This window comes from Populus nigra, chromosome 19 (assembly GCF_951802175.1).
Source record: "Populus nigra chromosome 19, ddPopNigr1.1, whole genome shotgun sequence".
Lineage (NCBI taxonomy): Eukaryota > Viridiplantae > Streptophyta > Magnoliopsida > Malpighiales > Salicaceae > Populus > Populus nigra.
This window is the reverse complement of record NC_084870.1, coordinates 12,964,368-13,237,542: the sequence shown is the minus strand read 5'-3', so window position 1 is coordinate 13,237,542 and position 273,175 is coordinate 12,964,368. Positions and strand designations below refer to the sequence as shown.

The window sequence follows — 273,175 nt, the reverse complement described above, 5'->3', positions numbered from 1 at the left end:
CACCGGACCTCCATATTTATTAATTTCGTCAATGGATTAATTCAAAAATCAAACTCAGAACCAAAAAACGCATCCTTGATTTTTCAAATCAAACCGAGTTTTAAATATATAAAATAAATTATGAAATCTGTTTTTTTTTTAAAAAAAAGCCTCAGAAGTTATTTATTACAACAATATTTTCTAAAAAAAATCAGCATCTTAATTTAACTCATTTGAAGAGTTCCAATGCTATCTTTATTGTATCTTGTACATGTTGCTTAAGGAAATTAGCTGTTTATTTAATTAATTAGGTGATAATACTAATTTTTTTTTTTAAGTTACTTCTCTAATAATTCTGACTGCTTTAATTATGTTGCGTAGCAATATATACAAGTAATAATTAACAAGAGTCACATGTAATATATAAATAGTTAGCTAACTTCTGGTAAAGATTCACTGCATAATAATCAACGATCCATCGGCCATATTCCTCTGTTTTCTACTTTGAGGTTTGATTCATGGACGTACATAATCTTGGCAACCATTTAGAAAGTAGAACGAGCTAGAGCTAGCTAGAGGACAATATTTTACACTTTTGAAAATTATTTTCTTTTATTATTATTCAGCCTTAGTTTTTTTTTTTCTTTTATCTATATATCAGCTTATAATACGTCGACTATCATAAACTATTTTTTCCCAAAAGATTTTTAAAAATGGATCTTTTATATTGATTTGATATTTTACAACAAAAAGAAACTTAAATTAGTGAAAAATAAATAATTTATTGTTCTTAAAAGATAAGAATGTTCTTCTATAAGACAATATATTTTTTATTTTGAAATCTACTAAAAAGGCAATAATTCGGTAAGCTTTTCTTTTCTATGTATTATATCTTCTCATCTTCGTACGTAGTAGTAGCAACCGGAAAAGAAGTTCCGGTGAGCTTATTAAAGGAAAGCGGAGACTTTTCCGAAATCCATTTGAGAATGGTTTAAGAACTTCATTTAATAAGAAAAGCAAACAGAGTAATATAAGCATTAATGTTTTAGCTTGAGAGATAAGAACCCTTTACCAAGCATGCAAAAAAGTAGAGAATTCTCGTCAAAAGAAAGGACGACAAGATGGTTCCGTGGAAGCCATTGATGCTTTGATTTCTCAAAAAAACTATTTATTGATTGATGAAAGGGAAGATAGAATTCATGAGTGACACCAAATACAAGGACGGACGACGAGAGAGAAATAAAAGTTAGCTCGACAACAACTAGGTTTGATCAAGTTAGCTTCATTTAATTCAATCAATGCCAGCTTCTCCAAATTTTATTTTGTTTATATATATGTAAAGCTTAATTCAATCTAAAGAATGAAACAAGATATTTAAGAGATAAGGCTAGATGAAACTAAAGAATTTAGAAGAAAAGAAATGGATACCTTCCACCTCTTCTTGATTCAGAAAGTGTCTAAAATTGTGATAATAATTGAATAAATAAAAATATTTTTTAAAAAACTATACTTTTAAAACATGAAAATAAACATTCTTGTGCACCGAATTCCAATGAAATATTGAATTTGTCACCCTTCCCAGCTGCCTTTTCCATTTTCACCGACCAAGTTACTGCTACTAGTCAAATGCCTGCATATAATTCAAATCCCCAGCTACAATGTCACTTCATTCATTTCCCTCCGGCCACCAACCAACTCAGGTTAATAGCTTCACTCCTGATAAACGCTATTCACGATTCGGGGTGAAGATTGATCTTTTAAATAATTTTTTATTTAAAAATTTATTAAAAATTTATTTTTTATTTTTAATATCAGTATATTAAAATTATTAAAAAACAAAAAAACAATCATTAATTTGATGTTTTACAAAATCAATATATTTTTTAAAGACATCTTAACAATAAAAATTAGCCCACTTCCAAACAAAGTTTTAAAAAATTTCACGATTTTAAAGATACACAATTCTATGTAATCGTGCATGAAAGTTTATATACAATGTTGTTGTACATCATTTTCGATTTAAAACTTTAAATTACTGAATTATGAATCCATTTTGTATACAAATATTTCCCCATTAAAATTCCTTCAATTATCCTATTGTATGCCAGCAAAAAGAATTAATAAACAATTTAAACAGGATAACACTATTCTTGAAGGTTAATTTAATTAGTCCGGTTTCTATGTTATAATCCCGGATTGGAAACTTAGAAGAGGCTGAAAATCTTTTTTTTTTTGTTAATGCATTTTTTTTTAGTTTAACGTGAGTATCCGGGCCAGCTTGTGCGCACCTCGACTAATCCCACGGGCCCTAAAGTTAACAACCATGTAAGCCTCCAGTGGTCATCATATGAGCAACCACAGGGCTCGAACCTGAGACCACAAAGGGAGCAAACCTTTTGATCCCAAGCTCTTATCATTGGGCCACCACCTAGATAGTTAACCAACAAGATGTTCAAACTCAATTTTTTTTTTTTTAAAAAGATATTAATGATAATTGTGCTCTAATTTATTGTGTGTATTTGATATTGTGGTATAAGATGTTTTTTAAAAGTGTTTTTCACTTGAAATTATATTAAAATATTTTTTTTCTGATTTTTATTTTATTTTTTATATTAAGAGATTAAAATCATCGAAATATATTAAAAAACTATTAATTCAATGCCTTTTCATATCAAAAATACTTTTAAAATGCACTTAATTACAATTTTAAACTTACAAACAAACCTCCTCTTTTTATATCGACACATTAAAATTATCGAAATACATTAAAAAAACATTAATTCAATGCCTTTTCATATCAAAAATATTTTTAAAAGGCACTCAATTACAGTTTTAAACTTACACACAGATCATTCCTTTTATATCTACACATTAAAATCATAGAAATACATTAAAAAAATATTAATTCAATACTTTTTCATATCAAAAATACTTTTAAAACGCACTAAATTACAATTTTAAACATACAAACAAACCCCTCTTTTTATATTAAGACATTAAAATCATTTAAATACATTAAAAAAAAAGCATTAATTCAATGCTTCTGCACTAAATTACAATTTTAAACATACAAACAAACCCCTCTTTTTATATCAATACATTAAAATCATTGAAATACATTAAAAAAAACATTAATTCAATGCTTCTTCATATAAAAAATACTTTTACAATGCGAGTTCAGAGAAAAATAAACATATGTTCAATAAAACAGCAGTCAACAAAAGCAAGAGACAAAATTGTTGGTTTTCAAGTATGACAGTTTAACTTACGAAGCCTAGGAGCTAGAGAATATTTTATTCCATGCCTTAATCAAATCCAGGCATGCTTCTTTATTATTATGCAACTAAGAATTAATTACATATCTTGTTTTGATGGCTAAGTTCTCCTCTAATCATTTGCTATGTTTAATTACATATAAACATCTTGCCAATCTGACATTTGTACATTTAATGCCAGGAGCTAGGTTCTGTACATGGTGGCATGTATGATCCTTTTGACTTACTTGAAGCCTCCCAACAAGTACACAAACACAACCAGTAAAGTCAGGATAATAAAAACTGTAGAAATATGTCGAAGCTTGCCCGTCTTTGCAGAGAGTAAACTAAGCACACATTTTGGAGGCTCCTTTGAGCATGGCAACTTACCTTCCTCACCTACATTATTAACATGCATCTCTGCTTGAGACATACCAGGCATTTGCCTCCTCAGCTTCATTCTTCGGTTTGCTGTTCCTTGCGAAGAATTTGAGGGTGAAGGAAGTGCCTCCGACATAAATATCTCGGCTGGCTGATTTTCTGTTCCTAGGATTGAGGGTGAAGGAAGTGCCTCCGACATAAACATCTCAACTGGCTGATTTTCAGTTCCTAGGATTGAGGGTGAAGGAAGTGCCCCCGACATAAACATCTCAACTGGCTGATTTTCAGTTCCTAGGATTGAGTGTAAAGGAAGTGCCCCCGACATAAACATCTCAACTGGCTGATTTTCAGTTCCTTGCCAAGAAATTGAGGATAAAGGAAGTGCCTCCGACATAAACATCTCGACTGGCTGATTTTCAGTTCCTTGCAAAGAAATTGAGGATAAACGAAGTGCCTCCGACATAAACATCTCGACAGGCTGATTTTCTGTTCCTTGCGAAGGAACTGAGCGTAAAGGAAGTGCCTCCGACATAAACATCTCGACTGGCTGATTTTCAGTTCCTTGTGAAGAAATTGAGGATAAAGGAAGTGCCCCCGACATAAACATTTCGACTGGTTGTTCAGGTCTTGTTTCAGCCTGAGAGTTGCTTGCAACCAGTGAACGAAGCCCAGGAGAGGCATAAAAAGGAGTTTCATCGAGTTTAATAATATCATCCTTCAGTATATCAGCATAAAAATCCTCATAGTTGTCAGAATCCTGGAATTCAAGAACAGCATGAATCAAAAACACTTACTAATTGTCGCAGAGAAATCAAATTACGTACCACGGGATTGAAAAGGAATAAATAAATAATCAGACCTTCTGGTGGCTGGAAGACTCTGCCAAGGCAACATCATTTGATAATTTCAGTTCAGATTCGGACGCTGAAGAAAGTTGCTCAATAGAGTAAGATTCATAGCTATTCGAGCATTCAGCAGCCTTCTCACTTGCAGGTACCCCCCCCTGATCAATACCACCATCAGAAACGGCATTACTACTATTATGCGTGGTTGACAAATGCCTTTCATTTACATCACCCTGGTTTGAAGTATCACTGAGACGGAACTCGGCATTCTTCCGCAGGCGGCAAACGACTAAAGAATCCTGCAATATACGATTAAATTCAAGTATAAACCTTATCATCTTACAATAAACAGATGCTCGTCCACTGAATGAAGAATATTCTCATCAAAATTACATCTGCAGCATGTAATCACTCAACCAAACAACAGTTTGAAAGCCTACAGCTGATTTTTCAACTGGAAATCAATCAAGAATAAAGAAATATCACAGTCCCCAATATTTATTCCAGAAAATGCAAATGACAGAAATATTTATGTCTCTTATTAGATACCATCGTAATCATATGTATTAAATAATAATAATAATAAGCATATGTCATCCAGAGCTCAAACAAGAAATTCAAATTTCTGCTCTCATAGATGATCCAGTAAAACACCTAACAATCAATTTCATGTCTGGCTGCCTTTCAGGTGGGTTCGAACATGCATCCAAACTAGAACATGAAAAGGTCCTTCAATGTAAAGGGCCATAATTAACAAGCTCACACATAACCCATATTGAACTACTGACAATAAATCAGTGAAGCACCAGCTAACATTCCTTCTGTTCAAGGAAACTATTGAGCTTCTAAAATTGTGAGACTACAATGTGATGATGTTTACCAGCTCGAAAACATTTGCTCCCGAAACCTAATTCAGTAGGGCTCTATAATTGAGGAATGGTCATATATGACACTAATCCTTTCATCTGAAACATGTTTAATGACAATGATTATGACATTAATCACTCCTAAGAAATCCTGAGGTATGCCAGCCCCATAAATTCTCCACTAGCAACCAAATCCTACTTCAGATCAATCAGAAAATATACCTATCACTATCAGAAAAGTTATCTTCTATTTGGAGAGAAAGATGTGTGGCTTCGCATAATATATCCACACACATAGGCACTGCATCAACATATGGTTAATAATGTGGAAGCTAATCAAACATTTCACAACTAGCAGTTGAAGGCATGATTTCATATTATAAGAGTCATCCATGCCAACATTTTTCTCTAATTTAAACCTCAGTTTCAATAAAAGCTAGCAGAACAACTCAGAAATGTCAGCACAAATCATCACCTGGGATTGTCCTTGCATACAATATTCATGCATGATCCACTCTGTTCTTTCCCCTTTCGGCGCACGACCTACGTGGAACACAAGAGTCCTCTTGGTACCAATCACATCAGAACCTGACTTCACGTTACGTTCCTTGCCAGTTGCTTTCCAGTAACCAAGTTCAGTTGCCCTCTTACTTTGTGACCCATTCGGGTATTTTCTTCCACGAGCCGAAAAGAAGAACCACTCATTCTCCGATTGGATGACAGATTTCTCTGGTTTAAAATAATCAGAATTAATCAGCGCCTAAATAATAATAATAATTATTATAATAATATTGGTTACTTTACTATTCTATCTTAACATGATTTATCATGCTTACTATTTGACGAAGGACATGATTACACAGTACGAACATAGACGGATGCAGTTCATGTATCATGTGCAAAATACCAAAAAAGTAAAATAAAATCCTTTCATTCAACGGAACTCAACTTATAACACCATAAGAAATGACATCAAATCTTGGAACGACGTATGAAAATATTTATAAATTTTCCTGAATGCATCAATCAAAACTTAATTTCGATTTTTGAATACTTTTAAAATAAAAATAATGATCAAGGAGGTATAAAATACAAAATTATTAAATACAACTCGTCTATAATCTGGTCAAGTTATGGGTTGGATAAAGTAAAACAGATTAATCTGTTCAATCGAAACTTCATTTTGATTTAAATTAAAAGAAAGAATCTCATTTTGGGAATTTTTTTTAATCTAATAAAGGAATACAGAAAGAACTAACCTTAATTTTCTTTTTTATTTTTTTTAAAGCAAAGAATAGTGGTAAAGTGTGGAAATTAAAAACCTGGCAAATCCCAAGGCTCGTGTTTACAAATTTCAATCTCAGAAATAACTTCAACACATTTCTCAGCTCCCTCAATCTTCCTTTTCAGATAATAAGAAATCAACTCTACATCTGTTGGTGAAAACCTAAAGCCAGGAAACATAGACGTAGCTTCAATGGACATCTGGGTCTCTCGAGACACCTCCCCTGAAGTCATCCTCCTCGTCAACGTACGTACACAACTCTCTGAGAAATTAATAACAATAACAAAGTAGTAGTACGTACTCACTCCTGTACCTATATGTTGTCTTAATTATGGTTTGAGAAAGAAAGATGGCAAACATAAAATAGCTTAGCTGCAGAATCTGGGGATTCTTTGCTTTGCTTTTTTGACTTGTTGATTGGTATTAACCATGAATATGGTGCCTTGCTTTGCTTTCTCTGGGCTTTTTGCGTGTCTAGCGGAGGAATCTTGTCTCTGGCCAGACCAGTGTGGAAGACATGTTGAGGCTTTTGTACGGACCGTACTTGTCACGTGGCACGCCTATGTTTCTCTGACTCGGTTTGCAGAAGCTGAGGCAACACAACATAAATAATTTTTAGTATTTTACTCGGTTGCATGGTCTCTTATGAAAAAAAATAAAAACGAGATATGGTTTTAAGTGTTCAAAAGTTAATTTATTTTTTTTCTTTAAAACAAATTAGTGCGTGTGAAAATATTAATTATCACTTCACTTAATATATTAATTAATTATAATTATTCACATGTTAATTTCTCGAACAATAAAATAAACTTGTTGATATGATACTAAAACATTGTATTGTTATAACAGAAGTAATTTCATATATATATATATATACAATAAATTTTTTTTGAAATAAAGTTATATAATAATTAAAATTAGATTTTAAATAACTTGGCTTACATTAACGAGTCATCATGATATACTGTAGAATCCTGACTCTTCCCTCTAGATTAGAAGATTCGAACACCTTTTCGTACGTACGTGTTCATCAATCCAAACATACTTCATTAATATTCTAAATGTATTCGTGGTGAAGTGCTCTTAATTAAATCTTTGAGAATTAAATTAAATACAAAATTTTGGCAATCGAATCATGTATTCAATTAACGTACGTACATCGACAAAAAAAAATGAAGAAAAGAACCATCCTTGGCCACATTATAATGATTAATTTCAATAAAATATAATTTTATTGGACTGAATAAAATACAATTAATAAACCACTCATGTTGAGATAGTAGAAACTTATTGCGAATAAAGAAAAGAAAAGAAACATTAAATATTTCCCAAAAAAAAACAGAGAGAATTAAATGGCTATTAATCAACCGAAATGACATTATTAACGCATAACAATGCTTGTGATTATATATATAGTACTTTCTGTAGTTCCGAAATTAAAGAAAAAGGAAAGAAAAAAGTTTAATGTGCTAAGGCAATGGGTTCCCTCCACATCAAAGCAATTTTCCTTCTCCTGGCAATAGCCATAACTCCCTCTACTGCCTGGACTGTACGTATTCTAAATCGACTGAGCCACAAGAAGGTGCTGTTTGCGCACTGCAGGTCTGGAGATGACGATCTTGGCCCCCAATATATCAAGCACAGGGATGAATTCAAGTTTAGTTTCGGGGTAAACTTGTTCAGGACCACATTATTCTGGTGCTACATGTCGAAGGGCAGAAAATCTCAAGCTTCCTTCGACGTGTTCTGGCCGAGTGGGGATGCCAAGAAGCATGGCGGCATTGATCATCTGTCCACCTGGACTGTGAACGAAAAAGCCGTCTGGGTAATAAGAGATGATGGGATTTATTTAAAGATAAGAGATCCCGGGGGGGATGCATTTAAAAACGACTACATTGATGAAATTCTGTATCTTAGATGGCAACCAAAGAGGTAACCATGCATGCAGCTCATGGAGATGTTCTTCAGAATAAAGTTTTTCAACTCAAGAATAATTAATATGTGTTAATTTAGCCAATAACTCAAGGATTTAGTAAAGAAAAACAATGAAATTGAATTTGAATTTGCCAAACCAATATCAACCGAGCATTGGATTTGTTTCCCAACACCGGGAAGATCCAATTAAAAAAGAAAAGAAAAGAGTAAGAATATCCGCATGAGAAAAAATCTCACACCGGGAGACACAATCATAAGAAAAGAAGAAGAAGAAGGATGTGAATGGAATTAAAAAAGTTGAGGTGGTTAACTATTCATATTAACAATATTTTCCACCTCATTTTTTTTAATTGTAATGATAATTTTATCATTTGTGAATAAGGGATTCCAAAAACCTATGGTAATGTGAGTTTCAGTATCCAAACTTAATTGATTTTTACAATTGAATGTCTCTTCTTTAATTCTGTTCGAATCAGTTCTTTAGCTTTTAAAAATTGGATAACAAGTACTGTAAAAATGCTTATCCGTTAATTCCATTTAATTTTAAAGAATAAATAAAAATAATAATATTACTTATAAAATAGAAAAATATTCCAATTTTTCCTTTAAATTTAAAGATTCCAGGTGCAATATCAGAGATGGAGTAATTAATAGTATATCACTCTTTACTTTCTAAACACCACAAAACTTTACTTAAAATAATTTAAAAATAAACTATACTTAACATTTTTATATATAAAAATTGATTCCTAGATCTTTAAGTATTAAATTTAAATAATTAGACTTCCATGAAAAATAATAACTACCACAAATAATTATTTTTAAGAATTTTATATAAAAACATGTTATATAACAGTAATTAATTGGAAAAAGAATTATATACAGGAGGGAGTTTCTAAATAACTTGGCTCACATTAATGAGTCATCATAGTTGTAGAATTCTTATTGTGCCCTCTGGATTAGATGAATCGACACATACATATTCATGAATCCAAACATACTTAAATAGTCTAAATGAATTCGTGGTCAAAATCAAATCCTCTTAATTCATGCATTCAATTCAAGTATACGAAGAATCACTGTGACTATATAAAATGATGTCAAAAATATAATATAAATTTCGATAATAAAATCATAAAATGTAAACAAATAAATAATTTCATTAATAAAGATATAATATATTTGTTCTTATATGATAAAATCCTACCATTTAAAATCCAAGAAAAAAAATTAAAAAATAGATGATAAAATTCTGTATCTAAGAAAAAACATTAGAAACTATTATATTTTTATAACAATGCTTTTTTATTAACTAATATCAATTCCAATCCTTCCTCCAAATATATAACTATTTATAATGTTTTAGCTTATCTGTATCTTTCGACTTAATAAATAATATATAACTTTTAAATATTGTTATGATTTCTTTTAATATTGTTATACTTTCATGCTATATTTCAAGAAGGCCACATGATAATAATTTCAATAAAGTACAAACTTGTAGAATAAGTAAGATTTAATTAATACACTAATCATGTTGAGATAAAAAAAAAAACCCGATATTATCTGGAAACTTATTGCCAGTAAAGAAAAGAAAACAATATTAAATATTTCCAAAAAAAAACAAAACAGAAAGAGAATTAATTGGCCATTAATCAAGCAAAACCTCATGGCAGTGTTAACGCATAACAGTGCTTGGTAATTATATACATGCGTGCATTTGCTTGTTTGTAGTAATTTGCTCAAGAAGAGATCAATATATGGTTCTCTAGCTCTCTTCACCGTGCTGAAGGGGATAAATTAATTAAAGAAAAAAGTTTATTGTGCCAAGGCAATGGGTTCCCTCCACGTCAAAGCAATTTTGCTTCTCCTGGCAATAGCCATAACTCCCTCTACTGCCTGGACTGTACGTATTGTCAATCGACTGAGCAACAAGAAGGTGTTGTTTGCGCACTGCAAGTCTGGGGATGACGATCTTGGCCCCCAATATATCAAGACCAGGGATGAATTCAAGTTTAGTTTCAGGGTAAACTTCTTCAGGACCACATTATTCTGGTGCAATATGTCCAAGGACAAGAAATCCCATGCTTCTTTGGATGTGTTCTGGTCGTTCTCGAATGCCGGGAAGCATGGTGGCTTTGATCTGTCCACCTGGGCGGTGAACGAGGAAGCCCTTTGGATAGTAAGAGATGATGGGATTTATTTATGGATGAAAACCCCCGGGTGGCCGGAGGATGAACCCTACGTTATTGAAACTCTGTTTCGTAGATGGGATCCAAAACGGTAACCATGCAACTCGTAATTATGGAGTTGATTTCCAAAATAAAGTATTTTAAATCTTATTTCATAATTATGAGACTCTGTTTCGTAGATGGGGTTCTTTAGCAGTATTTTGGTAGGTTTAAATTAATGGGATAAATTAATAAAAATATTTTGATTTCTTTAATTTTACCATTAATTAAGAACTGCAAAGTTATTTGAAATAAACTACCGTCTTATCTTTTGTTATTATTACTATTAATACGTGATCCAAGTACATTAACAAGAAAAATAAGCACTACCAGGAGGGATTTTTATTACAAAATATCTATACAAAATAAATAAATTAGCGATCATTCACAAATAGTCAGATCATAATATTGAAAAACCAATACATAACATATAAAAAAATAAATAATCAGTGCTTTTCAACAATTTTTTTAATAAAAATTATTGACAAAAATCCAATAAATACATTAGAGGTGAGCAAAAAAACCGATAAACCGATTAAACCGAGAAAACCAAAAAAAAATAACCAAAAAAACCGAACAGAAAAAAAACTAAATTAACCGATTAAAAAATCACAAAAAAATTCCGGTTCAGTTCGGTTCGATTTCTAAAGTCTGAAACCGATTGAACCGAACCGAACCGGTTCAATCAACCAGCATTTTAAAAAAAAAAGTATAAATACAAACATTTCCTAACCTTAGCCGCCGCGTCCCCCCCTCTCTGCATCTCTCTCACTTTACCCTCTGTCTTTGATTTTTCTCCCTTCCCTTCTGGATTTGGTTCCTTTAGGTTTTAATTTTCTTGTTGAGTCTGTGCCACAAATGGAATTGGAATAGTAGATCCATTCCTTTTCTTTTGTTTTTCATATCCGTGGATTTCTACAACCCCCTGCCATTTGATTAATTACAATGAAATGGATGAACTTTCCCTCGAACAATCAACGCTATGTGCAGTTGGACGTTGTTGTGGTCAAGGTTGTAGGAGAAGCAGAGAGGACCATTGGGGTTGTTGCGGTCAAGGTTGTAGGAGAAGCAGAGAGGACCATTGGGTTTGAACCGGTTTGGAAGGGAAAAAAATCGAACCGAACCGAAATTAATCGGTTTGAACCAGTTTTCGGTTCGGTTTGGTTCAAAAAATTAAAAAAAAAAATTGATTTGGTTGCTTATTTTGATTTAAAACCGGACCAAACCGGAAATACTCAGCACTAAAATACATCACCATAATACAACTAAAAAAAATTGCAATTCGTCACTTCAAAGAAAATTTGACAAAACTTTTTGTGATTACAAAACTTTTTAGTTTTTTTTAAAGGTTTTTTATTCAACTAGTATCAATCTATCCAATCTGCGTGTATAATAAAGAAGAATCAAGAAAAAAAAAAGAAAGAAAAGGCAAAGACATTGTGAGACTTGAGTTGACAATTCTCAGACAGTAAGTACGGCAGCAGACCAAACACTCTCCGCTCAGACATAAACATGGCTCTTGTCCCTACTGTCCCACCATCAGAAAGCCCACTTTTTGCAGAGGTAGACATGGATTCCGACCCTTCAGCACGTACCGACTGTCCGTGCCACTGTTGTTCAAGCCACCACCGTCTTCTATGATACTCCTGCCACTCTAGGTACTTGAATTCGTTATGCCCCAGAAGAAAAGGAAACTTTATTTTGTTTGTAATCATGTTCTAGTTTCGGATTCTTGTGTGTAAAGATTAGGCTGAGAGATTGCTGGCTGGGGCAGCCGGTTTTGGGTCTCAATTGGTTGTGTTTCCTGAAGCATTTATTGGTGGTTATCCTAGAGGATCAAGTTTTGGTGCTGCTATTGGTAGTCGTACAGCTAAAGGCAGAGAGGATTTCAGGAAGTATCATGCTTCAGCCATTGCTGTTCCTGATAAGAAAGACTGCGCCTAAGACCTTTTCTTTTTGTGCTCTTTGTTGTTGTCGATTGAATGGCTTGAGGAAGCATCGAAAAGTTATGCCAACGGCGGTGGAGCGTATAGTGTGGGGATTTGGAGATGGATCAACGATTCCGGTTTTTGAGACTCCGGTTGGGAAAATTGGTTCTGCTATTTGTTGGGAAAATAGAATGCCACTCCCAAGGACAGCAATGTTTGGTGAAGGTGAGTTATTTTGGCAAAATTGTATTTCCGAAATCACCATAGCAGTCTTGAAATAGCCATCATAACAGCAACACTTGTTTATGTTCCTTATACTGCTTGGAATGACAATTTAGCTTGACATTAGGGAGTAGGTGTTTGTTTGCGTGTGTTCCCGTGTCATTGAGTTGTGCTCTGTTCCAACTTTTATTTGAGCTATGAGTTTTTCTCAACACGCACTTTGCTAGATCAGCTCAATTAAAGGAGCTAATTCAGAGTTGTAGTTCTTGAATCTCTAAAATTACTCTAAAGTTAGACATCATTAGTAACAGAAGCTAAGCATTTTTAGTTTGTAGTTCTTGAATCTCTAAAATTACTCTAATCTAGCTGGTTTTACCAACTTGAGATTGCAGAATAGTTATTCTCTTCAATAATTCTACTTTGGTTTGAATTCCATCTTATTGTTCATAGGGACCCGTTGTTCATCCTTCTAAAATTCTAACTTTTCCAATATTGATTTGTGATACACCCATATTTAAATGGATTAGAAATAAAAGGAAAGAAAATGATAGAAAAATATATTAACTCTTTTTTTTATTTATTTTACATGGAAACAAAGGAAAGGTTATATCATTAAAAAAAAAAAAGGACATAGTTGTTTCCAGAAATTAAATCCGAGACTTGATGTCTAACTTGGATTTAGTTCTTAGTTATATCAGACAACATATTATATCTTAATCCATATCACCTAGTTTATTCAGTTGAGTTTTAAGAGACCAATTTCAAATCCAGTTATATAAATTTATATCAAGAATTTTTAAATAATTAAAAAATAAAACGATAGCGGTTTAATAAAAACATTGAACCTTTTATCTAAAAAATGATTCGGTGATCTATGTAGTTTTCTGGATCTGACAAGAGTGTAAAACTAAAGAAGATCCAATGTTTCGTGAATCAGGCGCAGCCGAGTTGATAGTTTCATGAGGTTGCCTATTGATGACCGTATTTATTGGTTTGATAATTTGCCAAGCAACTTCTCTTCCCTTTAGTATTCTCACTGCTGGTTGGTAAACAAGTCCCAAGTAGACTTCAATGCATCAGTGTCAGTTCCAATCCAAGAACTCAATTTGGGTCTGTGTGTGTGTGTGTATTGACAATACTTTGTCGCTTGAATAGATGTACATGTGAATTGATAAGTAGGAGAAATCAGACATCAGTACAAAAACAAAGAAACAATTTTACAGTTTCAATAAACTTCTCTTCCCTTTAGTGTTTACTTCTCCTTGATCCCTCTTCGAGGACTTGGTTCAAGTCCTCGTGTAAATCAAAACAAAACAATGCAGCAAACAGAACCTGTAAGGGAGTAGAACTTTCCTGATGATGAGGATGGTAGCGCCTCGCTGCCAACATCTCACCAAGCAAAGAAGGTATAAGCTCGAGCAAATTGGTCAGAATTGTCAGTCCTCTTGACACCGGGTTCAGCCATAATTTAACCATAGACAAGAAGATAAAGTTGAAACCTTGGTAGTGATGGAAATATATTGAAAAATAAATAAGGAGTATGAGTTTTCTTAAATGTAGGAATAGTTTTCTGGGTTGTGGGGATGGGAAACTTGTGAGAGATGAAGTTTAGGCAATGCCCTTTTGTTGTTCGAACCCCACACATTCATCTTGTGGTTCATCTCAAGGATTCAAGTCATGGAAGGGTGATGGAGCATCATGAAACTTGGAATACCCTTCCTGGTTTTTCTTTCTTATTTAGTCAAGTCTTTGTTCAATCCATGAAATGCATGTGGACAGGGGATTTGGAAATTAATCTCATGTAACCGAGTGAATGATATATGGCAAGAGATTAGAAATTTTTTCCAGCCTCATCTTCTTTGCTGCCTATAGACCATATTTCCTGCATCAATACAAGGGCCTAGCTTGAAAGAGTTAACTATGCTGGAAGGGAGCCAGAACAGTGACTTGACGGTGTCAGAAAATTTACCAAACATGTTACAAGTATTTATGGTCCCTGAAACTGACTTCATCTCAAACATCATGAAGATCAATAATAATTATAATCAAAGTTTGGCTGTCTCCATCATGTTAGTATGACGTTCAGGTAGATGTCATTATTCAACCAAAAAGGCAAATGACTTTTAAAGTATCTAAGCATCTCACATGGCTGCATTTTAATAGAAAATTATAGTGGCAGATAAGGAAATACCAACGCATTTCTCTTCCTGAATATATCTGCTATGTCAACTTCTCTTCCCTTGAATTCCCCATCAGACTTCATAGATTAAAAAAAATTGTTCAAAGCATCTGTTTGTTCTATTTTCATGGACTGATCTTCTGAGCAATTGCTGCAATTGCTTTACTTACAAAATATAATTTGATTGTTCCACACTGGCAAAATAAGGATACATACTGCAAAACTTAAGTATTGGTTGACAAGTAATCTCAGATCCATATAGCTTGTAAATGATTTGTATTTACATTTTCGCTTTTAGAAGTTGACTGATGCAAATGAATTTGACAGTGGGAAGGCTTGAATATTTAGGAGAAAGTGCAAGCATTGCTTTTCTGCAGGGAAAAGAAAAAAGAAAACATAATTTAGAACTAGTTTAATGTCTTGAGCTTGTTGAAATTCAACGATCACCTCTCATTCATGCTATCCTGGGCTTCAAATTATCCTCTTGTATCACAGGTGAACTATCATCTGAAACTACACTGCCAGCCTCCTGAAGAGGCAAGGATTTCCACCACACGGGAGTCGGACTGCAAAAGTTCTGTGTCGATGATCTTTTAGAACCAGATAATACATGGTCTTTAAGAGTCTTGACATATTTTATATTTCTTGATTTCATCTTCATGATCTTGTACTGGATAATGGAAGCTAAGATCAGATAACGTTTCCCTATAGAGCGTATTCAGACTTCCCTGATTTTCATTGATTAAGTCACAATCAGGACCATCAATACCATTGGAATTTCTTGTTTGCAAACAGATGTTTCCCCATTGAATATTATCGGAGATCGACTTCCTTCCCTTGAAATCTTTACCTCCTGAAAACCACTTTGGATTGTCTGGAGCATCACCTTCAGAAACATAACACCATTTGTAGCTCCTGCTGTTATTGTCCATGTTTAATTCAATGGAATGAAGATCACTGTCAGCTGAATCATCTCCATCATGAACTTCTCCGTTTCCTATTGCACCCCCTTCATTCTCTTCCCTCTCATCCTGCTGACATGATCCGAATTGGATTTCCTTTAAATAAGCCTCAAGCTCTTTAATCCTTTCATAATTTGGAGAACCATCGCCGTTTTCTGCACCTGCCTTTTCCTTCAAGTAGGTCTCAAGTTCATTTCTTAACCTCTCCACAGCTGCATTTTTCTCCTCAAAATGATACTTAGCCTCACAGAGCTTCATCTGGACTCTTTCTTCACGCAATACATCAGCAAGCTGAAGCATTTCCCTTTCTTTCTCCACCTCCTCCCTCACCTTTGCAGATTCTTTTTTCATTTCTTCCACCGCAGCTCTGTCTTCTCCAATACCTCTAGCCATCTCATCACAAACTTGCTCCAATATTTCTTTCGCCCTCTTCTCACTCTCAAGCTCTTTCACTGCTTTTGACAGAGATACCTTTGTATCTGCCAATTCTTTCCCAAGCTTCTTATTCAATCTCTCTGTTTGCCTTCGTAGTTTCCTCTCAACTTCAAGCTCTTCTGCAATGCATGCTATTGCATTGCGAATCCTATCCCGCTCTTTGCTCTTCCAAGCTGCTTTCTCTTCCTCAAAATGCTTAATAAGGTACTCAATCTCATTGTGGTTTGATCGATGTTCTTTGATCAATTGATTGACCAAAATGCAGGCTCGATTAAGCTCAATCCGAAGGGCGGAGACAAGAGATAAGCCTGATGGGTGCTTCTCGTCAAGGCCGCAAACATGATTCAGAACTTTCAAAAGTTCTTTGGAGGTGGTTATCCCATCACTAACATCCTTCAAACAGGTTTTAAATCCAATTGTGCGAGATTTGCCTTTTGGATGACTTTCAATCTGCATTTTGAGAGATTGGATCAGTTGTTTCTCTCATATAAATTGGAAAATGTTTGGTCCAGGATTTGAAATGCAATTCTGTAAATCCAAAATCTTTTTAAAGATTTTTTTTTTCCTGGATGAATAAATCTCAAAAATTGCATAATTGGTAGACTTCTAAAATAAATATCCTTAATGGTTGTCATTATCATAATTATTATTACTATTCCCCACGAAGATAATAATGCTGAAAGCTACCTTTTTGTTTTCTTTGTAAGAATAATGCTGAAAGCTGCACTGAATTTGGTGTTTGTAGTGTCAATTCAGTGACATTTTTTCAAGTACCACTATATGAAAATATATACCAGGACCATTTATACTGTTCCATTCTAATCATGTTATATGCTTTTGAGACATGGAAAATTATTTGAAAATGACCTCAAACACTAACAAAAGTTTTCACATACCGCCTCCATCAAACTGTCACTGCTAGCAGAATCCAAACCTCCAAGATGATAATCAGTAAGCTGAAGTCTTTTTGTAACAGCTGATGTTCTTGCCCTATGACTATGGCCTCTAGATTTCTCCATCCTCTGCATAACCCCCAAAAAAATCATATTTTTTAGTAAATTTCACATGAAAACATGGAAGTACAAAAAAGAAAAAAGAAAATTATGAATATCTCACCTCCGAAAAAGGAGTATAAGATGGATCTGATAAATGTGGCAACCTAGCAACTTTTTCTCTGCTTCTAAACTCTTTCTTGTCTTCCAGATTCTTCTTAACTCTTGGAGAAGGCATTCCATTGATTTCCCACAAAGTGGCAGCTAATTTTCTTGCAGAAACTGAGACTTCTTTTGCTTTGCTTCCATTTTGAGGTGGTGTGCACTTGGTGGACTCAGCATTCAGCATTGCCAAGGTTGGAGATTTTGAGCTTGTCATCCAGGTTGGGACAGGAGTAGTAGACCCACCTCTTTTTCCAACAAGAATTGCTCTCTTGAATCTGTATTTTTGGACTAAAGAAGATGATGAAGATGATGAATTCCCTCTCTTTCTTACCTTACTGTGCTGCTGCTCTCTGCTTTTTGCCTCCATAAAATTATATCACAATCCCAACAGTTCAGCAAAATGCCTTTAAAAATTATTACTAATAACCCTATAGTAGCATTCTCAAGATTGGAACAAGATAATCACTAGCATAAAAAAATGTTTTCCAGGGATTTTCAAGGATTTGAAAGATTTGGAGTTTCAATGAGAGATTCTAGCATATTTATGAGGCACATACACACGATCATGTTTCTTGGCATTGATGTAACAAGCAAAAAGCAAGAATTATGGTTGCTGCAAGATTTTCAAGATTGTGAAGAAACAAAACAAGAAGAGAAAAATAAAAGGTGTTAAGATCTAGCTAGCTAAGTGGTGGCACAAAACTCAAGAATTATGCTACTACTACTACAAGATTTCAAACTCTCAAAAAGATTTTAGAGATTTGAAGTTTAAAGTTGATACGAGTGACCCATCATCATCTCTTTGTTTACTGTTTTTGGCAAGTCCAAACTTACAACCGCCTTGAATTCCTCAAAGAACACTCAAAAAAAGGAAGAAAAAGTGGGAAATCAAGGATTCAAGAACCCAAAAAGGAAGAAAGGAAAGTGGGGCGTGGACAAACTGTCAAGAAATGGAATGTTATTAGCTGTTAGAAGGAAATTTAGTGGAGGTTTGATTCATGGATCTTGAGAGGGAAACAAAAGGCAAAGACAGGTGTTAAACACTTGAACAATGTATCGTTAGTGTTGCGGTCTTGTCTTGGTGATAAAAGAGGACAAGAAGACGACGTGGAGTACACGTGAGCGTTTTTGTTTAGTGAATCAGGGACGTACATCTGTAAATGAACGGTCAGGATCTTGACTAGGTTCATTCGTATTTGTTTGTGTGCTGGAATGTTTTTTTTTTTTTAGATTGTTCTAAATTTTTTTAATATCCAATCATAAATTTAGATGAACTTAGGGCTCTAATCAAGCTGAATTGAATATCATGTTATATAATTGATTTGACTAAATTAAATGTAGTTTGAAACAATTTGAAATTAAGATGAATTTTATGAAACTTTACTTTTAGATTTCACTTGAAAAATAATGTGTAAATAAGTTATGAGTGTTTTTTCCTAATTAAAAATATATGTATATATAGATTTATTACAATCATAAATTTGGGACTCGAATCAATTCAAACTATATATATCATGATATTAAATTGATTTGACTAAATTAAATTTATGTTGAAACAATTTGAAAGATATTGTGTGAATAAGTTATGAGTTATTTTTTTAATTAAATCAGGTGTATAAATAGATTGATTACAACCCTGAAATATTGTGTGAATTAAATGGAGTCATGAAATAATTTAAAAATTAAATTTTATGATTTGTTTTTTTAAATTTCACCTAAAAAGTATTGTGTGCGTGAATAAAGCAGGGAGTTTGTAAATGTGCGGTTGATATTTTTAAAGATTGATAGCAAAGTAATGTCACTTTGCCACAAATCAAGGGCCTAATAATAACCAAATGAGGTTATTTCATCAAAGCCAAACCACTAATTGTTTAATTAAGTTTTTCTTCATCAGATTATTTAAATCTCAACTCCAATTTTCTTTTTAGAAACTTAAATTTGAATTTGCTTTAGATTTGAAATTACTAACAATTTTAATTATTATTTTTTTTTGAAAGAATTGTGTATATTTCAATTTGAGGTACGTACGTATATAAAGTTTTTTAGTTTCCATACACCAAATATTAAATCTTTCTCTCCAATTAATTATATGGTTAATTTGGGATAGGGTATTATTAAGGACCTGTTTGGGAACGCGGCTGCGGCTGCGTTCCCAAAAAATTTGAATTTTTTTTTTTGTTAAAATTTAATATGGTTTGTACGTTTTAGATCATTTTAATATGCTGATGTTAAAAATGATTTTTAAAAAATAAAAAAACATCGTTGACATGTATTTTAACACGAAAAGTTATTTAAAAAACACCCGCAACCACACTGCTAAACACGCTCTAAGCCTTTCGCTGCTCCATTGTTCTCTTTGTTGTTAAAAGGAAGTTAAAGAACTTCTTCAGGCACGCACCTTTAGAAGGAAAGCTTTAACCACAAGACTACAAAAGAAATTATTTGTTCATTGGCCACTTGTGTTTGTATTTGTTTCAATAATATATGATTTGCATCGAGAAATGTTAGATTTGTGCTTAAGTTAATTGAATGTGGCATGAAACTGATTGATTGCTGCATCTCGTAATGAATTGAAATTGAAGTGCCCGTTTTGATTCAAGTATGCGATAATTTAGTTTGGACTGGGTTTTTTTTTTAAAAAAAAATAAGTAGTAATTAAACTAGTCAAAACTTAATTTAATTTAATAAATAAATTAATTAATTAAAATAATATTATTTTAATTTTTTTTAAAATGATATCGTCCGGTTTAGTCCATGAATCGCGCATAGGAACAAATTAACCACATAGCAAGTAACATTTAATAATTTTGATCGAGATAACAAATTCAATTTCAAGCAACAAAAATATTTCATTAAGGGGCTAAGCACCTGATCTTAAGATCTTAGCATGCAGTTGGCAAAGATTATATAAGATTATCATGCCGAAAATCAATTCATTTTTTCCTTTGCCATTTTCTTTGCAACTCTGGGAAAACACATGATCGGATACAACCTTGTCCTCCAATCCCACAACATAGCCCTAACAGGTCACGTTGTATGGATAGAAATTTTTTTAAAAAAAAAAACAAAACACTAAAACAAGGGCTTCTACACAGATATGACAGATGGGAAAATGTACAAGAGCAATAATTCCAGAGACCGTTTAATCGGCGCCAGTACCTCAATCAATGTAGTCGCTCGTATCCAAGAACAGCAAATTAAGAACTTAATGAAGGAGTACTGAGGTAGCTAGGAGAATATATATATATATATATTGCTCATTCGGACTAAAGTTTTTTGCCCTTAATTTTCCCGTTGTCTATACATATTTGATCAACAACCACATGCATGCATATATGGTTCCATTTCGATGAAAGTACTGAGATGAAATTGTGAAAAAATCTTTAAGATAAAAGACATGATCTTGCAATCAATGGAGGTTTTCTGCTTTTGCCTCCATGAAAGCTGCTACCTGACCACCATTTTTATTAGAAATCCTTTTATATCCTCTCTGCTGAGGTAAATTAAGACAAATACTGATCATAAAAAACGAGTACCATATATATATTGCCATCTGATCATGCGGTCAAGAAAAGCAAAGACTTAACCAGTGCGACGGAGGAAGGGAGGTGAGAGGGCCATGAACGTGATCAGGACCCACTAACGGCACTCAAGGTTTGGGACAAAAAGACACCCAGATCCTGTTGGACGGAGAGAGGGCCACCCCACCATTTGTCCCTTAGTAAAGGTATACCTAGCTAGTTTACTGCCTGCCAGGGGCATTAAAATGACCCTATCTTTTTACCAAAGAAAATAAATCAGGTGGTTCAGGTATCCATTATAGTCACCAACACCAGCAGATGCATCGTTACTTGATCTCTCATTCAATGGTTATGGTGGCCCTCGAGATTCCTAATCACTTGTAAATTTGCAGTGTTATAATTACAGTCGAGCTATTAACCTTATCATTTGGATGAAGTTTTAAGTTAAATTAAATCAAAGTTTACTTAGTTAAATTTTATCAATTCAGTATATTAAAATTCAGTTTTATTTTTAAAAAAATAAAAGAATATCATTTTTACTTCTTACCATGTCAGAATTTGAATTCAACATCTTTTTTCATAAAATATTTCAAATCAAAACTAAAATTTAATTTTATATACCATTAAAGCTTCTTATAAATGAGATAAAATTTGATTTAGGATCAATTAAAATAATTTTCATCGGATATTGTGGAATTAGATGAACCATATAAAGGTTTGAAAAATATTTAACACAAACCCATTTTACAGTAAATTATAAAAAATCTCTCTTGCACTAAGATACCCTTAATTAATGTTCTTACAATATCTAGAAAGGAAATTTAAAATATTAAAGGTGATTGAATTTGGATATATACAAAAGGGGGATTTTTAAAAAAAAATTAATGATCTCTGTTTTTCTGTTTTTTTTAATTTTTGAATTATCTCTATATTCTTGTATATGATGTATCACATAAGGTTATTGTAATTTACCATAAATATTCCGACGAAATATCATAATGGCTTAATTTATTAAATTAATAACACAGTAATTGTTGCATCATTGAGAATTAAAAAAAAAAACAAGCAGAACAACCGCCCTATATATATTATTCAGTTAAAACAAAGAGGAGAATGTTTTGTGTATCAACAATATTCGATCATGGTGTCATTGTTGGAGCAACCATGAAAGAAATATAATATTATTCTTCTTTTTTAAAAATCTACAGAATCTTCTGGGTGGGATAAATATTCTCCTGCTAAATCATTCTAGAAGTAAGCAGATCAAGAGAAGTGTACCTGTAATTAAATATATGAAAACCCATATAGTATTAAAAACTGTCATTAATTGCCAGTTAATTAAACATGATAATTAGTTGTCATATTGTCCGGTCGTGTTCTTGACCTGTTGATTTTACATGGATTAATACGTGGACAAGGATTATTGAACCACGTTAATATACATATTACTTAAATCATTCATGCGTTGGCCAGTACTGATAATCTTGTTTGCCTGTTTTAATATTTCTGACTGAATTAACTGGGGCGAAATTAATTGTATTTTTTTATTATTATTCACAGTAACTGTTATTAAATCCGGTCTAATAAATTAATTTAAAATTCAAATGACTTAAAATTTAATTTTTTTTTTAAACAATGTTTTTGTGATTTAACGGGATGAATTTAGGTTAATCTACGGGTTTGAACTGGGGTTTAATAACTTTGTAATATCGTGTATTGGCTGCTTTCAATTGGTATTTTCCGGCCTAGATAGCATGGTTTCTTGTGTTTTCTTTCGTTACTTTAGATAATGACCCTCTTGTCTTCTTGATTTAATTAATATATTGTAAACATAATCAACTATTGTTAAGAGTAACATTACATGTGACCATGGTATAAATTCATGCACCAGCATATGGAACAATATTTGTATTGAAATTAATTAAAAATAAAATGAGTTTTCTGATTGATGAAGTACCAAAAATTCAAGTAGTTTGAGAAAAAAACTTTCAAGTTGGATAGTCGGTTAATCAATTGGTTCTAACAATTTAATTCATTTTTTCCGGTCAATGAGGTTGATAGTTTGTATTTGATACTCTGTAAGATAAGGTGATTTATGGTTAGTACTTGTAACAAGTTTTTTTTATGGAGATAAGAACTCTCTGATGTTTAAATAAGTATTTTCTTTAGAAGGAGAAAATATAATAATATTATAAAAAAAATGCTCTGAAAATATATATGTAGTAGATAATGAAGATTATGAACATTTATTTTAAATGTCTCGTAATGTATTTATAACCTATGAGTTTTATTCTTTTATGGAGAAAAGAGGCTAGAATGTGATTTTATCTTTGTTATATTTTGAGTTGTATTGTAAGATGTATTCCACTTGTTTTATATAGCTAAAAGATAGAGACATGAGAAGTTATGATAGATTTAAGCTCACTCGAGGCTAGGCTTAGTACAATGTCAAGCTCACCCGGGAATGGATCTAATTAACATCAGACTCAACATGTCTCCACTAAGACGTGTTTGGTGTTAACATGTGATAGTCCAACGCACTCAAAAATATAATAAAAATTATATCCATATATGTGTTTTTGATCCAATATTTATTAATAAAAGTATACTGATAAAGTATTATTTCTTCACTTGTCTATTTATTTTAAATAACTTTGATATGGTCAATTACGTTCTCATAATTTTGTTATTCTCCTACAGAAGGGCCACTAATCATAAATGTGCCCGAATCTCCACATCACATTCTTGGCCCAAATCGTGGCGTCATATGTCGGCTTCTATGAGATCAGGATTTTCGTATTTCAAGATTTATCTTTTTTTTATTATTTATTCTATAAAAGGTATGGCGAGATTGGTAGCATATTCTCAAAGAAAAAGAGCAATCTATTATAGTTAATTAAGTCCATGGAACTTGCACGTCACAATTATGCAAGAGCAGAAAGAGCTGTTACAATTAATTATTTAAACGTTTCCATGACTCGATATGGTCAAAAGAGCATAGCTAATAATTTTCCAATGGAGAAGCGACGGTGATGGCTGTTTATGGATAAAATTTTTATTATATCTATATTTTATTCATTTTATATTTTAGAAAATAAAAAAAAACTGATATTCACATCTTACTTATCGAGTTTTAATTTATTATATATTCAATGTAAAAATAAAATAATGATATATATAATTTATTAGATATTTTACATATATATATATATATAATATACATGTATATCTAGGATTAGGTATGATCAATTGTGTTTGGGTTCGAGTTTAATAATATTTATATTTTATCTGATATTTATAAGTAAGATAATCAATTAAAAAAACCTATTTATTCAGGTCAAGTGATATTCATAAAATTTGGATTAAATTATCGTCATAAACAGAGGCGTTTTCCTCGGCTTAATGCATTTTTTTTCCCTTTTTAGCAATATTTTACCCCAAACAATAATGCATGCAACACAAAAATGGGAACAATTCCTCACCCACTCCTTTTTTTTTACCCTTCAATTGGATCATGGCTAGCTAGATGCATAATACATTAATTATACATACAAATATTGTACGTATGTATAACCAAGGAAGAGAAAAAAGAAAGTGCTTTTGAACAAGTAGAAAAGAGTTATTACTGTTTGACATTGCATTTTAAAAGTGATTTTAAAAAATTTTAAAATTTTTAAAATTTTTAAATTTTATTTGCTTTAAATTAATATATTTTTGATATTTTCATATTATTTTAATGTGTTGATATCAAAAATAATTTTTAAAAATAAAAAATTATTATTTTAATATATTTTAAAATAAAAATTATTTTAAAAAATAACCAAGCCATACTATAAAAAAACACTAAAAGACACAATATAAATATCATGCATAGAGAGATTACAAACAAAAGGCAGGCTAGCTAATACTTAAGTTTAGAAGTACTCATCAGTCCTTCCCTTGAAGCCAATTTGCCCGAATGTAAGGCAAATGAATAGCCCTAGGTGCCAAGTCACCAGCCATAACCTGCTCAATTTTCAAGACTCAAATCAACCCTTTGCACCTTAATTATCTTATAGTCTTTATTAGAACTCCTTGAGTTAGCATTTGACAAAGCAGGATTTTTAATTAATTATATGTGCTTACCAAAACTGGGAAGTGAGAGGAGGAGGTGTAGGGAAGTGAGCAAGCTCAGTACCAATGCTCTCAAAGAAGAGACCACTCAAGCTCTTGCCGCCGATTGCTGGGATGCTTGATGGTGCTGGCCACCCTATCAATCCAAACCCTATCACATTCAGGTCTTTGCGCAGCCAATCCCTCTCAAAGCTAACACGAAGAATTAAGGAAAAACAAATTAAACAACCATTGATTACAGTTGATTCATCAAATTTTCAAAAAATAGCTGCATGATTATTATAACATTCGGCACTTGCCACATGAACTTTCCTCCATGAGTACCTGCTAGCCTCAAGGGGCTTCTAGCTGCAACCGGAGATTTCACAAATATCCTGAAAATATTAAATTAGAAGTAAACTGCTATGCTTCCTTTCAGTGTGATAAACTCACCTTTTCAGCTTCAAGAAATTAGAGGTGAATTGCTAAAGAAACTAAGTACCTGAGCTAAGGCAGATTTTCTTTGGCGAAGAAGCGCGAGAAGGGGATGAAAGTGAGCTACTGCCCAACCCTGTAACAGCTGATGAGCTAGCAAATGTGCCTTAGTAGTTTTGTTGCTGAGGAAGGTTTAACTGTACCGGAAACGAACGGCGGTGGTGGTGATCGACGGGGTCAGAGGACTTTGTTCTGTGTGAGATGAAGATTTTTTGTGGAAGAGAAAGATTGCATGGATGTGCTGTGGATCAATGGCATGTTGCCACGTAGGATTTGCATGGATAAAGTGGGGACAGAAATGGTTTGATTTGATACGGAAGAAAATGCCATCCACAAACTCTCTACTTGTGGAACGTGGAGTAGTGAAGATGGGCTGCTCTTTGTGTTTTGAACTTGGCCCAGATTGAGATCGGGCAAAAGACTGTCAAATTGTGTTGAAGGCTGCTGTGTGGGTGGTGTCGAATTAAGGAGTTCCGCTCTAGCCCAGAAAAGTCCGGGACAGAGTGACCCAGCTAGAGAAATTGTTTCATGAAAGCATTAAAGAGAAACAATTTCATTTATAAGCTTGTATACAGGAAACATAAGAGACGGAAATAAATGATAATGGAGATAAATAGAATATATCTTTCTATATTTTCTTATTTGAAAGAATAAAAATTCATTTTAAAATTATTCCAAGAACATATTTATTTAATTTTATATCGCTCTTATTTTAAACGCACGCATTTATATCCCAAGATATTGTCGAAATGCGTCTCTCGATTCTTTAAGGTGCTGGCAACAGATTCATTGAATTGGGGGGAGAGAAACACAGAGCAGCAAAAGTGGCCAAAAAGGCAAAGATGGCAAGATGCCGGCGCGGCTATAACTTACGTGTCGTAGTGTGGCATAAATAATTCTCAAACCACTCAACTGTTATAACTTACTGGCCGGCTTCTTGCTAGCGCCACATCGCCCTTTCTTCCGCCAATAATTAGCTGTGTGTGTTCATGTGTAGTGCAAGAACACTCTAAGATGAAATGAAAACAAAAATGATAACAGCAGAGCAGCTGTAATATATAACAAAATTAGCACAATGGTCTCCCTGTTTTTTTTTTTTTTTTTTAGCATTCTATGTTTTTGCAATCCCATGGATATGATGTACCAAAAACTTGATTCAAGAGGGACTTCTGTGGATACATTAATGAAGAAACGTATCCACAGAATTCTTCTTCTTCTTCTTCTTTCATATTCTTAATATTAGTCTGGTCTAAGATTTTTAACTCGATAAATGAAGAAATGTTGTTGATGTCATATCAATCTCTTACACGAATTATGATTAATTATCTAGTTATAAGATGGATACATGAATCTGTTATTGTTTCAACTTTCGCGTGCTGCATACACTGCCCGCCACCATATAAGAACACCGGAAATTCACAAGAAGACACAGTGAATAGATAATCAAAGTTTGGAAATAGTACACCAAGTCAATAATCAAACAAAGACAACTTCACTGGTTTGAAATTGTTTAGAGCCAATCCAATTGATAATTCAACAGGTAGCATGCTTGTTCAAACCTGTACAGCACTTGGACCGCTGCTTTATCTTTCTTCCTATTCGTTTCAAATATAATTAATGAATGGATAAATACGACTAAATAGTCAATATTCCCTAATTTCTCTTTACTTCCCTCTAATTTTCTTTGTTATAAACATTAATTACCATCACTATGTATAAAAAACTTTACCTTTCCTCTCTCTTTTTCTTCTTTTTATCTAAACAAAATGAAGGTCCAAAAGGACACAAAAACAGCAATCCCTGTAGCAATGCAGGCCATGTCCAGAGCCTTTTCCAATTTCTTCATCCTTTCTTTCCTCTCCTTCTTCCTCTCAACAAATTCCTCGTACCTTCCTTTCCCTTCTTTGCCACCTCTCCCTTTCCTCCTCTCCCCCCTCTCCATTGCCTCTTGCAAAATTACCAAACCATCCTTCCCAGTCAAGTTCTTCCCTTCCATATCCTCCATTACCATACTTACCTCTCTCACCTCCACCTCCCCTCCTTCCTTCTCCCCACAACAAACCATCACTCCACACTCCACATACTCCTTCTCCCCCCCGTCTCCGGCCATGATGGTGGAAAACTTCACCATCACTTCGCCAGTTAGCCAGTGCCTCTGCACTGACACCGGCCTCTCGCTTGACAAATTCATGGCCCTTCTCCCTTTTGGATCAATCAAAATCCAACTTAACGTTATATTCTCTTCAAGCTGCTCCACGGGCAATTCCTTTTCACTTGGTTGGTTTTGTATCCATGTCTGCACAAACTCTTTGGGCTCGAGTAAGTCAAGCCTGAAGGGAGAGCTCTTGAACCAATCAGACAAGGTCTCAGTCGTTTCAACTTTTGAGAAAATTGGAACATTTTTGTAGTAAATATCAACTGCTGAGACAAAGCATTCAGTGCTTGTAGTCGGAAACGATGAGCTATGGTGGTTGTGGTGGAGGAGAGGATATGAGTCAGAGAAAAATGACCGGTGGCCAGAAGGGAAGGTGGGTATGATGCTTCTAACAATCGGATCATTAATAGATGGCCAAGTAGAAGTGCAGATTTTTTGCCAGAGTTTATCTTCTGTGGAGAGAGCATGCAATTCTGATGATGCACAGGCTGTAGCAGCTAGAGTTGGGCCATCGAGGAGGGTGAGGATATGGGTTTGGAGGATGTCAGGGTGGAGAGTAGAGATGGTTCCACCTTGAATGGTGGTTGGTGGTGGTGGTGTGGGGAGAGCAACCATTGATGCTTACGAAGTTGGGAAGAATTTCAAGAGTGGAGGTTTGAGCCGAGCGAAGAGAGAGGAAAGGATCTTATTGAATGGAGGGTTGGAAGAGTCAAGGGTGGATTTTTATAATCTTATTTAGGAATTTTCTGCTAGACTTCCTTGCGTTAATTTTTTTAATGTGAAAGTCCCGTGACGGTTTTTCTTATAATATAATTATAATAAAATTCCTGATTAAGTTATCATAAAGTTTGGATTATAAAGGAGGTCGTGAAAGTTGGTCTAGAAATATTGTTACTATTAATATTATAAAATAACAAGTTATTAGAGAGGGGGAAAAAAATAAGGCGATTAAAAAACAGAGTAAGATTCTCATTTCTTAATTAAAAAAATAAGAATTATAACTTTAAACCCTAATTATTTTATATCTGATTTATCCTTGCTATCTTCTCAACTTGTTTTAAACAAATTTGATATTAACATGTGCTAATCAGTTACTTGGGGGAATTTCAAATAATTGAAGAATTATATGGTTATTAATTTTAGAATTTATAAGATTAATTGAGATGTAAATAAATTAATCTGGATATCCATCTTAAAAAATAAATAAATAAAAGTTATTAAAATACTTTACTTAAAAGTAACCGAAAAAATAATATTCCCAGAGCACTTTTAGGTGAGCTTTTCACTATTATTTCTAAGAGCGGGCACGCGCAAAAGAATTAAAAAAAAAATAGTAATCTAATTTTGACTGTAAAATTAAACTATTCGGTGGCACAAAAATAGGTAGAAAAAGGATCCCGTAGAGTTCCATCTTGCATTCAATGAACCATAGGAGAGATTTAAAAGTAAACAAAAATGGAGGGCTGGCTACAAATCAGTTCCCCGTCTTTAAACTAAAAACAAAACCAGTTCTTCAAGATCTAAAGCTTTACGATTTGACCCCGATGATCAACCATGACTATCATCCATAGATTTGTGAAGGAAGACCAGCATGAAATGTCAGTGAATGGTAGTGGACTAGACTGCAAGAATTTAAACAGTAGGTATTGATTTGAATGGTAGTCGACTAGACTGTAAGATTTTGAACAGTAGGTATTGAATTGATTGTTTTGAATCAATTAATGGTAATAGACTAGACTGCAAGATTTTGAACAATAGGCATTGATTTGATTTTTTTAAATCAATTAAAGGTTATATCATTTTCAATTGAATTGGCTACAGGATGAAATTAAATTATCACGAGATGAACGAGTAAACATTTCAATTGTTGTAGGTGAATAAAGATTGATATTTGCATAATTAAAACTGTTTTAGTTTGAGACGGTTCTTTTTATAAAGTTAATTTTCTCATGTCTTTTTATAAAATAATCACGATAGATTATTAAATAATTCATATTTGATTATCTTTTTTGTTTTCATCAGTCAATTTATGTTTTGTTGAAAAAGAATTAACACATGCGTGCAAACCTAATTTTAATATAGTGCGGGTTGGTTTTTTCTTTAAAAAAAAACTAATTTTTTGTTTTTAAAAATGACATGTCATTATAAATTTAGACTATCAATATTTTTTTATTAACGTGAGTGTCTAGATCATTTTATATGTACTTTTTTTTTTAGTTTAACGTGGATGTTCGGGTCAGCTTGCGCGTATCTTGACTAATCCCACGGGCCCTGAAGTTAATAATCATGTAAGTCTCCAGTGGCCATCATATGAGCAACCACATAGCTTGAACCTGAGATCACAGAAGGAGCAAACCTCTTGATTCCAAACTCTTATCACTGCCACCACATAGATGGTTAACTATCAATCTTGTTCTATGTATATCTATGTATTATGTAGGGCATGATACATGATCATGATACATGATCATGGGGCTGTGGAATGAATCCAAAAGAGGGGCTGGGGTATCATGATTGCCCGATGGATTCATGAACATATGTTGAATCCTAATAGATCACGTTTGTGTGATTTAGGAAAATGAAAATAATAGATGAACATACAAATAAAAGCTAAACCGGTTTTAATTTTAATATGTAATTTTAAGAGTGTTTACAAGTGTGGTGGTGGTAGCACATTAAAAAAATTTAAAAATATAAAAAGATTTAATTTAAAGTAAAAAATAAAATAATTCAATTTTTAAAAAAATATTTTTGAAATGTAAAAATAAATAAATTGTTTAATAGATAAAATATAAAGTCAGGATACTTTTAGAATATTTTAATAATAAAAATAACCCAATTATTATGGGTGTTTTAATAAAACGATTAGCTTTACAGCATGTCAATACCAGTATCTTAATAACCCGTTAATTTGTCAAGCATCAGCGGAAAATATAGCATTGAAGGTTCTGGTGTGCAGAGCCGGCCGATGGCAACGCCGGTAAATGCAGGGAACAACCAGAGGAACTTGGTTAGATTTCACTTTCTTGGCAGTAAATCAGCCAATTAATTAGCTGCTGTTTGATGTAAACACTAAACAGACAAACAACTTTGTGAATATCTATTGAATGCTACATTATTACGGGACAAGGGCTCTTGCAATCGCTGCCCTTGCCCATCCTAATTTGTAATGAAGACCAAAACTAGCTAATCACTTGGATTTACTTATGTCTTCGTTAATTAAGGTTGTAATGACATGGTTTTAGTTTAACCATGGATCTGCTGCATGGCTCCTGTTTCTTGTTGCAGTGCTGTCGATATTGTATAAACATTCTTCCACACCAAGTTGTTGGTCGTCGCCATCATCATCTTGAAATTAATGCTCATTTGATCTTTGACAATAGCAACTTAAAGCTATTCAACGGGAAAAGATTAAACACATACGTCAGATTACACAAGTGTTTATTAGTATGTCATTAATTATTTTTTAAAATATTTTTTTTTGTTTAAAAATATAACAAAAAAATAATTTTTTAATTATTTTTAATAAATAATTTTAAAATACTAAAAAATTCATTTAAAATAAAAAAATTCATTTATTTTTTAAAACATATAAACAAACTAGCTTTAAAGCTCGTAGCATAATTCAAAAGATGCAAGTTCATTATAAACCATTAGTTTTAGATTTGGCTTATTTTAATTAAAGATTCTATAACAATTTATTTTTCTCCTCATGCTCTCCTCTTAATCTTCAGTCAATCAGAACTTAGTACTTGTATCTTAACAAAATTAGTTAATTCGTTCATGTAATATAAAAAAATAATCAATTAATAGTTTGACCAACATTGACCATAGTTAATTCGTTTAATTATTATTGTATAATAAAAAAAATATACATAAAAAGGACAATGATATATTTGATTTGAAAAACAATAATAAAGATATAAAAATAAATATATATTTAAACAGTTTTGAAATGAATTTTTGTTTTTTTAAAAGAGAAATAATTGAAAAACATGTCATATCTATTCTAAAATTATCTTTTTTTTTTTAATTTTATACCCATACGTACTAAATAATTTTAAAATTGCAGGTGGGGGTCATCAATCAGTCAAGAACGACTGTTCAGCCTCCACCAACCCCTCCATCCCTGCACTAAAATCTAAAGTAGGATTGAATCAATTTCATTACTTTATAGTTGTAGGTTTTGAATCCATTAATTAATTTGAAATCAAGGCCAATTGATTCGTAGAAGACATTAATTTCGTTATCTCACAGTAGTTTTCTGATTATTCACATCAATTTACACACAAAAAGTCAGCCATGGCATGCTTAATGTTTTCCCTTCCATCATAGAATATTGAAAAAAATACAAGCAGCCAGCTCCTTAATTAATAAATGATCAATGAGAATTTAAAGTGGTATATCTTAACTGGTTAGGTTCTAAATTTACTCTTTAGAAGTCACTAATTTAAGCCCCACAAATTTTAAGGTCACTGAAGGCTTATATAATCATTAATTTCAGGGCCTGTAGGATTAATTAAGGTACACGTAAGTTAACCCGAATACTTACGTTAATCTAAAAAAAATCAACGAGCTACACACGCATTCATCATTATTCATGTCCAGAAAGACCAGGATGATTATATAGTTTATTAAGAGTTGAAAATGCTGTATGATTATATTATTAGTTATTCTAATACATATTATATACATATATGCAAAATTATAAAATTAATCAATATCGAGATGCACATTGTCTTTTTTTTGGTTATTTGAGTATTCCTTTCTTTTAATCAACAAACCATTGAATACTTGCCTCTCGTAATCTTAATTTCTCTTCCAACTAAATAAATTTCTTTCTCATAATCAAGTATTATTTAATTTCAATTAGGATCTGGATATTTTTGTTTTGTTTAATATTAGTAAATTTCATTTTATAAAATTAATTACCTGTTCTCCATTCAATAACTGCTGCTTCCTAAAAATCTCAGAAGCAGTGGAAATTAATATATTGGGCATTGTGACCTTTAAGAACTGAAAATAATAAATATCTAAGCAATAAGGCTAGTAATTAAAACTTTTTTTTTTAGATTAGCATGGTGTCCGGATTAGTTTGCTTTCATCTCAATTAATATCATGGGTCTTAAAATTAACAACCATGTAAGACTCTAGTAATCTTAAAATGATTCAAATTCGTGATTATTGAGGAGCAAACCTAATATCTAATGAGTTAAGCTACCCTTCAGGTTAATTAAAATCATTTTAATTCAGTTGGTAAATACAACAACCTATTAAATTAGAGTAATTTAGTGGATAACTTACAATCTAGTCAAAACTCAAATTGATTTTTTTAGGTAAAAAGATACTTTTAAAAAGTAAACATTGCTGCAATATTAAAATGGCTATGATTCATAATTCAAAGTCGCCCATTAAAACGTGTAAAAATTTCTTGAAGTACTGTTAATAGTCTCCTTCTAACTGATAAAGAGAATCTAATGACTTTCCTTTATGTCTTCTTTTCTAGAACTAATCAATCTCATGTAGTAAAATTAAAATTGATAGTTAGTGATAAGAGCTTGGGATCAAGAGATTTGCTTTCTCTGTGGTCTCAGGATCGAGCTCTGTGGTTGCTCATATGATGGCCACTGAAGGTTTACATGGTCATTAACTTCAGGGCCCGTAAGATTAGTTGAGTTGCACGCAAGCTGACCCGGACACCCACATTAAACTAAAAAAAAATTGGCTTGTGACATCATGATCATTCATGTTAACAAGTTTAAAAAGCTAGTTATTTTAAAGTAATTTTGGGAATTTTAAGCACTTTTTTTAACCCAATGAAAACTTTAGTTAATCAGAGTCATGTAATAATTTTTTCTGTAAAACGAGTCTTTTGTTATGGTAAATTTCACAAATAAACCTCTGTAAAAATCTTGTTAATCAAACTTTTTCTAATTTTACTCAACTAAGACTGAATCGATAATTAACGGCAGTTGGTTAGGGCATTAATCTCATCTTACATGATAAAAGGCTCTTTAACCGGATTCCTTATTGACAGTTTTATTGACTAAGGAATAAAATAAAGAATGCCAAAAGGATTTGTTTTGACTATAAATAATATTCGATTTTGAAAAATGAAGGATTTACACGTTTTTCAATTCCAAGCTGACTCAAGCCCATGAATGGTAGGCCGCTCGGTCAAATTCACGTCACATGTGAAGTCAATTAAGTTTGATAGGTTAATGTCCGAAATAATTAGAATAAAAATCCAATCTAAATCTACTTACTCGCGAAATTTACCAGCTAACTATTGGTTCGAAGACTTAGCTTCCAGGCTAGATGCGAATATTGCTAACAATGTCAACAGTACACTGAGTGTAGTTCAGAAGTACTAGATTATCATTAAAAAAGACACGATTCTGCAGAGCTTTTACCTTATGAACAGAGTCCTTGATGGGGCTCCATGAACGTTTGATAATCAATTATTGCTATTGCATCCATTGAGGAGGGTGAAGTCCCGGATTAATAATGTTGAATTTTGGGTCAAAATTCATGATTTACTAGCAGGCTGCATGTCCATGGCTATTGAACAACATTTAGGGAATGTTATTGGCGTGTTTTTGGATTATAACTTAGATAATAATAGTGAAATATGGAGGAATTTTATATGAATACAAGTCCGTGTTGATGCTAGACAGCCTCTTAAAAGATGGAAAAGAATATGTAATGGTGAAGGGTCTTGGTTCATGATACAATTCAAATATGAATGCCTGTCTCATTCTTGTTTCATTTGTGACATGCTAGGGCATACTCTGCGTGAAGTTTGTTTCGTACTCCATATGTTTTAATGGCACAAAACTGTGACCAATAAAACGGGCAAAACAATTATCCTAACTTCAGTTGTCCAAGCACTTCCAACTTGTAATACGGGATTATTTCTTATCCTATTGAAATTATACGAGGAGTTGCAATGAATATGATCTTTCATATAACATGTATGATCAACTTTCAACAATGGTTCTATAATTTGTTTGCTATATTGGATGAGAAGAAGATAGAACAAACTACTACAACTATTTGGTTAGAATCAGAGCAATGAGAAGCTATGGAATCACAAAATGGTGATGGTATGAGGTGCAGTAAAGAGGGGAATTGATTTTTTAAATCAGTGGAAAGTAACTTCTATGTGTCGAAATAGATCCTTTGTCAATCATTTTCTTTTATCATGTTGGGAGAAACCATCACTAGGAAAGTTAAAATGCAATATTAATGTAGTGTTTTTTTAGGACATCTCTACAATGATAGTAAGATATATTGTTAGGGATCATGATCAGACAATTACATGTTGTGAAAGCTTGATACTTGGAGGAGTATTCACTTCGGTAATGGGAGAGGCATGAGTATTGAAAGAGGTGTTGCAAAAGTTGATTTCAATTACCATGAGATACCTGTTTCATTGCCTATAAACCACAAACTACAACTGCGTTGTATAATATAGCAATTAGTTTAACTAATCCCTGAAAACAATGTTGATCCTGGAACAACCATGCAACAAATATTTTGTGCTCACCATGAAATACATATAAGATGCAACAGTAAAAATTATAATAATAAATACATAGTTGCACCAGTACAGGATTTAAAGTCAAAGAACAAATAAACCATTGCATTTCAAAAGTTCATGTTAATCCGCCTCTGGAACTGTTACAATATAACAATTCATTTTCTTTACAACTGCTTTCTCGAAGGACAGACCGAAGCCAATGATTAATCAGAAGGGGAAAACCCTACCACATCTGGAATAAAATATTCCATATGGGGTTGATCGTGAACACAAAACTGCTACTTCAGATTTAAAGTTCTGAGAACGAAGAAAAATCATGAAATGTACTTCTCCTGCTGATCCTGAAGCAACTTGGCCGATGACTTGGCATCGAGATATAATGCACATACTTCCTCGAGGTCGGCCTATATGTTGAGCCGGCCAACAAAAAAAGAAGAAAAAAACACTTGAGTTTAATACTGAAAAACATTCTTAGTGTACATTCAATCACAAACAACAGGCGATGACGTATTGATACAATCGTTACCTTGCGTATCTCTTCTCGACCATTCATTTTCGCCACAATGCTGGCAGGTGATAATAGCTGAACTGCATGCCTAGAGAGAGAGAGAGAGAGAGAGAGAGAGGGAGAGAGAGGGAGAGAGAGTACCAGTTAAAGCATATGCTTGAGAAGGGGGGCTTGCTTATTTGCACCTCACGTAAATTTATGAATTTTATCAAGACCTCAAGGACGAGCGTTGTCCAATCTCTCCAAGGTAGGCTAAACTCTCTTCATCTAAGTGCAGTTCCTCAACCTGCGCGCGAAGTGCTAAAATCTGACCAAAACAACAGAAGTCCATCAGTAGCCATTAAATTAGTGTTTGACAGCAAAATTACGCAACAGTTACCCCACCTGTATCACCTCAGCAGGACCATAATTTTCTGTTCGGATAATCACCAACCGGTCCAACAAGTCAACAGGGATGCCATGAGGACTATTCATATCTGTCCCTCTACACAGCAACTTGTCCATGTCAGTAATTCAGATTTAAGAGCATGTTACAGACAAAGTAGAAGGCATGCACAAGCTATTGGCCGTTTCAAGAAGAGGACAGTTAAAATATAGTTACATTGATGCTCACACAAAACATAATAAAATGAAGCCATCGATACATTTAAAAGAATTTTGATTCTCTTTCTATAATGTCACAAAATTTCATAACCCTAAGATAGTACAGGGAAAAATACATTGCTGAGATGAGAGGATATTAAGATTTCTAGATTCTATAAATACAAAATCTAATGTTATGAAAATCATCATAGGATATTTTTGAAAAGAATACGAGTTTTTCAAAAAAATAAGGTTTGGATGACGATGGTTAGAAGCGATTGTTCCGTACATGACAGAATGCATTTAGTTGCCCACAACAAAACAACAATTGTCGTAGACTGCAATAAGAAGTCTAACCAAGGAGGAAATAAATATTAAAGACAAAAAAATAAAACCAGTTTATAAATATTTTTCATGTCTATTTCCATTTTTATCTTTGAGAAGGGGGCAGAACCCGTGTACACGAGACTTTAAACCAGCAAAACAGCCAAAAATAAATCTAAAAAATAACAGAAAAAAACACGTGGAATCTAAAAAATTATAAAACAGAAAAGATGTAAAAATCTCGGTGAAAGAAGAACGGTACTTGGCCAAGAGAGTACAAATGCATTTCTATTTCCCAGGGTTTTGGATGCAGAATCATTAAATATATCTGGAACTTCAGTATGCTTTTAAAGCAGGCTCCATATGATGGTGTGAAGAACTTAAAAGCAAAAGCCTATTTATGGACACATTACAATTTTGCCTCACAAATGGTGTTAAAATCTGAAATATCTTGCCACTCAATCAACAACCTCTTTAATGAGTAAAAGATACTGTGATTCAATCATCTATCCTAACTGCCTATAAACATAGCCAGCTTAAGGTGAATATAAGCTTGAATAAAATTATAAACGGAACTTTTTAAAATATTTTTTTAAAAAAATATTTTTTATTTTTTATGTATGTCTAACAAATAAAACCTTAAGTAATTTTCATTTTGTATTTTGAGTCTTTTTAAGCAGAGACAATCTTCATTTCATAGAGCATGATTGATAAATATACATATTCTTGGAGTCTTTTTATTAAGTAGGGGCCTTGGATCATTGCTAAAGTTATCCATTTGCTCTGGGGCCGACTCTACCAGAAGATGTCTATATGATGATCCTATTGTCATTTTGAAAAGGAAGTTGAAGAAGATTCTTGCAGCCTTTGCACTTCGAAATTTGAAGGTGGTGAGGTCTCATATCCATGGAGGTGTGATGCCTACAAATCCTAGAAAAAGTGTTTCTGCCACTTGAATACATGATCAACAACAAAGCAAAGACCATCCAAAAGTCTTCTCCTTCCTCAACCAAGACAAAAGAACCGAAGTTCTGGCTCCCCTAAACCACCAAATATGAATAAATTGGCAGACCTTTCAGTGTTTCTAACACGAGGACAAGCAAAGCTTTGTATTGCACATAAAACATCCTTTGTACCTTACGTTACATATTCCTCTATTTGTAGCAAAGATCACTATTGGTGACAGCGAGCTCTCCAAAGCACGATTCAAGTATGAAAAGCACTCCATATCCAGCATATGTACCTGTGAGTGTTGATTTGAGAAAAGAAAGGTAAAAAAATATATATATGGGCATGAAAAAGTTCTGGAAATGTTGTAAGAGAAAAAACGGACCTCATCAATGAATAGAACTCCAGGAACAAGCTCTGCAGTACCCTTGTCAATAAACCCATTAACAACCTGTCATCAAAAATTTTGTTTCAGTCACACTTGGGATAGCCTATCACTGTTAAAAGTTTGACAGCTTGAAAAAATGGGAAGAAAATAAAGCATGCTATCTGTAATGAAAGTGTAATTATGCAAACCAAAAACATAAAGCATTTATTTGTTTGCTAGTGAAAAACAGAAGACATATAAACAGAATGAGTTCAAGACTTTCGATCCTTACAAATTAGCATGTGATCTATTTGCAAGTATTTGCAGATTTGAGAATAATTTGCAAACAAAATAAGGTAATAAGTAATTTCAAATGATATTATTTTATTTTAGTTTTTCAAATAATTAACTCGGGCCTTGGTCCCTAGAAATGAGGTGAAACTAAATACTACCGTGGATTCAGAAGCAGTACCTTATTTATTTCCTGTCGTAGCTTGTCAGTGATTTCGGTTTTTTTGGGCTTCATCATTTGGCCCATTAAAGACAATATATCTTGCCCACCTTGAGGCCTCGCATTGGCAGCATCTAGATCATGCAGTGTTACATCCTGATGAAATGAAAATTAAAACAAAAAATTTCACGGTGACCATTATGAGTACAAAGCAACTGCTTAGAACCTCTTAAGGAAAAGATTCACATGGAGACAGGTTCAGTCGAATTAAAGGGCATCGAATCCCTAGATGCTGAATTAGACTGCTTGCAGCCATTGAGCTGCTACTTCAAAATGCAGATCGAAAAGTGTTGGCTGGGGTCCTTTAAGGACACATTTTCCAAATATTACACACATATGACACCTGAGTCTTATCATTTTGATTCCATGCACTTCAAAGAATGATGTCAGTCCTGTTTAAAAGACAAAGTAACCCCTGTGCTGAAAGATTTTATCAAGAATCAACTTGCAACATATACCAGCGCCATTATGCATAGATTATAGTAAAATAAGATGTCATTGTCTAAAATACAGGAGCAAGAAGACAACCATTTTAGGTTCTAATGGCAAAATACCAAGCCTGGACAAATGCTATAATAAAGATATAAGTTACAACACACCTGATGCTAATAGAGCAGTACCTGAACTATCTCTTTCTTTTTGCTAACTTCTCCCTTAGGAAGCGGGACATACTCCTCTGCTTCAAGGTCGAATTCAGTAGCAAAAGCATCACTTCTACCCACTCTTTTGACAGCCCCACTATTTGCTTCAATGTATATAACATCTCCCACAGCTACCTGCAAATTGTATTGGATGTGTTACAATTTCAATTTCACAAGAGATTAAGTTAAAACTACAAGTGCTAAGAATTTATAACTATTAGCAGGCAAGAACCCAAGAGAATAAACAAGTAATCAAAATGTACAAGTCCCATTCTATTATAGAATGACAATAAGTGATGACATATGCACCAGCTCGCAAAGAGTTCTAAAACACATATAGGTTGGAAGTAGCGATTAAGAATTTTTGAAAACAAAGAATTAAAAGAGCTTACCTTCTCCTTGATCAAGGCATCATAAATACTGGCTTCCAATCTTAGTTGCTTTGTTCCTTTGACAGTTTTTAGCCCAATAATTACACCACCAATGCTTTTACCATAGCCACCTGTTATACTTTCAGTTTCTTCGGGTGTGAGTTCAGTCACCTGAAACGTACTACCACGACATCAGGATCTCGGACCAGCTTGAAGATGCACAAAAGATTATGAGATAATCGTCTGTTGGCAAAGAAATATAGCGGATATAACTTGCCTCTCCCTCATAGACCTCTTTATTCTCCTTGACACGTAGACCAATTGCCCTTCGAAAATTTTCCATCAAAACCTCAGTTTTCTTAACTTCTGACGAGTATACCTCTGATCCAACCATTGGACAAAATGGAACCTGCAAATAACAAGCAAAACCCTTATCATATGAACTCGAAAGACCACCTATTTTTTTTAAAAAAAAAACATAAGATATTGGCCAAGCATTTGAGAATTCAGACAGAAAAAATTGTGAGTGCTACCTTAGTGCCAAGTTCCTGGGAAATTCCAAGAGCCAGAGCTGTCTTCCCAGTTCCAGGAGGACCAGCTAAGAGGAGAGCACGGCCAGCCATCTTCTTCTGCTTTATCATATCAACTACAAGACCAGCTGCTTCTCTAGCCTCCTTCTGACCCACAAAGCCAGCAGCCATATCAATTGCTCTTCCACTGGGCTGCAAAGAAACATAACAAGAAGCAACACGGTGACACCTAGTAAGAAAAATCAGTTCTTGAAAATAGTTTTCAAAATGTTGTATAAATCCAACTAAGAAAAGGCCCCATTTTGGCCTAAAAGAAGTAAAACAATAAAAAAGGAAAGTTTTAAGAAACCCTGAACGCTGAAAGGGAAAGAGGAAGAGTGTTGACATACCTCAAGGCCAAGGCCTTTGATATGAGTGTGAGTAGCAATTCTCTGTTTCTTTGTAGTGGACTGTACTTCTTCTATATTCATCTTCTCCAACTCTCTCTCTCTCTGGCTTCAGTCCTTCCTAAGTTAGGTTTTTTTTTATTTTGCAACGCAGAAGAGGTCCGTTCGTCGGCAAAGTGGAGGGTTTAAGTTCTATGGTTGTAAGCTTAGCCCTTCTCTTTAAAATGTGAAACACGGTTTTTTTTTCACTTACGATCCAATAGTTTAGTTACATTTTGATCCCTATAGTTTACCAGATGATTCAATTTGGATCATGTAGTTCAAACAAGTTTCCCCCTTATTGCAATTTTGAATTCTCTCACAAATTAATTTTATTTTTTGTCACATTGTTAATAATTCTTGTTATCATAAAAAAAGTGCTAACACATTTAAAAAAACAACAAGGACTGATATATTACATTCCTTGAACTACAGTAACTAAAGTTTATAATTAACCTTAGAATATACTCTTGGAATGTTTTTTTTTTTTTGTTTTTTTAAGCCATGTAAAAATTTGGGGATTTAAATATCTTTTATCAAATTGCTTGATAGATATTTGTTTTCATATCCACTCATCAAAAAGAAAAAAGAAAAGGCCACCATCATCATAGCAGAGTAGCTGAAAATTGTCAAATGGATACACTCTCTAGAATTGCTTGCTTCTCCACATCTCCAAAATTGTCTCCAAGACCTCCTCTTTTCAAGAAAACCCCACTTTCAGTCTCGGTGTCAAGAGCTAGTGCTCAGCCTCGTAAGCCTCTCTCTCTCTCTGTTTTCTATGCAAAGTTTCGTTCTTTTTTGGGTTCTCGAGAGTTTAAGCTTCATAAATGATCATATGAACCATCAACACTAATGGAATTTGTTTTATTGATGAATTTTTGCTGTTAATACTAATTTCTCTAGCATAAAAGTGAAGGATGTTCTTCATTTCTTAGACCCATTTTGCTGCTTTTGTTAACTCTGAGAAATGAGACTTTTTGACAGATATTGAAATGAATTTAGGCTTATGTCATTGTGTTCGGTAATGCTTTCAGTGTTAAAGTTAGATTCTTTAGTGAGTTCAAGTGAGTTGTAATGAAGTACTGAAGAATTACGACTGACCTTGATCGTTGATATATAGATTTTCCTCCCCATTTTTCCAGCTCCCGTAAGTTCGAATTACCGGGATTAAGCAGGAAATGTGTATTATTGCTTCAAAAATAGAGGTTTTGGTTTTGTCCCTTTCGATTCATGGGCTGTCGGCATTTTAATGCTGTTAGTCATTGTGCTGTCTTTTTTGTTTCCTTGTTTTATAGTGAGTGAGCTTGCTGAAGATGATGTTTTGCGAGTGTTCTTGAGGGAAAGACAACTAAATGGAGATTTTATATCCAAAGCTTGTGATAAGTTTTGGCAGAGGGGGGTTGCGGAATTTGTTGACGTTGATGATGATAAACTTTCCGACATTCCTCAAGGATCAGAGCAGGTACAATGAACTCTTTTACAATCACAATGAAAAAAAGAAGTTTCAGTTCTTTTTTATTTGTTCCCACATTTTGTTTTTTTCTTCCTTAGGTTTTCTTCTATTTTTGTTTCATATCAAAGGATGATTGATTCTTCCTTTTTTCATGTTGATCGCTGAATCTTTATTATAATACATTCTTATGAATAAGTTTTGATTGATCTAATGTATGTAGGTCATGGAAAGTGATAATAATGGTGGGTTTTTGAAACTGTCTAGAACCCAGGAGTGGGTGCTAGGTGAGAATGCAGCAGCACCAATGAACAGGAAAGCCATTGCTAAGGTAATGCTTAGATGGGTACATTATTGTCAAATTAAATTTTTGTCAGTATTGCTTACCCATGCATGTTATGGCACAGGCATTGCAGGATGATAGTGACAGAAGGAAGAGACTGAACCTTCTCGAATATGAAGCTGTATGATAGTTACCTAAACTCGGCATATCTAGTGATTGATGTTGTCTTTCTCTTAAGTTTCAAGTCAACTTGTTAGGTGGATTTCATTGTCCACATTTTTATCTTAGTTTTGTTCTCCTTCCTCCAGTAAGCATGGGATTTTAGTATATTTACCTTTACATGTTTAGTACTGCATATTGGTTGAGATTGTCCTTTGTATTTTGAAAATGATTATTGATGTTTGTCATTTGTTTTAGGCAAATTTGCTTCATATTGGATGAGTTTTATGTTTAGGAAAGACTGTAATTACTTAACTGAAGATACACAAGAACTTGAGCATGCAAGTGTTATGTTGTTCTTCCAATGAGCAAATTCTGCTGTAGGCATTATCTAGTTCTTGTGTACCCTCCTATGGCCTACTGGTTTTTGGACCATATTTCTTATTTCTTTTCTTTGAAGTTTTAAGTACAATTTCACTATAATATTTCATTGTTGTAATGCTTGAGAACAAACTGATTTTTTTTTCACTCTTGCAGCTCAAAAGGGAACTTATGCTTTTATCAGTTAGCATTGGAGCTGCATGTACTGGTTATTGCTTAGTAGTTCTATCGGTACAGGTAAAATTTTCACAGAAAAAAAGCAGCACGAGTATCAAAAACCTAATATCGTAGATAATCTATCTGTTATAAAGGGCATGGTCTCTGCTATAATTGATCAGTAATTTCTGACATGATTTAACTGGAAAATATATTAAACATCGTCGTAATTGAATCTCATACAGTTGTGAGATACTTAAATTCCCTTGACTTTCTATGGTCGTTAAGCTAAATTTCCTTTGTTATGTACATATATTGGAAGGTCTTATCGATTAAAAATTAATACACATATTGGAGAAATGTCAATATCATTTTCTCACGGAAAACTGATCTATGTATTGATTATACAGGCTGCTGTTAGTTATGCAATTGGAGTGCTTTTCAGGTTAGTTGACACACTTTTACTTATATGTTCAGCCTGTTTTTCCATTGAACTACAGGTAATCTATTTAAATGAGTTAACACCTTCTTGATGTCAGATATCCAATTATTTGACATTTGAATGACCTTAGCTTTATGATATAACTTGCTGTATGTTTTAGTTTCCTTTAGGAAGACTAAAATAGGAACCTTTTTTTTCTTGCGTTCATCCTGGCAATCTAACCATTTTCAATTTCAGTGCAGTTGCTTATACCTTCAACTCTTATATCAACATGCAGACAATCTTTCCAAGGAAATGGTTCCTTCTATTTTCAGGAAAAAGAAGTCTAAGAAGTATAATGAAAAACTCCACTCATTTCTTTGATTAAGTGATCATGTACTCTTCTTTTTTGTTAAGTCAGCAGCTGCTTTTTATCTCAGGATTGGGATAAGAAGTGAGGATCTTGGGGACTCATTTGAGAGATCAATTAAGGGAAGCGGTATTGCTCTTTCATCTCCAAGGATTGTGATACCGGCTGCAATTTATGGATTGTGGGTCCTGTCACATCAATATTTTCCCAATGATTTTTTTGAAATCCAGGTATATGTTCCTTGAAACCATTCCTATTGCAGTTTTTAATTGCAGACTGAAGAAAATTTCCATAATGCTATTGGAGATGAAAAAATTGTGGTTCGGGTCTCTGTTCATAGGGATCAGTTAGCTTAATAAATATCTTAGCATTAAACTAAAGAATCTTATAAAAATCAAATCTACTCACACTAGGTTTGGAGTTTTCAATTTTTTTGGGGTGGGAGGCTGGCTACCCATGTGGTCTAGCGATAGGAATGAAAGAAAAGGAGTGAGTTGATTCTTAATTTCCTATCATTCTGTTGTTCTCCCACAGATTGTGCCTGCCATGTTTGGGATGTTTGTATACAAAGCCGCAGCTCTCGTGCAAGTATACAGAGATAACGACGACCTGAAGCTTGTTTTCCCAGATAGTGGGGAAGGCTCAAGTGACTGAGATCCTTGCTCAAGCTTGTCAAAGGTGTACGACCCCTCCACGCTTAAAGCATTTCATAGTAGAATGAGATGCTTCCCAAAGAGCTTAGTAGGCACTACAGTTTGCAATTCCTGCTCCCTTGATTTGGTCAACCCATGTTGAATTCCTTGAGAAGGTTCCCGCGGAAAAAAACCATCCCGAGGGTTACTCAGAAATGGAACTGCATGGTTTTCTAAAGTGAGTTCAAGCAAAGCTTGCTGGTTTAAGTCAAACCCCCTGCAAAGAACATGACTCGTGCAACTCCAGCATAGGCTTCACTAGTGGAAGTGCTTTGCGACAGTGTTGTAATTAGATCATACAGAATAATCTAATTTCTGTCTCTTCCATGAATTCTTTTAAATGGATTTGCCTAACACTTTCATTTATAAATTCAGGTCCATCTTCTGAAACTAATGTTTCCTAATTGTTGGTAAGCACTCACATCAAAGTAGGATCTACGGATAATTATCATGATGGATCTTATTTTTGTGGGAGTAAGGAAGCAATACACCGAAAGGCATGATGATCATTATCCTAGTTCCCCGCATTTGCATACGAGTGAAACAAGTCTTCTGTCATAAATCGCCTCCAAAATTGTTGTGCTTCTGCCTCTTAACTTCATCTTCCACCTGTGGATGCATTTTTAATGGTTGTCAGTGTGGTTGAGGCTGCATGCAAGTATAAACTAAACAGGAAAAAAGAAAACTGTCACTTGCCACATGGGCCCTGTAGTGTGGTTGAGGCTGCATGCAAGTATAAACTAAACAGGAAAAAAGAAAACTGTCACTTGCCACATGGGCCCTGTAAAGGTAGTATTTGAGATTGTTTTAGTGTTTGGAAATATATCTAAGTGATTTTTATCTGAAAATATATTAAAATAATATATTTTTATTTTTTAAAATTTATTTTTAATATCTACACATCAAAATAATCTAGAATTATAAAAAAATTAATTTAAAATAAAAAGAAAATCAAAACATTTGCAGCAGATGGGCAAAATACCAATAGCTTGATGCCAGCAAGCAGCTCAGAATTGGGCAGCTCCTATGAAGACAGGTTGAATTGTGTTAAAAACTCGTTGCTTGAGTCCAATTCATCTATGAATGGTCCAAATTAATGGAATCCTGAATTAATATATGGATTGCATTGCAATGGAATTGGTGGGATGAAAATTTGAGAATTTTTTCGTTCAAGAAGCTATTTTAATTAAGGCTAAAAACCTGATGTGGTTCTTCTTCGCACATCATTCTTAGTTCTTAAATCAACTTTAAAGATTTGCTAATTGATTGTTTTGCATCAAAGTTCAAATCTCCATATTAATCAGTTATCATACTATAGTTATTGAACTCACCTCATCCTGACAATTTATTGAATTGAAATATATATATATATATTGACTCATAAAACTCGGTTAATAATTATATACTGGACTATTGTTTTTTTGTTATTTTTAATTTGGTTCTTGAATTTTTATTTTGCACAGTTAAGTTATTTTGAGTAAAAAATAGCACCCGGTTGTATATTTTTTTAGAGAAGGGTTGAACTGCAAGACAGAGGACCAGAGTAAAAATCATGGGTAATATAAAATGGTGGCTTTGCAAGTTGTTTGGAAAGTATATTTTTACCACCGTCATTTTCTTCCTATTAAAATAATACTAAACTTTATTTTTTTTTAGTTATTTTTTTATTGAAGAATAGAGGAGTTGCATGATTCCATTAAAGAGATAAAAACCTCTTCATTAATGACAACTTCGACTACCTAACTAGTTAGAATTGATGTCAACAAATTCCATTAAATGAGAGGAGTCTTATTGTGGTTGTTTTAAGCCTTAATATAGTATAAAAAAAAACCATATCTAAATCAAGGATGGAGTAGTTTTTCCAATTACATTTTGTGATTTGGACCCTTTTTGGGTTTATTAGGTTGATATGTTGGTTTATAAGTGTTCTAATAATATTTGTAAGGGTGTTTTTGTGGTTGAAATGGGTTGGAAAAAAAATTCTTTTGGCAAAAAAACCTGTAGGCCTAATTTTTTGAGCTGGTGGGTGGAATCTAAATAGATAGATGACGTATCATTTGTTATAGCAAGTTACGTGTTGTTTGCTTATTTTATTTTTAAAAAAAATAGAGGCTGTCCGTCTTTTTAAAAAAGAAAAAAACATAACAAGCCCAATAGTGCAAGTTTGGGCTTCAAGACCCACATGCACAGGTTTTTCTGGCTTATCCGGTCTAGATACTTTTTTTTTCAATTAATACATTTTTTATGTCTTTTTTAAACTATTTTTAAGTTTGTTTTTTAATTAATACCATTCCTCCTTTTTTAAATATCGATTATTTCATAATTATATTAGTGTTTTTAATTTTTCATGAGGTTAATATGATTTATCAATAATTTATACACACACACAACTTTACATGATTTTTTTTTATTTTTTTCAATAAATTTTATTTGTTTATTAATTTTTATTACATATTGATTTTAATAGACAAATTTATTAAACACGATTGAGTAAATGACTAGTGTTGCATTATTAAATATCTTGGTTTGTATTTGTCTCTCAACCTTTGTAGTTTTATTTTTATTTATAATTAATTTTTTCTATGGAATTATTATGGTCTCATGATCGAGAACGTATGACAAACACGTAATTTTGACATATTTTATGTCCAGGTAACAAATTTCATGTACTAACCCGGCTTTGTCTAGGTCAATTTTTTTTATTGTATTATCAAATTAATCAAAATTTAACTTGATAATTGATTTTTTTTAAAAAAAATTATAATCTTCCTTTAAAAAAAAAATTAAAAAAACGATGCGATGAAATGTAACATGGATAACAACAAAAACTAAAAATTTAATTCATGCTCCATGATTGACTAAACTATTGTGCCTGTTAATAGACTGCCACGACAATTTATTTCCAATTGTTTTGGACATGCATCATGTCATCCCCCAGTTATACATAGTTTCTCGATTGGAACCTCTAGTTACCAATTCTAATTATTTCCTCCACCTATATACAATTTTCTCCCCAATCAAATCCCTGGATTTTTTTTAAATTAAAAATTGCATTAAACAGTTTATATCTTAGTCACATATTCCCCAACCAACCCTAATTTCCCCAGGTCTTATAAGTTAAAATACCCATTTCCCCTCGCACTCAATACTTCCATGAACATATCTAAACTTATAACATAGAATTACTTTGATTGTGCTAAATATATCTCAACTTATCTTAATTAAAAAAACAACAATTAAGTAATTTTAATATCGATGTTAAACCTATTTTAAAAGATGAACTAAATAAAATTTAAATTACTAGGTCAATTATTTTTAATAACACCAGTATATTTATCTTATTTTTCTTGATATTGGTTTAATTGAATTTGGAACATATTTGATTATATCAATTAAATTATAAAAAACTTAACCATATCAAATGAGTTTGGTTTAATTAAAAACATAATCAGGATCAAACTTCGGATCCAAATTTTTCAAGTCATATTGAAATTTAACAACAATAATTTCAAGTTATAAATTTCTTAACATTTAAGGGGGTCATCTCCAATTTTTAATAAAAGGATCACATCCAAGCGATGAAATGTATATAGATGGAGAACCAATTGATGAAACCAAAAGTTGGAGGACTATTCTAAAAAACTATACATAGTCGAGGGACTACTTTGAGTTTTTCCATATCTAATCAAATTTAATTTTAAACAGAACAATGAGCAGTCAACAAGCCCCTCTCTGTCTCTACCAATATCATCACAAACACTAAACTAAACACTACAGATACTTATATTCTTCTTCACAGATCGATCAATCATTGAAACCCTAGATCAGATCCAATGCAATCAAATCCAAAAACTATGTCGTCGAAGAATCCGCGGGAGCGTCAAATGCTAGAATCAATCTACTCAATGATTGCTCTCGTCTTCATCCTTGTCACTTGCGTCGACCTCTGCGACGCCGCCACCGTCGTCGACGTCTACCGCTTAATCCAATACGATATATCCGGCGTTCCTTTCGGATCTCGTTTCGCCACCCTGAATCACCACGCCGGCTCCTTGCATTTCGCAGCAGGCGTCGATCTTTCTCGCACTGTCCTCATCATTCCTGTTCGCGAATTGAACATCACTTTCGTTAAAGGTCAAATTGCTTCTCCAATCGACCTTAGAGCTTAATTAAATTTAGTAAAGTAATTAAATTGGTTGATTTAATGACAGAATATATCTCGCAAAGAAAGCCTCTTGGAGGATTATTGTTTTTGCTGCCGCAAATGTTTAATTTTGAAAATAGAGAAGCCGCGACGGAGAGTAAGTATCAAATACGTGAGAAGGAGCTGATGAAGACTGTTTTGGTGGAGCTTGAACGATTGCTTATTCATGCCAATATACCTGTGAGTGGAAAAAATTATGCTTAAAATCTGCGTGTTCTATAAGAATTGCTTATGCAGGAAACTGTTGGATCCCATTTTACTATTTTTGAGCTTGTTCTTGAGGTTGGTCTAATTTGTTATTTTTAACTAAAATGAGAAGGAAAAAAAAAACGAATTTGGTTAGGAGATATGCTCATGCTTAGCATATTTTATCATTTTATTTGAAATGGTTTGGGTGATTATGTCTTTGTTGTGACATTTTTTGGTGCAGTATCCGGTATATTTTGCTTTTGAGGATGATGACATTGATGCTGTGTTGGCTGATGTCAAGAGGAGTGATGTCTCTGGTCAGCCTGCTACTGCGACGACTGGCGGGTTAGTTCCTAACTTTATTATGGAAAGTGAGAATTCTAGTTAAAAGTTTTATGTCCTCAGCACAGAAAATAATACATCCAGCATGCTAAAACGAGTTTGGATAGGTACCCCATTGTTGTCGTTTCTTGAAAATTTGCATCATTTGAGAATTCTGGGTTTCTAATCCTGGATGTAACCTAAGATGTTTTGTGAATCAGAATATCTGAGCAATAATTATACTCTTCCTGAGAGAATCTATTCTGAACATATAAGAAAGAAACAAAGAAAATGGTAAGTAGGTGAAACAGGATTTGCATGTTCACTGCAGATTTAAGCACTACAAGATGGTAATATGAGTTGAGGGGAAGTTGCTCAAATCCTAAGGTGAACTTTTCATGGAGGGAGGACAGAGGTTCAGTTTAGTTTCTTTTTGTAGGGTAATGATTTTCTCAATTTCTTGAGCCATAAATTGGCGCAAACAAGACCCATTTTGTATGAACTTATTCTTGTCATGTTTTTCTCTCCCATGCTTCATTATTTTGGAGTTTAATTTTTATTTTCCCCTGCTGATTAACTCATGATATTGATGCTCTATATAAATAAAAAACATGCAATGCCTTCCTGTATTGGTTGCTATCTGGTTCGAACATTAAATATATCATATTTCCAACTCATGGTTGGTCATGCCCACGAAATGTGATTTTACATGTGTGTTTGTTTGTTTGTTTATGTTGAGATTGATAATATGTTTGATGGGCTCTTGCATTCATTTTTGCTTGGAAATTTTGCAGCTATAAGCTTGTTGTCTCTGCTCCAGAACCTAAGAGAATTGCATCTCCCAGCATCACAAACATTCAGGTCCACTTTCAACTCTTCTTTCCATTAGAAATGACTAGACATAATGAACTGGAATTTGTTGCATGCCATGTGCATCTCATCATTGATATATTTCACTTGTTAGAAACCCTCAAATGATTTGCAATCAAAATCAATGCTGATGCTGAACAAACCTTTTGTATATGATTTCAGTGCAGTTTTGTAACTTAAGGTGTATTTTGCTTTGATATACACATTGTTTCTCAAGAATTTATTATTCTAGTCTCTGCTCTGTTATCTTTAGCTACATTATTGAATCACAAAAGCCCAGGAACACTTGTCAATACTAATCTAGCCTCTTTCCAAACATTATTTAATTATATTGAACTTAAGACAAGATGAAGATATGTGCTCTGGGTTTAATAGGTGTTCTGGCCTCTGCCGTGTAAGGTTTAATAGATAATTATGAATATTTCAGCACACACCATTACAGTATTTGTTTAAATATCACTGCCATCACCAATTATGTGTTGGAACCTATAAATTAACATACAACCTTTTGTTAATGGCTGTGCAAACTGTGCTCAAGCAAGACTAAAATTTGGGAACTTCAAAAGCAGAATGTAAATTCAGGTGTAAAAGCATGTTACTTGACAAACAAATTCAAATCATATATTGGTTTCAAAGTTTTGTGTTGACAATTAGAAGTATTGTAATTCTGATTAATATAGTTCACTCTATTTTCAGCACAGAGAAATATTAACAGTTGTTAGACACCCTTATTAATGAATTTAGTTGCTGTTTTTATTATTTGTGTTTGTAATCTGGGAAATCTTTCTGAGGTCTCTGAGCTTCTTCTTCATGCTAGTGCTGATGATTTGTAAACTGAATGATGGTTAAATTGTGCAGGGGTGGTTGCCAGGACTGAAAGCAGATGGAGATCCAAATCAACTTCCAACTATTGCTATTGTAGCATCATATGATACTTTTGGAACTGCTCCTGTATGTAAATTATATTCGATATAAACTATTGCAACTTGTATGCACTGTGTAATGATGTGAAAGTAGTTACACGTGTAGGCATTATCTGTTGGGAGTGATAGCAATGGGAGTGGCGTTGTGGCTCTTCTTGAATTAGCTAGGCTATTTTCTCTTCTTTATTCAAACCCAAAGACAAGAGGACGGTATAATTTACTTTTTGGGCTAACATCCGGCGGACCTTATAACTACAATGGAACTCACAAGGTGCATAGATCCTATCATCTTTTCTATGAACTTAATTGTACAATCTACTTCTTTGCTTTGGTTTGCTTATCTTAGTATTTTTGCTTTGGAAGTGGCTTCGGAGCTTTGATCAACGTCTACGAGAGAGCATCGATTATGCTATTTGCTTAAATAGTATTGGCTCATGGGATAATGAATTGTGGATTCATGTGTCCAAGCCTCCTGAGAATGCCTTTATTAAACAAATTTTTGAAGTAAGCTGATGAAACATTAAATAGTACAGGGCTGTTATTCTGTTGTGCCAGGTAGCATTACTATGTTTTGTGGTTTGACCCATTGAGTTCTCTGTAGGGTTTCTCTACTGTAGCAGAAGAACTGGGCTTTGAAGTTGGTCTCAAGCACAAGAAAATTAATATTTCAAATCCTCGAGTAAGTCAGTTTTACCAGAAAATTTGAACCATAACATTTTTCTAGCTTACTGGTTCAAGAAAAAAATATATTTTTCAATCTTAAACGGTAAACATTGGAGAATTGTATTGAACATTGAAATCGATGGTTTTCATCATTTAACGAGATATTGGCATAGCCATAATAGAGCAAACTGTGTGTTAGATGACCAGCTGTTTATTCTTAAAATAATATTTTCATATTGTTATCGTGATGACTGACATCAGTTTACTTTGTGTATGCATCCTTTTTTGTTATTATGGATGGGGTTTTCTTTGTCATTTACTAGAATTTTGGTTTAATTGATTCAAACACACTGTACTTTTGATGCTCTCATTTAGTCTGGGTGATATAGCTGTTGACCTGCTGTAGGTAGCTTGGGAGCACGAACAGTTTTCAAAGCTGAGAGTGACGGCTGCTACCCTTTCTGAACTATCGACAGCACCTGAACTTTTAGAAAGCACTGGAGGTCTGTCTGATAGCAGGTTGTGTTTTTTAACCTGAACCTCTTTTATAAACAAAATATAGCTGATCTTATATTTTTCCGCAATACTGATATCTTGTTTCTCTGGACAGACATTTTATTAATGAAACTGCAATAGTTAGAAGCATCAAGCTAGTTGCTGAGAGTGTTGCGGTAAGGTCACACACCTTAGAATAAGTTTTAATGCATTGTGATGGATCCTGATACTGAAGTTTTGACTTCATATCACTCATTTGTTTGAAGACTAATTTTGTGAAGTAGCACTCACTGGGAGTGAGATCAAGGCACCGGCTGTGTGCTTACATGTGCAAATGCTGCTAACATGCATGGGTTTCAGAATATTAGAATTAACTATGTGATGGGGCACTGTGTCGGGATTTTCATACCAGGAACAAGTTGATTACAAATGGCTAAATTGTTGGATCATGTAACCTCTTTAGTTTTGTGTTCTCTGAGATATTTTATTTTGTCATACAGAGGCATATCTATGGTTGCCAAGGGAAGAACATTCAAATATTTGCGGACAACACTAGTTTGGCTGTCAATGCTCCTTACATAAGATCATGGTTGGATCTTTTGTCAAAAACACCTCGAGTGGTGCCATTTCTAACAAAGAATGACCCGTTTGTCATGGCACTGAAAAAGGTCTATTATTTGCAAATGTTCATGGACAATTATTATTTTCATGGTTTTCTTTATTGTATGGTCAATGGTGCTTTTTGCTCAAATTTGTGCGAGGCCTTGTTAACTGCAGACTACTGTATAGGATATTTATGTTCTTTTATATTTTCCAAAATTGCTAATTTGAGTTGAAATATTCAAATTTCTTTTGTTACAGCCAGCTTCCTTTCTGTTTGGCAACTGTTTAACTTTTATCAATGTAGGTGCAGAAATATTGTTTCTTTCATGTGCTAATGTGAATAAACACTTCATGTATCTCTCTCTCTCTCTCTGTTTTTTCCCCCAATACAGAAAATGAAATAACATTTAATTTTTGTTCTCTATGTTAAGGATGCTCCTTCTATAGATTTCATGTGGATGTCATTATCATTTCAAAGTACTAGTTTTATCAGATTGATTTTTATGCAAGCTGTTCTTGGTCACCTATATTTTTTCCCTGTCTGATGGTCTCTTCAATGCTGACTTCTGGAATCCAATTTATCCAAAACACAGGAAGATGCTGTATAAGTGCTTCAGAGATGTTTGATGATACTACTTAAAAACCTGGAAAAGACCTGTTATTTTTTCCCACTGAGAAATTTGATTTGGTGTCTTGGTTTGGGGTCTGGGGGTTTTATTAGGCTGCAGCGTAACACTGTAAAGAAAACATTAAAGTTCCTTTCTTCCAGTTTTTTCTGTAGTTTACTTTTGAGTTGATTTGTTTCTGTCCTTCTGCAGGAACTAGAAGATCATACTCATGAAGTAAATGTGCATCATGAGGTGCTTGATGGGATGTTCACACTCTATGATTCAACTAAAGCTAAACTAAATATTTATCAGGTTCTTACTTTTTAATTCTCCAGTTGGCAATTATTTTTTTTAACAGGCCTCTCTCTCTCTCTCTCTGTTTGTGTCATTTTCATAGCTGGATATTTCTTTTTGTTGGAAAAGACGTCTTTTTTATGTATCTGAACACAAGTGTCTCGAGAACGTATTTAATGAATGATATGTGGGTGTCACTTTTTAGTTCACTGTCTTCCTCTCGTTGATTTTCCAAACTATAACAATCACAACCTAAATTGCTTTGTTCACGCATTGATTTGGCTGGGTCGATTTTTGGTGCAACATTGGTAAGTCTTAGTGCTGGGATAATCGCATGGATGCAAACTCAAGTGCTGAGACCAGTCACTTGGCAAAAAACTGAAGAATAGAATTGTCTCCAAATTTCTTTCTCTAAGATCCTACGTATTACCAGATCTAGGAAATCCCCTTGTAACATTTATTTATCCATGGTATTTTTGCCCTTTACAGCACAATCTTTGTTGTATTTACTAACCAGAATTTTCTTTTGACCTTTGAGATGCATTTTATTTCCATGTTATTGCACCTGTTGTCTTGTACGAACTAAATTATTAATTTCTCCACTGGCTTGAATGATAATCAGTTCAAATGTGTTGTTACAGGTTGCTAGCGTAACATTCGACTTGCTGTTGCTTCTAGTGCTAGGGTCATATTTGATTATACTTTTCACTTTCCTTGTCATCACAACAAGGGTACCCTCTCATCTCAATTTATCAAGCTTTCGTTGTTTTTTGAATGTACATTTTTTTGGCCACACCGCCTTCACAACCATATGCGAATGAGCTGAACTAAAAAGCTGAATTTCCAATGATGCTGTTTAACAGGGTCTTGACGATCTCATAAGTTTATTCCGACGGCCTCCTTCTCGTAAGGTCAAAACAGCATGACAGCAAATGATGAAATTCTCGTAGGTGAAAACAGCATGATAAATGAAGCCGGGATCAGTGCACCAAAGCTGTTTATCTTTGTTGTTGAGGAGCATCACATGTAGCGTAGAATGTAATCTCTGCCATGGAGGGGTTTGCTGGTTACCACTAGCAGTGTGTTATTGTTTAGTTCAGAATCACGAGGGATCAGTTTAATTTTGGTTCTAGGAGGATTTTTTTTTTAATTTATCACACTGAATGAGTTGAGATTTGTTAACGTAGGATGGAGAAATTTTTTTGGTGAAGGATGTTTCAAACAAGATACAATAGCCAGCAATTTTTGTAGAGGAACCATGATTTGATGATGGCCTTTTTCGTGCAGTTTCCTCTGGAAATTAAATTTCTCCGTTTCACGACCTTAATGTTTGTCTTCGTAAATAAATGCAGCTGCTGGCATTGATCTTTATGCGTGTCCCATCATTGCTATCCATTCAAGGTAACTTTTTTTATAGCACCTAATACCACCATATCAACCTCGCAACACTTGCAATCAGGTATTTTTTGATTGAAGAAAAAAAAAGTTCGGGAATTCAAAAACAATAAAAACCAAGGGCTGGAAACTAAAATTATAATTTTCTTTGATTTTAAGCGAGATCCACCTTTTGTCATCCTTGAAATTGTTAACCGAGAGATTTAATCTCAATTTACAAGCAATCCAGCGTCGAAAAAAAGTATCCGTCTTTGAACCGAGGCTCCTGCGGCGTTGCGCTAGGAAATTCAAAACCTCACATAAATGGCTCGTCCATCTAGCAGCTGCGAGCATTCATTTGTTATTCTTGGTATGGCAGTTTAGAGAATGGAGACATAAGAAGAAATGCAATTACCTTCCCATTCATTCCCTCACAAGCCTTCTCAGCGGCGTCCTTCTTAGCAAAGGTTACAAACCCATAACCTTTAGGTCTCTTTCTGGCTTTGTCCATTACTATTTTAGCTGGGGGGCGGTAGAATGTTAACAATGATCAGGAAAGAAACGAGCCTTTTAAGGTTAAATGCAGGATCAAGTTGTACCTTCAATGACCTCCCCAAATTCTGAAAATGCTTCAGCTATTTTCTTCTCTGTACTGGAGAACGATAAACCTGCAGCAAAGCTGTTAGTTCAAGCAACAGGAATAGCATGCAAAGATGGCATATGGCAACGGCACAGCTTCTATATTTGATTGAAGCCTGGCTATAGGAGGGTTGCTGTAGGCAGGTAGATGGCCAGCATAAAACTAAACACATCCTTCTGCCACTTAAAAGACACGGAATTGAAAGATGACCTCCTGTGACTGATCTCACTGGTTCGAAAACAAGGCTCCATTGAGTTGTGAGAGCACATACTCCGTAACCGCCCCAGCCCAAATCCGAAAGTAGCTAAATTGGCTCATCATGGGTATAGTAGAGTAAACAAACATGCCCAGGCAAGTCAATACTTATGTGGGCAAGCACCAAGGAATACTTGAACATGCTAGCAAAGTAAAGCAAAGCTCATCGCAGAATATCATGAACCTCGTATGTACAATTCAAGGATCTTTTTATCTGAACAGACAAATTTGAAGAAAAGTAATTCAACCTTAAGCAGAAACAAGAACAATTGTTTAGAACAAACGAACTTACTCTTTAAATTTGTTTGGAAACGAGACAAGGATTCTAAATTTGTAAATTTAAGTTTTCACTGAAGTGTAAAACTTAGGGCTTGTAGATTAACTCAACTACAAAGATGATTCCTAGCTAGCCAGGCTAAGCAAGAAGTGGATAAACCAGGCAAATCCTTGAGTCATGTTGGACAAAAATGAGACCTGTAAACTGGGTTGTGCAGCCTCTGCAGATGTGAAGTGAAAGCAAGAAGTTCCAAATCGCGCTTCATCTTTGTTGCTACACTCAACTTGAATTCCTTGGTATACATTGGGAAGCATATATTATTAAAATTTTGAAAGAAAAAAAAATCCCTTCTTTTTCTCCTTTTCCAATTTTCTTCCATAAAACTGAAATCCTAAAAATCCAGCTTCAATTAATCACAAATTTGGATAAAAAATTCTGGGTTTTCTTTAGTAAAGTGATTGAACTTATTGATAACAAGAAATGAATGCTAACTTTCTGTTGGGTGTTATAAAATTTGATTGTTTCCAACAAGCACAGCAAACACTTGAGCTAAAATTTTGAAAGAAGAGAGGGAGGGAGGGAGAATACCTTTGACAAAAACTTTAGCAGAGAATCCTTTGGAAAAGAACAGTAGGGGTTGAGGATAAAGTTGCGGTTGAGAGAAAATTTTGAGAGAGCTTCGGGTAATTCCTGTTAAAGTCGCCATTTTTATTTCATTAGGGAAGAGAAGCAGGGCAACTTAAGAAGGAAGCAGTTTTGCAGTGTAGTGAGTTCAGAGTTAAGCAATGTTGGGAAAACTTCAAATAAGTCCTCTAACTATATAGATACTTGCATTTAAGTTTTGGAATTTGAAAACATCCAAAACTTCTACAAATTTAAGTTTTTAAGAGAAATTTAGAGGTCTTTTAGCTTGATCTATGGACAAAATTATTTTTGATTTTGAGTTATGATCAAAAAATTATTTTTTATAATAATCTATTAAGTTAAGGACCACACTGCAAATTACTAACTAATATTGCATGGGAATTTTAGGACATCTTTATTCTTTTTGGTAGCGTTTTGTTTAGGGTACATGACACTTGAAACATGTATGATAGAGAAATCAAATGTGTTAAGTTTGCAAAGATGGAGACAATTTTATTTGTCTCTATGATAGAAATTGGAGAGAATTTTTGTTCTTTTACATGGATATAGAGAAGAAAATATAAAATATCATAAAATTTTATTCCAAATTTTTTTCTTTTCAATTCCATACCATTCATTCATCTATTATGTAATTTATGTCCATCATCTTGCATGGTTATATTTTTTTTTTACCATATGAATTTGTCATTCTTTTAACTTAAAAGTATAGTGGTAAAATCCAGTTCAGGAAGATTCAAATCATAAATTGAGGGTCAATCCAGGTAATTTAAAAAGAGTAAAAGAAAAGTTATTTTGATTAATTTATTTTTAAAAAATCAATAGGTTAAGAGTCAGGTTTTAACTTTAAACCATGTCAAGGTTATATATGTTGAAGAACATAATGTACTTTGTAAAAGACGATTGAAAGCAATCTACTTGAATTAATTTATTTATAGTTCAAATAAAATATCGGGTTTACAATATTGAATGGGGGCTCAGTTTTTTCAGGAAGAATTTGAACGACAAAAAGGACAAAGTTAAGAGAAGGATGCACAACTCATTTTGTTAGGTTGGTTGCCATTGCATGTGCAGCAAATGGTTGGCACCAACCATTGACTATTGGCAGCCACCTTTGTTGAAGAAGAAGAGGAGTTGGCAGCCACCTTTGTTGAAAAAGAGTAGGAGTTGGCAGCCATCAATGTTGACAACAAAGCAAGAAGGTTGCCATGAAATGCCTATAAATAGAGGCATTATGTGAGAGCAAAATGAGAGAGAGTAGAGAGAGTTGTGAGAACGTGAAGAGAAGAGAAGAAGAGAGAAAGAGGGGCTGCAATGGCAGCAGCCTTGCTGCCATTGCAGCAGCTGCAAGTGCAGCAAGAGAGTTGATGAGTTGAGTAGAGTGGATGTAATCCTCCTCCTCTACATGTATTTATTGTATCCTTTCTCTATCTCTAATAAAATGAACCTCTCCCGTGGATGTAGGCGGTTTTGCCGAACCACGTTAAATATTGTGTCAGTGTGTTTAGCCTCCAATGGGCAAATATCAGTACATCACCCGTCGGAATCCCCAACAATTGGTATCAGAGCACATGGTTTAAAGTGGTGTTTGATTTTTTGCTCAAAAATAAAAGTTGTCAAAATTGTGTTTTGACCATACCACTGTGTAGAGGAGGCCGAGATGAAGCCACTGGTGAAAACGGCGTCAAAATCGGACGTCGGAAAACGGCCGCACGGGCCGGCGAAGAGACTGCCCAGTCAGCATGCCACGTCAGCGCCAGTCAACAGCCACGTCAGCGCCAGTCAACAGACACGTCAGCAAAGTGGGTCTCACGTGCCACGTCACCAGCATCGAGCCGAGCCGAGCCGCATGAGCCGAGCCAAATTGGAACCGAGCCGAGCCGCGAGCCGAGGGACAGGATTCAGTGTAGCTGATCCTATGTGCAACCGGATCTGAGATTGAATCTGAGCCGTTGATCAGGCCAGAATTGTTTTGATCAAATCTTAGCAGTCTGAAGTGTGATTTGGACGATTTCAGACTTGTTTCCAGCTAATTTGATCGTTCCGGATGCAATGGTACGGTCCGATCGTTGAGATTTGAGACCGAAAGTGGTGGTGGTGAATTAACAAAAGAGATTGCCCGATCAGGAGGCATCTGAAGATCATCATGGTGGTCGATGGAGATGAACAAGAAAAATGTTCACATGTTTACCCAATTACATGTGTTGAACTGTTAAATGGCGAGAATTTTAATTGCCTTGAGGGAAGGCAAAATTGGGACACTCTAGACACCCGATCATGTGGATAATTTGAGGTGAAGAGTGGAAATTGACGAAGACCAATCTTGACGAATCTAAGAACTGGTAGTCTCGCCAGATGTTGAGAAATCATGTATTAAACCAGTATATTCCAGATCACTTGTAAAGGAAAGCCGGGACAAAGCTATCAAATAGTTGTATATACGGAAAGACAGTACGATGGATAGATATGGCCTGAGAAGTTCTGTCTAGGAGATTGAGTTTTAAGCGGGACCAGTGTGACCCCTCCAATCTTTCCTGGGAACTTGCTTAGTGGAAGGATTATCCATACGGTACTATTTTCGTATATATAGCAGTTTGTAATGAAACGGTTGAAGACTAGCAGGATAACGGCACAAGGGAACAGTTGGGTTCCGAAGGTTCAAGGATCTGATGAAGTGGTGATTTCTCCAAAGAAGTTAGATTCGGTGACTGTGATTTCTCGAGGGGAGACTTGATGAAGACCCTGATAATGGAAGAGAAATACAGCAAGGGGATAAAGATTGGCACCCTATTTTGATTTCGACAGGTGTTGTGACAGTATGAGCTGCTGTCAAACATAAGCAAGGAATAGGGGAAAATCTGGAGAACAGAAATTGCACGAGGGCACACGGAGATTGTGCAGGAGTACCCGTAGGATCCAACGGGGTACTGTAATGAGACAACAGGTGCAAGGAGAAGAAGAGTTCCCAGATGAAGCTTAGAGCAGAGACTGTTAAAGTTTGTACAACAGGAAGTCTCTTATGCTCTTGATGAAGACAACAGGCGAAGACCTTTCCAATGCATGCAAGGATGGAAAGAGAGCTGTTGCAGAGGCACCTAATTGAGGGGGTGCAAACGCCTGTGATAAAAGGCGACCGCCTATGACGAAAGGCGAAGACACCAGAGAGAGTTGGTGTAGGTGGAGCTGTCAAGCAGAAAGGCATAGAAGCTCCAAACATAGAAATCGAGGTGGAGGATTGCGAGGAGTATACCGCAAGTTTCTCTTTCTATGTGATTAGTGGCAGCTATCTCTCCCATAGTGCACATGGTGGTAGAGAATTCTGGAGCCACTTTGAAGCATCTCAGCTGAAGGAGGATGCGACCACCTATGAAAGGTGAAGACACCTAGATGGAAGGTGTGTGAGGGCCGTGATAGAAGCCCCATTTCAGACCGCCGCATGACGACGAGCGGAGACACCTAAGGAGAAGGTGTGTGGGCCACGATGTAGGCCCAGTTCAGAACACCCCAAAGCCAATGTGATGGCTAGATATGAGTGGACAGGTGTATAGCCAATGAAGTGGCTATGATGAGTATGGAGACAAATGCAGGATTGACTTTCATGGATATTGCCCCCATGCTAAAGATCAATGAGCTAGAAGACATTTGCCTTGGACAATAAGTGTGTGACTTGTGGAGCACTAAGACGGGCTGCTATGAAGAAGCAGAAGGGCATGTGCAGGTTCCGGGAACGAGTTGACTCTTGTCAAGGTGGTGAGCTCGGTAATGGCATTGTAATACTCAGAGTATGAAGACAGATATGGATCAACCTTTAATGGGCTGCCCCCATAGGTGAAGGTGGAGAGCTACCTGGACTCTTACGACTAAGAGCGAGAGACTCATGGAGAAGTAAGGCGTGGTTCCTAGGGTGGAACAGAGGGTAGGCGCAACTCCTGGATGAGTAGACTCTTGGAAGAGTGGTGAGCTCGTGATCATATTGAGATACTCAGATAATGACTGTCGCACTTGGAAAAAGAAATTTCTGTTTGAGGGGGTGTTGTAAGCCTTGGTGTAAGGCTTGATGAATCATTCCGGACCGAGTATGGTTGATACGCTCGAAGGGGAATGTTGTGTTCCAGAGACAAGCGTTAACACTCTTCAGATGTGAAGTGGCAGACCATCTGGTTGTAGTGATCCTTTTGTGTGAGAAAAGGTGTGCTTTGGTAACTCTGATGATTGAAAGGTTTTGCGAGTACCTGTAAACTCGGCCACAGACGCTCTCAGAATGGTAAGCTTGGAAGAGCTGCAAGATGCAAGCTTGTGCTGAAGAAGCAAGAGGACAGTTGCCCCACATGAATGGCAAAGGGGGTGATTGTTAGGTTGGTTGCCATTGCATGTGCAGCAAATGGTTGGCACCAACCATTGACTATTGGCAGCCACCTTTGTTGAAGAAGAAGAGGAGTTGGCAGCCACCTTTGTTGAAAAAGAGTAGGAGTTGGCAGCCATCAATGTTGACAACAAAGCAAGAAGGTTGCCATGAAATGCCTATAAATAGAGGCATTATGTGAGAGCAAAATGAGAGAGAGTAGAGAGAGTTGTGAGAACGTGAAGAGAAGAGAAGAAGAGAGAAAGAGGGGCTGCAATGGCAGCAGCCTTGCTGCCATTGCAGCAGCTGCAAGTGCAGCAAGAGAGTTGATGAGTTGAGTAGAGTGGATGTAATCCTCCTCCTCTATATGTATTTATTGTATCCTTTCTCTATCTCTAATAAAATGAACCTCTCCCGTGGATGTAGGCGGTTTTGCCGAACCACGTTAAATATTGTGTCAGTGTGCTTAGCCTCCAATGGGCAAATATCAGTACATCACCCGTCGGAATCCCCAACACATTTTACCTATTTTTTTTTATATCCAAAAACATTGTTTGATTACATTTCAGAATAAAACTAGTTTGATCTTGAATTAAACTCCTAGCTGCCTCCTCATGAGGTTTATTCGGCACTTGGAGCACCACTCGAGGGATGTGGCTCTACCTCCACATTGAGCGATGGCCATCACTTGGCATGAGCTGCTCTGAAAGAAGCTTGTACAGTTTGGAAAGATATTTTGATTAATCAATATAAAAAGAATCACTTCAACTGATATGCTCTTAGACACGACCATACATAATATAGAAATCACACTCGAAAGGGATAGATAATTAGCTTAAGTTGCAGCGAAACTGATTACAAAAAAAAATAATCAATCTTATTAAGATTACTTTCTGGGAAGGTTAGTTTAATATCAAAAAACTATTCAGCAATAGTCAAACAAGTAGGAAATGCTGAGGTAAATTAGAAAAGTTCGGGTAAAGCTGAATCTAAATGTTAGCTAGGTAAACGTCATGTAATAAAAATAGTAGTTATAAATCCTGTAAACTATCCTCGTAGGGGTTGTGAGGGGAGGGCCCCAATTGGAAGAAAAAAACCCCGCAACCCCCTGGAGTTATCTGCACTTGAAAAAAAAAAAATAAAATAAATATAATGATAATTTGATTCTTCATCGCTGCAGTAAATAGAAGAGGAAATAGAATTTGTTTCTTTATCTAAGAAAACAAGAGAAATTAACTATCAAACATTCTAAAAAAAAACCTTTTATAGCAAATCATTTATTAACAAAAATAAATAAACTTAACACAAAAAAAAAATAAAAAAACATTAATAGTAATGTGGCCTCTAACATCTACTATTATACTCACAATGATCAACCATGTTATTGTTATTCATAATAGAAAAGAGAATTTATCTATTTATATAACATATTCGTATGGTGGGTCATAAATTAGAAGAATTTACACCTATTCTTAATTTTCTAGGACATGCAAAAAACAATAATAAATTTCATCGTTAATTTCTTAATAATTAATAAATATTAGAATTTGAAAAGAAAAATATAGATGCTTATTGATAATTATTAGTTAATTATTTATATATATTTTTATATTTTATTCAATTTTAAAATTAAAAATTAAAATTAAGAGTAAAAGGTAAAGTAAATTGCATTATAAAGAAGAGAAAAAAATCCCATATGAAGCATCCGCTTCAAGGTTATGAGCAAATGACATGAATTATGACATGAATTAAACCCGTGCATGGTGGATTCATAATCCACTTGGCTACATCTTCTACTAATACTTTATTTATAAATTATCAAGATTTGAATTTCTAACACCATGTAATTTCACCTTTTTATTTTTATTTTTTATAAGTCTTACAAGAAAGAAATATAAAAGTAATACACACACACACACACACACACACACACACACACACACACACACACACACACACACACCCACCCCTTGATAGAATGGCGATCGCTTCTTCCTTTTTATTATTATTATTATTATTATTTTTAAAAAGAGCTCATCCACACTAAAAACAAAAGCGTTATACATTTACAAAAGTTTTAGTTAAAGACGTGCCGACTTTTCCTACTCGTTCTTAAGCGCTGGTTCTGCTTTCACTAGATTCTGTTCCTTTTTTTTCACACATCTGTTTTTAGGCCTAAAAAAACAAAGAATTTCATCCCGAGATGACTTCGCTGCACTTGCTTCTAGTCTGGTAGGAAATCCAACTCCCAGTCGTAAGAACTGACGGGGCAAGGCCTGACGACCGCTTATTCCTTCTCGAAAGCTGCCCGCGAATGTCCTTCTTCTCCGGCTGACAGCAGGGAGGTCGAATCCTTTATGCCAAAGGAAATCCCAATATCAAATCGGAAAAAGGCCCGGGAGAGAATGAGGAAAAGGTGGGGTCTTCAACTGGGGTGAAGTTAGGCGGACATGCATCTAAGGGGAAAGTCCGGTATACAATAGGAAGCCTAACCATGATTAGCCTTCTGGGTCCCCGTGGCTCATCGAGAATAGCCCTAGAGTAACCATTCTCTCGAAGCCTTGGTAGCATCAACAAACCAAAATTTTCTTCATAAAAACAGATGTTCACATTAGTAACTTTAACATCCACAAGATCTGCATCAAATAAAATTGACACCTTCCTTTTATTGGCAATTATAGTCTTCATGTTTTCTTAATTAAAAAAAGAAAAGAAAAAATCCTTTACCATTGATCAATTCCAACTCCCAGGAAGCCACGAGAGGCATTGATGACTTTCCAACTTAGCAACTTATATTTGATACTATCAAGGATATTCATACGGGATCATATTTAATTTGAAAAATTATATTTGATGAGCCATAGAAAAACAAATAAACAGAATATCTATCATAGAAAAGTACTCGTAGAAGCCGAAGACGTAGAGAGCAAAATGCTATACAGATGGGATCCTTCAGTTCAGATTTTTAGAAGGGGGAAAGAACTACACAACATATAGAACAAAAAACTCCGATGAGTAGATCGTCATGTCCCATTCCAATCGGTCAAGAATGGTGTGCATTCAGAAGGGTACGACAAACCATGTCAATGAATTGATCATCCTAGTGCACAAGGGGAGAACTTGTTAGACATGTAGAGCAAAATGCAGCAGTAAGAAAACAATAATGAATTGAGGGGGTGAGGGAGAATTGAAACTATCAGAACTAATTAATACATAAGAAACTATTAACCCACAAAAGATTGTGATGATGAACTTCATTTTTTTTTCCTATGTGATTATGTTGCATACTAAAACCAATCACATGTAAACATTAGATCATAGGGGCAGGCATTTGTTCCAATAAGCATCAATCTTGGAAGACAGGAAGAGGTAAATCGATAATTAACATGAAAAAGAAGCGTTGACAATGGACTTGCAAATAGATGAATGTGAAACAAAAAATGATCTCCAAAACCAAACAGGTATTCAAGGCTATCACTTTGATTTCGTTTACTATGAATACGACTAGCTCAGAAGAAAAGATCTGACAATTTTAGTACATGGGACATCTAACAATTGCATGATGGAGAAAATTCCTTCCAATAACATCGGGATTACTGTAATTTGCAAGAAAATGAACTTGTTAGGAGTTAGGCTGGATTTCTTTTGTTTTTTTCCTTGTTTTGGACTTAGATATTAGGAGTCCTGTCTTTTAGGTTAAGATTAGAAGTTCTCTTTACATTTCCTTACAGGATTTGGACTTCACTTTAAGAATATGATTTCTCAAGTCTCTAAATCCAAGTACTTTAATGGCTAGCTAGATAGATTACATAGGAAATATCCAAGTTAATTTTCTTTAGTGGTGAGAACTCCATTAAAATTTATTCTACAGGTGGATCCATTGAAGGACCACCAAGATTCAAGTCTGTCCCATACCCCAATAGCCCCATTCTATCCTAAATAAGCCCCTTTAAATCCCAATTTAAACTCTAGTCTTTCTTGGTGCAAATCCATAGACTCCTCAACTATTAGTCCATCCATATAGATATGCTAGGGGCACTAACACTTTAACTTAATTTTTAGTAAAATCACACTTATTATAGAATGGATTCCAAGAGCCAACAGGTTTCCATTATCAAATTAATTAGACAAATCTTACCATAAAATGGCACATCGGTTGAATAAAATAAAATTCGGGAACCCCTAACAGTAACTTTTTTTTATTTACAAATAGTCCCAGCAGTATTCATCATAGAACGACTCCATAACCCTTAATTCTCAAATTCAAGGCTATCCTACATCATTGCAGTCACATCTATAGCTTCTCAAATATATGATCAACATGCTTTTAATGGGCTGTTATCATATTCAAGCGATCTTATACAAGAAATTCCAATTTTGACACTGGTTGCCAAAAAATTAACCTCATCCAATATACGCATTTTATATTTTTTAACTTCAGCTTCATACATTCTGCCATCATCATACAAGAGAAACTAACCTGAACAAGTGCCAGTAGTGCATCTCGGACTTTGTCTTTGCTGATAACTGGCCCATGATTTGGACTGGGAACAGAAGCAGGAGTGAGAGATGGTGGAGGAGTGGGTGGTGGAAAGGGTTGAAGCAATGGAGCACCATATGGGCGGTGTAGACTTGTAGGAGGATTAAGTGGAGGAGCAGTAGGAATAGAAGAAGAGACAGGTGGCATCATCCGAGTAGAAGAAGATGGAGGAACAAAAAAAGAAGGCTTTACAAGGTTAGCTGTCCGGTTGTTGCTGCTGCTGACATCAGAGACATCAAGCAGTGGCATTAAAGGAATTGACGCTGATAAAGGAGGAGATGGTATTTGCAAGGTGGGCATGGTGCTGGAGGCAACACTAGTCAGTTGGGAGTGTAAGGGAATTGGAATTGAGGATTGGTAAGACTGTCCAGCAACTGCAGCAGCTGATGCATTCCCAATTGTCATAGCTGTCTGCAAACATTCAAGCAGAACACTAGTGCTGGTCACGCACAATGAGTTTACAAAAAGTGAACTATAAAAGTAAAAAGCGCTCACAAGTTTGTTGTTGATAAATTTTATGAGAATCCAAATAACAATTTGTCTATTCTTGGAGAAGGGAAAAATCGAGGATAAGACTAGTTCATAGACATGAACAACTGCAGTACTTACACTAAAGAAGTTCACAAAGGCAGGATCATCAGGCACATCGGAGACAACCGAAGCACTTGCAGATGATGGCTCCAGAGGACCATCCATAACTGCCATAGTTGGTACAGCTTCTAATTCCTCAAACTCACTGCAATTAAACAGATCATATGAATTAAAATACGTAACGAATCCATGCAAAACATGGTAGTTTCTAATCCATAATAAATCGCATAATTGATTATCAAGTCTCTTAATCAAGTGCTAAGATCTTTCAAAAAGAAAAGCGAGAATATCACATGAGCAGTTCCCAAGGTTTTAGTGAAACCATTATCAAATCTTTGAGCCCTGAGGTTTCAAGTAAGGTGGCATCTGAACAGGGGTTAAAAAATGATGATTAAATAATAAGGGGTTAGGTGCTAAGATTCTAAAGAAGTGGTTGAAGGGTGAAGTGTTAAATACTTTAGCTGGATGTTACAGTCAAATAAAACATGAAATTAAATTTGAATAAAAATAAGCTATTACCTTTTTGTTGATGATAGTGATACCTTTGGCTTCTGAGGCACCTTGGAGTATGCATTAAGTATCCTGGTCAAGGAAAAAAACACATAAGATGGGATAATTGTTCTTTTAAGGTTAATATTAAATAATTCTAAATGGACATACATAGAGCATCTCATATAGGAATCAAGCTAGAACATTTAACAACCACACCTAAAGGCATTTGACGAGCTTTTCCTCCATATCTGACTTATATAACAAAAAAAGTTACAAGCTCAGTAATAATGACTAGGATATGAAAGAACCATATCACGCAAGAGCAATTTCTCATACTGAAAACATATTTACTTGAAAGGGTTATACAATATATTATGTAAGATCTGGTTATTCCTCTCAGTTATAATATTGCAGGCAGCTTGATTTCCTGTTGTCTGAGGCTTACATCTTTCCAAATCCACATAACACACTTTAGAAAACAAATGCAATATGCTAACAAGACTGATTAGATGTTTACAGATACATCAGAAAAATTGCAGTCATTTTAAAACGGATTAGAGTTTCAGGGTCCAGATAAATGCTGCACCTTCATACCAGAGGAAAAATGCACTGAATGACCGACAATCTAGTAGCAGTACCCCTTCATATACCCATTTCCCAACAAAATGGCAAGCCAAGATATCAAGGGATAACAGCTACTGCACATCCTTCATGTCAAAATGCAGCTAAGCTAACCATCAAAATGGAACTATTCCAACCAGGGGGATCGTTTGATGCATAACTTTTGACAATACAGACCTACGAGTCATGTAAAGTCACTTTGCTATTCTTGGTATGCACCAAATGACAATTATCCCAGGTTCTATTCTACTTGGATACAACAAGAGATGACTCCAGACCTCAAGAGCTTTACCGTTCTTGATCATAATAATAAAAAAAGGCCTCCATACTTCTAAAGTACCGCACTCAAAAACCCCAAATCAAACTACCAAGAAAGGAAGAACTTCCTATCTGTCTTAAAATCAGATTCCCTAAAAAGAGATCTTTCCAACACTAAAAACTATTACAAACAATAACAAAACAGCAACTCATAAATTCCTTAACAAACTAAACAAACACTAAAAATACAACAACATTTACCTGCTAAAAAGATTAGCAACCTCTTCACACTCGCGTGCATTATAAAACCAAATACCATTCACTTCTTGGGCTGCATTTCGATACAGAAGATACGGAACCTGAACCTCGTACTCAAAATCTCCCAAAAGATTTTCCACCAAATTATCTGATTCATTACACCATCATAATTAACAACCCTTCCTTCATTACACCAGCATAATTAAAAACCTTTCCTTGATAAAACCATTAGCTAAACAACAACTCATAACCCTAACCTGTATTCCGGCGATTCATCACAATAAACTGAAACCTAGGTTGCATATTCCTGCTTCAATCATTACCACATAAAAAAAAGGCTTAATTTTCTCTCTTAAAACACACAAAAAAAAACATTAAACAAACAAATACTAAAAAAAAAAAACCTTTTAACTACAAAGAGAGATCCTTCGACATCTTTCCGACTCTGTGAAAATAAAAAAAGAACAGAAAATTAGAAAAAAAGAGAAAAAAAATTTAAGAAGAAGAAGGAAGAGGCTGGTTGTTAACTCACCCATTGGGTAAGGTCGATATTGAACTGGTAGAGAGTGACATGAGCAGCAGTGATGAGAATTTCTTCAACTAAAGGATCGATTCGTTGAAGAACTGTTAAATTAAGGAGCTTTGTGCTCTGTTGATCAATGTTCGGCATCAATTTCCCATTCTGTGGCATTCTCGTCGTCGTTTTTGTCGAATTGGAGTAATTCACAAACCCTAGAATTTGGATTATAGATAAATAATGAAAAAAGGGAAATAATGATGGGAGGTAAGAAGAGGGTTTGGTGGTGACTGTTTTCTGTTAAGAGTTCGATTTTTGTGTACGTGGAACATTAACCACTTGTTGCTTGCCTACCAAGGATTTTGTTAAATGACGGGATTAGCCCTACTTCTACCCCTTCCATTTCATCACTTCCCCAAATTAATCTTGATATTTTCGGAATTTTATGATGACTTTTTTAATGTTTTCAACAAAATCAATTTAGTTTGTAACAATGATTTGGTACTAATTAAGGGGAGGGTGTACTTTTATGATCATTTAAAAATAATATAAAAATATATTTTTTAAAAAATTAGGTTCGATTGACTTGTAAATTAATTAATTAATTAATTAATTATATATATAATTATATAATTTTGATTGATTTATAAACCGGTTTAGAAATACTCTTTTATCATATATTCGTTTGACAGTATCAAAATTTGTTTCAATTTTTATTTATTAAGTTCAAATATTTGGGTGAAATATCTAAATAAAATCTATTTTTTTTAAATAAAGAAAGTAGAATTGATTTTATACAATTTTATCTTGACAAATAATATTTAGCTAAAAATATTTTCTAGAATAGTTCCATATTGACTCAAACCTATTTGAATGGATAATAAATTTTTAAACCCAATTAGGATAAGATTTAAATGTAAAAAATGAAGTTTTTTGGATATGAATATCAACCCAAAACCAATCCAAAATAAATAAATAGTTATGTACTAAATAATTCTAAATTATAGCAATCAAATTTGAAATAGATTCAAGTTTAAGTTTCAAGTTTTAATTATGGATACCTTCATAGATACCTCAAATCCAATAAGATGAAGTTCAAGTATAAAAAATCAATAACTATTCAAATTCAGGTTGGGTTTAAAATAATTATTTTAAATTTAAATTAGAGTGTAAATAATACAAAACCCGATTCATTGATAATCTTCCATTGCCACCACCATCAACATCAACACTAGTTTTAAGCATGCCATCTACTTCCCCTGTTTAAACAGATCACGCCGGAATTAGTGAATTCCGACCAACATTTAGCTCCCTAAATCCAATCTTAAACAGAGGATTACAGGAATTAGTGAATTCACTTTACATGGCTACATTTTGACAGCCATACCAGCTAATAGTTCATGCATGCAACAACATTATAACATTTCAATGCCTGGTCTGAATGATAGCATGCTACACATCATAGTTTGAAAAGGACATCGTAGGGTTTACCACTATATCCATTTTATCATTGATCAAACTTCAAAAACAGATTCTAGAGTTCTGGAAGTTTGTGTTTCAACTGGACCAGTTTTTTTTCCCCCTTAATCTAAATACAATGCCAGCATTGAGAGGCCAAAGTCTATCTTGACGGGAAAATTCCAAATCTTATTTACATTTTATTCGGTTGCCTTGCCTTTCCGTCTGCTGCTGCTGCCAGTTTCCAAGAGGTAACAAACCATTGAATCCACATCATCACCAAATATGCTGTAGGCCTCGATCACTTGCAGGTAACTGAATCCCATTGACAGCACCATCTGCATACTACTGCTAAGAACAGTATCCTGTGAGCCATGTTCTCTTACACCATCCGCCTTAGACATCTCACTAGCTGATGATCCTGCTTATCCAAGCTCATATCATTGTCAGCAACACAGCAGTACAAGGATAGTTCACCCTTAAAGAAGGTAAGAAAAAAAAGTGAAAGTCTCTACACTTCTTGTGGATCAACGAGCATAGCAACGAGGAGAATATAATGATGACAATAACAACCAGATGTGCACCCTATGTTGGTCCCCGCAGTTTCATAAGTTCACAAATCATTCACATGTTTTAACCGAGTCCCATACCCTGTGTAAGATCTGACTACTTACTAGCACTAGAAGATGATGGTTCAGCACCAGCAGTAGAAGATTCTTTACGGCCAAGTTGTGGTTTGAACTTGTTGTCAGCAAGATACTCAGCTCTAGAAGCTTCCATCACCATGCGCTCGATCTCCTTCTCAGTAAGTTCAAGATCAGAGTAAAACCGCCCCTCAGCAAGAAGTGCCTGTGTAGAGTTTAGTTAATAACCTATTAAGCCAAATATTAACATAGAATATACTGCAGAACTATGTTAAAGATACTTGCATTATCAATCTGCTGGTCTTGTTGAGCTTTAATAGCAGCTTTGATCTGATCTCTGTCCACACTTGCCTGCAAGCACAATTGTTGCCAGTGTCAGCAAATTCAACCCCTTAGGCTACACTAGCCTGTTATCAAATAAAAAGATGAAGAGCAATCCTACAACTAATAAGTCCAGTTACACTTTTAACTTATCCGGTAAAAGGCATGTTCATATTGCAGCTTTAAAAGCAAGTTCATAGTTAATAATCATCAACCCATTACCTCCACAACCAGAAAATTGACGCTAAAAGTAGCGTATAGAGAAAGTTCCCATAAACTAGCTACCTAGCTGCCCCTATTTTTTCATCCGCATGGACCTTGCTAACACTTTACCATCCTTTACCTTAATTTCACATATCTTGAACATTTGATTTGCAGGCAGGATAATGGCATATTCAACAAATCATGAATTGGTGAGGAAAGGCTGGTATGGTTATTTGAGTCATTACACAAATCCACTGAAGAGGAATTAGCATTGAACAAAGACAAAAGGGTACAAAAGTCACAGAAACGCACCCCTTGAAGACAGCTGAAACCAAGTCCAGCACCAATTGTTGAACGACGAGGGTTGACAAGAGAGTTGTAATGATTACCATGATGATAACTTAGACGTATGGGCGGTGTGTCAGTATTGTAGCTCCCATGAAATATGTTGATAGGTTCTACATCAATGATTTAGGTCAGGAAGAAGTAAATAGTGAATGGCTCTGCATAATTTAAACCATTACTTCATCTCAAGTAGATACCTGTGCTATAAGAGTAAATGTGGATTGGTCGATTGTACATTTCTGATAAAGCTTGAATCTCTACATTGTTTCCATAAACCTGACAATTGAGAAGAAGTGAATATTCACATCCATTCATTTACATTAGAAAATCCAGGGCATGAGCGGTCCTTAAACATGCTGGACCAAATGTTTACTTCCTACCTACCATAACCCAAAAAAATTAACACAAACAAAGGGGTGGCAGCAAACAATAGAAGCAGGGGTTGAAAGAAGTGATTGGATTAGGTATTTGTTCATGTTCACTCAATCAAGGACAGGAGAAAAGCCTCCATGTCAAAAAATTTGCAGGCAGATCCTCATATTCAGGAGATGATATATGATATGAAAGTATGCCAGGTGCCATACGCTTTTTGTCTTACAGGATATTGAAGACGTGAAAAGCGAACTTTGATATAGTATTCATACCTTGTCTCTTCTCTTCCTCTTACAGTAAGATGTAAAACCTTCAGTTATGAATTGAGAAAAGTGATCCCTTTCCCTTTCCTGAGTGAACCAAAGACAAAAATACAGCGTTGTCATGGGTGCTATCCACAATGTCTTTACTTTCCTATGAAACTCGACACCATTCTATCAAACTGTCCAGATATTTATCTCAGTGAAATATATTGCAGACATAAAATAAACATTATATTGTCTTCCTCAATTTCTGTTTTTTTTTTATTCCCTATTCTCTCAAATTGTCTGGGAATTCATCCCGGTGAAACTATTTATCACAAAAAATGAAATGGCATAGCAACAATCACGAATCAAACTCTATTTCATCACCATCAATTAAATACACCTCATAAAACTAAAATATAAAATGATTAATAAACAAGACTAGTGGCTAGTAAGATGGAGTGTATTTTTACAAGAGAACTCATGACACTGCTTAACCGGATGCGCAATTTATTCGAGTAGATGTCAAGCCACAACAAAATGACCATGAACTTGAACAACGCACAATCAGAAAAATTAAAATAAATAATAAAATTACCATATAGTCTATGCACATTTGTCGGGCCAAATCATACATTTCAGAATCCCCGTAAACCTGATCAGCCACAGCACGAAAGAGACAATTCCCATCCTCCAACATTTTTTTGACTTCTAATCCTTTGGACCTTCTGATGTCAATCTCAAACTGCCGTTCTCTTTCCTGCAATAGATACAAAAGGCCAATTTTAGAGAAATAAATGCAATTGAATCATTGAGATGCTAAATCATATCATTGGGTCAGGATTGCAATATCAGGAAAATGAATGAAAAGGCAACACTACAAGATCTATAGTGCTAAGCATTAAAAAATAAGAGAACCACAGATTTGTGACAACAAATGCTTTCCTAAATACAGAGAAGTCCATCAGCCCAAGGGAAACAAAAGGCAAATCAAACTAAGCCAGTGAACGTTAATCAAGTAGAGATCATACCACAACTACAAGTCTAACTACACCAAACAAATTTAAAATGGCAGCATAGCATGTGAAGTAACTTGATACAACCGCACACAGCTGCATCGAGTGTTACATGCTTGTGGACTTAATTTTAGGCTAGACAAGACTCATTACATAAATTGCAATGGTCAAGCCATATCCCACCACATATATTTAGCACTGGAAACTTACAAAATCATCATAGGTGGAAACAAAGCATGGATTCTGCTCATCACCACTATTGTACCCCTCATTTTTACCATGAGACCTAGGAGAGGATGGCCGTGATCCAGTTGGTGAAGACCTTGTTGAAACAACAGGCCAAGCAACTGCTCTCCTAGATGATCCAATTCGCACAGAATTTGAAGCTCCTGACATAAATCTTCTTGAATTCGAGTTTGTTTGGGCAGGTTTGGGAGGTGGCACAGGAGGAGGTGGTGGTTGTGGGCTTCCACTACCAACCTCAGGATAACCAGCACTTGAACCTTCACTCTCCACCAGAGATCTCTCCAAAATCAATCCACTCAATCCTTTAACCAAATCCCCTGAGCCCACCCCTTCATCATTACCTACTTTCTCGTTATCAACAATGTCGTCATTCAAACTCTCAATTCGGTCATCATTTATACTGACTGTCAAAAGTTCATCACTTTTTACCACTTTATTATCATTACTACCACTGTTCTCCAATACTTCATCAACCACTACCTGCTCTTGCACCTCCTCGCCAATTTCTTCATCTCTCACAGTTGACGCAGACTGGGGGATGCTAGTACCCTGTGTATCTGGCCGAGCAGCCGAAGAAGAAGACCCTGCTCGGCTCTGGTTTGAAGAAGAACCACTGCCTCGCTGAACTAGAATCCGAGTCATCTTGCTTCAATATTTATTGTCCTCAAGTATATAACGCCGAGAACCAATTCTTCTTCCCAGACTTAAAGACTCATAGGTTTGTCACGCGTTCTTGCCTTAGGCGCAGTAATGCCAATTCCGTGGCTGAAGGAATTCTTCCAGCCCAGTGCGTTCAGCTCCTTGTTGTCGCAGCGAAAAGATTTCTGCATTCCCCTAACAATTCTCATGAGACCAAGACCTCCAACTTTTAAACAATAATAACCTTCTCTAAGTTGTCGAATTTTACCCGGAAAATGAAATCCAAAGATTTACCTTCAAAAGCCCAAGCTGCAATTACCACACAAAAATCAAACAAATAAAAATCACAGCTTTCTTTAAAACATAACACTTCCAAGTTTCTGAGGTTTTTTAAGTCTAAACCCTTTAGCCCTTTTGCAATTTCCAAGAAAAGGTGGTAAATTTTAAGTGAATTGTGCATCAAATCCTAACTTAAAAATCTAAGCACGTTATCATTATCATCCTTCTCAAAGATTGCTTCTTTACAAGATATCAATAGCAAACCCTTCAGACACTAGGTCAAATGCTACAAAAAGAAGACCAATCCGAGCAGAATTACAAAATCCAAAGCTAAAATCCTTCTTATGAACCAAAAGACACTTCCTTTAATTCACCTTAACTACACTAATTGACTTAAATTATGCAATCAGAACCAAAGACCACATATTTCCCTTTCTTTACTTTCATTGCTCAGAAACCAGGCAAAGAACGCATAATCAAATAAAATAAACACCATCAAAGATCAAGAAAATCAATAAGAGAAAACCCTAGAGTTGACTCGGGAAGAAGACTCACCTGACAGAGAGAAAGAGAAGGAGAAAGAAGACTAACAGATTGACAAAGAGAAAATTGTTGATCTGTAAAAGAAAAGGGGAGAGAGAGGGAGAGAGATTTATTATTAGGGTTTTATTTATATTTATTTTGAAGAACAAAGCTATGATAAAGCAAATATCTTGGTGGAGAAGGAAGAGAAGATGGTGATGTCGGCTAAGGGCGATGATTATTACACGTGGCGTTGTTTTACACGTTCGTTTCGCACGTGCGAACGGTGAAAGTGAAATTACAAGGAGCACATTTCTAATAAATTTCTAGAAATCTGCATCTGCCAACCCTTTCCAAGATTTAGGTTACGAGTTCGCCAGATTGATTTTTATGAATTTTTTTTTTATCTTAGCTTGGATTTTTTATTATTTCAAAGTTTTTATTTGTGTTTTTTTTTATTAAGCGGGATAAAAAAATTGATAAGTTTCCAACAAAATGACTGTTTTTATAGAATAATATATAATAAAAATGGAATTCATGAACGAGCATAGATGGAAAATCTTTGTGAAGAATTTCTATAACTTGAATTAGGGTTTTAACCAATGTTATAAACTTGGATTGGACTAATAATTAAGTTGGCTCAAGAGCTTGTTTGAGTCAGATTTAAAGAAGTAAAAATTAATTTAAAATAATTTAATTGACCTAACATGTTGTCTTGTTAATTAGTTAATTAATTTAGTAAAATTCTGATTTGATTTTAAAAAAATAATCAAAATAATATTATTTTATCTTTTAATTTTATTTTTTTTGAAATGACATAGTTTTAATTAATATTGATTAACCTAAATTAATTTGACTAACCAATAACCTAGGCATAAACCTAGTCAAGTTTAATAACTTTAATTTGCTTTAACTATATATTAATTTAGGAGTAAGGTTAAACAATTTTGAAGAGATAGAGCAGGATAATATTGAAAATTTAAAAATGTTTATTAAGCGAAATCGTATTATTATTGAAGGGATTGAAAGAAAGAAAAAGGTCCATCAACTAAACATAAAAAAAGAAAAATCATTTTTCAGAAAATGATCATATCATATATCCACAACAAATCATACACACAACTGCCTGCCTGCATATTAGAGATGCAAGGCATTTATAGATGCCAACCCCCACGGACAGGAGAAATGAAATTACATTACATTCTTCCTTTTGTCTTCTTTCTTTTTGAAGCACTGTAAAAACAGAAAATTAAGACCCTTGATATATACAACAATGGCAATCAAGTCCCTTATGATCAATGATTACTTCGTTTTTCGAAGAGCAAAAGCAGACAACACAACCAGAGAAAGGAGCAAGGCTGATGCTACGAAGGAAGCCACCACAGCACTGCTAACCTGCTGGCAGAAATTATTAAACTGTTGACAAAAAGCATTCCAATTCGAGCTTGAATTCCCATTATGAGCTAAGTACACAATGGCAGCAGAAGCAGAAGCAGCTGATGTTGTTAGTCCCATCATCACCTGCACATGCATGCATTATTTCAAACAATATCAATTGTTCTTAGCACATAGAATATTAAAGCTTGCAAGAGGTTCTGATATTAATTAGTAATAGTGGCTTAATGAACTCACGGAATCGAGGATGATAAGGAGGAGCCTTGGTCCTGCTGCACGAGGCCGAACGATGCAGACTATTGAGAAGGGCAAGGAAAGAACAAGGTATCCACTGGTTATGGCATTAGCAATCACGAAAAACCTGCAAATGGACATATTCCAGTCTAATTATTTATGCTTATTATTGCAAATTAAAGTTAGCTTGTTCATTATTAATTAGCTCTTGATCGAAAACTCTAAAGCAAGCACTTAGCTTTAGTTAGAAGTAAGAATATATAGTATGCATACAAGAAAGTTGGTAGATCATTATACTGAGCATGGAATTGAAAGAACTGAGTGAAAAAGGGAAGGATCTGATCCGTTGTCGCCATAAGGCTAGTGGCAGCAAAACCAGCGACAATGGCAGACAGCCTGAGAACCAAGTCGAAAATGGCTAATCCTTTTTTCCATCCTTTTCGTGGGCGCCGGGCAGCTTTTGCTGCGACTATTACAGGAGCAAGAGCACCTGCAGCAATGCCTTTTCCTTTAGTGTCTGCTTCTGGTTCTTGAATAGTGATTTTTGTTGCTTCGCCACTCTTGTCCGAGACGTCCATTGCGAAAAGATAGTGATCAGGAGAGGAGAGCTAATTAGTAATGGAATGCCACGGAAGGATGTGATTTATATATATAGGGTTCATGGAGGAGAATAAAGTTAATGGGTTAGCTCTGTATTGGCAAATTAGGTGTTTGTCCAACGTTAGCGATCGATCGAGGAGTGGTTGCCACGATCTAGCTTGCTCCACTAAATATTAAAAAAAAAAAAAAACACGAATTGGACGAATTGAGGGCAATTAGGGATATAAAGATGGAGTCATCAATGTTTCTAACTTACGATTTTCCATGAAATATGCACTTGCTAGTTATTTTATCGATTATTAAGGGTGAATGTTGTCAGCACTCCTCTTTGGATTAGGGCTTTCGACAGGATTAATCTAACATGGGAATATTAATCGTTAGTTGTAAGATCTGATTTAGGGATTGCTTTGAAAAAAAGATTTGAATCACTGGATAATCAAATTAGCTTAGGATCATCGGGTATTCATTTTTAATAAAACAACTTTTTTTTTATTGATTTGATTAGGTCTGATATATTTATATCAGATTTAACTAGGTTAATCGACTTATTAAAAACCTAGTTGGATCAAGTAAGATTTATCAAGTTAATATTTTATCTATTTTAAATAAAAAATTTAATCTAAATTAAACTTTAAACTATATATATATCTTGAATTTTCCAGGTAAACTAAACATGCTGGCAAAATTTAAGAACTATAATTTTATTATCTCATAGGGATAATTAGATAGTCCAATGAAAAAAAATATATCCCTATGACTCAAAACCAATGGAACTTCCCATGCAAAAAAGAAAAGAAAAATCATAGTTTCATTCCAAAGCCGAAAGATTTTCCTGTCTTCTCCTGTCCTTTTGGCTCTCCCGTCCACTACTCTTATCCCCTCCGAAAAATAGAAGAAGACCCGAGGCATCTTCAAACAAAACTGGTTCTGGCAGTTCATGGTGGATTAACCTATTTTCCCGGTCAACCAAGTTGTCAGGGCGCTGAAAATTGTTTTTCCGACCAACATTTGTTTCCCTTGAGTTAAGTCTTAAGAGGTTAGGTCCGAACCAGATGCCTTTGAACCCTAACAAAATTAAACATGCACAAACAATCATCATGGTTGCAATCCAACGAGGGGGGTTGTTAAGGTAAATTGAAACAAACCGATGAACAGGACTGAATTAAAAAACATCTGGGCATCTCATCTTGATGCAATTTCATTCTTGCTTTTCCCCGCGCAAACCAATCACTATTCAAGATACATGTCACAGAAAAACAAAAATTTGCTCAATACAGCTGAGAATTTATTCTCACAACATGAAACGAGTGCCAAATTGAAATCAATAGTCCTGCACAAAAGAAGAAAAGGACGCCTTGCACTCTACCTATATTACAAGCCGCAATAGTTGAGTTCACCTTTATTTTTTACATGTATCATATCTCAAAACCCCCATGGGGGAAAAAAGAATTAATTTTAACATCTATCAATGCTTTGCAGTTGGATTCCTATACGTGCTATCAAACAAACCTAATTTCCTGACTTCCCTATCCAAACCGAAATATGTTTCAAGAATTAGTTAACAACTACAAACAAGGTTTATGGCCGCACCCTCAATCCTCTTTCCGCAAGCACGTCATGGACTCGACAAGCAACTTCAGCGGTGTCGTTTAGAGGTGGGTAGCTCCAGCTTTCTGAAATCTGAAAGAGACAGACGAACAGATTATTCACATAATCAAGTGGAGAAATTGATGCGAACTCAGTGCACTAACTCTTCATTGCACGAAGAGAATGATGATAATTTCCAGAAAGAAGAACGGAAAACTATTAACCAGAACAAGTTCCCAGGACAGCCATTACAAAACCTATCAACTAAAGTGGATGAGAAACGAGCACTTTAATATAACCATTCAAATTTAGCTTTAGTTATTTTGATTAATAACACAACCGTTATCAAGTAGATAAATTATCTATTTCTCCATAAAGTATAATTTTGAAAACTTACTTTGGAGAGCAAGTAATAAATGAAGTTGCTTTTAAATAATTGAAAAACCAAAGTTTTCAGCTAATATGGGACCGGGAGAGTACTTAAAGTACACCATACCAGGAAATTGTCCTTGTAATCAATCAAATGGGAGAAGACACTTGTCAAAAAGGTAAAAAGGGCTCATTGTATTTAGAGGTGTCAAACACGTGCAAATACTTTGGTAAAACATGGTCAAGGTACAGGACTCTACAAATAGTGGCATGAAAAGAATATAAATAAAAATTCTAGTATTTACTTACATCCTCAGATCCTGTAAATGGTCGAACCACTCCTCTCTCTCTCAAAGATTTATGGAAGTCAGCCAACTTCCATGTGCAACGCTCAGATCCCATCACGTAAACAGGTTTCCTGCAAGAACGGTATGGAAATTTGAAACAAGCATTTACAGAATAAAATAGGGCATCTCAGAGCTTTAATATGTTCTAAATCTTTCAAAGATGATAGAAATAATTGTTCATACATACCCAGTACTGCAAGCCTCGCTTATCATACTGACTGAATCTGCCGTGACAACAAATGCATCTGCCCAAGCTAAATGTCCCATATATAGATTTGGCTCTGAATGTTATAACATACAAAACTTATAAGATTGTGACCTCTAGTATTTTAACTAGTATGAAGTTTCCAAATCAATCAACAATACCTTCACCATCCCAGATGTAAACTTTTGGATTGTTTGCAAGTTCTTTGATTATTATGTTTGAAACCTGAAGGTAGAATTAAAAAAAAAACACGTATTGAGTAATGGGTGGCAAGTATTGAAAGAATAAACTATGAGGAACAAGAGGCTATACCTTCTTAGGCGTCCTATTGGAGAAAGATATCCTGACACTCCCACAGCTCACAAGCACGTTAGTCAAAAAGGCAGATAACTGCTGAGCAAGCTCCGTTCCATAACGACAGCGACCTAAAGAATTTTGGACACCATATTATATAATCACATTTTAAATACCAGGTCCATGAAAAACATCAGGAACCAAGTGAACAGAAAACTTCTGAATTAAAAAAAATCATAAACCGAAACAAGGCAAACAAAAGATAAACAAACCTATTTTAAACTGAAACAGAGCAGAAAGAAAAAATAACCAAACCTATTTTTTCAACTTTTAATTCTTTATTTGGGATACAAATCCTTTCAAGCATGACATTGTTCTATTATAAATTTTCAGTTATTGCAATGCTAAAATGAAAGAGAATAAGAAAATTGCATTTTCTTCAAGAAATTAAATATAACTGGTGTTAATATGATATATAATAGAATCATACAATGAATTGCATATCTTCATTTTTAGTGCATAGTAAAGCCAAGTTTAGTTTTGGTACTTGAGTTATTTTGAAGAGTCTGTGCAAAGTAAAAACAACAACAATAGTCAGCTTCGACTCTCATAACAATTTCATCATTTAATTTCCACGATCAACTTATGATTTAGTGCAAAAGGGTTCCTCTTTCCAGCAAACAATCAAGGTTGGAACCTCACAACCTCCCTCGCCCAGGACCATCCAACATGCAAGAAAAACCAACACACGCAGTAGGTACTCCTACGAGTTTAAAATAACACAAAATAATGCACAGACCACTATATGAAGAAATGACATTGGAAGTGAGACTGACAATTTGCAGCAAGACTTCAAATCACAGAAAAGAACAATGGATTATAAGTATAATGGCTAATTACATGTAGGCCCTCCAATGTTAACAACCAGCAAAGGCTTTGGCAAAGGTGCGAACTCATCATGCCATGTACTAGCTGCACTGTGCAATGCAGCAAAATCAATTTGATGCAAGGCTCCCACGGTAAGAACCTGGAGTTCAATGGTCATGTTATAAACTGCCAATTACCATCTTCAACAAGAGATAGTTTTCAACAAGAAAAAATAAATAAATTCATTTCAATGTTCTGATACATACCACATGCTGATCAGGAGTTTCATGTGGAGTTATCCACTTCCGAATAATCCAAGGAATTTGTTCCTGTGCTTGAGGAGTCAAAGCATAATAATCGTGACGAGGTGTGACCACCAAGTCAAACCTACTCAAGTCTGACCTTGGATGTTGTATCTGCATGAGAAAAATAAAGGGAATATCAGAAGCTTGAAGGCAGTAACAGAAAGCGGATTGAGTTGAAGTGCCAAGGCAGTTTGGAAGCTGTAGCTGCCACTATATAATAGGCTAACATAAGGATATGCTAGCCCTTACATATACAATGGTGTCTCCATCCATCTGAAACTAATAGCGACAGGTTACAAACTTGATCCTAATCGATATATTCTTTAGATAGCCATCACAGAACCATGTTATTTATAGAATGTAGCAAATAGCTTTATCAGGTGCAATTTAAATGAAGGGAAGGCCTCAAACCTGGACAAGGAAAACTTTTTCTGATGCTAAACGTTTTATAGAGCTTGCAATTGAAATAGTATCTCTGCCAGATGCAACTACCAATAAAGGGCCATCCCTGAAAAAAATGTATCAAAACAAATAAATTTAAGGAAAAAATGGAGGAAATCTATCATCAGTTTAGTTAGAGGAACTAAGAAGTGAAAAATGGAAAAACAGATCCATACACTTGCAAATACCAACTAGTTTGGAACCAAGACATACTCGAGTTGAGTAACAGGTATCAAATCTAAACAGATCCACAGGGAAACAATGACACAGAAAACTAAATGCAGACAAGATTTGAAGATTATAAAAAAATGAAAGGCAATAATGGATCGAGATATAGGTCAATCTATTATTTTCAAAAGAATTAAGTGAAAGCCAATCAGGAGTCTACGATTGTAATATTAAACCACCATCAATCGTTCATAACACAACCTTTTCATTTCCATTCGAGCACATGATACAATCCATCAATCACCAATATCATTTTCTTTCCATTTCATGAGGGTTGGTAGCAAGCAAGGTGTTGTCTATAGACCTCTACAACTCCTCATTTCAAGTAATAACTTACAAGAACCGTACTTTCTACTTTGCATCTTTGTTCGAATAAAACAGTAAAATTCGCTCAAAAATATATACTCTCAACACCTGTAGCAAGTTAACGAACTCAAATCAAGCAAAAGTCCGAAAGAAACTTACTTCTCATAACTTTCGCGAGCCATATTCACAATCTGCTTCGAATCAGCTTCTAAGATTGAAGACAAGCCCACACTGCCACCATTTTCCGAAGGCAGAGGCGCAAGTTTCTTCCCTCTTGAAACTATAAACCGCGAATAACAACATATCCGCATTATGATGTGGTACAAGATTTTGTGAAGAGAAACCGGAAGCCAACGGAGCCACTCATTTATCCCTCCACTTGGTCTCGTCACTCTCTGCATCAAACTTCTATCAGGAACAAATACTCGAAACATTAATCTAAAAATAAAAAATAAAACCCTGATTTCGCGGAGATTATGAAAATTTCAGCAAAATCAATCAAGTTGAACTAATAAGAACAGAAAAGCATAGATTTTTTTGGTGATTAAGGAGTTGAGAGAGAGAGATGAACTGACATATAACACGTGATTATCGGCGAGGCCGAGAGCGTGAATTAAGCCGAGGCTCTGGTTCTCTGAACCGGGAAATCCGTTGCCGATAACGACGGCGCGGCGAATGACGCTGTACGCGCCGTTTTCGAAGATCTCAGGTACTCCCAAGGTGGGACTAGGTGGTTCCGGTAGCCTTATCGGCCTCATGGATTGATTCAAAGCCCTAACTGATTATCAAGAACTGGAAAATTCGAAAGCATGGAAATATTTTTTAGTTTGATGGAATTGAGGAGGAAGAGAGAGAAGCAAGTAGGTAAAACAAGTTATGGACAGGCAGAGGAAGGTAGTTTCTTTCTCTACTGAGCTTGACCTTCTGCTGAAATGCCAAGTTTTTTTTTTCTTTCTTTTTTTTCAGGCCGAAAGGGGAAAAGCCCATGCTTATAAAAAAAGCCCAGTAGTGTGGATTTAATTAAATGAATATTATTCACAAAGCCCAATATTAAGATATAAATATTGTGGGATTCAGCCCAGAACTTGATTATACATTAATATATTATGCATATACACATACATATTTTATTTTTTAAAATCCAATATATATGTGTGTGTGTGTGTGTGTGTGTGTGTATTCATTGCCATCCTTTTACTATTACTATAGGGTCCCTGGAGGAGCTGTCAGGTGGTAGATACATTTGTATTGATATGGTGATGTAACGGTTAGAACATGTTAATTAACTTATCAATAAAAACTTGTTTGCTAATTATACTTTGTTGATCCGGATGGTGTTTAGCTCGCAAAATCGGAGAGAAAATAAAAGGAAATTTCAAGCATTTTTTGTATTTGGTCAAGAAAAATTACAAGCTTTTGAAGGAATTCTTAAGACCCACGCATGAAAAAAATTGACTCCAGGGTGCAAAGATGTAGGGATGAGCGTTCGTGAGACGGTGGGTGATCCACTTGAGTAATGGCTAAGCAATTTCAAGTGGTTTTTGGGAGCCACTGGGTGTACCAAATTCAAACAATGAATACAGGTCACCTTGATTTTGGCTTTCTTTGTTTGTAATCCACTAAGTGCCCGGTTTTGAGGCTTGGTTTCCCAGTGAAAAGCATCAGAATGACTGGGAAACGCAGGTTGTCCAAACAGAGCCCACCCTTTCAAATGCTTAAACAAGAGAAAAAAGAAGGAATATTTCTTCAAGATTCATTACACAGTTGGAGAAATTTAGCAAGGCAAATTAAAGCAGGTTAATTCACATATGCCTTAATCAACTTCATTTCCAATCTCAACAATCTTGTTTCTTTGACTATGGACAAACATACGAGGGAGCTAACTCATAAGTTGCTCAAGCTGTGGTAATTTGAAAAGGCTGGCTTGATGATCATTTTATTCAGTAATGTGATCACTTGATCGATGTGTTGCAACTCTCTATCCTTAGATGGTTTCAAGTGCCAAATTCCCCATCATTTTGACAAGGGGAACGGGACACTTTGTAACAATATCAAACCTGGATGGATTTGAGGCATTACTAAATAATGATAAGCTTAAGAAAAGAAGCTCTCTGAGAGATAACCTTGAGGAGAGGAACCCTTGCCAGTAATAAGGATCCAAATCAAAGAAAGCGTCAAAGAACCTCCTAGTTCCATTCAGATCAAGCTTCAGCAAAGTCTCCATCCCAAAAGAATAAAATTCCCTTGTACATCTTCTCTCTAATGGCCACAACCCATTCCACACTCTATGATGAAGTGGCCTTCCTCTAATCATTCTGGTTGAGCCAAGGCACTCCACGATTGCATCAGCTACAATTGGGGCTAAGGCCATTGTTCTAGCCACCGTATACCCAGTTGAGGGGTGGACTACCCCTGAAGTCCCGCCAATAGCCATCACACTTTGAGGGATTTTTGGGAGAGGTCCTCCCATTGGGATCACACATTTCTCATTTTCTATTACATTCTTCACCCTGATTCCTAAATGTCTTAATCTTGCTACCATCCTATTCTTAACCTCCATGTAAGATAACAAAGGCCTACTAACAAGAGAAGTCTCTTCCAAAAATACCAAGTTTGAATCAAATGGCATGGCATAGAGGAAGGTCGGAATTTTTGAGTTATTAGCACGCAAGTAAGGTTCATTTCCCATATGGGAATGTCTCCAATCCATAAGAACCATTTTATCCAAGTCAAATGGATGGCAATCCACTTCAGCTAAAATGCCATGAGCAATCTGATATCCATGGTTTCTTGGCTTATCATACTCAGTAAACGTACTAGCAAAACCACTTGCATCAACAACTAAGCTAGCTTTTAGTTCAATCCCATCATCACAAACAATTGAAGACTCAAACTCCTTATGTTCCAAATTCAAAACCTTAGCTTTATGAAACCTAACCCCATTAGAGGCACAATTCTCCAACAATTTTGTCTTCAATTCCTTTCTACCAACACGACCATAAGGACGGTCTAAATACTTGGTCTTGTCATCATCAATATGGACACAAGTCATAGGCCATGTTTTGTCCAAACAATCATCTAACCCCAAGCTCTCAAACTCATCAACCCAAACACCATAGTTGTTAGGCCACATAGAAAGTGGTGAGGGATCAACACAACATACCTTAATTCCATAACCTGACACTTGCTCGGCAAGACGCAAACCAGCCGGGCCAGCCCCAATAATGATCACATCAAAGCAGCGAGGCCTGTCAGCAGGATCAAACCATGAGAGATCAAAATCCAAGAACTCGGGTTTTGATTCGGGTTTCAAGTCAAGAAAGCTTCCAAACTTGCTGCTTTGGATTCCATAGCGGGACTTTCTTGAAGGTGTGATGTGGGGTTTTGGAGAGGAGAACAGAGGAGGAGATTTATGGTTTGGCTGAAAAGTTTTTCCTGCAGGAGATGGAGGAAATAGCCCGAGACAAGTAGCCATATGCAGCAGACAGGGAGCAGAGGTAAATTAAAGAGTTCGGGGAGAAATAGTTATAAATGGGAATTGAAGTAGAAGACAAATACTCTCACGACCATTGTTATAAAACCTAAGTCGGGATTAATGTGAAGCAAGGCCTAAATTAAAAATATAAAAATTAATTATATTATTTTAATAAAAAATCTTTTTAAAAAATAAAAATTAACATGTTGACGTTCGAATCTTAATTAGTTCGGGTTTAGATTAACCTGATCAATCTAAATTTTTGATTAAATTATTAAAATGTTTTTTTTAATCCAAACCTTATTAGTTTTTTCACTTTTGCTCAGTTTAGTATAGCAAATTCATCTTCTATTTTTTATCACAATGAAATTAAATTTATATAAACCGTAATTTTTTTGTTACCATGAAATAAATCACATCTAATTAATGTTTTTTTCATTTTAATATTTTGTTTTAATTAATTATATTTATTGAATATATTACATTGAAAAGTTATGATTGACTAATTTGAATATATTTTTTCATATTTCCCCATCGAGCAAAGCTTGATTAATGAAAATATTTTACAATTAAAAGATAAATAAGTTTAAAACAATGGGAGATAGCTTACTGACGATTCTTGAACATGTTATGAGATTCTATTTGTTATTAAATCATGGGTTCATCTACTAATTAATCATTTTCCTCTTCTTTTAAATATTTATTTTTCATACATATCAAATACCAAATAATCATCTGCGAGTAGTTTTTATTGACATAATAAGACAAAAATGTATTTTTTTATATCTAAATTTTTATTAATTTTTTTATTCAAGTGTCTCATCTTTAATTTTATATATTTGATTACTATTCTTTAATTTTTTTTAAAAAAAACGCAGTAGTTGTTAATTATTAAGTAAATTTATCAGGTGTCGACTAGACCTAAAACCCAGGCTTAGGCTTAGGCAAGCCCAATTCCCCATTCCCCAGCCTACTTTTGAAGCCCGTGACATTGTCGTTTCCAGTAGTTTTTATGCCTCGCAGCCCAACTAGGAGAAAGCCCCCAACTGAGGCAGCTAGGCCAGCCCATTAAAGCCCATTACATCCATGGGCCAGGCCAGGTTCTGAATAAAGTTCATATTATAACACCCGAAGACTAAAAGAAGGTCAGAACATTCTATGAAAACACAAAATTCACGAACAAAGAACAATTAATTTGAGACTCGGCTTAGGCGAGGTTAAAACAAAAAAAAAATAGTGAACATTGACTGTTCAACGTAGGAAAACTGAGTCAAAAATTGGTATGATTTTTAAAAAAAAAATATGTTTTTTTTTAAACAAATAGATCAAAATTAAGTTGAGTTTAATATTTTAAATCATTACCTGAACAGTTAATAATATTTTTTTAACACGATATCAGAATATTGATAATAAAATGGTGATGAACTCAAAACTTATCATTTTTATTTATTTAATAAAAATTAAAAATAAAATAATATGAATATGTATAAATTTTAAATTTAAAAGACTTTTATTCTTGAGAAGGTTGTGTTAAAAAATATAAACCTCCATGAATAATAGAAGTATCTCTAATTAAAATTTTCACAATTATTCAAATGATTGCATGTGAATGCTAGATTCGCACATTTAATTTGGACCAATTAACTCGTAAGCAATAAAAAAACAACTCTTATTTATTTCTTGCTGGACGGTATATATATTAATAATAAGAAGAGGAAGAAACCAGAAACGTTTGTACATTGTGGAGAATATTCACATTGACATGATTAGGAATAACTATACTAGATAATCGGGAAAAAAAACCAGGAGGAAAAAAGATATATATATATATTCGCATTCACATGCAATCGATCATTTGAATAATTGTGAAACAGTTAATTAGAGACACTTCTATTATTGATGGAGATTTTATGTAAGGATATAAGTTAAAAGGCCTTTTTATTTGCTTTATTCCATTGCTGCTTCTCTATTGAGAATTACAAAATATATATAGTTTTTTTTTTGTCATAATTTTTTTTAATATTATATAACTCGGGGTATTCGGACCAGCTTACACGCACCATAACTAATCTCCAGGTCCACTAAATATTCTGCAAGCCTAATAAACATATAAAATATCACGGGGATGATATATATGTATAAAAAAAATCAAACCGAACAAGTCGTTATCTCGACGAAGCCACCATCTCAAGTGCTGTCATAATTTTCATTGATAAACAACGATGGAGTGTTTTTTACCAGTATTTCTGATACTTTTTACAATTTTTCCTTTAACTTAGTAGTGTACTGTGATGTAGTCAAGCAATGCCTCTTGATTATAAAAAATTAAAACCAGCATTATGAGTTTCTTAAAATGATAACCTTTACCGTGCGCGCGTTTGATCTTATATATATATATATATAAACATGTTCTTTGTTATGAAGGGTATAAATATATTCTTGTCCTTTTCCTTTAACTTCCCTCTAATTAGCTCCTTCAATATATTGATTTAATTTTTTTTTTTAAAAGTTGATATATATAAAGGATCAAGTCCGTAATTCATGATTTGAAAACCTTAATTCAAGCACCCAAGTTTCATTTAAAATTGTTTTGGATATTAGTTAGGTCAAACTTGGATAACCCAATAAGTTTACAAGTTAGGTGAACTTAAATTATTATTATTTTTTAAATTCGAAACGCATTATCTTAATTTTTTTATTTAAATAATACTGTTTGGAATTAATCGAAAGCCTCATGGGTTAATTTAATGATTGAACAATCTGAATCCAACACCAGATTAGATCTGAGAAAACTTCACAATGACGATATCAGTGCCTGAAGGCTAAAGTATAGCGTGCGAATTTGAAGGCTAAAGGGAATGGTGGCCCCGTCTCAGAGAAGCATTACAGCTAGCACAACAAGTCCGGGAAGACAGCACGATCGATGATCAACAGTCGACGACAATCAATCTTGGCTGGCTTGAACTCTTTTCAGAAAGGGTTGGTTTCAAATTAAGACAATAATATTCTCTTTTTCAAGGGAGCAAATAAACAGGATTAATTAATTAACCCTCTAATATTCAATTGACCCAAATTCAGATGAAGCTGGCCGACGATCGATGAACACAACAATAAATAAATTATAAGTGAAAGAAGATTAATAAACACAAGGAAATCATGCCTTCCATAGTTTAATAAATTCTAGCGCAACTATTAATTAATTAATTAATTAAAACATTCTCTTTTTTCCCTTTTGAGTTGGCACCATTAAAAAAGCCTGACTAGCTTACCTAATTAATACATTTTATAATTAAATTGATCCATTAATTTGATTGAACTTGAGAACTGTTGGAGGAGTATGTTTCTCTTTCTATATAGGACTCCACTAGTATTCCACTTTGCACTCATTTCGATCGGACCTGACACTTTGTTGTTTATGGAAAATTTCAGAGTGCTCGACCAAGAAATAATCATCAATATTTTCTCTGTGAATCCATTCTGAGCAGAGATATATAGATGATGAAAAAGAATAACATAAGAATACTTTTATTTATTCTTTAAAAAAAATTTACTTTTTTTTTTTTTACTTTTTCTCTTGTTTTTGTATTTATATTTCTCTTATAAAATAAATATTGATAGTTAAGTATTCTTTTAACACTCTAAAATTTATGGATCGAATATAGAACATTACCATCAATAATTAGCCACTTCGTTTTTAGTTCTGCTTGGCAAATTGATTTTGCGGGGATCGATGAGTCGAATTATATATGTTATTTCAAAAGAAAAAAAAATATAGAAATTGGGGTAGCTAGTAAAGCTAATTAAAGCACAAATAATTAATATATACTTATCTGGACATGATTATGAGATAAAACATGATTAATTTTTATTAAATCTTCAACTTGTTGGAAAATATATTCTTGCGCGTTTCTTTCTCTTTAGTTTTTTTTTTGTTTGGTAGCCAGGTAATATGCCATTTTTCAATTCATTCTTTAGAATCTCCTTTTTTTATTCCTTTTTTTTTATATACTGTCGAATCTCCTTTTCTTTTTTACTGCCAGCCTGTACCTGATGATCAGCTCAGTTTATATTTATTTTTATTTTTGCAAGTTTCTTTTAAAAATTTTGTGATCTATTCATATATTTTTTTTCATTTCTCTAATTTCATCATTTTCTTCTTTGTTTTTTTCTAAATCATTTCAGAAAAGAAGCTAGGTTAATTAATTATTCCTAGATATTGTAAGAAAATAGAAGATACTGGTGTTTAGAATTTATTAATTAGCAAAAATTAATATTTTTCTATTATAATAAAATCTCTATGTATCATTCCATTAGTTATTACTTTCTAATTTCCAAATCGTACAATAACAGAGAAAAAAAAACTTAAATCAAGGAGTTATAATCCAATTGATATTAATATTTTTCCTTTTTCTTAAGAAATCTTGAATTGTAACCTCTCCTTTGTAATAATATTAAAAAATCTGGCCAGCCACTTTCTATATATATATATCACCCCAACGTGCATATCCACTAATTAAGCCAGAGCTGAAAGAGCTCTTTCCTTCTTCCACAGGAAATATCCCTTTTCACCTAAACCACTACAAACTTGATCATCTTCTTGGCATCCAATAGAAGAAGATGGGGGCACCTTGCAACTCCTTGGGCGAACCATTCTCCAGAAGTTTCAAGGGTCTCATTGTTTGGAGCATTTTGCTTTCATTGACCCAATGTTCGTTGGCTACTGCTACTTCTAATAAGACTAGATCACTCCATTTCTACAAATGGGAAGTGGAGTACATGTACTGGTCTCCAGATGGGTTAGAAAATGTTGTTATGGGCATCAATGGCAAGTTTCCTGGACCAACGATCCGGGCTAGAGCTGGCGATACAGTTCATGTGCATCTCACAAACAAACTCCACACCGAGGGAGTTGTCATTCACTGGCATGGAATCAGACAGGTTTCTATTCATTGATCCCACTCTCTCTCTTTATTTCTGTCTTTACTCTTAATAAAGTACATGCAATTAATTTTGTTGAAGCATCTTTGCATGTGACAATGCAAGCAGCATCCACTAAGCCATGCCTTGTCTATTCTGTATTCTCTGCTGTTTTCCTTTGCAGAAAGGAACGCCATGGGCAGATGGGACTGCTTCCATTTCGCAGTGTGCTATTAACCCCGGAGAATCCTTCGATTACAGGTTCACAGTCGACAGGGTAAAATCTAGCTTCCTTAATTTCTCGTTAAATTTCTAATAATTAAGAAAAACTTGTTTAAGGATACGACGATATTGATCGGTCAATATCTCTGCCACCGTGGGATGTGTCACTAGGTAAACTACGTACATAGTAGTCGGTCGGTCAATATATCAAGTTAACATATCAATTAGCATCAGAAACAATACATTTAACTTACTGATCATCATCATGTCGGTAGAGTTAACAACGTGCAACCCTTCATCCATGTTGCCCTGAAAAAATAATGGCTTTTCAAGGAAGGAGTAGCTAACTTGAAGAGCTTGTATATTAATGAAATTTTGATGTGGAGCAGGCAGGAACATATTTCTACCATGGACATTATGGAATGCAAAGGTCAGCAGGGTTATATGGGTCCCTAATAGTGGATGTTGCAGAAGGAGAGAAAGAGCCTTTCCACTATGATGGCGAGTTTGACTTGTTGCTAAGTGATTGGTGGCATGAAAGTGCTCATGACCAAGAAGTTGGCCTTTCTTCCAGACCAATGCGCTGGATTGGTGAACCCCAGGTAGTTTCGCAGTATTCCTACGCAATAATCGTATTTTTCGGAGTCAATATTGATATCCCAAATTAAAGGAAAAATTTTGATAATTTATTCAGTTTTAGACCATTGTCTTAATCTTGAGTTCATCGTCATGCTTGATATCTGGTCTTCCATTAATTACGAGTTAATTTTTTAATCAACATCCTACATAGTAATACTACATATGCTTGCTAGCTAGATGGTCAGTCTTTACTTATTGTCGTAAGGGATACACAAAGCTACTTCCCAAGGGGGCATCGATCAATGCATTAAAAATTGGGTTTTTTTTGGGAGCATAAGTTTTTAATTTCTAATTAAAAACTTATTGGTACAATATTGAATGCAACAAGATTTAGAAAAACAAGAAGGAATTAATAAATTACCCCTCCTGATCCTGGCCCTATTGAATATTCATATATACTGTATTATATAGTCCTATATATAGTACTTATCTATTATAAGACTGGTAATTTTTTATTATTTTATTTAATTTATTTGAGAAGAGGGTAGGTTTATTTTCAAATGTAAGAAAACTGGCAAGTTAATAAACAAGGGCCCTCATGTCTCAATTATCTCAATAAAAATCAATCTAATTAATTTTTTTTTTATCCATGGTGGTTGGCTTGTCGTGTTATCTTATTTTACCCCAATATTCAACACGAGGTAAAAGGAAAAGGAGGACAAATTCCTTTTTCCAATGCGTTTTCCTTTCCTTATTGACCATGTTCAATTTGTGTACAGACCCTGCTCGTAAATGGAAGAGGTCAGTATGGATGTTCCCTAGCGGCCCACTATAGCAACAACTCCTCTCTCAGTCAGTGCAATGTAACAGGACATGAGCAATGGGCACCCTATATCCTGCATGTGGATCCAAACAAGACCTATAGAATAAGACTTTCTAGCACTACTGCTCTGGCTTCTCTCAACTTGGCCATTGGGGTGAGTATATGTACACATGCACGGCAGTTCAAATTGATATATATACGTACAGCAAGATTTTGATTCTCTTTGATATATATAGTATATATCCCTTTCTGATATATAAGAATGATTCGTTAGAGAGTTGAGATGATTGCTTGACGATGCTAGCTGATCAAGTTGTTGCCAGCTGTGAGAGCAAAATATGCGTGATAATATATGGACGTGATGCATAACAAAATGTTTGTCTTCTTTAAGCTAATTCCCTTCTTGAGGATGCAGTAGCTTTGTTCATACGTAGTAAGAATCTCTTTATATTTAGCTAATATATCACCCTTTGCCTTTGTTTGTTTCAAATTTGCGTCATCGCTTACCTTATTTTACATTTGACATGCTATCTTCAACATATATGACTGCAACATTTCTGCTGCTTTTATTTTCTCATCTTCGGAAATGATTGCTGCTTTCACCTTTTTAAACCGATCACCTTTTAATTACATGAATGTTTTTTTTTTTCCTTCTAAGGCTTGTCACATGACTGATGTTGTACGGTTGATTGTTCCTCTCCATGATATTTTAAAAACAAATATCCTTTTCCCATTGTCATTTTTTTTCCCTGTATCATTGAATATATATTAATTGCCATATAGGCATGCATGCCTGCAAATTTGAACGGTGCAGCTTTGCAAAATGCAAATGTGATGGGTAAAATTATTTACATACGCTCATCTTTTTATTGTTTTTTGTTTTCAGAATCACAAAATGCTGGTGGTGGAAGCAGATGGAAATTATCTCCAGCCATTTGAGACTGATGACCTAGACATTTATTCCGGTGAGAGCTACTCAGTGTTATTAAAAACAAGTCAAGACCCCTCACAAAACTACTGGATCTCTTTTGGTGTAAGAGGAAGAAAGCCTCAAACCCCACAAGCCCTAACTATACTAAACTATAAAACCAACTCTGCATCAAAATTCCCTCTTTCTCCACCTCCTGTAACTCCTAGATGGGATGATTATGCTCACAGCAAGGCATTCACTAACAAAGTCAAGGCCTTGGATCACAAAACAATCCCAAAACCTCCATCAACTTACCACCGCAGGATCATCCTACTAAACACTCAAAACAAGATGAATGGCTATACGAAGTGGTCTATCAATAACGTTTCCCTCTCATTACCTGCCACTCCTTACTTGGGGTCCATAAGATTTGGACTACAAAATGGTTTTGATCAAACAAAGCCACCTGAGAGTTTCCCAGTACAGTACGATGTTATGAAGCCACCGGGTAACCCCAACACCACTACTGGGAATGGGGTTTACATGCTTAGTTACTATAGCACAGTGGACGTGATACTTCAAAATGCTAATGCATTAGCTGAGAATGTTAGTGAAATCCACCCGTGGCATTTGCATGGACATGATTTCTGGGTGTTAGGGTATGGAGAAGGGAAGTTTACAAAAGATGATGAGAAGAAATTTAACATGAAGAATCCACCTTATAGAAATTCTGCAGTGATATTTCCCTATGGATGGACTGCACTAAGGTTTGTGGCGGATAATCCAGGAGTATGGGCTTTCCACTGCCATATTGAGCCACATTTGCATATGGGCATGGGTGTGGTTTTAGCTGAGGGTGTCCAACGTCTTCCTAAGATTCCTAAGGAGGCTCTTTCTTGTGGTTTGACTGGGAAGAAGTTCATGACTGGAAACAATTTGGGCTAAGTTAATGCCATCTTTTAGCTATGGCTTTATTATATGATTTTCTGTATGCTATTAATTGTAATATGCAACTTGGAGTTCATCAATATCGTATGACTAGCCAGAGAGGGTGAGGGAATGTGCTTGTCTTTTCTTTTTGGTTAAATGTGCTTGTCAAAGGGAGAGAATATGTATCTTAGCTACCGTATTTATAAGGTATTCGGAATCTGATGATGTTTTTATTATCAATGTTATTATTATTTTAAGGTATTCTACTTCTTCTTTTTTCGTCTCTCTTCGAAAGCTTAAAGCATAATCACAATTTTGACCATTTGGTGAAATATGACGTAAAAAGTTCAAGCTAAATTACAATGTGTGTATATATGGCGTAGTGCTGGGATTTCTCAAACCTCAAAATTATAGCTATAAACTATAAAGAAAACTCTGAATTATATAAAAGGTTATGAATACATCTCTGTATACAAATCAAAGCTAATTTGATATTAATATTTTAGAAAACTAAGAAAACTCTAAATCATTTCAGAAAAGAAGGTTAATTAGCTATATTCTACTAATGTCAGCGAAAATTAATATTTTTATATTATATTAAAATCTCTAAATATCGTTGTAATTTAATGTAAAATATAAAAAAAAATCGAGGCGTCAAGTAGAAACGAACAGGGTCTTACGGCACGGTCACCTTTAATAATTACATTCTAATTTCCAAATCAAATAATAACAGAAAAAAGCTTCACACTGAGGGAGTTGTCATTCACCGGCATGGAATCAGACAGGTTTATCATGCAATCTCACCTTCTTAATTAACCTCAAGGGCTAATCCTAGCTAGTGATCGAAGAGATTAATTCGCTTGCTTTTAACTTTCTGGGTTTAAATCTTGAGATCATCATCGATACACTAAGCTAATTTGAGGGTGTGTCCATGAAATTGTCCAGATAGCTAATTATTATTAAATTGATAGGAAAATACTTACCGATTTCTTATTTTTTGTTCGCCATTAATTGTCGCAACTAAACTTTTAGTCTACGTAGTTGAATGTTGAAAATTCATAGCTAGCGTGCTATTAACCCTGGAGAAACCTTCGATTTCTTATTTATTCCTGTACGTTGAAATTTTTTAATGGTGCATGCTGTAAGTGGATCCAAACATGACCTACAGAATAAGGAATGCTAGTACTTCTGGTCTGGGTTCTCTCAACTTGGCCATTGAGGTAAGGACATATAATTACTGATGATAAAATTTCATGCGTATATATATTATTCTTTCATTACGAACAACTTGAGCCCCATGTTCTTCGTATCATATGTAGTTGTCAGATCCGGTTCAAAACCTGACTTGTTTTAGGGTTCATGTCATTGAGTTGCCGGGTCAATTATTTTGTCCCCACGAGCCCTAACCATGGTAAACTATAAAAATAACTATGAATGACAACGGCCACTCTCTCCACCTCCTGCTGAAACAAGATCAGAAAGGAATGAACCATCTAGGTGGTGATCCAGTGGTAAAAGCTTGGGATCAAGAGATTTGCTCTCTTTGTGGTCTCAGGTTCGAGCCATGTGGTTGCTCATATGATGGCCACTGGAGGCTTACATGGTCGTTAACTTCAGGACCCGTGGGATTAGTCAAGGTACGCGCAAGCTGGTCCGGACACCCACATGAAACTAAAAAAAAAAAAAAAAAGATCAGAAAGGAATGATTGTGCTCACGGCAAAGCATCCTCTAGCAAAATCAAGGCCATGGATGATAAAAAGAATCCCCAAATATATCCCCCACCAACTTACCACCGTAGGATTGACATACTAAACACTCAAAACAAGATCAATGTCAGTGGTCAGTTAATAATATTTCCCTCACATTACCTGCCAGTCGGGCCGGCTCCATTAACCGATTATATTTTAACATAGAGCTTTGGAGCAACGGCTAGATCTGCTAGAAGATTAAAAGAAAATCGTTGTTCTCTGCTCTTGTTTTTTCGTGTCAGATGGGTTTTGACTTTTTTCCAATACATGTAGGAATGACGTTTTTTAGGAGAAATGACAAAAAAAAAAATTTCATTTCATGTAGCTTTTCCGTTGAAGGGTGTAAAACTTGAATAAAAAGCCAAAAAAATCTCATTTTTTCGGTTTGGCTTCTCATTTAGCATCAGCGTTGGATATTAGTATAGAACATGCGTTTGATGACAAGACAAAGCCGCCCGAGGATTTCCCAGGAGATTATGATATCATGAAGCCACCTGCTAATCCCAACTGCATAATTACAGGAAATGGGGTCTGCATGTTTGATTATGAGAGCACAGTGGATGTGATACTTCAAAATGCTAATACATTAAAAGATATTTTTAATATATAGCATATCGTCGGCGAGCACCTCCAATATTTTACAGGTTCGGCGCCTTTTAGGCCCTTTTCCTTTGAAACTAATTAATGCCAAGTTAGCCATTGTTGCAATCCAAGAATCATTAACTGATAATCAAATTGCATGATAACAATAACAACACATGCAGTAATGAAAAAAAAAACTTCCTACCACTCAAGTAACTTCGTCGCAAACTTCTCAAATACATTAATGCATGCATCAGCATCCATTGAGAAACATAAACCAGACCGGGAAAAAAAAGCAGTAACATATCAGCCTGGCACGCTCACCCTTTTCCTCGGTAGCTTCATCTTTAAAAATTTTCTCGACCTGCAATATTTTCCAAGTAAGTCAACTTCAAAAACAAAATTCAAAAAGTAAAAAAAGAAGTGGGAAGCGCTAGTTAGCAACCAGCATACCACCATTGCAAAGTTTAAACCTAAAAGTCAGCCGGACTATCCACGCCATTAATCAAATCCGTGCATTACATTGAAAATTGAAATGGTTAAGAACGAGAAAGATGGGAACAATCAATAATGTTGGATAAGGAAATGGAAGATTTCTTAGGAAATCCAAAAAAAACTTGATTTTCTTTCCCTTTTTATCAAAAAGAGCATTAAAACCTCAATGCTGGCCTAGCCTAGCCTTCTCCTTCGCCTTCTTTGGTGTTTGACAGACTGGACAAGAATCTAGAAAGATAAAAAAATTCCTCACCATGATACTCACGGGTAGTGAATCGTGGTGGCCTGCTGCTGCTGCTGATGCTACTGGAGCTGCTGCTACTGTTTAATTAAGTAGCGGAGGCAGAAGGTGGCTGCTGCGAAGGAGGATGGCAGACGGCGGTGGTGGAAAAGACTGGGGAGGAGGCGGCTGGAACTGGCTGAATAGCGAGCGAGGAAGAATGTCTAGAGTTTTTCTTTTCTTGCTTGGTAAATGAGAGTATCGTCTGATCAATTTGGCCTTTGGGTTGGGTGATGCTGGCGCCTTTCCTTAGGGTTTCTTAAAAAAAAAAAAAAACCTTTACAGAGTTGAATTATTTTTAAGTCATTTTTCATTGGCAAAATTAAAAAATAAAACTATTTAACAATAGTTTTTCCCTGTTACAAGTTGCTTAAACTTGTTTATATTTCAAATTAAAGATTGCAATGAAACTAAGTTTTTTTAACTTATTTATATTCTTAAAATGGTATCAAATTAATTATTTTTTTCCTAATCAAATTTTAAAATCAATAATAACATATTGAAATTTACTCAATAAAGGTTTCAAGGTATATATTATTACAACCACTTTTAGATGATTGATATATTAGTGTGTTTGGTATTGTGGTGTTGTGTATTTTTTGAAAGTGTTTTTTATTTAAAAATATATTAATTTTTTTTTATTTTTTTGACAGTAGCATATCAAAACTATTAAAAAAAACATTTAAAAACATCAATTAGAGAGTTTTTAGAATAAAATATAATTTTAAAACCCACCGGAAAACAGAAGTTACCGCATTTCTAAACATTAGTGATTGCTCCCAAACACTAGTAATTGATTTCTTCATCTTTTTTCGTTGTTGAGAAATATTTCACTGAAGTAATGATCATTATGTGTGTTTAGCATAGTGATAGTTTTTACACTTGTGATTTAAAAAAGTAGGTTTAAGAAAAAAAAATATTTTAAAAAAAATAGTTAGTTAAAAATATTGTGAGATGAATTTGTGCACACATAAAAAATAAAAAATATATTTTCAAGGATGAAAATGAAACTATTTCAGCTTCTACAAAATCAAGATTTAAAATGCAATTATATGTGAGATCTAGTATAGAATGTGAGGCCTGATTTAAAAAACATAAGCTATTTAATTAATGAAATGATTTTTTCTCTATGATTAGATAAAAATCAACAAAAAAACCCCAACTTTCCTATTATACCAAATTAATATATTTTCACATATTACAATTATGAAGAGAAAAACACATCTAATTCTGATAATTAAGAGTCATCACCATGTTAACTGTTAGTAAATTATTATGTGATTGATGATTAATCAAACCCAAGCTGAATTTAGTTTAATTATTAACTTGAACCTCGCAGAAATAAAATTACAAACTTAGTTTTGTTTTTTTTTTTAAAAAAAAAACAAAACTATGGACACTCTACATGTTGCTGAGCATCGAAACTGTCGGGCCACGAGGACATCCCTACACGGGCCATATGATAATCCATGTAACCTTGCATGGACACTCTCTAATGCAAGCCACGCATATATGTCCATTTAAAAAGCCATTCTTTCTTTGGTTGCAGCCAAAATATTCAACACAAAAAGCCCTGCAGGGAACGTATTCTGCCTGCTGTCCAACTGTTGCAGGTCCAGTTCCTGGGCCAGATCTTGGGCGCAGCCTCAGCTCGTAAGCCCTGGAAACCAGCAACCATCTGGGATCGTCTTCAGGTGCGGAGGCGCGCCTCTCTGCCGTTCAAAGAAAAGAGGGAAAAGAGTTAAGTAGCTACAAAGCGATTGTATACAATTAAAGCATGTACAAACCAGGTCTTAATTAGAACCAACAGGGTGTTGCAAAACCACAGGATGAACGTTCCTAAATTTTACTTTAAAAGAACAACACATTTCATTTTGCAATTTCACTAGCCAGACTCCAACTTTCGAAGCTTGATTATGAAAGGACACTGGAATCTGCTTACGGGGATGCTAGGACCATATGTGCAGCCTGTGTTCAACAGGGCACATGGTGAGATCATGACCACCAAACATTTCCATTCTCTGAAAATGACCCAAAGGGGTCGTGTGAAAAAAATGTTTGATAGTTCCAGGGAAAAAAAATCTCCACAGATGAGAAAACCAGAAATTTAAGCTGCTACACAAACCGGTTGGATCTTAAAAAAAATCTGGTTGAGGTTATGATTTTTATTTTTAGATTTTATTCTTCTTTCATTTATAATTTTGGACTTCTATTTTGTTTTCTAGACCGTCTATTTAAAACTTTATAAATCTCGAATAGATTTCATAATTATTATTTTAGAAGAATAAATTTATAGATTTAAGGTTTATATTTACAGCAGTCTGTTTCGCTCATAAAAAATTATGTATTTTTTATTCATTGTTATCTTTAACTTCCGCTTGCATTACCGAGCTTTACTTAATTCAATCAGGTTATTAGTTAACTTGAGTTTTTAAAATAGTCAAATCCGATCAATTCTTTCATTTATTTTTTTAACTTAAATCAATTCAGACTTCAAATTAATTGAGTCTCGGGTTGTATATGATTTTACTACAAGTCCTATAGCTGACATAGGAAGCAGGAAGGAGGAAGGAAGAAGAGAATTGGAAGTTATGGTAAGGTTTTTTTTTTTTTCAAATTTTGTCTCTATCCGTATTTTTTTTTTAGTTTAACGTGGGTGTCCGGGCCAGCTTGCGCGCACCTCGACTAATCCTATGGGCCCTGAAGTTAACGACCATATAAGCCTCCAGTGGCTATCATATGAGCAACCACATGGCTCGAACCTGAGATCACAGAGGGAGCAAACCTCTTGGTCCCAAGCTCTTATCACTAGGCCACTACGTAAATAGTTATTTATTTTTTTCCCATTTATTATGTGTTTATTGAATTTTTTTTTGTCACTTTGTTTCCTAAATTAGTATTGGTGTATTAAAACATCACTTGATCAAAAAACAAATATTGTGCAATTAAATTAAGTTTAAAAATTTGCCTTTCTTAAGGAATTTAATTGATACTTAGTAATTTGTATTACTATATTTTTTGAGAATGATTATTATATAATTATTAAACGATAACTACAAGTAAAAAGATGAGAGATTAATTAAGGATTAAGAAAAGGGTGGCGACGATACGTAAACAAAAGCAAAAACACACGTGTCGGTGATTCACACATAATAAAGCGACACTCTCTCTTTTGTTTTCTTACCCATTATTATTACTTAATTAATCAATTTAGGTTACTTGAGACTCTGTGTTTCAATTCTGAAATAAAACTCTTTTTTCTAGACAGAAGATCGAGACGACAATGTCTTACGATTACCTCTTCAAGTACATAATCATCGGTGATACAGGTTGGTCCCTCTTCCTCCTCTACTTGCCTTTTCTTTGTTTTTTTTCTATTTTTAATTTTAATTGGGATGTGAATTATAGGCGTAGGGAAGTCATGCCTGCTCTTGCAATTCACTGACAAAAGATTCCAGCCTGTTCATGATCTCACCATCGGTGTTGAATTCGGAGCTCGCATGGTCACCATCGATACCCGCCCTATTAAGCTTCAAATTTGGGACACCGTACGTTTTTTTTCCTTTTATTTACTTGATAAATTTGTTTAGATAACAAGAGTTTCAAGTTCGCTTGATTATGGCGGCCTTTTGTTGATTTTCCTGAATTAGTTATTTATTTTCTGATTAACTTTTTTTTTTAACAAAAGAATATTAATTCTGCTTAAAAATATTGATGGGTTTTTATTACTTTTGGATATATTTTTGGCTTTTGCAATTTATTTATTATTGTCTGATATTTTGCTCATACTTAGTTGCTGAAATTGTTCCTTCTGCTACTTGCGAACTCCTACATTTGATACACTTAATAAAATAAAAATCAGTTGTCTGTGTTCCTGAGCAAGGACCGTGTTTGGTTCATGTTTTAGGCCGGGCAAGAGTCCTTCAGATCGATCACTAGATCTTACTACAGAGGAGCAGCCGGAGCACTTCTGGTTTATGACATTACCAGGTCAGTGTGTGCATATAACAGCAGCAATTTTGTCTCTTACCAACCTGTATTTGTGTGTGCATGGTTCATTTTGGTGACTTTCTTTTCTACTAGAACAAAGAACTGGGATTTGAGATCCATAAGTTTATGATTTTTGTGGGTGATCACTTTCTTCTTTGAGCATAGCGTTTTGTGTGTGTTTGTGGTTAAATTATCTTGTATAGTCTTGAAACTTGTTTTCAGTAAGTGAAGACTGAAGCTATAGGGATGATAATCGAAGAGTGTTTGATTATGCTTGGTAAAGTATGTGTTCGAAGAGGTCAAGCTGTACCATGTTGTTTACCTATTCTTGTGGAGTTTTTACTGTTTTGAGTTAAGTATCTACCCTAGTGTATCACATCCTACACGTTTCTGTACTCCAAAGAATCAATTTCTTGTTATTCTAACATTAGGGTCTGGGATGCTTGATTAGTTGCCCTCCAAATTTGTCCCTATTTTTGCAAAACTGAATGTATTTATACTAGCAGTTAGAGGGATACTCTGTATTTTAACTTTTGAGACTGCCTGTTCGTTCCTATATTTTATTTTTTACTCTTCAAATCTATTTTCTAGTATATCATTTATAACTTTAGCTCAACTGAACATTGGAACTTTTGCAGGAGAGAGACATTTAATCACCTAGCAAGCTGGCTGGAGGATGCTCGGCAGCATGCAAATCCCAACATGTCAATTATGCTTATTGGGAACAAGTGTGATCTTGCTCATCGTAGGGCTGTTAGCAAAGAGGAAGGGGAACAGTTTGCAAAAGAAAATGGACTTCTGTTCTTGGAGGCATCTGCAAGAACAGCTCAAAATGTTGAGGAGGTTATGTATCCTAATCCGGGCCTCAGTTTTGTTAGGTCTTTAGTTCCTCACATCCCCCACCTCCAACTTAAAAGCATACCAACTAATATTATTATAATAATTTATCACAGGCCTTCATAGGGACTGCTGGAAAAATCCTTCAGAATATCCAGGAAGGCGTGTTCGATGTATCCAATGAGGTAATCATTTAATAGGCAGTGTTTGGAATAGGTGATACTTTCTGGAATCATCCATTTATCGTTTCAGTACAAGTTGATGTTTGTTTTGTTGATACCATTGTTGTTACAAATGCAGTCTTCAGGGATCAAGGTTGGATACGGGCGCCCCCAAGGTGCATCAGGTGCAAGGGATGGAACTGTTGCTCAAAGAGGGGGTTGCTGCAGCTAATTGAAACACAAATAGAACCTGTTTATTTGTTCTTGTTGTGCAATGTCCGGATCACTCTGATGAACATATGTTTAAAACTTTCATTTGACTGCAGACGACCATTTAATGTATAGATCCAACATCAGTTACCTGAAGTTAGTTGATTTTAATGATAGGGATTGAAGTTCGTTTGCTGTAAAGTTGCTTGATCAACACTGAAGTGTGAATTTGCACGTCGTTAATTTGGTATTTAGGACGTGTTCATTATTGTTTCCACAATGCATGACTCCACCTAAAACTGAAGGCCAGCCCCATGTATGACGCTCTTTTTTATCTTATGGATGCGGAAGGGGAAGCGTTAATTCGGTTCTCATCTGTTAATCTGCCACAAAAGGATGTGCCTGGGATCAATTCACTCTCTTTGGTTTTTGGTACAATCCACTAAATTGTTTCGGTTATTCATTTAAAGCTTGCCACCGGTGATACTGTGCTAAAAAAAACCGGCACAAACCCGCTCGATTTGCTCGATACATGCATGAAAGCCCGCATGTTTCTTCATAGCTTGTCTGAAACGTAATTTTTATTTATTTATTGGAGATTCATGACTCCAGCTTGTACAGTATTGAAAGTTCATCTGGAATCATCTACCAATGTGCATTGTGAAAACAACTGCTCCATGTGTTAAATGACGAGGCACATGCGGGTAGTTCCCTTTTAGTTAAGGTCAGGATGGTGTCAGATACGGTATTTCCATTTTAGACACAGCCTCGATGTGTTCCATCACCAGAGGGTCTGCAACTATCCCGACAGCGTTTCCAAATACTGTCCAGCCACATCTGGTCTCATTGTCCGAGCTTCAAGGAAATGAGATCCCTTTTTATTTATTTATTTATTTAAACCTAGCCCCAGCGAAGTGCTGCGAAGATATGAGCCCCGGCAAACGTTCATGAGCTGCCTTTTATCATCTCTTGGAAAATCGGCCAATTACGGAAGTGAATCGTTGCTTCAACTGCTATTGATCTCCTAAAAAAATAGTTCGGGAATGTAAAGGGTAAATTTCTTTTAATACAAAAGCAGCTGGCACGCCTCGGTGCATTTGAGGTCAAAGGTATTTGAATCCAATTATGGGTACAAACATAGACCGGAGTGACTCTTCTCCTTTAGATTTACAAAGATGCCGTGAGACATGGGGCTTCCTCCATACAGTCAGCATACGCTAGAGAGAGATCCTTGACCTCAAATAGATTCTGCACCAAGCAACTGATGCAATTGAACGTGTAGATGATTGCAGCCTGGTTCGGGGGAATCATCTATTCACTGACGGCACGCTGCCTTATTACCAATATCTTGCATCCAAATTTACAAAAGCCTGGGTGCCCTGTAAAGGCTGAAAGAGCACACCACCGGCAGGCACTCCATGAGCAAAATAATGATCTTAAAACAGATAGATGGTTGTAAAATACACAGGTTGCCCATATGATCTTACAAGACTATTGTTGATGAGTTACTTCATTTTGATCAAATCATCAAATGTTAAAAACAGTATCAAAATTGTGAGCTTTGCACGCATCAAAATGCATCGCATGCATATGGGAGAGCAAAGCAATAAATGTTACCACATAAGCTCCTCGTCTTGAGCATAAAGTGACATGCTCGCAACCCATCACTATGAACCACCAAATACCCGCATGCAGCAGCAAAACTTAGATCCAAGGAATAGATTAGGTGATGAAAGTTGTTACCTACAAATAACGACTCATTCCTGCCAGGACATCTTTAGAGAGTTGAGGTTTGCTTCTCTCTCTTTCAGCAATTGGTTTTTTTTGTGAGAATTGTTGGAAAACCGTTGGTTTCTTGTTGGGCCTTTTGCTTCTATAAATAGAAAAGGAAACCGATCATGTGAAGGAGGTTGAAGAATAAATGATGCCATGCCATAAAAAAAGAAAGAGAGAAAGTCCCAAGATGAACATGGTGGTGAATCCATTAATTTACATTACAAGAAAGACCTCCTAAACAAAACAGAATGGCATGAAATTCACGGGACTTGCTAATTAGTTAAAGGTATCAAAGCATCAGCATGTACAAAAAAAATTCCAATAAAAAACAAAACCATTCAAAACTAAGAGAATTTTTTTTATATATATATATATATATTTGACACAAGGAGTGTTATATATCCAAGTCGATCAAAATAGGAAATAACTATTATCTGGCAAAATTTGAGAAAACATGTTTCATGTTCACACAGACGCATATATATATACAAGTGCTACATCTTTATCAGTTGCAAATTGACAGCATGCTGCCCTCAAACCCAATCAAGTACATGCCTCTAAAGCACCTACATTTTCAAGTTCCCTCAAAATCTTATGGTTCCTGGCTTACCCATCAGAGCTTGCCATGCCCACTGAAATGAAAAGATAACTGGTTTTGACATTTACTGACATAAGGAACTATGACAAAGTATCTTTGTTAAGTATTCATTGAGGATTTAATAATAATTATCGCATAAGCAGCATATTAAGGATTACAATAACAGAGAGTATCTGATTGAGGAATTCATAATAGATGATCACGTAAGCAGCATATTCCAATGCATGTTCAACACCTATGGATGTGAAATACAGATTTGAAAACATCACGTAAATAAAACACAAAGATATGTATGATCACCACCCTCTGACAACAGTACCCACTCAATCCTCCTATTCCTCTTATTTCCTCCATCTAATTGAAGAGAATTACCTTCTTTTAATCAAATTTCAATGACATAATTAATTTCAACCATATAGAAGGAGTTGACGCATGGCATTGCGTCTCAGCTGTGTCCATACCATAACTCATCATGAAAGTGTCATGCTACTGAGGCAAGGAGGCTAACTCTTACAAAACAAAAGGAGCCTGTTCGATCAGACATCAAAATGATTTACTTGCCTCTCTAAATGAGCAAAAAAAATCATTTAATTGTGAGTTTCAATTACCTACAAACAAATTTCAGATTCACAATGAAAATATCTGGCTTCAACTGATTCTAAGCTAGCCATACTGCCCAACTATTGTGCCAAACATACTTAAACTGGCCTATAAGGAACTTGAGTATTGTAGTCCTGACACAGAGAACGAAAAGCCAAGTTTAATTCCTTAAACAGGTGCATCAAATTGATGACTTTAACAATGCCAAAATATCTTAAAACAGCACCATAGATGGTAGTTCCAGGAAAACAAAGTCTGTAACAGTGAGAAGTTATAGATGCTGTTTACCTTCTTCATTCGTTCTTCAATAGAGCTTAAAGCACAAGACTGGTCAACTTTTTTGAGATAGAAATCCCGCTCCCTCTTTGCAGCAGAAATTTCTAACGCTAATTTTTGTTCTCGAATAACTTTCTCGTAAGCTGCATTTAAAGCACTATAATTTAGACATTGATAAACCGTAAAACATGATAAGATAGAGCACAACAGAAATGAGTGATATACCAATTTTGTCCGTAAGATTATCCCATTTGAATTTACTTAGATACTTGATATTCCAATGATCATAATAGAATTGTGACCGCTTCTTCTCACCTAAAAAAAGGAGAAGACAACGAAGAAATTAAAGAACAGTTGGAGGAAAAAATAAGTAATTTATTTACAAAGCAATCCCAGCACACATAAGCTAACTTTTTTATATATAAAAAAAAAGATATGACAAAGAATAGGTAAAATCAACAAAAAAAAAATCTATACAAAGAACAAGAACTCGACATATTTCCTTGATGGTTTCTCTACCCAACAAACTAAAAATTCTCATTCAACTCAAGAAAACAAAAGCTACATAAAAAAATTGAATTATAAATTATCTATTTGTTCACCATTTTAACAAATTAGCAACCCTTTTAGCATTACTTTTACTAGCAAACTCAACCCACCTGAAAAACACAAAAAACAAAGCACTTACATAATAAACAACACGATTCAAATATATGTTCATGTTATTAACACCAAAAAAAATGTATGAAAAATACCCTTCAGAGTACCCTTTAACTTTAGCTCCATCACCTCTTTTTCTACCTCTTATTATTATCATTCACTTGATCAATAGAAGAACTATATGTAAACACACAACAAAAATTTCTCAATAAAATTGAAAACCCATTTCCCCTCTTATTTTTAAATATAAACACGAAAGAAGGAAGTATGAGATATTGTATATTGAGGAGCAAGGTAAATTCATTGAATTTCACCATCCTGATTGAGAAGTTGAAAAAGCTTAACATGGTCCATACCAGGAGGAACTCTACTTATGTAACGAACACCATGCTTTTGAGCCTTTTCTGCTTCATTCTTTAACTTTTTCTTCTTTCCCTCCTCTAAAAACAACACTTGTTCTTGGTCTTCGTGTTCCTCACTCATTTTTTTGCACAAAACAAAACCCTAAAATCAAAAGGAAAGAAATGGACAAAATCACAAAGAGGCTAGGTTTGCTTCAGGTTAACTAAAATACAAAATCCATAACAAATATCCCATCCTTAAAATTTTAGAAATTGAACATGAAGACAACATTAATAAACATTCTAAAAGCCTAAGAGGCATTGAGGCGCTCGCTTGAGCACTCTAGGCAAGGCGAAGCGAGGCCACAACTCCTTTATTAGCCTCGGGTGATGAATCTCAATGAAACACTACCTAGGCGAGTGCCTCATGAGTGGGTACCAAGCATTAAAGCGAATGCCTCACTGAAATACTTCTTTTTTTGTTGGATTTTTTTTTAAAAAAATGATTTATATTTTAACCTATTTGTCCATTTTTTTTTTAATTTACCAAAAGAAACAACTCAGGGGTATTTTATAAAAAACAAAGATTAGGATAAAAGAATAATAAAAAAATCATTAAAATGGGAGGCATACAGTCAAGGAAGGACACTTGAAGAGAAACATGAGCCACACTTTGTGTTGAACAAAGTTAGAGAACAACAACACAAGTATAGAACAAGCATGGATGATGATGTTTTTGAAGATTAATGAATAATGATGATGATTTTAAGTTCGTTTTTTAATCGATTTGGCTACTTACTACAATACTGCTTTAAATTATCTTATTTTGTTTTAAGGGTGAAGGATATAACTTTATACGACTATGTTATGGTATTTTATATTTTTATTTTATTTTCTAATGATCTAATCTTAATTAGGAAGATATATAGTTTAGATTTATATAATATAATATAATATAATACCATACATACATATTTTTTAATCTATAGAATATCGTCTTGGTTCATTCGGGCGAGCACCTAGGCATGTGCATTTTACGGGCTTGGCGCCTTTTAGCAACTTTTGGCTTTGACAACACTGATAAATCATCCCAATTATTTTGACTCATGGGAGCACAAAGATTTTTGCTAACAATTTTTCAACCACCTCAAAGTTATAGAACTAGTAATACTCTCCAGGAATGTACAACATAACAACACTTGTATCTTGCAACTATAAATATGCAAATAGCAAATGACAGGGAGGACGCACTATCCAGCAGCGCTATTCTTTGCCTCAATCAACAGTGACATGCAAAATAGACAGTAATAAGTGCCATCCATGTTAAACAGGACAGAATCCAATTCTGACTTTTAAAGATAGCAATGGATTTAAAAGCATCAAAGATACAATTATAAACCATATTTCTCTAGTCCATAAGATGCTGCAATCGAGCAGTGAGTAATTTCCATCATTACTTAAACTTAAGATCCAACAGGAAGTCTAAAAGCATTCAAAAATAAACTGTCACGAACCTTCCCGGAAATGGAATTCGAGTTTTGACAATTCTTTTTCTTCTGGACTGAAAGTGGATTTAGAACCTGGAAAGTATGACAAAAAGTTCATCAAGCGAGCAAAGACATTCCTCCTGAAAGTACTTGGAATGTGAACAACAGCATTCTATCACTTACTTTTCTTGTCAATCAAATTAATGTTTAAATGATTCAGTTTAATATACTATGATGTTCAAAAACAAGTTTGCCGTGCTGCTGCTTAACGCATAAAAAACCATATTGGCAGAAGCATCCACCTTAAAGTTATAAATCAAATAAATACTATCAAACATCATATAAGAAAAAAAACAGAAAATCTCGGTCCCTTAGCACCCCAACAACAACCCCCCCTCCCCATAGGAAAAGGAAAAAAGTTAGCCCCAGCTTCACGTAAACATAATGTCATCCTAGTTATGGACTTTTAAGTTCATAGAAACACTCATGGTAGCAAGGTAAGATGCCAAGATTTTTAGAGGATGTCCATCCATTTTGTGTTGTTATTACATAAGGCTTGAGCATAACTAACACAGATTTTTCTCATTGGAAGTCATGGTAGCAAGCAGGGACATAGACTGTGCTTGGGAATGCATATTGATAGGGAGATGCTTTAATGATTCCATTCATGCTTTAACCAGCAAAGTAGACATTGAAAACAAAAAATTAGAAAAGAAGAGCCAGATATCCCCCAGTGATCATGGTGGAGAATAACACAAACAACATAATAGATCCCTTCAAGATGTTGTTCCTTACTGGTTATAGATGTGCATATACCCTAATAAAATAGCGAACATAATACCTATAGACTCCTTCAAGCAGTTCTTCTTATGGATTAGAAATGTTGATAATAAACAAGCTTGAAGCGGGCAACATAACTTAGCTCTCTTTCACTTGATTTGAGGTCTATCCTTGACATTCATTCCCTTTCTTGCAGTATATCTCTTAGGCTCTATTTCCAAATTTTCATTTTTGGATCTCTTTTCATCAGAATAACCACCAGTTTCCTGAATTTCCAACAAGTTCTTAGTCCTCTTTTTTAAGAACATAGCTTCAAATTCGGACATATGTGACTGTTCTTCAGAATTTTTGGCAAGCTGCTGCTGAAATGCAGATGGTGGCTCAAGAAAGAGGGCATTTCTCAGACCAAATATGAGAGGGACACCTGGGACCTGCAGAACAGTTAATTTATCGGTGTTGTTAATAGGCAGATACTTATTTCTAGTCAACTATTCCGAGTAGGAGTAGTGCTGCATCACTGCATATTTACCAATTATTTTCACCAGCTAACCTGGCTACTGCGCGGGCCTGTTCCAATATGATAGCTGGTCAATTGAAAACAGCAGAAGCTAAGCTGCCAATCTATTAGAACAATTACAGGGATCAGTCGCAATTTTACCAGAGCAATCTTATAATCTTTCCAAAATGGATTTTCATCTAGGTGGCAATCAAAACCATGCTACAGGTTAAGATCTGATGACAGGTAATGTTTCAGATATCCCAACTTCAAACATGTAAAGTGGAACATTGAACCATGATATGACTAACTGACTGAAATTCTAATTCTTCAGAAAATATGTCCTCGGTTTGAAACAATTCTGCTGTGAGTAGTATTTAGCAATTTATCAAATTTTCAATGCAACATATAAGAAAACATAGCTTCAGACTACACAATTCATAAACTATTGACAAATAAGCATATCACATTGTTAGCAACTATCCAGTCCCACCACAATTAAAGGGATACACAATTCATTAACCATCAAAATAGAGTAAAAGAATTTAAATGAAATGAAATGAAAAAAAAAAACTAACCTCCTGGAACTTCTTCCGCATGTCAGTGTCCTGGGTACCAACAAGGAAGTGGTCAGGGTTATATTCTCCAATAATCTCCACAATGCAACCCTCTGCACTCTTCATTTGTTCATGATCACACCTGCCATTGATAATTATATCAAACCCGGAGAAAAAAAGATTAAGATTTCAGAAATCTACAAATCCACCAAGTTCAACAACAAAAACCCACAAAGATAAAACCTTTAACAGGCACAAAAAAAAAAAAAAAAGAACCCACCTTGCAATCATAAGCCTGTTAGCTGCCTGAAGAGATTCAGTATAAGATTTCCCGAGTCTTTTCAGCTCTGCTAAAACACACCTACAACCCCGAAAACAACAACAAAAAAAAATAAAAATCCAATCTTTTTTCCTGTCTTTGAATATAAACTCAAAGAAAAGCAAAGGAGAGGAAACCTGGTAGTGAAGAGCTTGACAGGGCCACAAGGAATATTAGAGATAGCTGTATCAGCAGGAGCAATGTTAGTAGCTATTAAGTGGTGAATAAATGTGCCGTCTCATAAGACCTTGTACGGCTGCCGGAACGCGAAACATACGGTGTAAAATCTCACTGCCCGGCAGTGGCGTTTTCGATTTTCGAGGATCAGATTAGTTAGGCCGGGCCGGACCGGGTTTAGTCATTATTTTCCTTTTCCTTGTTTTCCAGAAATTTGTTTTTTTAAAGAAATATTGTTAAATTTATTATTAAATTATGGTTATTAAAATATATTAATTTGTTAACTCACTAATCTAAAATTTTAATTGGGTTAGGTGTTTTAATAAACTATTTTGAACATTTATCTAATTAATCTATAACTGGATTAATTCAATTAAATCTGAGTGAGACTCCATTGAGATTGCATTAACTTTAAGTGTTTTTTCATCCAAAATATATTCATTTTAAAATAAATCAAGGTTAATTTGTTGTTTCAAAAATTAATCTCATAAACCAGCAACCATGTTTTAAATCATATCTGAATTCGAGTCGAATCTGATACTTATAAATTACACTTTCAATAACCATGACGATAAGTACAGTGATAGACTGATAGTGGAAATAAATCAAATAGTTTAGAGACCCAAAAGGAGTACACGAATTCAATGTGAAATATTTAAAATAAAAGGATCATTTAATCATTTCACTACAAATACAGGGACCACAATAGCAATATTTCACTTCTTAAACTTGGGTTTTGCCAAAGTAGCGGTACTTGTCTCATCGCACTCACTGCGGCCACCACCACCAACATCCCGTCGGCCCCTTTTCTCTGTCTCTCAGCACGCTAAAATGGAGGAGGAGAAGAGAGAGACTCAAAACCAACCAGCAGAAGAAGAGGACCAAATAGTCAACCCATGGGAAGTCGCCGCCAAAGACGGCGGCAAGATTGATTACGACAAACTTATCGACAAATTCGGCTGTCAAAGACTCGACCAAACACTAATTGACCGTGTCCACCGCCTCACCGGTCGCCCTCCCCACGTCTTCCTCCGCCGTGGCGTCTTCTTCGCCCACCGTGACTTCAACGAAATCCTCGACGCCTATGAAAAGGGTAAAAAATTCTACCTTTACACCGGCCGCGGTCCTTCCTCTGAAGCATTGCATCTAGGGCATCTCGTTCCGTTTATGTTCACTAAGTAAGTGATGAATTAGTTGATTAATTAGTTAGTTGTTCTTTGGTTTGCTTTAAACTTGATAAAGTTTGTGTCTTTGTTGGTTTTAGGTATTTGCAAGATGTGTTTAGGGTTCCGCTTGTGATACAGTTGACTGATGATGAGAAATGTATGTGGAAGAATTTAACCGTGGAGGAAAGTCAGAGGCTTGCACGTGAGAATGCTAAGGATATTATTGCTTGTGGGTTTGATATCACGCGGACTTTTATTTTCTCGGATTTCGATTATGTTGGTGGGTAAGTCACAAGCTTATTAACTTCAATTTGAAGAATAAATCTGAAAAATTGATGTAGGGAAGTGCTTAGGCGACAATGCGAATGCTCCGTCATGGAGATATGTACATGAGTGGTCTATTATAGTATGGTTAGCATTTGTGATTGAATGTGGCAATGCTGATATAATATTTTCTGCTCGTTGGATGGTTTTTTTGATGTACTGTGCAGTATTTGGTTTGTCATTGATATCAATTGAAGCATGTCCTTTGTTAATTTTTGTTGTGCTGACTGTCTGTTTTTACTTGAAGTGCATTCTACAAGAACATGGTGAAGGTTGCAAAGTGTGTCACATTGAATAAGGTGGATATCCCCCCCCCCTTTTGTATATATTTTATTTATTCATGTGTAATGTGTCCTATTGAGGTACTTGTGTTGTTTTTGAATTCCTCTGTTTTCAGACGATTGCACTAGTTTTAAATTTCTGTTGCTGTGCAGGTCCAGGGTATTTTTGGTTTCTCGGGTGAAGATCATATTGGGAAAATCAGTTTTCCGCCCGTGCAGGTTAGTTTTGTGCTGCTTTCCACTGATGTTATATGACAAGTATGCACATGTCTGTGGTGATGGGAATTTATGTTGCTTGACCTCCACAAAACTCCATATTTTGATAATTGCTTTTTATCAGTTTTCTGAAATGAATGCGGTATCCAAGGAAGTGATCCAATATATTTCATTTTGTGTTGGTGTAGGCAGTTCCATCATTTCCCAGTTCATTCCCACACCTTTTCTCGGGAAAAGATGACCTCCGTTGCCTAATACCTTGTGCAATTGATCAGGTCAAACTCTCTCAATGTTCAAGGTTTCTGTTCAATTTGAATATACTTTTCAATCTAATCAATGCGTATGGACTGCTTCGTAGATCTTGTACTTGTAACTCTTTGAATGTGAAATTACATGCTGCTTGCTGTTTTTGGGTTGTTCCATATAGATGGTATATTGGCATTGGTAGAAAGCTGCCATGTAGAAGTGTTGATATTCTCATAATCTGGTGCTATTTTTCATTCTTCAGGAAGTTTTTTGAATCTTAGTTTGATAATCAGACCATTTGGATGATTATTGTGCCTGTTGTGAGAATATCTGCAAGTGCGTGTTATGCACTTACTTCTGTTCTCACCATTGTCTTCCTTTTGTCATTTGTTCAGGATCCATATTTCAGAATGACGCGGGATGCTGCTCCTCGGATAGGATATCACAAACCTTCATTGATTGAGTCAACATTCTTCCCTGCGCTGCAGGTATTTTATCTTTGAAAATGACATTACTTGTGTTCTAATAAAAACTAACATGCGATTGTAAAATGCATTTATGAAGTTCTTATTTGTTGTGCTGCTGCTATTTTTGTTGTCTCTATTACTACTACGACTACTACGACTACTACTATTAGCACTTTCTCTAAGTTTAACTTAAGATATGACAACTGAAAAATGAACAGGAAGTAGGTTGATAGCCTTGCAAGGACATGCTTTGCTGACGTGTATAGAGGAATTACCTATGAAAATGTGTATTGGATTTAATTAAATGGCTCATTAGAAATGTCAAATATAAAAAAACCAAGAAAATGATGCATAGCACATTGAAGGGTGCGTCATCCCATTAGATGAAAGGAAACTTTGTTATCATACTTGGATCTTGCTCTTCTCAAATACTGTTTCAGGAAGGATTTAGTATTTCTGATGCTTGAGAGGAATATTTAGCACATGCCTTGATGCAAATCAAGAAACTAAACGAGAATATGCAGGAAATGCACAAAATATAGATGCCTATACCTATCGATAAAATTCTTTTTTCAATCCTCTGGGAGCCTGAATAACATGGACTGTTTGTTTTGAATAACTATGTGCAGAATAGTATTAATATTTTCCGTTATAGTAACGTGATGGTTATGATTTGCAGTGAGGGATTTTCATGCTATATTTTTTCCAAGGTTTTGTCTAGAAGGCTTTTATAATGGAAAAAAAAAAGATTTTCTCAAGTGCTTTGTGCTTTAGCGTATTTTAAGATATTAATGTGCTTTTCTTGAAAGATTAGAAGAAATAAGCTTTAGTAGTGGAATGATTACTGAAACCTCTATGTTCCGATCCTAGCATTGATAGTACACTTATGAAGTTATCTGCCTTTGTATTTTCTGAGAATTACATAGGCACATAGCTTATGATTGCCGCTGGCAATATCATGACTGATCATCTTTTCCTGAATGTCATGCAGGGGGAGACAGGAAAAATGTCTGCTAGTGATCCAAATTCTGCCATCTATGTGACTGATTCAGCTAAAGTCATTAAGAGTAAGGTATGGCCTTGGAAAGGACATATTGCTCCTTGCATGCTTGTGTGTGCACATGGTGTCCTGTTAACATACCAAGTGGATTAGACTGTTGATCTGCCAACTTTTCTAGTGCACAAAAAAATCCACTTGATTTGCTGTATGATTTGAAGGTATTTAATTATGTAGTTATGCACATCCTCCTTCTCATTTTGACATTTGAAATCTGAACCAGTGCCAAGACTCTTGTAGCTAATCACTATTGAAAGGTACTTAATTTTAAAATTAAGACTGAACTTGGACCTTAGAGGTCTGCATTACTTAGAATTTAGAAATATGAAGATTAGGTCAATGTGATGAATAGCATGGTGTGTTTAGTGCTGTGCTCGAACATAATCTTTTTACTAATGGTAAGTTTGCTTAATGGAAACAGATCAACAAGTATGCGTTCTCTGGTGGGCAAGATTCTGTAGAGAAACACAGACAACTTGGAGCAAATCTTGAGGTAGCGAACACTTTCAGAGACAATTTATTTTGTGCCAAAACTTGGAAGAACTGTTCTTAGATAATTTTCATAAATATAGAATTCATGCTTGCTTTGCCAATGATAGAATTTCATATTGTTATTCTTGTTTATTTTTGAATGCTTGATTTCCCGTGGCATGGAAAGTGATGACAAACACATTTTCCGTTTTGAAATTATTCAGGTAGATATTTCAGTCAAATACCTGAACTTTTTCCTTGATGATGATGCTGAGCTTGAACACATTAAGAAGGTGAGATTTCTTATTTTTGGTTGATTTGACTGATCCTCTGTTAAGATATTTGGTATTTATTCAAAATCTGGCACATTCCACAATGTTAGTAAGCAAACAAAAAATAATACTTGATCAGCTTCTTTTTTCTAATGCACAAGTATCCTTGTTTAGGAGTATGCTGCAGGACGTATGCTAACAGGAGAAGTGAAGGGCCGCCTTGGCTCGGTTTTGTCTGAGATAGTAGAAAGACATCGTGCAGCTCGAGCCAGTGTGACTGACGAAGTAAGCCTTTGGCATCCCTCTATAAATTTATGCAATGCAGATTACTACGGTTACTGTATTCCATCTTAATTGCACTTGGATGTGGTGGATCTATGATCGTAATAGTTGCTGAAAATCTCAAGAAATTGGAGTAAAAGAGATCCTGATATCCATCTTTCTGGTTGTTTCTTTATTTCAGGTTGTGGATGCTTTTATGGCTGCACGGCCCCTTCCCAATATGTTTGACTGAATGCCAAACAATGCTGGTTTTCATCAAGCTTCAGTCGAAGAATCCACCGTTGCTTTTATTTTTCAGGCAAGGCTGCAGAGTGGTCACGACAAAAATGGCCTCCTGAATATACTAGACGATGTGCAAACATCGGTTGCCTTTGTTAGACAATTTCATTTTTTCGACCCAACTCTAAAAATGAAAACAGGTGTTTAGTTTTATTTCTTATATTTAACTACACGGGAAAGTTTCCTTTGTATGAAAAACATTTTTGTTTGAAAGGATAGATGCAAAGAACTGGTCTTCTTTTCCTGAGGGGAGGATAGCGAAGACTTTCTGATGATCAAAAGAGAATCTACATTGTCTTACAATCAGCAGCAATAAGTCAGCTATGCAATTAATGGATTCCCCCCGGGCTTCAAAATGGCTGCTTCTATGCCATCCATCTATTCAGATCAATCAGGAAATGATTTATCATAGAGATAGTGAAGAGAGATGCAGGGAATATGTTTTTTGTATTTCCACAAACGTTTTGCAAAAAATTTAATTTTTTTATGTTTTTTATTGTTTTTGATGTATTGGTTATATATATATTTTCAAGTAAAAAAAAGAGTTTTTTTATATTAAATTGCAAACTAAGAAGACAAGGCTTGCATGAACTTAAGGTGTTAGGTTAAAATTATATTAAAAAACATGGCTGTGCATTTCTTTCAATGGCAGCCATCATAACTGCTGGTGGCAGCGAACATGGTGGTTGTGGTAGTGGTTGCCGCGTATAGTATAGTCGTAGAATATATGATATTTTGAAATTAAATTCATTCCCCCTTCTCTCTAATACCGTAAGAATGAAATCCCATCAATTTTTCATCTAAATTCCCATCTTTCATCCTTGACCCTAACTTTCATTCCATTTCCATCCTTTTGCATGGGTCAGGTGGTGAGTAATTTTCGTTCTCCTTACCATTTTTTAATTCAAACCCAAGGGGCTGCATGGATTTTTTATTTTTTATTTTTAAATACGTAATTATGACTTGACTAGACCTAATAAAAAATGGATTTAATCTCAATATGCCAAAAAATAAATAAAATCATGCCAGTTTAGAAACACCACACCTCCACATTTCCTGGGATCTATTAGCAAATTTCACTAATAATTAATGCCAAGAAGAGATTACGATTAGTAAAATCATTGATTAATTTGTGCCCCGAAATCTATGAAACCAGAATCGGATTCCTAGAGGACATAATTGAATCTCTATAGAACTCAACGCCGAACCTTTTTACAGTGCTATTAAATAAGGACACCAAGTTGTATTTGGGAGTGTAATGGAACGTCTTTTTGAAAAGCTTTTATATTTATTTATTTATTATTTGTACTTCTAGTTAAAATAATAATATTAAAAATAATTTATTTAAAAAAAATATTATTTTAATATATTTTCAAGTAAAAATCACTTTAAAAAATAATATTCATTAAAATCATGAAATAATCACTTTCTTTTCTTAATGATACGTAGCATTGGATTTTGTTTAATTCATCATTATTCCCATATATATAACACATCAAAACTTTACATAGATACTGACAAAATTAATATCGAATAAAGAGGATTGAAATAGTCTTAATTTCTAAAATTACAGGAAATATTATTGTACAGGAATGTTAAAAAAAACCTGAAAAATAGAACTACATTGATTCGCCTTTGTTCAAAGTTGCATAAAAACATTCAAATTAGTTTTCTCAAACCAGAGTATCTCACTTACTTTCTATACTAAAATAACTAAAAACATTTTAATGTAAACAGTGAAGCTATTTCTTCTTTTTTTCTCATTTCTTGTTTTTTTTTTAATTTCACGTTTAAACTCTCTTTTTCTATAACCTAATTACATGAGATAGAGTCGTAAATCATGGTAGGAGGAAACAATATACATTTCTCTCTCTCTCTCTCTTTTTTTTAAGTAAAACCGCGTTTTGAAATTGTCTTTAAACTTGTTAAATTAAGCTAGATAATTTTCATGTTATTTAATTTTAAAATATAATAATTTTAAAATATAATAAAAAATGAGTCAGAAAAAATTATAAAATTTTAAGATTACTTACTGGACTCAGTTTAATAATGATGTGTAGTACTCAAAAAAACTCATCAAATCTCACCGCACCTTGATAAAATTTACTGGTAGAACATTTTTGGGAAATGAGTTGAAAATAGAACAAATGTAAAGTTAGCAGATACATGAATCATGTTACCGGAAAACAAAAACCTTCTATGGTAGGATTAAAACGCTTTGTCAAGCACTTGAGGGCCTAGCTGCTGTGGTCAATCGTGTGACTTGTTCCGTCCTCGTCCCGGGTTCGACCCTCTATGTGCACGCCTGTCACCCCCGTGGTGCCTAACCTGCCCTTGGGCTTGCAGGATGTCCAGTGAACCGTGGGGAATAGTCGTAGTGCGCGCAAGCTGGCCCGGACACCCCATATAAATCAAAAAAAAAAAAAAAACGCTTTGTCAACTCTAGAATCAATGGCAAGGTGTAAAAACACAGGATTCACAAAATCTATTAGCCATGAATGCATCCCCACATACAAGGACAAGGGTGTGTTTGGGGATCAGATTGTCTTTCTGAAAAAATTTTGTTTTTAATTTTTTAATATGTTTAAATTAAAAAAATTAAAAAATTATTTTTAATATTTTTTTTTAAAAAAAAGAATAAGCTGTAAGCCTTCGTTGGTGAAGAAAGTCAGTTTGCTTTAAAGAGATACATGGTACATGGGGATCATCAAATCAAGACAAGACTTGCCTCCACACGTATCTCCGGTCTTGTATTATTACAAACTCGCCCCCCTCGCTCTCCCTCTTGTCTCTTACATAAACCAGCACTTTCAATGTTTTGGATTGGATTGGCTTAACCTCCTCAGCTTGAAAACTTGACCCTTCACCATCCTTTCCTCCCATTTCCCTTCTCCTTCCCCTTCCTTTCAAGGGTTCTTGTTAAAGTTCTTTGCTTTCACTTTCTTTAACCCCACCATCATCACCCCACTAGTTTCACAGTCATCAAGACTCCTCTTTTATCACATAGTTTATTCTGGAGGACAATAATATATACCCCTAGTTGGAATATTATATGCCCTTCTTTTCTCTCTCTCAAAAACTAAGGAAAAGATAGTCCTTGTTGCAGGATTGACCTGTAACTTACTCTCTCTTTAACCAGTGCCAAAGACTTCTACTTCGGTGTTTCCTGGTAAACTTTCTTCACATTTTTTCCCCTTTTTTCCACCCTGAGCTGTGTTTTTGGTTTTGCTGATATGGGTCCGTGTTCTTGTGTGCTGTGTATTCTGTTTCTAGCTGGTGGATCTCTAAAGCTTGAATATTGGATGTGGGCTCTTCAATTTTTATGGGTCTAGTTTTAGTTTTGCGATATGGGTTTTTGATTGTGTTAGATCTAAGGTGTTTGATATTATTCGAGGGCTTTTTCCATATTATTTGGAAGGAGGATTGGAATTTCTATGACTGATCAGTTTTTTTTTTTCTTTCCTGGAAAGTCTGACTCAAACTTTATAGAAGGTGAGATCCGGACAGTCAAGTTAAATATGGGCTAGATGATAAGATCAATTGATTTAAAGTTTACTTTTTTCCTTCAATATTAAATCAAGTAACTCTGATTTGATCCTGATTCATCTCTTTTTTCCTTCAATATTAAATCAAGTAAATCTTTCATGCTTATTGATCCGCTTACTTCTTTCAATATGAAGTAGTTTATGGTTCTATAGACTTTGTATTTTTTTTAATAAGATATTGTGAACAATAAAGAACGAGTGATTGATGTGTGGGATCTTGATTGCATCAGTAAATGGAAAGGTGGATTATTGAATCGTGTTTGATGGTTATGCACGCCTTATCTATTTGGAAATTATAGGTTGAGCAGTGTTTCGAATATTGTAATTTTTACTAATATTTTACAGGTTTCATCAGGACTCGAAGTTTGGTGAAGAGTAGTTTGAGGAATTAAAGTTTGGTGATTTGAATCAATTTGAGCTGCTTACAAATTCTGGTCAACTGGGGGGGTTTTGATCTGTGAAAGATGTCGATGTTTGATGAGATGGGGTTTTGTGGTGACATAGATTTTTTTTGTGCTCCACTTGTGGAAGGAGATGTGGCTGCTCCGCAAGCTGAACCAGAGGCTACTGTGGATGATGACTATAGTGATGAGGAGATTGATGTTGACGAGCTTGAGCGAAGGATGTGGAGGGACAAAATGCGTCTCAAAAGGCTAAAAGAACAGACCAAAAGTAAGGAGGGGATTGATATTGCTAAGCAGCGTCAGTCCCAGGAGCAGGCCAGGAGGAAGAAGATGTCGAGGGCACAAGATGGGATCTTGAAGTACATGTTGAAGATGATGGAGGTTTGTAAAGCTCAAGGTTTTGTTTATGGGATTATAACGGAGAAGGGAAAGCCAGTGACTGGGGCATCGGATAATCTTCGAGAATGGTGGAAGGACAAAGTCAGGTTTGATCGAAATGGTCCAGCTGCCATAACAAAGTACCAAGCGGATAATTCAATCCCAGGGAAGAACGAGGGTAGTAATCCAATTGGTCCAACTCCACACACCTTGCAGGAGCTTCAAGATACCACCCTGGGTTCACTCTTGTCCGCGCTGATGCAGCATTGTGACCCTCCCCAGAGGCGGTTTCCACTAGAGAAAGGTGTTTCTCCCCCATGGTGGCCTTCTGGAAACGAAAAATGGTGGCCTCAATTGGGGTTGCCTGAGGACCAAGGCCCCCCACCTTACAAGAAGCCTCATGATTTGAAGAAGGCATGGAAGGTGGGTGTTCTCACAGCAGTGATTAAGCATATGTCTCCTGATATTGCCAAGATCCGCAAGCTTGTGAGACAGTCCAAGTGCTTGCAGGACAAGATGACAGCCAAGGAAAGTGCTACTTGGCTTGCAATTATCAACCAAGAGGAGTCATTGGCTCGTGAGCTCTACCCTGATTCCTGCCCACCATTGTCATCATCTGCAGGGAGTGGATCTTTAGTCATTAATGATTGCAGTGAGTATGATGTTGAAGGAGCTGAAGATGAGCCAGACTTTGACGGGCAAGAGTGCAAACCTGAGACTCTCACCTATTCTAATTTAGGGATGGAAAGAATGAGAGAACGGCTGCCTCTTCGACAACAGCCATATCCAATTAAGGGAGAAGTTATCTCCAGCATGGATTTTATTCAAAAGAGAAAGTCATCCAGTGATATAAACATGATGGTGGATCAGAGAATCTACACATGTGAGGCAGTTCAATGTCCTTACAGCCAAATTCGACTGGGTTTCCCCGACAGGGTTTCTAGGGACAATCATCAACTGAACTGCCCCTTCAGAAGCACTTCATTAGAATTTGGACGATCAAATTTTCACATTAATGAAGTCAAGCCTGTCATCTTTCCTCAGCCATCTGTACAATCCAAGCCAGCCGCTCCCTTGGTGAACCCTGCCCCCCCTTCCTTTGATTTATCAGGAGTTCCAGAAGATGGTCAAAAGATGATCAGCGAGCTCATGTCAATCTACGACACTAATATCCAAGGCAACAAGAACACAAATCCTGTTAACAATCTGGTTACAGGAGGTCACCATGTTTTCCAGCCGAAAATCCAACATCAACAGGACAATCACAATGTCTTGCGGCCAAAAATCCAACACCAACAGGGCAATCACTTCCGAAGTCAAGGCAATGTGATCGATGGAAATGTCTTCAAAGAGTCCAACATCAACTCTAACCATCAATTGTTTTCGCAGGAAGGTGGTCAGTTTGACAGGTTTAAACCTTTGAATTCTCCATTTGAGACCAGCCAAAACAACAGCAGCTTCAACTTGATGTTCAGCTCCCCCTTCGATTTGTCCCCTTTCGAGTACAAAGAGGATCTACAAGGACTGGATTCTCTGCCAAAGCATCAGCAGGATGTTTCAATCTGGTTCTAATAACAATACCAGAACTCTCCTCGGAGTTGAAGAGCTTTTCTGATCTTGCATTACAAATCCAGTGTAAACTCTCACTGGCAAGAAGCTAGTGTGTGTACTTCATTGTATTATTTTCGCAGTTGTTAGTTGTAGAATCCTAGGTAGCTTGGCAGGTATCATATGGGCTATAATAAAATTTGTGTAAAATTCCCATAAATTAACCTGCTCTTGATTACATATGAGGTTATGAGATATGACTGCCAAACAAATAAGTTAGATGTATTTGCTTCTTTTTTTTTCTTTTTTTCTTTTTGCTGTTTATGGTTAATCACTCAACCATAATTCTAGGGTTAGGAATTTGATGTTGTGGCTTGTAATTTTTATTATCATGCTCATGTATCCGTTAATGTGTCATCTAGTCAAATCTAAGTTAATTACTTTTATTAAAATAATAGAGTTGTCTATATATATATATATATAGACACACACACACACACATATAAGATATATTTTTGGATGAGATAACTGAAACATTAAAAACATGGTCTGGTGTGATGAAACGAGTTGCATGGATCGATGGTTTGAATCTTGAATTTTTCAAGTTAATTTGTTGTATTAACATGTGCTGAGAAACCCTCAGCTCGCGCAAAAAGATAACAGAGAAGCTGATCTCCCTGTTAAGTCAGGTCTAATAATGTTGCAAGTCCGATTAGTAATTTTTAGCACAAGAAATTAAAAAAATAATATATTTCAGCAGTATAATTTTTTTTTTTTTACTAAAACACAGCAAGAACAATATTTCTAAGCGTTACAATATCATTAACGGTGTAAATACTTTATTTTCAGTGTTATACACAGTATAATAAATCTATATCTACCATAAATAGTGTTTTTTCCATATATTTTAAAGTATAGTGTATTAATGTAATCCGTGAGAGCTGAGTAGTTTTTCTTTTACAAATGTTTTGAAAACGTGTTTCATTTTGAAAATGTTAAATTTATTTTTTTAATAATTTTAATAAATTAATATTAAAAATAAAAAATATTAAAAAAACCATCCTCCACCATGACTAGAGGTGATCAAAAGATCTGAAAAACCAATTAAATCGAGAAAATCAGAAAAAAATAACTATAAAAATTGAACTATAAAGAAAAACCGATTAAAATGTTTTAAAAACCAACCAGTTTTGTTTGGTTTTGGTTTTATAAACTTGAAACTGAAAGAAAAAAAAATTGGATCCAAATCAAAAAAAAATCAATCTAAATAAAAACTAAATCAAACTGAAAAAATTCTAATTTAATTATTAATATTTTATAAAAATTAAATCAAACTGAAAATATCAATCCCTGCTCAGCCGCTCTAAACAAACAGTAAAGAAGAACATGGTGGCTGCATCTTGATGAGGGGGAGGGTTGTCTTTTCGTGAATCATTAAAGGCCATCCCCATGTGATTCTTGGACCCTACGAAAAAAATAAAACCAAGTTAATGTCCACGAAGGTGGCGGCGATATGATTTCTTTTTGTGGGGCCGGTTCCTCTTGGAAGTTCCCGGGCGACCTGGCTGTAAAAAAGTCAACATTCATGCGTGTCAAGAATTGAGAGACGTATCATCTCAATCCTCTCTACTCGCGTGGGCCCCTTATGACAAGACAGCATACGCTAGAAAACAAAAACTGAATCCTTTTCAGTGGTTGAGCTGAGTTTTGCCTCACGTTTTTGTAGCTTCATGAGACTTCTTGTAATAATCCGTATGTTGCGTTTGAAGGGCGTTTAAGAATAATTTTCACGAGTTCGGTGCATCGAAGAGACATCCACTCTTTTTCTTAATTTTTTATTTATTATTATTAATTTAGCTATACAGGTGTAGGTGTATATTGAGTGTTGAAATTAATGATTTTTAATGTTAGACTTGAAATATTAATTTTTAAAAAGAAAATATAAAATCTAACTTCTTAATTAAAATTATATTTATTTTATTTTTTATTGCATGTATTGTTTACCTATCAAATATATTCGTCCTGGAGGAATATTACATTAATATTTAAAGAAATTACTTCGAAAAACACTTTTAAACATGGTTAATTGATAAGTATTTTTATTTTTTTATATATTTATCTCTCCGATTATCAAATACACATTTAATTGTCAAGCATGTAGGGATTAGGAAATACGTAATTACTCTGCCTTCACTGTCTGTCCTCCTCGTGCTTTCAGCTTTTAGCTTAATGATTCATCCATCACCAAGCCCTCCTTTTTAGACAACCACTATGATTTATTTATTGGAAAACACCATCTAATTAGCTCTCATTTACGTCACTCTTCAATCTTCATGTCTTCATATATTTATCTAATTAATAAATAATACACTGTAAGCTCAAAATAATAATTTTCACGTGTTTTTTTTATGGAATATTCGGTAAAATTAATATTAATCCTTACAGTTCAGTAAACAATTATTAAAAGCGATCCGAACCTAGTTTGTCGATACATTAAGCAAAAGGGTGAGGATAATCATGATATATAATACATTATAAAATTATTTAATTTAATTCAGATAATTAAATCAAAATCGATGATCAAGTTAGTAATACGACAGTTTATATTCATGCGAGGAAGTAAGAGAATCTAAATTATTATTTTTTTAAAAAAATCATGATGTGGATCGAGCAACCATAGCAAAGAAAACAGGCGTTGACTGCTGGTAAATATTTAATTAGCTGAAACGGAAAGAGTTAAGATGACAAGAAATAAATGCAGAACTGAGCTAGAGAAAACTCGAGTGTCAGTTGTCATGCATGAACCAAACGATTGAAGAATTAATACAGGTCACAAAGCTCATCAAAATCTTCAAGAAAATGTAATTAATTATCAGAAGGTCACTGCAACGAGGCAGCAAGCCAAAGCCATTGACCTTAGCTGGCGATGCAAGTCACAGTAAAATACAGGGAAAATGCTCTTCGTGTCCAGGTCCTCCACTCTCCCCCCATCCTACGTCGAACAGCAAGCATTTCAAGGAAGATAGGCACGTTTAAGCACGGTTAACATGCATAACAACAAGGAAATAATAGAATAAAATAAGGAAGATGAAGTTTTCAAAGCATCCACGATATCACCATTTTCCATTATAATGATCATAACAATCAAATCTGCTTTGAGGCGTTGATTTGAAAAATTTAGAATCTAAGTCAGGTCTAAAGTTGAACTAATTTATAATAGACTTCATCGGGATGACCCATGACTTATTTTGATCATAAATTCAATTTATACCTACCCTGATCAACACCAATATATTTTTTTTTATTTTAAATATAAAATTGCATTAACTTGGATAAAAAAAATAATTTTAAGTTGATATGATTCAAGTTTTTTTTTTTGTTATTCCCGGGCCGGAATGGAGAATTGTAATTATGATACGTGCAAGCTGTGTTGTAGACCATACATTATATATTAAAAAAAGAAAAAAGAAAATCCCTTTCCACCTTTCCAATTTTTCCTCCTTCACATAATGGCTTTACCCATTGGGTGTGGATGTGATGCGAGCCCGTGTTTTGAGTTCTTTGTATTTTTTATTTATTCTGAGAATCATGATACAGGTTTTTAATTTGGATAGAGCACCGGCCGACCCACAGCTTTATACCTTTTGGTTTAATACCATCCTAGTCAACTCTTACCATGATTATCATATTCGAGTAGGGTACTCGAGTAGGATGATGAGTTTTGCTCGTATAAAAAAAAATATAATCAGAAAAAAATGCAGGAAAATATAGGCTATAGTACTTCATTTGTATATTTAATTGAGAATTAGCAAAGTATATTTTTTAAAATTCAGATTCTCTTACATTTTGTTATCTCTAGTAAGCATAAACCATTAAATTCAAGGACATTTCTACAAACATGATTTTAGAGAATTTAAAAAATGATAACAACACTGCTGATTATTCTTTTTTTAAAAGAAGAAGAAGAAGAAGAAGAAGAAGAAGAAGAAGAAGAAGATCGTCAGTTTTGCTAATGATGAGGTTGAAACACGTCCAATCCATACCTGAATGTTTTCTGAATTTCAAGCAATGGCTCGAGTTTTTGTTCGGGTCTGAATTCCTAGGCCTCCTGGATCTGGACTTGAATCTTTATGTAACACTTGAGGCTCGAGGGAGGCTAGATGAGATGGTCTCTTTTACAGGCCTTCGTGGGCTTTTGTGCCATCAGATCCAAGGCTTTCGAGAGAAATACACGCATCGTATCTCTCTCAATTTACATGCAACTCCAATCCCCTTGTACATAATCTTTCAATTACCTCACTGAAAATAACTTTTCGCGTGATACATTTATATTTATATATATAAAAACTTATTTTCAAAGCGAATTCTCTGCAAAGGTGAAAACCATGAAAATATAACTAATATAAACTTTAATCAATAAAAAAAGTAAAAGAAAAAAGCCCTTTCAAGCAGCCTGCGATACCCGACAGAGGACATGAATGCCTTGCCATTAATTTGGATCCCTCTGTGCCAGAGGACAGTCCAGAGGGCTGCTCTCAATCTAGCAAATATACTCCTCGACCTGAAGAAATGAAGGGCCGTTGAACAGATGGCCCTCTTGGAAAGATAATTGACCTGTTTTCCTCATTAAGATAGACAACTGCCCGTAGTCTTTCTGTAAAATCAAGAAAGGAGAAGTTGTACCCATGACTTTTAATCTAAAACAGAGCTGTAGGTTCATAAATCAGGTCGATTTAATTGGAAAAAAGGGTTCATATCTTGTTTTTGATCTTGCAGAAAACTTTGACAACGATTGAAAGTCTTAAAAGATCTATTTATGTATAAACTTTTTTCAATAAGGTGTTTGTTGTATGTTGACCTCAATATCTCAAGAACCTACACTTTCAGCAACTCCTTTTTCTGACCTCAAGGAGTTTCTTGGTATTTATTTGCATGTCTTTACATTTTTTTAATTCGGTTTAAAATGAAACTCAGTTCAAATCATCAAGCTGGGTTTTGTAACCAAGTTCATGTGCACATATAATCTAACAATTGACTAATCTTGTATGAGCCAGAAAAAATTCAAATAAATACTTCAAATCTTGACACAAACGAAAGAATGTAGAGGGATTTGTTGAAACTTTGTTAGCAACTGCAAAACCAGTTAGTTTACAAGTCAAAAACACCAGCTGATCTTAAGCCAACTCAACCTTAATATCTTACCTTAACCTTAACATGTAAGGATGTAATGTCACCAGTCATTACCTAAAGTAAATCTGTCCTTTTCTTGATAGTTATTGCTTACTTCCAATTTGACAAATAATATAGTAACATTACACCACTCACCTACTCCTTCCTTTTCTTTGTCTGATCTGCTATGCTCTCACTCCCTCCAAGCTTCACTCACCAGCTTTAGACTTGAATTAACTTGAATTACATTTGTTAGGCCCAAAGGCTGGGCGAATGCTTTGTATGTCTCATTCATACTGAATACAAAATTAACTTGAATAACATTTATAACTTTGCATGCCTGATCCATACCGAGTACACATTTAATTTGAATTACATGCATATATATGCATTGCAGAGTCTGATTAGCTATGAAACCCCCTTTTATACAAAATTATCCAAGGATGGGGTAGATGGGCTGCTGAAATAGCAATTCTACTCTGTTTCTTTTCTGACTTTTCCCACTGTTGTGCAAGAAACGTTCCTTTTAAAGGATTTACAAATTAACTTTGTGTCTTGTGCAGAATCAGAGCCAATGAAACTTCGGTCTTTATCCCTTGATGATCGGCTAAGGATTGCTGTTAATGTCGCCTGGTGTCTAAACTACCTCCACAATGAAAGAACAATTCCCCATGGAAATCTCAAACCCACAAACATTTTATTAGAGCCTCCAAACATGAATCCACTGCTCACTGACTACAGTCTCCATCGAATATTGACATCGGCTGGCACAGCAGAACAAGTTCTGAATGCAGGTGCTCTTGGCTATCGGCCACCTGAATTTGCTAGTTCAACTAAACCCTGCCCGTCATTGAGCAGTGATGTTTATGCATTCGGGGTTATCTTGTTAGAGCTCCTAACTGGAAAAAGTTCACCGGAGACAGTTTCTGCAGACCCAGGAGTTGTTGATCTGACCAACTGGGAGAGGCTATTGTCTGAAGAGAACCGTTCTGGTGAGTGCTTCGATAAGCTGTTTATGGATACCCCTAATGTGAAGGCACCCAGAGTTCTTGATGAAATGCTCCAGGTGGCTCTTAGATGTTTCCTACCAGCATCTGAAAGGCCTGACATGAAAACAGTATTTGAAGATCTTTCAACAGTAGCATTATGAAAGACACCTCAAAGCAAACAGAAGTTCTAACCATTGTTCTTGCGACTAACCCAGTTTATTAGTTCCACTGTTCTTTCTTTTTATGAAGGGATACTACTTCTAATTGTTTTTGCTCGTATTTAATGTTCGTAAGCTGCTGTTGATCCTGTGAATAATCGCTTTTGATAGGTGGTTTACAAGTATTTTTTTAGACTCAGGAAATTAGGGAAATAAATTTTTCTCAGATAAGTGGATTAAGCCATTCTTTGTTAACCCTAGCTTGTAATGTATACTCTTAACAATGTTCATTTCTAGATGCAAAAACATTCTTTTGCTGCAAGTTGTTTAATTATTGAACCTTTTACTTCTTTTTTCACATTGTAAGAGTGGAAGAGCTAACTATCCCCCTAGCAAAATGAAAATTGTTGAATGATGCCATGGCATTCTCCTAATTCCACTTCTAACATTTTCTTTAAGCATCTCTTATAATTATCATAAGCAGAAGCCTTCCTTCCATAGCATGTGGAAGCTCAGGTTCAAGATTCTTACAATCCACGAGGACTTGATACCTGGACAACTGAAGGTCTCAGATTTTCAATTATAGAGCAAGTTGACGTGAGACTGCTTTACTCATAACCAATCCATTAAGCAACATATGAAAAAAACTTGCTCACCTGAATTCTCAGAGGAAACACAGCAGGCATGCCATAAAATAATATTCAATACTACGCCACCAAACTGAATGAAGTACTTGGAATATAGAGCAAGCACTAAGATCAGCTTCCTTGAAGGGTTGGGAAATTATTGAGAAAGTAAAGATCCTCGTATCCAGAATCCCAGATAGATTGCTACCCTGGATTTGAGCTGTGATGTTTCATCTGTTCCAGCCCACAAGAGTTTCTGAAGCCCTGGTATGCACTTCTCAAATGGGGCCGCTAGCATATGGAACCCAATTAGGGGAAGCATACTAAATGTCCTGGTAACGCAAAAATGAATTAAGATGACAAAATCAAGAAAAAAATAAATGTAAAGGATTAAAAAATAGAAATTAAAAAAATAAGAAGATATAAAAATTAAATCAAATTAAGTGCAAATGGATGATATTGAAAAAACAAAAACTTCAAGAAGTGTTAAAATCAAAATAAATAGAAATCAAAAGAATGGAACCAAACCCAAAACAAATACAAAGTGTAAGACATAATTTAAATTTTAAAGGCCTAACATGGATACCAAGGTCCAAGAGAGAGAAAAGAGAGGTAGGATAAAAAAAATTCATCACTGCTGAATTGCCGCTTGCCTTACCAAATGCGCCCCCCAAATAACCATGCCACAGCCTTGTGCTTTGGATAAGATGGTGATAGGGTTTTTATTGGCCATCAGAAGTGTCCTTATGCATCTTAATAAATAGCACGGGAGACTCTGACGTGCTAACGCGTGGCACATGTCAGCATGATTTATTAATATTTTAATAAATATTATAAAAAATGGTCCAATGGCATATCATTAATACAAAAAAAGTGTGATAAAGGCAAAAATATCATCGGAAGTCATTTTTAAATTTTGAAAAGTCAAAGGTTAAATATATATTTTTACAGTGTAAAAAAATATAAAAACAAATAAACTCCTCTTTGCAATGTCATTTTTTTGTATAGCAGCTAAGGGGTATAAACATTATTTCACTGTGTAAATAAAAAGAAAACGATGAAAAAATCCCTTAACAAAAGACCACTTATTTAGATTTCAAAGGTAAAAAGATATTTTTAATTTGCATTTTTAAAATTAAATGATGAAATTGTTCCTGTTCAATCTATAATGATATTTGTATCTCATGAAAAATATGATTTTACCCTCAATGTTAAGGCAATTGTTAATAACAAAGAAGAGTAAAATAATCATTCCACTGTTTAAATTCACAATAATTCTACTTGTATGATAAAAAAAAGTTATATTCATTTTAATTTTTTTTTTTATAAAGTTAGGAAATTTGGCAAGTAACCTCTCGGGGTGGGGTGTGGTTATGAAATCTAGCTTGAACAATAGTCATCTTTGATGACCCATGAATTTAAAATTTAATTAGCATATGATTTCATTTGCAATCAGATATTTTTATGTTAAAATAGTATTAATTTATTAAAGAATATCTGAAAAGACTTCAGAATTAAAGAAAAAGATGGATTAAAAAAACACTCGAAGCCAATCCATGAGCTGCCGGAAGTGGTTTTTATAACGATTAAAAAAAGGAATGACAAGGAACGTATGGATGCAAGAAGGAAGCACAAGTGGGTGACTGGTCGGCACCTCTTTTCATCGTTCCATGTGTTCAGTCATCAGCATCCCATGTGTAAACGACTCTTTTTAGATAGATTCCTCGGCACTGACCCACAAGTCTAAAAGCATCCAAATAGCCCAACGACTTCCCCGGCTGGCACACCTCGGGCGTGCTTCGCAGCTTAGCCTGCTTTTTGTTAAACCTCCATTTATTTTTTTTAAAAAAAATTTCTAGTTATTTTAATATATTAATGTACAGAATAATATTTTAAAAAATAATTATAGTCGCTCTCAAAACGAGAAAGAGTGAAGGAAGAGAAGCTCAAGACGACACCATGGGAAATTGTAAGAAGTTCGTGTTGTTCTTCTTCTTTCTTTCTATGCTCTTAATTAAACAAGTCCCTGTCTAATTATTTATTTAATTATAATCGAAATCACAACGTTAGATAGAACGTACGAATGCTTTCAGGATCGCATCAAATTGGATGGCAATCTCACGTTCTCTGTCCTGTTTTTTTTTTTTTTACTATTTTTCCTGGGAATTGATATTGGATGGACATGTAAAAATCTCAATTGATTGTGTCTAATCTCTCTCTCTCCCCCCCTCAAAGATAAGGACAAAATATTCCACTAAAAAAAAAGGTCCTGATTGACGTGGGCCGGCTTAAATTGTCGACGACAGCATCCGTCAGTTTATTACATCATGATGTCAATTCTTTCTCTTTTTTTTTCAAAATGATTTGATTTTTTGTATTTACTGTGCTAATTACAAATATAAAAAAACCCGACAGTTGGATGGCTTGCATGCCAGGATGCAGAAAAGCACAAAAATGGGCAAATCGATTCACGAAAGAGCAATAGCAAAAGTTCATTTCAGATTTCTAATTTATAGATCAAGTGTTTTGAATTATGACTTCTACCTATAAGTTATTATCCAAGATTTCTTTTTATAAATAATTAAAATAAAAATAAGTTAAACTAAATTTAAATCGAAAGCATGTTTTATAAAAATGAGTCAAAGTAACTTCTTTTTTTTTAAAAAATAAATACAATGTAAATTACAATCTATAATATAAATTAAAAGTTAAAAAAATTCATTTTTTATTGAATCGAGATTTTGACTTGATTTTATACAGATTTTTAATTTAAGTTAAAAAAACAATTAAATTAATTTACAAGAGTCACATGAAACATAATCTAAATCTACGAATCACGAAGAACTATGATTTCAAATATAAAGCGAGCTGGGAGCATAGAAAACCCTAACTGGGAATTAATTAAGAAAGCAAAATTGACAACTTATTCAGTTTTTTACCCGAAAAATATTACGTGGCTAGATCAAATTGGTTAACAAGATGAACCCTACAATAATCTCGACCGACCTGTATATCTACATGTGCATTACAATTCTTTATTCCTTGCTTGAAAAGAAGAAAGAAAAGGAGATCGATCGAGATGTTCTTCATCTAATTCGATCAATATTTAATAAAACCTATTAAATTGAAAAATTGAGTCAGGCAGTACTTTTCTGATCTGATCGAACTCCACGTAAAAGATTCTACATCAGTAAATAGAAAACTGGGTTCATCAAGTAAAGAGGAAGAAGAAGAAGAAGAAGAAGAAATGAATTTAAAAGATCTTTGGATCCTAATCACATGCGAGGAGGCTAATTCAATAGTAATTAAAGAGTTTAGAATATTAAACTAAACTCATGATCACAGGTCCCTTCTTTTCTCTTCCTTTTCAGCTTGACGACTTACGTTCCCCTTTCCAGCTTCTTTCCCCTTTCTTGTCCTCTAGTTTCTTTAGTCGATTTGTAATTTAAAGCTTCGGTAATTAAAAGTCAAAGGCATGTTTGCATGTGCGGTCAGGATTGTTTTTTAATGTGTTTTTAAATAAAAATATATTAAAATTATAATTTTTAAAAAGTTATTTTTTATATTAGTACATCAAAACACTAAAAATATTAAAAAAATATTAATTTAAAATTAAATCGAGACAACCCATTCGAATCTAACTAGATTTACCAAAACAATCATGCATGTGAGTTTATCTAGATCAATTCAACAAATAACCCAGCTCGAGTTAGAACTCGAATCAGCTGGTTTTCAAATAAATTCACCGGCCGAGTTTGATAGCTGTCAAAGAAGACTGCTAGGAGAGGAACTCTTTGACTCGAGACCATATGGAACTGAAACTAGCTCATCAATCCGTACATGGACTACAGGCACACAAATTGAGCACATTATTGAAGGCGAAGTTCCATGTCCATCACTGTTATAACATGGAGCTGAATTAATCAGCTAATGCCTGAGTGGTCCGTCCGGCCATAAGCATAGCGGCTGAGCCCACAGAAAGCGATGCTTTTCCATGTCAACCTCCCTTTGGTTTTATTCGTCTGGTCTCCATTTTATACCGAAATTCTCTTTCTAAAAAGAGAATTTTTTTCATCACTTTTTGGCAGTGATAAAAGAGAGAGAAAAGGCACAGATGATGAAGTGTCATTATAATTCTTGAAAAAGTTATGATTAGGGGCTTGCATTCGAGTAAAAATCAAGCTATTCCAGAGAATCTTTTGAATTATCTAATTCTCCCACTCAAACATTATATATATATATATATATATATATATATATATATATATATAAAAGTTAGCAGATAAGCTTGTGTGTATTTTTATTAATTTCACGAGTTCTGAAGTTGACGACTATACAAGTTTCAATGATCATGAAGAGACTCAAACTCATGATCATTAAAAAATAAATCCAAGATCTGACCAGTTGAATTTTTTTAAAAATTATTTAATTATATTTTTTATTTTTAAAATTATATTTTATTTAAATCTACTATCCACATTATTAAGCCATGCAAGCTTTGTGGGTGGAGGAGATGAAGAGTGATAAGAATTAAAGGGCAAGTGAAGCAGAATAATTCAAAATCATAACTACTGTTAACTTATACATTGAGAACAGAAATTATTTGTTTTTTTTTTTGGTAGAAACCGTGTTTTGAGATTAATTTTTTTGAATTTTTTTAAATTATTTTAATGTGCTATTATAAAAAATAAACTTTAAAAAATAAAAATATTTTATTTTTATATATTTTTAAATAAAAAATATTCGATATTTTTTGCTTTATGCATTGCTAAAATAATTTGCCTATAATAGTCACTTGAATTGGACAACCCAGAGCTTCATTAATTAAATAAATAAATCATTTGTCACAAAACTGAAAACAGCATTCATACCACATGGCTAGAAAGGGAAACTTTATAATAAAATTGTACAGTCACAATTTATAAAGAAGTAATAACTGGGCAGCCACCAGAAAAAAAAAAGAATAATAAAAAGATTATTCAGTATTAATGGCTTATAAAACCTACATAATCACGCTCAGATGTTGCAAAAAAATAATAATTTATTCTTGGTATTTTTTTTCAACCTGAATTAAATTTTATATTTTAACAATTTCAAGAGTGGAAATCCCATGCATTTAAAAAATAAATTCCAACCATCTACGTGGTGGTTCAGTGATAAAAACTTAAGATTAAAAGGTTTATTTTCTTTGTGGTCTCATATTCGAGCCATGTGGTTATTCATATGATGACCGCTGGAGGTTTACATAGTCGTTAACTTCAGGGTCCGTGAGATTAGTTGAGATGCGCACAAGCTGGCCCGAACATCCACGTTAAACTAAAAAAAAACTAAAAAAGAAGAAGATGAATTCCAAATAAATCTTATAAAATATACAAGCAATCTCAATAATTTTACCATCAAACTTTTACAAGTTCTTGATCAAAGACTTTATCTAATCTTAAGGCTACTCATTTATATTTTTCATCTAAATTATAGTATTTAAAAAAAAATAAAAAACAACATCATTTTTCTATAGAATTAATAATAAAATTGATATATATATATTTAAAATATAATATCCCAATAGTTTAATGATATATCATTTTAATTTTAAAGCTAAAAAAAATATTGAATCTATACCTTTCACTATTAATAAATATTTACATAATATAAATTTATTTTTCAGAAATCATTAGTTTAATTATCAAAAATATATATAAGGTCATCCGGATATCCACAATTATAAAAATAAATAAATATATTTACATAATACAGAGAAGTCTGGGAATGTTTGGCAAAAAAACGAGTCTTAAAGTGCAGATAACAATACGTAGAAGATGGATGGATTATTAAATATAAAAGAAGAACTTACACTTCATGCTCTCATAAACGTTAAAACATAAAACATAAAACATATTATAAAAACAATTCATAAATCTCATAAATATTTTTTTTTATAAAAAAGCAAAATACAGAATAATTCCTTACACGAGTGGGTTAAGTCATGTTTAGCTTGTCTTTCCAGGTTGCGTTTTTGCATGGAACCTCCCTTCCCTCTTTATCTTCCCTTAGACTCTCTGTCTCTCTCGCATTTCAGGCTCTCAAGTGGACTGTACAATCTCTCGCTCTGTCTCTGAAACCGAGATTCTTTATTATTTCTCTCTCTATATCTGAACAATACTTAAAGAAGAAATGATGATTCTGTTTCTCATCTGAGTCAGAGTCTTCTCTGAATTCCATGCTCCCTCCCTCCCTCCCGCTCTCTCTCTTTTTTTTCTCTCTATCAATCAATCGATCATGCTATAAAACCAGTAACTTCTTCTGATTGGATTACATCACTTCATTTCTTTTCTCAGGTGACCCACCAACTCCCTTGGTTTCATTTCTTTCCTTTTCTTTTAGACTTTTCTTTTATTCGGTGTTTGATTAATTTCTAATTGTTCTAGCATGGATACTGAGTTTTTGATTGATTGTTTGGTGTTTTCAATTTATCAAGATTGGTTTTTCTTTTTTTTTGGTTCATGTGAGTTTTGCTTTAATTGGTTGAGCAGGAAAGTATTGTGCTTTTTAATTTTTTTTCCAGCTCTGCTAAGTTGTGTCTGTTTGCCTTGAATTTGATCTCTGTAGATGCAAAATTTGATTCAGTCAACTGGGTTTGCTTTCTTTTTTGAGGTGCTTGTTTCTTCCTCTCTATGTCTCCCTTGGTGGGTTTCTTTTTGTTTTTTTTTTTTCTAAATTATACTATTTCTTTTTGTTAGAACGGGATTTGAGTACCTGGAGAATTTTTTTAATTCGATGTTTGTTGTTGATACAATGATTAGTGCTTTTTTTTTTTTTTAGCTTTGGAGCTTGCACACATGAATATTCATGGAGATTCCCACTCTTCTTTTTGGTACTCTTCTTTTTAGGCATTAGTCTTGAATTCAACAGCTCTCGAGTTCTTAGTTTCTGTAGCTTTTTGTTTCAAATTAAAGTTTTAAGCTTTCTGGACATTTGTTAGTGATTTTTCTTTCTTCGGCTTGGTGCACGAGTCTAGGTTAATGGTTTTTGATATTAGGCATGCTCTTGGATCCAAGGATTAAGTCACTGGTCAAAGTCATGAATTTGTTACCAGTTCAATTTATTATGCACCTTCATTTTTAGGATCATATTGCCTTTCCAATGACTGAATTGAGTGTTTAACTTAATTCAGTATGTTTATATGCTGTCTGGGTTTGCTTTATCTCACTTCATCAGCTTATGAATTGGAAGGACCTTATATTTCTTCTTCTTTTAGGTGGCTGGGGCAAATTTTGCTGAAACTTTCCTCTTATCCAAGTAATTTGAGATGTTTGTGTACTGTCAAATCTCTTTAATGAGAATTCAAAGTGTAGTTCCCTCTTTCTTGAATTGAAATCTTGAATTTGTTGAAGTTTTCTCCTTTTCTAAGATTTGATTACTTTGAATTTGCTATAGCTGTTATGTATAGTTTAGAGTTTCTCAGGTGCGTACAGATAATTGCTGCATTCTGGTAGAAGTTTCTCTTATTTTATTTGTAATCCATTGAGTTTCAGGAAGAAGCCTATGCCTTGAAATTTTAATTAATTGGGCATTGAAACATTTGGATCTGGGAAATGGGGGCTTCAAACTCTAAAACAGAAGAAGATAAGGTTTTGCAGCTTTGTCGTGAAAGAAAGAGATTTGTTAGGCGAGCACTTGATGGCAGGTGCTCACTAGCAGCTGCTCATATTATGTATATTCAGTCACTGAGAAGTACAGGAACTGCTATTAGGAAGTTCGTTGAACCTGAAGTTCTGTTTGAATCTTCTTTGTACACCTCCACTAATGCAACGCCAGAGCCACTTGCTTTGACTGAGAAGTCTATTTCCCATTTCTCAGTCTCCTCTCCATCTTTATCTCACCCTGTTGATGCAGCTGAAAACCTTTCTCCATCACCATCTCCTCCCAGCTCAAGTCGGATTCAGGCACATCATATGAAATTTAGGGGCTTTTCTTCTAAAAAAGTTGAAGAGAAATCTCCTGTAGTTGTTACAGGGACAGTAACCTCATCCAGTACCCCTCAAAATACCACACCTCGTTCCACTGAAAAACATGGAACATCACAGTTTGAAGATTCATCAGTCCCACCAGGGATTCAACAATGGGATTACTTTGAACTTTTTCACCCGATTGACCAGCAATTTTCTTTCCAAGATGCAAGGCAAATGAACCATGGGTTGGACAGTGCTGATGATTTAAGAAGGCTCAGGGAAGAGGAAGGAATTCCTGAGCTGGAAGATGAAGAAGAGAAAGCTTCGATTCATGAAAGTGCCGAGACAGAGGGTTCAGAAGATGAATTTGATGACCCTCCTGCAGAGACTTTGGTTCGAAGTTTTGAAAATCTTAATAGGGTAAATGATCGTGTTGCACCTAGTGCCTCACCAACCATGCCTTCTGCAGGGAGTGCAGCTTCAGAAACAGAGTTATTGAATGGGGAGAAAGGTAACTCTCCTGGTTTGTCACCATTAAGAACTCCATTGTCAGTAGTTACTATTTCAGCTGACAAAAAGAAAACACCAATGAAGGAAGATCGATCAGCAAATAACGTTTCCCCTAAGGACTTCTTTTCAAGCATGAAAGATATTGAATATCTCTTTATAAAAGCTTCTGAATCTGGGAAAGAAGTTCCAAGGATGCTTGAAGCCAATAAATTGCATTTCCGTCCATTAGCCCCTGGAAAAGAAAGTATGGCCTCTCTCTCTCTCTGAACCTATTATTTTCGGGAAATAATATTTTTCAAGTTTTTTTTATTCTCTTATCATTTCTTAGCAGCTGTGATGTAATTAGAAGACGTGTATGTTTACGAGGTCTTGGAGAATATTATCAAACATTTTTCCAATGTCATCGTTTATTTAGTATTTAAAGGACAGAGTGACTGACCCAGATTGGTTTTCTAGGATGGGGCTTATTGGTTTATAATTAATTTGAAGACTTCATTGTAGAAAGTTGATTAGGACTTTTGGCTTTTTGTTGAAGGTCAATAACTACGTATCCATTTCATTTTAAAAACACCTTGAAATTACTCTATTTTCTACTCTTGCAGATGGATCTCTGGCATCTACATTCTTCAAGGCCTGTTTTGCTTGTGGGGAAGACCCTAGTCAACTGCAAGAAGGTAGCTCCCTTTAGTTTAATACTAATTATTTTTCCCCCTTCCGTTTAGTAATGGTCTCATGTTGTGGTCGGATTGATGTGGGCATTGCTTTTGGAATGTCCATCATGAATGCATATTGTGTAAAGTTTGGGTGATTGAGTGATTCATCTTAATTTATCCTCAAGTTCTGATTTACTGAAGCAAATTCTACTTAATATATCACTATGTTGCTGGACTTTTCTTTTACGAAATACAAGTCCTTTCAGCCACTACATTCTCTTGTTGAAAAAGGAAAGCAAAGAAAAGAAGAAACACATTGAAGTTTTTCAATAGAATATTTTTTTGAGGATTGGTTTATTGTTTTTACCGTTTTATTCAGGATTTTGTGGTGAGCTGTGATGTAAAATTTATATTTGTTGTTAAAAAAACCTTATAGAGAACAGTATCATAAGACAATTAACAAAAGGTTCCTTTATTACTTGCTAATTCTTTCTGCTTTTTACTTAGAGCCTGCCCAAAAGGATGTGAAGTACTTAATTTGGCATAGGACGACATCGTCACGGTCATCTTCATCCAGGAATCCTCTTGGATTAAATGCCAAGGATGATTCAGATGATCAGGCTGGCAATCTTTTTGATAATTTTTGTATGATCTCCGGCAGTCATGCTTCTACCTTAGACAGGCTATATGCGTGGGAGAGGAAACTTTATGATGAAGTGAAGGTATTGTGGTTTCTTAAAATAAATATAGTATTGATATTACTTCCGTTCATGTGTTTTGCCTTATTTTCATATGATAGTAAATGCGGTTTACTTGTTTTGCCAACTTCACATGAGACAGAAAATTGCACGAAGATCTGTTGTAAATGATCGCATTCCAGCAGTTTATCCCTTTTTACTATTAGGGGTCTGTTTTTGAAGATATTATCTAACTGTGTCTCGGTCACTCGCATGGTGTAAGAAATCAAAATGGATGTTTTGATGCACATGGTGTAGGAATCAAAAGTAAATATCTAAATAATTAGTTTCAAAGGGAAACATTCCTTCATCACATTCATTCTTGCTATGTCATCTGTTACAGATTTTGTTACTCCCTTTCGTATGGAAGCCTCCACCTTTCTTTTCACTCTATCCTCTGATTGTCTATCCAATATTGATTAATTTAGTGATTATAATTGTCGAACGGTCCCGATATAAATTACTGGTGATAAAGAAAAAATATCAACTGACTTAATTTTTTGTTCAAATAGGATATAACTTAGGAAAAGGAACATTTTAGTGGTGATGTGTCACTGCATTATTTGTTGTTCATAAGCCTTTTTTTCTGTCAAGCTTAGCAAACACTCTTATGGAATCTATGTACATTACCTCAGTTGTCTATGTTGATTTTGAAATTAACGAGAGACATTAAAATCTGACATTGCAACAAAGAAAATTTAGAAAGTTCTTCACAGGTTAATAGTATTTCCTCCAAATTTCAGGCTAGTGAGATGCTCAGAAGGGAGTATGACATGTGCTGTAGAACTTTAAGACAACTGGAATCCAGTGGAAAAAGTCTCCATAATATCAAAATTGATAAAACTCGTGCTGTTGTTAAAGATCTGCATTCGAGAATCAGAGTTGCCCTTCACAGAATTGATTCCATATCAAAGAGGATTGAGGAATTACGGGACAAAGAGCTCCAGCCACAACTTGAGGAATTAATTGAAGGGTATGTATTTTTATGTTCCATTACTTAAAATCAAGAGGTGACTGGAAGTTGACTGAATCAGTTGAACTGTAATTTGATTTTGGCATATTCAACATCACCTCACTTTCTTCCTGTGCAACTTATTGTTGTAAGAGGCTCCACATGACTATATATTGCTAAACTCCGTCACATGTCATTGCTGCATTAAAAACCAAGCATGATATCATTATGACATTAAGAATTAAGCATGATATTGAAAGGTTGGCTCAAGTTTAATATTCGATTTAGCAGACCCATAGAGAACTTTCAACCTATGCATTGCCTCAAGTAATATTTACTGGAAATGAATAAACTAAAAAGTAATCGCAATAGAATGGTAATGGTTGGGTTCTTTTTTGGCAAATTCAATAATGCGTCTGATCAGATGACATTCATGCAAAAATCATATCTGTTTCCCTGATTATGGAAGAGGACTAGTCCTTGCCATGGGAATAATTAAGCTGGTTGTCCGAGAGAGAATTATACATATAGTTTCAGTGAATAATTTACTCTGGTTTTCACTCTCTCCACTGACCGCAGGCTGAGTCGGATGTGGGAAGTGATGTTTGAATGCCACAAGCTTCAGCTCAACATCATTACAGTAGCATTCAACAATGGTAACGCCAAATTCTCTATACAGTCAGAGTCACATCGGCAGGTTACTGTCCATCTCGAAAAAGAACTAAGCTCTCTATCTTCAAGCTTTACAAAGTGGATTGAGGCTCAGATGTCTTACCTGGAGGTTATAAACAGTTGGCTTTTTAAATGTGTCTTTTTTACACAAAAACCTACCAAGAGAAAAAGTAGGAGGCAAACGCCCCCTTCGTTGGCCTTAAGATCAAATGGCCCTCCTGTATATGCCACCTGTGGTGCCTGGTTGGACGGTCTTAATGACTTGCCTGTAAAGGAAGTTGCAGAATCTGTAAGGCTTTTAGCAGCTGAAACTGCTCACTTTTTGCCACGCCAAGAGAAGAACCAAGGGAAGAAATCTAAATTCTCATCATGGAAGGCTGATAACGGAAGTGAATCAGCAGTTAACATGTTGAGAGATGAGGCCTCAGAGGATTTTATTTTAGGTTTTGAGCATTTTCGATCAAGCTTGGAGGGATTTCTTGGCCAGTTGAACAACTTTGCTGAGAAATCTGTCGAGATGTATGCAGAACTTGAAAAGAAAATCCATGGTGTCAAGAGTAATTATGAAAGAGTGATGTCCCAACAGCAAGTTGCTTGATTGGAAAAGAGAGCTTGGTTACAGAGAAGAGGGAGCAATTTTGTTGTGTTGTATGACCATGACAGTGAGAAACTCTGGGAGGCAAGGCATATCAGATAGAGCTCTCAATTGGATACCGTATTTGTACATGAGGAAAGGAATAAAAGGGTGCTTAGTGGTTGTTTGTGGTTAAATCAAAGCAGAAAATAAAGAGGCTGGTAAAAATTTATAGTGAAATTAAAGATGTTTTAAAGGAGTGGTTTTGTATTTCAAAAGGAAGAAAATGTTGTTCTTCAATGTAAGAGGATCTGTATAGTCTCTTCTCTTCTCCTTTTTTTGTTTTTCTTTAGTAATTAATAATTATTATCAGAATTCAGATAAAATCCGTCCCCATTTTTCTCACCGTCTTGATTATATGCTATATAATGCATTCAATGCAGTGATCATTTGGATTTATATTTTCCTGTTTCTCTACGTCACTGTGTGTATGGTTTCAGTTCTTGTATTGAACCCATCACTAAAAACTGGTAGGATATGGCACTGAACTGGATTCTGACTTGTGTTCCATGCATTTGGATTCGGTTATCTGCAGGAGCTCCTGGGGTTTTCTTGGTAGTTTTGTGTTTTCTTCATGTCAGTGACAGGTGGTATTTTTAGGTTTTATCCGAAGTTAGTAAAACTCATCCCCAGTTATTAGTAAGATAAATTAACTCGGGTTAATTTGAATTGTATATTCAAGATTTTAAAAAAAATAACATGATATTGTTTTTTTTAATAATTTTTTATATCAACATCAAGGTTTCAGAACATATCAGCAAACAAATCTCTAAATCATTCGAGCCCAACAAGCAACCTGGTAGATGAAGTTGGTAATAATAACAACAGAAAGAAAACCCTATCTAGCAAGGAAAAAGAAGAGAGTGAACATAAAAAAAGAAGAAAAAAATCATCATAATTCATAAGAACAAGTCATCAAAAAACAAAGAAAAAGGAGGCACCCCTCCAACCTAACACTAAGATCATTTCAAGCTTCAACGCAAGCTGACATTCATAGGCGTGACTGATCACATAAAAGACTTAAAATCCAGGCAGAAGGTGTCTTTGCCTTTACATCGCTAATTATTTTCTTCGACGAAAAAATCCCACATTAATTTATCACACAAATTTAATTTTTTTTCCTTCGTAAATAAAAGCCAGATCCCACACACACCCTTCATCAATATTTCAAACCTTGATTAATGGCTAGTTGGCTAGGTGTCTACATCAGAGAAATAGAATTGAAATGAGAAAAAAAAAAAAGCCAAAATTAATATGAGAAAGAGTTCAAGCAGACGAGGTCGCCATCTTGCTTGTATTCCTGATCCTTGTTTCTTGCTTGGAAGAACATTCATGTCACTACAAGTTGACAGGGCATTATGCCTTGCTTCAATATATAAATACAAACACGCTCTTCCAAACTCTGAACTGGTCCAAATTGTGGCACGCATGAATTACAGAAACTTGGATTGTTCAACGAAGAACTTGTCCAAATTGAATCCAGCCTATTCAATTTGGACCCACCTGTTTTGGACATTTTCTTTATTATCAGATTTATTTTGCTTGAAACACTGAACAGTCTTTCACACCTCAAGTTGTTCTTGATTACCACAAAAAAAAATTACTGATAAATGCATCTCTCTTGGCTATTCTTGGATGTTGGATGGTGTTGATAGTGTGCTTAAAAATGTAGTAACAATTATTTTTAAAATGTATTTTATTAGAAAATATATTAAAATAATATTTTTATTATTATATTTTACAAATTATTTTTTACATTAACACATCAAAACAATTTAAAAACATCAAAAAAAAATTAATTTAAAATCAACCTCTGGCCAATAAGATTCTCTCCGGCATAATTAGTTCTTGCACAAGTGATCTTAAATAAGTTAAGAGTACAGGGCTGAGGTTAATGAATTATAGCTTAATTGGTGTTAATATGTTTTATTTAAATTGTAAAGGAGATTAAGAAGATAAACTCAATGAACACAGCATTATTAATATAGATAGTTTACTTAAAATCCATTAAAAATAAACTTAATCTCGAGAGAACATGCTCATTCATATACACCAAGGTCCAAGGCAACGAGATCAGAATCTCCTGATCAAACGATTAACAAAATAGAAGAAGAGAAAAGATTACTGTTGACAGCCATTTTTTAGAATAATTTAAGCTCATTTACCTCAATAAATCAGCTAGAATCATCCTTATAGGACTTTATTTTTTTAATGTCAAGGGGATTGAGCCAAAATAAATATAATATTATGCCACAAAATAGACTCCATCAATCCGTTACGTGCATGCCACTAGCTTGAATCACCAATAAAATAATTTACAAGAGAATAAATTCATGGTATATATATTTTTAATTCTGAAATATTTGTTCCATTAATTTGTAATATGTATACCACTACTAGACTCGCAATCTTAAAAAAAAAAATTAATTAATATATAAAAAAGGAAAAAAAATGGTCCCGGATGTACTAACTCTACACTACCACAAATCCACACCATAATCACAACTTTTAGACCCCATCTTCGCAGAAGCCGTTAACTTGTCCACCGTCAAATCACAGTCAACTTTGACAGTAATCTTCCATGTCTTCACAGACCCAACCTTAAACTTGACCGGAGCCCTCAAAGCCAGATTAAACGGCACAGTTCCTTTACTAACCCCGTTGACTAAAGCCGTACGAACACCACTCGTTAACTCAATAGCAGATCCCTTTAACGACGTTACAAACACCGTCACATTGTTTTTATCTTGGTAGAAAACAGGTAACGATCCCGCAGCCATTTTAACGCCGTCGTTATAAACATTAACGGAACTTCCTTTTTCGTAATAAATTCCAATTTTATTGTTAGGGTTATTAGCTCTCACAGTAACGTTAAATTCCGGAGAGATCGGTCCTGATGACGTCAGATTTAACCCCGAAATGGAGACACGCTCGATTGAATAATCCGGCGACTCGGGTCGGAAAACGAGGTAGAGGATAGCTGCAGCGAGGCCGACGAGGAAGAGGAAGGCAGCGAGGAATGAGAGGAACCAGCAGAGACAACAGCAGCAATGGCTGCGGCGGGGCTTACGGCGGGAGAGACGTTCGAAGCGTTGAGCATTTTCCGGTGGCGGAACACGGTAGACTTGGTCTTTAGGGATCTGGATGACGTAAGTTCCTGGTGGTGGCTGGACCGGTTTCTCTGATTGAGGCCCGGCAAGTTTCTTCGGTGACTCTGGGTGATGTGCTTGATCCTCCTCTTCCTGCGGCGGCGGCGGCTGCTTGAGCTCGGTAGTCTGTGGTGGTGAGTCATCACGAGGATAAACTCGGTCGGCCATTGTTGCTGTCGACGATGACAGAGTCAGTGTGTTGAGACTACCACTGCTGCGTGCCTGTAACCGATAAAGAATGAAACAGAGATTCGAGTTAGGGACTTGGCTATGTCATGTTTGGTGTCTTAAATAGGAGTGTCTGACACACGAGACCGCGTGAGAGATTATCTATAGGGGTAAATGCGGTATTTTACAATATAAAGGCCAAAACAAAAGAGCGTGTAACGTTACCGCGTGAGAGATTTGAGAGTAAAGCTGGAAATTTGTATTTTTGCCAAGTGTTTTCTTCTTAATTCGAGACAGAGAATAATATATAATTTTCGAACAGAACAGTGACAGCCTTCATTGTGTGGAAAAAAAAAATCAAACCTCAAATTTAACGCCAGCTATTAAGGTAGTTTTAATGCTATATTGAAAAAAAAAACTTGTATCAGCTGTACCGTAAGAGAATTTTTATTTTTCATTTGAATTATTTTCTTAAATACAGTTAATGATATATTAAATATCCGTGTGTTCCTCGTATGATCCTTGCCAGAGGTGGAAATTGAAAGAGAGTTTTCATCAAATTTTTTACAAGTATTTAAAACAAAATTATTTTTTTTTATTTTAAATTTCTTCCAAATATTAGCTCTAATTAGTGTTCACTTGTGTATCTTTCTTTTGCATTGTGTTAAAATAAAACAAAACTGCTTTTAATTTTATCCCCTAATAAAAATTAACGCAAATGCATTTGAATGCTTCAATTGAGAAATAAATTTTTTTAATCGTTTAATTGATAAAGAAAATATTTGAATGTGTAATTGAGATTGTCTCAATAATTAGATGATAAATTTGAAGTTAGCCTTGAAAGAAATCATGTAATGTTGATACGAGTCATAGGGCATTTTTTTCCTTCATTTTTTGGTAAATAATATTAATGGAAGTTTTGGTGATGCCCTCAGAACTCGCATGACAATAAAATCATTTTTGCAAAGAGAGTTTAATTTACTGTAGAAATAATAAAAAAACAAGAAGAAAGGCACCCAAAAACAAATGACAAGAAATTATTGCATATGCATCAACACATAATTTAATGTTATTTTTATATAAATTAATTAAATACACGTGTGAAAAAAAAAAGACATTAGTTTGATTTCACATGTCCAAACATTAAATCAAGCCAATCATGTCAATATCAATAATAAGAAAAAAACAAAATTAATACTATCATTTTAATTAAAACAGTTGGTCTCGCGCGTGATCAATGAATTGAACCGATAATTTAGTAATTTAAATCCCATTCAGGTTTGTGTTCTAATAACAGTGTAAAATGATGAGGTAATTTCATTCTCCAAAAATACATAAAAATCCACTCTCTCTTGCTTGCTTGCTTGCTTGCTCTCTCTCTAGATGGTGCGGGACAGTTCATTCTCTGATGTCAAGAAGATCGGAAAGCGGCTGATCAGAAGTCGAAAGAGTCAAGGTTCAGGAAGGGAATCATGCACTATCCTTCCTCCCAAGGTGCATGTGATAATTTTATTCAGTTCGTAAATAAATCGTGAATATCACTTCTCCATTTCAATTAATTTTTGCTGTAGAATTAATTTGCTTGCTAGTTGGCACACGCAGTATTTGAAAGGGACACACTGTTTAATTTGGAGGGGAAGACCAGACTAGCCTCTCTCCTTTTTTAATTATTTAATATCGTTGGGAAAATATGGAGGTAAGAGGAAAGGGTCTTTGTGTCATCGTCAATTAATGGTTTCGAGGGTCTAGCAAGGTAGCTTGGAAAATAAGATATCTGCCTGCTCTAGCCAGGAAAACGCAATGGGGCAGGTAGCTTAAGACTGCGTTCAAGAACAAGCAGCCATGTAAAATCCCTTTCCTTGACTAATTAATGCAAACCAAAAGCCACCCTTAATTCAACGATTCTTTCCACGCCAACCTAAACATAAATCGCTTTGTGCAGAAGAAACATGAGAAAATTGTTGCATGGTTTCTTTATTTATTTATCTCCAAAGCTCATGATGATACACACACACACACACGCACTAGGTTGCAATAAATCAGGGTATCTTCTTGCATGTCGTCCATCGAGTGTTATCTTTGAACCCTTTTAACCAAGCCAGTAACCCTCCCATGCTTGGATTGATGCAACAAGGGACATTATTTTTTTTATGATAATGTATCATGATCCACACTACCGTCTGGATATTGTGGTTTTCGAGCTTTTTCTTTTTGGGGTATATATTGAGAGTTTTTTTAAGCTGCTGCTGCTGCTAGCGATAACATCTTTTCCTTTTCCTTTGATAATATTCTTTTAATAATCTCAGATTAAGACTTGAGGCCTCTAGACTTGACGTTTTTTGTTCAATAACATCTGGTTCATCTGGTTTTCTTACCTTTCTGGGTTTTTTTTAACAATTTATGATTATTTTTTTAATACTCTTATGGAATATTCATTTCATAAATGTAGATAGATTGCAACGATTTGATGAACAAAGTTGTTTAATAAGAGAAAGGAATGCCTCTGATGCAGTGGAACTACGTACCAGTTATCGATCGCTATGTATAAGATTAGTTTAATTATGGCTCTTTTTTCTTATACTACTAGTTATCTTTGAAGAGAAACCATCTAGATGATTATTTTTTAATGGCCGATAATTCACCATTAGAGATACAAGCCGTTTGGTGGGAATCATATATATATTTTTTAATACCAACTTGAAGCGGTTGATGAATTTTGTGAGATTAGGTGTTTACTAAATAATTAAATTGTTAGAATGGTTCATGGTGATGATGATAACCAAGTGAAAATGATGGTTTTTGAGCGTGTCAAAGGCAGCTGCGGTCTCCTTCACCTGTGTTTTTCCCTTTTTTCCTGTCATCTTCCTGCTTGCTTGTTTTTACTTCATCATTTCTATACTTTGGAAAGTGAACTCTCGTTTTCGCCGGCTTGCAACAAGCTTCTTGGAAATTAATTAGATATTCACTTGTGCAGATAAATTTCAGATGCCTAGCTAGCTATTTTGTTGCCATAGATTGGCGTCTTTATAATAGTTAAGAGTAAATGTTTTTTGTTTCCGTTTTTGAATATTGAAATTAGGTTTTTAATTTCTTGTTAGATTTTAAGCATGTCATTCACCATCAAATTGGGATAAATATAGAGTTGGATTGATGCATTAGAAACTTTTACTTATTTATTTGTTCAAATACATGGTAGAATTAAATTTAAAAAAAAATTAGATTATTGATCAACTCATGAATTACTAGATCAATTCAAATTAATTTTTTTATTGAAAAAAAATTGTTTTAATATTTTAAAAAAATTATTATTATTAATATGATCATATTTAAACCAAGTTTAACTGGGTGAATTAAATTACTAAAATCCTTGTAAAATTAATTAAATTTAACTAGGTTAATATTATTTTTATTTTAACTTGAAAGCTAGCCCACAAGCCCATATCATGCTATGGATTATGAATTTTTCAAGTCATCCTACCACGTAGATTTGGATTTAATACCTATGATAGAATTAACAGATTCACAAAGGAACGAGATTAGCTCTCCAAATGTTTCATGAATGATTTGAATATGAATGCCATAATAACTTCGACAAAAACACAAGGGCAGCTCACTTGTTTTGTGCCGACTGACCTCTACGCTCAAGCCAAAATTTCTCAACTCTCCTCGAGTCTTTGGATAAAATGAAGATAACATCTCTTGAATTAAATAAGTTGAATTGGTGGAACCTGTCACATCTGTATTTGATTTAAAATATTTACTATGATATTACTTTTTTAATGTATTTTGGCAGGGTTAGTGACATGATATAATTTTAATGTATTTTATCAGATTGATCTGATAACACAATGACCAGGCCCTCTTCCGGGTCAATTCTCGAGCTAAGCTCATGAGATGGGAAGCCTGCACAGCAATCTTAGCTATTGCAATAGGATTTTTAGCACTAAAATGGAAGCCTGTAGTGAGATCCAAAATAATGTCCATAATCTGTTCGAAGGCTAAACGTTGAGATAAAAAAGTTACGAAAAACTGGAGTTGATATTCCCAAAAAGAAAATGTGTTTCATGACAAAATAATTTCATTACTGTACAGTTCGAGTTCCATTGGCTCTGAGAAACGTAACATGATAGACACCTAATGGCTAAAACTCGAATGCAATAAAGATACATATGTTGTAAGATTATAACAACACCCAAAGCATGATACCAGAAAAGGATAGCTCAAAGGCCGATGAGTTTCCTATTCAAATGCTCCCCTGAGAAATCTCCATGTCCTTGGTGATCATGATCATGATCATGAAAAATAAGTGTCAAGATTCCCACCAAACATAGAACTGAACCAACAAGAAGTTTGTCGTATCGCTCAACCCAGTGAAACTTCAGCTGGCTGGCACCGTAGAATGATAGAGCCACAAGAGATGTCATCACAGTTATTGTGCTGCCAACAAAAAATGATCCAGTGTCAATCAATCTTTATATCACAGCAAATAAACCTACATGGTTTTGACTATTGCACAACTTAACATTCAGACCGGCAACCAAGGAAAGATAAGAGAACGGTTTATCCAACTGTTTATTATCAAATATAAGAATTCCCACACAAATTAAACAAATAAACGTAGAGTGAATGTAATTTTCATATTCTGGACTTCTTTTTCCTCAAGCAAATTCCATGCAATTAATTTATGTTTCTAGTAAAGATGGAGAGCCCAATAAGGTGGTCTGTTAAACAGGAAATCCACCAATCCAAACACTTAAGTTTAGCTACCTGCTTCTAATTAATGGAAGAAACAACGACCCAACTCAACTAAATCTTTACTACCTAGATCTGGTTTAAGAAAAGACACAATCTCAGTAAGCCATTTGAATATGATTTCAAATAGTCTGGTTTAATTTTGGGACTCTTCATATAACCATAAAAGGAATGCAGGAACAGTAAATAAACACAAAGAGAGAAATCATTCTGCACCTGATGGTGGATGATTAGACATCTATACCAGTAAAATGCACAAAAAGTAATCCAAGCACCGATAAAAACTTCTGCATATTCATGTTAATAGTTTTGGACATGATTATTACACCAGAAAGCATCAAAAGGAGAGACTCCAATAAGAAATAAGAAATAAGAAATAAATAAAACTGGCAACCAGCAAATATGCAGACATGGGTTCATTGATCATATTTTTATCCCTACCAAGATGAGCAGAGGCATATTTAAGTATAAAACTCCACAATAAGCAAAATAACTACCCAAAATGCAGAATGGACATAACATTGATACCTGAATAGCAGCACAACAATGGCAAGCACCATCATGGAGGATGAATTCCCAACAGCAAGAAAAACAGGGAGAGTTGTTGCACAAGGAGATAATGCAGGAACAAGGACAAGCCCTGCTACGGCCATTTTCTCCATAGGCTGGTTATGAGAATGACTATGCCCTCCTTTCCCAGACAGAAACAGTATCATATAACAACCACCAAGAATTATAAGCAAAAGCGAAGCAAGTTTGTGAACTGTTTCTTCACCAGCAATAGTATTCGCCATAGTAATTGCTGTTATACCAAGAAGTGAAGTAGATAGCACATGCAAAACTGCCCCAAATGCAGCTGCATAAGAAAACATGAGCAATAATGATAACTACCACAGGCATGGCAACACCAATATTGTAACATAATACATCATAAGCCTATGAATCAGGAAATTTTTTAATTTCCAATACAAATCTGAATCTAGAATAGAACCAATGAAGTTGATCTCAAAACATCAGCATGACCAAGTACAGTGCCAAGTTTTGAAACATTGTCGAGTTAAGAGTATGCCTCTGGATGTGCTATTACAAAGAGATTTTCCGCTGAAAAAGCATCCATTTTTTGGGTGTTTTTCAATGATTTGACATAGGGATGCCAAAACCATCGAAAGGCACGTAGAGAGCGCTTTCGAGCACTCGCTAACGCACTGCTAAACACACTCTTTGCCAACCCGATCAGACATAAAGACACAAAATTTAAAACCATCCAGCTTAAAATCACATCAGAAAACTCCAATAAAATTAAACATTAAGAAATCAAGCTAATCAACTTGGCAGATTCACATAACATTTTCATGAAAAAATAAATCATGTCAAGCACTAAACATGCAGTGCTATAGCAAATTGCTAAAGACGCAACCTTTTTCTTCATATGTTCTTAATAATCAAAACCCACCAATAATTTTCTATTTTCTTACAAGTACATAAAGAAAGAGACCCAGATCTAAACGGAAAAACAAAGCAAGACAGCGGGAAGAGAGTACATACTGACAAGGAGAGTTCTGGAGAGAGTCCATTTCTGGGCACGCCCGACAATAGAGAAAGGAAGCCAATGTGTTGGAATGAAAGAATGGAGAAGAGAAACAGTGGCTATTCCTCCGATTGTTGACAGATCTTCTGCGGTGAAACTCTCCATTGTTTACTTCTGTAGTTAATTGCGCAAATGGTTTTTTTTAATAAATCAATGATCTTACATTTACTTAACAGTAAGTTTTGATCGATGATTGTGGTGGCGGTGTGCTGGAAATGGATTTTGCGTTCCTCGAAGATATGGTAAGATCCAAAAGTATGGGAAATAAAAAGGACATTTTATGATGGATAGAAATATTTGTGAATCATATTGTGATGGATAGAACTTAGAAGAATTATGTTTTACTTTTTTTGGGATTTTTTTTGTTTAAAAATATATTAAAATAATATATAAAAATTAAAAAAAATTAATTTTTTTAAAAAATACTTTTTGAACATAGTAACAATCAAACTACTGGATTGTTTCAGCCTAACTTTAAATAAGGTTAGTAGGGCCTAACTTTAATAAATATAAACAGGGAATTACTTCAACTTTAATAAATATAAATAGGGAAAAGTTACGTGATAACTGTAAATAAGGTTACTAGGGCCTAACTTTAATAAATATAAACAGGGAATTAATTCAACTGTAATGAATATACATAGGGAATTGATTACGTGATAACTTGATTAGCTAAAGGAAAAACCTATTAAGACTTTTTTTTAAAAAAATTTAATAATGTAATATTTTTTTTTATAAATACTGACTTATAACTTGCCTGAGTTGGCATCCAAGAAAAAACATATTAAACCAATTAGAGGAAATATATAATTTAAAATCTGAATTTTTACACGTTTCTTTAAGAAAAGAAAAAAGATAGAAAAGGTATATAAACTAAGATTTTTTAAAACTAGAAAAACTTGATTTTCTTTTTTCAATGGTATTTTTCTTTGATTTAGGATGCGTTTGTTTTTTATAAAACATTAGCTGACATTTTTTTTCCTTGTTTGTACTTTATAGAATGCAGAAATTAGTCTGGTAATAAAAATAAAAGTCCTGTTTTTCACTTTTACTATTATATTTGTGCTTACAGGGGCCAACAAAACCAGCTACGGGAGCAGGAAGATTGAAAACCTATGGCACATTATGGAGGTGTACACTCACTCAGAATTGAAAACCTTAAAATTTTTTCTTCATCACTAGCTGTTCCCGATGAAAAGTGTTACAAGACTAGAAACATCAGACCATGGCCATAGATTTGATTGGTGTAACTGGCAAACTATAAGGTGACCGCAAAGCACCCGACGCTGGTTATCATCCTTAAAAGCAGGTTCGGATGAATTTGATACACGACGTCGATGGCAATGAGCATCAACGAGACTGAAAGTCTAATCAGAGACTGTAGCTTCTGATACAAGCCACAAAACATCGACTAGGAGAAGAAAATAGAGATAAAAATTAACACAGGAAATAAAGTACTCTGATAGATTCACTCAGACATCTGGTAGATTGAAAATGGCTATCAAGGAAGCATAGAGGTTCAGAAAAATTGTGCTTGTTAACAAAATATCACAGTGCTCTCAATTGAAACCCGCATTCCAAATGGAAAAGGAACAAAAACTAAGTAGACATGCTATTGCTTGGAAACTGGGTCAATGATCACCAGGTACGCTCTTAATGATATCGGAATCACCTGAACAAAACACATGAGATTGCCACGATCAGAAAACAAAAATCACATAATGTACGTAAATATCAAAATGACGGCCACTTCTATTTACCTGGATCAATAATGCTGAGGCAGCATACTCTGAAATATTTTCCACAGGCAGTGCCCAAGTCAACATTATCTGACACAATATTAAACACAAATTTTAATGAAAATAACCCAACTTGACAAAACTTGATAGCACATAAACTGTTTAGAATTCAAGAAAGACTATTTGCAGTTTGTTACAGAAAGTGAAAAAGATCAAATTATTGATGAGCAGCTATTCTTTCATGAAAAAGACACAGGCGCAACAGCTGATGTCATAACACAGTGCCGAGAAAGACCCACCAAAACCTCTAATCTTTATGGCATTATTCAATGGACTAACCTTCAGATTTCAAATACATATTGCATGCTTTTCAGATGAGCTATGATCTTAAAATAGCTAACATCATCAAATATCAATTTGAGTGCTATACTACACTTTCTAGACTACCTAGCCATTAATTATATCAAATAAGAAAAGAAACAATGAGCCATGCAAACATCAACCTTCATGATTTTGGTAAAGCCAGCCCTAAAAGAAAACCAATAGATTCCAGAATGAAAAAAAGAAATCAAATTCCTAATTTTAAAACACAAATTGACCCTGGATACAAAACGCAAGCTTCTAAAGCTAAATTCATAACTTAACATGAAAATGCAAGGAATGACACGAGAGAGATGTTAGAGCAAATTCAAGAAACTCACTTCCATTGTAGTGATGAACTCCAACCTTGGCCAACATAGCATAATATTCAATCTCAGACTTTCTCAGAGGAGGACAATTGTTGGAGATGATGATAAGCTTCCCTGCAAACACAAACACACGTTTATTTAAGAGATCTCTTGACACATAAAACAAACAGACCCCACAAGAACCAAACCAAAAAATCAACCACAGCACTATTAAAAATCAGAAGGAGAAAAAAGCGCACAGCTTTCTCCACTAAACAACCTTCACAACCTCACAGATCAAGGTAAAGTAACTCTTCAATCAGAACCCCTTTTAGAAAATTAAGTAAAACGCAAACCCCATTAATCAGATCAACAAAAAAACCAACTGAAATCACAAAAAAAAAACTAAGCTGTAAAGGAGACAGAAAATAGGAGCTTGCCCTTTGAGTTTCTGAGAGATTTCAGCACAGTCTTGTACCCCAGGGTGTATTTTCCACTCTTCATGACCAGGGCCAGTCTGTTATTGATAGACTCATGAGTCTTCTTCTGCAATAATCAAAGAAAACACAAAAAACAACAGAAAAGTTTAATCGTTTTTTAAATTAAAAGAAGAGTTGGAAAGTAAAGATGTTGATGAGAGAGAGAAGCTTACTGTCTTCTTGGCGGCCACCATGGTAGTGATGCGAGAGGTTTCTGCAGACAAAATGAAGGCTCGCCACAGCAAGAAACCCTAGCCAGATTTAATCTCTCTATTTATATAGGGAGGAGGCTAGGGTTTTGTAGAATGTATTTGTTTGGGAGTGTAGTATTTTACGAGTGGGCCGGGCTTGGGATACTCTCAACCTAGTTTTGCTTGTCCTGAGGTGAAGATTGGTAAAGTAGTTTTTTTTATTTTATTTCGACAAAAATATTTTAAATCAATGCCAGGTACATCGGGTTTAATGATAACGGTGCATGTTTGTTTTTGGTAAACACGTATTTTCAAATTAAAATGAATATCAAGTAATAGGAAACTGGCATGCAAAGAGTTAACGAGTCTGAGATATAAACTCAGCTATATATATATATATATATATATATGCTAGGGTTTTGTAGAACGTATTTGTTAGATTTTTAATTATTCAGCCAACCTATATATATATATTAACACTAGAAAGAGTTAAGACAAAAAAAAAAAAAAATCAGTTATATTAACTCCATTTTTTTCTCACAAAAACAAAACCACACAATTTTAATAAAAATAATTAAATCAGTTAATTTTTCCAGTCAGTCCCAAAACAAGTCGCAACTGCCTATTACTCGGCAATTTTTTTTGACACCCTTTCACATTTTTAGATACACGGAGAAACCCATAGTATTGTGGGTTGACCCGGGACCTATCAATTGACCCGGGACCTATCAAACCAGGGCCGGAACAATATCGGGTTCAAGAAAAAATAAAGTAAAAACATGAGTGAGCCGGTAAAAAACCCTTGATAATTTCACAAGAACTGATAAAAAAAATAGTTGCAATCTGTTGACACTATTTATTTCTTTTAACAAAATAATGTTGTTTTGCTTTATAAAAAATCTGGGGTCTACCCGGGATTACTTGATTAAAATCCATGACCCGTGACACCGGGTCGATTTTAAAAACTATTGGAGAAACCCATTCCCCAAGCACGCGCGCACGCCTTCTCATTTCTTCTCTGCTTTTTTCCCCCAAAATTTTAAGCCCTCAAAATTTCCTCTAGGGTTTTCACTTTTCACTACCTAAAAAAAATCCCCAAACCCAAACCCTGATGGCCGAAGTCATTAACATGCCGGTCGATTCCCTCGACCATCGCGGCGGGAACGGCGGCGGAGGAGGACGGGACAGGAAGGATAAGCCACCCACTGACGATCCACAATCTTCGCCTCCACCACCTCCTCCTACTCAACGACGCCGTGAGAGAGACTCAAGAGAGAGACGTGAAGATTTCGATAGACCACCTAATCGACGTGGAGGCGATTATTATGATAGGAATCGGTCCCCGCCACCTCCGCAACGAGAGAGGGAGAGAGAGTATAAGAGGAGGAGTAGTGTGAGTCCTCCACCTCCGGTGCCTTACAGAGACAGGAGACACTCGCCGCCGCAGAGGAGGTCGCCTCCGTATAAACGATCGAGGAGGGAGGATGGTGGATATGATGCCAGGAGAGGAAGTCCTAGAGGTGGATTTGGAGGTGGTGATCGAAGGTGAGTTAGGGTTTTATTGATTGATTCTGACTGGGCCTTTTCTTATAGAGATTTTCTTGTGTCGTGCTTCGGTTGGTTAGGTTTTGTCGAGGAATCTTGAGAATCACGTAGAGAATTTTCGCAGTTGTTTAGTTAATTGAGGGGTTTTATATTTATCAGCCAAAAAGAAAATAAAATAGAAGAAATATAGTATAATATAAAATTTCGGTAGTTATTTAGTGAATTGTGTTGTCTATGGATTGTGAGGGCTGTGGGTTTTATCTTTCTTTCTATGTAATGCAGTAATCTGATTTAATTTCAGTATGGTCGTCTCCTGATTCAAGTTCACGCGGGTTTGATTAGAATTGAACTTGAGATTGAATCTGAGTTGAAATTTATATTATTAAATCGTTAGTGATGAATTGACTGTTATTAGACTTATTAAACCTCATAGTGTGGGCAAGGTGAAACTTGAAGTTTTATCAGGATGGTTGAATCTGCCTTCCCATTCTTTTTTTTGTACCTTTTTCTTTATTGTCGCAGTTCACAGTTCAAGATTCACCTTGTTAATCAAGGCCGCGCCTTGTATATGTGCATAGGAAATTATTGCAATATTTGCTTGCAATTCTTAATTTTTTGGCTTGGCATATTCCTTTATGCAATATTTGCTCAACATATTGGAAACTTGATGTCTGGTGTAGGTTTGGATATGATTATGGTGGTGGATATGACCGTGAGATGGGAGGTAGGCCAGGTTATGGTGAAGAAAGGCCTCATGGCCGATACATGGGTCGTGGAGGCGGATATCAAGGTGGTCCTCCAGGTACGTACTCAACTGCTCCCAATGGCTTTGTTTTAAAATTCTAAATGTGACTTCATGTGCTCTGCATAATTTTTGTGGTGGATAGATATAATGGAAGATACAAGGCACTTATTTGCAAGCCACCTTGCCAATAGTTAGCGACCTAAGTTAAAGATTTGACTTGATTAGAGCCTCCTGTATCCATATTTATATCTGTATTTTATTGCATTTTTAGTGACTTTGGTTTTGTTGCAAGGTGTTTCCTACTGAAAATCAATGATCAAACTAGATCCCTTAGGAAGCTTACTGAGGATTTTTTCCCGCTCGAGAAAATCCAACCATAGAACAAAGGGCAGAGACACATATATGGAGTGATTGCCTTTACTTTTTCTACTATTAAGGCATCTATAAGGAAATCAACCTTGTTGTTTTGCTCTTACTATTTGTTGAAGTGGAGCTGACTGATTCAATTATTCTTACAGATTGGGAATTGGGACGTGGTGGTTATGGCAATACTTCCAATGTAGTGCCTGCTCAAAGGTTAGTATTTTGTCGTGTTATAGAGACTAGGAGTTGAATCTATCCTTCATTATCAAAATTTGATGTTTGCATTGCTCATAATATTTATGCTTATCCCGATTTGAGACTGAGTTATATGGAAAAATAAATTGTATTTGCCTTATCGTTCACAAAGTAATTGGAGTGAATGCTCATGGGTAAATTTCCCTCAACTTCAGCGCCTCTTCTTATAGGCGGCTCTGCACTAGATCAAAATTATTTTCTGATTTTGAGAGAACTTCAATATCTGTGGTTTGAGCAGGGATCTGTGAAAATTAAATGCAGTCTGGTTTAGTTAGTGTATTTCTGACTTTGTATTTGCTTAGTCGAGCAACATGTTTCCTAAGGTTGTATTGTTTGAAATCTGAATGTGAACCTTATTGGTACATGACAGACAAAGTATTGTAGAAGTTATATGAACATGAATGTTTCTGTAACATGGAAATATCCTAGTAGCACCTTTTGATATGTGATTGAGTTGGTTAGACATAATCTTTTAGCATTCTCTCTCTCATTGTTTTCAATCATATAGATAAGGAAATTTATGGAAGTTGAGTGGAGACTTCATTATGCTTGTTGTTCTCACAAGGTAACTTTATGTTTTTCAGAGAAGGCTTAATGTCATACAAGCAATTCATTCAAGAGCTTGAAGATGATATATTGCCATCTGAAGCTGAGCGCAGGTACAATGTGGATTTATTTTTGGACTCCTTATAGTTGAATCATGAGTAAAAAATGTGAATGTGATCATGGCCTTTGATTATGCAGATATCAAGAATACAAGTCAGAGTATATTTCGACTCAGAAACGGGTTTTCTTTGAGGCCCATAAAGATGAAGAATGGTACTTCTCTTCCCTCGGTTAGTATCTGCCACTCTGTTGGCTTCAATGAGCTAATGTCAGTTGTCTATATGCAGGTTGAAGGATAAGTATCATCCAACGAATTTGGTTGCAGTCATTGAAAGGTATGTTCTACCCTACATATTTTATTAGAAAAAATTGTCATGATATGATATTAGGTTTGAGTGTGGGGCCTGTGGGCGTTCAATGGAAGCCACTGCGCAAACTTTTGGTGTTTGTTTGATTGTTCTTTGAAAATGCTTTGTAGGAGGAATGAACTTGCACGAAAGGTTGCGAAAGACTTTTTGCTTGATTTGCAGAGTGGAACATTGGACCTGTAAGATTGGAATTTCTATCCTTAAATTTACATAATTGCACCTTGCCTGCCCTTACTTTTATCTTGTCCAACTTAAAGTTTTCATTCATACTGTAGAGGTCCTGGTGCCAACGCGATATCATCAAATAAATCAGGGCAGGCAAGTGATCAAAATTCTGATGATGATGCAGAGACTGGTGGTAAACGAAGAAGGCATGGTCGGCCACCTGCAAAAGACACTGATCTTTCAGCTGCTCCAAAGGCTCATCCAGTGAGTTCAGAACCCAAGAGAATCCAAGTTGATGTTGAACAAGCACAGACCCTTGTACGGAAACTTGATTCTGAAAAAGGTGTCGAAGAAAATATTTTAAGTGGGTCTGATAATGACAAAATGAGTAGAGAGAAATCCCATGGAAGCTCCACTGGCCCTGTTATCATCATACGAGGCTTAACCTCAGTCAAGGGCCTCGAAGGTGTGGAGCTACTGGATACACTTATAACATATCTCTGGCGAGTCCATGGATTGGATTACTATGGAATGATTGAAACTAATGAAGCTAAGGGTCTTAGGCATGTGAGAGCTGAGGGAAAGAGTTCTGATACAAGCAACAGTGGAACTGAGTGGGAAAAGAAACTTGACTCACACTGGCAAGAGAGATTGAGGGGTCAAGATCCTCTAGAAAAAATGACTGCTAAGGAGAAGATAGATGCTACTGCAGTTGAAGGTTTGGATCCATATGTGCGGAAGATTAGAGATGAAAAGTATGGGTGGAAGTATGGTTGTGGAGCCAAGGGTTGCACAAAGCTCTTCCATGCTGCTGAGTTTGTGCACAAGCATCTCAAGCTGAAACACCCTGAACTTGTTATGGAGCTGACTGCCAAAGTGCGGGAAGAGCTGTATTATCAAAACTATATGAAGTAAGCAACATCTTTCAACATAATTTTCTTCTGCTGATGTCATTGATCATGTGACAAGAACCTTATTCTCATTTGCAGTGATTCAGATGCACCTGGTGGCACACCTGTCATGCAGCAGTCCATGCCGGTATGATTCATCCAATCAATAGTAGTCAGTGATCTACATGCCTGTTTATATTGTCTATATGGTTTTCTCACATAAAATCCAGACTTGCATAATGTCAAATAATAGGGGTATATCTGTGTAAAATAAATGTTCACTGCGTAAGCCTTTGTTGCTTTTCCTCTTCCAGCTTCCTCTCTGAGTATGAGCTAACAGGATTTTAGCTTATCCAAATTTCTCCTATATCTAGTTCGAAATCTTTCATATTTTTTATGATGGAGCTGCTAGCTATACTGATTTCCATTTTTTAATGCATTCTGTTCGATTGGGGTGCGGGTGGTAAACTTGTTTTTGTTTCAACGCGTAAACAGCATAAATGTGCTTGCTTCAAAGCCAAATATGGGAGTTGAAATGTGAAAATAAATAAAGCAAGAAGGAGCAGTCTATAACAATTAGAAGAGTGTCCTTATATTTTCATTCATGGATGTGAGAGGGTTGATACTGTATACTATTTAAAAATGTAACGTTAGGTACCTTTCTTATAGAGGATGAATGGTAAAGCAAGGCCCGATAATAATTTTAAGATAGAAACTTCAAGATCCCAAAAGTAATAATGATGATTATGGGTGTGCCAGAGATGCCCCCCTTTATCATATTGAGTTCCAGTTCTTTAATTCCCTCCATAGTTTGATGTCTATCATCTGTCTGTTCTGTATGCTCACTCTCTTGTTTCAGCAATATAAGCGTACACTGTACTCATATGCACGTTGAGATGTTTCTATAAACTTGTACTTCTTTACAGCCTGTCTTCTTTGAATATTGCCTTTCGACCTTGATTTTATACTGCAAATAAAGCAAGTGAATGAAGGAAATTTTATTTTCATTTGTTATAGACTCTACTGAACAAAATGAGGTCTAATAATTTCAAACTATTATCTCTCTTAACTAATGCCCTCTCTTTGGGAATCTGTGTTTTTATTCATCTCTGACCATTAGAGCATCGTAGTCAAGTGCATGGGCTTCTTTTTGCCATAACTCCCATTCTCAGTTGGGAAAACAAGTCATATACCAAATAACACACTGATGGAAGCGAAAGCATACCCATGATTCTTTTTTGTCTTTCACAGACACGTGTATAATCCACAGTGCCATTTAGGTTGAGTTTCAATGCTCATACAGTCACCAATAAAACATTATTTAAGCTGTGTGTCCAAAACATTCTGATGATCTGTTCACAAAAAAATTAACTATATTGATAGGTGACTCTCCCTACTTCTACATGAGTAGGAAATTATGCATGGTAGCCACTGCAGCTATCATATATATGTTCCCTCAATCTGCAGTCTCGTTTTATGTCAATACTTGTGATCCTCTCTACTTCTACATTTGTAGGAAATGATGCAAGGTAGCCACTGCAGCTACCATGCATGTTCCCTCAATCTGCAGTCTTGTTTTTGTCAATACTTGTTTTGCTAACTATGTTTTTCACAATAGTATTATGATTTCTCCCTATCATTCTTGTTTATGAATAACCACATGTTTTCATTGCAGAAGGATAAGCCACAAAGGCGCAGGCTTGGTCCGTTGAAGGATGAACGTGGCAACCGTAGAGAACGTGACAATAGAGCAAATGGCAATGAAAGATTTGATAGGTCTGAAAACCCACAATCAGGTGACTTCCAATCTAATGATGGTCCTGATGGAGGAAATCACGATGAAGCAATGTTTGATACTTTCGGAGGACAAGGCATCCATGTACCTTCCCCTTTCCCCTCGGATATAGCTCCTCCACCAGTTTTGATGCCTGTTCCTGGAGCTGGGTAGGTTGAGAGTTTGAGCAATGATTTTGTTGCTGTCTTAGTGGAGATATTTCTGTACTATTTTTTTATTAAGAGCTTGCTCTGATGACTTGCAGTCCACTGGGGCCTTTTGTTCCTGCCCCACCTGAAGTTGCAATGCGCATGTTTAGAGATCAGGGTGGTCCCCCTGCATTTGAAGGTGGTGGCAGAAATGCAAGGCCTGGACCCCAACTAGGTGGGCCAGCCCCAATTCTTCTATCACCAGCCTTCCGACAGGATCCTCGACGTATACGCAGGTAACTTTTGTTGCAACCTCTTCCAACAAAGTTTTTGTTTCTTGTGTATGTTGCTTTCTGTGTTGCCTTTTCCCCTTCAGACTTACTTTTTGTGCAAATAATTTTTTATATATATATTAAATTAACTGGAATTCATGTCATTTATCAGTGAAAATTTTTGATCCATTAACATGTTTGGAACGGGCATCACTTAGCATAAGCTGGATTAAGATCAATGCCAATAAAATCAATGTGACACTTGCCATGGATTTCCTGACAAATAAATGCTATGGTGTATATACTGTATATTGTTTCAAACAACAGTTGTAGGGTGATGGGCTGAATCTTGATTATAAAACATAAAGATCTGCATTTTTTTTAAAATTCCCCTGAGATTCACAGTTGCATTTAGTTACAAGTTTAAACCTGCCAGCATTGGGAAGTTACTGTTTAAAAAGATCTTGTGCTTGATATGGTTCTGACAGACAATCTAGTAAGAGCTTTTTCAGTTTAATATCTCGTCCTCAATCATGATGTGATTCCCCTGGAACTTTGAAATTTTTGTAGCTATCAAGACCTAGATGCCCCGGAGGATGAAGTCACTGTTATAGATTACAGGAGTTTGTAGGTGTCACTGGTGGTTCACAGAAAGACTTTCAGCTATGGATTCTTATTTTTGGGCGAAGGTAGTTTATGTGCTAGGTGGACTTCAGTTACATAAAGCAATCCAACTGTAGAAGCGTCACCTTCTACTTAATGCGATTAAGGGCAGCTCTTCTTTGCGTTAATTGGTAAGGCTGCAACACCTTGATACGAATTCTGATTATGCCAGTGATGAAAGGTGGCCCTGATATATTTTTTTCATCTCTGCCCACGTTTATTGTCTTGAGAAGCTGCGCTGTGTATTTAGGGGTGGGAGAACATACAATATTTGACGAAATTGTATCTGTAGAATGGACTTTGTGCAAAGCAGATTTGTCAATTTGTTTTCGATTTCATAGTTATCGGTTAGCTTGAGAATACCTTTTTTATTTTTTAAATAAAACGGAGGCCCTAAAGAAGTGCCAGATGAACGGTTGAGTAACGTTTTAAAATCCTCTTTCTTGTAGCCTGTCCTAGACAGTGATTGTTTCAGTAAGAATTGGGCATTTTGGCAGTTGAGTAGAAGCCATTTCGTTATTCTCTCGCATTCTCGAGGAATACACGGATGAACTGGTAATGATTCCACTTTCTATAGGCAGAAAGAATTGATCCTCATCCTATGAAAAAATTCAAGGAAAAAAGATGGCTATTTTTTTTTTTTTTTAAATAACCGAACAGATAATTTGGAAAAAGCATCCATCTTGAAGTTCATACCAGTCTTGCCTGGACTTCCCAACGATTGTTGGTATGAAGATTAGAGCAACACGGTGCAAGTATCTGGCGTAACACGAATTATCTTTTGATCAATTCTAACTAAACTTGGGGAAGGATTTCGAACAGATGAGGCATCTGGGTCAGGTAAAAACCCAAAAAGGTAACTATTTGATGCCTCACTTTTTTTATAATTCTGACACGCTACATGTACAAATATGTTACAAAACAAACAAGGGAGCTGGGACGGGGGGGAGGGAAATAAAGGGGCAATAGGGGGGCATGCCCTAATCAAAGGGAACACCGATAGACAATATGATGAACACACTTCCTCTGTCGTTCAAAACAGTTTTGGCTACCTGGAATTTAGTTGACTATAAACATAAGCTTTCACTTCCGATGCTTCTTTGACGGAGGCTCTGCTTGGGGCTCAACCTGCTCATCATACAAAAAGCTTTACATAAGTACATCGAAACTTTGAAATCTGGAGCTTTGATTTTTATTTTTATTTTTTTATCTTGGGGGAATTACTTAATAAAATAATGTTGATAGCTGAAATTTGTTTGGCTGTATTATTCTAACTCAGATCAAATAAATTTTTTTAAAAGGGGGAAAAAAGAGCCGCAAGATGCTTCACAACACAGATCTCATACTGTTCACATAAATTCTAGCTACTCTGATTATATGCAGATGAACCACCGTCAAGATCAACACAACCCATGGCCAACCAACCAGCTATTGAAATCTGCCAATTTAACGGCTAAACAAGCTAAAAAAATGTATCTTGTAAAAAATGTAGGACGAGGTTCTTTATTGGAATCACCTCTGTTCTCATACTATGATAGTTGAATTTGTGCAGGCAGAATGTTCATGTAAACGACCAGCATTTAGTTGTAATCATGAAGCATTTACTTTACCTCTAAACCTAAACATAAGTTTCTTTTCTTCTATGATAAAGAGAACAATTAGTAATGAAAATAGCAGATGTACAATCACAAAGCAGAGAATATGACAGCCTCTAAACTAAGGTGCAGTAAACTAGCAAACCCAAAAAATTAAAAAGCTAAAGCAGCCCAATCATGTCAAATATTGGCTAACAAAACACCCCCTAAAGGCATTAGAAGCATGAGACCATGCCGATAAAACATCCTTGTAAATTATGTGAATTAATTAAGGCTACGGTACATCCCTGTAAATAAAGTGAATTGATAATATGTTCAAAATGATTCCTTCGAGACGTTTAATATAAGCACTTGGTGCAATAGTCCTAGCTCCTTGGCATATAAAGTTTCTTAAAAAGTAGCGATAACAACGATGCTCTATATTGGATAATGCAAACCTGTCAGTACCACTATTATGATGTGTTATAAAAGGTATCTACCATGTTTGTCCATTTTTGATAAGTGGGGAGGACATTCAATTGCCTATAAATGTTATGTTCTGAGAAACAAGGAAATCAAGCAACAATATTAGACAGATAGTGGGCACGAAAACAGATCAGAACAGAAGAAAAGAAAATAGATGATGAGCTGTGATTTTGATTCTGGAGTCCTAGCTCTGTCAGGTCTGGAGCTTGACTCTCACTTTAAGGGAACAGAGAGCTTCTCATCACTTGAGAGATCTCCTCTAATGATCAGATGATCATCACAGGTTAGCATATTCTCAACCTTACAAATTTCATCTGAATCAGATAAGAACTTTCAATCTTGAGGCATACACCTGTCCTCCCAAACTAGTTTCATCCAATTGTTTTTTTTTAACCTGTAGTTTAATACAATTTTCAATATCAATTTAAAAGTCAAAAGGTTAAATTAGGTTTAGAGAGCCCTAGTGTTGCTCAACAAATTAGGGCTGGCAGCATTAGCTTTCTTGTTGAACTTGGCAGATCCTGAGGAAGTCTATCGATATAGACTCCACTAAAGGTTCTGCCTTGATTCTACATCCTTGAAAGCTCATTTTGGTACAACATGGATGGATTGATTTGGTTCTCTCCTCTGCTCAATTGGGGACATCAAGAAACTTGACATATGGAGGTATTTTTCCTATTTTACAGATTTATATTTGTTTGATGGACATTGAATGTTCTGTACCCAGCCAGAATCTAATGTTTGATTTGTACTTCACCAAAAAAAAAAAATAGAGAGAGAGAGAGCCTAATCTGTGTTTGGTAGTGTCTATATTTAATTAATATATTTTGTTTTGTCTCAAGTCAGTTCTCATTAGCCAATAAAAAAGGAATTGTTCTTTCTTGTTATGTAACATTTCTTGAATTTGAACACTAAATTGGATATGCAATTATTTGTGAGTTTTCAAAAGTGGCAACTATTTAGATTGTGGAAAGTATGTATATAAGGCTTCTCTTGCACAAATAATGAGAGATTGTTACCATATTTATTTAATAGTTTGCATAACTATGCTCATATGAATTATGATGTCGTCCAGGATGAATTCCCATTGCTATACACACCGATCTGACAGGACTATCTCTTTATCTTTTTCCTACAATGTATGGTTTGGAGATTGTACGGCTCTCAGGTCTAATACTGTGTAACAAAGGGAAAGGCTTTGATGCACAGTCAAAGCTGCCAGCAACATTTACAGGGACAATAATCAAAGACCAAGCATTTCCTTTTCTGATAAAATGCAAGGAATCAATTTTATGGGTGCAGTAAGGTAGCAGTTACTGCAAAAGATCCATTATTATAAAATTAACATACTTTGTAAGCATAATTCTTTTGGGCCTAGATGGACACTCAGAAAATTTGAAACAAATACAGGCTCCACAAAATGGAAGAGGCAGCATCAACAGTATCAGAAGATGAGAGTTTTGGGAGCTCATGTACCAAAAGTGCAAGAAAGTCACTAGAAGTAAAAAGAGAGTTCTTACAGAAATTGAAAGCTGCTCACGAATGTAGGCCATCGATCTCAACATGGCACCTAATGTATCTCTGGAAACCTGAAATTTAACCTCTGACTCTCCCGTAGTTGTTTCAGTGTCTTGAAGCTGAAACCAGGAAAAAAAATGATAAGTTTTCCAAATGAAAAGTAAACTACAACAAATAAAAGGTCACCATACACCTCAATGAGACCAAAAAGCTATCTGTAAGAATGAAATAACTGCTGTGATTATTAAACATTAAAAGTTCTAATACTATGAAGTGGGTAGAACAGGGGCAGAGCTGAAAATTACATTTCTTTTCTTTTCTTTTTGGGCCTGGGATTCTTTAACTAGTCCTAGATCCCATCTCATCTAGTTCTTTTCTGATGGGATTAATAACTCCTAGTGCACCACAAACACATGGACAAAGCTCACCAAATCTATCCTATAGCACCACTATTCATGGATAGCTGCTGTCGTTTGGTTTGAAAAAGAGAAAAAGAATAAGCATGTTTATACTACTTGAATTACAAAGATTTGCACTAGTAATGGGAATCTCTAATGCAAAGAAGACATGATCTGGGATTTTTTATGGTCAAAAGCCGAGACAGATTAAAATCACAAGGTCAATAGGGGAACTGTTGTAACTTCTAAGCCTGATGCTCAAGAGAGATTCAGCATAAACCTCAAGGTTTAGGATACAGGGTGTGCCCACCATAGGTGGTTGAAGTCCGTATGGGTTCCTCAGTTATCAAAAAATTAAAAATAAAAAAGAGTTGTGCATTGCTTACGAAACATAATTGGTTCATAAGAATATCACCCTAGTGGGTAAATGACTAGGGCACTTTCCTCTAGGAACAGGTTCTATATATTGCATTAGGTCATTTGCAGCCAGTTAAGTGTTCAAATGAAAACTTGGATACCAAGACTGGTTCAGCTATAACATGTAAGCCATGGAAATTCATCTCAGTAGTTTCCTCATCATTTTTTCATCATTTAAAATATAAAACCAGTAGTGGTTCCTCCATTATTCATGGAAGGACCTGGAGTTATGGAATATCCCTAGTTCCCTCAATGAATGTTTACCAGTTCACATGTCACTATTTCTAGTTTTTACTCCCTGGAAGGAAGGCACAATTAACTGGAATTTCATTTCTTTCAAAATATAAATGACAGGTAAACACATGGCACCCTTTCATAACTTCCATTTTAAGCTCAAATTCTATTCTTCGAGGCATGATAGCAAAATCTGGGCTTTAGAGGGTTCTAGTGCCTTATCTTGCAAATCTTTTTCTCTCAACCTTTTCACATACAAATTCTCCAATGACATAGACAAAGACAAAGTGCATATAAGGTTAAAGCTTTTATTTTGACTGTGATAGTCAGCAAGAAATTATTAATGACTGGTTGCATATTAAGAGATCACATCAAGGTCTGTTGCCTAATGTTCGTGCTGTGTCACAACTTTGGATATGTGCACAGGTTATTTGCTAAATGCAATAAGTCTTTGATAAGCCTACTCCCCGAGGAATTTCTGGGGTTCAGGAGGGGGAAAGGGCTGTGAGATTGTGCTGTTTGAGAAGGAAAGCAATGTTTTATAATTGTTTCAAGTATTTGGATAAAGCCAAATTCTAAGACCTCACAGCAATTTTATGGCAAGGCTAATCTTGTAGAATATAATAATTTTTTTTCTGAATGTATTGGGATATCTATATAGTGTAATGCTTCAGCGGCTTTACAAGAGCTTCCTTAGTGGATATTCAATAGGATCAGAAAGGGCTGTTGTCTTGATCACTATTTTTGCGTTTTTGTGGAGGATTCCCAATTCCATGTTGTCTTCACTTTGACTTTCCTTTTTAATAATGATAATGATAACGGCAACATGATGACTAATAATTAAGTTTCTAGGACTTAGTCCTCTCATTTTATGATACCTTGAAACACAACATTTCAAAAAACTTCACATGATAGAATCCAGATGGGATGCTTGGAGAAATAAGTTCATTGATAGATGTGTAAACAAGTTAAAAAAGTAATACCCAATGTTGAAAGAAATTGGGAAAACAATGATTGTGAGGGAGAGGTGAAAAGCACAGGTACACACTCATCACATGTGCCCATCCGAATTATTAGGGCAGTATAAAAATGAGAGTTAGATGAACTTAATGCGAAAAACATTAGAAAGAAAGTCATGTCAAGAGAAAATCGATTAAGAAAAGAAAAATCCTTGAACAAAAATAGTGTCTGACCATAATTATATGCTAGAGGGCCACCTTCCTATGTTCTGGGAGCAACCATTCAACCAGTAGTTTAATCCCTCGACCATTTCTTTCAGTCTAGCCTCTCCCATATGATGGAAATAAAGGATCAGCCTAATCCCACACTTATAAAGATATACATCAAAATTCCAGTTTCATGCCCTAAATTATGTCTTCCATCGCTATCTGGCTCTCCTAAATGTGTATGCATATTTCACCGTTTTGCTCCTCTTTCATGCTGTAATCACTGACTTAGGTAATCCTAAACCACACTAAATGGGTAAGAAAATTCATGACTATCCAAAAAAAAAAAGAAAAAAAAACATTAAAAAAAATGATAGGAAAAGACAAGGACCATTGACACATAGTGTACAATGCTGCTGTAAAAGCATGACTCCTCAAATGCATAATGCCGTATGGTTCAATATGGATTTCCTTAACCCATAATAAGTTATTTATATGCATAAAACAAACCTCAAACAACAAATGCTGATGCAATTGCACAATAACCAATTCTATAGATTGTTAATTTCATTGATGCCTAAAACATAATGACCAATGTTACTGCCAGGATTAGTATCTCTAAATCATAAAACAGAAGAGAACAAATCAAGAAGCAGACTGAATTTTAAATTAAGAAGGGCCAAGTTGAAGACAAAGAATTCAAAGAAATGCACAAAAAATAATACTAATTTCCTATAAATGACGCAGCATTAGGAGTTTTGAATGGCTTAGGTCAAGAGTGTAAACTAGTTGCCATTGGCTATTTTCTAAAGCATGCACAGGAAAATAGCACTTCTTCACTTCACATTTCTGGACATGAAGGGATAGCATATATTCTGCAGCAAAAAATTGTTCTTCATTGCTAGTAGATAAATAATTCGAGAAGAATAATTTTTCCAAGAAGCAAGAGGAAGAAATACATCCAATTCAGAGTTCAGACAACCCCTTTGATTGGGGCTGGCTTGAGGTCCCGAGACCTGCCACACTTAATTCAAATTTAAAACAAAGCTATAAATAAAACCATATGGGCAAGATAAATGTACATATACTTTAACCAATCTAGAAAACAACATCCTGAACCAGCAGCTTGTTTTTCTCTTCTTTCCATTTGTTTTTGTTTTAGTGAAAGTGGAAGCACAAAACATATGATATTCTCTACAATGGGTTTAGAGATTTCATTAGTCATGGTGGCAGGACCTGAGTATCAGATTTATTTCTGTTACATAGATCTAGTTTTGAATTGCATACCTTCAGATTGATGACAGCAACTCTGTTAGCTGGTGTTGAGAGCTGTTCACTGATGTATGCCATAGACCTCAACATCGGCTCCAATGTAACTCTTGAGAGTTGAAACTTAACCTCCAATTCTGTTGATGGAGTTTTGCCATAATCTTGCAACTGCAGTAGTTCCACAGAAACTATATGTGAGGCCCCGAATCAATTGTCAAATACACAGCTAGAGAATAACACGAGTATTACTGACAATATGCTAAAGATTAAATCACAAGCACCAAAAACACTTAAATAAAAAAACCAAAACAAATACATTTTAAATACTTGAAAAGGTTCGTGTATTTACACAATGACCCAGGGCTGTCAACTGTCAAGAAATTTCTTTTTTAGTGGCTAGATGACCATTTCCAGCCCATTACAGGTTTTAGTTTATTAAATGCATACCTTCAGGTTGATGACAGCAACTCTATTCCCTGGTGTTGAGCTCTTGTTCTCCATCACCCAAGTCATTGATTTGAGACAAGGAAGAACTGCCTATGCAAGAGGTATAATTGCCAAGTTAGTGGGTTTTGCTATAATTTGAACTCCAACGGACATAAAAATTAATACTTAAAGCAAAGTTCCTTTACGTACCATGTTACCAGGAGGTCCATCATCACGCTGAAGCGACACGGGGGCCATGCGGGGAAGATTCAAATCAGCAACAGATTGCACTGGAGTGCCAGTATCATTCAGATTAAATCGCCGGGTAACTTCATCTTGCAATGGCCATAAAAATGGGGTTGTATCCGATGCTGAAGTTGAGGTCTTCCAATCATCGTTACCAGTCCCACCACCCTGAGAGCCAGGAGGTGAGACTTTGGCAACATTTTTCTTCACAGCAGCAACCTTCTTCCCACCTTCTCTAAGAGCACCCATAGCAGCATTATAAGTTTCCACAGCTATTGCCCCTTCCTCTGCATATTTTATGGCTTCCCGACATAGATTGTTATACCGCAAAGTAAGAGACTCTTGGCCAGGCAAATCAACACCACGGTCATCTGTTCCTGCACCAGTTTTGGCATTTCTTGTCCATCGTTTTAAGATGTAATGGGGTGGTAATGTAAGAACATTTGTCACTGTGAATACTGTCAAAACATGTCTACAAAGAATGCCTGAATACTCAAACATTTGGCAGCTGCAGTTTGCTCTCATTTCTGGATAGTTTAATGAAACCATATACGCCCTTTGGTCATCCTCAAATTTTGCAACCCTGAATGTGCTGATAGCTGCATCGCCCTCAATCCTATTAGCAGTATATACAAAAGTTTCAACCAACTCTTCTTGAAATTTTGCAAATATCTTCCTTGTATAAAGATTTGCCGCCTGTTTTTCCATAGGAGACGGCGTCCTCAAAACTGGTGTGGTGCAAATTGTATCAAAATCTGCTTCTAACTCTCTTTCGAACCAATTATCTAATGCTCTTTCATACTGTCTAAAGAACATTGGCAATGTGGTCTGTTGGTTCACATAACCATCAAAAAAAGTACCATCAAATCCTTGATTTGGACACATTACAGCAAAAAAAGAATCCCGAAAGTACACAGGAACCCATTGAGCACGAGCATCATACAATGATTGAAGCCAGTCATGTCCTCTCAAATCATATTTGTCAAGAATATCAATCCATGAGTTTTCAAACTCCTCGATAGTTTCAGTCAAGTTGATACAGTTATACAGTTCCAATTGAAAATTGGGATGTGCATTACATACATGAGCCAGTTTTTCCTGACCTTCTCTTAAAACATGCCATTTACTGATACAGTGTCGAGTATCAGGAAACACCTGTGAAATTGCCGTCTGTATGACCTTGTCTTGGTTGGTGATTAGTGAAGCAGGCTGTTGATCATACATTGCTGTCAGAAATGTCTTGAACAACCAAACAAAAGAAGCCTCAGAATCATCAAGAAGTATTGCACAGCCAAATAAAATTGTTTGACCGTGATGGTTCAAACCTGTAAATGGGGCAAATGGCACCCTATATTGATTTACTCGAGGACTTGTTTCAAATGTAACTGCATCACCGAAATGAGTGTAAGCTGTTCTTGACTTTGCATCAGCCCAAAAAACATTTGCCATTCGATTTTCATCATCGAGTTGTATTGCATAAAAGAAACCAGGATTCTCAGCTTGCATTTTCTTGAAATACTCCAACAGATTCTGAGCATCCCTACCTAGTGTTCTCTTTTGGTTACTGGACCGAGCAATATAATTCACTGCTGTAGAAGTCTTAATGACACGAGTTGGTTCAGCAGGGGTAGTGTTCCTAACTCCATGATTTGTCTCCGAGACAGGTGTGCGGTTTCCATCCATGGAAAGATACATTACACCACTTGGAACAACTCCCCCTCCTTGGATAAAACCACTAGTAGCAACTGCTGCTGCTTGGCCATCACCATTTGGAGAAACTCCCACTCCTTGCCCAGTTTTGGCAGCACTCTTTGCAGCACCAGCAAAATGCCTGCGGGGCCGAAGGTAGTGCACTTTATTGGGATTAACAGTTGAATGGTTATGCTCCTTTACAAAGTGTGTCACGACCCATTTACCTCTCTTTAATTCTATTCTAAGCATTGCATGACAACTATCCGCAGACCTTCTCTTCAAACCCTCCCTACCACATACAAACTCCCTAGCAGCTATGGCCCCATCAGTTTTAGGACGGGTAAAGTGAGCAACTTTGGTGCTAAAACCTAGATGTCTAGCATACTCATCATAGAAAGTCTTAGCAGCATTCTCCGAATCAAATTCCATGCCGACACATGGCTCATGCAACTCAGCAGCTCCATCCTCATCATGCTCGCCATTATTTGCTTCTCCACTGTCATTTGGTTCTGCATCTCCATTGTAGGCCACCCCACGATGACTCGTCCCCTCTTCATCGTCAATCACATGAACATCCATACCAAAAACCCTCCGTTTCCAAAGCTAAACCTAACAAACACTCCTTAACTCCACGTGCATTTCAATTCTCTATTGAAGCACAAGGTGGCCACACAATCTGCACAAAATTGGCCAACAAACCCCCCAAAAAATATCTCTGAGACGTAAATTTAAAAGAAAATAGAAAACTAAACAAATTAATAACAAAAAAGTAGCATTCTTTTTTCAATGAAATAAAACTTAAACAGCATAGCTATTAACGAAAACTCTAAAAAAAAAAAAGAAGACTATCTTTCATTGTTAACCAGCTGATACAAACAAAACCCAACATGAAACGACACAAAAACACACCAAAAAAGGCACAGAATTCGACTCAACTCAACTCAACTAAAGTCAATTCAATTCATTTCAATTCAAGGAACAATAAAACTAGAGCCCTATAAATTGCAGAATCAAGTTTAACCAACAATAACATAGAGAGAGAGTACCTGGTAATTAAAATTGAGTGAATTCAGATAAAGAGAAAGAGGATTGGTAATTAGGGATTGATCAAAGTTTTGATTTTTTTTTTTTAATTGAAGGAGGAGAGTGGAAAAGGAGAGTGAAATTAAAAAGTGGAAAACCCTAAAACTCTTTTAGAAATTGACTAAAGAAGCCCGTCAAATTTAGTTCAATACGCAACCAAACCTTGCGTGGGATTGTGAGTGGTCCGTTAGGTAATCAGGCAGGGGATAATTTCCAAACTAGTCCTTCACGTTTTAATTTATTGTCAATAAAGCTATTGTATTTAAAAATTCTGTACATTTAGTTTAAAGCTATTCCTGTAGTAAATCTTTACATTTTTTTACTAAATCGATGTTACTAGTTAGTTATTCCATTTCATAGGTTTAAGATAATTATAGATAATCAAGTTGATGTAATTTTTTTATAAGTTAGCATATTAGACAGAACTTCGAGGAGTTTTTTTTAATGTGTTTGGTGTTGTGGTATTTTTTAAAATATATTTTAATTGAAAATATATTATTATTATTTTTAAATTTTTAACATAAATACATTAAAAGCACCAAAAAAAACCTTAAAAAACATTAATTTGATATTTTTTCAATTAAAAAAATATTTTAAAAAGTAAATTTTAACACAAAAATAAAAACGTAGAATTAGATGTCAAAATCTATATATTATTTTGTAGTATTATTAGTCTTATGGATTTGACATATATTTGTTTAAAAAATGTTTGATTCTTCTAACCATTATCAAAGCTTGTATAAAAAGATAAAAAGACATTTTATTTTAATTTTGTCCATTCTTGATTTGAAAACGTAAGGAAGCAGGAGGAAGTGAAAAAAAAATTAGGCAAAAAGTAGAGGACAAGACTATACATTGTATAATGAATGAGTGTTGATTTGTTTGGCACTGTGTTAGTTTATTTTTTTATAAATAATTTTAAAATTACTCTTTGTTTGAAAAAATATATTAAAACAATATTTTTAGATGTTTTTTTTTTATAGTTTTGATGTATTGATATTAAAAATAAAAAATAATTATAAAAACAATATTATTTTAATATATTTTTAATTAAAAATACTTTTAAAAAGTAAAATTAACATTAATCCTCTAGCTTGATTTTGTTGTTACTTCAATAAGATTTGCTTTGTAGGTACTCGATATTTTTGTTATTGATAACTAATTCGTTTTGAAACGCAGATCAACTTATATTTTTTAAAAAAAAAAATTGTTAATTTTTTTTTGTTTTTGGATTGTTTTAATGTGCTAGTTTAAAAAATAAAAAATATATTATTTTAATATATTGTTAAATAAAAAATATTTTAAATTGTAATCATAGTTCAAACAATGTAAACCTAAATACTTGTACCTTTGCTTTACTTCAAGAACTCATACTTTTTTTTACATTGTTTTATTTTATTAAAAGTAAAATGAGATTAATGGAGATAAATTCACATTTTTTATCATGTTCAATATCATTTATTTATTTTTTTCAAATACAAGAAAATTAATACAGTAAAAGCTAAGACTCGAAATTCTAAGGCCTTTTGAGGTCAAAGGCATAAATATATTAAATTTTAGCTGCTATTCTCTTAAAAGAGTTCAAGATTTGGAGTTGTATCGAGGGCAAACACACGAAAAAAAAAAAAAAGCTAACGTGCAGGGACTTTAACAACCTTTTCTTAGTACAGGGATGCAATTAAATATCTTGTTAAAGTACAGGGACTAATAGGGGTAGAACCCCCCCCCCCCCCCCCCCCCTTTTATACAGCCCAAAAACCCAAAACCCTACCACGAAGAGACGAGAGACTGCAACAAACTGTACTGACAACTGAAAATTCATAGAGAGAAGAAGCAAAGAAGACAGACAGACAGACAGATAGAATGAAGAATATAACTCTGTAACAGTGGGAATGTGCATTCGAAGTCGACTTTGTACGTTTTCATTTGAGAAAGTTGAAACTTTGTGTCTTGGGCTGGCATTGGCAGGGAGTTTACTTGAGAGTAGTAGGAGTTTGTGACAGTAAATCGTTAGTTGCTGCACCTGATGTGATTACAGGAGAGTTAAATGATCAAGCCTTTTCCGAAGTTTGCTGGGTTAAGTGGAGTGGTTCATCACTTTCAACTCTAAGTGATCTGGGTTGGTGCCACTGCAATGTATCTTTGCATTGATGATGGCGGGGGTGGACTATAGACGACTGGAGATCTGAGAAATCTCAAAGCATTCTCAAGCCGCCTTATTGAATGTTGTTGATGCATGCCTTTTCTTAGTGAGATTGAGGAAATGTATGCGAAAGACAAAGTCAGAGATTGATCGATCAAAGTAGAAACCCTAGTTCGAAGCTTCACTTCCATGCTTTGGTCGATGAGTGGCCGTAGGTAGCATAGAGTTACTCATGGCTTTTTTTGAAATGCCTAAGTGATGATCATGGTCTTTCTTGGAACGGGGATTAGTGCTAGATAAAGAAAGTCCAGACTGGAGTTTCTTTACCGTAGAAAGGTGCCTAAACATGGACTCCTCATCAGGGTAAAGAACATTTATAGACAGTCTTTATTCCCGACTTACGAGTAAAAAAACAATATGCCCGCGGATAGCAGAGAACTTATTAGACTCTCTACACTCGGAGCCAGTAAACATGGACTCACATATACCTCCGACTCATTTCTCACCTACAATTACGGGTCCTTTCTAGCCTGCAGAATTGAATTGACTTGAAGCTATTCTTGAGAGGTTGGTGCTCGCCTTCCTGTCATAGCATCCTCAAATCATAGACTTTGACCAGGAGACCCCGTCCATCGTAAAATTGGGAGTTTGAGTGCTACCTGTTTAACAAGGCTTTGATCCAATCCTTAACCTGTTAGGTTATGCATCTGTTACATCATGCGTTAGATCATGCATTTCATTATGATTGTATTTGCACATGCTTATTGGTTCTTTTATGTGCTTCACGTTAACTCTTGTAACAGGTGCGTTGGGAAATGTTACGAGTGAGGTTGAGGATGGAAAGCCATTGAGTGAAGTTGTTAAAGCTGCTAAAAATCTGTAATTTGAATGGTAAAAGTCCGTATACAGAATAAGGGTTTTTACCTGCCATATTTTGCGTCGGCATTTTCTTTATAGCAGGTGGCAAATAAATGCCCTCAAATTAATCACATCTTATCTTGTGTGTAAGATTATATTTTAATTTGTAAGCATGTTATGAAATGAATGAACCAAAAAGCATATCATGAAGGATTATTAACTAGGTGGTCTTTTCATCATCATCAAAAAAAAAAAAAAAAAGGGTAGTCTTTTCATAGCATCGACAAAATCCAACGGCGTCTGAGTAGAAAGAGCTGGATCAAAAGCTGGCGACTTCAGTTTGATCAAAATAGCAGCCAGTAGGTCCTCCATCAGGTAAAAGGGCACACTTGACAGGACCTCGAGCTCCCTCTTCTACTGGCATTGGTCCTGTGTGCCAGTTTATATCTGTATTGACATAGCCAGGATGAACGCAATTGATGAGCATGTTAGGATGCCTTTTGGCAAGGACTCTAGTGTAGGCATTAAGGGTGGCCTTCGAGATGCTATAAGCTGGCAGCATCAATGACCATCCACCAGCTTCAAGTGTATTCTCTTTCAAATCTTTCAAGAATCTCTTCAATATTGAATCCAGTTTCTCTTCATTCAGTGTCTCCAAATCCCCAAGCTCGTTTCTTAGATCTTCTCCTCGAATTCTCTGCAAGTAATGATTGCCTTAATTGAGACAGGTGCACATAATGCATTGTTTACAGTGAAACATTAAGCAAAAAGTTGAAGTTGTTCAAATTCTATCTTCTATGAAGTGCAGAGGTGGCTTCTTTCACCACTTTCGGTTTGGAAGCAGTTTGCAGGGTTCGGACTCAATATATATGGATGGTCGTTATACTCGGAATATACGTACGTGCCACTAATGCGAGGCATATAAACATCAAATTTTTTTGCAAGGTAACCATTCTGCAAGTACAAGGTCTTTAGAGAGACAACGAGGCCAAGTTTTAGCTTATTGGTTAAGCAGCAATGCAAACAGGTTTATGCATGCATGACTCCACAATGAACATTTCAGCAACAGTATCTATATGCGAAAGTGTGATGCTGTCTGTTGATTCTCCATCAAAGAAGAAAAGAAAAAATGATGAACGTGGGCTGCACTTACCCATAGCTCACCCCTGAGAGATGATACATTAACTATCCTGGCCCCTGAAGGGGAAAGCTGCAGAAGCGGGAGGAGAGCTTCTGTTAATCTTTGGACACCGTAGAAATTAGTGTTTAAGCATTCTATTGCTGTCTCATAAGATGTCTTAATCACTTGTTGAACCATGTTGGTTGCCTTGCCTGAAAGCTGGACGGAGAAACAGTTGCTATAAGGTTGTGTTTTTCTGGTTGGGATTCACTGGCAAAGCTTTCATGTTTTAGAATAAGGTTAACTCACCCAAGTTTCAGGATCTATATTCATGGCCCTCAAGCGTTCCTCATCAACTACCACTCCAGAAGCTCCAGCATTGTTAACCTGGACAAAATAAATGCATCACAAAATGCGGGAAAAACAAGAAAAGAACCCTCAAAATTCCAAACCCGCGAAAAATTATACATTTGCTATCCATAACTCTTCAATAAAACTTTGTTTTTGCTCTAAATCACTTATGATTAACATTGAACCAAACACCATTTGAAGATTCCTATCGAGCCAGCAAGAAAAACATTAATGACAACCCAAATTGCTCTTGAAAATCTAACTTCTTTCATTCACTTGTTCATCTATCATGGGAGTTAATCTGTCACGAGCATTTCTGGAATTAGAATTGTTGTTACAGGTCCTTAATTCTAAGGAGGGGATGGCTGGAGAAGAAGCAATTTGAGCAGGAAGAAGTCAGAAAAAAAGGGGACTACACATTTGAATTAAAAACGCACGTTTTATTTAGTTGAATTCCAGAAGAATTAAAATACAGCCACGTGTAGCTGTTTGTTATTGTTATTTTTTGTTTATATGTAACAACCTCGAAAGAGAAGGATTTATGCAGAAAATGAAATAACAGAATAGGTCTCTCTCCCTCTCTCTCTCTCGTCTTCTTCTTCTTCTATGGATGCTAAACCATACCATCCATTGCTGGACTTAACAGTGAGCTCCCAAATCTCACCAAAATACCTGGCAGAAATATCAGTAGGACAAATCCAAATTCAGTATGCAACAAGTGGTATCAGAGCCTCAGATCTTCAGACTCAAGGTACGGCACTTGATATAAGATCCCAAGATCTTAGAAGGTTGGAAGACTCACTGGATGCTGTTAACAAGAAACAAACATAGGAACATGAGCAAGTGATGAAGCTACTGGAGGTACATGGACAGAAACTGGAAAGTATGCAAGCTCGTCATGAAGCTAGATTTGGGGAATTGAAGGACCTCATTAGTGTACTCTCATTTCAACGAGGCTTGATTCTGCAAAGGTTACAACTAGCTAAATGAGGACCCTACTCCAAAAACATGCTGGACCCGTGAAGGAGATCACCATTCCTATAAGGGAAGTGAGTGTGAGTATCGGCACAATGAAGATGTCAGGGTTAATCCTAGGGATTGCTATTTCTGGTTGAATGGCAATTGCTTGAATCCCAAATGTGGGCTTCGTCATCTACCCCTTGATGGCCTGTTTGGCACCCAAACAACCTCTGTTGAACATTCCTTGCCACCATCACATACTGTTACTGCAGCTGCCACGCATATTCCTCACAACTCAGGCAAATAAGGAGCCCATGTGACGTCTTTATCTGTTGGTGCTACGAGTCATTCTCCTCAATATGACCATGATTCGACTACCATGGGGGTTGTTTAGTGCATCACTACATGGAATTGTTGTGTCTTGCTCTGCTGGGAACTCAGGACCAGATCCATATATTGCTGCCAATATTGCTCCAGGGATTCTTACTGTAGGTGCTTCAACAATTGATAGAGAGTTTCCAGCCGATGTAGTCTTGGGCAACGGATGGATTTTTGCGGGGTTTCGCAATGCTCTGGTGATCCACGTGTTGATTCCAGGCTTCCTTTGGTGTATGATGATGATGTTGGGAATAAGCATTGCTATATGGGGAGTACAGAGTACAAAAATCCGGGGGAAGATTGTGGTATACAATCGCAGAGGGAATACAAAAGTGGGGAGAGGAGCGGCAGTGAAACTTGCTGGTGGGCATGGAACGAAATTGGAAAACACAGTAGATAGTAGGGAGGAGCTGGTTGCTGATTCTCATCTTCTGCCTGCTACTGAGGTTGGCTCTAGACAGATTGGGGGTTTTCCATCTCTATCGGGTGACTTCTTTACTTATTCCGATAGGCAACTGGACTATTGGAGTGGTTATTGGCTTATTGCATCTCAAGGCCTTTCTTTAAGCCTGTTGATCGGTTACCGGAGCAAACATTTTGTGCTGCAGAAATAGTGATGGCTTTGTTGTATGGATATTAACAGAGAGCACAATGTAAAAAATTGGCCACGGGGTTTGCCTACAAGATGACTGTTGCGAGGAGGAGTTCAGCTCTTTTCCAACATCATGATGGGGTAGCTAGCACAACTAGGGATCATGTTGTTAGAGACTACAGGATTTGGATGCATACTTCTTTGCAGGTCTTGCAAATTTTTATGTCCAAATCAATTGAAGTACTCATTGGTATTCACCATGAAAAGTTTGATCATAGTTTATTCCAGTACGAGTCAGAACAGGTGAGATCTAAATATGACGCTCAACCAGTGCTTAAGGCAATCAATGCTCGCGAAGGAATTTCACAATCTGTTGTACTTTTTAATCCCTTGGAGAAAACTAGAGAAGAGGTTGTGATGGTTATTATTAAAAGGCATGATGTTACTGTTCTGGATTCAAACCGGACTATTGTCCAAGCCAAGTGTCCCTTGAATTGCAGCATGATAGAAACAAGATTTTTATTGGGAAGCATCGTCTCCATTGGAAATTAAGCTTCTGTCCATGCCATGGGGTTGCAAACATATTATGTTGCTAATGGTTTTGTGGGATGTGAAAAGGCGAAACCAACAAAACTAAAATACTTCTCGATGTCCAATTCATTTTCTTGCCCTGCTCCATATGCTTGCTACATAGTAGAAGGTGTGGCTGAAATTCAGAATCAACATCAAACTCTCATCTTTGATGTCAAGCATGGTTTGTTGCAGAAAGTTACTAATACAGATGGTTCCATGAATGCTGTAGGTGAAGAAATAGAAATGTGCTCTAATTATGGAAGTGGGGCCTACCTATTCAAACCCAATGGCGATGCTCAGCCTATCATTGAGGCTGGTGGGCACATGGTGTTATCTGAGGGTCTAATGGTGCAGGAAGTGTACTCATATCCTAAAACGACTTGGGAGAAAACCTCCCATCTCCCATAGCACTCGAATTTACAATGGAGCTAGTACGAGGAATTACTACATTATGCCTTCTCCAGCATTCATGCTAGGATCCAATGGTAAGAGGTTTTCTATCCATTCTAGACAGTCACTGGGTGCGGCCAGCCTTAAAGATGGATGGTTGGAGATTATGCTTGCCCGCCGTTTGCTAAAAGATGAGGTTTTCTATCCATTCTAGACAGTCACTGGGTGCGGCCAGCCTTAAAGATGGATGGTTGGAGATTATGCTTGCCCGCCGTTTGCTAACAGACGATGGACGTGGTCTTGGGCAAAGAGGGATGGATAATCGTCCAATGCATGTGATCTTTCACATTCTTCTTGAGCCTAGCATTTCTACCACTTCAGATCCTGTTTCTAATCCTCCTTCCCTCAGCCCTTCTCTTCTCTTTCACTGTGTTGGTGCTCACTTGAATTATCCATTGCATGCATTTCTCGCGAAGAATCCCCAGGAGTTATCTGTGTCATCACCTTCAAGATCCTTCTCACCTTTAGCTGCTCCCTTGCCTTATGACTTGCATATCGTGGATTTTAAAGTTTCCCGGCATCAAAATATTCCCAGCAGCTGATTGAAGATTCTAGGTTCGTCCTGATCTTACAGAGGAGACATTGGGATACTTTATACTGTTGAAAGGGTAGACCTCAATGCACCAGTACTGTTGCTAATGAACCTCTAAATCTTTTCAACATGTTCAAGGGGCTTGAGGTGTTGAAAGCAAAGGCAACTTCTTTGAATCTTTTGAATGAAGACATAGAGATGCTTGGATATATGGATCAGTGCTTGAAGCTGACACTTTTGTTTTACATCAAATCTCATAATTTGTCCTCGAGGACAAGGACATTTTCAAGGGGAGAGAATATTGTCACAAGCATTTCTGGAATTAGAATTGTTGTTACAGGTCCTTAATTCTCTGGAGGGGATGGCTGGAGAAGAAGCAATCTGAGCAGGAAGAAGTTGAAAAAAAGGGGACCACACATTGAATTGAAAACGCACGTTTCATTTAGTTGAATTCTAGGAGAATTAAAACACAGCCACATGTAGCTGGTTGTTGTCTTTTTTTTTTGGTTTAGATATAACAACCTCGAAAGAGAAGGATTTATGCAGAAAATGAAAGAGAAGAATTGGTCTCTCTCTCTCTCTCTCTCTCGCCGTCTTCTTCTTCTTCTGTGGATGCTAAACCATACCATCCATTGCTGGACTTAACAGTGAGCTCCCAGAGCTCACCAAAATACTTGGAAGAAACATCAGTAGGACAAATCCAATTTCAGCATGCAACATGATCCTATCAAATGCCTAAACAGACAAGAATTAAAGGATACCCAGCAGTTGGTACCGTCAGCGCAGACAACAGAAAGACAGCTACAGATTTGCATCGTAGTGGTTGTACTCATCAAGAACCCTAACTAAAGTGTAAAGCAAGTAGATTTCTTGACAGATCAATTAATATAATCGTTCTTGAAAATGAACCCTTACCAGGATGTCAAGCCTTCCAAATCTATCCTTGATAAACTTGGCCAAGGACTCGATGCTAACTGGGTCCAAGACATCAAGTTGATGAAACACAACATTTGTCAAACCCATGTTGTGTAGCATACAAGTGGCGTCCGTCCCTCTCTTCTCATCTCTAGCTGTTAGCACCACTGTAACTCCCTTAGAAGCAATCTGCCTCACTGTCTCAAGACCAATGCCCTTGTTCGCACCAGTCACCACTGCATACCTAAGACAAAAGGCGAAAAACACTCCAGTCATTAACCAATGAAACGAGCTCTTGGCCAAGAACTGGTCGTTAAACAACTTTGAAAAAGAAGACGATGTTTTACCTCTCCACTCTTGAATGGTCGCCATTGGTCGCCATTGCTGTGATCTTAGGATGATTTCTTGGGATGATTTGTTTTCTTGGGGTGAGGTGAACCTGTTGAGGTAAGCAAGCTGCATTAAAATAGCAGCTGCCAGGGAACAGAATCCTTAAAAGAATCATTACAGATAACTAGTACAGTACAAAAATATTGCAAATCCCAGTCACCCAGTCTACACTTTGTGTTTGATAGAGACTTGAATCCAATCCACTGAAAGAAATCCCGTCTTGAACCCACTCCGCGTCCCATTAACGCATATTACAAAGTTGATAACTACGATTAATAATATTCTTTAATTATTATATAAAGTATTTTTTACTGTGACGAACACTCACAAGATGAATTGTTTTACAATTAGTTCGTGATTAGTGAATTTAATTGAGTATTTATAATCAATCGGCCCATCAAACATTTTTCTTGGAGCAAGAGATACGAGTTACCAACCTAACCCATTATAAATTTTTTTCTTATTGTTTATATAAGGACTTTCGAGGCCAGTGGCCCATCAAACGTTAGATAAATAACAATAAAAAAAATTGTTGTTTTCAAGCTTGGAAGTGTTTGAAATTAAGATAAAAATTGTTTTTTAAAATATATTTTATTGAAAATAATATTTTTTATTTTTACACTAGTACATTAAAACAACTTAAAAATATAAAAAAATAATTAAATTTTAATAAAAATAAGGTTAAACCGTGCTAAACACACCTCCCAAAAAAACATCCCAATTTCATGCCGACGGGGTTTGCTGCCAGCAGAGTAGATAGACAGGGGAAGAGCTCGTCAACACGTGAGCATGTGACGGGTGCTCATTAACAAATTTGTTTTTTATTTGTTTTCGTGTTTTAAAATATAAATTATTTTAATATATTTTTAAATATAAAATATTTTAAAAAGCAGTAATAATTATTGCTGATAGAGTGTCGTAATTTATGTTAATGGCTGACCTCATTCTTCGGGGCCATCAACTTCCAACTTCCAATAAGAGAGAACATTTTTCAACCACTCTTTGCAAAAGCCTGTGGACAACATTCTTTTGGACACCTTTTTTTAGTTGGAATAATCATCGTATTATTATTATTATTATATTAACATTGGTATTTAAATAACTTACATATATTTTAATTAATCTTATATATTTTAAAATTAATAATTATATAATTTTTTAATAACTATGAGATTTGTAAAATTTAAATAGGTAATCTTTAAACAACAAATTCAGAATCTAATCAATTAAATTATATTATTTATATTTATTATTATTATTATTATATTGGTTGTTTTTTATTTTCTTTCCTCTCCAATATTCCATTGTTCTTTTTGATGAAGTGTTTAAAGCTAATGTTATTATACTTTATCTAATCTTTCAACCTGGTAAATTAATCCATGATTTAAGTTGATTTAAAACATATTTTTAAATAATATCACTTTATTTTTTACAAAAAATCTTAAAATAATATTATTGTTTTTATCTCCACCTAAGTGCCTTATAAAAATACTCACATCCTGCATCAACAAATATATATATATATATATATATAAAAGAAGGAAGGGAAGGAGAGTAGAAGCATATAATTTCCTCATGAACAAGGTAGTGTGATCACGAGCAATATTTTAGAAATACCTGTCTTTCTTGTGACTTGAGAATTCATGTGTGACCCAAACAAGTAACTTGGCAAGTGGCATGGCTCGCGGTTTACCAAGCTGTGCTGATCGAATAAAGTGCTTTCCTCCTCTTTGATCATGTGTTTACGAAAAGGCTATTTCAACTCTCTTCCAATACTCTACCATTGAATTTCTTTTACACTTGTCTCCCAAGTCTCCTCCTATCCAGCCCCTACCTACTCTAATTTATAGTACGTAATCCATGAAATTGTTTGGAATTTCTTTTGAAAGAGGGTTGCTTTTTCTCGAGAATTATACTTTAATATTGTCCAAAAAAAACATGCAAATCAAATCAAGGCACAGCTTGATGCGGAGTGCTGTGGCATGTAGTCATTTCCGTGTAAAATTTAATATAGTAAGGAGAAAACCATATACTATACGATATAATTTCGGGATTTGTGCTTCACGCCTCCTGCTCATACCATACCTCCACGCGGAAAACTTGTTTGCAAGAAATCAGAGTTAATTTCTCACACGCAGCTGATTAAAGTTTCATGCCGATGAGCTCTCTTATGGCTTGATGACGTCATCCATGTCACTTGCTTCTATATACTGGATTCCAGCTTCTCAGGGGCTCAACGTCAGCTATAAAAACTGTTTCAGATACAATTTAGGGACCGACTTTTTATATATATATATAAAAAACCCAGTACATTAGATTATTGGATCAACGTGTAAATTATAGGTTAATCTTCGAAATCATCAGTCCACTCGTGTCATTTATTTCTATTAAAATAATATTATTTTGTTTTTTTTTAAATTCTTGTTCATTTAATAAAAAATTAGATTGGTCTATCAGGGCAGAGATTAACCCTACAGGGCTAACCAAGTTTAACTAATTCAATTTTTTAAAAAAAAAAATCAATTAAAAATCTATCTTGAATCATGCATTAATTCACTAGTTTTTAAGATTAACACATTAATACTTAACCTTAACAGCTATGTAGTTAAGGGTGAGGGGGTTATTGTCATCCCAAAATATTGAAAAAACCCGTTTGGACCAAGCTGGAGATTGTGATTGTAATATTTCATATCACTAGATTTAAAGAAGAGACTTATATAAACATGCTCAACTTAATTAATAAGATGTGTTTTTGGGTTATTCTTGACTATCAAGAACAAATCCGTGAATGAAACCCATAGACTAAAGCGAATAATATATTGCTAATGGGGTAAGGTGTTACATTTGGTATTAGAGCCCGACTCATTAACTATCTGATAATGCCGACGAGATCGTCGAGCGCTTAAGGGAGGTGAATTGTAATATTTTACATCAATGAGTGAGGATTTGGGGGAAAGTCTTATATGAATATGCTTACCTTGACTAGCAAGACGTGTTTTAGGGTCATTCGTGGTTACTAATAACAAATCCATGAGGCCCGTAGACTAAAACGAACAATATCTTGTTAGTAGGGTGGGGTGTTACAGCGATGCAAAGTGTTTTTTTAAGTATTTATTACTTGAAAATATATTAAAATAATATTTTTGATATAAAGTAATAAAAAATCAATTAATTTTTTTTAAAATAAATAAAATTTTAGAAAAGTGCAGTCTACCAAACTGTGCTTTACTAGTCTTCGAGGTTTAAGTTTGTTATCGCATTGGATTCTTAATAATTGTTAATGGGCTCTAGGATTTTTTCAAAATATTTCCTAATATTCCTAAAACATCATCATATGTCTAATTCGGTCTCCCTACAATTTCATCCGCCCTGCTCTACTGGTTACCTGACTCCGTGGCTTGATTCTCTGGACGTAGTCCTTCCGTATTGCTTGATGTCCTACGTCGGATACTGTCCAACAATCAGTTCCAATCTACCTCTTGCTGGCCACTAACAACCACATTAATTCCTGACACCATAAAAAAAGAAAAAAGAAAAAAGAAAAATAAACCCTAGTCAAATGATTTTCCATTATACTATATACTCTTAAAATTAAAAAACTTTATTCGCTTTGAAGAGCGTACCAAAATAAATCTTTCATCGTTCTTCTCACAATATACGTCTAAATTCTGTGATGGCAGTGTTGAATGAACGAGATTATAAAATATCTGTTATAAATATATTATCAGATAGATATTAATCTCTCATAAATTGATTTACGTATAAATTTATTACTCTTGTATATTTTGATATATAAATAAAGGTCATTTTAATATAATTGTATATAGAGATATTTTTTATATATTTTTTTATTGTGTTTTTTTTATATAAAAAATACGTACATCGATATCTACGAATTAAGAGGATTAATTGACAGAATCTTATCGGAATATTACAAGATACTCCAAAGTTCAAAAATCTGGAGCAGATTACATGGAACGTCTCTTCTTAAACCAGTCAAGAAAGGGTTGATCGTTAGTTTTCTTGACTACCAAAATTGAAAAGAAGAAGAAGGATATCAGTAGCTCTATTTTTCTCTTAATAATTACATAAAGGTGACTATTGAGAGTGTAAGTGTGGTACCTGTTTTTTTAAAATATATTTTTATTAAAAATGTCTAAATTTGTTTTTTTTTAATTATTTTTGATATTAGCACAATCAAAATAATTTAAAAACAGTAAAACAATATTAATTTGAAGTAAATTTGTTTTTTTTTAATATTTTTAAAACACAAAAACAAACAAGTCAAAATATTATGAATTTAATGTATTGAATTAACAAGTGATGTGAAACTCATTCATCATTTAATTTCCTAACTCGTCTGTTTTTACGTTTCAAAGATATTTTTGAAAAAAATTAATTTTTTTTATTTTTTATTCTAAATTAATTATTTATATTTTTAAATCGTTTTGATGTGTTGATATTAAAAATAATATTTAAAAAATATAAATATATAATTTTAATATATTAAAAAAAACATTTTAACCACCGGCCCAGTGCAGTTGAGTATTTAGTGAGAAATGCATTAAAATCAAGCCTTAAAGGCAGCATCACTCTTTCCCTTTATTCTGTTATTTTTCGTTTCACGACATTTATTGTATTTGGAAGCCTGCTGGACAGCTTAGCAGCAGATCAGCTGTCAATTTGTTGTACTTTCACACTTCTATATTCATCCAAAACATACAAAAATAAAAAAAAAATCACAAGAGAAAAGCTTTGTCTTTCTTTTGCTTAAAAATGGGTGTAATAATTCATAATTGTATATATTTATTCAATCATATATCATGTGTTTTTTTTTACGTTCACACACGTAATTTGATCATATATCCATTGTATTACATGTTTTATGTTCATTTATTTTTTTAAAAATCTTAATATCAAATATGTTTGAAGTTAAAATTTAATATTTTCTCAAGACTAATTAGATTGGATATATCACAATAGTAAGGAGCCTCGAAAATTAGATATCAAACCTTATTACTGTTCGGTAACATCATGGTGCAAAATATTTCTAGATAAAAAAACACTTTGAAAATAGATTGAACTACAAAAATAATCATTCTTTTAATATATTGTTTAAATTTTTAAATAATATTACTAAACCTAACTTGACACATCAGAGAAACCCAATGACTCACTAACCTATGACCTATATTGAACCGAGTTTCACACTAGGTGGAAATTAGTCCTGTTAAACCAATTGATTTAAAGGATTAATCCGCAATTCAGTCAAAACTTGAGTGAGAATTAACTTAAATTTTTTTAAAATCTTAAAACAATATTATTTAAAAGTATTTAAATCACCTAGAGTATATTATTTAAAATACAATTATTTTTAATAGTATTTTATAAATGAGGGTTTATAACCACGGTAGTCTAGACGCGTTAATTTTCGCACCTAAGACGGTGGGAAGTGGAAGGAATCCATGGACAATAACTTCGGTGGTGGTTGTATATTTATTGATTTCGGCTGGCAAGTGTTGCTATCTCCATATATAACTTATACACCGAGCTTTCCTTCACAAAATCAAAACCACCCCCACAAGACAGAAACATAGCGACGCTTGCTCGTGTCTGCATAGAAAATAAAGAGAGAAAAATGTCGAAACTAGCGATCACCGCCATATTTCTCACCCTAACCATCTTTTCAACAGTGCCAGCAAAAACGTCAGGAGCCACGGCTCCGGTGGCTGCACCTGCACCCGTTTCAGGTGATCTTGCTCCAGCAGCACCCGGACCAACAGCAGTCAACGAATGCTTAACTCCATTGTTGAACATGTCTGATTGCTTGGGGTATGTAACACAAGGAAGTAACTTGACAGTCCCTGACAAGAATTGCTGTCCTGAGCTTGCCGGGCTGATAGATAGCAACATTATATGTTTGTGTCAGTTGCTTGGTGGTGATATTGCTGAGCAATTTGGGATCTCACTTGACAAGGGAAGAGCTCTCAAGCTTCCTGCAATCTGCAAGATTGATGTTCCTTCAGCCACCTTGTGCTCAGGTAATTAAATCTATTTACTTGTTTAGTTAATACATGAATGATCCTTAATTTCTTGTTTTATTTACCTTCTCAAGGTCCATTAATTATCGAAATTGAAAACTCGAATTGTATATTAAATTTTAATTACCTTAACAAATTTATTTTAACCATTAATATCCTTGAGACGTGCCTGTTTTTTTCTTTTTAAAATTGTATTAATCTCACATCAATTCTTTAATGCTATCAACGAACTTTACCAGTGCCTTGTCTTTAATTGCTCTGCCCAAACCCATCACTTACCGTTAATGCACGATGCTCACCATTAACTGCCTTTGACAATTATGGGAACCATCTTGAACCTGCCATCCCCCCCCCCCCCCTCTCTCTCTCTCTGATTAGAATTTGAGACCCTACAAACCATTTTTTTAGTTCTTAAAATAGAAAAAAAGGGCTAGCTAGAAAAGAAAAATCTTGCAAGTTGGTTAATTTACAGATTCATGTGTTTTTAAAAATAAATAAATAAATAAATCGCTTGTAAAATATCATTGATTTACATGACTTTTGGTACAGATATTTCTTGTTTGCCTGGAATTTGTCTTCTCTTTAATTAATTTTGGATTTTCCTTAAAATTATCCTTAATGCAAATCCTTCATTCTTATATTCATGGTAATTGTGTTCTGTAAATTCTATGTATAGTTTACTTCAAGTGGTCTCTAGAGTTGTTGGGATTGCGGTCGAATCATGTTTTTTTTTTTAAATGTATGTATAGTTTACTTCAAGTGGATTTTCCCTCACCTAATCACGTGCTAGATCTGTTATTGTGCTCCTTTTATGTATCACTTCCTGTTCCATCACGTGCCTGTAGATGATAGGCGAGAACCCCCTAATTGTTTCCTGCATTCAAAATTGTTTTGAAAAGGAAACTGGATTATTGAATTACTTACGCGTTAATTATTTTTTATTAAAATTTTGAGAAAATTACTTAGTGTTAATCTATCAAGTTCTGAGTAGGTTACCAAAAACCTTATTATATTAACTAATTTTTAGTGTCAAGATGATAACAAATATTTTTTTTAAACTCGATTGAGATTATATTTTGAAATGTAAATTTTATAAATCAACCCGTTAGATTGAGCTAACTTTAACGTATAATTAAAAAAAAGAAGAAGGGAGAAATAAATAAAAAAAGTAGAATAAAAAAACAATGAAGAAGATTGATTCATTATTATAATTATAGTACATGCAATGCATGAACTCATCTAATTTAAAATGCTTAGAACATAATCTAAATGATTGGTAAGGTATTATTTGGGCCCTCTAACGTGGTTTGTTCTTGATTCCTTATTAAATCAAGTGAGTTTAGAGAATGTCAATGTTTTGAACATCAGCATAATACCTTTTATGTTCAGGGTCAGATCTCAATGATTCACAATTCCAAGTCCAAGACATGGAGATTTCTAGCTTTAGATTATTTTTTTGTGTTTTTTTTTCAATGGGCTGTGTTTTGCAGCTGTGGGATACCCAGTACAAGCTCCAGCAAGCGGTCCATCAACAGGCTCAACACCTCAAGGTACTTGCTTTCATATTTATGTCTTTTTATCCAGTTCTTTGATTTTGTATGATCTTTTAACCCTTCTGCCGGGGCGGGTCTAGCCGGGACCTGGCTAACCGGCTTCTAGTCAGGGCCGGGTCTAACAAATAATTAGCTCAAAGTTTATTAGATAGTTCAACATGTGACTCGATTAAAATGCATTGATTTTAAGTTGACTGGCTGCAGGTCCATCTCCATCAACTGGAGAGAACAAAGGGAGTGTTGCTTCAAGCATTGCTGGCTCAGCTTATGCAATCTTTGGTGGCTTAGCATCTTCATTTCTCCTAACATTGTTCTGAGTTTCAGTTTTCTTCTCAGGTGTAACAGCTTAATTCTCGTCATTTGTTAAATGCTGTGACCATGAGATCTGGTATGCCTAGCTAGCAGCAAAATAAAGTGTGCGATTTGTTGTATTATTTCATTTTAAAAAGAAATTAGAGCATTGTTCCCTTTCTTTCTTTCTTTCTTTCTTGTTTGTTTTTCTCTTGATATAATTTTTTAGTGGATTAATTGGTTAATAAGCTTATCATCCCATAAGTTAAAATGATTCCATGAACTTGAAACTCTACTCGATAGAGTTTTTAATTAAATTGAGTAAAATTTTTATTGACCTGAGTTTATCAAAATAGATTTATTTATATATATAAAAAAATTAGATTGTTTAAATACACAAAGGAACCTAATAACTTGATGTAACAGATTTTTCTCTTCACGCCGCTCCGAATCTTAAATCATGTAAATCAACACAAAAATAAAATAAATAAAAAATAAATTAACTTGATGCAATTAAGCTTAATCAAAAAGTAATCATCATTAGTTGTAAAAACTCTTTTTTCATCACTTAAATTAAATAAGATATTGATATAATAAAATCTAACTAACTTGAATTAACTCAAATGAATTTATTTATATAAAGAAATGAAACTACGCCGTTTAAATACTAGTAACTCCATGGCAAAGATTCTTTCCCAGCCGGTCCGAGTCATATAAAAACAGATTAACTTGATACAATTAAGCTAGTCAAAAGTAATGATCGTTGGTTATAGAAACCCTTTTCCATCACTTGAACATGCTTCCTTTAAATATGCTTCATTTTCATTTCTTGATTCTTCTGTGTTTTTATCAGATGATGAGCCTAATTCACAATCACTATAATTAGCCCACATATTTTCATTGGTTCAAACACTTATTGTTCAACAAGGGCTAGCAGAAGAGCAAAACAGAACCTGCATACGACTCTGGATTAAACCACTCCTTTGGAAATTCAGAGGTAATTCGATGCAGATTGAGTGCCATGAGATCATACCATTACATTGATTGATCAACAGGGGAGCATGAAATCCATCAAAACCATATCATAATATCTTGATCAGCATGAGAAAAAACAGAATTGCAGCAGAACAAAAACACCAACGCTGAGAACTAAACTGATGAGAGATTGTTTTACTGTTAAGATGGGCTAAGAGACGTTCATTTTCCTCTCGGTCTACTCGAAGTTCTGAAGCCAATCTATGAAAAACCGTAGTGCAAACACAAGGAATGATTTTTAGAGCTGAAATCCAGTTTCTTTCCTTTTCGTTTGAACACTTTGTTCCAAAAATTGAGGTCTTTCTTGAGGCCACTGCCTTAGTGGCCTAAGAAAGAAGAATAATCAAGAGTGCACAGAAAAAATAATAAAAGAAAGCTAGCATAATGAGATGGAGATGCAACTTCCGTCCAACACAATGAAAAATCAAATTCAGATAATGTTTAAGAAATAAAAAATGCAAACTCTACAAAACTCAGCATAAAAGGTGCAGGCATATTCCACACGAAGAACATGGAAAATTGAAGAATAAAGAAAAAAACAGCAAGATCGAAGAGATCAATTACTCAATCTTAGAGTGAGATGACATCAGTCATTGGTATCTCAGTATGATCAACATTGTTCTTTGGATCCAAGGTCATCTTACTGAGCCTAAGAAGACTCCTAGTAGCCAAAATTGCCTGTGTATTGATATCGTGCAAAGACCTTGAATACAAACTTCTGCATGCTGCAGAAGCCGAACCTATCAATTCTTTATCCTTGTTAGGACCCAAAAGGCAATGCCCTAATATCCTCAAAATAGGTTGCAGAAGTTCCCATGGCAAAGCAATCCTCCCTTCCTTAATGACACTTTCCTTCCCAACATTTCCTTGATCGTCTTGAAGCTCACCATCTTTGTACTCATCACCGTCTTGACCAGACCAAACCTTACAAAACTCACAAAAATCAATCTTAGAACCAACAGGCATAAGAGACATCTTACTATAATACAACTCTAATGCAACCCCAACAATTCTTGCCCTTCTTGTTGATCTCACAGTCCCATGAGGCTCCAAACTTGGAGATATCACAGCTAGGTTTAAATCTGCAGCATTATTATCCTTTGCAGGATTTTTTGATTCATGGTATATACTTGGATGTGACAAATCAGGCACGTTAACAGTCATAGCTTGGCCTGCACGTGAGGTAGTTTCGTGTGCATAAATGGCTAACAAAACTGCCTCAAAACCAGCCAAGGGTTTTTTTAGGGCAACACGAGAGAGATAAAGGCCAGCAATAATGGGAAGGAAACGTAAGACTACGAGCTGTAGTTGGGGTTCTGAGGATTGGAACGTGTCATAGAACCAACGACAGAGGTTGTTGTCGCCCGCACCAGAGTCGGGGAGACGGAGGAGTGATGAGACTTGAGAGGAGATATCAGGGTTGTGAAGGAGGTAGAAGGCAGGGTCTTGATCTTGAGAGAGGAGAGAGGGAGAAACTGTGGTTAGAATGGAAGAAAGGGATTGAATGGCTAAATGGGTGCTGAAGGAGGAACTTGATGATGGGGTTTCAGGGGGTATGTTGAAGGCTAAGGTGGTGATCGTGGTAGTTTCTGTGGTGAAGGTGTCTTGTGATATGGAGGTGGTAGGGGTGTTCGTTTCTTCAGAGGAGGAGCAATCTTCTGACATTGTTTTAGACTTGTTAATTTTCAGGGAGGGAAAGGTCAAGAATCCGTGAGAGAGAGGTGTGAATAAGAGGAGGAAAGATTATGCAAAGATACAGATGGAAAAGAATGGTGAGAAAAGGATGAGAAAATTAAGGAGGGAAAATAGGATCTAAATAATAAGCCATTCCCTCAGGCCTCAGCACAAAACGACCTTCAAGCTTCCATATTCTATACTAATCCGCCCCCCTATCTAGGCATCAATCCCACATAATTTGTTGTTGGAGCCAAACAAAAAATGATAGAACATTTTGTCAAGGCAAGAAATTAACTTGCTGTAACATTCTCTTGCACCAATATCCTAGTACGGCTAAGGTTTTCAGAATTTTTTTTTTCAATTTTAAAGGTTAACATTGACACTTCTAGTCTCGATGGATTAATATAAAAAATTAATAAATTCAAATTAAAATCATGTTTTAAATTAATATAAAAGACTATATTAATTAGTGGATTTAACTAAGTTTTTAATGATTTAGTTTGCTCGATTAAAGTGTTTACATACTTGAAGGAGTCAATAAAATAATATAAATAACTGTTTAAATAAAATCAAAACAAAAATAATTGATTGAGGTTAATTCTATGAACAGCAAAGTGACCCTGTGATCAAATCCAACAAGGATTGAACGAGATCCTCTCTTCAAAAATGAAACACAATGGACAAACTTGGCCCAAAACTTGCATGGGAGTATTGGGCTCGTTGACAACTTAACATGCCATATCTTTTTGCCGACAGCATCATACATCATGCGGTTCTTACAACCCTATGACACTTAATCCTTTAATCTCCACCGTCAAGATCCTTAAGCCACGGAACGATGATAAATAGAAAAAAAAAAGGCTCCAATCTCACCATGAAAAAACCTCAAAACAGCTCACTCTTCTCCTCTTGTAGATTATGATCTGATCATATTTGACAAGAAATTCTCTAACCCAACAAAACTATTTACAGTATCTGCTTCAAAGATCTTGTATTTAATCTCTCCTTCAATAGGTACCATTAAAAACTTCATCTTTATTTATTAAGTTTTAGTTTTTGAGTTCTTTGAGGATCACATAATCTGACCTTCTTCGATTATTTGCTTTACATTCATCAAACTCTGATCATTTTTAAATGTGGGCTGTCATTCTTCTGCTTTAAATTCGTCTATTTGTTACTGAATTTGGGATTTGACTTTTAGGGTTTCGTTTCAGGTTTTTTGTTGGGTTGTCCTTGAATTCTTGTCAAAGTGTAAGTTTTGGGTTGAAATTCTATCTGGGTTTTGGTTACTTAAGGTCTTGGAATTAAGGGCTTTAGGTGTTTTAGCTCTCTTGTGTTTTTGCTTAGGTTAGCTATCCATTTTATGGCATTGGAATGCCAAAAGAGCACTGAGGTGTCGAAAAGCCTTGCCATTTGTGTTGAAAAAAGTTATTCCAATACGGAACATCTTGAAATTTCAAAGTCTCCTTTAGACTGTTACCCTAAGAAGGGGATTTTAAGCAGTTTGAGTTCAAAACAGCTTTCTTGTAATGATGTTTTGCTCAATTGTCGCCGGTCAATTACCGACCTTCCTCCGGCATTGATTTCTGAGATTCTTAGTTGCCTTGATCCTCAAGAGCTTGGTATAGTTTCATGTGTATCGAGAGTACTTAATAGTCTTGCAACCGAGAATAGTGTTTGGAAGGAGGTATATGGTGAGAGATGGGGACTCCCTATAGTTCCTGCACCATTGGGTGCAGGGGTTTCAATTGAGAAGTCATGGAAGGAACTGTTTGTGGAGAGGGAGTACAGGAGTAAGATTTTTTTGAGTCGTTATAGCATTGATACTTTGCATGGGCATACTGAAGCAGTTAGAACAGTTTCTCTATTGGCTTCTGCCAAGCTCATTTTTACCTCTGGGTATGATATGATTGTGCGAATGTGGGACATGGAAGACGGGCTGTATATTGCATCATCACGGCCTCTTGGTTGCACTATACGAGCAGTTGCAGCGGACACGAAGCTGTTGGTTGCTGGTGGTACTGATGGTTTTATTCAAGGCTGGAGGGCAGTTGAGGGTCTCAAGCACTTGTTTGACCTTAAAGGTTCTGAGGTGCCAAACACTGAATTTAGAATTTGGGAGCATGAGGGACCTATAACCTCTCTTGCCTTGGACCCCACAAGGATTTATAGTGGGTCATGGGACATGACTGCTCGTATATGGGATCGTTCCTCACTTGAATGCATAAAGATCTTGAGGCATGGTGACTGGGTGTGGAGCCTTGTTCCGCATGATACTACAGTTGCTAGCACATCAGGTTCAGACGTGTATGTTTGGGACACTAATAGTGGGACTCTGCTAACTGTTATTCATAGTGCTCATGTAGGCAACACTTATTCTTTGGCTCGAAGCCATACAGGGGATTTCATTTTTACAGGAGGAGAAGATGGGGCTATGCACATGTTTGAGATCACTGGTCCTAAACCTGAGGCTAATGTTTTTAAGGTTGCAACTTGGATGCCTCACTCAGGGCCTGTTTATTCCCTTGCATTTGAGTTTCCATGGCTTGTTTCAGCTTCTAGTGATGGGAGGCTGTCACTAGTTGATGTGAGAAAACTACTAAGGACCAACAGACATTCTCTACGAAAGAATGTTTCAAGGGTTACCAATGTTGAACCACCTCAGAGGATGTTACATGGGTTTGGGCCCAATTTGTTTTCAGTAGATGTTGGTGCTGACCGTATTGTATGTGGAGGAGAGGAAGGTGTTGTTAGGATCTGGAACTTCTCAAAGGCGTTGGAAAGGGAGCGGACGGCTCGTGCCATGAGAGGAATACGGTTGGAGAACAGGATGAGGCGTCGTAGACTTCAAATAGAGATGAGCAGTAAGGGTGGTAGGACTGATCAATGCTCTGTTGCAGCCAAGAAGAACCCAATGCATGTAGACAAGAGTGGTGTCTGGCGCAATAAACATGGGATGAGTGGCAAGCTGAAAGCATAGCAACATATAATTACTGTGTTTTCCAGTCCAGGCAGTATGACCTGATTATTCTTTGGGTATTTACGAACACAATTACACGATTATTTTCTGAGTGTATTGCTACTAACTGTAGTTAGACTTGCATTGGCTATGGTACTTGCATTTTAAAGGCAACTTCATTTTACAGTAGTTTTTATGTGTTTCCTCGTGCCAGTTTTAATCTCTTGTTGTATTTGCATTTGTTATTCTCTTCCCCAATGCCTCTCTCAAACATTTCTTGAGATCCTGTAAGTTTACGCATAATCCTGAAGATGTATGATTTCATAAAGAAATAAATGTTTGGCAACAGAAATACACATGTTCATTTTCTTGTTTCCGCAGTCATCCTAGAATTTTGGTGAGTTGAATTATGTGTATGCCTGATGGCTGATGAGTTACTATTCGCATGCTTTTTGCCATATCCGAGTTTGATACTGTGACTCACTTTTTGAGTAATAGGTTATGGAAGGGAGTGGGATTAATTGATGGTAGAGTTACAATTTTCCCCTGATTTTCTGCAAGTCATTCCAACAACTGTTGTCAGAACAGGGGAAAGTAAAGTCTTTTGGTCCCAAAAGTTCTTTCTTTCCACCTTCTTACCACTCCTGAAGGCTGAAAGGGATTCTTTCTTCTTCCAGATGCTGAATTTTGTTTGTGGAAGACATTTAGTACAACAGTTGTCTGAGAAACTCTCTTGCCATGTTATTTTCTTTATGCGGTTAACTAGTCTCAGAGATCTTAATGGCATTTTTTTCAACAATTTATTAATCTAGGTATAGCCAAGAGGTTTTGGCATCTCGGAGACAATGGTTTTCTGGGTTAGCATGCAAACAGGTGGATTTCTTCTGCTAAAGAAACAAAAATCATACCATTTGGAGAATTTTGCTTCATTGGCTGTTGAGGGATGAGATTAAAATCTCGTAAAATCATGGTTCAAATCTCACCTTTTATCTTCTACAGTTTACAAGATAACCTCCTTCCTTGCCACCACGGAGACCAGCCAAGCTCGTCAGAGCCTGTTTTAACTATGTCTTGTTGAAGAGCTGCAGCTTAACTTAATTTTTTATTATTTAATGCGGTTTCGAGTTCAAACTACACGAATTTCCTACAAATGCTCATCATAAAAATAAAATAAAATAAAATGAAGAAATTTCTCTCATTTTTTACCCTGGTTTGAAAAGCTCTTGATACAGAGTCGAACTTCAATTTGATTTAAGAAAGATATTTACTCAGTCAAACTCAATGGACTTGCACAGCATGAACTATAATTCGGTCAAATTTGGTCAGGCCTTAAAATAATTTTTTTAAGAAAAAAATGATATTATTTTGATAAGAAACGATTAATCAGGTTTAAACTTGTAACTCATGAGTTGACCGACAACTCAGTAGTCCGGAAGCTTTTCCGAGTCAGGCCTGGAGGGGTTGGCAACTATATTGGAAAACACTTGAAACGAATACAAATGGGGTATAAACATTTGAATCTGCTACAGACCTACAAAGTTCAGTTGGTGGGCGTCAATTTGCCTTACAATAAATCTACCACTTTTCTAATTCAGAGCAAGCACCAAAATCAACCCTTAACCACATTTCTAGTTCAACCCTGTAAAGAATCCAATACCTCCCGCGTTATCTACAAAAGAAACGCTATTCTATCCAAGAAACACCCCCAAAACAGCATCAAGAAACAAATAAGAAACCAAAGAAAGGCAGAGTTTCGTGGCTAAAAGGCTGGAGATCAGAACAACATCATCAAGAAGAAGAGCAGCAATGGTGTTTCTATATCTTCTTCTTGCTATCTTAATGAGCTCGATCGGTCTAGTGCATGGACAATTCTTGCCAAATACACCCTCTGTAATGGAAAATGGATCACATGTATCTGCATTGTACTTAATGGGTGATTCTTCTGTTGACTGTGGAAAGAACAGTCTCTTTTACCCTCTCCTTCGCAGAAATCTTTCTTTGCTTCCTTGTAATGGGTCGGACTCCACCCTTCTTCCTCATTTTCTAGGTAATTTTCTTTCTCTTTCTTGAAAGTAACTGTACATGCATTTGTTTTTCTTGATTCTTTTTCTTGGAAATATATGTGAAACTGAGTGTTCTTAATTTGTTCTTGTTGAAAGCTGGCCTTTAATTGGTTGGCTCATAAGTGATACTTGGTGTTTAAACCCGTAGAGAAAGAAAGAAAGAAACAAATTCATTCTGGTTTCGATTGTTTTCTATAGCTTTTCAAGAATCATGGGAAAACAGTTGAAGTGGAAGGTGATAAATTGGTTAGATGTAGAATTCTTGGTTTCAGGGAGGATCTTGTTTTCAATGGATACATAATGTGATTTTCTGTTACCAATTTCTAGACCATATATATCTCGTGCTTTTCTTTTGCTGGATATTTTTGTGTGAGACTATATGTGCACACCTGCAAAGTTTCTGATGCAGAAGGACTTGGTTTATTGATAGCATGATCTGTGCACTCAACTGTTTCTTATAGTTAAAATGGAGCTGCAATTCTAGTAGTGTTTGTCAATTTTATGGTACTGCAGCTCAGAAGATGGGCTTGCCTAATTCCCAGCCATTCAACAGTCAGAATGGATCGATTGAAGGGCTAATAAAAGGTGTGAATTATGGTTCAGCGCATGCAACAATCATAAGCCCCAGCAGCCAGAGCCACTCCACTTTTAACCAACAGCTGCGCCAAGTATACGAGAGCTTCCAGTTGTTGCAGCTTCAGCTTAGACAGGACATAGCCCAAGATTTTATCAAATCCTCCATGTTCTATCTTTCCTTTGGAAAAGATGACTATGTTGACCTCTTTCTGAGGAATTCTTCAGGCGTGATGCTCAAGTACAGTGGCCAAGAATTTGCTCGCATTCTGGTCAACCAGATGGTTCATGCTATACGGACCCTTTACGATGCAAATGTGAGGAAGATCATAAGCACAGGAATATTGCCGCTGGGATGCACTCCACGCGTGGTATGGGAGTGGTATAATTCAACTGCTATTCATCATGGAATGGGTTGTGTAGAAGAGATCAACGAGATGGTTTTGCAATACAATACAATGCTTAATGAGCAAATTGTGGAGCTCAATGTGGAATTACCTGACGCTCAGATAATTTTCTGTGATGTATACCAGGGAATGATGGAGGTCATAACCAACCCAACACTCTTCGGTACGAACCCTTTTTCATTGTTCCCATTTTTAAGGAATTCTAGCCTGAAGCTGCTACACCAGTTGCTGCCGATTTATGCCTAATCATCCTCAAAGCCGTAAACTTCCTTGCTTTGAAATTCTATGATTTTTTAAAAATTAGTTCACTTCCATTTTCTTATCCTTATAATTAGCTTGAATAGCTAGATTGATTTTTGTATATTGATCTGCAAGAAGTATACCAACTGCAAGTTCTTACAGAGTTGAGATAGATTTGAAAATTTGTCACAGCTGTCGATCGATTCCTTTTGCCATTCCTGCACCATTTTACTAAGTTCTCGGTCCATAGTATCGAAGCAGCCACATGATTATATGTAACCTAATATGATGTTACTGCTCCGAAGGTAAACTAGCTCGAGACGATAACCCCTGGAGTGTTTTCTGTAATATTTATGGGTATAAATGATTTCTACATAGTGAACAGAATACAACACCAGTATCAGATTATTGAACTAGAAAGCTTCTGTCCCTAATACAGGATTTAGGGATACAAAGAATGCGTGCTGTGGGCTCGGTCTTCATGGTGCAGAGATTGGCTGTGTTTCTGCAGAGACGGCCTGCAACCAATCTTCAGCTCATGTCTGGTGGGATCTTTACAATCCTACACAAGTATTGAACTCCTTGCTTGCTGATTCAGCCTGGTCTGGCCATCCCTTGCCCGGCATTTGTCGTCCTATCACAGTCCAGGAATTGGTGTCCACTTCACTTTTGACCGGAGTGCCATCCAAGTGATACGTGCTTCATCAAACCGTCTGCTTTAGTAGTTTTTGGCCTGTTGCTCATGCTGAGCACTGCTGATTGAACATAATTTTAGATTCTGATGATAACTTTTCAGAAATTTGTTTCTTGCATCCCAGTAGTAACTGTATACACACCGCTAGCTAGTATAGTAACGGTTAATGCAAACAGTACTGTCCTGTTCAAGAATGATATTGGAAACATGATATTTTTCCTTAGATTTTATGGGTACTAAGTATTTTTCACTATTATATGAATAAAAAATTGAATTTAGAAATCATGCATGCGCGTGTTTAGACCATACTTGACAGCCCCGATATGGCCACTCTCATGAAGAAGATTGTAAGTTTGGATCACCGGTGAATTTAAGTTAATTATTTTTGTTAAAACGATGACATTAAAAGAATCAAACAACATTAAAAAAAATAAATGATTCTCTTTCTCTCCCCTAAACCCAACTCCATCACATTCCAAGCTGCTTATCACTCCCTTCACACCCATCTATAAACCCTAAAAAACTTAGCATTAACACCATGGCCGCACTAGCACTAACCCACAACCTTCATTTCACTCCAACCCTACCTCTCAAAACCATAAAACAACACCAGCAACCAAAACCCAAAACTCTAACAATCACCGCCACCTCATCCAGCCCCCTCTCTGGCCGCAAACTCCGCGCCGCTGTGATCGGCGGCGGCCCAGCAGGTTCATCCGCCGCAGAAGCCTTAGCCGCCGGAGGAGTTGAAACCTTCCTCTTCGAGCGTAGCCCTTCCACAGCTAAGCCATGTGGTGGAGCCATCCCTCTTTGCATGATCGACGAGTTTTCCATCCCTCTTCACCTCATCGACCGACATGTCACTCGCATGAAGATCATATCTCCTTCGAACCTGACCGTTGATTTCGGATCCAAAACTTTAAAGTCTCATGAGTTTATCCCCGTGTTGCGCCGCGAAGTACTGGATTCTTTTCTCCGGTCTCGTGCTCAATCCAACGGTGCTCAATTTATCACTGGCCTTGTCACGGATATTGAGGTGCCTGATTTTTTATCTTCAAAACCTTACGTTATCCACCACACTATTAATAATTGTAAACGATCATTAACCGTTGATTTGATTGTCGGGGCTGATGGGGCTAATAGCAGGGTAGCGAAGATTATTAATGCAGGGAATTACAGATGTGCCATTGCTTTTCAAGAGAGGATCAAATTACCGGATGAGAAAATGGAGTATTATCATAATCTCGCAGAAATGTATGTTGGGAATGACATGTCGCCTGACTTTTACGCGTGGGTATTTCCAAAATGCGACCACGTGGCGGTGGGGACGGGCACGGCGTGTGCGAGGCGGGATATTAAGGTGTATCAAAGAGGGATCAGGGAGAGGGTTAAGGAGAGGATTAAGGGTGGCAGAGTGATTAAAGTGGAGGCTCACCCAATCCCGGAGCAACCGCGTCCGAGGCGTGTGCGTGGACGTGTGGCGCTTGTTGGGGACGCGGCGGGGTATGTGACCAAGTGTTCGGGAGAAGGAATATATTTCGCGGCGAAATCCGGTAGAATGTGCGGGGAGGCTATTGTGAAGGCTTCAGAAGAGGGGGAGAGGATGGTCAGTGAGGAGGATTTGAAGAGGGAGTACTTGAGAGAATGGGATAACAAGTACGTGAATACTTTCAGGTTCTTGGATTTGTTGCAAAGAGTGTTTTATGGGAGTAATGTGGGTAGAGAGGCATTGGTGGAGTTATGTGGGGATGAGTATGTGCAGAGGATGACATTTGATAGTTACTTGTACAAGAAGATGGCTAGTGGAGATAGATGGGATGGTGTGAAGTTGGTTTTGAATACTTTTGGGAGTTTTATGAGGTGTAAGGTTGTAGGAAGAGAGATGGAGGCTTTGAAGCTGTAGGTTATTGAGAGGTTTTTTTTTTTTTGGAACTCTTTTGGGGCAAGTTTCTTTGTTGGATAATAACCCTTTGGGATGTATATGAAGCTTTTGTCAAAGCAAAGATGTCCTTGAGGAATGTTGCTGTATTCATGCAGGTCACTTTTCTCTTTTTCCATGGCGAGGAAGAAGGTAGAGTGGATGTAGCAAGCCTACTTCAACATCTTGCTTTGGAAATTCGGAGTAACTAGTAAATAAATATATGTACCTTCTGCATGTAATTTCCCTCGGCCTGATGACAGTTTGGATGTCTAATAAAAGTGCATGGATGTTGCAGGCTAATGATTTTGTTCGACATGTTTCTAGATTCTAGATTTAGTCCTTTATCAATCACTTTGGGATTGATACGAAGCTCGCTCAAAAGCTAAAACTGAATTTGATTTAGACGGTTATGAAAAATAATTTTTTAGATGTAAATTTTTTTAATTTTTCTGTGTTTATTTATAATTAAAAAAATTAATCAATAAAAAAATATTTTTTATTCAAAAAAATATTTAGCGTGATTTTTAGAAAATTATTTTTTTTTTATTTTGAGCGGAAAATATTAACATTTGTTCCTTATTATTTTAATAAACTTGAAAAAAATATTAACATTTATTTTATAGCTTATTTTTCATGACATAGTTAAACACCTAAAAATATCTTCCAATTTATTTCTTATTATACTACTAAATATCAAAAAATAATTTACTTTTTAATTAAAAATATACTTTCAAACTACTTCCAGGTTTTAATGTTATTCATGATTTAATGGTATTTATTTGACCACTATATATTGTGTTCAAGTGAATCAGTTGTCCTTTTTTTTTTTTTTTCCTATAAAAGAGGTGACTGATCGAGGAGCAATAGCCTGGACTGTGGAGGGAGAGGGTTAAAAGAAGCATTGGAAAGTTGGAGGGATGATTGAAAACTAACTTGGTATTCTGCAGGTAATTTCCTCCAAGCTTCCAGCATGAAGACAATTGATTTTGTTAAGAGTTCAGAATATATGTGATCTTACAGGCTGCAGGACAGAGTTCCTCAACATTAGGAGTCCCAGTTAAGCCTCTGATCTGAAGTGCTTCATTAATTGTTCCCAAAGGCACTGCAGACCAATCTGAAAAACATGTCGGGTGGCTTCTTCTGTTTTATAATAATCACTTGTAGTACTCCTCTTGGATAGAAAGTTAGCTGGCTATTTAACGTAAAATTAAATATAGCTTAATTAATTACATCACAGGTGTGTGTGAGGCATGAAAAGAGGGGAGGATTTTCTATATATGTTGTATAATTCCAACTTTTTTCTTCTAACAGTACTGGACAGTTCAAGAATATCGATCTTAAAAACCTGGAAAAGAACTTAACGTCATAAAAGAGCCAAACCAGTCAGTTTGGTTTGATTTTGTTTTACATTTGTTAAAAAACCAAATAAATAATCTAATTTAAATCAAATGAGCCTTTAATTAGTTATTTTTTATAGATTTTGATTGGTAATGGATTTTTAGTTTATAATTCAGTTTTATTTGATTTTTTTCTTTTTTTTTAAAAATATTAAACTGAATAGAATCAATTTTTTTATCTGATTTTCTTAACAAAATTTTAAAAAAATTTAGAAAATCATTATATTTAATTAATTTTGAATTGATTTTTTTCTGCATATGAACTTTCTTATAGTTAGCATTTCACTTGGGAGGTGTAGGGAAAAAAAAAAGAAAATTGATGAAATGAATTTTTCATTTTTAAAATAAAAGGCTCAAATAATTACATAATTAGAGGTTAATCTTCTTCTAATCTCTAAATCTCCACCCATCATTTTGGAGATCATAGTATCCAAAAAACCATTATATTTGATTAATTTTAAATTGATTTTTACTTGCATATGAACTTCCAGACTTTCCCATATTTATATAGTTAGCATTTCATCACTTGGGATATGTAGAGAGAAAAAAGAAGAAAATTGATGAAATTAATTTTTATTTTTCTAAATAAAAGGCTCAAATAGTTAATTTAGAATCATTAATAAAAGTAGATCATCACCACTTTCTTGACTAGAAAATTCTAATTTTTGGTTTTTATAATGGTAAATTTAAAGAAAATTTAATGGTGACGTGAAAATTCATTTTCTTATACCTAGATCAATATTATTAGAACTAAAATAATATTTTATAGTATAAATATCTTTGTAAATTTTATCAATTTAATTTTGAGAGTTAAAAAAAAGAAAAGAAAAAAATTATTTTTTTTCAAAATTACATTTTATAAGTTATGTATCTCTTTATAATTTTTTTAGTAATTCATCTAAAATATTTAGATTAGGCCATCTCTCATGTACCAAATAGCTTGCCAAAATTCACAAATTGGCTTTGTTTGCTGGTTAAAATCTCTTTAGAAAGTCGATTTGCCTTTAGCATCAACAAAAAGTTCGTCGGCCAACAACCCGTAAAAGCCAAAACTTCTTGCATCTTTTGTGCTCGAACTAATTGAGAGGAGAGCTAGAGGAAGTTTTACGACTCTTTCCTTTTTTTATTTGGTTTCAATTTCAATTTTCATTTTTTCTAATAAAAAAAATTGAAAATTGCATTCAATTCTAATTAAAATCAATGGAAAATCTTCCTATTTTAAAAACAGAGAAGGGAATGAAATATATTATGTAATTTGAAGATGATTAATCTCATAGATCTTCTGAATAACATCTAAGACACATATCCAAGATCGGTGATATGTGTCTCGCCATAATATATCTCGAATTATTATAACGTTTTTAAATTTAGCACGATGATCCTTATTTTTTTTATTAATTTGAGAAATTACAAAAAAAAAATCTTGGAAATTAATATGCAAGTTATGTTTCCCATAATAATACATATTTTAAAAAAATGGAAATAATAATTCTCGGTTTCAAAGTTCAATAATGATAATAATAGTATAGAAAATTCAGCTACCATATGCTTTTAATTCATAGAAATATATTGCTAAATTTAAGCAGTTTTTGTTCAATTGGCAATATCATTATCATGGACTAAATTAGATATCAACATTATACAAGCATATGTGTAGATCCAATATCATCTAGTAGTTATGTTGGCATACATATCATACTAATTTATTATAATATGAATAAAAACTTATTCTTTATTGTAGTATATATGCTATCATCACCAAGATTAATCCACAGGCTTGTAGAGGTTCAATATTTATTATCAGGTGATTCTAGCTTGTGGTGGTACCGTTGTTCCCTTCAGCTTGCTTAGACGTCCTCTTGCGTTTCTTTGTATAGCTAACTCCTCTTGATTTAGCTTGAAAATCCCTTACCTCCCTCAAGTAAATCCTCACCGCTCTTGCACCAAAAGGATTCTCTTCGGGCTTCCCTCCATGAGCCTCATAGGCTGCTCTAAGTCGTCCAATGAGTGCGTCAAGACTTCCCCAGGCTTGTCGGAGGGGACAGGGGCACAGTGCTGGTGGTTTAGGGTGGCCAAAGAACTGACAACTCTGGTGGTGGACCTTCGTCTTGCCAAACTGGTCAAGGTAACAAAGGAATTCAAGGACATGGGTGCCGTTACACCTGGGAAATGAGAGGGGAGGCTTGTGGTTTCTAAGGTACTGGCAGAAAGTGTTCCAGTCTCTACGCTTCTGGTTCTCATAGCGGCTAGGAGTAGAAGATATGGCGCTAACTGTGGTGGGAGCAGCACTATTTGGGTTAGGGTTCATCATTACGGGGCTTGATGAATATTTAGGTGTTGTTGACGGGGTAGATATATCCATTAATGCAAATGAAGATCTAGGCACTTTAGGGTCTTGGCAGGTACTATATATATAGACTACAGAGAGCTAGAGTTGTTGCTGCAGGAGGAATGTTCTTATTTTAGGGTTTTCTCTCCTCGATCTTGTTTGGTTGCTTACGATTTGTGATCAGGAAGGGAAAAAAAGACCCGAGACAGAAAAATTTCCCTGATTCCCTGAAATATTTTCAAAGGATAGCACATACTATAGTACTCTGCCTCGATATACAACGATGAGAATATATAGGCATTTTCTTTTCCATCAGATCAGGACATGCAAGCTTGGCATATATAATTAACCAGGGGCAATAGCGACCAAGAGCAGCGCAAAGCCAAGAATCGGGTGGTCATCGAGCTGATCATTTGTAGTTTCATTTCTATACTATCAAAACCTAATAAGTTAATTATTTTTCAATAGAATCTACAACTTCCAAGCTCAAACTACCGAAATGCCCCCCTGGAACATAAGAGTAAACTTCAAGCATTTGCTTACATGGAGACCGATAACAACATGGATAATATAGGAACCTTCACAGCAATTGCTATGTGCTTCCATCCAAAAGTCCTGTACCGTTATTTCCCTACAATCCATTCTCGCGCAACCCAAGGTGTAGCTTCTTGTCACCTTTTAATATCGTACAGTACTCCTCCAAATTGCTTGCTTACATAACATCTTGAGAGGCAAAATTGCTTAGTAAAACGATGGATGCAATGCCGCCGCCTCCTCCTCCTGCAATGTGCGTGTTTTAATTAGGCTGTGCAAACTATATTCTGCATGAAAAAACATAAAAAATGATAGCCATTGCATAGCAGATTTTAGTATTTTTTATTTGAAAATATATTAAAATAATATTTTTTTATATAATTAGATTATAATAAATAAAAATCCAACTTCTTAGTTTAGTCGTCTATACCAGAGAGAAGAATTAGATTTGTTTTTTTTGTAGAAGAGTAGTTAGTTAATGGACAGTGCAAGAAAATAAAAATAAAGTATTTTTGGTAATCTAGCAGTATGTTAAATGGATAATTATAGCTAGGGAAACTATATAATAATATAATAAATTCATTCACTGATTATATAATATAGTTTTTCAAATAATAAAAATTCAATTCTTATCGTAATATTTAATTTAATTTAATTCCATATTTACCGTCACAAGTTAAAATAATTAACAACAAACCAAGCATAAATGCACCACTGCATCATTTAATTTAATGAAATTATAAAACTTTCAATATCTCTATAACTATTCAAAATAATTAAATAAAAAAAATGTAATAAAAACAACTCCTAGCAACACTTAGCTTGGGCCATGTATCAATTTGGGTTGAGATTTTAAGTTTATTAGACTTCTGGTCTATCTTTGTTTAGGCCCAGATATTCATACCATGCGTCAGGAAGGCGCCTATATATTATACTAATCCAATATCTCCCGCCGTCTCAAAATAAAATAAAATAAAAAACAAAAACCCATTTTCTCGAGAAAACTATCAAGATTTTCTCAGAACCCAAACGTCAAATCCCTGATCCCTCATGTTAGGTAAGGAATTGGAGCTTAACACTGTGTTGAATTGCCTGGCATCATGACCGAAGAACAAGAATAGACTTGCTTCCTCGACTCAATCCGACTCTCACCTGGCAAAGGTCCATTTGGCCTTCGCTGAAAATCGCATAAAAAAGACATACCTGAATATTTCTGTATTAACTCAGAGCCCATGATCCTCCTAAACTCGTACGCCATTGGATCAATCCACCTAAAAAATAGTTTGATTGATCCATGGATTTTAAAAAGTGGGAGGGTCATGATGATACCTTGGCTGCTTTAAAAAGTGTCCCAACATGAAGCATTCGTTCACTTGGATACCAATTATGATAAATGTTAACCAATATTCAATTAAATTTTAAAAAAGTATTTATTATTGTAATAATCATTGTTTTTAAATGTATTTTTTATTTAAACATATATTACAATAATATTTTTTATTTTTTTTAAAAAATTTCTGATATAAGTATATTAAAATAAAAAAAAATTTAAACAAAAAAATTTCAAAAATTTTAAAAATATGCGGCTAACCACAACAATAAATTCAGTCTAAAAGTTGAGGATCTAAAAAAAAACTTATTAAAGTTGGTACACTTAATTGATAGTTATGAAAACTGATTCAAAACTTAACGTGGATGGGGACAAAACGAAGTTATTTTGACGAGAAAAAATGGGATTTCTATAACCAACCTGGACCAAAATCCGAATAGATGGGTCATCGGATTATTCACCGGGCTGGCCTGCCCGGATCTTATTGATACAGTTCAAACAGCATGTACTTCAAAAAAACAAACAAGAAGAAAAATTACTTGTCAAATCAGATCATCAAATTTTGAATCTACAAGCAATCCAACAATCATCACTTCTCTTAGCTCTCAACCCTCACGTACTCCCAAAATCTCACCAACAAATGTAACCAGACAAGATAAACCCACAAATCTCCCTCCCTTTTCTCTCCTTTCCAAGTCCCAAAACACACACAAAGACAATGGGTTTCTCAGCCCTTCAGTCCAGACCTTCCACAGCATCCTACTTCCCACTTCACCGAACCCAATTACACCCACGCATGCACTCTCTCGCTTCACCCTATCCTCCACAACAACAAAGCACCAAATCCCAAAAAGCCCGCAAATTTTTAATCCTTCTAGCCACCCTTTTCACCATCCCTTTCCTTTTTCACCTTTTTTCTACAGCCCAGAAGACCCACCGTTCCTCCAAGTTTGCCAACCCGAATACCCGTTTTTTTAGTGTTGTTATTGATTCGGGGCGGGGCGGGTGTAGAGTCCGGGTATATCAGTTGTTGAGGGAGGGGAATGCGGGTTTTAGTAATGGGCAGTTGCCATTGATTACTGGGTCAATGAAGGTTAGGCCTGGATTGGGTGGGTTTGTGGAGGATCCTGATAGTGCGGGTGGGTTGATTGAGGCTCTGGTTGAGTTTGCGAAAAAGTGGGTTCCAAGGAGGGAGTGGGGGAATGCTGGGGTGCAGTTGATGGTTAGCGGTAAGGAAATGGTGGGGTTGGAAGGGAAGGTGAAAGAGAGGATCTTGGAGGTGTGCAGACATGTTTTGAGGGCATCCGGGTTCGCGTTTAAGGACGAGTGGGCACGTGTTATTGAAGGTTTGTGATAATGTGTTTAGCTTTGTTTTGATTGTTTGTGGTATTAGGATTGTAATTGGATCAGGGTTCTGATAACGAGGGGTGTTTAAGTTAGATATGTTGATTTTCGCTTTGTAACTTAATGTTGTTAGCTGGTAAATGAAATATTAACGAGTGAAAGGTCAGCTGATCTTGCTATGCGTTGACGTGTTTAGTGTAGGGAGATGATAGATTTGATATAGGGACTATGTAGAGGGTTAAGTGGTCTTCAGTTTTAATGGTTTTCTTAGGAAAGTTTAATGAGTGATGCTGATTTGAATGACATGTTCATGTGGTCTTTGATGCAGAAGAAGAAAGGGGTGTTTACTATTGGGTTGCTGTGAACTATGTTCATGGAAGTTTGGGAAATGAAGCTGACAAAACCACTGGGATAGTGGAACTTGATGGCAATTCTTTGCAGGTTCTTTTATTGCCTTTTTTTTTATTGCCTTTAATTGCTGTCTACCTGCGTAAATGATGGAAATAGCATAAATGCGTTTTTTGGTGGTTGACGTATTGGTGTTTTGTAGCATTAATTCATTATAGGAATAGTATATCGTTCACACTTGGTAACACATGGTTTGGAATTCGTAGAGTGAAATTGAATGAAGAAGTAGAAAAACAGGAGGGAGAAAGGACAAAAAAAAGTGGGGAGAAGGGACAGAAAGGAGGATTCTATTGTGCAATATTACACAACAGATGTCATAGCCAAATATCAACATCGACAATGGTGGTTGGTGGTTACAGGACCTATCAATTCAAAACAGAGGTTATTAATGTACATTATAACAGGACCTTAAAATCCCATTATGTACAGGCGTACAGCAGCTATCACTCTGTTTTATGTTAGCTGGAAGACTAATTTGCTTAAACACGGGAACAAAAAGTAGTCAATAATGGGATTGTGTTTCATACAAGCAAGTAGATTTATGGGTCTAAGGTTGCTAGTGATTCATTATACTGCAGCACCTTTCTCTTATAATTATATTGGAACCCAAATATGTTGCTGCAACTTTGTTTGGATATATGTTATTCTTTTTTGGAATTTGAACGATGTAACTAATAAATGCAGATTACATTTGCCTCAAGAGAAGTAGCACAAGTGCAATCTTCACGGAGGATCAAACTGGCTAGAGTTACTTACAACCTTCAGGCACAAAGCTTGCCAAAATTTGGCCAGGTGTTTCCATACGTATTGCTTTGCTGATTATCAAAATGTCAAATTTTCATCTTTTTTTTTTCCAGTCACTTTTCTGATTAATGTATGCTATAAAATATCAATCTGACATTCTGCTAGAAACAACCATTAATAAAATTTCTTTCAATTCTGCTCTTGCAAGATTGAAATACAACATCTTCTGCCATAGGCGAGGGAACTTGAGATTTTTCATTAAAAATTTGAAGACTATGTTTGGAATAGAGCGTTTCAAGTGAAAGGGAAGGAACGTTTGCTTGGGAGCTTTTTACCCTTGATAAAAAGGAAACTGAAGGGGATGGGAGGGTTTATCATCTCAGGATGGAATGCAATCATATTGTCTGTGTGTTCATTTGCTGCTATTTCGTTATCGGCATTCTGCAACAAATTTGTTGTAGAAGACGCCTAACTAGGGAAGGACCATTGTTTTTGTACAGGATGCAGCATGGGAATCACTACATGAGCGACACAGCTCTAGAGATGTGAGTTCATGTAAGTTTTTGTGCTGACCTTTTCTTTCAGAATACTGTTATTTGAAGACTGAGTTTAGTGGGTTTCTAAATCAAGGAGCATTGCAGCTTGTACCATATTTTGTCATAGTAGCTTTAGCCACCCCTCTATTCCATTTGTTGTCAAAGCAGAAAATGGGCCCAGATGTTGTCTTTGACTACATCCATTGTGGTTAGGGGTGTTTACAGTCTGGTTCAGGCTAAAAAATCCAACCGAACCAGGTTTATAATTTTTGAGAAATTTGACCTGGACCGAACTGAAAACTGGTTTGGTTTGGTCTGGGTCGGTTTTTTCAGTTGAAAACCGGGAGACCTAACGCCTTTCAAATGGGCTTGTTTTTTGGGTTTTTAATGGGCCTATTTTAAAATGGGCTTCTGTTGCTTGGAATTAGAAGAGGAAGGTGGGGTTCCTGAAGTCTGCAAAATCCTAGCCAGCCTCTTCTGTCTACAACAGAAATTCTTCCCATCAGTACCAGTCCTTCCCGGCAAATACATAGCAATTCTTGCCCATTTGGGCATTTGTTCCCAAATTCTGCTCAGGATTCTATAACCACCCTCTCTTCCTCCACTGAAAACTTGCACCCACTGTAAAATCATACACAGACACAACCAAAAAAAGAAAAAAAAAATCAAGAGGAAATACCATCTCTGGAAAATCACACATTATTGCATTGGACTAAAAATAAGAGAAGCGAAAACAGCCCAGGATCAAAATCTTGATAATTTATCACTACATGCATTTAAAATTGCAAAAGGTTGAGAATATAATTAACCTAGTTAATTTGATACTCATTTTTTCAAGTTGGGTCTAAGCTTATTAACCCAGCAAAGATGACAAGACTTGCCAGTTCCATGTAAAAGGCTTTTGGATCGAATGGAGCTCCAATCTCTAGGACCATATTTTTTTAACATGGTTAATCAGTACTTCATCTTCTTCCTCTTTCCATGGCCCTTTTCTTATTTTCCGACCACTAGACATTTGCTTCTCTGTCTCTTTCTCTCTCCATGACACAGGAGTCTATATGTTTTTGAAGATGAGAAAGAAGCGTGCTTTTTTTTCTTTTTTTGTTCTTTGTTATTGAGACCATAGATCTGAGAAAGAGAGTGGGAGGTTGTGGGGGAGGAGAGCAAACTGTTGAGAGAGAGAGAGGAAGGTGAGGGTGGATGCGGGAGGAAAGGAAATGAGTGAATTAGGGTTTCAGAGAAAATAAGCCTTTTATACCCTGGGTGGTTTGGTTTGAGCTACAAACTGAGCCGGTTCGATTCAGTTTGAACAGTTCAGAAGTTTGAACCCAACCCTGAACCGAACCTGAAATTTGTTGGGTTTTATTTTCTTGGTTCGGTTTTTTCGATTAATTTTTTTTTCTAGCTTTCTCGATTGTTCGGTTTTTTTTTTAACACCCCTAATTGTGGCTGTGGAAATACTTTCAAATCTGTAACTCTGTTCAAAGAAAAGTGTGGCTGCAAAATTTATGGTTTGAATTGTGAACACTACATCTCTAATTAACGTTGAAGAGGAAAGAATTTACCTTAAATTATGTGGCCACATTTTGCATATTTCACTCTTGGTGGTGATATATTACATGTATGAGTCCTCGTTCTAGTGACAACATTTATTGCATGCATGATTGATGTTCTAATTTCAGAGTTGAAAAATGCCCTTGGATCACCAATCATAGCAAGTGCCATTATATTTATTGTGCAGCATCAATATATAGCGAGGGTTTTGTTGGTAACCCTTGCATTCCCCAAGGATATGATCTGGCATCCAATATAAGTGGCCCAAAACTTCTAATGTCTCATGGAACTGGAAACTTTACTGCATGCAGACTTGAAGTTCGGGCATTGTTGAAGAGCAGACAAGGTATCTTCTGCTCTTTCATCTTGATGGGGTTTTGTGGTGCTTGTATGATTCGATCTTATTTTTTTGCACTCTATTTGACCTGTGCTTTATAACGATTCTTGAACAGAAAGTCTTCCATTTACTTGAGCATTTTGGATTTGGAATTTATAGGAGAGAAATATAGAACTTGTGTGTAGCCCATGTTTAGTATTATTGCAAATATGGAACAGTAAAGATGAAAATAATCTCAGCTGTTCTTGAATGGATTTTCAGATTAATTGGCCTAGCAAACTTGCAGGCCGAGTTTACTTGGTGGTCAAAATATGCTTCAAAATTGAACTATTCAACATGTCATTACATTGTTCTAAGCCCCTAACTGGATCAGCTATTCTAAACCTCTGATGACTTAATCACCTGGATACCGAGAAAAACTGAAGCTTCTTTTTGTATTCTAATAAACAAAAGATTTCTAAATACTACAAGTATTGAGCTTCTAAGCGATGCTCTTGTTAGCTATTATCAAAATAATACTAGAAGTGCATGTAAACTACACATGTTCAGTTTGTCTTCTATCTGTTCTCTGTACTCTCTCAACCATGCAGATTTGTCATTGCTGCAGGCATTTATCTTCTAATAGAGTTATTAATTGTCAGCTGAACTTTTCCTTGGATAAATTGTTTGATGTGCTCAAAAGCCTATTGATTTTTTTAATTTAAAAGAAAATAAAAAACTAACCTTGGTATTAATTTTTTTTTCAATTTTGTTCTTTTATGCAGAGAAATGCTTGCGTCGACCTTGCAACATCGACTCCCCTCTCTTCACAAGGCTACAAGGCAAGCCTGTTTCCCAAGACAACTTGTTCTTTGCTTCTGAGGTTTGTGAATAATGACATGACTTGAAATTAAGGGCAACTCTTTTGCTACATAATTTGAAACGCATATCATATGTGTACATTCTTTTATGTATAAAAAATGTACCTATATTATGCTGTTCTTGTATCCGTGTTTGTGCTCTATCTATCTCTCTCTAGTTTTCACTTACAAAAATGGTAGGAGGGTGAACAGATTGTAACTGTTCTGACCTGCTTCATCATAGTAGTGCCACATTGCAGACTTCCTGCAATTTTTTTCTCTAATTGTTACCTTTTCTTGCTTGTAAGTACTAAACCTTGTACAGTTTTTTGGGCTGGTTCCTAGGGTTTCTTTGTTTGAATTAGAGGCAGCTGGGAAACACTACTGTGAAGATGACTGGGATAAACTGAAAGACCAGCATCATGGCATCGATGATTTGGATTTGTTGAGATATTGTTTCTCTTCTGCCTACACAGTGGCACTGCTGCATGACAGCTTTGGAATATCAATGAATGATAAAAGGTACCATTGCTCTCCTTGCACCTATGCCAATCTTCTCCTTGTATTCTTTTGTGAAACTTGCATCTAATTCATCCTGGCCTCAGTTGTTGGTTGGAGATATTTGCAGCCTTGTTTAATATAGCAACCTGTTTCTCTAATCCACGGGGAAACCATCATAAGTTGAAAATGGGAATAAGTTGCACATGGTAAAAGTTTCAGGTCAAAACCGCATTCACTCGACTATTACCAGTCAATCTTGGAGAGACTGGGCCATTGATTTAGCCAAACTTTTCATTTGAGTTGCAAATGACGTGTCTTGGTTTGAATTAGTAAACTGGTCTTCTAATGTCTTAATGTGTAAACTGTGAATGTGCAGTTGTATGTGCTCGCATGAGCATACATGTTTGTGTGGACGCATAAACGTTTCAAAATGTTTGAGTTTTACCTCCTTTGAGAAAACAGTTTTTCTTCAGCATGCTATCTTTGATATCCAGCTTAGAAAAAAATCCGTCACTAATAAATTATTTGCATAAAAACTTTTTTTTTATACTTGAATCAAAATATCAACCTCTTTTTTTTGCAGGATTGGATTTGCAAATCATACTGGAAGCGTTCCTTTTGACTGGACTCTTGGTGCTTTCATCTTTCAATCAATGCTGGAGCCCCTTGAATCGGAAATCATTAACCCTGATGAGATTGTTGGAAATGAGTCGGTGACGTATTTCTCATTATTTGCTATTCTTTTAATAGCTTTGCTGGCTGCATTTTTTGTATTGCAATTGCGAAAACCACAGTTAAAAACAATTTATGACCTCGAAAAGGGCCGGTATATAGTCACACGCTTGCCCAGATAATTTTGTCCCTCACCTGAGTTCCTGTTCATGCAAGAATGATCTGTAAATTCTGCTGTATCTTTCTGAATTCAATCAATCATTTCTTGATATTAATGTGTTTCTGAGAGAGAGAGAGAGAGAGAGTGATAGGCTTGTCCACTGTAACAACAGTTACCATGTCAAGAAATATTATGGAATGAACAGCAAGGGGTCCCTCTCTTGAAAAAGTTAGTCTCATCGGCAAAACAGAAGGGTGAAGATGTTTCTTGCACGAGGGAATCTTGGCCCTATCTTAGTCCAGGAAGTAGAAGAATTTGAAATTAGATGAGCTGGGCCAGCCCACAAGAGAAAATAATATGTAAAGATAAGGCCTTGCAGGAAAGATAGATTGGGTTGAATAAAGCTTGAATCCCTTGTCCTATACACGTAAATATCTTATAAAAAACTTTTTTATAAGATTCGAAAATGTTGAGACTTTCCTTTTTCTTTTTTCTTTTTTCCAATTTAAAATTCATTTTTTTTTTCTATACTAGATCTCAATCTATCCACCAATTCTTGATTAAGTCCCTGAAAGATTCAAGTTCCTCGCTGAGTTCTTGTATCATTAGTAATTACTAATATTTTACAAGGGTGAATGAATTATCTGGTTTACCTAGAATATCCATAAAAACTTGCTCAGATTAACAAAAAAAAAAATGTTTTTATTTATATTTTCAGATAATTTAAATTAAATTAAAAGAAAGATGATTTCGATTAGATTTTTTTTTAATTTTTGATTTAGTGGTTCTTCAAATTTATAAGATGTTTCCAGTGAGAATTTGTTTTTTTTTTAAATAATTGGTTGAGTTTGGTTTCTAATTCTAAAAACCAAAAAAAATTGATGTGAATTAAATTGAAAACAAATTTATTAAAGAAAAACCTGTCAAAAATAGTTTAATTAAAAATTAATTAATTAAAATTGGACTCATTCGGTTTTAACAAATATAAAGAGAGAGAGAGGGGTTGTTTTCAAAAATATTTTTTATTTGAAAAAAATATTAAAAAATATTTTTGATATTACTATATCAAAATAATATGAAAAATATAAAAAAAATATTAATTTGAACTAAAATAAAATAAAAAAATTAATTTTTTTTAAAATATTTTTAAAACATGAAAATCAATGTACCTACGTCTATACATGTTCCTCGTGGATTAAAAAATTATATAGAGAAAAACCTGATAAATTAATTGTTTTTGGACGAGATTGAGAATCAGATAATACATCAGGGATAACAAAGTAATTGCCCAAAACTTTTTTAAAATAAAAAAAAAATCCCAAAATGAACGACAGACGAACATAGAGAAAAAGCAGAGAGAAAGGACCAGAAAAGCGAAAAAACCCACTCAAAAAAACAAAACCCTAGCTCTCCCTCTCACTTCACTACTCTCGCGCTCTCTCTCAATCTGCAACAATGGCAGCCATGATGGTAAGCAACGAACTCTCTCTATTTTCGCATCCAATCTGTAGCTAACTTACTAACTAACTCACCGACTCTGTTTGTGTGTTGAAACGAGAGCAGCAACCGCAGATCATACTACTGAAAGAAGGAACCGACACGTCGCAAGGCAAAGCGCAGTTACTAAGCAACATAAACGCATGCACGGCGGTGGCGGATGTGGTGAGGACGACGTTAGGACCTCGTGGTATGGATAAATTGATCCACGACGATAAAGGAAATGTCACCATTTCTAATGACGGCGCCACTATTATGAAATTGCTCGACATCATTCATCCTGCCGCCAAGATACTTGTTGATATCGCCAAGTCTCAGGATTCTGAGGTCATTAATTAATATATATCTATAATTTTGTTGAATATTTTTTTAAATTTCTGTTATTATTTTCTTTTGATAGTGGAGATGCGAAATGTTGTGCTTGTGTTTTTATTTATTTATGTCGGTTTGAATTGACTGTTAATGTGAATTTTCAAGCAAATGTGATTCTTGAATATACATTGGGATGAGGATACTGGTGTTTTCGGCCAGGGGGAGAGTATGTTCTTGGAGAATTAGAGTGGCTTAACTGTTTTGCAAAGAATGAGAAGTTGTGAAGGTTCAGGAGGGGCGTAGAGGAGGTTGATTTTGAAATTTATTGTGTTTGCTAATGGGACGAAGATTTTTCCGACATTCTTTGTTATTATATGGATGGTTACTTTTTTTAAACTCCTAGAGCATTGTATGAAAAAAAAAAAATACATGGACCGTTTATTGTTGAAGATAAAAGTTAAACCATTTCTTTTGTTGTGCTACAGGTTGGTGATGGTACTACTACCGTAGTTCTACTTGCAGGGGAGTTTTTGAAAGAGGCTAAGCCTTTTGTAGAGGACGGGGTCCACCCACAAAATTTAATACGGAGTTATCGAACGGCATGTAATTTGGTATGTGATTGTTATATTTGTGGTTGACATGTTGGGACTTGTTTTCTGGCATCTTAAATATTGAAAATGATGTTATAGGCAATTGAGAAGGTCAAAGAACTAGCTTCTAGTATAGAAGGAAAAAGTCTAGAAGAGAAGAAGAGCTTATTGGCTAAATGTGCTGCTACAACATTATCGTCAAAACTTATTGGTGGTGAGAAGGAGTTCTTTGCATCAATGGTTGTGGATGCTGTGATTGCGATCGGGAATGATGATAGGCTAAATATGATTGGAATAAAGAAGGTAAATGTATATGCTTTCATAGCTTTTCTTCCTATGTTTTGTTGTCTTATTCTTCAAGTTATTTTGTGGTAATTGACAGTTTTATAAATAGCTGAAAAACATAGAATTTGGGAAATCATGTGGGTTTGATTTTGAAATGCTGAGCACATTTTACAATGAGAGCGATTTGTAGAATCGATAATCACATGGGCTATAAATTGTCAAGGCAGCAAGAGATTCTGAACTTGCACATCATCTCAGAATTTCATTCATATTATTGTGTTGTGCGAAGCTGGTGGTGTCACAACAACTTTAGGTTGATAAGTTGCTAATCTCTCATCACTTGGAAGCCACCAGGGCTCAAAGCTAGCCTTTTGTTGAATGAAATTTCTAGTTGCTTGCCTCACCTTTCTGATTGGAATCCGGCTGATTTTATGCAATTGTTACACTTCAGTTAGCTCAACTTCTGTTTATTTCACTATTGTAGAGATGGCTATTCTTCTTAATGACAAGCTCTAGATCTTGGCTGAGTTCTGTGATGTAGGCTGGATTCTACTGCTTAAATCCTCCATTGCTCAGCTTCTTGGAAGACTCAATCAATCAGTTATCATATGGTTGCATGTCGTGGAACTGTCTTTTTTTTTAGTCACAGGAGTGATTCTGAATTCTGTTCCCTCATAGAGTTCCTTGTCAGAGTGTATAGTAGCTTACATGTGATGCTTCAGAATTGATGCATGTCTTTTATTACTTGTTTTTAAGTAAAATTACTCTGAGTTCTGTCCAAGAAGTTTGGCAATTTTTTTAAAGGCTGGGATGTTTTCTTAAGTTGTGCCTTTTGGCTACCAGGCATTCCTGTGTCATTGATCTCCCCTCACCCTCCCCACTTATCTTCTCACATATCAACTTTTTCATTATTCTTTTGGATGGATGACTGGTGTTGGTTTGAAATATTTTCCTGACATTAGTATGCTATGAAAAATCTTGATTTCCTTGAGTGCATGGGTGTTTGCCTCCATAGGTCCCAGGTGGTAATATGCGAGATTCATTTCTGGTGAATGGTGTTGCCTTTAAAAAGACGTTTTCTTATGCGGGGTTTGAACAACAACCAAAGAAGTTTGTAAATCCTAAGATACTCTTACTCAACATTGAGTTGGAGCTGAAATCTGAGAAAGAAAATGCAGAGATAAGGTGGGATCCTTTTTTTATCTTATGATACATTCATTATGAGAACTCCCCAACTATTTCGGGGTTGAGGCTGTTGCTGTTGATATTTCTTTTAAAAGCTGATTACCCCCTGCTACTTTTCACATGCTGCAGGCTGTCAGATCCATCTCAGTACCAGTCCATTGTTGATGCAGAATGGAATATAATATATGATAAGTTGGATAAATGTGCACAGAGTGGGGCAAAAATTGTTCTTTCACGCCTTGCAATTGGTGATCTTGCAACACAGGTGGGTGTCCTTTGTATCCTAAATGCTCTGATCCATTTCCAAGGTTCTGAACTTCTGATTCTATTCTGAAAATGCATGGCATGTACATCTTCTTTGAGATTTTTTGGTTAATTGTTTAGGTGGTGGTTATTCTTGTATGAGCCTTTTTTTGGTCTTTCTGCTCATAAAATTGTTCTTCAATTTGTCTGTATTTTTTATAACTAGATTTAGCTGCAGGAGTACCTATTCTCCACAAATATTGCATGCTTGTTTTCTTTTTATTCTAACAGGATTGGTGTAGCTACCAATAAATAGTGGATTATCTCTTCAAGAATTCTTTTACATTTTCACAAGCATTTGCCAGAAAGTTCTGTATGATTTTATATGTTAGTCTCCTTTCCTCTTCACAGTATACTCCTTTTTTATGATGTTGATCAGGTAGTTCATCATATGGAATTTTGAAGGAAGGCTTGACTTATTTAACTCTATGGCTATCAGCCTTGCTGAAAACTTTTCTTTTCTGTCTCTTTTGGATTATTAGTGGCATATTAATTATGTTCTCTGTTGTAACAGTATTTTGCTGATCGAGATATTTTCTGTGCTGGTCGTGTAAGTGAAGAAGATCTGCAAAGAGTTGCTGCTGCAACTGGTGGAACTGTACAAACAACTATCAACAACGTAATTGATGAGGTCTAGCATTAACTTGAAAAAACATGTTCAAAGTTTATTATATGCTTGTTAACATTTTCTTTTCTTCTTTATTCTCAATTTTCATTCTTGTCTGCTGTTTGGCCAAAAGGTTCTTGGGACTTGTGAGATTTTCGAGGAAAAGCAAGTTGGAAATGAGAGGTTTAATATTTTCAATGGATGCCCTTCTGGAACTACAGCCACTATTGTTCTTCGTGGTGGAGCAGATCAGGTAGGTCACTGTTGAAGTTGTGGCAAACTATTCACCATTGGTTTATTCTTACTTTGGATTTTCCATATACTATCATTATCAGTTCATTGAAGAGGCTGAACGGAGTCTACATGATGCAATCATGATAGTTAGAAGAGCTATGAAGAACTCAACCGTAGTTGCTGGTGGTGGTGCTATAGATGTATGAAATCCTTTTACATGTGATGCATCATGATTATTTATATCTGAACGCATTTTAGGCAATAGTGACCGAACCAGTGATTTGCATGGCAGATGGAAATAAGTCGGTACTTGAGGCAGCATGCTCGCACAATAGCTGGGAAGTCTCAGCTGTTTATCAACTCTTATGCAAAAGCCCTCGAGGTAATTAGCTAGTAGTGTGATATGTTTTATTGTGGCATGGCATACCTTCATGTATGTGGTTTAGAAACTGTGAAAATGACCACTATTATTGTGATCTTATGGATCTTGCTTGACTAGGTAATTAATTTTGAGCTTGTCATAGTTTATATCAAAATCTTTGAAGATTATGCTGTTATAAATTTTACCCGTCATGTCCTATTGGTGAAAATCCACATCTTAATGTTTTCCCATAATTTTTTACTCCCTGTCCAATGAGGTCATTCTGTGATTCTGTGCTCAATTACTAAGGAACTCAAAAAATGTACCTGATGATTTCAACTTCCAATCTTGAGCATTTCATGTAACCTTATTTCTATAATGCCCCACCTAAAGCTGAATTTGTGCAAGAGCTAGCTAGTCTCTCGCTCTCCCTGGCTAACAAAATGAGATCTTGGAGCTGTTTTGTTAGTGATGATTTATGCTAAACACTTTAGATTGAAATATGGACTTTGATTATAAACTTAGTATGGTATTCCACATTCTTGCTGCAGGTTATCCCACGACAACTATGTGATAATGCTGGGTTCGATGCAACTGATGTGCTGAACAAATTAAGACAGAAACATGCACTTCCATCTGGTAGGTGTTCGTTTTTAATTATTGTAATTGCCTTTTGAAACATTCTCTGTGTGGCCTTGCTTGAATACTTTTAGTAGGTTTTGCTGTTGATAAACTACCTTCTTGCTAGTAAAAGGGCTTTATATCAATGGCTTTGTGTAGCAGATCTTTTTCTCCTTCACAGTTTTTGTCATTTAAAAGTAGTAAACCTTTTTAACAGGTGAGGGTGCACCATATGGAGTGGATATCAACACCGGTGGAATTGCAGATTCTTTTGCAAACTTTGTTTGGGAGCCGGCAGTTGTAAAGGTGTCTATATCTTCATTTATTTGATTTGCCTTTTTTTCCCCTTCATTTCTGCTTGTTGAACCCTATGTGATTGAAATCCTTTACTCAGATCAATGCTATCAATGCTGCTACTGAGGCTGCTTGTCTGATCTTAAGTGTGGACGAGACAGTAAAGAATCCCAAGGTAATGTTAATGCTGCCTTGTGTTGGTTAGAAATGAAATATTATCCTGAGATCCTCGGGTTGTGGGGTTTGCTCCTTGGGATAATAAGCTGTCCCACTTGGCAATAGCCAACATGTGTACTGTAATTATTAAGTGTACGAGTGAGATTTGCTACACCATAGTACATATCAAGGTACCTTTGTCACTCTCAAATGTTATCCAACGTGCTAGTGAAATATGCTACCACATAATACACATATTAAGGTACCTTTGTCTGGAGAAAAAATGTTTTAAATGTTTGTGTTAATTTTATATCAGATTATAATGGATTTTGTCGTCCTATATTATGACAGCCTGTGCCAAGTTAAATTAAAGCTGAAATTAACCCCACACGGGCCTCTATTCATGCACTTCTGTTTTTAAGCTGATTGTTTCCATCACATTTGATGTTGCAGTCTGAAAGCGCTCAGGGAGAAGCAGCTGCAGGTGCTATGGGTGGACGTGGAGGAGGTGGTTTCCGTGGTCGTGGACGTGGGATGCGAAGACGGTGATGAGCTCACCGAATTGCAAGTTTTGTTCTCTTGATTTTAGTTTATGATGGGGTTTTCAATGTATTTATCAATGGGACTGAAATGATCAATCTGAACGTTTGGTATTTTGAATCTGCGTGGCTTTTCTATTTGAAAGTTGATCGGTTCACTGATTGGTAGCTACTTTCTGGATTATGGCTGCAGCTTACTTTTGTTTCTTGCCCTCCCCATTTGTCTGCAGGAGAGATATTTTGTATTTTTGTTTCCTTTCTTGTTGAGGAAATAGTAAAAGGCAATAGAACTCACTCTTTGTTGCATTTTTGTACTTGTATTTTTATTCCATCTTCTTGTATTTTACTGTATTTTAAATATTTTGATCAAAATCTTTGTATTTTTCTGTACTTATGATTTAAATAGTAATTAATATTCAGAAAATAAAATTTTCATAATTCATTACTTCTCGAAGTATTCCAGGCATGGATAGTTTTACGTATATGGAAAATAATTTTATAATATCAAAGAAAATAGATTTTTATTCCTTGTAAAAAAAAAATTGTCATAATATTGTGTAGATAGTAATACTCCATAATATACTTGATGAAAATGGCGAATTAATCTTGTCAGTGGATAAAAATAAATTCATAGAATAATTCATGATATATAATTTTGTTCAGTTGCAAATTATAAAGTTAAATATAGGAGGTTTAAGTCAAACTCCTGGACCAAAAAAACTTTTTCTTTAATTAACTATAGCAATGTTATTTTAAAAATTATTTGATTATAAAATGTTTTCTTAAATGAGATTAGAGTTTTCTATCAGCCTAATATAAAACACATTATAAGCAAATTGTCATGGATATTCAATAAAAATAAAATATTTATTTATTTTTTATTTTTATATGATTTTAATAAATTAATTATTTTTTGGTTTTTCATACTACAGCTAAAAATTATCTAGTTAAGAAATTGCTACAAATAAAAAAATGTTTCCATTAAAAACATTAATTAAAAAAGGGGAGTTTTACTTTCAAAAATACATTTTTTTCACTCCTTAATTTAAGATATATTTAAGAATATTTATTTCAATTACTTTGATTTTTTTATTAAAACAATGTTATAAATAGCAGAAGATATTTTTTTGTGAAGTAGCCTTGATCATGAAGATAACACAGCCCCTTCAGGGTTTCTTTGAGAACTATAGCAATGCATGGCTCTAGTAGGCCATCAGGGAAACAAGAAGAGACCATGGATCGGAGACAACCAGCATCCATGCAAGGCATAACCACCCAAAGACAGTGACCAGCAACGAAAGAACAATGGGAAGCAAGAACGTTAGGGTGTGAATGAAGTGGCATGGTCATGGTGTCACATCTGAGACTATCAAAAACAGCTGGAGAAGATCAATGAGTTTGATTGCAACCACGCTTGATCATATCACAAGCATTTCTGGAATTAGGCAATTGTCAGGTATCTAAACTATGAAGAAGGGAGAAGAATTGTGTCAGGGTTTCAACAATTTAAATGACAAGTGACCGTCACACTCAACGCACCGTTTCACCTCTAATTGTACGCACCGTTTTATTTCAGTTTCTTTTTATCTTTCGTTTGTTATAAGATGTCCACATTCTGCTATTGCATGCCTTAAGCTCAGGAGGGTGTTTAGGGAAGGAATAGTTTATATAGGACTGCAACAGACTTTGGCATATTATGCACCAAATTATGATGAATGTTTGAGGAATCATCCGTTGGTTCCCATTACGTTTTCTTCTTCTTCATTTCACCATTGCATTGACAGTCTATCCTTGCTAGGCGAGACAACTTTTCCAATATAGCATTCCTGGATTACTTCCAGGCTGGTTCTATGAACATCTCTCCTGCAACACTTGACTGCCAGACGTCGTTGTGGAAACATGTTGCTTTGTGAACTGTGGCCCTAGCGCCACCACCAATCTCTTTCAAGATCATGTACGCACCTGGATTCGCTGGGTATTGAAGTTGAACCCATTTGGATGAAGCTCACTTTGGTTTGATCTTGTTCTTGAACGGGTTTAACTTGAGAGATTCTTGATTCGGGTTAAGAATTTTAGGGAGATTTTCTTGATGATGAGGAAGGTTAATTTGTTCTGGCAGGTATTTTGTTGAAAGCAAGGAGGTATTTTGCAGGGTGGTTTTCTTGTGAAGTCTCAGGATTGAGAGAGAGAGGGTGATTTATCTTTGAGAAATGAGTGAAAGGATGCATGGCATGGGAAGTGCAGGGATGCTTTTTATATAGCAGGGAGGGGATTAACAAAGAGGCAGAGGCAGGCCTGTTCAGTTTGAGGGATTCAATAGGTAGGAGTCTGTGCTGGGCTTCTTGTACATCATGATTTAGGTTTTTTTCATTATGAAGAACAATGGGGCTGAAGAAGGAGGAGAGAAATATGTACAGAGCAAAGAACATAGCTTCCATTTAGCAAAGCAAGTGTGAAAGACTGCTGTTTTGCAAGTTGCAAATTCAGTTTGGTTCTCAGCTAAAGCTTGCAGTAACATATCCTTCACTGCTCGCACGGGAAATTTAACAAAACACAAGATACGAACATTACATTTCCGATGAAGACTCAAAACATGGGTAATGGAATATAATTATTATTATTATGAAACAAGAAATTGAGACACTAGCAATGTGATTGAGCAAAGAACAAACGAACAATTTATCCACCGGCCTGTTAGACTATTGGGGGCGATTATTCAATACAAATCATCAGGAGATTGAAAGAGAGAGTAGGAAGAAAGTAAAACATAAGAAGAATAACAAGTAAAGAATGGTAATTATGGAGCCCATCCTCAAGGTTTAAGACCAGCCTTGAGAGCTTGAACGGTGGCAACATCAGTCTTGAAAGCCTTGGCCAAGATGTTATCGTCAATGCTGTTGCTAATATTTAAAAAATAATATATAAGCAATTCGTTGCAAATTTGTTACTGAATTTAGCAACTGATCAATAATTCGTTGTTAAATTCTGATGCTAATAGCCTCATTTTTTAGTAGTGAAAGTGCTGTAGTTATGTGTGCCCTGTATTGTATTTAGCTATTGTTTATTCATCAGATGTAACCATTGGAGGTGATCCTTGATTACTTTGTTCGCTAGACATGATTCGTCGCCTGGCTGATATGGCCAACACACAATTTATAACCACCACTTTCAGGCCAGAACTCGTGAAGGTTGCTGACAAGTTATATGGGGTGACACACAAAAACAGGGTGAGCCAAACACCAGCATTTTCTTGTTTATTTGATATTTTCAATATTCGAGTGAGATCTGGGATTTGGTGAAATTGATTTCCAGTGATAAACCATTACTGATTGGATTTCTATCAGCGTTCATGTTTTTCAATATGTTCTGTTATTTAAATATCGGAAAATTCTCTTTCTTGGAACTGTTGCTGATTGGATTTCTATCAGCCTTCATGTCGCGCTTCTAGATGCTTGCTCCCAATTAAAATTCATGCACAAGTTTTCCTTTGGTGAGGAAGTAATATTCCACGAAAATCATTCTCTCACAGTCGCCTCCCCCTTCAAAGAACAGCTCGAGCACGTGCTCTCAATGAAGCGGCAGCGTGAAGACCATGGCTGATGGCACTGCAGTTTTTCAAAGAGGTATGAAAGCCTTTTCAAGAAGTAAATCTTCCAATGAGAAAACATACCTTGAGGAAAAGGGAACCTGGCTTGCAGAAAGAATAAAATATTCCAAAATGGCTGCCCATGTGGTGGGGTATGCCGATAGAACTGTATTATGAGGATGGACTTTTCTTTTCATTGTCTGTTTCTCCTATAGTTTCTTCATAACATTTGTTTTTGTCTTCAGGCCTCATTGTCTATTGACTTAGGATGAGATATTTTCCAATACAATTAAAAATAATAATACAAGAAAGGCAGAATTTTCCAAAAGAATTGGGACCACAGACGTCGGTCTACAACAGTTACATGCCAGCGGATGTGGTCACCACAAGATATCAACAAAGAAATTGAGAGGTGCACTTGAGGATCTAGTTCAGTGGTCAATCGTGTGACTTGTTTTGTCCCCGTCCCGAGTTCGATCTTTTATGTGTACGCCTGTCATCCCCGCGGTGCCTTACCTGCTCACTGGGCTTGCAGGATATTCAGTAGACCGTGGAGAATAGTCGTGGTGCGCGCAAACTGGCCCGGACACCCCACGATAATAATAAAAAGAAAAAGAAATTGAGAGGTGGGAGGAAGTGCATCATAGAAAAAAGAGAAGCTGAACCAAGAGGGGTTTTTTTTTTAACACAGTAAATAAAAAAATTATCAAAGTACCACAATTAAAAAAATAATTGAAGAAATAGGACCCTTTGAGTTTGTATTAATTAACCTACTAATCATTAAGATACACTCCTAATTAATTCACTAATTAATTACATTAATGATAATAGCAGCAGCAGCAACAAAACAACAATTAATGAAGAAATGATTAGTGATAATAATAATAATAATGGTATTCTTAACAGAAATAATTCTGTTTCTTGTTACAAATTCTTAATTACATTTCAGGTCTTAGAATATATTTAAGAGGAGATTTCATTCAGATTTCAAAATTTGTAGGCATATCATGGGCTGAAAATGACCTGGGAAATTAAGGTGCTGCCAAAGCTCCCATGCATGTCCACGTTAAATCTTTCCCATTCCTGAGATAATTAAAGATATCATTTAGTAATTTTGGTGCCCGTGATTCACTTCACATTTAGCAGTGTCTTAACATATGTTTTTTAAATTTTTTTCACTTAAAAATATATTAAAATATTTTTTTATTTTTCAAAACTTATTTTAACATTAACACATTAAAATAATTTAAAATAAGAATATTTTTTTTATTTTTTTAAACAAACTTTAAAACAAAAAAATAAATGATTATGTTGTATAATGCAATGGTTAAGTTGTTAACGGTTAACGTAAAGTAGATATGTTTTATAGATTAGAGTTGTGTTTGGCATTCTGTTTTCAAAAAAATTTTAAAAGATTTAAATTTTTTTTTAAAATTAATATGTTTTAAGATTATTTTAATGTGTGGATATCAAAAATAATTTTTTAAAAATAAAAAAATATTATTTTAATATATTTAAAATAATTTTTTTAAAAAAAAAACGGTTATGATACTTCTAATTAAGTTTTGTTTTCGTTGACTAGATATTTGACGTGGACGTAAAATATTCCAAAAATGGCTGCCCATGTGGTGGGTATCCCGATAGAACTGTATTCTAAGGAGGGACTTTTCTTTTCCCTGTCGGTTTCTCCTTTTGGTTTCTTTCACATCATTTATTTTAGTCTTCATGATTCATTAATTACTGGGGCCTCATCGGCTCATGACTTCGGATGGGATATTTTCTGAACTTGAAAGAATAGAAATCTTAATACAATAAATCTAATCACGTCACATTTGGGTTAATTTTGGATTGCTATAAAAGAAAGATCGAAGAAAGGACTCGCAAGACTTCATTGACCTGATCATCCCGGAATTGGTCATATGATGAGTGTTTTCTGTCAGTCTCTCTTAGCTATATATTGTCTACCAGGAAATGAAGTTGCACAATTAAAAATTAGCGGGAGAGAGTTGGTTTGGAGCTTCTTTCTATACATATATTAAGTTAGGTGGTGGTGTATAGAAAATGATACTTCAGAGGTGGGTGTTTTTGCTGATGATGTTGTTGCTACTAGTGGCTGCAGTAACAGGAGCAACAGCAAATCCAGATGTGAGAGATGGCTGCCGAGAAAGGTGTGGGGATGTTATTGTTCCTTACCCGTTTGGGATTGGGGAACAAAGATGTGCCATGAATGAAAACTTCTTTCTAGATTGCAATTCCACTGATGATGGTCATCTTGAACTGTGGTTTGGAAAGAACATGCCTGCTCGCAATATATCATTGCTGAATGGCACAGTCACTGTAGGTATTGATATATCGGTCGATTGCTATGACAAGTCAGGGTGGCAGTCGCACCTTTTCAATCAGTCTATGACACTTCGATCAGGCCCCTTCACATTTTCAGACTCTCGAAACATGTTCACAGCAGTTGGTTGTGATACCACTGCTACGGTGATCAACAAGGAGGGGACATTCGGGGCTGCCTGTCTCTCTTTATGCACTGTAAATGTTACCATGTCAAAGAATAATTCCTGCTCAGGTTCTGGATGCTGCCAGACCTCGATTCCAAAGGGTCTCAAGTCTCTGGATATTACCATTCAGAGCTTTAACAACCACACGGATGTTTTCGAATTTAACCCCTGTGGCTTTGCATTCCTTGAGGACAAAGACTCCCTTGACCTGTCGGATTGGCCACTCTCTCGAACCCCAAAACCTAATGATACATCAAATGTTGTGATCGAATGGGTAGCTCAAACCGAGACATGCGAACAGGCTCAGGCCAAAAAGAGTTCATATGCTTGTGGCATCAATACAAATTGCTACTACTCCGATAATGGTCAAGGATATCGTTGCGCATGCAATGAAGGGTTCGAAGGAAACCCATATCTTGAAAAAGGATGCCAAGGTAAAGTGACAGATGCCTTCAGTAGTTACGTAATTGAAATTAAAAGATTGTCCATTCCTCTTCTCAGATATTGATGAAACAAAACAACTTCTAAATGCGTAGAACTTTTCTAGAATTTATATTCGTGTAGACTAAATTGTATTGAATTAAGGTCAATTCATAATTTGTTATGTTTACAGATATTGATGAGTGCAAGGATCCCAAGAAATACTCATGTCATGGTAAATGCCACAACACCAATGGGGATTACGAATGTAAATGTCCACTGGGCATGCATGGTGATGGCAAAGTAGGTTGTCAAGGATTTGACATCATCACAATTATTATTTCAGGTAATTAATGTGCATCCACTTCAATACGTGGCAGTGGTAGGTGTTCCTTGTTTTTCAACTATCATATATGTAATTAATTAAGCCATCCATCCAGAACAATAAGTTGAGCTATCATTTACTAGGGCTTTGCCTTTTGGGTTCAAAACAAAAGAACCGAACTAATATATTTCACTTACAAAATTAGACTAATCGAAAAACTAGTTTATTTTTTATTTTAAAAAATATTCAAAATATGAAAATCTTCAATCGTAGAGTTTTATTTGAAAATAATTGAAAAGTGATGGCCACTTCCATCGCTACTGCTTTGTTGCTTATGCCACTCAAAGTTATTCTAACATAGGATTTAAAAAAAAAAAGAAAGAAAGAAAGAAAGAAAGAAGTGCTCCACGTTTGTCTTTCTTGAAAATCTCATGATAATTAAAAAAAAAATTCTTCAAAATTTTAAAGGAATAATTTTTTTTTTCTTGAAAAGCTAGGACAAAACCTTTTCGAAGATGCTGAAATAGTGGATCATCTTTGTCTTTGTTGAAAATTTCATGAAACATAAAAAATTAATTTTTTAAAACAAATTTAAATTCTTTATAACTTTAAAGGAATAATAAAATTTCAAAATTGCTTATTGATTAACATTTTTTTGCAATTAATAATGATTAATGACTCGATCGTATAATATAATATGTATAGATATTCATATCTATTATATTATAACTTATAGACTTTTTATAATTGATGAAAATATACTTTTATATATTAATACATATTGAAGAGTAGGGTTAGATTGAGCGATCTATCTTATTAAATATTTAAAAAAATTAGGAACATGGTACAACCTATGTTCTAAAAGAAAATTAGGAGTTCTTGCTTATGGTGTTTCTTATTATTATTTTTTTATTAATGTGAACATTAAATAATGACAAATCATGAAATTATTATTATTCTTATTATTTTTCCCCTGAGAAATGCAGCTGTTGTTGGAGTTGTTGGCGTGTTGTTACTGGTTATTGGTAGCTGGTGGCTATACAAAATCATGGAGAAAAGGAAGAGCATCAAACTGAAACAGAAGTTTTTCAGACAGAATGGTGGTCTACTGTTACAGCAACATTTATCCTCAAGTGATCAAGGTGGTATTTCCAAAACCAAAGTATTTAGCTCAGAGGAGTTGGAAACTGCCACAGATGGTTTCAATGTGAATAGGATACTTGGTCAAGGTGGCCAAGGTACCGTGTACAAAGGGATGCTAGCAGATGGAGTAATTGTTGCGGTCAAAAGGTCCACAATGGTGGGTGAAGAAAACCTTGAAGGATTCATCAACGAGGTCTGTATTCTTTCACAAATCAACCAAAGAAATATAGTCAGGCTACTTGGTTGCTGTTTGGAGGCAGAAGTTCCTCTTTTAGTTTATGAATTTATTCCTAATGGAACTCTTTACGAGTATCTCCATCGCCAAAATGAGGAGTTCCCTTTATCATGGGAAATGAGATTACAGATTGCTGCTGAAACTGCCGGAGCACTTTGCTATCTTCACTCAGCAGCTTCCATTCCAATTTTTCATCGAGATATAAAGTCCACCAACATACTCTTAGATAACAAGTATCGCGCAAAGATTGCCGATTTCGGGACTTCAAGATCACTCTCCGATGATCAAACTCATTTGACGACTAATGTGCAAGGCACCTTTGGTTACTTCGACCCAGAATACTTTTGGTCTAGTCAGTATACAGATAAGAGTGATGTCTATAGTTTTGGAGTAGTTCTTGCTGAGCTCTTAACTAGACAAAAAGCAATTCTTACAAACGAGTCACAAGAACGCAAAAATTTGGCTGCACATTTTGTTCTTTTGATGGAAGAGAACAGAATTTTTGATATTGTTGATGCTCAAATTAAGGAGCACTGCCCCAAGGAGGATGTCATCGGTGTGGCTAATATTGCAATGAGATGCTTGAATTTGAACGGAAAAATGCGACCGACAATGAAACAAGTCACATCAGAGTTGGAGAGGATCATTCAATTGTCACAAAAGAAGGACGTTCAACAAAATAACGAAGAAGCTGATCAGGGCATCACGGCTGAAGTAATCAGTGCGTGGGATGATGCTTCTACATCAATTACTTGCAGCAGTTTTCAAGTTGATCAAGCTCTATCATCATCTGATGTCGAACCTTTGGTCCCTTTCAAGACTTGGTGATCCATTAATAAGAAACGTGTCTCGACTCTGCAAGTTTTTCCTTTTTCTTTTTTCCTAATGTTCTTGGATAAACTTAAGACCATTTGTTTCGGTATTTGTTTTTGCGAAAATGCTTTAAGCCATCGTTGTCACTGTTTTTTCTTCTATATAAATCTTGCTCACGTTCTCCTTAATCTTATTATTTCTCTTCTCACCGCGGGAAAATATAGCAAATCACAAGAAGAAATGGAGTGATCTTGGTGTGCCTAGAAGGGACATCATTGAATGCTTGAGTTTCTGGGTCATCCACTGAAGGAGATTGGAAACTGGTTTGTTACAGTCCCTCCTCAGATTGTTGCTAATGGAGTCGAAGGCTGGGATTATTGTCTTGTAGGCTAATTTATGGGTAAAAGTCCCAAGCTCTCCTCTGTTTCTGTTATGGCAAATACCCCATGGTGGCCGGATGGTCCTGTTGAAGTTAAAGTTATGTTCATTCTTTTAAGTTGGTTTAAATTTAATTAGATGATAAAAGAATATGCAACAACTACAAACAAACAATTCTAAAAAAAAAAAAAACGTGTAACCATGTGTAAAAATTCATAGAGGTGCAAAATTAGATTAAAAAAAAATTAAAAATCTAATTCAACCAGAGATATTGTGATAAATATATAATATAGATAACAAGGGCAAGCCAACCTAAATTCATTTCTGTTGGACCAAGAATAAACATAGGGTTTATTCATTAAGAACTTGTTGCCACATAAATTATAATGTTTTAAAAAATAAATACATAGTAATATATGGAAGATAATATTCATCAATTAGAGGACCTATCGCCATGATTCATGTATTTATTACTAAAACATATTGTCTATAAGTTTAAGATGAAATATTAGATTATAAATGTGGACCAAGTGCGAGAATGTTGACCGTTTTTGATAGAGTCATTATAAACAACTCTCTAACTCTCCTTCACATTTATGAACTATTAAAGTGGTCGATTTTAAAGGTATATTTATGAGCTTTTAAAGTGGTTCACTTTTAAGGATGTAACATTTACATTTATGAACTATTAAAGTGGTTTACTTTAATGATGTAACATTCACATTTATGAACTCTTAAAGTGGTTTACTTATAATTACCCATGATATAATAAATATGTGGGACATAGCCATTAAAGCTTGATGGAAGCTTTGGCTATAAATAATGTTATTTGGTTCCCATACTTAATGACTCAATTTCCTTAAGTTTTACACCATCTATATAGAGTGAGTAGAGTTTGAAAGTGCCAAATATATATAAAAGAGAGTCAATGGCTGGAGTTATTGTTTCCTTGTTATTAAGACTTACGATTTTGTTATAAACATATTTATTCCGCATCATAGAATCGTTAGTTAATTTTTCATTTTTTTCTTTATGAAGAACAATGGGGCTGAAGAAGGAGGAGAGAAATATGTACAGAGCAAAGAACATAGCTTCCATTTAGCAAAGCAAGTGTGAAAGACTGCTGTTTTGCAAGTTGCAAATTCAGTTTGGTTCTCAGCTAAAGCTTGCAGTAACATATCCTTCACTGCTCGCACGGGAAATTTAACAAAACACAAGATACGAACATTACATTTCCGATGAAGACTCAAAACATGGGTAATGGAATATAATTATTATTATTATGAAACAAGAAATTGAGACGCTAGCAATGTGATTGTGCGAAGAACAAACGAACAATTTATCAACGGGCCTGTTAGACTATTGGGGGCGATTGTTCAATACAAATCATCAGGAGATTGAAAGAGAGAGTAGGAAGAAAGTAAAACATAAGAAGAATAACAAGTAAAGAATGGTAATTATGGAGCCCATCCTCAAGGTTTAAGACCAGCCTTGAGAGCTTGAACGGTGGCAACATCAGTCTTGAAAGCCTTGGCCAAGATGTTATCGTCAATGCTGTTGCTAATATTTAAAAAATAATATATAAGCAATTCGTTGCAAATTTGTTACTGAATTTAGCAACTGATCTATAATTCGTTGTTAAATTCTGATGCTAATAGCCCCATTTTTTAGTAGTGAAAGTGCTGTAGTTATGTGTGCCCTGTATTGTATTTAGCTATTGTTTATTCATCAGATGTAACCATTGGAGGTGATCCTTGATTACTTTGTTCGCTAGACATGATTCGTCGCCTGGCTGATATGGCCAACACACAATTTATAACCACCACTTTCAGGCCAGAACTCGTGAAGGTTGCTGACAAGTTATATGGGGTGACACACAAAAACAGGGTGAGCCAAACACCAGCATTTTCTTGTTTATTTGATATTTTCAATATTCGAGTGAGATCTGGGATTTGGTGAAATTGATTTCCAGTGATAAACCATTACTGATTGGATTTCTATCAGCGTTCATGTTTTTCAATATGTTCTGTTATTTAAATATCGGAAAATTCTCTTTCTTGGAACTGTTGCTGATTGGATTTCTATCAGCCTTCATGTCGCGCTTCTAGATGCTTGCTCCCAATTAAAATTCATGCACAAGTTTTCCTTTGGTGAGGAAGTAATATTCCACGAAAATCATTCTCTCACAGTCGCCTCCCCCTTCAAAGAACAGCTCGAGCACGTGCTCTCAATGAAGCGGCAGCGTGAAGACCATGGCTGATGGCACTGCAGTTTTTCAAAGAGGTATGAAAGCCTTTTCAAGAAGTAAATCTTCCAATGAGAAAACATACCTTGAGGAAAAGGGAACCTGGCTTGCAGAAAGAATAAAATATTCCAAAATGGCTGCCCATGTGGTGGGGTATGCCGATAGAACTGTATTATGAGGATGGACTTTTCTTTTCATTGTCTGTTTCTCCTATAGTTTCTTCATAACATTTGTTTTTGTCTTCAGGCCTCATTGTCTATTGACTTAGGATGAGATATTTTCCAATACAATTAAAAATAATAATACAAGAAAGGCAGAATTTTCCAAAAGAATTGGGACCACAGACGTCGGTCTACAACAGTTACATGCCAGCGGATGTGGTCACCACAAGATATCAACAAAGAAATTGAGAGGTGCACTTGAGGATCTAGTTCAGTGGTCAATCGTGTGACTTGTTTTGTCCCCGTCCCGAGTTCGATCTTTTATGTGTACGCCTGTCATCCCCGCGGTGCCTTACCTGCTCACTGGGCTTGCAGGATATTCAGTAGACCGTGGAGAATAGTCGTGGTGCGCGCAAACTGGCCCGGACACCCCACGATAATAATAAAAAGAAAAAGAAATTGAGAGGTGGGAGGAAGTGCATCATAGAAAAAAGAGAAGCTGAACCAAGAGGGGTTTTTTTTTTAACACAGTAAATAAAAAAATTATCAAAGTACCACAATTAAAAAAATAATTGAAGAAATAGGACCCTTTGAGTTTGTATTAATTAACCTACTAATCATTAAGATACACTCCTAATTAATTCACTAATTAATTACATTAATGATAATAGCAGCAGCAGCAACAAAACAACAATTAATGAAGAAATGATTAGTGATAATAATAATAATAATGGTATTCTTAACAGAAATAATTCTGTTTCTTGTTACAAATTCTTAATTACATTTCAGGTCTTAGAATATATTTAAGAGGAGATTTCATTCAGATTTCAAAATTTGTAGGCATATCATGGGCTGAAAATGACCTGGGAAATTAAGGTGCTGCCAAAGCTCCCATGCATGTCCACGTTAAATCTTTCCCATTCCTGAGATAATTAAAGATATCATTTAGTAATTTTGGTGCCCGTGATTCACTTCACATTTAGCAGTGTCTTAACATATGTTTTTTAAATTTTTTTCACTTAAAAATATATTAAAATATTTTTTTATTTTTCAAAACTTATTTTAACATTAACACATTAAAATAATTTAAAATAAGAATATTTTTTTTATTTTTTTAAACAAACTTTAAAACAAAAAAATAAATGATTATGTTGTATAATGCAATGGTTAAGTTGTTAACGGTTAACGTAAAGTAGATATGTTTTATAGATTAGAGTTGTGTTTGGCATTCTGTTTTCAAAAAAATTTTAAAAGATTTAAATTTTTTTTTAAAATTAATATGTTTTAAGATTATTTTAATGTGTGGATATCAAAAATAATTTTTTAAAAATAAAAAAATATTATTTTAATATATTTAAAATAATTTTTTTAAAAAAAAAACGGTTATGATACTTCTAATTAAGTTTTGTTTTCGTTGACTAGATATTTGACGTGGACGTAAAATATTCCAAAAATGGCTGCCCATGTGGTGGGTATCCCGATAGAACTGTATTCTAAGGAGGGACTTTTCTTTTCCCTGTCGGTTTCTCCTTTTGGTTTCTTTCACATCATTTATTTTAGTCTTCATGATTCATTAATTACTGGGGCCTCATCGGCTCATGACTTCGGATGGGATATTTTCTGAACTTGAAAGAATAGAAATCTTAATACAATAAATCTAATCACGTCACATTTGGGTTAATTTTGGATTGCTATAAAAGAAAGATCGAAGAAAGGACTCGCAAGACTTCATTGACCTGATCATCCCGGAATTGGTCATATGATGAGTGTTTTCTGTCAGTCTCTCTTAGCTATATATTGTCTACCAGGAAATGAAGTTGCACAATTAAAAATTAGCGGGAGAGAGTTGGTTTGGAGCTTCTTTCTATACATATATTAAGTTAGGTGGTGGTGTATAGAAAATGATACTTCAGAGGTGGGTGTTTTTGCTGATGATGTTGTTGCTACTAGTGGCTGCAGTAACAGGAGCAACAGCAAATCCAGATGTGAGAGATGGCTGCCGAGAAAGGTGTGGGGATGTTATTGTTCCTTACCCGTTTGGGATTGGGGAACAAAGATGTGCCATGAATGAAAACTTCTTTCTAGATTGCAATTCCACTGATGATGGTCATCTTGAACTGTGGTTTGGAAAGAACATGCCTGCTCGCAATATATCATTGCTGAATGGCACAGTCACTGTAGGTATTGATATATCGGTCGATTGCTATGACAAGTCAGGGTGGCAGTCGCACCTTTTCAATCAGTCTATGACACTTCGATCAGGCCCCTTCACATTTTCAGACTCTCGAAACATGTTCACAGCAGTTGGTTGTGATACCACTGCTACGGTGATCAACAAGGAGGGGACATTCGGGGCTGCCTGTCTCTCTTTATGCACTGTAAATGTTACCATGTCAAAGAATAATTCCTGCTCAGGTTCTGGATGCTGCCAGACCTCGATTCCAAAGGGTCTCAAGTCTCTGGATATTACCATTCAGAGCTTTAACAACCACACGGATGTTTTCGAATTTAACCCCTGTGGCTTTGCATTCCTTGAGGACAAAGACTCCCTTGACCTGTCGGATTGGCCACTCTCTCGAACCCCAAAACCTAATGATACATCAAATGTTGTGATCGAATGGGTAGCTCAAACCGAGACATGCGAACAGGCTCAGGCCAAAAAGAGTTCATATGCTTGTGGCATCAATACAAATTGCTACTACTCCGATAATGGTCAAGGATATCGTTGCGCATGCAATGAAGGGTTCGAAGGAAACCCATATCTTGAAAAAGGATGCCAAGGTAAAGTGACAGATGCCTTCAGTAGTTACGTAATTGAAATTAAAAGATTGTCCATTCCTCTTCTCAGATATTGATGAAACAAAACAACTTCTAAATGCGTAGAACTTTTCTAGAATTTATATTCGTGTAGACTAAATTGTATTGAATTAAGGTCAATTCATAATTTGTTATGTTTACAGATATTGATGAGTGCAAGGATCCCAAGAAATACTCATGTCATGGTAAATGCCACAACACCAATGGGGATTACGAATGTAAATGTCCACTGGGCATGCATGGTGATGGCAAAGTAGGTTGTCAAGGATTTGACATCATCACAATTATTATTTCAGGTAATTAATGTGCATCCACTTCAATACGTGGCAGTGGTAGGTGTTCCTTGTTTTTCAACTATCATATATGTAATTAATTAAGCCATCCATCCAGAACAATAAGTTGAGCTATCATTTACTAGGGCTTTGCCTTTTGGGTTCAAAACAAAAGAACCGAACTAATATATTTCACTTACAAAATTAGACTAATCGAAAAACTAGTTTATTTTTTATTTTAAAAAATATTCAAAATATGAAAATCTTCAATCGTAGAGTTTTATTTGAAAATAATTGAAAAGTGATGGCCACTTCCATCGCTACTGCTTTGTTGCTTATGCCACTCAAAGTTATTCTAACATAGGATTTAAAAAAAAAAAGAAAGAAAGAAAGAAAGAAAGAAGTGCTCCACGTTTGTCTTTCTTGAAAATCTCATGATAATTAAAAAAAAAATTCTTCAAAATTTTAAAGGAATAATTTTTTTTTTCTTGAAAAGCTAGGACAAAACCTTTTCGAAGATGCTGAAATAGTGGATCATCTTTGTCTTTGTTGAAAATTTCATGAAACATAAAAAATTAATTTTTTAAAACAAATTTAAATTCTTTATAACTTTAAAGGAATAATAAAATTTCAAAATTGCTTATTGATTAACATTTTTTTGCAATTAATAATGATTAATGACTCGATCGTATAATATAATATGTATAGATATTCATATCTATTATATTATAACTTATAGACTTTTTATAATTGATGAAAATATACTTTTATATATTAATACATATTGAAGAGTAGGGTTAGATTGAGCGATCTATCTTATTAAATATTTAAAAAAATTAGGAACATGGTACAACCTATGTTCTAAAAGAAAATTAGGAGTTCTTGCTTATGGTGTTTCTTATTATTATTTTTTTATTAATGTGAACATTAAATAATGACAAATCATGAAATTATTATTATTCTTATTATTTTTCCCCTGAGAAATGCAGCTGTTGTTGGAGTTGTTGGCGTGTTGTTACTGGTTATTGGTAGCTGGTGGCTATACAAAATCATGGAGAAAAGGAAGAGCATCAAACTGAAACAGAAGTTTTTCAGACAGAATGGTGGTCTACTGTTACAGCAACATTTATCCTCAAGTGATCAAGGTGGTATTTCCAAAACCAAAGTATTTAGCTCAGAGGAGTTGGAAACTGCCACAGATGGTTTCAATGTGAATAGGATACTTGGTCAAGGTGGCCAAGGTACCGTGTACAAAGGGATGCTAGCAGATGGAGTAATTGTTGCGGTCAAAAGGTCCACAATGGTGGGTGAAGAAAACCTTGAAGGATTCATCAACGAGGTCTGTATTCTTTCACAAATCAACCAAAGAAATATAGTCAGGCTACTTGGTTGCTGTTTGGAGGCAGAAGTTCCTCTTTTAGTTTATGAATTTATTCCTAATGGAACTCTTTACGAGTATCTCCATCGCCAAAATGAGGAGTTCCCTTTATCATGGGAAATGAGATTACAGATTGCTGCTGAAACTGCCGGAGCACTTTGCTATCTTCACTCAGCAGCTTCCATTCCAATTTTTCATCGAGATATAAAGTCCACCAACATACTCTTAGATAACAAGTATCGCGCAAAGATTGCCGATTTCGGGACTTCAAGATCACTCTCCGATGATCAAACTCATTTGACGACTAATGTGCAAGGCACCTTTGGTTACTTCGACCCAGAATACTTTTGGTCTAGTCAGTATACAGATAAGAGTGATGTCTATAGTTTTGGAGTAGTTCTTGCTGAGCTCTTAACTAGACAAAAAGCAATTCTTACAAACGAGTCACAAGAACGCAAAAATTTGGCTGCACATTTTGTTCTTTTGATGGAAGAGAACAGAATTTTTGATATTGTTGATGCTCAAATTAAGGAGCACTGCCCCAAGGAGGATGTCATCGGTGTGGCTAATATTGCAATGAGATGCTTGAATTTGAACGGAAAAATGCGACCGACAATGAAACAAGTCACATCAGAGTTGGAGAGGATCATTCAATTGTCACAAAAGAAGGACGTTCAACAAAATAACGAAGAAGCTGATCAGGGCATCACGGCTGAAGTAATCAGTGCGTGGGATGATGCTTCTACATCAATTACTTGCAGCAGTTTTCAAGTTGATCAAGCTCTATCATCATCTGATGTCGAACCTTTGGTCCCTTTCAAGACTTGGTGATCCATTAATAAGAAACGTGTCTCGACTCTGCAAGTTTTTCCTTTTTCTTTTTTCCTAATGTTCTTGGATAAACTTAAGACCATTTGTTTCGGTATTTGTTTTTGCGAAAATGCTTTAAGCCATCGTTGTCACTGTTTTTTCTTCTATATAAATCTTGCTCACGTTCTCCTTAATCTTATTATTTCTCTTCTCACCGCGGGAAAATATAGCAAATCACAAGAAGAAATGGAGTGATCTTGGTGTGCCTAGAAGGGACATCATTGAATGCTTGAGTTTCTGGGTCATCCACTGAAGGAGATTGGAAACTGGTTTGTTACAGTCCCTCCTCAGATTGTTGCTAATGGAGTCGAAGGCTGGGATTATTGTCTTGTAGGCTAATTTATGGGTAAAAGTCCCAAGCTCTCCTCTGTTTCTGTTATGGCAAATACCCCATGGTGGCCGGATGGTCCTGTTGAAGTTAAAGTTATGTTCATTCTTTTAAGTTGGTTTAAATTTAATTAGATGATAAAAGAATATGCAACAACTACAAACAAACAATTCTAAAAAAAAAAAAAACGTGTAACCATGTGTAAAAATTCATAGAGGTGCAAAATTAGATTAAAAAAAAATTAAAAATCTAATTCAACCAGAGATATTGTGATAAATATATAATATAGATAACAAGGGCAAGCCAACCTAAATTCATTTCTGTTGGACCAAGAATAAACATAGGGTTTATTCATTAAGAACTTGTTGCCACATAAATTATAATGTTTTAAAAAATAAATACATAGTAATATATGGAAGATAATATTCATCAATTAGAGGACCTATCGCCATGATTCATGTATTTATTACTAAAACATATTGTCTATAAGTTTAAGATGAAATATTAGATTATAAATGTGGACCAAGTGCGAGAATGTTGACCGTTTTTGATAGAGTCATTATAAACAACTCTCTAACTCTCCTTCACATTTATGAACTATTAAAGTGGTCGATTTTAAAGGTATATTTATGAGCTTTTAAAGTGGTTCACTTTTAAGGATGTAACATTTACATTTATGAACTATTAAAGTGGTTTACTTTAATGATGTAACATTCACATTTATGAACTCTTAAAGTGGTTTACTTATAATTACCCATGATATAATAAATATGTGGGACATAGCCATTAAAGCTTGATGGAAGCTTTGGCTATAAATAATGTTATTTGGTTCCCATACTTAATGACTCAATTTCCTTAAGTTTTACACCATCTATATAGAGTGAGTAGAGTTTGAAAGTGCCAAATATATATAAAAGAGAGTCAATGGCTGGAGTTATTGTTTCCTTGTTATTAAGACTTACGATTTTGTTATAAACATATTTATTCCGCATCATAGAATCGTTAGTTAATTTTTCATTTTTTTCTTTATGAAGAACAATGGGGCTGAAGAAGGAGGAGAGAAATATGTACAGAGCAAAGAACATAGCTTCCATTTAGCAAAGCAAGTGTGAAAGACTGCTGTTTTGCAAGTTGCAAATTCAGTTTGGTTCTCAGCTAAAGCTTGCAGTAACATATCCTTCACTGCTCGCACGGGAAATTTAACAAAACACAAGATACGAACATTACATTTCCGATGAAGACTCAAAACATGGGTAATGGAATATAATTATTATTATTATGAAACAAGAAATTGAGACGCTAGCAATGTGATTGTGCGAAGAACAAACGAACAATTTATCAACGGGCCTGTTAGACTATTGGGGGCGATTGTTCAATACAAATCATCAGGAGATTGAAAGAGAGAGTAGGAAGAAAGTAAAACATAAGAAGAATAACAAGTAAAGAATGGTAATTATGGAGCCCATCCTCAAGGTTTAAGACCAGCCTTGAGAGCTTGAACGGTGGCAACATCAGTCTTGAAAGCCTTGGCCAAGATGTTATCGTCAATGCTGTTGCTAATATTTAAAAAATAATATATAAGCAATTCGTTGCAAATTTGTTACTGAATTTAGCAACTGATCTATAATTCGTTGTTAAATTCTGATGCTAATAGCCCCATTTTTTAGTAGTGAAAGTGCTGTAGTTATGTGTGCCCTGTATTGTATTTAGCTATTGTTTATTCATCAGATGTAACCATTGGAGGTGATCCTTGATTACTTTGTTCGCTAGACATGATTCGTCGCCTGGCTGATATGGCCAACACACAATTTATAACCACCACTTTCAGGCCAGAACTCGTGAAGGTTGCTGACAAGTTATATGGGGTGACACACAAAAACAGGGTGAGCCAAACACCAGCATTTTCTTGTTTATTTGATATTTTCAATATTCGAGTGAGATCTGGGATTTGGTGAAATTGATTTCCAGTGATAAACCATTACTGATTGGATTTCTATCAGCCTTCATGTCGCGCTTCTAGATGCTTGCTCCCAATTAAAATTCATGCACAAGTTTTCCTTTGGTGAGGAAGTAATATTCCACGAAAATCATTTTCTCACAGTCGCCTCCCCCTTCAAAGAACAGCTCGAGCACGTGCTCTCAATGAAGGGGCCGGCAGCATGAAGACCACGGCACTGCAGTTTTTCAAAGAGGTATGAAAGCCTTTTCAAAGAGTAAATCTTCCAATGAGAAAACATACCTTGAGGAAAAGGGAACCTATGTGCATGTGGTGGGGTATCATTAGGAAATATATTCTATTTTCTTTTTTTTTTCTTTTTGATTCACGTGGGGTGTCCGGCCCAGCTTGCGCGCACCACAACTATTCCCCACGGTCCACTGGACATCATGCAAGCCCAGGAGCAGGTTAGACACCACGGGAATGACAAATATACATATAAAAGATCGAACCCAAAACAAGAACGGAACAAATTACACGATTGATCACGACAACTAGTCGCTCAATTGCATATATATTCTATTTTCTTGTTAAGGACTTCAATTGCTTCATCAATCTAGGGCTCCACAAAAAACAAATAATAAATTATGATGTAATTGTAAATCTTTCTAAAATTGTTAAGTTGTTGACGTGGACGTAAAGTAGATATGTTTTATAGATTAGGTAGACAAAATGAAGTTTTCTTTTCGTTGTTTAGATATTTGACGTGGACGTAAAAATATTCCAAAATAGCTGTCTAAGTGGTGGAGTATCCCGATAGAACAGTACTATTATAAGGAGGGAGTTTTCTTTTCATTGTCTGTTTCTCCTATATATATATAGTTTCCTTCACAACATTTGTTTTTGTCTTCAGGCCTCATTGTCTATTGACTTAGGATGGGATATTTTCCAATAAGATTAAAAAATAAAATAATACAAGAAAGACTAAATTTTCCAAAAGAATTGGCCTCATTGCTTTTCTTGGTACAATGCTTCACCACTTCTAGGTAACACTAGCCAGTGTTACATCATATGTTAACTTTTTTTTTATTGTATAAAAAATATAAAAAAATAAAATATTTTTAAAAAATAAAAAATATAATGTTCAAGTAATTATCAACATCATATAAAACAGGAAAAAACAACGATTCTTTGTAAAATATGAATGCTTGTCAATATTATAATGAAAATATATCCTAATAATATTCCCAAAACATCTCAATAATCTTATTTATTAACAAAGTCAAAATAAAATAAAAATAAAATAAAATAAAAAAATCAATTACTACTATTAACTTTTAAAATCTTAACCTGCATTATAATACCGAAATCACTATACATGAATGTTGCTAATAGCGCCAAAGTCTGCGATTATTGTCTTGTAGGTTAATTTATGGGTAACGTCCCAAGCTCTCCACTGTTTCTGCTGTGGCAAATACCCTATGGAGCTCGGCTGGTCCTGTTGAAGTTTACTATGATAAAGTTATGCTCATACTCAGAAGTAAATTTCCCAATGAGATAACTTTGTTAACACCATACCCTTTTTTATTGAGGAAAGGGAACCCTAGCTTGCAGAAACAAGAAAATATTCCAATATGGCTGCCTTTGTGGGGTATACTGTATTCTCAGGAGGGACTTTTCTTTTCCCTGTCTGTTTCTCTTTTTGGTTTCTTTCACATCATTTATTTTAGTCTTCATGATTCATTAATTACTGGGGCCTCATCGGCTCATGACTTCGGATGGGATATTTTCCGAACTTGAAAGAATAGAAATCTAAATACAATAAATCTAATTACATCACATTTGGGTTAATTTTGGATTGCTATAAAAGAAAGATCGAAGAAAGGACTCGCAAGACTTCATTGACCTGATCATCTCGGAATTGGTCATATGATGAGTGTTTTCTGTCAGTCTCTCTTAGCTATATATTGTCTACCAGGAAATGAAGTTGCACAATTAAAAATTAGCGGGAGAGAGTTGGTTTGGAGCTTCTTTGTATATACATTTATTAAGTTGGGTGGTGTATAGAAAATGATACTTCAGAGGTGGGTGTTTTTGCTGATGATAGTGGCTGCAGTAACAGGAGCAACAGCAAATCCAGATGTGAGAGATGGCTGCCAAGAAAGGTGTGGGGATGTTATTGTTCCTTACCCGTTTGGGATTGGGGAACGAAGATGTGCCATGAATGAAAACTTCTTTCTAAATTGTACTTCTACTGATGATGGTCATCATGAACTGTGGCTTGGAGAGAACATGCCTGCTCGCAATATATCATTGCTGAATGGCACAATCACTGTAGGCATTTTTACATCGTTCGATTGCTATGAAAAATCAGGGCGACAGTCGCAGCTTTTCAATCGGTCTATCTCACTTGGACCAGCCTACACATTTTCAGACTCTAGAAATATGTTCACAGCAGTTGGTTGTGATACCATTTCCGTGGTGACCAACAAGGAAGAGACATCCGGGGTTGGTTGTCTCTCTTTATGTACTGTAAATGCTAACATGTCAAAGAATAATCCCTGCTCAGGTTCTGGATGCTGCCAGACCTCGATTCCCAAGGGTCTCAAGTCTCTGAATATTACCATTGGGAGCAATGACAACCACATGTATGTTTCCGAATTTAACCCCTGTGGCTTTGCATTCCTTGAGGACAAAGACTCCCTTGACCTGTCGGATTGGCAACTCTCTCGTACTCCAAAACATAATGATACGTCAAATGTTGTGATCGAATGGGTAGCTCAAACCGAGACATGCGAAGAGGCTCGGGCCAATAAGAGTTCATATGCTTGTGGCATCAATACAAATTGCAATTACTCTGATAATGGCCAAGGATATCGTTGCGCATGCAAAAAAGGGTTCGAAGGAAGCCCATATCTTGAAAAAGGATGCCAAGGTAAAGTGACAGATGCCTTCAGTAGTTACGTAATTGAAATTAAAAGATTGTTCATTCCTCTTCTCAGATATTGATGAAACAAAACAACTTCTCAGAACTTTTCTAGAATTTATATTCGTGCAGACTAAATTGTATTGAATTAAGGTCAATTCATAAAGTGTTATGTTTGCAGATATTGATGAGTGCAAGGATCCCAAGAAATACACATGTCATGGTAAATGCCACAACACCATTGGGGATTACGAATGTAAATGTCCACTTGGCATGGGCGGTGATGGCAAAGTAGGCTGCAGGGGGTTTGGCATCATCACAATTATTATTTCAGGTAATTAATGTGCATCCACTTCAATACGTGGCAGTGGCAGTGGCAGGTGCCCTTGTTTTTCAACTATCCTATACGTAATTTATTAATCCATCCATCCATAACAATAAGTTGGGCTATCATTTACTAGGGCTTTGCCTTTTGGGCTCAAAACAAAAGAACCGAACTAATATATTTCACTTACAAAATTAGACTAATCGAAAAACTAGTTTATTTTTTATTTTAAAAAATATTCAAAATATGAAAATCTTCAATCGTAGAGTTTTATTTGAAAATAATTGAAAAGTGATGGCCACTTCCCTCGCTACTGCTTTGTTGCATATATATGCCACTCAAAGTTATTCTAACATAGGATTTAAAAAAGAAAGAAAGAAAGAAAGAAAGAAGTGCTCCACGTTTGTCTTTCTTGAAAATCTCATGATAATTAAAAAAAAAATCTTCAAAATTTTAAAGGAATAATTTTTTTATTCTTGAAAAGCTAGGACAAAACCTTTTCGAAGATGCTGAAATAGTGGATCATCTTTGTCTTTCTTGAAAATTTCATGAAACAAAAAAAATTAATTTTTTTAAACAAATTTAAATTCTTTATAACTTTAAAGGAATAATAAAATTTCAAAATTGCTTATTGATTAACATGACTCAAACGTATAATATGTATAGATAGATATTCATATATATATCTATTATATTATAACTTACAGAATTTTTATAATTGATAAAAATATACTTTTATATATTAATACATATTGAAGAGTAGGCTTAGATTGAGCGATTTATCTTATTAAATATTAAAATTGCTTAGGAACATGGTACATCTATGTTCTCTAAAAAAAAATTGAAGTTTTTTGTTTCTTAATTTTTTTTTATTAATGCGGGTTTACCATCTTCCAAAAGAGACTATTAATGTGAACATTAAATAATGACAAATCATGAAATTATTATTATTGTTTTTTTCCCCTGAGAAATGCAGTTGTTGTTGGAGTTGTTGGGGTGTTGTTACTGCTCATTGGTGGGTGGTGGCTGTACAGAATCATGGAGAAAAGGAAGAGCAACGAACTGAAACAGAAGTTTTTCAGACAGAATGGTGGTCTCTTGTTACAGCAACAATTATCCTCAGGTGATCAGGGTGGTATTTCCAAAACCAAATTATTTAGCTCAGAGGAGTTGGAAACCGCCACAGATAGTTTCAATGTGAACAGGATACTTGGTCAAGGTGGCCAAGGTACCGTGTACAAAGGGATGCTACCAGATGGAGTAATTGTTGCGGTCAAAAGGTCCACAGTGGTGGGTGAAGAAAACCTTGAAGGATTCATCAACGAGGTCTGTATTCTTTCGCAAATCAACCAAAGAAATATAGTCAGGCTACTTGGTTGCTGTTTGGAGGCAGAAGTTCCTCTTTTAGTTTATGAATTTATTCCTAATGGAACTCTTTCCGAGTATCTCCATCGCCAAAATGAGGAGTTCCCTTTATCATGGGAAATGAGATTACAGATTGCTGCTGAAACTGCCGGAGCACTTTGCTATCTTCACTCAGCAGCTTCCATTCCAATTTATCATCGAGATGTAAAGTCCACCAACATACTCTTAGATCACAAGTATCGAGCAAAGATTGCCGATTTCGGGACTTCAAGATCACTCTCCGTTGATCAAACTCATTTGACGACTAATGTGCAAGGCACCTTTGGTTACTTGGACCCAGAATACTTTTGGTCCAGTCAGTATACAGATAAGAGTGATGTCTATAGTTTTGGAGTAGTTCTTGCTGAGCTCTTAACTAGACAAAAAGCAATTCTTACATACCAGTCACAAGAACGCAAAAATTTGGCTGCACATTTTGTTCTTCTGATGGAAGAGAACAGAATTTTTGATATTGTTGATGCTCAAATTAAGGAGCACTGCCCCAAGGAGGATGTCATCGGTGTGGCTAATATTGCAATGAGATGCTTGAATTTGAACGGAAAAAAGCGACCGACAATGAAACAAGTCACATCAGAGTTGGAGAGGATCATTCAATTGTCACAAAAGAAGGACGTTCAACAAAATAACGAAGAAGCTGATCAGAGCATCACGGCTGAAGTAATCAGTGCGTGGGATGATGCTTCTACATCAATTACTTGCAGCAGTTTTCAAGTTGATCAAGCTCTATCATCATCTGATGTCGAACCTTTGGTCCCTTTCAAGACTTGGTGATCCATTAATAAGAAACGTGTCTCGACTCTGTAAGTTTTTTCCTTTTTCTTTTTTCCTAATGTTCTTGGATAAACTTAAGACCATTTGTTTCGGTATTTGTTTTTGCGAAAATGCTTTAAGCCAGATATCGTTGTCACTGGTTTTTCTTCTATATAAATCCTGCTCACGTTCTCCTTAATCTTATTATTTCTCTTCTCAACTCGGGAAAATATAGCAAATCACAAGAAGAAATGGAGTGATCTTGGTGTGCCTAGAAGGGACATCTTTGAATGCTTGAGTTTCTGGGTCATCCACTGAAGGAGAATGGAAACTGGTTTGTTACAGTCCCTCCTCAGATTGTTGCTAATGGAGTCGAAGGCTGGGATTATTGTCTTGTAGGCTAATTTATGGGTAAAAGTCCCAAGCTCTCCTCTGTTTCTGTTATGGCAAATACCCTATGGTGGCCGAATGGTCCTGTTGAAGTTGAAGTTATGTTCATTCTTTTAAGTTGGTTTAAATTTAATTAGATGATAAAAGAATATGCAATAACTACAAACAAATAATTCTTAAAAAAAAACATGAAACCATGTGAAAAAATTCATAAAGGTGTAAAATTAGATAAAAAAAAGAATAAAAATCTAATTCAACCAGAGATATTGCAATAAATATGTAATATAGATAATAAAAGGCGAGTCAACTCATGGTGTGCTGCAAAATTTATAGCTCAAGTCATGAGATCGAAATAATTCTATATAAAAAATCAAAGAAAACAATAAAGTCAATTCTTAAAAAAAATCTGGATTATTAAACCGGAAACATCATGCATGAAAAAATGGTGAAGTATAATCCCTAACAAATTAAACGTTGAAAAATAAAACAGAGGGTAAAAATTAACAACACAAACAAATCTAAAATAAAAAATAGTAATTAAAAGAATCATGGTGAAAATTAAAATAAAAAATAAATTAGAGGGCAAATAAAAGTTTTTGAATGGAGGGTTAAATTTAAAAGAAAAATACCTCCAACAAAGAAATAAAAGAATGAGAACCAATTTTTTTAAAAAAAAAAAATAAAACACTATAAACTTTGATGGAAAAATAAAATTAAAAATTAATAAAATTTTTGTAAAAGAGCCAATAAAAAAATAAAAATCAAATTAAAAAAATGACAAAATTATAATTAAAGAAATAAAACTTATATAAAAGGATAAAAAAACTAAAAAATATTCTGCTTGTAATTATCATTGCAATTTATTGATAGAATTATTCTATCAATAATTGTATTGGTTTTAAATGAATTTCTGTAATATAAAGACGTCGGATAAGGTATCTGTGATGATGTGCTTAGGTTTTGGAAGATTTATATATGCAGAGAGAGAGAGAGAGAGAGAGGAGAAACTAAAAAGAAAGGCAACCATATACAGCAGGCTATTGATAATATATAACAATCGATGAACATTACAATGTTATTGTCTAAAAAAGAAATAAAAATACAAAATGACACGATAATAGAATTTTCAATCGATCGAGTGTAATAACTAGGAGTAGTTTGATATATATATATATATGCACTCATATGTATGGTAGATAGACTTCAGATCTAATTAATCTAAAGGGTATAAATTAGTATGAGTTGAAAAAAAAGAAGGAAAAAAAGAAGCTCGGTTGATCTGATAAAAAATATACGTTAATTTGTTGATTCGGACAAAACCTAATTATCAGTTAATTAATTTTTTTTTTCTTTATTAAAATAACATTTATTTGATCATTTTAAAATTTTGTATTGGTCAACCCATGGACCCTTCTAACCATGTCACCAGCCTTGCTCCGAATTGAGGTTTTACAACTATGGATGTCCGTTAGAAAAAAGAGTTCGAATCCAGCCTATCTTGTTTTTTTTTTTTTTTGGGTGTATTTCACCTGGTTGAAGTTTTTAAATTAAAATAATTTTTTAATATAATATATTTTGATTTATAATAAGATTTTAATTTAGTTTATAATGATTATTTTTTATTTAGTATTTTTTTAAAAGTTTGGATTGCCATTAGTTTTTTATTTTTATAATATAAAATCAATATCAAGACCAAACCAAATCGATTTTATTTTTATATTTTCTTACTGAAATTATTCAATAAATTTAGGAAACCCATTCGATTATGTTAATTTGGGGCCAGTTTTACAAATATTCTAGATAATTCAGTTAATTTGCGGATTCATGGTGTTTTATTGCATGTGTGGGGAATGAACATGAAATTTCGTTTAATTTATATTTTAAAATAAATCTATCAATACATATGTTTAGTTTTTTATGTAAGAATTGTATATTTTTATATATAAATATAATAAAATGTATATCATATATATTTGAATTAATGGTATATGTCTGAGCATAAGACTTAATTTGAATCTTGACAACAGATATAAATTTTATAATATTTTTGTAAGCATAAATCACATGATTTTGTTTGGTTCAAAACATGGGTAATGGAATATAATTATTATTATGAAACAAGAAATTGAGACAATAGCAATGTGATTGAACAAAGAACAAACGAGCAATACATCCACCGGCCTGTTAGACTATTGGGGGCGATTATTCAATACAAATCATCAGAAGAATGAAAAAAAAAAAATGAAAAGAGAGTAGGAGGACAGTAAACCACAAGAGGAATGACAAGTAAATAATGCCATAATGGTAATGGAGCCCATCCTCAAGGTTTAAGACCAGCCTTGAGAGCTTGAACAGTGGCAACATCAGTCTTGAAAGCCTTGGCCAAGATGTTATCGTCAATGCTGGTGGCGAAAAGGGTGGTAGGAAGTGATACGGTCCCTGCACTAGCACTTCCGAAAGCAGAGATTGCGAGAGCTGAATTCTGAGAATCCGCGTTGTATTGGAAGTGGACAAGACCCTTAGGGAAGATGAACATGTCACCAGACTGTAGAGTCTGGGTGAAGAGCTTGTTGGCCGTGTCAACGAACCCTACTTGAAGAGAACCATCAACAAGGAAGAGAAGCTCAGCTGAGCGAGGATGAGTGTGAGGCGGATTAGTAGTGCCGGCCGGGAATTGAAGGACTGCATACGAGACACTTTGACCGATAAGAGCCGGGAATTCAGCTGCGCTTGCTTTGGAGACCTTGAAAGCTGAAGCCGGTGGTGCACCAACAAGGGCACGCATGCCAGTGAATGTGAAGAATGCTCCATCAACTGTGGTTAAGTTTAGTGGGGCTACAAAATCAGAAAGAATATCCGGGTCTCCAGAGATTGCCATTTCAGCGACAGCACATAAGGCTGCTAGCAGTGATAAGAATTTGAAGGTGGAAGAAGCTGAGGCCATGATGAAGAACTTGACGTGAAGAGGTTAGAGCTACTAAAGACGTCAGATATGGTATTTGAGATGATGTGCTTAGGTTTTGGAAGATTTATATATGCAGAGAGAGAGAGGAGAAACTAACAGAGGCAACAATGCATGTATACAGCAGGCTATTGATAATAACAATCGATGAACATTACAATGTTACTGTTCTTGTAGTCATTAGTTTGATGTGGTCGAATGTCTAATAAATGATAGATTGTTACAAATATTTGTTTTCTTAATCTGTCTGAAATGGGATTAAAAAAATACAAAATACCATGAGATTTGATCCCATAAACCCGCGATTCGGGTCTTTTACCGAGTATATATGTTTTATTTATTCGGTATATGTGCTTGTTAATAAAAGCAAATTAAGATATAACAAAGAAAAAAAAAGAGTTCAGATGCCGGACCATGTTGTTTCTATTGGGGTGGGGAATGAACATGAGATTTTCTTTTAATTTATCTTTTGAAATAAATTTGTTAATACCTGTCTAGTTTTTTTTTAATATAAGAATTATTTATGATTTATAAATATAAGAAAAAGGTGTATCATATATATTTAAATGGTAAATCTCTGAGCATAAGACTTAATTTGAATCTTGAAAATAGAAATAAATCTTATAATAATAATAGCAGCAGTAATAATAATAATAATAATAATAACAATAACTATCTGTATACTATTGTGTTCTTAAGAGTATAAAAAAAGAACAAAAGGTCAAGATTGATAGTGTATTGAAAAACAAAGAGAGAGTGAATTGTTATAATCAAGAATTTTTCATAAAACCCAAAAAACGAGAAATTAAATATATAAAACAAAAAATAATCAGAATAATGTGGGAAAAATAATCAATCTTTTTTTCTCTAAAAACTGAAAAGCTAGTCAGGCCTGGAATGAGCTGCCAATTGGACCGCTAACTCGTTCCTTTCTGTCAGCATATCCCTTAGTTGGACAAGTCCCTCATGGATGAGGAGGCGGTAATTTTGAGAGGAGACATGATAGTTAACTTGATTAAAAGAAAACGAGGATGATTTTGTTTGATTTTGTTCATAGCAGCTTAGGTGAAAAAGCTTAGGACCATGCTTCAAATCATGAATTTCATGGCATGACTAAAGATGCAATTACACAGCATGTCAACGAGGCAACATCTCTTCTACTGAGTCTCACACATCCAACAGTCCAGTCCATGTCTTCTAACGAGTGATTTCAATTGTAAAAAGGAAAACTTCTGTAAAGTTAGAGTACATTCGATGCGAAATTCAGATGAAATTTTAAGCAGAAAATGATCAGTATAGATAGATCTCTTCAGCTTATGTGAAGAATGTCAGCTAACCAGTTTCCCATGACATGTAACAGAGCTAAATTAATTAATGCATAATCTTCTTGGAGATTGATTAGACAAAGGGGAAAGGGGAAAGAATCTTCATGACGGGCTCAAAACTGGAACTGCATTTGAGCAGTATATCCAAGATCATTAAGGTGGGCTGCCATGGCCTTGTTCATTGGTGGAGGTCCACACCTCAAAATCTGCAATAAGAAGGTTATTGATTGTTAATGTCAGGGAAGACGGAGAGCAGGGAGGGAGAGGGAGGGAGGATACCTGAACATCAGGTGCTGGTGGAGGGCAGTGGGATTGAATCATTTCCTTGGATATGAACCCGATGCCACCCTCCCATCCTTCTGGGGGCTGAACATGAAATTTGACATAAATATACAGAAGCATTAGAAGTTAGCTTCATGAAACCAACAAATCATGAATTTAGGAGATTTAGAAAACTCTTCACATTGAAAAGGAATGCATCAACCATTGGAGCATCAAGAAAACCACATTAGTAATTGGTCTCCTTTTCTAATGCCCACATAAAAAGCATACAGCAGCTAAATTGCCATTTGCAGTATTAGTTTTGTTTTATTAGCAGTCTTACTGAGATATGCATCTTTCTTACGAGGTGCGGAGAACAAATTTCATTCTTCAACTCAGTGAAGATAACAGAAAAGCAAGCTTTTCAATAAATAACTTGGAATCTAAGAGAAGAGGCGACTTGAAAAGATAGGAAGTAAAAAACTGAGAGATTGTGAGAGACAAAATTAATAGTTGGAAAGAAAAAGAAACAAATAACACCTGATTCAGAACATAGTAGACGTTAAATTGGTTAGGAAAAATGATTGCCAGATTATCAATCTCTTCCTGCAAACAAGCAAACAAAGTGGATTATGCTTATTTAATACATCCAACAAAGAAATGAGAGAGAGAGAGATTTACCTTCAAAAGAATGTCCTCATATGTGACATTGGCGTAAATAAGATGTATGTTCGTTTTGTCATCTGGGTTTTCTAATATGGCTCTAGTTACCTAAGAAGCCAAAAGAAGAGAGATAAGTAATCAATAGATCAAACTGATAATTTTGGCCAGCTGCAAAATAAGAGATTATTTTAAAAATATATACCTGGAACATGGGAGTAATTCCAGTGCCCCCAGCAATCATTCCAAATGCTCTGACTTGGTTAGGTTGATACTTGAAACGCCCCTAGAAAAATCATATAAATACATCAATTACCAACCTTTTGTGATAAAGTTTCAGACAGCAAGTAAGATGTGATGCGGGCTCTGATAACTGATAAGGTTTATAGTAAATCGGTTGTCAAGAAACCTTACCATTTACGCAAGGCAATGGTAGGAACCATATAAATGTTGCTCCTCAAAATTGAAAATCAAACTTTCTAGAGTAAAAGAAATCAAAATCACCTAACAAATACCAAATTGATCTCATAAACTAGCTGGGAAATGTGGAAAATCCTGAGGCAAAGAAAGGCAACAGAGGAAAATAGCTTTACCTTAGGCCCCTTCACGGCCAAGTAATCACCTTCACGCATTTCACGGAAGTGGTGGGACATCCTACCTTGTGGATACATCTGTTTACTTGAAACAACAAAATCAGGATGACAAACCAAAATAGTATTTTTGCAATATCATAATGGAATGAACGAACAGTACAGCCGCGAATCAATCAACCTTTATAACTAGTTCAAAGTATCCAATATCAGAATCCAACGTTGTTGGGGTATACGGCTTGACAACTTCTTCACCGACACCATCCTTTCCCCTGTTGATAACAAAAGGTTAGTTTAGTTATTCCTCGTATCAGCCAACTGAACACAAAAAAATGGAATTCATCAATCAGGCATTCGCTATGGTAGAAATTCAAGACAAAGCGAACCTGCAACTCATATGTTGTCCAATTGGCAGTCCCAAAACTGAATTCGGTGTGGGAAGAGCAAATTTAAACTTGGCCACATTATGACTCAGTTCGGTTCTCTTAACAAGTTTATATTCCTTGAAATTTTCAGGGTCCAAGCAACCTATCAAGACATGACAAGGCATTAATCAATTTGCACAAATCCTGATTTATATCCACAAAGCTTTAAGCTTTGACTCCATAGCCAAGATAACCAATTCTACATTTACCAATCATAAGAACCTAAGATTGCTAGTAATTCTAGACAATCTCCAATCCCAACAAATGGATTCTTCTCTTTTTGCACCAAAATTAATCAAACAGCTGATAAATTTGAAAACTTGAGCATTCCTATCACATAATAATTAGACCCACTGAAAAAAACAAAAAAGCTTCAAACTTTATAAACAATCTACAAAAATAACAAAAACCCAGATAATAAAATACAAAAAAAAAATACCTTTAGGCTTCTTGGTGATGTAGAAATAAAAAGCAGTGCCAGCACCAATGGCAACAAGAGCCACAGCAATGCTTATCATTTCCACTCTATGAGACTGTAAAATTTCCATTTTGGATCCAACAGGAACAGAGAGAGTGTTTTTGCTACAAAGGGACAAGTTTTTGCCCCTCTCTTCCCTTCTCAGTAAAATTTTGGCTGTTTGGTGGATTCAGGTAGGACGGGCTCATGGAAGTACTTATATGGGTGCATGAGAAATCTTCCAAAGTCCTTGCTACAGATGATAATAGCTCCAAAGCGTTGAATTTTAGATACAGTTAAGGGTAAAGCACATTTTGACCATATAGATTTACCAATACTCCATTATCATCCTTATATTTAAAAATATTCAATTATTATTCATTATAGTTCCTAAAAACTAAAAAGTTAATAATGGAAAATGTACCTTTTTTTTCATTTTTCCTATTGTTTCATGTGATAATATAAAAAAAAATAAAAAATAAAACTCATAAGTGAAATTTCAGAAGCAAGATTACATAAGATTTTGATTGCTATTTAATGCTTGGATTTTGAAAATCTATATGCTAATCCCTTTACTTTTGTTTACTCCTTGTTTTTTTATATAAAAAATATAGAGTGGGTTTCTCTAATAATATTTTTGTGATTAAGAAAAAATCAGTATATGTTCAGCTCAAGTACTGATATTAGTGTCTTCGTTTTTCATTAAAAGATCTCAGTTAATTTAACCTTTATTTTATAATAAAAAATATATGTTTTTATGTAACAACGGTTAACTAAGTTATAATTGTGGTTAACTAAGTTGTGTTGAAAAATAAGAAAAAAAAATAAGTGTGAACATTGGAATGAGAAAAGTGAAGTGGGATAGATTTTATTTCTTAAACGAATTTGGAAAGAAAATTGGAGAGAAATTCAATTCATAGCATTGAAATTTTCTCTTGCTCGTCCTCCAACTATATTTCTTTTACAAATATAACTCTGATTTTTAATCCGTGGTTTCATTGCTCTCAGTTGGGCTATCAATCTCAACTTTGTCTTGAGACTCTTCTGATTTGCTTGGAGCAGATTCTACTTTGGCAAGCTTGGAGACAAGAAACATTGCCAGATGAGTGTCCCCTGAAACAAAAGAACTCGGACATGAGCAATTGATAATGGATCTTCAGGATTCAGGCATTGAACCGTTGCACCGACATTTTCAAATCAAATGCAGAATCATGTCTCAAGAACTTTGCTTAGGTTACATATGCTCAGCTGAAACTGATCTTACAACAACATATGAATGCCTATTTGCTTGATATGCACACAATTATAATAGAAACTTAAATGAATACCAAGTTAGATTCATGAATACAAGTTATATATCCTATGCAGCTCATAGGTTCAAAGATTATAAGCTCAGCAGCTTTCTGGACTCACTCAAGTTTTGACCTGGTTTTAAGAGTAAAATGACTTAGCGTATGGCAAAAGATATAAAATCATGGTTTCTCAAGCCCTAGGTTACAACCCTGAACTGATAGACGTATCTGTTAAATGCAACTGTCTGCTAGACGTTCCACATCATAAAATCACAATAGCAAAAGAGAACGCAGATTTAAAGTTCAAGTTTCAATTTTAGGCTGACTAACATTTTTTTTCATACTACTGGTTGAGATGAAGGGCAACTGAATTTTGCGTCGAACAATCAAACTGTCAAAACTTTCAGTTTGCCGCAATGATCTAAGTTGTTCAACTAGTTTCTCTGCATAACCTCATATTATGATGTATGAAGGGATTTAAGAACTAAAAAGAGAGCACTTTATCCCAACTAATCATGGTTGTCAAACCTAGCCCGGCGATTTGACTCAACAAACCTGCAATACAGAGCCTGATGGTCGGATTACAATTTGAGCTAGTTTTGACAGTGGCCCAGTAAACTGATTTGTGACCCATTTGACTCATCTTCATCTGGGCCAAACACTATCGGGTCAAAACTAAAGAATTAAAAAACAAAATAATGTTGTTTTAATAAAAAATAATTCATCAGGATTGATCGATCCGGCAATCCGGGCCCTTAACTGTGTCAGATTGGGGGCTCAGTTGGACAACTATGCCAAAAATAATCATATCCCTAATTACCATAAGAGCAACATTATGATATTAATATCCTTCTCTAGTCTCAGCACTTTGTTATATATATACTGGTCAGACATAGTTCAGAACTTAAGAATAAAAAACAAGGATAAAAGATATATACTGCAGTATAATAGTTATGCAGAAAAACGAGAGAAAATAGTATATCTAGTTAGAGTTAGTACCGAATGTAATACGACTTCCAGGCGATACACCGACAGAAGCTCCAGGTGGCAGCCGTTTCTTATCGATGAATGTTCCATTAGTACTGTCCAAATCTGTGACCACAAGATTTCCTCCCTTGTTCTGAATGCGAGCATGTAGAGCAGACACTGTTCAAATCAGAATGACATTAATAAGGGAAGTCAAAAGTTGGTTGAAGAAATTCACAGACAGGTTGAACCAACACCTGTTGCAACTGGAATCACCATGTCTGCCTTATCGGGGAGGCGGCCAACAGTAACCTCACTCTGGATTAATGGCAGAAAATTGAAGGGTCTTGTTAATTGGTGTATGTTCGAGTAAAATTCAATGATCATGAACAGGGAATAGAGACACTCACAGAAGCTATTTCAAATGCATCTGGCATTTTAACCTTGAAACCTATATGCCCTGAATCCCCATCACCTGTAATTCACATTAGGTACAGCATTGTTTGCTTCAGATTGGGCAACAAACTACATGATCACTAATTGCAACTTAAATATCATTTATGTGTTGAACAGGAATTATCATCAATCATCGATTCTTGAAAGAAAAACAGAACTCACTAACCAACGGGTACAAGAAGCCATCTTTCTTCAACATCAGTCAAAGTGCTGTCAGCCCCAGAAGCATGTACAGCACCAAGACTCCTTTGCTTCTTTGCTTTAATCCTAACACCTTGTAGCTGTGTGAAAAAGTTCTTAGGAGACTGAAATGTGATTGAATTATGGGCAAGAAGTGAGGCTTTGGAATGAAAGATTGGTGTTGCGAGAGAAGTTGAGCACCCTGGAAGCTTGGCATGGGAAAGAGACTGTGTGGTTATGTCCATTTTTGCTAGCTCTATAACACTATACAAATTAGCCGTTGCCTTTAATGTTGGTGTGGATAAAGAGGTTTTTGGCTACAATGTATGTGGCAGCCATTTAATGTCAAGACAAGGATGTGGATAACCACATCTTGATTTCCTTGGATTTTTTTTTGCGTCTTTTTACTTCTCTTTGTTCAGAACTCTACTTTTCAGAAAAATCTATCCAATTTGTTCATGGGTCTGTGCCTGGGCCTTGATTCATGATGATTTTGATCTCAAGTTTTTAAGTTCAGAACATCCTGCCTCGTCCAAAACTTTGAAGATACTCTAACAATAATAAAATATGTAATATTTGAAAAATAATTAAAGACACTACAAATATTTAGAATCAAATTTTTCTTATGATAAAAAGAAAAAAAAACAATTTCTTATTGATAACCTAGGAACCAATTTACCCCATTCGTATGTAAATTCCATGGGAAACTCCAGCTGGGTAGAACTCACACAATCGACTTGGCTTGTTAATCCCAATCTTTTTCATTTTTATCTTGGTTTGTACCTCAGATGCTGATGACAAGAGAGTGTTTGAAAGTTTGGTAATAATTATAATTTAAAATGTTTTTTTATTTAAAAATATATTAAAATAATATTTTTAAAAATAATTATTTTTAACATTAACATATCAAAATAATTTAAAAATATAAAAAATAATTTTTTAAAAAAAATCATGTTTCCAACACTATCTAAAAGATTTTTTTGAAATACGGTGCAGTTCCCAAAAGTTTTAAAAATATTTTTTTTTAAATAAAATTTTTTGTATGTTTTCAAATCTTTTTAATTTATTAATATTAAAAATAATTTTTTAAAAAAAAATTATTTTAATATATTTTTAAATAGTTACCACAATTTCAGAGAGGCTTTAATATAGGAATTCAAACCTGCGTTGATCCTTGGCCATAAAAGGAACTGCGCCAATGAACTTCCACTGGTTCATGAATTGCAGTTATATATCTTTTGCAACTTCCATATTTAGCTAAAGCTAGCTGATAGGAAAGCTATTGATTAATCAATCTGGACCTGGTAGCTTGATTTCATTGTTAATATTAGTTTTGGTAACTTCTACGATAGTTTATCAGTCTGAATCCTATCTCCTTATGTTATGATGTGGTTAATTCTAATAAAGATTTGACAATGAGTTCTTTCAAGGTTAGGATTGGTTTGACCTAGCCAGTAATGGAAATCATTGTGACTGTTTTTTTTTTTCCCTTAATTAGGATTAAAACATATTCCTGTAAATATGGCATTGCCATTGATGCCACTACTCAAGGCCAAGCAGCTGGTTGGATCTATGCTATCTCTCAGCTGGGACGACTTGCATGTGGAGTTTTTATCTATATGTTGCCATCATATCAACCATCTCATAGCTAAAGGATTCCATCCACAAGCTAAGTTGTACTTCGACACTCCATTCTTCAAGTTTGTTGCTGTGTTCCTTGGGGTGCATGGGAGTTATTGCAGTTGTTATGATCTGGGATTCATTAAAATAATTCTGCTTAATGTCCATGCAGATATATGAAAACAATGTGTGTGGCTGCAGACTGGGAGTTCGTTTTTCCTTTGTTTGCAGTCACAACGTTAATTAAACACAACATTCTAATTACTTCAGGCAATTCATGCATGCTTAAGCCATAAAGAATATATATAAGCACCAACTTAAAATAAAATCCTTCCTGTATATGATCATTTTTCCACTGCTGGACTTAAGGTTTACTAAGATCTTAAGCATGCATTAATGTTTTTGGTTGCTACATTGATCAGGGCTATAGCATCGATCATTCGCATAAAATGGACGCCTCAACGGTTAACCCCTACATGATATTAGTTGCTTCTAATTAATTCGTTATAATTGTAACTTCATTTTTAAGATCAAGAGATCAATTGCTTTGCTATTACAGAAAGAAGTAACTATATATTAAACAAACTCAATATTCTCTAAATATCGATTATCTTTTTGTTTTTTGTTTTTCTTTTTATTAATGTGGATGTCCGAGCCACTTTGTGCATTTCTCGACTAATTCTACGGGTCCTGAAATTAACGATCATGTAAACTTCTAAAAACCTTAAAATTTATAAAACTCAAACTGACAATCTTTAAAAATCAAATTTAAAATTTAATTAATTAAACTATCAAGTTTCTATCAGTTGCTTGGAAGTAAGGTGGATCAGATGTCCTTCTCTTCCTAGGCTCTTTTATTTTTCAAGTGTGGTTGACACGTTATCACCAACAGCTGTACATGTGTCCCACAGTCCTAGTGAGTACGTAAGTCTTATATGAAAATGATCATTAGCATGGAACGTTAAACACACTAAAAAACAACATGTTCAAGGGCAAATGGGATCTCTTTGATTGCCCTGGTCATCCACGCCGACGGTTTGATCTTCGAATTCTGTAGCTGAATAAGATAGAGGTTTCCATTTTTATTTACAGATACGTAGGCGCCCCCGATATATCCTTGGAACATAGGTTTTGGCATGACTATCATTATCTTCCCCATCCCTCATATTCTCCTGCTTTTTTGGTGGAAGATACATTTCATCACTTGATGTGATCATAATAAGTCAAATTTCATTTACAAGCTACCATGCGACTTTGTTTATAGGTTTTTGAGGAAAATTTTCTACGAGAAGAGAGTTTTCAATAAAAAGGGTTACTTACGAAGAAGGAAAATAAATGCCATGCTGACATTTCTTTCGATTAACCAATAATGGTAAATATTTATGTAATTAACAAGTTGAGGCAATCGTCCACCATATTATTCAAACTAAAGCTAAAGCACGGGTAAAATTAACTAATTAATTGACTTTGATTACACTCCAACTCAAACATGAACCGACAGTAGGTAACTCTCTCTCTCTCTCTTTTGTCATATCTGAGACATCGGATTGCTTAATCAACCAGACACTGCTGCTCTAACTATAAGCTATTTGCCTATATAAACACCCTCCACTGGGCCTAATGATCATATAATTCCAGAAAGAGAAGCAAAGTTTTGAGTTTCACCAACATTACCTAGCTCCTATCTCCATCCATCTTTCTACCAAGTAGCAAATTTAACTTCACTTTTGGTACGTAAAGCATGGGTGCTTCAGTCCCTGCATCGCCTGAAATTCTTCTGACAATTCTACTCTTTGCTATGAGCTGCCTCTGGGCCTTTCCTGAGGTCGCCGGTGCAAAGCATGCAGGCATTACGAGGCACTACAAGTTCAACGTACGTGTGTGTGTGTGTGTGTGTGCGTGTGTGTACTTTGCGTATGCTAACACTCAGCTAAGCATTTATATAATTTTATGCTTTTGTCTGGCTAGCTAGCTCATCATCATGTTCATATGCAAGTAACATTTGTTAATTGTAATTTTCTTTCAGATAAAACTGACAAATGTCACCCGGTTGTGCCACACTAAGAGCATGGTGACTGTTAATGGCAAGTTCCCGGGGCCTCGCGTAGTTGCCAGAGAAGGTGACCGTTTAGTGGTGAAGGTGGTCAATCATGTTCCAAATAATATCAGCATCCATTGGTATGAAAGTGATCGAGTTTTCTGTTGTATGGCACTGTTATTCATGGATTGATTGACAATGACATGTAGTTAAACTATATCTATATTTGGTGGTAATTAATATTACTAACGTCTACTTTTGGTGATGAAATGAATTGAATTGAATTGAACAGGCATGGAATTCGACAACTTCAAAGTGGATGGGCAGATGGACCAGCATACATCACGCAATGCCCTATTCAAACAAACCAGACCTATGTTTACAACTTCACTATTACAGGACAAAGAGGAACTCTCTTCTGGCATGCTCACCTCTCATGGCTTAGAGCTTCTGTCTATGGACCCCTTATCATCTTACCTAAGCGCAACGTTTCTTACCCATTTGCCAAACCTCACAAGGAAGTGACTATCATGTTAGGTAATTATTTCCCTTCTCTTTTTTTTACCTTTTCTTCGTATCTTCTAAGGATTAAATATTTGATCTAAAAAATCCAATCAAAACCGATTTTATTTTCAAATATTGAACCAAAGGACCAATTCTATCAGGTGCATTCTAGTTTTATTTTTTAAAACCCAGACAAACATCTAAATGGGTTTTCTTTATTTGATTTCTAGGTTTGAATTTTTAAAATTTTCTAACCAAATCTTCTGATTTAATTTGTCAAGTTGATTTTAAAAAAAAATTTAGATTGATTTTTACAAATATTCTAAATAATTCAGTTATTTTACTCACTGGCTGTTATCTTCTGCAAAGTCAAACAAGCTAATTAAAAAGGCATTTGATTGAATAAACCACAGGAGAGTGGTTCAATGCTGATACTGAGGCAGTGATTAGCCAGGCTTTACAGACAGGAGGGGGGCCAAATGTCTCTGAAGCCTACACCTTTAATGGACTTCCAGGTCCATTGTACAATTGCTCGAAAAATAGTAAGTGATCATTACTCTTTTGGTCACCCCAATTGATACTTGAAAGCTTATTTTACACACACAAACACGCACTTGGACATTTATTTTTGTATCATATGTTTATAACTTGCAGATACATACAAGCTAAAGGTGAAGCCAGGAAAGACATATCTTCTCCGATTGATCAATGCTGCACTCAATGATGACCTCTTTTTCAGCATTGCGAACCACACCTTCACCGTTGTTGAAGTGGATGCTACTTACGCGAAGCCTTTTGAGACCAACCTCTTGGTTATCACAGCAGGACAGACCACAAATGTTCTTCTGAAGACCAAACCCATTGCCCCCAATGCATCATTCTACATGTTAGCAAGACCATACTTCACTGGCCAAGGCACATTTGACAACACAACTGTTGCAGGGATACTTGAGTATGAAACTTCTTCAAATTCGACAGCTTTTAAACCAACCCTTCCTCCGATTAATGCTACAAATGTCGTCGCAAATTTCACAAGAAGGCTTCGCAGTCTGGCTAATTCTCGATTCCCGGTTAATGTCCCTCAAACAGTAGACAAGAAATTTTTCTTCACGGTTGGTCTGGGAAACAGCCCATGCCCAAAAAACCAAACATGTCAAGGGCCTAATGGCACGAAATTTGCAGCTTCTATTAACAACATATCCATGGCTCTCCCTTCATCAGCACTTCTTCAATCCTATTTTTTCAAAAAATCAAATGGGGTTTACACCTCTGATTTCCCAACCTTTCCACTCCATCCATTCAACTACACAGGGACCCCACCAAATAATACTCTTGTGGCCAATGGTACCAAGCTTGTATTGGTACCATTTAACACAAGTGTGGAGGTAGTGATGCAGGGTACTCGCATTTTTGGTGCTGAGAGCCACCCTCTCCATCTTCATGGCTTCAATTTCTATGTAGTTGGAGAAGGGTTTGGAAATTTTGATCCAAATAATGACCCCAAGAACTTTAACCTTGTTGATCCTGTTGAAAGGAACACTGTTGGTGTTCCTACTGCTGGTTGGGTGGCAATTCGTTTTCATGCAGACAATCCAGGTTCGTAGCACTATTTCTTACAAGTAATAATAATAATAATAATAATAATAATAATAATAATAACAATGATAATTAATAAGTTAAAGCACACCCTTTTCTTTTTCATTCTGTTATTTTTAGGATTTGCATTTATTCTACTAATGTTTTCTTAATCATATCGACATAATTAATTAATGTGTTGTGACGCATGCAGGAGTATGGTTTATGCACTGCCACTTCGATGTCCATTTGAGCTGGGGGCTAAGGATGGCATGGATTGTCTTGGATGGAACACTTCCCAGTCAGAAGCTCCCTCCTCCACCATCTGATCTTCCCAAGTGTTGACCAATGCTAGCTATGATCATGATTTTTTCTTTTGAGTTGCAAATTCTAACTTAAAATTTTGTGTTGCTGCTGCTTTCCTAAAGTTTTCGTTGAAAAATTGTTAGTTGCCTACCAGCATTCCTATTGGACTTCTCTGTATTTCTGGCTTGCCATTCTCAAAAGCTGACTATCGAGCTCACTGGAAAAGAAAACATGGCGGAGGTTTTGTAATATATTACAGAGTTCATTGCGCTCTTCTTTGGAGCATAAATAAAAATTGTTCATTGATGAAATTACAGCCCTTTCTCTCTCTCTCTCATCTCATTTTGTCATGTATATATCCTTTATTCACCAACGAGCGTTTGCTGGAGCATGAAAAACTGTACTTTTGACACGTCATCGGTGCCCTTGTCTATGAATGACCAGCAAACTATGACACCCTTTTTTTTGACGAGGTTGAGTTAAATTTTTTTATGAGATGCAGATCAGAAAGCGTTGAGTTTTTTATCCGTGAAAAAAAAAGATATGGATTTGATATTTAATAATCACTGTCTTTTAAAAAAACTATACTAATAACAAGTACATCGCAACAAAATACTCATGTTCGTATGTAATATTTACAATAAGTTTAATGAAATAAAAAAAAAACTAGTGTTATAATTTGCATGTGTGTTTTAATTTAGAATGTATTAACAATCAAATACATATAAATATATTTTTAAATTAAAAAATTAATTATGTGTTTTTTTGTCGTTTTATTATCAACATCAATTTCAACTATAATTTAAAAAAAAAACACTCTGAATATATTTTTTAGTTAAACAACAACTTCAATTATAATTTTAACAAAATATATATTTTAATCAAATCAATCACAATTAAAAATTATTTTTTAAAATTATTTTCAGCCAGAGAAAATGCAAGTATAAAAGGAGTGTACCGCCTTGTCAAAAAAAGCCTAAACCTCTCATGTGTCATTCTACCCTAACATTGTGAGTGTATACAGAAAAGGCCATTGAATCAAAGAATATAATGTAAACCTTGATGGATTCTTCAAAATAATATGTTGAACAGTGCAATGCATCGATCAAGTTAATGTCTAAATGCATACCCTTTATATGTTTTTGATCTTGTTTTAATTATGAAAGAAGAGAAAGGCATAGCATGAGAAAGAAGAGACCACAGGAAAGCCAAGGCTGACTTCCTGCAAAACTGACAAAAAGCTTTCATATAGAAACCTTCCTGAAATGCTCAGGCAAGTCATCCTTGGCTTCCACACAAGGCTCCGATCCTCATGTTAGACCTCTCTTCTCTCAATTCATGTGTATGTGCTACAAATGCAATGCCAATTCTACTGTCGAAGTCTTTATTTATAGGCCATGAAAGAATAGAAAATATCACTTTTATAATGCTCTATGTTCTTGAGGATTTCTCCGATTTCATTGCATTTCATGCAACTCAGCATTACATTATTTGAATGCCCATAATGGGAAATATTCCTCCAGATTATATCCCTCTTAAAGGCTCTGCAAGAATTTATGCAGAAAAGGGGATTATCAACTTGAATGAATTGATTTCGTTGACCCCTCACATCCTTCAAAGGCTGTTGATAAAATATATACATATTCATGCATATAGTTTATATGAACAAATTAATTGTGTTGCTTAGTCTTTATAGGGCCACAACTGATCATCATAACACCACGATCGATGGTTAGGTTTTGATCATTTTGGAGATGTAGACTACAATTGCTGGGACTAGAATCTTAACTTGGGCTGTGAGTTAATTAGGATTGGTGCTCTGAGATTTATGCTGTTTCTAGGCCTAATTAACTCATGCCCTTGCGAGACGAAGGCCTTGACTCCTGCTCTTACGAGACAAAATAAAATTCTCTTAAATAGTGAATTTATATATTTTTAAAATATAAATTATCTTGATTTTTTTTATATTGAAACAGTAACTAGATAGTACAATAAAAAAAAAACACATTTGATTCCCTAGATTTATCTAAAAGAAATATATATATATATATATATATATATATATATATATATATATATATATATATATATATATAGTCTTCTCAATATGAGTTCAATATAGGCTCCCTTTCCATGGCAGCTCCATATAGTCTTCGCCTCCTTTCTTTCTTTTTTTTTCCAGTCAGCTCAAATGATATATATGTACAATGTTGATCAAGATGAGGTGAAGTTTATGTTGCACTTGGAACATTCATGATTAAGAAGAATTAAAAGGAGGAGACACTGTGTGCCTTTGGTAATGTAGGTTTTTTAAAAGTATTTTTAATTTAAAATATATTTAAAATAATTTTTTAAAAGTTTTTGAAAAACAATAAAAAAAATTAATTTAACATTCTTTTTAAGTAAAAATCAATTAAAAAACCTTTAAAGAATAATCTTATCTACAAAAACAAACACACATTTAATATTATTGCGTAGTTTTAGACCTAACAAAGGATTTAGAATTATATAGATAGATTGACCAGGTTATATATGATTGTGACTTTGGGGGCATATATATATGGAAAGATGAACCGATCTTAAATTAAGGTCAATGGATGTGCCACTGTCCAAGAATATTCTGTTCTAGTTGACTGTCTTTACAAGCTCGCACCCATCTTATTCGATTATTCCCTCTGTTTTTCCTCTTTTTTTTCTTCAATTTTGTTTTTTTTGGGAAAATACTTTCAAGTTTTTGGGATACAGTTCATAAGCTTTTCATTAAGAAGCAAAGGGAATTGGTCCATCTTCTCCCTTGTTAAAAAGGGCTGAAAAATGAGAAGGTAGTTCATTTTATTTTTATTTTAATGTGTAAAAGTATAATTGTTAATCCCGGTTTAATTTGATAGGTTAATTCAAAAAATTTATTATTTAAAATTTAATTTATGATGAATTTCAAGATAAACCGGAAAAAATATTAATTTAGTAAATTCAACTAATCTACAATATTAACTTGTAACTCTATTGATATGGTCAAATTAATTTGAATAAACTCTAAAAAAATAAAAATAAAAATAAAAATATTATTATTTTAATAAAAATATTATCCTGAGTTGATAATCCGCTGCTCATAATAAAAACTAAGAAGCAACAAACAAACAAATTAATGATAATCCACAATTTAATTGTTCAAGCCCGCCGTACTCTAGCTTTAAACAAATCAAAACTCTTCTGATCAAAACCAGTAAAAGAATCAAGAATTAGGTCCCAAATTTTGCTCATAATTAACATCTTCTCCTTTCCCACCTCTAATCTGCTCCACCATCCTTCACTTTAAGGACTGGCTTTTCAGCAGTACTCGATAAAGCTTCATGATCAATATTTACAGAGGCTTCTTGATTAGTAACACATGATTCATCATCGTTTATTTGTATCTTCTTCCTTCTACCTCTGCAGGTTCTCTTAAATCTTGGATTTCTTGTCTCGAGTCTTCTATGCCAACTCAACATGCTAAGAACCTTACCACACATGGAACACGACCTGTGCAGTCCATTAAATAAAATCATAGAAATAATTAGAAATTAATTTCCTTCAGCCTTGTCAGTAAGAGTAGAACAATAATTATAAGAACCTGTGTAATTACACTTACACGGAATCTTCTTGGCAAAAAGTTGGGCAACGCCTAGTGCATGAACCGCACCAAAGCAGCATAGCGGTCATCACAATAAATTTGATATATCAAAAAACTGTGGATGTGGATGTATGAAGAGACAAAATTAAAGAAAACTCGGTCTAATTAAAGATTAATTTTGGTATGTTATGTGATTAGTTGGGGGTATTAGGGTGTGTGTGTGTGTGTGTGTGTGTGTGTGTGTGTGTCTATATAGAAGTCTTAGTTCCTTGGGGAGGAAGTATTTCAAGCCATGGTTGTTTGGCTAGGCTAGGGTTTACTTGGTCACCGACCTTGAATATTTATTAAAAGAACATGGAATTGATTAATTATGGATTTGGTTATGACATTAGAAATGAGCCATGGATCCTCGAGAAAGAGTTCTTTGCATGTAGCAGGAAGCCTAGAGGAGCTTCGAGGAGGTATATTTTACGGACTAAGGCTCTACAGACTACATGCTGGACAAATATTTATCATGACTATTTTCTACGGGTTTTTGCTTTTCTACTCTTTTCTCTAATGAAACAACAAAGAAGAAGAAAAACTATATTTAAGAAATTTTTTTAAGGAAAATGGAAAATTATAATACTACTACTGGACGTGTGAATAATTAGATTTGTTTTAACCTTGCTTCATATATATATAATTAGAGTAAGAGCTCCATGCAGCAGCAAAACGATAACTGTGCTTTATGGTGAAAGCTGGTTACTTTCGAATCTCTCCCATCCCCTGAGACCTGAAATAAATCCATGCAGCAGCCTTGGTTTAAAGTATACACCAAACATGAATTGAAACTTACACACCAGCAGCCACAGAACAGGGACATTCGCTAGAGCTGCTCTAGGCAGACATGGCAACAAGTGCACTTTGTGCTCCTACTCGATAGTCCAGACATGGAAAATGGGAGTAAAGAGTGCAGAAAGGAAAGGAATTTCAAGTAATGAAGGCTGTTTCTCTCTATTTGAGAAACACAGAATTTGTTAGCATGTTAAAAGGGAAAAGGGAAAGGGAAAATTTCACAAGCCATGTTCCATACATACTCAGAACATGAGTAAACAACACAGCTTATGGTTATCAACATGACAGCTTACAATACACACCCGCAATCTACCACCAGTTCAAACTGAAAAACATGGCAGGCCCTCCTATGTTACACAACGTTTTTTTGTTTTCTATTTTCCGTCTTCCCCCTCATTTACAAAGATCAGCTGGATGTCCGGATACTATGTTCTTTGTCTGACTCTTCGGCCATTGGTGTCACAACCATCTGAAAGTTGGGCCCATACACTCCGTGACTTTCCACCTTCACTGCTGCAATCCTCCTCACAACCTGCCACCGTCTTCAGTAACTCTGATTGCAGTGATGGGCAGTTCTCCTTGAGGTAGGTAAAGCCATCTGACCGCATTACAGCTGCAGTGATGATGACCAAAGGAGATGAGAAAACCGTATCAAGCACCAACAATTCATCATTTATTGAACAATGAGGCATATCTATAAATCTCAAATTTCCAACTGTGCGGTTCATGAATAAAAGGAGATACAGATATATAATGTAAACCTGTGGTTAATAGCAATAGTTTGCATTATGTGATGCTTTTAAGTTTCAAGTGAAAACCTTGACACATTACTCCAGTGGGAACATTTGCTTCCCTCATAAATACCACTTCATTTACTTCTGTCCTCATTCCTCATTATCTTTCCGTACAACTTGGGCACACTATGATAAGCTACATTTTAGATGTGCGAATTTAAGACAATTTTGCCTGGCTACACAGATGTATGAAGTGGAACATGATTGCCAAGCAGTTAATCTATGCCCTCCAAAGCTACATCAAAACAAGGTTGATGTGATTGATGTGAGGCCCTTCTCCTACCACCACCAAGTGATAACTTGGCAACATATTTATGCAGAGGACTTGTTTTTTTACAGTTCTTCACAGCTGGATTTCACGAAGGGCCTTAGCCTATCCCCTCAGTTGACACTGTTTATTTTGACAGTCATACAATTCTCTAAATAATGAATGGTAAGGGAAATTCAAAAGGGGAGACTAGAAATTACCTGCAAGGTTTTCAGCAGCGAATTTTAGGCAAACAGCTTTTAACTCTGTTGCGTGATGACAGTCAGCCAAGGCAAGGATGCTGGAAACAGAATTCACAGATATATCCTTGCAGAGATGAGACTCGCACATCAGTCTGAGTCTGTCCAGACCATACCTGTCTGCTGCAGCTAGCAGCTTTGTTGTTAATGTTTCAGACACGGAGCAGACAGGAGAAGAGCTAGAAGTTGCCATGTCCACATCTTCAGTGAGAGTATCTCGGTATATGAAGTGCAGCATAGCCTGTATGGAATCACATAAGGAAATAAATAAACACAGAAAACCAACAAGAACACAAATCCTGACCCAATATGCCTTTAAAAGATACGATCTTATGGGAATAAAAATCACCTTGAAAACCACAGGTTCTAGATCAGGAATGACAATCTCTTGTTCATCTTCCTCTACGCCATCATCAAAAAATTTAGATCGAAAAAAAGGAGATCGGGCAGACAACACCAACTTATGAGCATGGAATTTTTCCCCTGCCACGTTAAAAATAACATCTGAACCTTCCATATTGTCGAGCAGCATGCCAAAATGAGCTCCTATATCAGACTCTGGAACCTGAATCGAGTTTAACTGGGAACTATTTGTTGCGGAAACTACTACTCCAACAGTACAATTAATTTTCAGGCAATCATCCTTAAGGTAATCCGATGTTTCAAGCATTGCTCGTCTGAAAAATCGCTTGTAACCCCTACATTAAAGAAAACAAGACAGTAAAAACATCTAAGTCCAAAAGTTGCCATTGAATCATTTCAAAATAAGTACCTAGCCCGTCTCAAATATATATCTCAAAAGTCAGGAAAATTGGGAGGTTGAAATTCAAATATATTGAACATTTTACATATCCACACCAAGCAGAAGGAGGCAAATGTACGGAAATAATAGAGATAAAGCAGGGAAGAGGGTGAAAAAAGGGGGCCACTTAAATAAAATGAATCAAAATTTTAGTCTTAACTCTCAAGTGAATGCAAGGAAGATGACATAAATGCAGAAGAAACAAAAATAAAAGATTAGCCATGACTATTGTTGAAGCTATGCAAAATCATACTAGAAAGCTGGGATAGAGCCCTGGTACCATAAAGGTGCACAATCAGTGCTTTCTGTTTCTGACAGTTAATTAAACTTCAACACCTGTTCACAGAAAGTATACATAGAGAAAGTGGGACACTCTGAAGAAAAATAATTATCAAAGGAATGAAAACCATTAAAGAGAAAGAAAACAAGAAAATTAAATAGCGGAAAGCAGGATGCAAAAGAAACCAGATCCAAAGACTTCAAAAGTGTTTTAGAGTAAGACATATAATATATAGGAGTGCCCAGATTATCTAACAAACTCAAAGAAAGATGCTCAACCACAAACTCCACATCACACAGTGGACTCCACATCACACAGTGGAATAACATCCCAAGTTCAAGGTGCTCTTCTTTACCTAATCATCAATGCCAAACGTCCATCAATTAGAGAGCTACTTTACATTTTCAATTGTATAAGTTCTCGAAAATCTTTTCAAGGTAAATATTAACATCGATGAGCCTAACCCTTATAAGCTAGAATGGAATGTAAAGAGAGAGAATATTCAGCACCCTAAAATGTTCCTAAATTTTCAGAAGAGTCAAGCAGCATTTAACAGTCTATGTTATCTGGTGTGTACTTTCTATACTTAAAGAAAAGAGTGATTTCTACAGAAGGCATGCTAATCACAGAGTTGTTACAGAAGCAAAAGTTGTCATTTCCATCTTAATATGGGTCCATGACTACTATGACCTCTATGATTTGAGAATTGGAGACAGAATCACAGAGATTAGTTATACCTTAAAAATTGAGTGAAGAACAGGTTCTGAATTACAAACAATATCCTTTCAAATTCAGTAGAGGTGTAGAACCTGGACTACACTGACTAAAGATCTCCTTACAAGTAACTTTTTTCAATTCAAAGAACACCATCAAGCTCTAGCATTAAACAGCAAACTTATAGGAATTAGCCCCTTAGCTCTATACTATAGGACAAAAAAATCCTCTCCAAAGGAAAAGAAATTTTACACATCACATGATGTCTGATTAACCAATAGCACAAATTCAACCATGAATAATTAATACAAACACCAGTTAGACCAAAAGGCATTCAATATGCACCTCATAATATCACCATAAAAAATGCTTCAGAAATTCCAAGCATGTTTACAGAAAAAATACAAACTAGAGCAGTATCTATATGCTCTCTCACAATTTATTCCTCTTCTCTTCCTCATTTAATAAACCCAACCAAGAACAATGCTATTCAACATCAACAACACCTAACGCATCACTTGAGCATTTCTATACAGAACTATTTCATCAAACTTCATCGAAAAGCAATCGATCAACCACGTAACAAAACAATACACCATTTTAACCGGGTAACACAATCCAACCAGAACCAAATTTTTACATGAAAAAACAACTTGTACACCACAATTCTTCTTACTTGTCATCTCACATAAGCTAATCACATAAAAAAACTCTAAGAAACCAATCCTATGCAATATATCAAGAGCTAAGCCTCTCAAAAACCAATCAAACACACGACAAACAAACACACCATCACCCACATTAACAGAAAGAAGCGCTCTTTTCAACACCAAGTCAAATTACCACACGCGATCGCAACAATCAACTATCATTCTCCTCACGCAACCCCATTACTTCTAAAAAAACCAATCAAACACACAAAACACAAAGCTTCCACATCAACAAAACAAAAAAAAAAACGATATTTAAACTCAAAAATCAAATTTATTACCACATACTACCGCGATACTTCAACGTATAAGGCCCACCCTCAAGCGACCGATCAAAATGACTATGAACTTTATGTTTTCCTTTCCCACTCTGATCAACAAGCGTCAATTCAAACAAAGCCCTAACATCCGTCCCCTCGCTAGCCAACGCGATAAAAACGGACACATAAGCTGAATGATCTTCCGGATTTTTCCCATCTGGGTAAAAATAAATCGCCCATTGATACCCTCCCACCGTAAAATTATCGCTCGCGATGTGTTTTCCTACTCCCATTCCTTTCGCCAGTGAATAGCCTTGTATTACGAACTTGTGAGAGCCGTTTACCGTTTCGGTTACGGACCGGGAGGTTGTGGGCGAGACCAGTGGGTTCGGTTCGGTCATATTGACAGATTGTTGTTCATGCAAATTAGGGTGTATCTTTTTTTACGATTGCAGAGAGACTGGGGATTTTACAGGGTGGGGGGGGGAGGAGGAGGAGGAGGAGGAGGAGGGTCTAGAATACTCTAGTTGAGGGGATAAAAGGGGGTGGTGGAAATGACTGTTGCTGGCTTTAAGGAAATTGATTTTAGTGACGTGGTGGTGGTTTATTGGGTGGATGATGGTAAGAAAGTCGATATTAGTAAACCAATCCGGCCTGAAAATTAATCCGGTCCAAGAATTAACTGGAACTCAATGTATATATAATTCTTGATTTGCTTAAAATTTTGTTTGATTTAGAAAAATAAAATAATACTTTTTTAAATTAATTTATCTAGAATTTTAGTTTAATAAAAACATGTTTGGGACTGAGATAATAATTGTAATTTAAAGTATTTTTTATTTAAAAATATATTAAAATAATTTTTTTATTTTTAAAAAGTTATTTTTAATTTCACCATATCAAAACGAATTAAAAATATTAACAAAATTTAACAAAAAAATAATTAAAATTTGAGGGAACGCGATTTTAACCGTGTTTCCAATCAAACTTTAAAAGTTATATTTGAGAATGTAGTGCAAACTGTGTTTTTTAAAATTTAAAAAAATTTGTTTAAAATAAAATATTATTTTATATTTTTAAATTGTTTTAATATGCTAATGTAAAAAGTAATTTTTAAAAAATAAAAATAATATTTTAATATATTTAAAAAAAAACTTTAAACAAGTAACACTGTAATTTCAAACAAACTAGCGAGGTGGGATTTCTAGCGAAGGATTATTTACCGTGGGGTCACGGATGTTTCATAATTAATTAATAAAGAGGCAGAGTCAATTTTCTTATGCTTATAGGCTAATTTAATTGGGCTCTGAGAAGAACATTACTTAAAAATTCCTTAGTAAACTCGTTAGCCTTGAGAATTAGGTTCGTGAGTAAGCTTCTCACCTCTAATTAGCCGCCATCGATGACTCTTCAGTGGTCAAATACATTAAGAAGATATTTTCAAAACATATTTACCCATGAATTTTTATGATGAAACACTCTTATAATGTTTATAATTTTTATAACGTACTGTTTTTTAAAAAATATTTTTTATTTTTTTATTTTGTTTTTTTACATCAAAATTATAAAAAAAAACATTTAAAAAATATTAATTTCATACGAAAAGCAATTTTAAAACTGTTTAAGAACGAACAGGTAAGAATGAATCTTTTAAAGATAATTTCTTGGATTACTCCTGCTCCCCCCTCTCATGGCCACCTCTAATTATACTAGCATGTAAGAGAATTTAAAAATACCGAGTAACCAAAAATACAAGAAAAAATTAACTAAGAAAACTAAACCGAAAAAAAAAATCGTAAAATTAATTAAAAAATATAAAATTTATCTCGATTTGATTTAATTTTGATTTTAAAAATTTAAAACAGACCACCCAAACAAGAAACCAACAAAAACTCAACTATATAAAGAAAATGTGCTATGAAAAAGTTAAAACATGAAACCTAATAGATTGACCCAGTGAGTGCCTAGAAAACCATCTGATTCGATGAAATTTGGTGAAGGACGACAACAATGAAGGGTGCTGAGAAATGTAATTATATCAACACGCCATCACATGTTCAATTCGAATTGTCGTTTTTAAGTGAGGGAGGCTGGTTTGGTTTAAAAACCCAAAAATAAAAGACTAAAAAAATTAATCTATTAAGAACCCAAAAAAAACAGGCACATTTAAAGGATCTGGTTTCCCAATTTTCAAAGAAAAACACCAAAACAAAAACCAATTCGGTTTGAATTGGTTTTTAATTTGATCTAGATCACAATTTCTAGATATTAAAAAGTCCGGTTTGGTTAGAATTTTTAACCCAAACCAGACTTATGAACACCCCTATTAGCAGTTTAAGGGGATGTTAAGAGTTAAGACAGTTATAAAAATTATTTTTAAGTGATTTTACTTTAAAATATATTAAAATAATAATTTAAAAAATATATATTTTTAATATCAATATGTTAAAATTATCAAAAAAATAAAAAAAATTAAAAACATAACAAAACAGTAGTTATATTTCTCAAAACTTCGTTTCACCTTTTAATACCAATTATCAAACACCATACTCAAATATATATTTTTCAAAGTTTTTTTGATAAAAAAATGAATGTAAGATAAATCTATTTATATATTTTTTTAAATAGTTATATTTCATTACAAAAACAACTAAAAAGACTTGGTTATTTACTGTGTATTGTGAGGAGAAATGATGTGGATTCAAACAATATATTGGTTATTTTGTCTTTTATTGCAATTAACAATTGTTTTGGAAGTGAGAGTAAAGTCGTCTTTTTTAGATGATTCGGGTGTTATTTTTAAATTGATGAGGGGTAATTTAGTCATTTACTTCTTATAATATACAATAAAAATATCTTATTGCCTTGAAAGCTAAAAAATTGGCCTTTCATACAAGGTTTTTTGTGTATTTTCTCATTATTTTATTTTATTTTGCACAATTCTAGCTCAAAAATGCTAGACTTGCAAATAGGGTTTTTTTGTCTCTACACAATTTTTGTATAGTAAAATGACATATATAACCTTTGACTAAAAAATAAGGCTGGTTTGAGAGGGTATTTTTGTCTTTGCAATATGGTTTTTTTGTAATATTCATGTCACTGGACTTGTTTAGTAATTTAAATTATTAAAATATTAATAAATCAATTGTAGAGGCTGACACGTGTTGTTCAAGCATCTGAATATCAATGTCCCGTGCCCCATTCTAGAGACGTATAGGGCATATTCTGATAGCCAAAACTTGTTGACCGTCATCTTATTCGATGCATTAATTGGTGTCGCAGCTGCTAAAGAGGCATTCGTGGTCATGATAGTGACAGTTCAGAGGCTATTAAGTTTTTTCTCCTCCATTTCTTTTCTCTCTCTTAGGTCTTGGTATTTGTACATAGCCTTTAAAAAACAAGTTGTCTCCACTAGTTTTTATTTGTTTTAAATTTGATTCTTTTTTTTTAAAATTTTTTAATTTTTTTTGAAGTTTTTTTTTTAATTTCATCCCTCATTAATTAATTTTATTATATTTTTATATCAAATTTGGTCCTATATTTTTTTATTGTTATTATTTTATCCTTTGCATTATTTTTTTCTTATTTTTTCCTTTAAAATTTAATTTATTTTTTTTTATTTCTGATTTTGGTCCTCATTTTTTCTATTGTTCACCTTTTCTATTCTTTTTTTCATTTATTTTGTTTTTCAATTTAATTTGTGGTTAGTTTCTTTCAATTATTTTACGTGCAAGGTTTAGTGCTTGTTGTTTCAATTTTAATTTTTTATGATTTAAAATTTTGCTTTATAATTTTTTCGTGTTTGCCTTTCACAAGATAATCTTAGTTTTATGACCTGAACCACCAGTTTTTATGATGAACCCGATTTAAGTGCTGTCTTTTTATAAATTATTTTTTAAAATTGGTTTTTTACTCACTCTTCTCTCTCTCATTCACTAGAAATTCACGCATGACCTTAAAAAAACAATTATGGCCTTTGGTTAGTAATTTGAACAATTTTGGCCCTCCTTATCATGATCGTTGTTTATTTGACTTTTAATACTTTTTGAAGTTTTTTTTTCAATTTCATCCCTGAGTATTTTATTCAATTTGATTTTTTAATTTGATCTGGTCTATCTACTTGTGATTACTCTATTTATGTGTTTTATA

General features: G+C 35.1%; 42 protein-coding genes and 2 pseudogenes across 64 annotated transcripts; 21 read left to right on the top strand and 23 right to left on the bottom strand.

Moving 5' to 3' along the window:
* Positions 1-3,270: 3,270 nt before the first annotated feature.
* Positions 3,271-6,993, bottom strand: LOC133679811 (NAC domain-containing protein 78-like). The gene is made up of 4 exons (XM_062102514.1): positions 6,648-6,993; positions 5,801-6,054; positions 4,474-4,758; positions 3,271-4,371 (listed from the first exon to the last, which is right to left on the bottom strand). Exons 1-4 carry the CDS (start codon positions 6,841-6,843, stop codon positions 3,478-3,480), a joined length of 1,629 nt encoding a protein of 542 aa, XP_061958498.1. The 5' UTR covers positions 6,844-6,993; the 3' UTR covers positions 3,271-3,477.
* Positions 6,994-8,087: 1,094 nt separating this feature from the next.
* LOC133680236 (S-protein homolog 1-like) lies at positions 8,088-8,546 on the top strand. Its single transcript, XM_062103044.1, has one exon. It carries the CDS (start codon positions 8,088-8,090, stop codon positions 8,544-8,546), a length of 459 nt encoding a protein of 152 aa, XP_061959028.1.
* Positions 8,547-10,379: 1,833 nt separating this feature from the next.
* Positions 10,380-13,146, top strand: LOC133680235 (bifunctional nitrilase/nitrile hydratase NIT4B-like; annotated as a pseudogene).
* A 2,190-nt stretch (positions 13,147-15,336) lies between these two features.
* LOC133679089 (uncharacterized protein At5g41620-like) lies at positions 15,337-18,705 on the bottom strand. The gene is made up of 3 exons (XM_062101595.1): positions 17,619-18,705; positions 17,399-17,524; positions 15,337-16,952 (listed from the first exon to the last, which is right to left on the bottom strand). Exons 1-3 carry the CDS (start codon positions 18,024-18,026, stop codon positions 15,723-15,725), a joined length of 1,764 nt encoding a protein of 587 aa, XP_061957579.1. The 5' UTR covers positions 18,027-18,705; the 3' UTR covers positions 15,337-15,722.
* A 5,791-nt stretch (positions 18,706-24,496) lies between these two features.
* LOC133680234 (photosystem I subunit O-like) lies at positions 24,497-26,996 on the bottom strand. The gene is made up of 5 exons (XM_062103043.1): positions 26,912-26,996; positions 25,801-25,873; positions 25,593-25,667; positions 25,306-25,485; positions 24,497-25,185 (listed from the first exon to the last, which is right to left on the bottom strand). Exons 1-5 carry the CDS (start codon positions 26,994-26,996, stop codon positions 25,095-25,097), a joined length of 504 nt encoding a protein of 167 aa, XP_061959027.1. The 3' UTR covers positions 24,497-25,094.
* Positions 26,997-27,182: 186 nt separating this feature from the next.
* LOC133679886 (F-box protein At2g27310-like) lies at positions 27,183-28,626 on the bottom strand. The gene has a single exon (XM_062102612.1). It carries the CDS (start codon positions 28,535-28,537, stop codon positions 27,521-27,523), a length of 1,017 nt encoding a protein of 338 aa, XP_061958596.1. The 5' UTR covers positions 28,538-28,626; the 3' UTR covers positions 27,183-27,520.
* A 6,913-nt stretch (positions 28,627-35,539) lies between these two features.
* LOC133679803 (ruvB-like protein 1) lies at positions 35,540-40,838 on the bottom strand. Its single transcript, XM_062102500.1, has 12 exons — positions 40,637-40,838; positions 40,251-40,439; positions 39,995-40,126; positions 39,739-39,888; positions 39,326-39,481; positions 38,667-38,801; positions 38,213-38,278; positions 38,016-38,122; positions 36,358-36,457; positions 36,189-36,280; positions 35,992-36,061; positions 35,540-35,869 (listed from the first exon to the last, which is right to left on the bottom strand). The coding sequence occupies exons 1-12, from the start codon at positions 40,715-40,717 to the stop codon at positions 35,780-35,782; spliced, it is 1,368 nt and encodes a 455-aa protein (XP_061958484.1). The 5' UTR covers positions 40,718-40,838; the 3' UTR covers positions 35,540-35,779.
* Positions 40,839-41,215: 377 nt separating this feature from the next.
* LOC133679575 (uncharacterized) lies at positions 41,216-44,974 on the top strand. 2 transcript variants are annotated; one of them, XM_062102211.1, is made up of 9 exons: positions 41,218-41,423; positions 41,968-42,134; positions 42,346-42,453; positions 42,530-42,586; positions 43,102-43,182; positions 43,512-43,546; positions 43,786-43,875; positions 43,963-44,122; positions 44,427-44,974. In XM_062102211.1, exons 1-9 carry the CDS (start codon positions 41,306-41,308, stop codon positions 44,544-44,546), a joined length of 936 nt encoding a protein of 311 aa, XP_061958195.1. In that variant the 5' UTR covers positions 41,218-41,305; the 3' UTR covers positions 44,547-44,974. The 2 variants fall into 2 exon arrangements, with proteins under 2 accessions (XP_061958196.1, XP_061958195.1); XM_062102212.1 differs by lacking the exon at positions 44,427-44,974 and having other exon boundaries at positions 41,216-41,423; positions 43,781-43,875; positions 43,963-44,105.
* A 3,328-nt stretch (positions 44,975-48,302) lies between these two features.
* Positions 48,303-55,081, top strand: LOC133680031 (uncharacterized). Its single transcript, XM_062102817.1, has 14 exons — positions 48,303-48,718; positions 48,796-48,968; positions 49,219-49,322; positions 50,093-50,159; positions 51,027-51,119; positions 51,198-51,362; positions 51,455-51,595; positions 51,693-51,770; positions 52,161-52,273; positions 52,365-52,425; positions 52,750-52,917; positions 53,671-53,772; positions 54,396-54,485; positions 54,618-55,081. Exons 1-14 carry the CDS (start codon positions 48,418-48,420, stop codon positions 54,678-54,680), a joined length of 1,719 nt encoding a protein of 572 aa, XP_061958801.1. The 5' UTR covers positions 48,303-48,417; the 3' UTR covers positions 54,681-55,081.
* A 192-nt stretch (positions 55,082-55,273) lies between these two features.
* On the bottom strand, positions 55,274-57,061 carry LOC133680032 (small RNA-binding protein 11, chloroplastic-like). The gene is made up of 4 exons (XM_062102818.1): positions 56,889-57,061; positions 55,728-55,796; positions 55,544-55,650; positions 55,274-55,472 (listed from the first exon to the last, which is right to left on the bottom strand). Exons 1-4 carry the CDS (start codon positions 57,004-57,006, stop codon positions 55,437-55,439), a joined length of 330 nt encoding a protein of 109 aa, XP_061958802.1. The 5' UTR covers positions 57,007-57,061; the 3' UTR covers positions 55,274-55,436.
* A 7,051-nt stretch (positions 57,062-64,112) lies between these two features.
* LOC133679077 (mRNA-decapping enzyme-like protein) lies at positions 64,113-68,883 on the bottom strand. Of its 2 annotated transcripts, none has more exons than XM_062101580.1 (8): positions 68,577-68,883; positions 68,449-68,489; positions 68,302-68,354; positions 68,048-68,192; positions 66,935-66,997; positions 66,434-66,560; positions 65,765-66,235; positions 64,113-64,384 (listed from the first exon to the last, which is right to left on the bottom strand). In XM_062101580.1, the coding sequence occupies exons 1-8, from the start codon at positions 68,733-68,735 to the stop codon at positions 64,328-64,330; spliced, it is 1,116 nt and encodes a 371-aa protein (XP_061957564.1). In that variant the 5' UTR covers positions 68,736-68,883; the 3' UTR covers positions 64,113-64,327. The 2 variants fall into 2 exon arrangements, with proteins under 2 accessions (XP_061957564.1, XP_061957565.1); XM_062101581.1 differs by having other exon boundaries at positions 68,302-68,351; positions 68,577-68,882.
* Positions 68,884-70,026: 1,143 nt separating this feature from the next.
* On the bottom strand, positions 70,027-75,036 carry LOC133679989 (OVARIAN TUMOR DOMAIN-containing deubiquitinating enzyme 6-like). Of its 3 annotated transcripts, none has more exons than XM_062102757.1 (10): positions 74,886-75,036; positions 74,320-74,360; positions 73,377-74,236; positions 72,749-72,910; positions 72,178-72,255; positions 71,731-71,809; positions 71,501-71,646; positions 70,949-71,014; positions 70,694-70,868; positions 70,027-70,440 (listed from the first exon to the last, which is right to left on the bottom strand). In XM_062102757.1, the coding sequence occupies exons 3-10, from the start codon at positions 74,052-74,054 to the stop codon at positions 70,220-70,222; spliced, it is 1,605 nt and encodes a 534-aa protein (XP_061958741.1). In that variant the 5' UTR covers positions 74,055-74,236; positions 74,320-74,360; positions 74,886-75,036; the 3' UTR covers positions 70,027-70,219. The 3 variants fall into 3 exon arrangements, with proteins under 3 accessions (XP_061958741.1, XP_061958742.1, XP_061958739.1); XM_062102758.1 differs by having other exon boundaries at positions 74,346-74,360; positions 74,886-75,026; XM_062102755.1 differs by having other exon boundaries at positions 73,377-74,360.
* Positions 75,037-75,924: 888 nt separating this feature from the next.
* LOC133680635 (casparian strip membrane protein 4) lies at positions 75,925-77,119 on the bottom strand. Its single transcript, XM_062103665.1, has 3 exons — positions 76,755-77,119; positions 76,485-76,608; positions 75,925-76,373 (listed from the first exon to the last, which is right to left on the bottom strand). The coding sequence occupies exons 1-3, from the start codon at positions 77,057-77,059 to the stop codon at positions 76,155-76,157; spliced, it is 648 nt and encodes a 215-aa protein (XP_061959649.1). The 5' UTR covers positions 77,060-77,119; the 3' UTR covers positions 75,925-76,154.
* Positions 77,120-78,243: 1,124 nt separating this feature from the next.
* Positions 78,244-82,975, bottom strand: LOC133679362 (mitochondrial fission protein ELM1-like). The gene is made up of 10 exons (XM_062101935.1): positions 82,606-82,975; positions 82,190-82,425; positions 81,467-81,563; positions 81,017-81,166; positions 80,784-80,910; positions 79,902-80,014; positions 79,751-79,814; positions 79,572-79,665; positions 79,347-79,455; positions 78,244-78,761 (listed from the first exon to the last, which is right to left on the bottom strand). The coding sequence occupies exons 1-10, from the start codon at positions 82,786-82,788 to the stop codon at positions 78,660-78,662; spliced, it is 1,275 nt and encodes a 424-aa protein (XP_061957919.1). The 5' UTR covers positions 82,789-82,975; the 3' UTR covers positions 78,244-78,659.
* Positions 82,976-83,752: 777 nt separating this feature from the next.
* On the bottom strand, positions 83,753-85,581 carry LOC133679231 (capsanthin/capsorubin synthase, chromoplastic-like). Its single transcript, XM_062101768.1, has one exon. It carries the CDS (start codon positions 85,503-85,505, stop codon positions 84,015-84,017), a length of 1,491 nt encoding a protein of 496 aa, XP_061957752.1. The 5' UTR covers positions 85,506-85,581; the 3' UTR covers positions 83,753-84,014.
* Positions 85,582-90,007: 4,426 nt separating this feature from the next.
* On the top strand, positions 90,008-94,147 carry LOC133680265 (L-ascorbate oxidase-like). Its single transcript, XM_062103092.1, has 5 exons — positions 90,008-90,443; positions 90,607-90,699; positions 91,034-91,246; positions 92,003-92,200; positions 92,933-94,147. The coding sequence occupies exons 1-5, from the start codon at positions 90,123-90,125 to the stop codon at positions 93,899-93,901; spliced, it is 1,794 nt and encodes a 597-aa protein (XP_061959076.1). The 5' UTR covers positions 90,008-90,122; the 3' UTR covers positions 93,902-94,147.
* Positions 94,148-100,116: 5,969 nt separating this feature from the next.
* Positions 100,117-102,440, top strand: LOC133679506 (ras-related protein RABB1b). Its single transcript, XM_062102116.1, has 6 exons — positions 100,117-100,321; positions 100,401-100,540; positions 100,900-100,982; positions 101,621-101,825; positions 101,936-102,004; positions 102,120-102,440. The coding sequence occupies exons 1-6, from the start codon at positions 100,276-100,278 to the stop codon at positions 102,210-102,212; spliced, it is 636 nt and encodes a 211-aa protein (XP_061958100.1). The 5' UTR covers positions 100,117-100,275; the 3' UTR covers positions 102,213-102,440.
* Positions 102,441-103,175: 735 nt separating this feature from the next.
* LOC133679852 (uncharacterized) lies at positions 103,176-110,444 on the bottom strand. Of its 10 annotated transcripts, XR_009836221.1 has the most exons (12): positions 110,218-110,444; positions 110,042-110,122; positions 109,783-109,903; positions 109,238-109,329; positions 108,770-109,139; positions 107,956-108,021; positions 106,457-106,604; positions 105,666-105,755; positions 105,453-105,583; positions 105,173-105,298; positions 104,937-105,092; positions 103,176-104,063 (listed from the first exon to the last, which is right to left on the bottom strand). XR_009836221.1 is itself a non-coding variant. In XM_062102567.1 (5 exons), the coding sequence occupies exons 2-5, from the start codon at positions 106,581-106,583 to the stop codon at positions 103,998-104,000; spliced, it is 456 nt and encodes a 151-aa protein (XP_061958551.1). In that variant the 5' UTR covers positions 106,584-106,604; positions 107,956-108,763; the 3' UTR covers positions 103,176-103,997. The 10 variants fall into 10 exon arrangements, 3 of the variants coding, with proteins under 3 accessions (XP_061958551.1, XP_061958552.1, XP_061958553.1); XR_009836222.1 differs by lacking the exon at positions 104,937-105,092; XR_009836218.1 differs by lacking the exons at positions 104,937-105,092; positions 105,173-105,298 and having other exon boundaries at positions 103,176-103,578; positions 103,808-104,063.
* Positions 110,445-110,990: 546 nt separating this feature from the next.
* Positions 110,991-115,565, top strand: LOC133679159 (tryptophan--tRNA ligase, cytoplasmic). The gene is made up of 11 exons (XM_062101666.1): positions 110,991-111,435; positions 111,522-111,707; positions 111,995-112,046; positions 112,182-112,247; positions 112,433-112,519; positions 112,886-112,978; positions 113,949-114,029; positions 114,436-114,507; positions 114,710-114,778; positions 114,932-115,042; positions 115,221-115,565. The coding sequence occupies exons 1-11, from the start codon at positions 111,089-111,091 to the stop codon at positions 115,269-115,271; spliced, it is 1,215 nt and encodes a 404-aa protein (XP_061957650.1). The 5' UTR covers positions 110,991-111,088; the 3' UTR covers positions 115,272-115,565.
* Positions 115,566-118,118: 2,553 nt separating this feature from the next.
* LOC133680425 (protein ETHYLENE INSENSITIVE 3-like) lies at positions 118,119-121,478 on the top strand. 3 transcript variants are annotated; one of them, XM_062103367.1, is made up of 2 exons: positions 118,119-118,487; positions 119,209-121,478. In XM_062103367.1, the coding sequence occupies exon 2, from the start codon at positions 119,328-119,330 to the stop codon at positions 121,215-121,217; it is 1,890 nt and encodes a 629-aa protein (XP_061959351.1). In that variant the 5' UTR covers positions 118,119-118,487; positions 119,209-119,327; the 3' UTR covers positions 121,218-121,478. The 3 variants fall into 3 exon arrangements, with proteins under 3 accessions (XP_061959351.1, XP_061959350.1, XP_061959352.1); XM_062103366.1 differs by having other exon boundaries at positions 118,120-118,487; positions 119,219-121,478; XM_062103368.1 differs by lacking the exon at positions 118,119-118,487 and adding an exon at positions 118,502-118,810 and having other exon boundaries at positions 119,219-121,478.
* A 12,652-nt stretch (positions 121,479-134,130) lies between these two features.
* LOC133679874 (protein ALTERED PHOSPHATE STARVATION RESPONSE 1-like) lies at positions 134,131-140,568 on the top strand. Its single transcript, XM_062102596.1, has 6 exons — positions 134,131-134,470; positions 135,668-136,838; positions 137,197-137,268; positions 137,755-137,969; positions 138,728-138,957; positions 139,516-140,568. Exons 2-6 carry the CDS (start codon positions 135,728-135,730, stop codon positions 140,204-140,206), a joined length of 2,319 nt encoding a protein of 772 aa, XP_061958580.1. The 5' UTR covers positions 134,131-134,470; positions 135,668-135,727; the 3' UTR covers positions 140,207-140,568.
* A 1,934-nt stretch (positions 140,569-142,502) lies between these two features.
* On the bottom strand, positions 142,503-143,659 carry LOC133679633 (NDR1/HIN1-like protein 13). Its single transcript, XM_062102287.1, has one exon. The coding sequence runs from the start codon at positions 143,557-143,559 to the stop codon at positions 142,720-142,722; it is 840 nt and encodes a 279-aa protein (XP_061958271.1). The 5' UTR covers positions 143,560-143,659; the 3' UTR covers positions 142,503-142,719.
* A 3,919-nt stretch (positions 143,660-147,578) lies between these two features.
* LOC133679436 (uncharacterized) lies at positions 147,579-150,196 on the bottom strand. Its single transcript, XM_062102036.1, has 3 exons — positions 149,857-150,196; positions 148,840-149,167; positions 147,579-147,996 (listed from the first exon to the last, which is right to left on the bottom strand). The coding sequence occupies exons 1-3, from the start codon at positions 150,002-150,004 to the stop codon at positions 147,780-147,782; spliced, it is 693 nt and encodes a 230-aa protein (XP_061958020.1). The 5' UTR covers positions 150,005-150,196; the 3' UTR covers positions 147,579-147,779.
* Positions 150,197-151,336: 1,140 nt separating this feature from the next.
* LOC133679296 (large ribosomal subunit protein eL30) lies at positions 151,337-153,118 on the bottom strand. The gene is made up of 5 exons (XM_062101839.1): positions 152,959-153,118; positions 152,747-152,852; positions 152,340-152,441; positions 151,660-151,728; positions 151,337-151,571 (listed from the first exon to the last, which is right to left on the bottom strand). The coding sequence occupies exons 1-5, from the start codon at positions 152,977-152,979 to the stop codon at positions 151,531-151,533; spliced, it is 339 nt and encodes a 112-aa protein (XP_061957823.1). The 5' UTR covers positions 152,980-153,118; the 3' UTR covers positions 151,337-151,530.
* Positions 153,119-153,959: 841 nt separating this feature from the next.
* LOC133680229 (serrate RNA effector molecule-like) lies at positions 153,960-161,205 on the top strand. Of its 2 annotated transcripts, none has more exons than XM_062103037.1 (12): positions 153,960-154,521; positions 155,202-155,323; positions 155,785-155,842; positions 156,469-156,543; positions 156,629-156,703; positions 156,778-156,825; positions 156,969-157,037; positions 157,134-157,934; positions 158,013-158,061; positions 159,589-159,857; positions 159,953-160,132; positions 160,679-161,205. In XM_062103037.1, the coding sequence occupies exons 1-12, from the start codon at positions 154,088-154,090 to the stop codon at positions 160,737-160,739; spliced, it is 2,241 nt and encodes a 746-aa protein (XP_061959021.1). In that variant the 5' UTR covers positions 153,960-154,087; the 3' UTR covers positions 160,740-161,205. The 2 variants fall into 2 exon arrangements, with proteins under 2 accessions (XP_061959021.1, XP_061959020.1); XM_062103036.1 differs by having other exon boundaries at positions 157,116-157,934.
* Positions 161,206-161,531: 326 nt separating this feature from the next.
* LOC133680228 (protein FAR1-RELATED SEQUENCE 3-like) lies at positions 161,532-171,430 on the bottom strand. 3 transcript variants are annotated; one of them, XM_062103035.1, is made up of 6 exons: positions 171,244-171,430; positions 168,470-170,912; positions 168,281-168,370; positions 167,852-168,001; positions 164,352-164,468; positions 161,532-161,899 (listed from the first exon to the last, which is right to left on the bottom strand). In XM_062103035.1, exons 2-6 carry the CDS (start codon positions 170,774-170,776, stop codon positions 161,855-161,857), a joined length of 2,709 nt encoding a protein of 902 aa, XP_061959019.1. In that variant the 5' UTR covers positions 170,777-170,912; positions 171,244-171,430; the 3' UTR covers positions 161,532-161,854. The 3 variants fall into 3 exon arrangements, 2 of the variants coding, with proteins under 2 accessions (XP_061959019.1, XP_061959018.1); XM_062103034.1 differs by having other exon boundaries at positions 168,470-170,873; XR_009836276.1 differs by lacking the exons at positions 161,532-161,899; positions 164,352-164,468 and having other exon boundaries at positions 167,862-168,001; positions 168,281-168,366; positions 168,470-170,873.
* Positions 171,431-174,468: 3,038 nt separating this feature from the next.
* On the bottom strand, positions 174,469-180,865 carry LOC133679627 (short-chain dehydrogenase/reductase 2b-like). Of its 3 annotated transcripts, XM_062102282.1 has the most exons (6): positions 180,679-180,783; positions 180,500-180,591; positions 180,153-180,396; positions 175,711-175,788; positions 175,435-175,620; positions 174,469-174,978 (listed from the first exon to the last, which is right to left on the bottom strand). In XM_062102282.1, the coding sequence occupies exons 2-6, from the start codon at positions 180,532-180,534 to the stop codon at positions 174,601-174,603; spliced, it is 921 nt and encodes a 306-aa protein (XP_061958266.1). In that variant the 5' UTR covers positions 180,535-180,591; positions 180,679-180,783; the 3' UTR covers positions 174,469-174,600. The 3 variants fall into 3 exon arrangements, with proteins under 3 accessions (XP_061958266.1, XP_061958264.1, XP_061958265.1); XM_062102280.1 differs by having other exon boundaries at positions 180,500-180,839; XM_062102281.1 differs by lacking the exons at positions 175,435-175,620; positions 175,711-175,788 and having other exon boundaries at positions 180,500-180,865.
* Positions 176,864-179,818, top strand: LOC133679626 (alpha-mannosidase 2-like; annotated as a pseudogene).
* Positions 180,866-186,059: 5,194 nt separating the features above from the next.
* On the top strand, positions 186,060-188,604 carry LOC133679865 (non-specific lipid transfer protein GPI-anchored 12-like). Its single transcript, XM_062102583.1, has 3 exons — positions 186,060-186,583; positions 188,074-188,133; positions 188,341-188,604. Exons 1-3 carry the CDS (start codon positions 186,181-186,183, stop codon positions 188,451-188,453), a joined length of 576 nt encoding a protein of 191 aa, XP_061958567.1. The 5' UTR covers positions 186,060-186,180; the 3' UTR covers positions 188,454-188,604.
* Positions 188,605-190,032: 1,428 nt separating this feature from the next.
* LOC133680233 (uncharacterized) lies at positions 190,033-191,127 on the bottom strand. Its single transcript, XM_062103042.1, has one exon. The coding sequence runs from the start codon at positions 191,125-191,127 to the stop codon at positions 190,033-190,035; it is 1,095 nt and encodes a 364-aa protein (XP_061959026.1).
* Positions 191,128-191,942: 815 nt separating this feature from the next.
* LOC133680240 (F-box/WD-40 repeat-containing protein At5g21040) lies at positions 191,943-194,450 on the top strand. The gene is made up of 2 exons (XM_062103050.1): positions 191,943-192,153; positions 192,354-194,450. The coding sequence occupies exon 2, from the start codon at positions 192,503-192,505 to the stop codon at positions 194,117-194,119; it is 1,617 nt and encodes a 538-aa protein (XP_061959034.1). The 5' UTR covers positions 191,943-192,153; positions 192,354-192,502; the 3' UTR covers positions 194,120-194,450.
* Positions 194,451-195,594: 1,144 nt separating this feature from the next.
* LOC133679838 (GDSL esterase/lipase At5g37690-like) lies at positions 195,595-197,713 on the top strand. Its single transcript, XM_062102546.1, has 2 exons — positions 195,595-196,145; positions 196,675-197,713. The coding sequence occupies exons 1-2, from the start codon at positions 195,905-195,907 to the stop codon at positions 197,385-197,387; spliced, it is 954 nt and encodes a 317-aa protein (XP_061958530.1). The 5' UTR covers positions 195,595-195,904; the 3' UTR covers positions 197,388-197,713.
* A 731-nt stretch (positions 197,714-198,444) lies between these two features.
* Positions 198,445-200,296, top strand: LOC133679837 (geranylgeranyl diphosphate reductase, chloroplastic-like). Its single transcript, XM_062102545.1, has 2 exons — positions 198,445-199,978; positions 200,113-200,296. Exon 1 carries the CDS (start codon positions 198,614-198,616, stop codon positions 199,976-199,978), a length of 1,365 nt encoding a protein of 454 aa, XP_061958529.1. The 5' UTR covers positions 198,445-198,613; the 3' UTR covers positions 200,113-200,296.
* A 2,643-nt stretch (positions 200,297-202,939) lies between these two features.
* Positions 202,940-204,017, bottom strand: LOC133679846 (protein LIGHT-DEPENDENT SHORT HYPOCOTYLS 1-like). Its single transcript, XM_062102556.1, has one exon. The coding sequence runs from the start codon at positions 203,753-203,755 to the stop codon at positions 203,204-203,206; it is 552 nt and encodes a 183-aa protein (XP_061958540.1). The 5' UTR covers positions 203,756-204,017; the 3' UTR covers positions 202,940-203,203.
* A 1,961-nt stretch (positions 204,018-205,978) lies between these two features.
* On the top strand, positions 205,979-212,796 carry LOC133679455 (probable apyrase 6). Its single transcript, XM_062102057.1, has 8 exons — positions 205,979-206,932; positions 207,259-207,371; positions 208,023-208,130; positions 208,583-208,637; positions 210,360-210,518; positions 211,274-211,371; positions 211,674-211,870; positions 212,433-212,796. The coding sequence occupies exons 1-8, from the start codon at positions 206,305-206,307 to the stop codon at positions 212,701-212,703; spliced, it is 1,629 nt and encodes a 542-aa protein (XP_061958041.1). The 5' UTR covers positions 205,979-206,304; the 3' UTR covers positions 212,704-212,796.
* Positions 212,797-213,998: 1,202 nt separating this feature from the next.
* LOC133680416 (T-complex protein 1 subunit eta-like) lies at positions 213,999-219,971 on the top strand. Its single transcript, XM_062103349.1, has 14 exons — positions 213,999-214,151; positions 214,245-214,505; positions 214,976-215,101; positions 215,180-215,383; positions 216,381-216,550; positions 216,680-216,815; positions 217,368-217,484; positions 217,594-217,713; positions 217,796-217,894; positions 217,987-218,076; positions 218,607-218,694; positions 218,894-218,982; positions 219,071-219,145; positions 219,580-219,971. The coding sequence occupies exons 1-14, from the start codon at positions 214,137-214,139 to the stop codon at positions 219,673-219,675; spliced, it is 1,686 nt and encodes a 561-aa protein (XP_061959333.1). The 5' UTR covers positions 213,999-214,136; the 3' UTR covers positions 219,676-219,971.
* A 5,079-nt stretch (positions 219,972-225,050) lies between these two features.
* On the top strand, positions 225,051-228,882 carry LOC133679866 (wall-associated receptor kinase-like 8). The gene is made up of 3 exons (XM_062102584.1): positions 225,051-226,192; positions 226,372-226,524; positions 227,490-228,882. Exons 1-3 carry the CDS (start codon positions 225,313-225,315, stop codon positions 228,707-228,709), a joined length of 2,253 nt encoding a protein of 750 aa, XP_061958568.1. The 5' UTR covers positions 225,051-225,312; the 3' UTR covers positions 228,710-228,882.
* A 4,236-nt stretch (positions 228,883-233,118) lies between these two features.
* LOC133679858 (wall-associated receptor kinase-like 8) lies at positions 233,119-236,949 on the top strand. Its single transcript, XM_062102574.1, has 3 exons — positions 233,119-234,259; positions 234,439-234,591; positions 235,557-236,949. The coding sequence occupies exons 1-3, from the start codon at positions 233,380-233,382 to the stop codon at positions 236,774-236,776; spliced, it is 2,253 nt and encodes a 750-aa protein (XP_061958558.1). The 5' UTR covers positions 233,119-233,379; the 3' UTR covers positions 236,777-236,949.
* A 4,009-nt stretch (positions 236,950-240,958) lies between these two features.
* On the top strand, positions 240,959-245,012 carry LOC133679821 (wall-associated receptor kinase-like 8). The gene is made up of 4 exons (XM_062102526.1): positions 240,959-242,014; positions 242,187-242,339; positions 243,307-244,555; positions 244,741-245,012. Exons 1-3 carry the CDS (start codon positions 241,150-241,152, stop codon positions 244,524-244,526), a joined length of 2,238 nt encoding a protein of 745 aa, XP_061958510.1. The 5' UTR covers positions 240,959-241,149; the 3' UTR covers positions 244,527-244,555; positions 244,741-245,012.
* Positions 245,013-247,215: 2,203 nt separating this feature from the next.
* Positions 247,216-247,839, bottom strand: LOC133679802 (germin-like protein 9-3). Its single transcript, XM_062102499.1, has one exon. It carries the CDS (start codon positions 247,837-247,839, stop codon positions 247,216-247,218), a length of 624 nt encoding a protein of 207 aa, XP_061958483.1.
* Positions 247,840-249,048: 1,209 nt separating this feature from the next.
* LOC133680484 (NADH--cytochrome b5 reductase 1-like) lies at positions 249,049-251,893 on the bottom strand. The gene is made up of 9 exons (XM_062103468.1): positions 251,558-251,893; positions 251,080-251,221; positions 250,875-250,965; positions 250,697-250,774; positions 250,309-250,389; positions 250,125-250,214; positions 249,984-250,049; positions 249,462-249,548; positions 249,049-249,388 (listed from the first exon to the last, which is right to left on the bottom strand). The coding sequence occupies exons 1-9, from the start codon at positions 251,664-251,666 to the stop codon at positions 249,296-249,298; spliced, it is 837 nt and encodes a 278-aa protein (XP_061959452.1). The 5' UTR covers positions 251,667-251,893; the 3' UTR covers positions 249,049-249,295.
* Positions 251,894-252,418: 525 nt separating this feature from the next.
* Positions 252,419-254,770, bottom strand: LOC133680485 (zeaxanthin epoxidase, chloroplastic-like). The gene is made up of 5 exons (XM_062103469.1): positions 254,456-254,770; positions 254,244-254,308; positions 254,091-254,151; positions 253,867-254,013; positions 252,419-252,688 (listed from the first exon to the last, which is right to left on the bottom strand). The coding sequence occupies exons 1-5, from the start codon at positions 254,712-254,714 to the stop codon at positions 252,558-252,560; spliced, it is 663 nt and encodes a 220-aa protein (XP_061959453.1). The 5' UTR covers positions 254,715-254,770; the 3' UTR covers positions 252,419-252,557.
* A 2,941-nt stretch (positions 254,771-257,711) lies between these two features.
* On the top strand, positions 257,712-260,828 carry LOC133679893 (laccase-2-like). Its single transcript, XM_062102620.1, has 6 exons — positions 257,712-257,962; positions 258,116-258,267; positions 258,420-258,664; positions 259,045-259,173; positions 259,286-260,227; positions 260,421-260,828. Exons 1-6 carry the CDS (start codon positions 257,831-257,833, stop codon positions 260,549-260,551), a joined length of 1,731 nt encoding a protein of 576 aa, XP_061958604.1. The 5' UTR covers positions 257,712-257,830; the 3' UTR covers positions 260,552-260,828.
* A 4,264-nt stretch (positions 260,829-265,092) lies between these two features.
* Positions 265,093-269,550, bottom strand: LOC133680493 (BTB/POZ and MATH domain-containing protein 4). 3 transcript variants are annotated; one of them, XM_062103482.1, is made up of 4 exons: positions 269,051-269,548; positions 266,610-266,958; positions 266,222-266,501; positions 265,093-265,572 (listed from the first exon to the last, which is right to left on the bottom strand). In XM_062103482.1, exons 1-4 carry the CDS (start codon positions 269,425-269,427, stop codon positions 265,385-265,387), a joined length of 1,194 nt encoding a protein of 397 aa, XP_061959466.1. In that variant the 5' UTR covers positions 269,428-269,548; the 3' UTR covers positions 265,093-265,384. The 3 variants fall into 3 exon arrangements, with proteins under 3 accessions (XP_061959466.1, XP_061959465.1, XP_061959464.1); XM_062103481.1 differs by having other exon boundaries at positions 269,048-269,547; XM_062103480.1 differs by having other exon boundaries at positions 266,222-266,958; positions 269,048-269,550.
* Between the last annotated feature and the right edge of the window lie 3,625 nt (positions 269,551-273,175).

What these genes read in the sequence shown, in the direction of transcription:
- LOC133679837 (XM_062102545.1), top strand. Translation starts at nt 198,614, where the DNA reads ATGGCCGCACTAGCACTAACCCACAACCTTCATTTCACTCCAACCCTA.
- LOC133679811 (XM_062102514.1), bottom strand. Translation starts at nt 6,843, where the DNA reads ATGACTTCAGGGGAGGTGTCTCGAGAGACCCAGATGTCCATTGAAGCT. An exon ending in CGAGCCTTGGGATTTGCCAG is followed by an intron (nt 6,055 to 6,647) that starts GTTTTTAATTTC and finishes ATTTTAAACCAG; the next exon opens with AGAAATCTGTCATCCAATCG. An exon ending in AGTCTTCCAGCCACCAGAAG is followed by an intron (nt 4,372 to 4,473) that starts GTCTGATTATTT and finishes CTTGAATTCCAG; the next exon opens with GATTCTGACAACTATGAGGA.
- LOC133679858 (XM_062102574.1), top strand. Translation starts at nt 233,380, where the DNA reads ATGATACTTCAGAGGTGGGTGTTTTTGCTGATGATGTTGTTGCTACTA. An exon ending in TCTTGAAAAAGGATGCCAAG is followed by an intron (nt 234,260 to 234,438) that starts GTAAAGTGACAG and finishes TTATGTTTACAG; the next exon opens with ATATTGATGAGTGCAAGGAT. An exon ending in CATCACAATTATTATTTCAG is followed by an intron (nt 234,592 to 235,556) that starts GTAATTAATGTG and finishes TGAGAAATGCAG; the next exon opens with CTGTTGTTGGAGTTGTTGGC.
- LOC133680416 (XM_062103349.1), top strand. An exon ending in ATCGAACGGCATGTAATTTG is followed by an intron (nt 215,102 to 215,179) that starts GTATGTGATTGT and finishes ATGATGTTATAG; the next exon opens with GCAATTGAGAAGGTCAAAGA. An exon ending in ATATGATTGGAATAAAGAAG is followed by an intron (nt 215,384 to 216,380) that starts GTAAATGTATAT and finishes TTGCCTCCATAG; the next exon opens with GTCCCAGGTGGTAATATGCG.
- LOC133680265 (XM_062103092.1), top strand. Translation starts at nt 90,123, where the DNA reads ATGGGGGCACCTTGCAACTCCTTGGGCGAACCATTCTCCAGAAGTTTC. An exon ending in ACTGGCATGGAATCAGACAG is followed by an intron (nt 90,444 to 90,606) that starts GTTTCTATTCAT and finishes TTTCCTTTGCAG; the next exon opens with AAAGGAACGCCATGGGCAGA. An exon ending in CTCTCAACTTGGCCATTGGG is followed by an intron (nt 92,201 to 92,932) that starts GTGAGTATATGT and finishes TTTTGTTTTCAG; the next exon opens with AATCACAAAATGCTGGTGGT.
- LOC133679633 (XM_062102287.1), bottom strand. Translation starts at nt 143,559, where the DNA reads ATGGCCGACCGAGTTTATCCTCGTGATGACTCACCACCACAGACTACC.
- LOC133679362 (XM_062101935.1), bottom strand. Translation starts at nt 82,788, where the DNA reads ATGAGGCCGATAAGGCTACCGGAACCACCTAGTCCCACCTTGGGAGTA. An exon ending in TAACATTGGAGGGCCTACAT is followed by an intron (nt 80,015 to 80,783) that starts GTAATTAGCCAT and finishes AAAATTCTTTAG; the next exon opens with GTCGCTGTCGTTATGGAACG. An exon ending in TTACATCTGGGATGGTGAAG is followed by an intron (nt 79,666 to 79,750) that starts GTATTGTTGATT and finishes TATAACATTCAG; the next exon opens with AGCCAAATCTATATATGGGA.
- LOC133679989 (XM_062102755.1), bottom strand. Translation starts at nt 74,054, where the DNA reads ATGACTCGGATTCTAGTTCAGCGAGGCAGTGGTTCTTCTTCAAACCAG. An exon ending in TTTCCACCTATGATGATTTT is followed by an intron (nt 72,911 to 73,376) that starts GTAAGTTTCCAG and finishes TATCTATTGCAG; the next exon opens with GAAAGAGAACGGCAGTTTGA. An exon ending in AGAGGAAGAGAAGAGACAAG is followed by an intron (nt 71,810 to 72,177) that starts GTATGAATACTA and finishes CTCAATTGTCAG; the next exon opens with GTTTATGGAAACAATGTAGA.
- LOC133679893 (XM_062102620.1), top strand. Translation starts at nt 257,831, where the DNA reads ATGGGTGCTTCAGTCCCTGCATCGCCTGAAATTCTTCTGACAATTCTA. An exon ending in GTACAATTGCTCGAAAAATA is followed by an intron (nt 259,174 to 259,285) that starts GTAAGTGATCAT and finishes TATAACTTGCAG; the next exon opens with ATACATACAAGCTAAAGGTG. An exon ending in TTTTCATGCAGACAATCCAG is followed by an intron (nt 260,228 to 260,420) that starts GTTCGTAGCACT and finishes TGACGCATGCAG; the next exon opens with GAGTATGGTTTATGCACTGC.
- LOC133679821 (XM_062102526.1), top strand. Translation starts at nt 241,150, where the DNA reads ATGATACTTCAGAGGTGGGTGTTTTTGCTGATGATAGTGGCTGCAGTA. An exon ending in TCTTGAAAAAGGATGCCAAG is followed by an intron (nt 242,015 to 242,186) that starts GTAAAGTGACAG and finishes TTATGTTTGCAG; the next exon opens with ATATTGATGAGTGCAAGGAT. An exon ending in CATCACAATTATTATTTCAG is followed by an intron (nt 242,340 to 243,306) that starts GTAATTAATGTG and finishes TGAGAAATGCAG; the next exon opens with TTGTTGTTGGAGTTGTTGGG.
- LOC133679089 (XM_062101595.1), bottom strand. Translation starts at nt 18,026, where the DNA reads ATGGAGGCAAAAAGCAGAGAGCAGCAGCACAGTAAGGTAAGAAAGAGA. An exon ending in CTTATACTCCTTTTTCGGAG is followed by an intron (nt 17,525 to 17,618) that starts GTGAGATATTCA and finishes GGGGTTATGCAG; the next exon opens with AGGATGGAGAAATCTAGAGG. An exon ending in GTGACAGTTTGATGGAGGCG is followed by an intron (nt 16,953 to 17,398) that starts GTATGTGAAAAC and finishes CTCAAAATGCAG; the next exon opens with ATTGAAAGTCATCCAAAAGG.
- LOC133679846 (XM_062102556.1), bottom strand. Translation starts at nt 203,755, where the DNA reads ATGGATATATCTACCCCGTCAACAACACCTAAATATTCATCAAGCCCC.
- LOC133680228 (XM_062103035.1), bottom strand. Translation starts at nt 170,776, where the DNA reads ATGGATGTTCATGTGATTGACGATGAAGAGGGGACGAGTCATCGTGGG. An exon ending in TTGCTGTCATCAACCTGAAG is followed by an intron (nt 168,002 to 168,280) that starts GTATGCATTTAA and finishes GAACTACTGCAG; the next exon opens with TTGCAAGATTATGGCAAAAC. An exon ending in TTGCTGTCATCAATCTGAAG is followed by an intron (nt 164,469 to 167,851) that starts GTATGCAATTCA and finishes TCCTGGTTTCAG; the next exon opens with CTTCAAGACACTGAAACAAC.
- LOC133680236 (XM_062103044.1), top strand. Translation starts at nt 8,088, where the DNA reads ATGGGTTCCCTCCACATCAAAGCAATTTTCCTTCTCCTGGCAATAGCC.
- LOC133680635 (XM_062103665.1), bottom strand. Translation starts at nt 77,059, where the DNA reads ATGGACGTCTCGGACAAGAGTGGCGAAGCAACAAAAATCACTATTCAA. An exon ending in AATGATCTACCAACTTTCTT is followed by an intron (nt 76,609 to 76,754) that starts GTATGCATACTA and finishes GTCCATTTGCAG; the next exon opens with GTTTTTCGTGATTGCTAATG. An exon ending in TCCTTATCATCCTCGATTCC is followed by an intron (nt 76,374 to 76,484) that starts GTGAGTTCATTA and finishes ATGCATGTGCAG; the next exon opens with GTGATGATGGGACTAACAAC.
- LOC133679436 (XM_062102036.1), bottom strand. Translation starts at nt 150,004, where the DNA reads ATGGAGAGTTTCACCGCAGAAGATCTGTCAACAATCGGAGGAATAGCC. An exon ending in CTCCAGAACTCTCCTTGTCA is followed by an intron (nt 149,168 to 149,856) that starts GTATGTACTCTC and finishes TTTCTTATGCAG; the next exon opens with CTGCATTTGGGGCAGTTTTG. An exon ending in ATTGTTGTGCTGCTATTCAG is followed by an intron (nt 147,997 to 148,839) that starts GTATCAATGTTA and finishes TTTTGTTGGCAG; the next exon opens with CACAATAACTGTGATGACAT.
- LOC133679506 (XM_062102116.1), top strand. Translation starts at nt 100,276, where the DNA reads ATGTCTTACGATTACCTCTTCAAGTACATAATCATCGGTGATACAG. An exon ending in CATAATCATCGGTGATACAG is followed by an intron (nt 100,322 to 100,400) that starts GTTGGTCCCTCT and finishes TGTGAATTATAG; the next exon opens with GCGTAGGGAAGTCATGCCTG. An exon ending in CAGCTCAAAATGTTGAGGAG is followed by an intron (nt 101,826 to 101,935) that starts GTTATGTATCCT and finishes AATTTATCACAG; the next exon opens with GCCTTCATAGGGACTGCTGG.
- LOC133679852 (XM_062102567.1), bottom strand. Translation starts at nt 106,583, where the DNA reads ATGAGTGAGGAACACGAAGACCAAGAACAAGTGTTGTTTTTAGAGGAG. An exon ending in TCAACTTCTCAATCAGGATG is followed by an intron (nt 105,756 to 106,414) that starts GTGAAATTCAAT and finishes TCCTTTTTTTAG; the next exon opens with GTGAGAAGAAGCGGTCACAA. An exon ending in TAATCTTACGGACAAAATTG is followed by an intron (nt 105,584 to 105,665) that starts GTATATCACTCA and finishes CTTTAAATGCAG; the next exon opens with CTTACGAGAAAGTTATTCGA.
- LOC133680485 (XM_062103469.1), bottom strand. Translation starts at nt 254,714, where the DNA reads ATGGACATAACCACACAGTCTCTTTCCCATGCCAAGCTTCCAGGGTGC. An exon ending in ATGGCTTCTTGTACCCGTTG is followed by an intron (nt 254,309 to 254,455) that starts GTTAGTGAGTTC and finishes TGTGAATTACAG; the next exon opens with GTGATGGGGATTCAGGGCAT. An exon ending in GGTGATTCCAGTTGCAACAG is followed by an intron (nt 254,014 to 254,090) that starts GTGTTGGTTCAA and finishes TGATTTGAACAG; the next exon opens with TGTCTGCTCTACATGCTCGC.
- LOC133679865 (XM_062102583.1), top strand. Translation starts at nt 186,181, where the DNA reads ATGTCGAAACTAGCGATCACCGCCATATTTCTCACCCTAACCATCTTT. An exon ending in TTCAGCCACCTTGTGCTCAG is followed by an intron (nt 186,584 to 188,073) that starts GTAATTAAATCT and finishes TGTGTTTTGCAG; the next exon opens with CTGTGGGATACCCAGTACAA. An exon ending in AACAGGCTCAACACCTCAAG is followed by an intron (nt 188,134 to 188,340) that starts GTACTTGCTTTC and finishes GACTGGCTGCAG; the next exon opens with GTCCATCTCCATCAACTGGA.
- LOC133680229 (XM_062103036.1), top strand. Translation starts at nt 154,088, where the DNA reads ATGGCCGAAGTCATTAACATGCCGGTCGATTCCCTCGACCATCGCGGC. An exon ending in TTTGGAGGTGGTGATCGAAG is followed by an intron (nt 154,522 to 155,201) that starts GTGAGTTAGGGT and finishes TGTCTGGTGTAG; the next exon opens with GTTTGGATATGATTATGGTG. An exon ending in CAGAGTGGAACATTGGACCT is followed by an intron (nt 157,038 to 157,115) that starts GTAAGATTGGAA and finishes TCCAACTTAAAG; the next exon opens with TTTTCATTCATACTGTAGAG.
- LOC133679159 (XM_062101666.1), top strand. Translation starts at nt 111,089, where the DNA reads ATGGAGGAGGAGAAGAGAGAGACTCAAAACCAACCAGCAGAAGAAGAG. An exon ending in CATTCTTCCCTGCGCTGCAG is followed by an intron (nt 112,979 to 113,948) that starts GTATTTTATCTT and finishes AATGTCATGCAG; the next exon opens with GGGGAGACAGGAAAAATGTC. An exon ending in AGCTTGAACACATTAAGAAG is followed by an intron (nt 114,779 to 114,931) that starts GTGAGATTTCTT and finishes ATCCTTGTTTAG; the next exon opens with GAGTATGCTGCAGGACGTAT.
- LOC133680240 (XM_062103050.1), top strand. Translation starts at nt 192,503, where the DNA reads ATGGCATTGGAATGCCAAAAGAGCACTGAGGTGTCGAAAAGCCTTGCC.
- LOC133680031 (XM_062102817.1), top strand. Translation starts at nt 48,418, where the DNA reads ATGCAATCAAATCCAAAAACTATGTCGTCGAAGAATCCGCGGGAGCGT. An exon ending in GCTACTGCGACGACTGGCGG is followed by an intron (nt 49,323 to 50,092) that starts GTTAGTTCCTAA and finishes GAAATTTTGCAG; the next exon opens with CTATAAGCTTGTTGTCTCTG. An exon ending in GGAGGTCTGTCTGATAGCAG is followed by an intron (nt 52,274 to 52,364) that starts GTTGTGTTTTTT and finishes TTCTCTGGACAG; the next exon opens with ACATTTTATTAATGAAACTG.
- LOC133680032 (XM_062102818.1), bottom strand. Translation starts at nt 57,006, where the DNA reads ATGGCGACTTTAACAGGAATTACCCGAAGCTCTCTCAAAATTTTCTCT. An exon ending in TGCTAAAGTTTTTGTCAAAG is followed by an intron (nt 55,797 to 56,888) that starts GTATTCTCCCTC and finishes GCTTTGCTGCAG; the next exon opens with GTTTATCGTTCTCCAGTACA. An exon ending in ATTTGGGGAGGTCATTGAAG is followed by an intron (nt 55,651 to 55,727) that starts GTACAACTTGAT and finishes ACCGCCCCCCAG; the next exon opens with CTAAAATAGTAATGGACAAA.
- LOC133679575 (XM_062102211.1), top strand. Translation starts at nt 41,306, where the DNA reads ATGGATACACTCTCTAGAATTGCTTGCTTCTCCACATCTCCAAAATTG. An exon ending in ACAGGAAAGCCATTGCTAAG is followed by an intron (nt 42,454 to 42,529) that starts GTAATGCTTAGA and finishes GTTATGGCACAG; the next exon opens with GCATTGCAGGATGATAGTGA. An exon ending in ACCTTCTCGAATATGAAGCT is followed by an intron (nt 42,587 to 43,101) that starts GTATGATAGTTA and finishes TCACTCTTGCAG; the next exon opens with CTCAAAAGGGAACTTATGCT.
- LOC133679802 (XM_062102499.1), bottom strand. Translation starts at nt 247,839, where the DNA reads ATGGCCTCAGCTTCTTCCACCTTCAAATTCTTATCACTGCTAGCAGCC.
- LOC133680425 (XM_062103367.1), top strand. Translation starts at nt 119,328, where the DNA reads ATGTCGATGTTTGATGAGATGGGGTTTTGTGGTGACATAGATTTTTTT.
- LOC133679077 (XM_062101580.1), bottom strand. Translation starts at nt 68,735, where the DNA reads ATGCCACAGAATGGGAAATTGATGCCGAACATTGATCAACAGAGCACA. An exon ending in GTTGCTAATCTTTTTAGCAG is followed by an intron (nt 66,998 to 68,047) that starts GTAAATGTTGTT and finishes TTCCTTGACCAG; the next exon opens with GATACTTAATGCATACTCCA. An exon ending in CACTACTGGCACTTGTTCAG is followed by an intron (nt 64,385 to 65,764) that starts GTTAGTTTCTCT and finishes CTTGTGCACTAG; the next exon opens with GATGATCAATTCATTGACAT.
- LOC133679231 (XM_062101768.1), bottom strand. Translation starts at nt 85,505, where the DNA reads ATGGCTACTTGTCTCGGGCTATTTCCTCCATCTCCTGCAGGAAAAACT.
- LOC133679803 (XM_062102500.1), bottom strand. Translation starts at nt 40,717, where the DNA reads ATGAATATAGAAGAAGTACAGTCCACTACAAAGAAACAGAGAATTGCT. An exon ending in CCCAGGAACTTGGCACTAAG is followed by an intron (nt 40,127 to 40,250) that starts GTAGCACTCACA and finishes TGTTATTTGCAG; the next exon opens with GTTCCATTTTGTCCAATGGT. An exon ending in GGACAACGCTCGTCCTTGAG is followed by an intron (nt 36,062 to 36,188) that starts GTCTTGATAAAA and finishes CTCTCTCTCTAG; the next exon opens with GCATGCAGTTCAGCTATTAT.
- LOC133679455 (XM_062102057.1), top strand. Translation starts at nt 206,305, where the DNA reads ATGGGTTTCTCAGCCCTTCAGTCCAGACCTTCCACAGCATCCTACTTC. An exon ending in ACTTGTTCTTTGCTTCTGAG is followed by an intron (nt 211,372 to 211,673) that starts GTTTGTGAATAA and finishes AACCTTGTACAG; the next exon opens with TTTTTTGGGCTGGTTCCTAG. An exon ending in ATATCAATGAATGATAAAAG is followed by an intron (nt 211,871 to 212,432) that starts GTACCATTGCTC and finishes TTTTTTTTGCAG; the next exon opens with GATTGGATTTGCAAATCATA.
- LOC133679627 (XM_062102280.1), bottom strand. Translation starts at nt 180,657, where the DNA reads ATGATTCTTTTAAGGATTCTGTTCCCTGGCAGCTGCTATTTTAATGCA. An exon ending in TTGGAAGGCTTGACATCCTG is followed by an intron (nt 175,789 to 180,152) that starts GTAAGGGTTCAT and finishes TATTTTGTCCAG; the next exon opens with GTTAACAATGCTGGAGCTTC. An exon ending in CTCTCAGGGGTGAGCTATGG is followed by an intron (nt 174,979 to 175,434) that starts GTAAGTGCAGCC and finishes CATTACTTGCAG; the next exon opens with AGAATTCGAGGAGAAGATCT.
- LOC133679874 (XM_062102596.1), top strand. Translation starts at nt 135,728, where the DNA reads ATGGGGGCTTCAAACTCTAAAACAGAAGAAGATAAGGTTTTGCAGCTT. An exon ending in ATTAGCCCCTGGAAAAGAAA is followed by an intron (nt 136,839 to 137,196) that starts GTATGGCCTCTC and finishes CTACTCTTGCAG; the next exon opens with ATGGATCTCTGGCATCTACA. An exon ending in CTTGAGGAATTAATTGAAGG is followed by an intron (nt 138,958 to 139,515) that starts GTATGTATTTTT and finishes CACTGACCGCAG; the next exon opens with GCTGAGTCGGATGTGGGAAG.
- LOC133680484 (XM_062103468.1), bottom strand. Translation starts at nt 251,666, where the DNA reads ATGGAAATTTTACAGTCTCATAGAGTGGAAATGATAAGCATTGCTGTG. An exon ending in GGACAACATATGAGTTGCAG is followed by an intron (nt 250,966 to 251,079) that starts GTTCGCTTTGTC and finishes TGTTATCAACAG; the next exon opens with GGGAAAGGATGGTGTCGGTG. An exon ending in ACTTTGAACTAGTTATAAAG is followed by an intron (nt 250,775 to 250,874) that starts GTTGATTGATTC and finishes TCAAGTAAACAG; the next exon opens with ATGTATCCACAAGGTAGGAT.
- LOC133679886 (XM_062102612.1), bottom strand. Translation starts at nt 28,537, where the DNA reads ATGGTTGCTCTCCCCACACCACCACCACCAACCACCATTCAAGGTGGA.
- LOC133680493 (XM_062103480.1), bottom strand. Translation starts at nt 269,427, where the DNA reads ATGACCGAACCGAACCCACTGGTCTCGCCCACAACCTCCCGGTCCGTA. An exon ending in AAGTATCGCGGTAGTATGTG is followed by an intron (nt 266,959 to 269,047) that starts GTAATAAATTTG and finishes TCTTTAATGTAG; the next exon opens with GGGTTACAAGCGATTTTTCA. An exon ending in CGCTGCTGAAAACCTTGCAG is followed by an intron (nt 265,573 to 266,221) that starts GTAATTTCTAGT and finishes TCATCACTGCAG; the next exon opens with CTGTAATGCGGTCAGATGGC.
- LOC133679296 (XM_062101839.1), bottom strand. Translation starts at nt 152,979, where the DNA reads ATGGTGGCCGCCAAGAAGACA. An exon ending in TGGTGGCCGCCAAGAAGACA is followed by an intron (nt 152,853 to 152,958) that starts GTAAGCTTCTCT and finishes TGATTATTGCAG; the next exon opens with AAGAAGACTCATGAGTCTAT. An exon ending in CCTCAGCATTATTGATCCAG is followed by an intron (nt 151,572 to 151,659) that starts GTAAATAGAAGT and finishes TGTTTTGTTCAG; the next exon opens with GTGATTCCGATATCATTAAG.
- LOC133679838 (XM_062102546.1), top strand. Translation starts at nt 195,905, where the DNA reads ATGGTGTTTCTATATCTTCTTCTTGCTATCTTAATGAGCTCGATCGGT. An exon ending in CCTTCTTCCTCATTTTCTAG is followed by an intron (nt 196,146 to 196,674) that starts GTAATTTTCTTT and finishes ATGGTACTGCAG; the next exon opens with CTCAGAAGATGGGCTTGCCT.
- LOC133680233 (XM_062103042.1), bottom strand. Translation starts at nt 191,127, where the DNA reads ATGTCAGAAGATTGCTCCTCCTCTGAAGAAACGAACACCCCTACCACC.
- LOC133679866 (XM_062102584.1), top strand. Translation starts at nt 225,313, where the DNA reads ATGATACTTCAGAGGTGGGTGTTTTTGCTGATGATGTTGTTGCTACTA. An exon ending in TCTTGAAAAAGGATGCCAAG is followed by an intron (nt 226,193 to 226,371) that starts GTAAAGTGACAG and finishes TTATGTTTACAG; the next exon opens with ATATTGATGAGTGCAAGGAT. An exon ending in CATCACAATTATTATTTCAG is followed by an intron (nt 226,525 to 227,489) that starts GTAATTAATGTG and finishes TGAGAAATGCAG; the next exon opens with CTGTTGTTGGAGTTGTTGGC.
- LOC133680234 (XM_062103043.1), bottom strand. Translation starts at nt 26,996, where the DNA reads ATGAAAGAAGAAGAAGAAGAAGAATTCTGTGGATACGTTTCTTCATTA. An exon ending in CCTCTTGAATCAAGTTTTTG is followed by an intron (nt 25,874 to 26,911) that starts GTACATCATATC and finishes AAAACTACTAAG; the next exon opens with GCACATTTGCTAGCTCATCA. An exon ending in CCTCTCACTTCCCAGTTTTG is followed by an intron (nt 25,186 to 25,305) that starts GTAAGCACATAT and finishes AAAATTGAGCAG; the next exon opens with GTTATGGCTGGTGACTTGGC.